This window comes from Blennius ocellaris (assembly GCF_963422515.1).
Source record: "Blennius ocellaris genome assembly, chromosome: 18".
NCBI classification, from domain to species: Eukaryota; Metazoa; Chordata; class Actinopteri; order Blenniiformes; family Blenniidae; genus Blennius; species Blennius ocellaris.
The window spans coordinates 23488736-23777093 of NC_137667.1; the positions used below are offsets into that span (position 1 = coordinate 23488736).

Genomic DNA, 288358 nt, shown 5'->3' on the forward strand with positions numbered 1-288358 from the left:
TTTTGTGAAAATATCAAAATGTTCTTCACGTAAACTCTGCGCCACAAAAAAAAACAACAACGAAAAACGTAATAGTTTAAATGTAAATGTTATTATGGCACTACTTGACCAGTCTGGCCCGCTCAGGATGACGTTGTGCTGCACGTGCAGTCTGGCACCACTACTGTCCAGGCAGAAGGGAAACAAAACTCTCTACTGGCTGCTTCAATTCTGAGCGCTGACTGCCCCCTGCTGGCTGTTGGAGAAACTGCCTGAAGCCGGTAAACTCCAGAAATTCCACCCGCACCCCTTTTCTGGGTCCAAAAACAAACAAATTCCTCCCAGAAAATGCATATGAAGGGCATTTTGTTATTAATTGTCTACTTAAACACATGCATGTCTGACTGATATGCTGCCTATTTTCATAATCAGTAAACAACCATATGCTCAAACCATATACATAGACTCTACTGTGTAGTGGACAGACTCAGTGCACATTTTATATATAAGAACAGATATATTTTTTCTCTATTTTTGACCCTGTCAGAAAGTGAAATGAATAATAGCTCTCAGAGGAGAGTATGAATGAGGATGAATCGTCCCACAATGAAACTGGATTGGTTCTATTGACCTGCATCGAAAAGCCCAAACAAAATAGTTTTGAATAGAAATTTAAAAAAACAAACAAACATGATACACACGGTAATTATGAGCATCTTTGTGAAATATCCTTATCTTATATATTTTTTTATGATAACCTGAACATGCTGAATGGGATTATGGGTGGTGCAGGCGAGTGTGTGTGTGTGTGTGTGGGGGGGGGAGGGGGGGGGGGGTTGAAAATGACAAATATTGTGGTAAATCAAAACTGCTTTAAAGTGATAAGAAACTATAATGCAGAAAAATACCAATAGAGGGCGCTGCTGTATTAGAAATAAGAACCAGGCGCTCTTTGTTTTTCTTCCTTCCTCCCTTTCTTCCTCCCTTTCTTTCTTTCTTTCTTTCTTTCTTTCTTTCTTTCTTTCTTTCTTTCTTTCTTTCTTTCTTTCTTTCTAGCTTGTGAAGGCCACATATGGAGGTTTACATCCCTGTTCTAAATTATTGATATTCATGGGGCTGTTTCATTTGAGCTTTCTGATGCACCAATAAAAAGAAACCACAATAAAACGCTTCATGATGGAGCCCAGATACCGCGGGTCACTATGGCAACAGGCCCAAAACCCTTGGAACTTGTAAAAGTTCCAGTGCTGCAGCAGCGGAGGAGAAACGGATGGACTGGAAATTTGAATGTGTTACTACCTTAACTCAACATTTAACTTAAGATGGCAGCAGACAGGTGGAAATAATCAAATAGGTGTAAAATATGAATTTTGTTTAGGTGCAACAGGAGAAAGGCGACTTGGAAGTAACTAAAAATAAATTATAAAAAGCACATTTTGCTTTGATAGCACCTCACATTGATTTTAGTTTTACTATTTCAATTGATGTAGGCCATTAAATAAAAAATAAATCATTCAGTAGCTACTTCATGTAGTAATTTAAACACCAAATAAAATGTTGTTTGAACCCAACCTCTCTGTTAATATCCTATTTAGTAGATTTACACAATGTTTACACATCACCACAAACCAACAAATGAACAAATGAACAAACAAACAAACAAATGAGCAAACAGTTGTTACAGTGTGAATGTAACTTTCTATGCACTGCTGTTAATACAGAAAACTACCATTTGCAAAAAAAAACACAATGCTGTGCATAAACTGTGCTCTGATGTGAGGTTGATGATGTGAGGTTGATGATGTGAGGTTGATGATGTGAGGTTGATGATGTGAGGTTGATGATGTGAAGTTGATGATGTGAGGTTGATGATGTGAGGTTGATGATGTGAGGTTGATGATGTGAGGTTGATGATGTGAGGTTGATGATGCGAGGTTGATGATGTGAGGTTGATGATGTGAGGTTGATGATGTGAGGTTGATGATGTGAGGTTGATGATGTGAGGTTGATGATGCAAGGTTGATGATGTGAGGTTGATGATGTGAGGTTGATGAAGTGAGGTTGATGATGTGAGGTTGATGATGTGAAGTTGATGATGTGAGGTTGATGATGTGAGGTTGATGATGTGAGGTTGATGATGTGAGGTTGCTGATGTGAGGTTGATGATGTGAGGTTGCTGATGTGAGGTTGATGATGTGAGGTTGATGATGTGAGGTTGATGATGTGAGGTTGATGATGTGAGGTTGATGATGTGAGGTTGATGATGTGAGGTTGATGATGTGAGGTTGATGATGTGAGGTTGATGATGTGAGGTTGATGATGTGAAGTTGATGATGTGAGGTTGATGATGTGAAGTTGATGATGTGAAGTTGATGATGTGAGGTTGATGATGTGAGGTTGATGATGTGAGGTTGATGATGTGAGGTTGATGATGTGAAGTTGATGATGTGAAGTTGATGATGTGAGGTTGATGATGTGAGGTTGATGATGTGAGGTTGATGATGTGAGGTTGATGATGTGAGGTTGATGATGTGAGGTTGCTGATGTGAGGTTGCTGATGTGAGGTTGATGATGTGAGGTTGATGATGTGAGGTTGATGATGTGAGGTTGATGATGTGAGGTTGCTGATGTGAGGTTGATGATGTGAGGTTGATGATGTGAGGTTGATGATGTGAGGTTGATGATGTGAGGTTGATGATGTGAAGTTGATGATGTGAGGTTGATGATGTGAAGTTGATGATGTGAAGTTGATGATGTGAGGTTGATGATGTGAGGTTGATGATGTGAAGTTGATGATGTGAAGTTGATGATGTGAGGTTGATGATGTGAGGTTGATGATGTGAGGTTGATGATGTGAGGTTGATGATGTGAGGTTGATGATGTGAAGTTGATGATGTGAGGTTGATGATGTGAGGTTGATGAAGTGAGGTTGATGATGTGAGGTTGATGATGTGAGGTTGATGAAGTGAGGTTGATGATGTGAAGTTGATGATGTGAAGTTGATGATGTGAGGTTGATGATGTGAGGTTGATGAAGTGAGGTTGATGATGTGAGGTTGATGATGTGAGGTTGATGAAGTGAGGTTGATGATGTGAAGTTGATGATGTGAAGTTGATGATGTGAGGTTGATGATGTGAGGTTGATGATGTGAGGTTGATGATGTGAAGTTGATGATGTGAGGTTGATGATGTGAAGTTGATGATGTGAAGTTGATGATGTGAAGTTGATGATGTGAGGTTGATGATGTGAAGTTGATGATGTGAAGTTGATGATGTGAGGTTGATGATGTGAGGTTGATGATGTGAGGTTGATGATGTGAGGTTGATGATGTGAGGTTGATGATGTGAAGTTGATGATGTGAGGTTGATGATGTGAGGTTGATGAAGTGAGGTTGATGATGTGAGGTTGATGATGTGAGGTTGATGAAGTGAGGTTGATGATGTGAAGTTGATGATGTGAAGTTGATGATGTGAGGTTGATGATGTGAGGTTGATAATGTGAGGTTGATGATGTGAGGCATGTCCACGAGGCTGTCTCACAGATGATGTCCAGTGGGACAGCAGAAAAAGTAAAAGATGCATCCTCCACCAGGTCACTGCAGAGTCGTGTGCTGGCCACCTGAGGCAGGACGCCTCCACAGGCGGCTTGTCGTTCACCAACACTCCTACATGAGGCCGTGGCCAAAAGAAATGTTGTCTTAGAGGAGAGCCAGGTCTACATGGTCCAAGGGCTCAGAAGGAGAAACACCATGGGCTTCCAGCACCAGTAGCTCCTGGCCCTGCAGCAGCCACACCCACAGCTGGAGGTGACGGGGATCAGGGTGGAGGATCCTCCCCCCGAACTGGGATGGAAGATCCCTCCTGTGTGGTAGACGTCTGGGCAGCAGTGGAAACCATGTCTGGGCCGGCCGAAACAGGGCCACCAGGACCAATGTGTGCCCTGCTCGAGAGACCCTCAGCAGTGTGGGGAATATCAGAGGCAAGGGTGGGAAGGCATCTCGTACAGCTGTGTGCCAGCTGTGTGCCAGCTGTGTGCCAGCAAGTCCAGGCCGAGAGAATTGACCTTGTCTTCGAGGGAAAACCACAGAGGACAACGCGTCATTTCCAAAACGTTCTCATAATACTTGGATTATGTTCATTTTGTTGTTCTGACTATGTACAGTATGACTGTGTCAGAAATTGGAGAAACTGTACAAAAAGCGAACCCGCTTCAAGAACCACCTGAAAATCAACCTCTGGTGCAGAGACGAGGAAAAACAACGAAAGGCCTCAACATCAACAACCTGATCCCGACAAGAAACGCAGAAAACATCATGAAAAAAGCAAAAAAAAACTCATCAAAGAGAGAAGAAGGACAACGACTAACAAATGAGAAAAAAAATCGATATTTTAATCATAGAGGATATGAATAAACTCACAGAACACTTCCCACTGGAACACAAGGAACAGATAAACTCGCATCTGAAATGAACCTTTGAAGAAGAATTAAAAAAACAAAAACATCACATCCAAAAATTAAACAAACTTGTGAATGTAGTGAGAGAGTGAGTGGTTGGTGGTGGTCAGAGGGTGAACGTAGTGAGAGAGTGAGTGGTTGGTGGTGGTCAGAGGGTGAATGTAGTGAGAGAGTGAGTGGTTGGTGGTGGTCAGAGGGTGAATGTAGTGAGAGAGAGAGTGGTTGGTGGTGGTCAGAGGGTGAATGTAGTGAGAGAGTGAGTGGTTGGTGGTGGTCAGAGGGTGAATGTAGTGAGAGAGTGAGTGGTTGGTGGTGGTCAGCGGGTGAATGTAGTGAGAGAGTGAGTGGTTGGTGGTGGTCAGAGGGTGAATGTAGTGAGAGAATGAGTGGTTGTTGGTGGTCAGAGGGTGAATGTAGTGAGAGAGTGAGTGGTTGGTGGGGGTCAGAGGGTGAATGTAGTGAGAGAGTGAGTGGTTGGTGGTGGTCAGAGGGTGAATGTAGTGAGAGAGTGAGTGGTTGGTGGGGGTCAGAGGGTGAATGTAGTGAGAGAGTGTGTGGTTGGTGGTGGTCAGAGGGTGAATGTAGTGAGAGAGTGAGTGGTCGGTGGTGGTCAGAGGGTGAATGTAGTGAGAGAGTGAGTGGTTGGTGGGGGTCAGAGGGTGAATGTAGTGAGAGAGTGAGTGGTTGGTGGTGGTCAGAGGGTGAATGTAGTGAGAGAGTGAGTGGTTGGTGGTGGTCAGAGGGTGAATGCAGTGAGAGAGTGGGTGGTTGGTGGTGGTCAGAGGGTGAATGTAGTGAGAGAGTGAGTGGTTGGTGGGGGTCAGAGGGTGAATGTAGTGAGAGAGTGAGTGGTTGGTGGGGGTCAGAGGGTGAATGTAGTGAGAGAGAGAGTGGTTGGTGGTGGTCAGAGGGTGAATGTAGTGAGAGAGTGAGTGGTTGGTGGTGGTCAGAGGGTGAATGTAGTGAGAGAGTGAGTGGTTGGTGGTGGTTGGAGGGTGAATGTAGTGAGAGAGTGAGTGGTTGGTGGTGGTCAGAGGGTGAATGTAGTGAGAGAGTGAGTGGTTGGAGGGTGAATGTAGTGAGAGAGTGAGCGGTTGGTGGTGGTCAGAGGGTGAATGTAGTGAGAGAGTGAGTGGTTGGTGGGGGTCAGAGGGTGAATGTAGTGAGAGAGTGAATGGTTGGTGGGGGTCAGAGGGTGAATGTAGTGAGAGAGAGAGTGGTTGGTGGTGGTCAGAGGGTGAATGTAGTGAGAGAGTGAGTGGTTGGTGGTGGTCAGAGGGTGAATATAGTGAGAGAGAGGGTGGTTGGTGGTGGTCAGAGGGTGAATGTAGTGAGAGAGAGGGTGGTTGGTGGTGGTCAGAGGGTGAATGTAGTGAGAGAGTGAGTGGTTGGTGGTGGTCAGAGGCTGAATGTAGTGAGAGAGTGAGTGGTTGGTGGTGGTCAGAGGGTGAATGTAGTGAGAGAGAGGGTGGTTGGTGGTGGTCAGAGGGTGAATGTAGTGAGAGAGAGGGTGGTTGGTGGTGGTCAGAGGGTGAATGTAGTGAGAGAGTGAGTGGTTGGTGGTGGTCAGAGGGTGAATGTAGTGAGAGAGTGAGTTAGCAGATCAGCAGCCTCTCCTCCAGAGCAGCAGTGGCTACAGACATAGTTCACCACCAGCCAGTATGGAGAGAATGAATAATACAATATAAAGCATCTTTGAGGGTCCTGAAGAGCTCTATATAAAACCTCTGCATTATTATTGTAATTTTTGCATTTTTGTTTACAAAACGTTGCTGTGTAAATGTAAAACATTTTCTAAAATGGTGTCTCTTTACATGGTCATAGCATAAACTGAAAACGATGTAGTTTTTATGCTGCACCACAGCCGTAGTAAATAGTTATTCTGCACATGCTCAGTCGGTGAACAACAAGAAAAATGTTTCCTCCATCATGTCATGACTCCCAGTCCTGATGATCCTGGACTTGGTACTTTTATTTTGACAGTCACCATAATAACAATCCAACTTGGTCATCTTTCCACTACAATGTCCCTGTACTCCCATTGTTTATGTGTTGTATGTGTCTGGGTTTATTGCTTAACAGTGCCAACTAGTGGCCCAACATGCAAACTACATCATAATTTTAATGTAAACTGACATACATTTTTCAAAACTTGCTGCGTAAATGCAAAACTTTTGTGAAACGAAAATGCTAAAAATGTTGCATTTTCACTTGAAACGTTGAGTCATCAGGTTGATGGTAGAAGAACCGATATAAATGTGGCCTTGTAATTGCTTTGCCAGCTACCAGTTATCTAGACTCTTGTAGTTTCTTGTTGGTCAAACTAAAAATAATCTCTTCTTAAAATGTACTCCTCACAAAATAACCCTGATTCATCACATTAATGGCGAACACCCAAGACATTACCACCAACAATTAACATGAAATAAACATACAAGAAACATTTTTTTCTACTGTTTTCAGGATGCTGCTTCTATACAGGAGGCATTGAGCCCCACTGAGCATGCTCAGAGTGGCTCATGTCGAAATCTAACTTGTTCCCAGTGAGAGAAATGGGAAATGTTACTGCTGTTTCTTGCAAGTAACACTGGGAAGCTTTCATCAAGTGCCAAATGCAAATCACAGGGAACAAAACATCTTAAAGCTGGAAATTTAGCAACAAATGGCAGCTATTAAGCTCCTCGGCTCAATGGCTTAAACAACAGCAAGTAGTTGACAGATTATGATGATTCCTGTTTGGCAGTATATTTACCGAAATACCACTTTTGGGGTTTTTTTTTGTTTGTTTTTAGGCAGCAACAGGAGGCTAAATGTGAATATTAATTACATTTTCTATTCTTAGCTCCTCTAAATGCAACCATTGTGTCTGAACAGCACAAGGAAAGTTAAAAATGGTATCTTTCTTAAGAGTAGCAACACAAAACGACACTGAGACCCGAGTGAGTTATCGGTGGCGCTGCCAGGAAAGATAGCTAATTAGCAAGTTAGCAAGTTTTTTGACATTTTGCTATATTTTGCAGCAGAAGAATTTTATTAAAATTGACTTTAGTTTGAGGATTTGGCTTGAGAATGTAGTCATTTCCTGTGGTTATTGTTTAGGTTTGTGAAAACTCCGACATTTCCGTCACGTATACTCTGTGACGCAACAAAGAAAAACGTCAAAGTTTGTATATAAACAATTTTTTCGGTCTGGTCCACTCAAGATGAAACTGGACTTTACATGGTCACTGAGATTAAATGTGTTGGACACCATAATGTTCCTGGTCTAAATTGGTTCAGAACGTTCTGGATTTACTCTCAGTTCTGTGTTTTCGTGTTTGAAGTCTTTCAGTCAGAACTTAAATTTTCTGAAACTCTCTGGGTGACTCAGGTGGAAACACTGCCAGTGCTCCTGATGTCATCCTCCTCCTATTTTTTCATGTTCAGCTTGTCGCCGTTGCACATATGGTCACGGCAGCTTCGCATGGCGAGCTGAGCTGAGGCTCACGGCTTTACAGGAGCTTTACTCTCTCTGGCAGAAAATGACTCCCAGGCTTTCGTACATTAAGACTCCATTTGGAAGTCTGACACAGCAGCTGGTCGTCGTAACGAGCCATCTCACCCGCCATCGCTTCTCAGGGTTTCTGACTTAAAGGGGATTTCTCTCCCAGATTCCCATTTGGAAGGCAGACAGTGGTGCCGTGCTGCTGAATGCAGAATGAGATGGCCGTGACGCTCACACCCAGACGAGATCAGGATCACTTTCCCCCGCAGTGAAACTTCATTTCTTCATGTTTTCACTGTCCTCCATGAATCAACATCAATCCGCCCAGCTTCTGCCGCTGCTGTCTTGATCCAGCTTGAGTCCAAAGGGTGTGCAGCCAGTCCCAGCTCCCGCTGTGGAGGCAGGATGTGCAGTGGAAAGGTCACCAGGTCATTCCAGGACAAAGACAATCTACACCCTGTTCACATGACCACAGTTCCATTGAAATCATCGTTTTTTTGTGTTTTCATTTCAGAACAGTTTCACACTAAGAGAGCATCGTTTCCACGGCAACATCAGAAAATCTTAAAATGATGTAGTTTTCATGTTGGACCACTAGAAGGTGCTGTTGTTTGTTTTTATAATGAAACCAGAGAACAAAACACTATAAACATTAACAATGGCAGAACACACATTCCCACGGACATGTGACCAAGCTGGTTTGTTATTAAAGTCACTGTCAACTATAAAACTCATTTTACACTAAATTTGACTTTATTTTGAACTTATAGTAATTTTGTATTGTAATTGTTTGGTTCTTTCATTGGTTCTCATGTGGAAATGAATCCTGCAGTGTGACCAGCAGAGAGCGTGATCACGTCGCCACTGATGCAGGTTGAGATTTACTCCGGAGCGGAAAACGTGACATTCATTCAAAGTTATTGCTGCTGTGTGTGGAAATGTTTCTGTAGAGTGGTCGTACCTCCTCCGTGTGATGAAATACCAACTTTGCAAGTATTACAAGTTGCCCTGTTGTCGTCCTTTCCCCATGAAATGGAACTTGTTTGCTGCTGGCAGCACCAGTGAATCACGGCACCACTCACATTGCATAGCTTGTGTGAACTTCACAGCCACTGGAATCGATCAGGGAATCATTTGTAAATTTGGCAAATGATTCCAAGGAATTGAAACACTGGGAACTGGTTTATAACAAGAACTGGTCTTTGATTCCCATTCCTAGTCCTGGAAAAGATTCACCAATTAACCCCAAGGTTAATTCACATGGTGACATACTACTGCATAAATGAATGTTTTTGTACCATAGAGTTGTGACAATAGAACTTTGCCCTCAGATTTGTGTTATAAGCCTTTCATTCAGAGATATGAGATTTATCTTTTTTAATCCAAACCAAACTGTTAGCCTCCATTCCTTCTTTCTCTCATAGTGTTCAAAACAAATCTCTCAAAAGCTGAAAAAAGGTAACGCGCTTGTTCCTTTAATCTTCTGGTATTTACAATTTTCCTTGAAGAAATCTTAAGAGATGTTACAGTGAGAGAACTGAGCTGCACTTTCACTGTTTTTTAGACTTCGAGCTTCATAAAATGTTGCTTGTGTGTGTTGTCCTTCGGGGGGCGCCACCAGTCTGCTCCTAAATCCTCTGCAATTTTTTTTTAAAGAAACTGCACCATTAAGTGTTCAATCTTTAAACATTTGTTGTAAAAAGATTTTTGCAATTTCACGGAAATCTGATGAAAAGATTTCAATGTACTGCAATATGAAACTGTACTAATCAAGGAAAATTCACAAAATAACACAGGACAACAGGCAGACAGTGAAAGATCACGTTCTCAGAACCTCTCAGGTATAAAGTCCATTTAAATTTACATACACAGAAGTAAAAACGTTTTTTTTTTCTGCAGCCAGAAGAATTCAAATTGGCACTGATATAAATTACTTAAAGATTTCCACTGCAATTACAACTGATTTTCTTCCAACGAGACGGAATTTGTGCTGTTTTAAAAAGTCCCACCTTGGTAGTTGTTTTCAAAAAGTTGCTTTTTCACTGGCTCTGAGTTCCTTTGTTGTGTAAATAGACGTCCACGACATTACAAAGGTTTTACATTTTCACTTGAACATGTCATGTCAACAGGGGCCAACCTGAATACCTGATTTCTAATTTAGTTTTTGTTTTAAACTCTGTGTGTGTGTGTGTGTGTGTGTGTGTGTGTGTGAGTGTGTGCATGTGCGGATGTGCGTGTCCGTGTGTCTAAGTGCGCGTGTACGTGTATGTGCATGCGTGCACTCGCATGTATGTGTGCGTACGCACGCGCGCCTGCGTGTGCACGCGTGTGTGCACGCGAGTGCGTTTGTGTGTCTGTGCGTGTGCATTTGTGTGCGTGTGTGTCCCTGTGTCTATGTGCGTGTGTATGCGTATGTGCGAGTGTGTCCACGTGCGTGCGTGTGCGTGTGTCCGTGTGTGCGCATTTGTGCGCGCGTGCGTGCAGGTGTGTGCACGCACATGAGGGTGTGCGCGCGTGTGTACGTTTGTGCATGTGTGTGCGCACACATGAGTGTGTGCGCGCGTGTGCGTGTGTACGTGTGTGCATGTGTGTGCTGTGTGTGCGTGTGCGTGTGTACGTGTGTGTGAACGTGTGCATGCTTGAGTCCAAAGGGTGTGCAGCCAGTCCCAGCTCCCTGTGGAGGCAGGATGTGCAGTGGAAAGGTCACCAGGTCATTCCAGGACAAAGACAATCTACACCCTGTTTACATGACCACAGTTCCATTGAAATCATCGTTTTTTTGTGTTTTCATTTCAGAACAGTTTCACACTAAGAGAGCATCGTTTCCACGGCAACATCAGAAAATCTTAAAATGATGTAGTTTTCATGTTGGACCACTAGAAGGTGCTGTTGTTTGTTTTTATAATGAAACCAGAGAACAAAACACTAAAAACATTAACAATGGCAGAACACACATTCCCACGGACATGTGACCAAGCTGGTTTGTTATTAAAGTCACTGTCAACTATAAAATTAATTTCACACTAAAATTGACTTTATTTTGAGCTTATAGTAATTTTCTATTGTAATTGTTTGGTTTTGTGAAAATATCGACATTTTGATCACGTATACTCGGCACCACAACAAAGAAAAACTTGAAAGATTAAATGTAATGTATATTATGACACCCTTGTAGCAGTCCGACCCAGTCCAGGTGAACTGGGACTGAACGTGACCCCGGTACTAAATTGTGTTTGAAACCTCCGGTTTGGGATGAGGATTGATGAGATTGTTACGATTCCAATTCCATTTTTGGTTCTTTCATTGGTTCTCATGTGGAAATGAATCCTGCAGTGTGACCAGCAGAGAGCGTGATCACGTCGCCACTGATGCAGGTTGAGATTTACTCCGGAGCGGAAAACGTGACATTCATTCAAAGTTATTGCTGCTGTGAGTGGAAATGTTTCTGTAGAGTGGTCGTACCTCCTCCGTGTGATGAAATACCAACTTTGCAAGTATTACAAGTTGCCCTGTTGTCGTCCTTTTCCCACGAAATGGAACTTGTTTGAAGCAGAAGATCTGAACTCCTGATGCTAAAGGGAGGAGAAATGACTCTTAATACGAGTTTTAATAACCCATCAATGAGCTCAACTTCTCCGCTTGTCCTCCAGGAACTTTAAGTTTAAATCAAACCAACTTTCCACGTCCTCCTTGGAAGTTAAATCATCTTGTCTCCTGCTCAGCTGGAACATCTTTGGGGACTCGGAGGATAAAGCAGCTGCTTTTCCTTTCATCTAAGGAGGCGGCTGTAAATATTTTCCCTCTGCAATCCTTTGAGGATGTGAAGACTTTGAAGGTTAAACCTGACAGAGATGCAGAAGATGATCCCGTGTGAGCATCTGATTTCATGGTGATGTTATTTGCTACCGTTAAGGTGTGATCAAGATGGAGAATAACTGTGGCTGAAGTCCGATTGGACTTGATTCAGCCGCTGCATGGCTCCATCACTACTTGGCTGAATGTGGCTTTTTTGCGGCACCCATTTTAAACTGTAACCCTTCATTTCACAATCTGGACACGCGAGTGTTGATTGAGGCCCCCAGAGAAATAAATACTCCTTCAAGGGCCTAATGAAATGTAAAACACTACTTTGCAAAAAACGATAGTTGGGTACTACTTGTAAGGTTCCTCCGACTCTGCCCCACCAATTGTCGCATAACAAAGTTATTTGAATTTTGAATCTCCAGCCGAGGAAGTCGGGGGAATCCTTCTTCGTGAGCGTGACATCAAGAGTTGTGCAGATCTCCATCTGTTGTGTTTATATCGGCTTGTTTCCTCTTAAATATCCAAGTTTTAACAGTGTTTTGAAGTTATAGTCAGTGTTTTATGAGCCTGGACGAAAGATTGAGCCTGGAAGAGACCAGAGAGAGGAGAAAAGGAGCACAGGTGGCGGGAGCGGCTAGCGGCTAGCGGGAGCCACTAGCCGCCCGAGTAGCGGCTCCCACTAGCCGTTAGCCGCTAGCCACTCCCGACGCCTGTGCTCCTTTTCTTTTTTTTAGCGGGACATGATCAGACATGATCCACGAAGCCGAGTCGTTCTGCCAAAAGTCAGGAGCCTCAAAGCCTCAAAGCCTCAAAGCTGCGGTGAAAAGTGGCGGCTGCTGAGGCGAGGAGACGAGGACAAATCGAGGACGAAGCGTCTTCTGCTTCCTCAAACATGTTCCAAACGGGGTCACCGATGGCAGAACCACCTTCTGTGTCTTCTTCATCAATCACTGGGTTTGAAATGATGATGATGATGAAATCTGGTTCAATTCAGCCTCTTCGTGGTCAAAACTCTGATCCTCCATAATGTAAACACAACTTGGGCGTGTGCACAACTCGTGATGTCACTCTGTTATTGTCAGAATCTCCGCCCAGCAGCAAAAATACCGCTGTTAACCGGCTATTTTCTCACAGATCGTCGTGTTTTAACATTTTACCCTTGGACCAGTTAGCATAAAAAATGTCCCTAGAAGCGACAGCCAGAGTGTTTTGGAGCTGGAATTTTCATTTCACCAGGACTTTAAGGGCCCGTCCACAAGACAATGCTGTTTCACATAACTGCATCGTTTTTGTCTAATCATCCACATGACTTGGTATTTTAGGAGCCTGAAAACTGTTTGATGTCCTGTGTTTTTTCAAAGTGGGTTCTGGAGTGGAGACATTTTAAAACGGCGCCTCAGTTTTGACGTGTGTGGACGCGCAAGACACCAACCCTACTTGACACCAACAACATGGCGGACTACACGCTCCAGGTCGAGCGGCAGAAGCTACAGATGCGAGTAGCTTTAAAGAAGGCCAGGCGTCGGATTTGTCAAATTCTGCATTTTCTTTCAAGCTCCATGTCTTCTCAGTTTTCGGTGTATGTCTGTGGCGGAGTTACAGCACCACCTATCGGCCTGGCATGTGTACTACATCACTTTGAGTAGTTTTCGTGGTGTCACATGGATGAAGACGTTTCCCGTTGACCGGGAAAACAAAGATGGTTTTATTTTGACAGTTACTGTGATAACAGTCCTTGTGGTCTGTGGTCTGTGTCCTGTCAGTGTTAGTGTTTACAGTGTGCATATATGTGGTTTCATTACACAAACAACCGACAGCACCGACTGGTCGGTGCTGTCGGTTGTTTGTGTAATGAAACCACATATATGCACACTGTAAACACTAACACTGGCCTGGCATGTTCACGACGTTGTTGTCAGGATTTGTGGCGTTTCTATATAGATGTATATTGTCTTGTGGAGAAAAAAAAAACCAAATGCCAAAACGTTGCATGTCTTTTACTTGAGGCTCTGTACGACGTACCGGCACTATGACAAGGATCTACTTTTTGTTGGTTTCAGTAACAAGGAGGTATCAAGAGGAAAAAATGATGTGTTGCTATAGTAACACAGTGAGTATTTACATGACTGTGTTGAGGGCGAGAGCATGTGACGATAGTGGAGAGTAGACGGACATTGGTATGGACGGGAAATGGCACCAGCTGCAGTTATTAGCAAATAAAAGCTACAACGTAAGTCTGTTTTCCGGAGTTAGACGTACAAACATAAACCTGAAGAGAGTCTTCTCCGAAGTAAAGGATGAGTGTTGGTAGGATGGAGAGTAGATAGAATGTAAAGTTGCTTTAACTGTATAATTTGCACTGCAAGTAAATGCTGAAACTGCTGACTCAGCAAAGGTCTCTTCTGCTGATAACATAGAGTTTGCAGATGAGTTTATATGTGACATGTTGGGGCTGTTAAGTGGAGGCCAGACTCCAGGCAGCAGGAAGTTCAACTACAGATACTTTATGTTTTTGTGGTTAATAGAGATTTCTTTTCAATAGCTTCTGCTTTAACCAAGAGGAAATTCTGTCCATTGACCTACTTGTGAAACCACAACTAATGGAATAATGAGCACATTCTACTTGTTTTCTCAGCAGCAGTTATGATGCATTTGTCACATATATCAACATGTTTGTTGTCTATTGAGGGGCTTGAGGTTGATTTAGTTCTTTATAATGGTCATACAACACTGAAGGCCTTTATTTGTTGAGCAGTACAAAGAAACATGTGAAACATCAAGACATTACCACATCATTAACTGACACCGCTGGTTTAGAAGGAAGAAGAGCCAACACGAGAGTTTTTCTTTTAATTAATTCTAGACATGTAATACAAATTAAATACTAAAACAAAAATCAATAAAAGAATTCACATTTCTTACAAAAAAATAACATCAATAAACCACACATGTATAATAATACCAGTTCAATTCTATGTGTATGTAGAGTATTTATTTGCTTGTTCGGCTTGTATTTTCATGTTTTTTGCATTCTTGTTTTCCAAACTATTGTTCATGGTCAGTTTTGGTCTGACGTCAGTGTCTTGGTTCGTCTGTTTATTAAATGTGTTTGTCTGATATACAGTACTACTACTACTTTCAGAAATTTACAGAAAATAATCTTATCTTGCTTGTTGCTTCATTTTCGTGGTGCTTTTCAATTTTACTTGTGAAACATTAGTGGTGTTTATATGATTGTTAATGTTAACATCTGGTTGTTGTGTATATTTGTCTTGTTTATTGTTTTGTTTTTTTGAAGTTGATTTAATTTTCGTTGCTCTTGTAAATCTGTTTATAGCATTTTGTGTCTTGTAAATACATTTTCTGTTTATTGGCGTTTTCGTGGCTGTGGTAATGATATTATTATAATTTTGATTTTTTGCTTATCATGTTTTTCTGACATGTTTTGTTATTTTTTGTTATGTTGTGTTATTTATAATTCGTTTTTAATGTTGCTGATTAAAATGTTTTTTTGATTTTATTGTTATGTGTGCTTTTTGTTTATGCATTGAGTTAATAATTACCATAAGATTTGGGGTTTAGATCTTTTTGTAGTTTGATGTGAAAATGTCTAAAATTGTCTAAAAATAAAATGTTGGCTTTTATAATGTGAATTCCTTTATCACGATTTACCTGTTTGTGTTTCTAACCTGTTCATTTTAACATGTGTTTTATTGACGCTGAATTGTTGATGGCATCGTTTCAGTTTGTTGTTGTTTTGTGGTCAGTTGTGCGTTATTGTAATAATCTTATAGTTTTACGTTTGTCTGATCTTCATCATGTTGTGGATTTTATTTGTTAGTTTTATCTTTCGGTCCTTATGTTTTCTACATTGTTGTGCTTTTGGTTTGGACATGTTTTGTACTTGTTTTGTATCCTAAGATGTCAGATTTTTTTTTTCTGTCCTGTCTTGTATTGTGATATTTTGTTCTTCCGACTCAAAGCTGTAAACTTCTTCATGCAGTATTTCACATTTCTTCTGTGAACGTTGTGTACGTTTCCTTCTTTCCTGACCCTAAAACTCCACGTCCCTCCATTTGTTGTGTTTCTCTCGTGCTCTGACACGGTCGTGGTCCTTTGCGTTGTCGTTGTCGACTTCCTTGTGTACCTGACGGCCTGTGGAGGAAACTCACGCCCAAAATAAACATGATGCGGAACATTTGCTATCTTCGACTGAGAAAAATGTCCACAATTCTACTTTTAGAAATGATTCAGGACTTCAAACGAGAGCATGAAAACGCAGCCGGACTCGTCCTGCTGCCCACTATTTGTGCACCTTGTGTACCGAGAAAGCTTCAATAATCTCCGATAAAACATTTTGGGGAGCGTTTGGAGACGGGTGGCCCGCCCCTTTGGCTTAAAGCAATTAATTCAGCTTTCTGACATCAAACTCTGGGCTCAGTGTGACAGCTTGGAGCTCAAATAAAAAAATAAAAAAGGCAAGTTCTCCTGGGAACAGAGTAAAGATGGCAGGCTCCTTTTCTCCTCTGTTTGTTCAGTGGCTCTGAGAGCAATCTTCCCCCCAGCCTGAATGAAATGCGAGGGCACAGACAATGTGCCAGAGGAGAGAAAGGGCCGGCGGGGAATGAACAGTTTGGAGTATTTGCTCAGTGGAGGAGCCGCCACAAAGGCAGAGGCACGGCGTTCCCATGAATCAAGGCGCCGTCTCAGGCGCCTTTTCTGTTGTTGTGGCGGGCCTGTGTCGCCAGCTCTTAAACAGCACTACATATAACCGGTTTCATGTCATTTAGAGGCCTTTCTCTGTAAAACTGTACCATCAGGTGACCCGCTCGGGCTTGTTTTATTTGGCCGCTCGACCGACGGGCTGCTGGCCGAGCTCAGAGGAGCACGTGGCGCCGCCGGCCAACTTCAGAGGGGATAAATATTCATCCCCATATTCAAGTGTTTCCCAAAATTGGGAGAGTGAAGATGACATTTAGGCCAATAATTCTGACGTTTAGCCGTAGTTGACCGTTGCCCCATCGGGTTTTATCCCCGAGCCAAACCCGGGTCTCTGAGCTCGCTGGGTGGCCGAGCTGGAAGTCTGAAAGGCAGCAGATTGACGCTTAAGCTCTTTTTTGCCTTAAGAAGGCGTCATTGTACCATCTCCCTGAATGGAAAACTGCTGTTGATCTAGGATGGACCTTCTTTCTTTCTTTTTTTTTTTTCTTAAATACCAAATTCACTCGCCTCACATCCGAGCCGCTGATTATTTTCTCTCTATTTCTATTCTATAGTCCCGAACAGTGGCGTCTAACACATTCTACTTCATGGAATGGTTTCATCTTGACTGGGCTGGACCGGTGAATCGGTGCTCCAAGCACTCTGGTGTCCCGCCATTGCATTTGAGGTTAATCCAGCGAAGAATCTACATTGAGTGTGTGTTACCGCCTGTGTCCAGTGAGATGTCCCGGTGGTCAGCTGGGAGCCAGACCGGTGTACAAGGTATAGATATTGGATGCATTGCTCAAAGCTGCAGCTATGTGGACATGCATACAGACACTGAACTTAAAGAGGCAGAGACGTTTTGTTTAGTTTTCTCCAAAGAGCCCAGTTACAGTGAAGTCCTTCACAGTCTGACCATTTCTGTGGGCCTCATGCGTATAGCCCCTCTCCTCCAGCCGTCCTGGAAACAATGTGGTCATCATGTGCCACGTAAGGAAAATCAAAAATCTCCCAGGACTGATCAGCTTTTTTAAATGTTGAACATGTCATTTTCAATTTCAAATTGAATGTGCCTGCGTTAACTTTGCGTCTTACTTAGAAGAAATTCAAAGTAGAAATGTGATAAAGACAATTAGCTGTGAGATTTTGCTTAAATCGTGTCATTCATTTGAAACATTTTGAAGTGAAAACACAAAACTTTTGTAGCGTTGTGAGGGTTGGATTACACTTTGTTGTGTCGAGGAGTATATATAGTGAAAACGTTGATATTTTTACAAAACCAAACAATTACCAAGTAGAATGATTACAATCTCAACAGGACAATTATGATGAAACCTTCTGGTGCAAAATAAAGTGAAATGTTCAGAAAGCCTCTCTTATTGCTGTTGCATCCTGAGTGTTTTTACAGACTGCCCCTGAGGCTGGTTGATCTCAGCTCAGGTCTCTGCCGTGTCGTGACAACACTCTTAAGGAAGTTGTTTTTGTTGTTGTGCTTTTTAAAGCAATGTTTTCTTTGAAACATGTGCAGTTTTCTGAAGGTTTGGCCGGATTGGAGCCTCTGGATTTGTCCAAAGAGCCTGATGTTTGACACTTGTGATGGATCATTATTCTGCCTGTCAGCACTTGTCATTACTTTTTAAATTGTCAAAATTGGATTCCTGAAACTTTGACAAGTTCTTCTGCATTGATAGATGTCCATAACTTTCTTAAGTTGACTCACAGTTGTGTATTTAACTTGTTTTGACTTGTTGAAAATCTCTCTGTTGGTTTCTCTGGGATTCGGTTGATAGCAGTGGAGATAGAATTAATTTGCTATAAAAAATTGTTTAGGTCACTGAACCTAATCATTTCATCTATGTATCACATTACCAGACTTCAAAAGCAGGTTCATGTGCTTCTGATACAAATGGAAAGTGTCAATTTGAAAGAGCAATTTCTATAGAACTTTGTAGAAACCTTTTTTTTGTCCTCGTGAGCCGAACCCATACATTCACAAGTATCTATTATGTTGGTTCAGCTAAAGTCTGCTTCTTCGCTCAGGATTTGGAGTATTTGTAGCATTTGGAGCTTGTTTGCACTTTGTCCTGAAGAGTGCAACATGTCCAATCGCACAGTCAACACAAAAAGCTTCTGGTTTGTGACCCATGGCCTCGTGTTGCCCCCTGAAGCTGACATGAAGCTCTGCAGATCCTCATCGCTCCAAGCCGCCAAGCAAAGATCACACTTAACCGTATTAGAGGGCCATAGGGGTGTCGGGTCGTCGCCGCCAGAGTGCTGCTGAGCACAGGTGGCTCACTTCCAGGGTGGGACACACACACACACACACACACACACACACACACACACACACACACACACACACACACACACACACGCACACACGCACACACACACACACACACACACACACACGCACACACGCACACACGCGCACACACGCACACGCGCACACACACACACACACACACACACACACACACACACACACACACACACGCACACGGTCAAGAACATGAGCAACACTTCAGGTTAATGGAAATCTAAGCTTACTACCTTTTGAAAAGGTACCGTAATTTCCTTACTAATTACTAAATTTAAAACAATAACTAGTTAACTGGGAATGTAATGTTTGTGTTACTTTGCTCTCCTTGGTTGAACCTGTTCTAATAAAGTACATGTAGTTTTATTATTGTAGTGCTGCTGTGACTAACTGAGCTGACTGTGCTGTGTTAATCTATTACATCAGTCAGTGGGAGGAAGATGCTCTATAATCTGGATGTAATGAAGTTACATCAGGAGGAAGACGCTCTAGAATCTGGATGTAATGAAGTTACATCAAGAGGAAGATGCTCTAGAATCTGGATGTAATGAAGTTACATCAGGAGGAAGATGCTCTATAATCTGGATGTAATGAAGTTACATCAGGAGGAAGATGCTCTAGAATCTGGATGTAATGAAGTTACATCAGGAGGAAGATGCTCTAGAATCTGGATGTAATGAAGTTACATCAGGAGGAAGATGCTCTATAATCTGGATGTAATGAAGTTACATCAGGAGGAAGATGCTCTAGAATCTGGATGTAATGAAGTTACATCAGGAGGAAGATGCTCTAGAATCTGGATGTAATGAAGTTACATCAGGAGGAAGACGCTCTAGAATCTGGATGTAATGAAGTTACATCAGGAGGAAGATGCTCTAGAATCTGGATGTAATGAAGTTACATCAGGAGGAAGATGCTCTAGAATCTGGATGTAATGAAGTTACATCAGGAGGAAGATGCTCTATAATCTGGATGTTAGCACTTCAGACAACTTCCGTATATATTGAATCATTATATACTATATTTGCTTGATTTTCACATTTATACCATTGAACTGGAAAATAAAATTTGAAATGTTTGAAGCAAAATCTGTTTATGAAAAATGTATTGAAAAGTGACTGGGAGTCATTAGCTACCCATCCATCACCACTTATCCGGGGCCGGGTCGCAGAGGCAGCAGTCTAAGCAGAGTTGCCCAGACTTTCCTCACCCCAGACACTTCCTCCAGCTCTTCCGGTGGCACCCCAAGGCGTTCCCAGGCCATAGAGAGACATAGTCCCTCCAGTGTGTCCTGGGTCTGCCCCGAGGCCTCCTACCGGAGGGACATGCCCGGAACACCTCCCTGAAACAGATGTCCGAGCCACCTCAGCTGGTTCCTCTCGATGTGGAGGATCAGCAGCTCTACTCCGAACTCCTCCCTGGTGACTGAGCTCCTCACCCTATTTCTCATGACCATAGGTGAGGGTAGGAACGAAGATCAACCGGTAAATCGAGAGCTTGGTGTTTTGGCTCAGCTCCTTCTTCACCACGACGGACCGATACCACGACTGCATAATTACAGACGCTGCACCGATCCGCCTGTCGATCTCACTCTTCATCTTCTCCCCACTCGTGAACAAGACCCCGAGATACTTGAACTCCTCCACCTGTGAGAAGAGCACTCCACCGACCTAGAAAGGGCAAGTCACCTTTTTCTGGTCAAGAACCATGGTCTCGGATTTAGAGGTGCTGATCCTCATCTCACCTGCTTCACACTCGGCTGCGAACCGTGTCAGTGCACGCTGGAGATCCAGGTTTGAGGGAGCCAACAGAACCACATCATCTGCAAATAGCAGGGATGAGATCCTGTGGTCCCCAAACTGGACCCCCTCCAGCCCCTGGCTGTCCCTGGAGATTCTGTCCATGTCCATGTATCACTAATTGTGTTCATCAGAACACAATCAGTGATAAAGGACGGCCCTGCTGGAGGCCAACGTGCACTGGGTACAGGTACGACTTACTGCCGGCAACGCGAACCAAACTCCTGCTCTGGGAATACAAGGACCGAACAGCCCATAACAAAGGGCCCCGGACTCCATACTTTCAAATCACCCCCAACAGGACATCCCGAGGGATGGGGTCGAACGCCTTCTCCAGATCCACAAAACACACATGGACTGCTTGGGCGAACTCCCACGAACCCCCAAGCACCTGGTGGAGGGTATAGAGCTGGTCCAGTGTTCCACCATCAGGAGCACCTGGTGGAGGGTATAGAGCTGGTCCAGTGTTCCACCATCAGGAGCACCTGGTGGAGGGTATAGAGCTGGTCCAGTGTTCCACCATCAGGAGCACCTGGTGGAGGGTATAGAGCTGGTCCAGTGTTCCACGACCAGGACGAAAACCACATTGTTCCTCTTGGATCCGAGGTTCGACTAACGGCCGGACCCTCCTCTCCAGTATCCTGGAATAGACTTTCCCGGGGAGGCTGAGGAGTGTGATCCCTCTGTAGTTGGAACACACCCTCTGATCCCCCTTCTTAAAAAGGGGGACCATCGCCCTGGTCTGCCAGTCCAGAGGTACTGTCCCCGCCCGCCACGCGATGTTGCAGAGACGAGTCAGCCACGACAGTCCCTACACATCCATTATATCAAAGGGAGTCATTATGTCAAAGCTGAATACTTTTAAATTAGAGACATTTGATCATGTTCAGTGGTGTCAAACACATTTTAGTTCAGGTTCCAAATTCAGTTTCATCTTGAGTGGGCCAGACTGGTAAAACAGTACTATAATAACGGTTGAATTTAAACGTTGAAGTTTTTCTTTCTTGTGGCGTTGGAGTATATGTTATGTAAATCTCTTTATTTAAAAAAACAAAACAAATTATTACTATTGAAATTCAATTTGCTTGTAAAATGTGTGAAATATGGTGGAAGCATCATCATTGCTGCAGGGCTGCATTTCTGTCTGTGGTACTGGAGGCGTTAAAAACATCAGAAGAATTACAAAATATAAAAATGACCATGATGCAGTAGATTATAGAAATGGTTCATACATAAGAAACTGTGTTTGGAGTGTCGTTCTTCGGTCTGAGCAGGAATCGCACATCCAGCAGTGTTTTAATAACCTTCAAATTTAAACTTAAAGGTTTTTTTTTGTGGTGCGCCGCACACATGATGAAAATGTCAATATTCACAAAACCAAACAATTACTGCCTCAAGTCACCACAATATCAACATAAAGCCAATTTTAATGAAACCTTTCAGTGCCAAATACAGTGAAATGTCCAGAAAAGGCTTCTCCTATATCGGCTGTATTCTGGGTGTTTTTACAGACTCTCAAACTGTTTTCCTGATAATGGATGATTCCAACAACCTTCATGGCGTGACCTCACAGGTCACCTCCATCATTACGTCTGTCCGTCTCAGACACATTCTTAAATAAACCAAATAAAAATGGTCCCCACCCTTTTCGACCCGACACGTCTGCTGCCTCCTCCTCCTCCCAGCTCCAGTCGGTGTTGAGAGTGTGGAGGGCCTGGTGAAGCGCAGCGCAAACAGGGGGAAGATGTGGAGGTTTGCTCAGTGCACACAGGGTCTGACAGCAGCAGGACGGGCTGGGCCCAGGTCCGAGGCAGCGACATGACAGAGACTAATCAAACGCTCAACAACACACAAACGGTTTTAAGGTGCAATTAAGATTGAAAAGTCTTCAGTTTTTGTTGCATCCCAAGTTTTAAAATTCACCACTAGCTTTTTAGCGTGAATTAACAAAGACTATTTAGCCAATGCAGTTTTGCAAAAGGACTTCTGTGAGGCGATAATTCATTCCTCTTTCTCTTTAGCCTGATAAGCTTCTAATGCTATTCATGAGCATGAGTTTACCTTTCTGTATATTGGAGATGGTTTTAAATAGGATTTATTTTAATATATTATTCAATTTTAAAATTTTATTATTGTAGCAAATGAACTGGTAAGCGATATACTGATAAAAGTCCTTTACATTAACAGGCGATTAAACATAAAGCATATATTGTTGACATTTATTTTCAAACTTACCCAAATTCACAAGGGAAGCAAGTGACCCAATCACTAAAAACTTAAATGTATTTTAAATGATACATTTTTAATGTAAACACTGAAACCGAATAGTTTTGTGACATAAGTATATTAAATGCTGACTCATCAAAAATCAAAAAAATGTGCTATTTGGCTTTAGTGCCACTGATTAGTGCATTATTTCATCCTATATTTCCATTGGTTAGTTACTGGACGTTGGCCGCAGCAGCGTCGCCATCACCCCAAAATTTCTCACACTGTCTGAATTTTACTACAGGTTGTCATGACAACGGCCGTGTCTCATTGCGACGTCTGACCTCCGATTTAGCGCCACGACCAAAGATATATTGTCGTCTTTCATCGGAGATGAAATCTCACTGTGTTGGATGGATTGATTGATGTCGTAGGAAGATGTTCAGATGATAGTTCACGCATTTGTCTTCAGTCAACTTCACGCTCCCTTTGCTAGTTTTGCTTAAGAAATCAAGCTGCAGCTGATTTTGCTGCTCTGTCCTCAAAACACCAACCAAGTCGACCATATGAATCCTGTATTGAGGCTTTTATTGCTCTGACCCCTGAGTGTTCAGACAACATTTACGGCACTTACTATTTTAGCATGAAGCACTGCCCCTGCTTATTCCCTCCTTGGCGTGTTCGCCCAGAAGTGCAGGAATAATTGTGCGTACAGAGCTTATGTCAGGACATCCCTCATATGTATGCATGTGTGTGTATGCGTGGTAAACGCTCCTTGTCCAAACACAGCATCACTGGCTAAGCTCTGACCTGGAGCTGCTCGGCATGCAGCCTTCCCATTATTCTTGGTCAGAAAAAGGTCATTATTATTCATAACGCGCTGATTGCTTTTCTTAAGCAAACAGAGACACTCGGCAAGGCAGCGAGGCTGAAGAAAACCCCTCGTCGTGACGCCTGTCTCCGCCTCTGCTTCATGGGAACTGATCATCAGTTTCTCCTAAAGTGTCTCTTAAAGGCACATTTCTCTGTTTCCACAAGGTGATTTCTGTACAGCCTCCCTTTTCTACAACATGTCCATGTACAGGTTTATCTGTGGTGGAGAGCGCTGCTTCAACTCCAGATGTGTGTGTATATACAGTATATATATGTGTGTGTGTGTGTGTGTGTGTGTGTGTGTGTGTGTGTGTGTGTGTGTGTGTGTGTGTGTGTGTGTGTGCGTACCTGATTTCTTTGTTGTCAATCTTATTGTTTGTTTTACTGTATTTTGCTGATTTTATTCTTCTATTTTCATTTTTGTCTTTTCTGTGAAGCATGTTGGCTTCAGCCACAGCTGTTTAAAAGTGTCTATAAATAAAGCTGACTTGACTTGAACTCACATGTACAGAAACATATAAAATCACAAAGGAGTCTGGGTAAATAACATTGACGCCATCAGCCAGTCAATCTTTGGGACTTCCTCGATGGACTGACCCATTCTCTGGTGTGTTAATGTTAAAGTATGTGTTTTCATGTTTACAAAGCGGTAAATGTTAAATGTATTATTTTGTTTTCAAGCACAGTCTCCAGCCACATTCACCTTAGACAAGCTGGAATCTGAGTGTTTGACTGTGTTGTCTGGTTGTGGATCTATTGGTAGAGCATGTTGACGTCCGATCTGAAGGTTAGTGGTTCGCTGCTCCACTTCACCCCGTCGTTGTGTTGAAAGGAAGGAAAAACACCAGCCTGGAGTGACTGGTAGTGTGAACCAGGCAGTCCTGGCAGTCAGCATCCTGAGAGTGGCTGCTGAGGCAGTGAAAACACACCGTTTAACTGAAATCCATTTACCATTTGATTGATTGTTGAGTGCATAAGATTTATTTCTATTAAGACATTTATCTTCAATGAATACCTTCTTTAAAAAGTAACTTGTTGCGGTAGTTCTATCTTTGTGGAAGTAATACATTAGTACTTAAATACAACTGCAAAGTTTTGTTTTTGCTCCCATTTTTCATGAGCAGAAGTGAAAGACGTAAGACCTTCTCTATGTATAAAAAAGGCCTCTTCCTCTCCAATATTCTTCACAAAAGGATCTAAATCTGTATTAGTGAACACTTCTCCTTTACTCCATCCACCTCACAGGTGACAGAGCAACATGCTGATTGGACAGCAGGATTATTGTACAGGTGTGTCTCAGGCTGGACACTCAAAGGCCACGTTCACACTGCAAGGTCTCCGTGCTCAAGTCCAATTTCTTGCTGAGATAACCTTTCTTTCTTTAAATGCGACCTCCATCAGACTGCAGTGACTGTCATCCCACTCCACATGCAATAAGAAGGGCTGACATCACGCCGAGCACGCTGTCAATTTATGAAGATTCAAACGTCTCAATCTTTCCAAAGATTAATCCCGTCACCTGTGTCCACCTTGTCCGTTTCTTTCAGTTTTTCACTCACATTATGGTGGTGCTGCTTCCTCCAGCACAGATTCATGACGTGGAAATCCCATACACGCGACTTGACTATCCAGATGCCTGGGTCTGGATTGCGGCATTCATGCTGTCACAAAACAGATGGAATGTGGGTCACTTGTGAGCGGGAAATTGGAATTGGGTCACATTGTGCAGAATGAACGGAGCTTAAAATGTGTCGTTGTTTCACACAACACAAAGCCACGATGATATTTTTCTTGATATTTTCTCAGTTTCACATTTCCATCTCACCAAGTTCTCAGTGGTCATCATAGATGGCTTTTGTTTTACACTGTGTAATGAACCAGGGAGGGGAGAGTCACACCTCAGTGTGTGTGTGTGTGTGTGTGTGTGTGTGTGTGTGTGTGTGTGTGTGTGTGTGTGTGTGTGTGTGTGTGTGTGTGTGTGTTACATTTGTAAGTGTGAAGTCTCCAATGGCATCAGGGGTCTAGATCTCCACCAAAATGGCAGGTACAGATAGCCAGTGTTTTCCAGCTCAGCCCAGTGAGTCCTGGGGGGTTCTGCACCCTGTGAAGAGTCGGAGTGATTGTCACCCTGCAGGGGGCGCTACCAAGCCAGTCCTGAAGTCTGGTCCAGCTGTGGCGGAGCCCCCCAGACCGTCTCTACCCCAGGACCCGGGCCACAAGACACGACGCCCACACACCTGAACAGGGTTCGAATTACAACGCGGCTTTCGGGGGAGCCCTATTTTCCGATCAGACCTCTCCAGTTTGTAGAATAGGTATGCCGCATGTTTTTAGAGCTCCCCCTAAATTTTTCAAATTAGGCTTTCAGGGGAGCTCAGGTCCCTTTCAGGGGAGCCCAGCTCCCCTTAGCTCCCCCGTAATTCCAACTCTGCACCTGAAGGACCGCAGAAAACGGCTGCAAACCCAGAGACTCAGAGGCACAACGTCCTCCATGTCCTCCACCCCCGATGTTCACCCAGGAGGAGTGAGGGAATGGGGCCCCACCTTGACCACCAACCGTCCCCAGAACGGCCCCCATAATGACCCGCGTCGCAACCCGCCCTGAAGTAGAGGCCCAGAATGGTCCTGCCCCCCCAGCACCCAGGAACACACCCTGCCAAGCAGCAGCCAGACAACAGGTGAAGGTTCTGAGGCAGCGGGCCATTGGCCTGCTGACTGCAGGAATGTCCACCAGAGCTGCTGTCCATGACTTGAATATTCATTTTCAAGCATAAGTTGTGGCTCAAGGTGATTCAGAGGACTGGACAGTAGATCAGACTGACCCCACAACTCAGACAAGGTGTAACCCCACCAGGTCAGGACGTCCATGTCCAGCATGTCCACCACGATGGTCTGAGACCAGCCACCCGGATGTCCACCTCCACGATGGTCTGAGACCAGCCACCCGGATGTCCACCTCCACGATGGTCTGAGACCAGCCACCCGGATGTCCACCTCCACGATGGTCTGAGACCAGCCACCCGGACAGCTGCTGCAAAAATCGCTTTGCACAACCAAACAAGTTCTGCACAAACTGTCAGAAACCGTCTCAGGAAGCTCCTCTGCTGCTCCTCATCCTCATCAGGGTCTCCACCTGACTGCTCCTCGTCCTCATCAGGGTCTCCACCTGACTGCTCCTCGTCCTCATCAGGGTCTCCACCTGACTGCTCCTCGTCCTCATCAGGGTCTCCACCTGACTGCTCCTCGTCCTCATCAGGGTCTCCACCTGACTGCTCTTCGTCCTCATCGGGGTCTCCACCTGACTGCTCCTCGTCCTCATCAGGGTCTCCACCTGACTGCTCCTCATCCTCATCAGGGTCTCCACCTGACTGCTCCTCATCCTCATCAGGGTCTCCACCTGACTGCTCCTCATCCTCATCAGGGTCTCCACCTGACTGCTCTTCGTCCTCATCAGGGTCTCCACCTGACTGCTCCTCATCCTCATCAGGGTCTCCACCTGACTGCAGTTCCTCGTCCTCATCGGGGTCTCAACCTGACTGCTCCTCATCCTCATCAGGGTCTCCACCTGACTGCTCCTCATCCTCATCAGGGTCTCCACCTGACTGCTCCTCATCCTCATCAGGGTCTCCACCTGACTGCTCCTCGTCCTCATCAGGGTCTCCACCTGACTGCTCCTCATCCTCATCAGGGTCTCCACCTGACTGCTCCTCATCCTCATCAGGGTCTCCACCTGACTGCTCCTCGTCCTCATCAGGGTCTCCACCTGACTGCTCTTCGTCCTCATCAGGGTCTCCACCTGACTGCTCCTCATCCTCATCAGGGTCTCCACCTGACTGCTCCTCATCCTCATCAGGGTCTCCACCTGACTGCAGTTCCTCGTCCTCATCAGGGTCTCCACCTGACTGCTCCTCATCCTCATCAGGGTCTCCACCTGACTGCTCCTCATCCTCATCGGGGTCTCCACCTGACTGCAGTTCCTCGTCCTCATCAGGGTCTCCACCTGACTGCTCCTCGTCCTCATCAGGGTCTCCACCTGACTGCTCCTCATCCTCATCAGGGTCTCCACCTGACTGCTCCTCGTCCTCATCAGGGTCTCCACCTGACTGCTCCTCATCCTCATCAGGGTCTCCACCTGACTGCTCCTCGTCCTCATCAGGGTCTCCACCTGACTGCTCCTCATCCTCATCAGGGTCTCCACCTGACTGCTCCTCGTCCTCATCAGGGTCTCCACCTGACTGCTCCTCATCCTCATCAGGGTCTCCACCTGACTGCTCCTCGTCCTCATCAGGGTCTCCACCTGACTGCTCCTCATCCTCATCAGGGTCTCCACCTGACTGCTCTTCGTCCTCATCGGGGTCTCCACCTGACTGCTCCTCATCCTCATCAGGGTCTCCACCTGACTGCAGTTCCTCGTCCTCATCGGGGTCTCAACCTGACTGCTCCTCATCCTCATCAGGGTCTCCACCTGACTGCTCCTCATCCTCATCAGGGTCTCCACCTGACTGCTCCTCGTCCTCATCAGGGTCTCCACCTGACTGCTCCTCATCCTCATCAGGGTCTCCACCTGACTGCTCCTCGTCCTCATCAGGGTCTCCACCTGACTGCTCCTCATCCTCATCAGGGTCTCCACCTGACTGCTCCTCATCCTCATCAGGGTCTCCACCTGACTGCTCCTCATCCTCATCAGGGTCTCCACCTGACTGCTCCTCGTCCTCATCAGGGTCTCCACCTGACTGCTCCTCATCCTCATCGGGGTCTCCACCTGACTGCAGTTCCTCGTCCTCATCAGGGTCTCCACCTGACTGCTCCTCGTCCTCATCAGGGTCTCCACCTGACTGCTCCTCATCCTCATCAGGGTCTCCACCTGACTGCTCCTCGTCCTCATCAGGGTCTCCACCTGACTGCTCCTCATCCTCATCAGGGTCTCCACCTGACTGCTCCTCATCCTCATCAGGGTCTCCACCTGACTGCTCTTCGTCCTCATCAGGGTCTCCACCTGACTGCTCCTCGTCCTCATCAGGGTCTCCACCTGACTGCTCCTCGTCCTCATCAGGGTCTCCACCTGACTGCTCCTCATCCTCATCGGGGTCTCCACCTGACTGCAGTTCCTCGTCCTCATCAGGGTCTCCACCTGACTGCTCCTCGTCCTCATCAGGGTCTCCACCTGACTGCTCCTCATCCTCATCAGGGTCTCCACCTGACTGCTCCTCGTCCTCATCAGGGTCTCCACCTGACTGCTCCTCATCCTCATCAGGGTCTCCACCTGACTGCTCCTCGTCCTCATCAGGGTCTCCACCTGACTGCTCCTCATCCTCATCAGGGTCTCCACCTGACTGCTCCTCATCCTCATCGGGGTCTCCACCTGACTGCAGTTCCTCATCCTCATCGGGGTCTCCACCTGACTGCAGTTCCTCGTCCTCATCAGGGTCTCCACCTGACTGCTCCTCGTCCTCATCAGGGTCTCCACCTGACTGCTCCTCATCCTCATCGGGGTCTCCACCTGACTGCTCCTCGTCCTCATCGGGGTCTCCACCTGACTGCTCCTCGTCCTCATCGGGGTCTCCACCTGACTGCTCCTCGTCCTCATCGGGGTCTCCACCTGACTGCTCCTCGTCCTCATCGGGGTCTCCACCTGACTGCTCCTCGTCCTCATCGGGGTCTCCACCTGACTGCTCCTCGTCCTCATCGGGGTCTCCACCTGACTGCTCCTCGTCCTCATCGGGGTCTCCACCTGACTGCTCCTCGTCCTCATCGGGGTCTCCACCTGACTGCTCCTCGTCCTCATCAGGGTCTCCACCTGACTGCAGTTCCTCGTCATAACCCACTTGAGAGGACAACAGCTCACATTGGACCTCTGGCAGGTTGGACAGGTGTTGTCTTCATGATGAATCCTGGTTTTCCACTGTTCAGAGCAGATTGCAGACAGTGTGTGTGGGTGGTGTGGGTGGTGATGTCAGCGTTGTGGATGGAGCAGCCCGTGGTGGAGGTGGGGTTATGGTGTGGGCAGGTGGATGTTTTGGACAACCAACACCGGAGCATGTTATTGATGGCATGGTGAATACACAGAGATATGGTGATGAGATCCTGAGGCCCATTGTTGTTCCTCATGTTGCAGCGTGGTAACGCAGGAATCCAAGAAGCTGCAAACATCGCAGTTCTCGTATGGCCAGCAGACTCACCAGTCATGTCCTCCGTCCAGCATTTAGCTTCAGCCCATAATAAATGGTAGCAAAAACAAGTGTTCTATTTATATTTCTGTTCACTGTAACAGAAATGTTACTTGTTACTTTTGAGAGAAGCACAGAAATCCAAATTATAGAGCATCTTCCCCCCCACTAACTTCAGCTAGTCAAATGTTTCTCCTTGTCTCTCACTTATATGAATTCCTAATCTTATTTTCCTCATCATACACCACCCCATTTTCCACAAACTAATTTATTTTTACATCTATGTGGCTGCATGTCATCATTTTTTTTTAAATATAAAAATTCAATGAAGAAAAGGTTGTAAAATAGACATTAATTAAACACCAGATGCATCTTCACTATGTCACTTTTAACTTGTGAAAGGTTCAGAGAATTTTACTCAGAAAAGTGGAAACGTGGGGAAAGAAATAGTAAAATATCACAAGTTGTGTCAGAATTAAAAATGCAATCCTCAAAACTGGGTCAAGAAATCAATTAAGGAATAGAAACATTCATAAGAAAAAACCTGTTCACAGATCCATTACTGGGTTTATTTAGAGTGTAAAAAAAACATTGTTTCCTTGGTTTTTCAGCCCATAAGGTAAATAAATCCATCTTATTAAAATTAGAATACATTAATACTGATTTTGATGCTGGTTTTATTCTTTATAGAGAAAATATATCCTCGAGTATATTGATTATAAATATGATAGCTTTTTGGTGAAGAGTTTATATGTTCTTGTGTGTGTGTGTGTGTGTGTGTGTGTGTGTTTGCTCTGTGATAAATTAACAGCCTCTTCAAACCATTGTATGTGCAATGTGATCCAAATAGTGCTTGAAAACAGATTAAAAAAACAAACATTATTTCAGGTCATGCACATCCATTAAACCCCTCCAGAGAAGAGTGATTTTAGAATTTACAAACGTATAAAGTCAGTGTAAAAATATTAGAAATCGGCTAAATACATCCAATAAGATCTCACGGAAAATCTGTGTTACGAACTAATAAGAAGGACACGTTTCCGATTGGACCTCTGTTTATAAATACCCAGTTGTATTTAAATAGAAATAAGTGGGTCACGTGGCTTGTTGATGTTTTAAATAGAAATACACAAAATAATCTATTTCCACGTAGACAGATCTATGTAGAAATACATACTTAAAGTAGATATATTTCTAATTCAACGAGGAGTAGGAAGAACTGAAATTGATTTATTCTAACTCTTAAAAAAAAAAAATCATATTGTATAATTATCCTTCTTAGTCGTACAAAAAAATTGTTATATATATACACATACAAATGAATCTTTATTCATTTGTTTGCAATGTTGTGTTTTTCAAATTCCAGAAATCCTTTCGAAGTGTTTTTGCCCAAAACAATCTCATTTCAGACATTTGAATCATTCCTTTAGAATTAACATGATCAACTATGACCACTTGCTCTGATTAATGTGCTGATTTCCGGTTGATTTCTGACAATTATGGCAAAGGACTGTTATTCACGAGTACAAAAACAACAAGACGCTTCTTTTAGAATAACTTTATCTGACGCACAAACACACACAACTAAACATAGTCTTTAAAAAAAAATCGGGTTTAAAAAGTGTGAACTGGCCCTTTTACGCCTTTTTACGCAGTTTTTTTTTTTACACATGTACAAGTCCAGGTGGCGCTCCTCAGGTAGAGTTCATTAAGGGCCTGCTGCCGTACACTCCGTGGTAGTAGTTGGAGTCGCACTGCGCAGCGTCCAGGCCGCTTTTCGCGGCCACCGGGCAGCCGTATCCACCGTACGGCACCAGCGGGTCCAGCTTGTGGTGCTGCGGCTCGGACATGAGGTTGTTGATGGAGAACGGGTGGTTGAACGAGTAGTGCGGGTGCGGGTGCGGGTGCGGGTGGGCGTAGTGCTCCGGTTTCAGGTGCGCGGCCTCGTGCAGAAGCAGCGGGTGCGCGTGCTGGGAGAGCAGGTTTGGGTGGGTTGGCGCGAGCGGGGAAGGCAGGCCCACTGGGCTGGGGGAGGGGAGCAGGTCGCCCCGGTGCGGCTTGAGGTCGCCCCCCTTTACCTCCGAGGACAGAGGGGAGGAAGAGGAGGAGGAGGAGGAGGAGTGTGGGGAGTCGGACCCGGAGCTGCAGCCACCCTCCGGGCCCGGCTTCCCTCCTTTCCCGGGCTTCCCCTTGTCCCCCTTGTCCCCCTTGTCCCCCTTGTCCCCGGCGCCGTGCGTCTTTACGCACTTGAAGCGCTTCTGCCTCCGCAGGTAGCAGCCGTTCTCGAACATGTTCCCGGAGTCCGGGTGCAGGGCCCAGAACGAGCCCTTCCCGGGTTTGTCCGGGGAGCGGGGCACCTTGATGAAGCAGTCGTTGAAGGAGAGCGAGTGTCGGATGGAGTTCTGCCAGCGCTGCTGGTTCTGCCGGTAGAACGGGAACAGGTCCATGATCCACTGGTAGATCTCGTTCAGGGTCAGCATCTTGCCGCCGGACTGCTGGATGGCCATGGTGATCAGCGAGATGTACGAGTACGGCGGCTTGGCGTGCGTGTAGCTGCGCCGGTACGGCTTGGCCTCCCGGGAGCGCATGGCCGCGCAGGCCTGTCCGTACACGGGACTCATCACCGGCACGCTCCCGTACGGCGGCGGCGGCGGCGGCGGCGGGCTGATGGAGCTCATGCTCGGAGGCAGCCCGGCGCCCAGGCCGGACATCCCGGCCCCAGAGCTATGCGACACCCCGCCGGGCACCGAAGACGCTCCGACGCCGACCCCAACCGGGTTCATGTAGTGCGCGTTCACGTGGCCTGTCCCGGTCATGCCGGGCGCGCTCATGTAAGCGTTCATGGAGAGACTGCAGGTCATGTTCCCCGAAGCAGAATAACACTGAAACACAGATTATTACCGGATTATTATTCCAGGAAGACGAACTACACTTTGCATCAAACATCCCATCGTGCAACTAATGACTTTTTAATTCAATAATCAATTTCAATCGAGAGGCGTAATAAAGAAGAACACAGATTAGATCAAAACCAAACAGATAAAAGAGCATGAAAATAAAAAGGATGTTTTGGTGAGTCTCCATCACATTAGAGAGTCCTTTAATTCTGATAAAGTTTTTTTTTTTTTTTTTTTTTTACAATTGTGGAAATATATTCTAAAACTCGAAAATATAATGACGGAAAACCTTTTTCATTAAAAATGTATAACGATGTTTGTATTGAATAAATGTCTCTTCAAAATGGTAAATAATAGCGTCAAGAAAGCAAACAAGAACAAATTAATTAATTTCAAAAGCTAAAAATTCAAGGTCTTTACGTTTTCTTAAAAGATCATGTTAGGTGTTAATAAAGAAGTAAAAGTAAATAAATGTATTTAAAAAGATCAGATTGGTTCACGATAATGGCAAAAATATAAAAACCAAAAATAAACAATTAATTATTTGCCCTTTAGAAACACCATTTTATTAAATAATAAATCAAATATTAAATAATTATTTCAGACAAACAAGTGGCTTAAAATGTAAAAAATAATACAAATCTAAATTGTCAATAACAAACATGCAACACCATTATAAGCAGATATATAAAGATTTGGTCATATTCTTTTTTTTTTTCTATTTTTGAAAATGGAAAAGAATATTATAGAAATACTTTCTTAATCCCAGAGGGAAATTCTGTGTAGTATTGCTCCACACAGAATAAATCTAATTTAAAATATTAATAAGACAGAAATCAAACGTCATTAAAACATAGACAGTTTAAACAGAGAACCAAAGCAACAGGCTGCATTCATCTACTCTGGGTATTATTTTGATTATTTGCCATTGAAAGGGCCTAATTTTAACCCTGAGGGTTTCAGCAAACAAAACAAAACTTCAAGTAAATGTTACATTATTTGTTTCCATTTAAAATGACTATTTTCAATCATCACATTGACGATTTCCAGTCAGTGAATTTGTTCCAGATTGTTCACTAAAAACTTGAGAAATAAACCCACTATTGGAAATGTACAATCAGGTGTTCTTCACACTGATCTCAAAGCCAACAAACAATTCACAGTTACACAAATTACATCAAGTCAATCTTTTTCTTTTACTTCACGATACCGAGAAGTTTCATCTCAGGAATTGTTTCAAATATTAGAGAAAAATCCCACTATGGCCATAAATAATGCGTTGTAGTTTGAGGTCTGATCCAAAGGTAAACAAATGGAGCTTGATAATAAAATATATATTAATCATTTCAAACACTGCTTCTCAATTTATTCCCATAACCTCAATTAATTAATTTATTAACTTAAAGCCATAACTGTAATTTCTCTTGTTTGTTTAATTAGCTTTCACTTAATGTTGATTTGTCTGATAAAATAGGCCTATATTTGTTTGAAAACTCAATAGAATAAATAAAAAAAAGGTTATTTACGCATAACATTTGGCTTAAATGTATAACCACTAACATGCATTCCCTTCAAACTTGTCAAGCCTGAATCCCACGTTGTATTTACTCTCACATTGTTATTTAAAAACAGGTAAGTTTAGGTCACATGTTCAGTATTTGTTGAAGGTTATTGTTGACATTTCCACACAAAATGCATTTAAAAAATGACTTTGTACAATATTAAACTAAGATAGAGATTTGTATACAGCTTTGGTTAATATATGCATTCTATATAACGTAGGGTTAGACCTTTCAGGAAATCTTTATTCATCTCCATGGAACAAGGAGATAGAAGTGTGTTTTCTTTTCCCCTCGCGTGTCTCAGTGGATGTTTAACATCTGATATGATTTCTTACTGATCACTTCTCTATCAGGCCGGAGTGAAAACACGAACCATTCATTCTGGATTAATAAGGGTTAAAACTCTAAAACACACACAGTCATGCCCATAACGTCTTTAATGCCTCAGCTCTGGTGACATTAGTGTTACTGCTCAGTATTACTGTCTTCTATATCCATATATCTTTTTTTTATCTTTGTACTTTGCTATTATCTAACAAGTTACAGTATTATGTCATTTTCTACATTACAATATCAACGAAACTGAATGACTTTACCTTCATAAAACACTTCTGAAAATAATTGTTGCTCTGTTTTCCTGAATAGAATAGAGAAGGAATAAACACTGTCAATAATTGAATTTCACTCCGCGGTTAATAAAGTATTTCTATTCTGAGTGCAGGTTGAAGACTCACAACTTATGATAGCAACAGGTCTTTGTGGACAATGGAGCTTCAGTGGGAAGTTGATTAAATATGACCTCTTTTTTTAATACTCACTTTTTGACGCGACTTTGTAATAAAACAAGTTAAAAATAACTTTTCCTAGCGCGTTAGTTTCGTCTCTGTCCCTGACCCCCGGGCCGGGGGCCGGTAGTAACCGGGCCTCGTCCCCCCCCAGGCTGGAGTCACGAACCTCGGGCTCTCCGTAGTAGTAGCTGCCGCTCCAGTCCGGCTGCTCGTGTCCCTCCATTTTAACGGCGCTCAGCATCGCACCGGTTCATCCAGGCGGGTTGGGGGAGGGGGGGCGCGCATGGACCCGGTGTGTGTGTGTGTGTGTGGGGGGGTCCTCCTCCTCCCGGTAAAGGCTCCGGTGCTGCTCACGGTTCTCCAACACCTGAGCGGCGGGACCAAGCGACCGACGCTGCGCGCGGTCAGTGTTCACTGAGGCTTCCAGCACCTGAGCGCGAGCTCGAGCTGCAGCAGAGCCGCCAGCCAATCAGCTTCCAGGAGCGGATGAAAGGCCGAGATGGCCCCGGGACTGAGACTATAGCTGGGCCCCTGAGAGCCACCCAGTGCATCACGGCCTCGTGAGGAAAAACAAATGATCGATGGTAGATTTTTTTTTCTTTTCATCATGTGTTTTGAGACAAAAAAGTGGAAACTCAGTGAGAAGAGTGACGGACAGCTGCACCCGTTTCTTCTGTTATGAGTGGCCGCCATAATCTCCTCACTCACTTTTTGCTAATTATTTGATAAGGCTGAACCAGAGCAGACATTTCCACTTTATTCTTGACTTTTTGACTTTTTTTCTCAAAGAGCATGATGACAAGAACAGAAACATACCTTCCATTACTTTGTTCCTCATGAGTGGCCCGGATACGACATTTAGTTCAGTCAGTTGTGTTACTTTTCTGACTGCACAGAATAGTTTCTCATTGTGCAACATGAAATTAAAAGACAACTCTCATGGCGCACACCAGAGAGGATCAACGTTTTGTAAGATTTCAGTTGTTTCACGTTTGTCCTTCAGGGGGCAGTGTTGTGTCCATTGGGGCTTTCAGTCAGTCCTCTCTGTTTGCTGTTGACGATTTATTCTAACAATCTTCTCATTCTGTCATTAGTCTGTGGACAAACTATAGCAAGAGGATCATTATTTTAATCTCGTTTATCATTGTTGAAAAACGCTTCCGGATGACTTCATCTGTTGTGGTGCACTTTAAGGCCCTTTACAAGACGTTTTTCACCCAAAACAGGACATTTTTGTTGTGTGTTGGGTGTTCTGTTCTGTTTGCAGCACAATGGAGCGCTCCCACACCTTCTCTGTGGAAATGGGGTGAAATAAAAATAATTACTTACTCGTAATGAATAAATTATGATACTTAAATTAAATGTTCTTAGTTGATGGTCCAGTTTGTGCTAAATTTTGTCAGATTTCAGGAATAAGCATGATCTCAAATCTCTTTAATGCAGCAGACATACTTGCAGGATCAGTGGAGTTCTGTGGCTCTGCAGCCCAGCGGGAGACTTTCTGTCGGAGTCGGAGGAGGGGAGAGGAGTCGTCCTCCTCGTCCTCGTCTGACAGTTTGTGTATTTACCTGCCGCTGAATGTGAGAGAGAGGGACCACCCTGCTCTCTGCACACACTCCACTGTTTCCCCCTCAAACAGCCTTACATATTTGCCCCACGATTCAGGGCCACACACTCACACTGAAATACTTCTTAAAGCTTCTTCCAGAGGTTAGTCTCTTCTCCCCGTTTTTGGTAATGTTCACTTCCTCCTTCTCTGACAAAATGATAATGTTAACGATTCAATGGTTGTACACTTACATCATTTTCACCACTTCTACAAATCTGACCAACGCAGCACTTATTTCAGTGTTTAAACAACATCTACACTTCATGCTTCTCACATTAACCAAAACGCTGTTGTTTCTTGTTGTGCTATTTGTGTAAATAAGTTATTTATAAAAACAAAAAAGTGTGATGAATGTCAAGTCCCTGAAAAGTGTCAGGTTAGACATAATGCAAGGAAAATAATATATGTGTGTTTATACGTACGTACGTACATACATATAGTCGTTGACAAAATTGGTGGCACCCCTAGAATTTTTCCAGAAAATACACAATTTCTTCCAGAAATTGTTGCCATTACAGATGTTTTGGGGATACACATGTTTATTTCCTGATGTGTATTGGAAAAAACACGACAAAGCAGAACAAAAAAGCCAAAATTGACATAATTATGAACAAAACTCAAAAGATGGGGCAGTAAACCTGTAAAGTGATGTTTTTGTGTCAGATGAACTAATATTGTCTCCTCGTTCACAGCAGAGGTCACTGAGGAGGTCGGTCTCCAGTGCAACAGCTTCAAATCCAACCTTCAGGAAGAAATGGAGAAAAATACAGGTCCAGGTTATAGTTTCTCAATGATTTCAGTCATTTGTTTTCTACATTCTTTATGGAACTGAAATTTAAAGAAAGAAAATCAAGTAAACAACTGTTCGAGTTTAGTTGTATATGTGAAAAACCTTGAAGATAATCAGTTATAATGTAAAAGTTTATAATCGTATGAAATGAATACACTGACATCTGCTGGTGATTTGTGTTCTCACACCCAAGTGAAACCCATGAAATAGAAATGTGAAATAGAAATAAATATGTGTAAACAGCCCTCTGTGCGTCCTGGAAGTCTCCGTCTGCTGCACGCTACGCTTTAAACTAGCATTCCAGTTTACATCGCACATTACGGTAAAGCCCACTGCTTCATGGTGCGTTCACGTGCACCTCAGTTGCCAGGATACACAGGACTGCACTGGCTTATTGTGACCCAGATTGCTTCTTGGGTGTGACTGGGTGTGCAGCTGCCTGCAGGTCAAACCTCTGGCCAACACGTTGCATCTGGTCTGCTGCTGTACAGGTAAGAACATCAATCAAATACAGGTGGAGCAAAATCACACACCTGAGATTTGCTGTTTTGGTTTCCAACACTCTTTAGAGGAGGTGCCGTTGAGCTCAGACTCTTCCTGAACATGTGGAAAAAGTAAAATAACAAAAGTCTGACTTTTAAAAACTAAGTTGAGGGGAAACGAGTGTCCCGACAACAACTTGGGCTTGTTTTCTCATTGTTGAGACGAGAAACTGAAGTAAAGATGTGACGGCTTGGCTGAGGTCATATGTCCTGAAACATTCACTGCACAAACAATATTCAAGAGCAGCAGTATTATGAATGCTGTTTGATTTGTGGTTGAACTTTATGAGCAAGAGGTAAGTTTTAGAAAATGTCAAGTGAAATTGTGCTCAGTGTGTTTGGTGTTCCAGACTCCAAAAAAGCAAATAGCAACATGTCACCAACTTGTTGAATGAATAATTGTTGGATGTGGGTTTGTTCAGTGCAGATATGAGGCAGATCATTGGTCCATGTTTCACCTGTGACTCTCCAACTTCTCCCTCCTTCACATCTTCTCACCAACCCTTGTTTTGGGTCTCTTGCAGAACAACCCTGTTCTCCTGCAGCAGCAAGAGGAGTCATGAGGACAGCCCAGAGTCTCAGGTGACTAAGAGAACCAGCTGGGAGGAGGGTCTTGGTCCACATGGTGGAAGCTCTTCCTCTTGGGCCTCGGGTCCTTGTTGGCTGAGGGAGGAGGAGGAGGAGGACGAGGAGGAGGTTGAGGTTGGCGTTGAGGTTAATTTTGAGATGGTTGTGGAGGAGGAGGAGGAGGTTGAGGAGGAGGAAGATGAGGAGGAGGAGGGGATGGTGGTTGATGAGATGGTTGAGGAAGAGGAAGAGGAAGAGGAGGAGGAGGAGGAAGAGGATGAGGTTGAGGAGGAGGAAGATGAGGAGGGTGTTGGTGTTGAGACCATTGAGATAACTGAGGAGTGGGAGGAGGAGGAGGAGGAGGTGGTTGATGAGATTGTTGAGGAGGTTGAGGAAGTGGAAGAAGAGGAGGAGGAGGAGATGGTGGTTGGTGAGATGGTTGAGGAAGAGGAAGAAGAGGAGGAGGAAGATGAGGTTGAGAAGGAGGAGGAGGAGGAGGAGGAGGTTGAGGAGGAGGAGGTGGTTGATGAGATTGTTGAGGAAGAGGAAGAAGAGGAGGAGGAGGAGGAAGATGAGGTTGTGGAGGAGGAGGAGGAGGTTGAGGAGGAGGAGGTGGTTGATGTTGAGGCAGTAGAGATGGTTGAGGAGGAGGATGAGGTTGAGGAGGAGGAAGATGAGGAGGATGTTGGTGTTGAGTTGAGACCATTGAGATAGCTGAGGAGTGGGAGGAGGAGGAGGTGGTTGATGAGATTGTTGAGGAGGTTGAGGAAGAGGAAGAAGAGGAGGAGGAGGAGGATGGAGGGTTAGAGGAAAGAGGAGGTGAAGGGTGAGGAGGAGGTGAAGGAGGAGGAGAGTGAGGGTTAGAGGAAGGAGGAGGTGAAGGGTGAGGAGGAGGTGAAGGAGGATGAGAGTGAGGGTTAGAGGAAGGAGGAGGTGAAAAAAGGATCTAATGTCTCCGTCTTCTGCGTCTTTTTCTGTCTTCCTTTTCCTGTGTGTCTCTCCCCTTGTGTGTGTGTGGTGGGCGGAGTCTACCTGCCCTGCACACCTGAGAGCTTCACCATCATCATCATCATCATCATTATCATCATCATCACCACCACCACCATCATCATCATCATCATCATCATCATCACCACCACCATACTCACCACCACCACCACCATCATCATCATCATCATCATCATCACCACCACCATACTCACCACCACCACCACCATCATCATCCTCCTCCTCATCATCATCATCTCCATGCTGGGGCTGGGCTTCCCACCTGAGACCTTCATCACCATCCTCATCCTCACCATCAAGTCTCTGGATCCCTGCTCTCGTCTCCAGATCGTCGTTCACCAGGTGGTACTTCGCTCGTCCAGCTCAGCGTTTTGGAAACGAAGCTTTAGAGCCTTTTGGACCTGGTTTTGCTAACTGCTGTTCTTCCTGCTCTCTTCAGACTGGGTGTGTGCTGCCCCCCGCTGGTGGACCTGCGCTTCTCCACTGCAGCTGCCAGACCCCCGCGAGGCCTCTGGAGCCTCTCCTGGATCCACTTGTTCCAATAAAGTGTCTTTTCTTCACTAAAGTCCATCTCCTGTCAGCTTGTGGCTCCGACACTCACCACAGAGCGTCACACTCATCTAGGCTCCAATCAGCTCCAGGAATTACAACCAATAGCTGTCATTGCAGAAAATAGCTCCAACTACTCACATGACCATCAGTTCAGAAATACTATCAACACGATTGAACCAAAACGATTAGAATTAAAATAGAACGGGCAGGGGGCGTCCAGAGCATCAACACCTTCATCATGAAGAACTGTTGACACACTTCAGCCACATGAGGCCTGGAATTGTCCTGCATCAGAAGGAACCCAGGTTCCACTGCAGCAGCATCTGGTCTCACACTGAGTCTGAGGTTCTCATCCCGGTACCTGATGGCAGTCAGGGTTCCTCTGGCTAGAACATGGAGGTGGTGGGCCGTCCAAAGAAATGCCTCCCCACACCGTTAGTGAGCCACCACCAAAGTGCTCACGCTGGAGGACGTTGCTGCAGCAGAACGTTCTCCACTCACGCTGGAGGACGTTGCTGCAGCAGAACGTTCTCCACTCACGCTGGAGGACGTTGCTGCAGCAGAACGTTCTCCATTCACGCTGGAGGATGTTGCTGCAGTAGAACGTTCTCCATTCACGCTGGAGGATGTTGCTGCAGTAGAACGTTCTCCATTCACGCTGGAGGATGTTGCTGCAGTAGAACGTTCTCCACTCACGCTGGAGGATGTTGCTGCAGTAGAACGTTCTCCACTCACGCTGGAGGATGTTGCTGCAGTAGAACGTTCTCCATTCACGCTGGAGGATGTTGCTGCAGTAGAACGTTCTCCATTCACGCTGGAGGATGTTGCTGCAGTAGAATGTTCTCCACTCACGCTGGAGGACGTTGCTGCAGCAGAACGTTCTCCACTCACGCTGGAGGCCGTTGCTGCAGCAGAACGTTCTCCACTGTGCTGGAGGATGTTGCTGCAGTAGAACGTTCTCCACTGTGCTGGAGGATGTAGCTGCAGCAGTCACATGTGCTCAGTGTGAACCTGCAGTTTTGAAACTCTATCAACGTTCTAAAGTCACCAGAACATCAGCCAGGAACCTGGCAGGTTGATTTCACACCAGTGTGATATACTGGGAGTTACGTTGTGTTGTTTAGACATTCCCTTTAATTTATTGAGCAGTGTATATTTGAGCCATGAAAATCAAACATTGCTTTTGAATTGTGGCTGGAAATAATAATTAAACAAAACAAACTCATTCATTTAATCAGATTTTTGTTTATTATTACTTTTGTCAGACTCGAGTCATTTCTGTGGGTTTTTCTTTCTTTAACATTAAGCTGCATTTCTGTCTGGCAGTGTTTTGACCCTCCCGGTTTTCCGTCCAGCGTGTTAGCATTTAGCCCGTTAGCTCTGTGTTATCCAACACTACGTTCAACGTATTCATGTAAACTTTGTGTTATTTACACCAAACTTTGGATTGAACCAGGACTCTGTTATATCTGCTTCCAAACCACCGCGGCACTAAAGGTGAGTTATTAGAGGAATGAGAGGACATGGAGGTGACGGTCAGTAAGAGTTGTGTCGTTCTTCGTCTGCGTTCATGTTGTTGTTTTGAATGAGGTTGTTGATGTTTTGTGTGGTCAGATGCCTCCCAAACCCCTGGCGCCTCTGGCCAAGAAGCTGATGAAGGGTGTGCTCGCCGTGGAGCTGCTGGGGGTGTTTGGAGCTTACGCCTTGTTTCACGGGCTCAACAACAGTCAAGGTGACCGGACGCTTCACTGCACGTCCGCCTATTGTGATTCATTTCTACTCCTTTACTGAGGAAACCACCACAATCCAGCTGTGGTTCGGGGATAGAAGCAATGAAAGGGACAGACCGATTGGTGGGATTCAAACCCTGGTTCTGGTTCTGGGTAGAGACGTGACCCATGGGGGCTTCCAGGTCCCCCAGCTGTCTAAACCTACAGCAGCCTCACTAGGAAAAGGTCCCCAATGTCCTGAAGCAGCTCAGGTTGTGTCAACAAACATCTGCATCCTGTAACTTTATCAACGCCTGCGTTCTCTCTGGTTCCTGCAGATTTCAGAAACACTATGAACAGGAGGTTCCCGGCAATACTGGAAGGTAAGCTGAAGATAAATCCACCCGCCGGGATCACAACTCCCCTGCAAGAGGCCCAACGTGGCCAAACCACCACGGAAATAGTAAACATTTCAACAAATTTCTTCACTGAGACCCGAGCTGAGATCTCAGTGATGCTGTCATGAAAACTATCAGACCAGTATTAACCTCAAAGTCACGATGAGTTTGAAAAAACACCCTGAGTGTGAGTTATATGAGAAGTTCTCTGGACATTTCACTGTATTTTGCACAAGGTTTTGATAAAATTGGCTTTATGTTGAGATTGTCGTCATTTTCCATAATAATCAGTTGGCGAAAATGTCGACGTTGTGATCACATGTACTCTGCACCACAACAAACGTAGAGTGTTATGCTTATAATTTTCTTATGTTTATAATTTTTCCAGTGCAGCCCACTCCAGATGGAATTGTGCCTGTACTGAAATGTGTTTGACGCCTCTGATTTAAAGTTCCAATGTTCCATTTATATCTGGTTATTTTGGTTAAAAAGTATCAAACTGGTGAAAATACGACCATTTCTTTGTCAAAAATCACTTCATTAGATATTTCTCACTGGATTTCTGTTAAATAATGTTTTATGCACACATTGATTTTCCCCCCTTCATATCATCAGTATTTTCAATTATTAACTTTGAACCAAATACGGTCAGACATTCTTTTCCCAGAATCACAATTTGTAGGCGTTGATTTAAAAACTCGAAGAAAACATGAAACATTTGAATTAAGTCCTCCTCACAGTGGATGTTTTGTTGGATAAAAGGGCAGAAATACTCAGTCATTGTACTTTGGACAGTTTTTGCAGCCATTAAGATCCAATTAGTTTAAAACAGGAAAATAATGCAGGTTCATGTCTTTCATTACATTTTAATTGAATGATCTGAAAAAGTCAACTTGTTTTTTGCTGTAGTCTCAATTGGGATGAGTTTTTGGTTAATTCAAAATCAGTTTCTTTGTTTTAGCTTTTAGGCAATGAAAATATTACAGTATTTAAAACAACAAATCATAAAAAAACACCTTTTGGTTGGAAGTCATGAAAGGAAATGAGCTGCATTTTATTGTTGATTACAATAAAACGATCTATTATATATACTATATTATATGATTTTCATGACTAGAAAATTATCCAGGAAAAACAAACTGTATGAATATGAACTTTTATTATAATTAGTGACAGTAACTGAGAAAATGTGGTTACATGCAGCACGTCACCTTGACAAATGTACAATTTAAACTCAACTTTACAGAACTGAACCCAGCTTGTCGTTTCCTCCCAGTTTACTACCGATCCAATGAGTGGGCGGGAATCTACGGCGTCCGAGAGCAAGACCGGGAGGTCTGGGCGTCCAGGCAGGACTGAAGAGTCGCCATTACTTCCTCTTCTTCCTGACCGTGCGTCCTGGTGGGCGGGCCCGGCTGAACCTTGTGGTCTTGTTCCGGTTGAAGGAGGTCTTCTTCCTGCGCAGCGTCTTGATGTCGCGGCCGTGGATCCAGTCGTCCCGCTGAGCCTCCCACTTCAGCTGCTTCAGACCTGCAACACGGACACATTCAACGTTCACAAACATTTCTCAACGTTGTCTTGTAAATGTGATACTTTGCTGAAACAAATGAGTTTGCTGCTGAAACGTTAAACAGATAAAAAAAAAAAAAAGTGAATTGCATCACATTTTGTTGCACACAGCTAGCTTAAAATTACTTCTGGTAATTTGAACAAAACAAAACAAAACAAAAAAAAAGCGTCCTTTACAGTGGTTAATTGCAGTGAAGCCAAACACAGGAAGACTTATCCACTTCAAGTCTCTATTTGTTCCAAAAAATAACTTATTTTCATTATATTTGACATGCATATTTAATTTCCGGACAACTTCAGAGTGGTCCGAGTCTGAAATGTTCAACTTGGAACCACATTTGCTGCTAAAATTGTGTTTCCATTGTCTAGTTCGAGTGTCAAACAGGTTGATCCAGATTCAGTAAAATAATGACACAATAACCTTTAAAATGTAAAGTTTCTCTTTGTTGTGGTGCAGAATATTTGTAATGAAAATGTTTATTTTCACACAACAGTTACTACGTAAAGGACGAGGATCTCAACAAAAAGCCAATTTTAATAAAAATCCAGCCTGATGTTCGACTCCCTGAACTAAATCAGTTGTGTTGGTTTCAAAGCTGTTATTTATTCAGAGTCTGAATCAGTGGTTTTGTCTCTGTAGAGAAACTATTAAAGTCGCTGGTATCCAGCTGTAAACTCCTTCCTGTGTCTTTGTGAGATCAGTGAGCCCGTTAACTTTCACACCAGCAGCTGATCGGATCAAGTAAATCATCAGTGTCTCACCTGCTTTGTCCCGGTTGGCCATGGCGTTCAGCCCAATGTTGTCCACCTTGGAGCCGCTGTTCTCGTCCAGCATGGAGCCGAACTGGAACACAGGGTCAATTTAAAGTCAGGCACATTTTAACAATAAACACTATCTATCTAGCTATCTATATCTATATAGACACAATTGTCCCTTTCTGGGACGTTTCTGGTCTCTGGTTGGTTAAGAAAAGTCTTTGTGTAAAACACTGATGTCCAGTGGGCCTTCATGAGGAAAAACGTATCCTACCAAGGAAGCTTTGCACAAAGTGCATTTCTTACGAGAAGAGGATGAAATGCAGATGTAAACATGCTTCCAACAGAGACTGTCTGAGGTCTGTTATTGTCCTGTTCTAGAAGGATCTATTCTTTTCATGGCCGCTCGGTCTTTTCATGTTCCTTTGATGCCTTTTTGTGTGTCTGGTCTTTCACACCTCTTCAGCAGCTGTAAAGATGGCTCCATCTTTCTTCTTCTGCTTCTTCTTGCTCTGCGCGGCGCCTGAAAGAACCAAAAGCAGCGGTTACTGAGCGACGGGAGCCAGACGTGAGGGCAGGAGCCTCAGGTTCCACGCTGGGTTCCACACTAACCCAACGAGCCGGAGAAGTCGAGCTCCTCCGATGATTTCCTCTTCTGCTTCTTGGCGCGAGGCGTGATATCAGGAGCGTCCATCTCCTCATCGTCTGACCCTGAACACAAAAGGTTTCATTTGGATTCTCCGGCTCGAGAAAGAAACACTGAACATTCGTGTTGTGGATGACGTTCTGTGAAGCCACGCCTTCTAGCATCAAGTAACTAATTACTAACAGATTTGAGAGCCTGTTCCTCCCTCTGGCTATTAGAGTGAGATGACGTATAAGACAGACCAGCTGAGGGGAAGTCATTCAAATGGACACGTTATTTTGTGTCTGCACTAACCTGGACATTGGGTTTTTTTCTAAATGAAAGTACCTTTACTTGGTTAATACTTGTTTTCAGTACCTAGTATTGGTTTCTTTCTCAGACCCTGTCTCCATGACAACGTTTTAAGTGAAAACGCTTAATTTTTGCATTTTTGTTTCACAAGAGTTTCACGTTTACACAGAAACAGCAGAAAGGCTGAAAATGGTGTCATTAGCATGTTAGGCCACTAGCGGGTGCTGTCGGTGGTTCCTGTGATAAAGAAATCCGTCTGGCCATCGTTGTTAGTCTACATCTAGTCATTAACGTGCAGAAGAACTATTTACTATGCACAGTAGTGGCATTTCAGAAAAGTTGCATTCTCCCCGTTTCCATGGAGATGGGACGTTTTCAAAAAGTTGCTGCCGTATCTCAAAGCTCCGCCGTCGTGTAATCACACCGAAACGAAGGGTTTGCATTTTTCACTTGAAAACAAGTTTTGAATGTGAATGTCTGGCATTAAACACGAAACCAGTTCCTTTGGAAATCCGATAAAAGTCTACAATACTAGTTTATAGAGCATCTTCCTCACGTGAAGCGACGTAGCAGTAATCTAGTCGTGATGTTCAGAAACATGTTTGAGTGTAAACTAACCGGTGAAGTCTTCACCGTTGTCCTCCAGCTCAGGAACTGAAAGAACACAAAGAACAATTATCAACCAAGTTTACAATCATTTACGTACCATTCCAATCATAACAAGTCATCACCTTCATCATCATCATCATCATCTGCCCCCTGAGTGTCCATGAACGTCCCTCCTTCCTCCTCAAGTTCGTCTCCGAAGTCCTCCTCGTCCATGCTGCCCAGAGACATTTCCTCGTCGTCCAGGTCGTCCAGGTCCGAGTCGTCGGAGCCCGAGTCCTCCGCCGCCTTCTTCCCCTTCGAGCTCTTCACATTCCTGAGACACAAGGCAGCAGCAGCTTCAGTCTAAACATCAACGCCGTTAAGATGTGTCTGTTTCTGCGTCACTTTCGAGTATTTCTGCTTATTTTACTGGTCTTCTGTGTCTGATGACTTTCTTTAGACCTTAGTGTCTTTATTCATGGTGTTGTGTCTACCACTCGGATGTAAGAGACAAATTCTGTCTTTACATTCAATAACTATCTGTATGAGTGTTTTTCTTCATGCATTTTACTTCATACTCAGTGTTTATGTGGAAACAGACACTGTTTTCCAAACGCTGCCGTGTAAAAGCCAAACTTTTCTCCAACAAAAACACAAAACCAGTGCGTTTTCAAACAATTTGTCATGGAAACGAGGTCAAAATGTAAACGTTTACTCACCCGGCAAAGTCCAGATCGTCCCCGGGCAGACTGGGGAAGTACGAGTCCGACTCGAAGTCGTCTGTCACACAACCAGACAATCAGTGAGTAAATAAACATTATTAAATGAAGAACATCACAGAAATTAAACATGCTGGTGCTCTGAAATTCTTTAATACTTTTAAGTTTCTCATTAACAGGTTGAATCTTTTATAGTTTGTTTTTGTTGCTTCCAGTAGTTTGTGGTCTTGACCGTGAATGACCGTCCATCCATCCCTCCATCCATTATCTACCACTTATCTGGGGCCGGGTCGCGGAGGCAGCAGTCTTAGGGTATACCCACATGATGAAATAAAAGAGCTTCTTTCTCTCCAACCTTCTCCAAATACATTCTGTCCATGTCACAATGAGCTCTGCTCAACATGAGGCTTCAGGACATGTAGTACACATGCCGGGCCTTTAGGGGCGCTGTGACTCACCAAACACATCAAAAAAGCAGAAGAAGACAGAGCACGTAGAATTTTAGAAGTAGATTCCTCTTCATAAACCTGTATATAACTCTAGTTCTATAGGTCTCTGGCCCTGATCCTGCTGCTAGCGTCAGTAGCTTCTGCAGCTCCACCGGAGCTTGTAGTCCCTGATTGTTGTGGTTGTTTGATGACATCACAGACCACGGTGGGTGGAGGGAGGGGTGATTACATCATCTTTTTTCCACAGATGATCGTCTTTGCCGTTCACACCTTGGGGGGTTGGACGGCACGAGCCGGGGATTTAGAATTTCCCCACTCTGGGACCCGAGTTAAAAAAAACCTGTTTTCACGCTTCTAAAACTGCCTCATGTGGACGACAGGCCAGAAACATCTGGTTCAGGTGAACCAGGTTCCTGGTGTGGACGACAGGCCAGAAACATCTGGTTTAGGTGAACCAGGTTCCTGGTGTGGATGACAGGCCAGAAACATCTGGTTTAGTTGAACCAGGTTCCTGGTGTGGACGACGGGCCAGAAACATCTGGTTTAGTTGAACCAGGTTCCTGGTGTGGATGACAGGCCAGAAACATCTGGTTTAGGTGAACCAGGTTCCTGGTGTGGACGACAGGCCAGAAACATCTGGTTTAGGTGAACCAGGTTCATGGTGTGGACGACAGGCCAGAAACATCTGGTTTAGGTGAACCAGGTTCCTGGTGTGGACGACAGGCCAGAAACATCTGGTTTAGGTGAACCAGGTTCATGGTGTGGACGACAGGCCAGAAACATCTGGTTTAGTTGAACCAGGTTCCTGGTGTGGACGACAGGCCAGAAACATCTGGTTTAGGTGAACCAGGTTCATGGTGTGGACGACAGGCCAGAAACATCTGGTTTAGTTGAACCAGGTTCCTGGTGTGGACGACAGACCAGAAACATCTGGTTTAGTTGAACCAGGTTCCTGGTGTGGACGACAGGCCAGAAACATCTGGTTTAGTTGAACCAGGTTCCTGGTGTGGACGACAGGCCAGAAACATCTGGTTTAGTTGAACCAGGTTCCTGGTGTGGACGACAGGCCAGAAACATCTGGTTTAGGTGAACCAGGTTCCTGGTGTGGACGACAGGCCAGAAACATCTGGTTTAGTTGAACCATCGCCACCGGACTTTAACTGCATGTCTCAACATCCAGTTAAAGTCCAGCGTTACAGTAATGATACTGCAACGTGAGACCGCTAGCTCCGAGCGACGCGATGGACGTCTTGTTTATCTGGTCGCCGAGCAACCACCACGCTGTTTGAACCTCTCGTGGCTGCTTGGGTCATCGCAATCTCTCTTTACGCCCACCTAGTGGTCGCAACAAGTCATTGCACTCTCACGGTCACCAGCCCGGCCACCCACTCACACTGACCCTCCAAGGTCCACCGCCACCTGGTGGACACTCGTGGTCATTACATCCCCACTCAGACTCCCAAGACACACACACACACACACACACACACACACACACACACACACACACACACACACACACACACACACACACACACACACACACACACACACACACACACACACACACACACACACACACACACACACACACACACACACCTTTTAGCTCAATTGATCGATTCCTGGTAATTATTGTGTATATATATGATAATTTATTAACTTTTAAGTAATTACTCAATTACTCTAGGAGTTGTTAATGAGTAAATGACCATTTACTTCCATTAATAATTAAAAATTTTCATAAATTACATCCAGTGATCAATTACATCCAGTAATTTTAACGCAAATAACCAACCATAAATCCCAACAGTTGCATGTATGCAGTGGCGCCGCCAGCCAGAATGATGTACCAGCGTGCATACAATTCATTTGAAGGTATGAAAAAAAAAAAAAGTTAAAGCCTGGGCTGCTGCTTCTGTACACCACCCAACACCCACCCCCCCGAAGTTTACTACCGTCAACGATTCTGATTTGCAGATTGTTGAGAAATGTCAATTCATGGGCACGACTCATTCTCATGACTTGAACTGGAGCTCTGGTGTGACTGACGCCTCGGCGCATCTTTGAAATGCTTCCTTCAGGGAAAACATGTCACTCCATCAAATGTTCCAGTGCTCAACATTCCAACTGTTTCTTTCCATAAGAGGTGATGACTCGGCACTTTAATTTGTATGGACTTTTTATTGTTCAGTAGTTTACCCGATAGAATTCTATGTGGCATTGACCTTTTTTTTAACCGTGAAATGTCTATTAAATGTTGACAGTGCACTTTGAGCTTGTTCTTGTCAAGGTGGTTTCCATACTACTAATGGCTAATAAACCCAAACTGAATCTGAATGTTGTATGTATTTGACCAACCTTTCGCAAAAACCATTCACCCGAATTTCATGACATTTTCAGGGATGGTTTGTTTTCATCTGAGGACCAGTCCATTAGATTGTGGAACGCTAGCAGCTGACCATATCCAAATAAATCCCAAAGACTATGAAAACATTTCCCTTCAAAGTGGGCGAGATTGGCGTCTCATGGAGATCAGTGTCGGTTGCCATGGAGACGCTCAGTGCTTCACACAGTGATGTTGCTACCTGTCCTTCCTTGTTAGCATCGATATGAGCTAACGGCTATCATGCTAGTGATGCTAACTCAGTTCTGGAAGGACTCATTATATTTTGATGGTGCTCCAGATCAGAACTCATGGCTGCACATCTTCATTTGACTATAAATCGCTACCTGCTCAGCCTGTTATGTTAAATGACAAGTGCATTGTGGGAAATGGAGTGGGAGCGTGTTTTGGTTTGCGTTGCTCCGCTGCACTCCGGTGCTCAGCAGCAGACAAGTCAGTGAGTGAAGCTCCAGAACAAGCCAGGGTTGGTCAACTACAGTCACATGATAAGCTGGAAGAAGGTAACAACATTGTCTGATCTTGTGTTCTTTCAAATTCTGAAATAAAACCATGGGATCACCAAACTCAGCAAATGAATAAAGGCAGTTGATCTGGAAGAACCATATGTGCCAATTCCCTGTGTCCATGGTTACCAATCTGTCATTACTCTTGTTCCTCCTGGGTTTGATTTACGTGCACCACCACTTCTAACTGACTTCATTGTAATAAATAAACGTTGATGTGAGAAGTTGTTGAGGATCACTAGCCGGGCTGCGGCAGAAAGCCGCCACACACTCACCCAGGACTCTGTCGAACTCGTCGTCGTCCACGTCCTCCACGCTGTCGTCGTCTCCGTCTCGGGGTCGACGCGGCTGCTTCTCCTGCTGACGCTTCTTGAAAAACCTGCAGAGATCCAACCAGACAACTAAACAAAATGGACATGATTATAAGGAGTAAAACCAGAGGAGAGAGCTGGCTGTGGCACCTGTAGAAGAAGATTTCCTCCACAGGAATCTGACTCTCTTCTTTGGACAGAAACTCTTCACAGTTCACTGAGGAGAAGAAAAACAAACGTCAAATGACCAAAAAAACACATGAAATCAGTGGACAAACTGCTGTGAAGAGCCTGTTTCCTCCCACCTGCTACAGAGTTGGCAGATACTCTTTGTTTGGGCCTCAACGCTGCGGCGTCTGTGTTTTCTGAGGAGGAAAAATACGGTTTAGCTTTTTATGAAATGTGAAAGAAGTTCAAGGGAATGAAACAACAATTCAATCATTTTGTCTTGGTTTCATGTAGTTTTCTTTTGCATTAGTCGTTTTATGCACTTTTCTGATTCTTCTGCATCTCTGTCTGAGTTTAGTTTCTTTTTGAAGTCGTCGCTTTTTAGTCCCTTGGCATAATTTCTATGGCATTGTGACATTTTTGTGGCTGGTTCACATATTTCTTTGCTGTTCAAGACATTTTTCGAGATATTTTGAACTTTTAATGGCGACAGTAGAGACAAATACAATGTTTTCAGTCTATTTCCAATCATTCTCTCTCACATGCTCACTCTTTTTATTTCATATTTTTATGTCTTTGCATCGTTTTAAGCTTCTTTTATGCTCATGTGTCAGTGGTGTGTGTGTGTGTGTGTGTGTGTGTGTGTGTGTGTGTGTGTGTGTGTGTGTGTGTGTGTGTGAGATTACGTTTTCCTTTGAGCTGTTTGGGGTTCCTGAAGACGAATCGATCCAGGAACCTGATGAGGGTGAAGTCCTGCAGAGGATCACTGGAGTACTGGATGAAGTCGCCCTGAGGGGGAAACACACATTTGAAAGGTTTACAGTGAAAACAAGCAGCTTGTGTTGAAACAAGAAAGATGAACGACGGAGTTTACCTGCAGGATGGTTTTAGCAAACAGCGACACTGACGGGTGATAATGCAGAGAAAGCTGCGAGACAGAAACACACACTTCAAAGGTCTGCTCTTCACAATGTCTTCTGAGAACATCAGATGGCTTTTGTAGGATTTATTGTCCAGATGAATGGACAGAAGTAACTTATTGAATGTTAGTGATTTATTATAGGAACTTTGCAAAAAGTACGAGTACAAATGAACCATAACTTTGATAGTTTTCTCCAGTTTGGTTTTTATAAAGTGCACCCAATTGATTGTGTTCAGAAACCTGCTGGAAAATCCAGACGTTGAAAAAGTAAATTAACAGCTAAAATAAATAACAACACGGAGACAGTATTAGAAAGCGAAACATTCATTTAAGGCCCCGTTTTTGAGTTGAACCGCAAAACTTCCATAGTGTTTCCATCATCCATTTCCAATTCTCAGTCTCCGTGGAAACCGTGGAAAATGCAACTTTTGGAAAGCTCTCCTACTGCACATGCTCAGCAGAGGGACAATAAGAACAATGACATCTTTGTGGTGTGGTTTCATTACAAAAACATCATGAGCACCCACTAGTGGCCGAGCAAGCTAACTGCATCGGTGTCAGCTTTTCTGCCATTTCGTTGTATGCCGACATTGTTTTCTAAATGTTGCCATGCAAATGTGAATCTTTTCTGAAACAAACAAAACAAAAAAACATCCGAAAACGTGGTGGAAACAGGTTCAAGGCTGCTAATGGTGGATGGAGGCTAATGCTCATCAGAGGTACGGTGGATGGAGGCTAATGCTCATCAGAGGTACGATGGATACATGGTAATGCTCATCAGAGGTACGGTGGATGGAGGCTAATGCTCATCAGAGATATAGTGGATACATGCTAATGCTCATCAGAGGTACGGTGGATACATGCTAATGCTCATCAGAGGTACGGTGGATGGAGGCTAATGCTCATCAGAGGTATAGTGGATACATGCTAATGCTCATCAGAGGTACGGTGGATAGATGCTAATGCTCATCAGAGGTACGGTGGATGGAGGCTAATGCTCATCAGAGCTACGGTGGATGGAGGCTAATGCTCATCAGAGGTATAGTGGATACATGCTAATGCTCATCAGAGGTACGGTGGATAGATGCTAATGCTCATCAGAGGTACGGTGGATGGAGGCTAATGCTCATCAGAGGTATAGTGGATACATGCTAATGCTAATAACAGTGAGGCAGCTTCCATGCTGCTGTCAGGAGGACTGAGGTCAGTCAGCATTAACTAGGTTAAGTCAACAGGAGTGATGTAACACAGAGAGACATCAGCTCTGTAAAGGAGTCCCCTCACACGCCAGTGTTATAGATTTCGTCTGCGTTAACTACCAAGTGTTCTGGACCAGAAATGAAGCGTGGGTGGCTTCTCACCCTGTGCAGCTCCCACAGCGTGGTGTGGTCGGCGCCGCAGAACAACGGGTTTCTGTGCAGCGGGTCGTAACTCTGTGAGCTCTTTGTGCCTGGAGATGGAAAACAGTATGACAATCAAGGTCATGGTAGAAAGTTTGTCGTGGTCGACGGCTACTGAGGTTCAGTCTGTCATCAGAGTGTCTCACTGACCGTCCAGGTTCTGATGATGCACCCACGACGCCGCGGGTTTGACCGCCTCCGCCTCCACACTCGCTCCTTCCTCCAGTTTATCTGCGTCAACAAAGCGCTCTTCCTCATCCTCGCCGTCAGGACTGTTGTCTTCAACGAGGTCCTTGAACGCCTCGTCGTCTCCATCCTGAACACAAGAAGGGTCGAAACTCCGTGATGAGACAGTGCGAGACGTCAGGAACGTCCCAGTGGAGAAACTGACTGGATCGCTGTCCAAAGTGTATTTTCACATGAACTACAGGAGCGTAGAAGACGGACGGATGATGCATTTCCTGATTATTTCCTCTAACGAGAGCAGGGGTGTCAAACACAACCGGTGTGGCGAAGCGTTTGTCTCACCGTGTTGTCCTGCAGCAGCGTCTTCAAGCCCGGCTTGGCCCGCAGCACCTCCGACACCAGGAAGAGCGCCCCGCAGGCGAAGCTGGCGTTCTGCTCGGCGCTGACCAGCAGCAGCCGCTTCACGAAGGCTTTGACGCGCCGCAGCGTCACGTCAGCCTTCAGCGACTTGTAGAGCAGGTTGAGGAACATGCTCTGCCTGGTGGAGGACGACAGGCCGGCGTCCAGCAGCTTCCTGCAGGACAAACAAGTTCACACTGAGACACGCTTTCTCTTCATTTAGACAATTCATGAACAGCTTTACTTCAGTTTTTTTTTTCCTTTGGTTTCAACTGAATTGCGGTTTTTACATCATAAAAATCTGATTTAAAACAATATTATATATATATATATTTTATAGAGTAATATATTCTCATGTCTTTTGGGTAAATTTGAGTGAAGAATTAAGACAAACAAGATTTGTTTGGATTCTATATTTATGTAAAATCCCACAGAATGGCAAATATCTGTTAAAAACACGGTTGGTTGTGAGCAAGAAAGCAATCAGGAGAAATTGGGGAAAAGATACACCACCGACCAAAGATCAGTGGCTGAATTTGTGGAAGAAATTTGCTTCATAGAAAAGTTAACATACAGACTTAAAGTCCAAGAAGCACAAAAAAGGAGGAAAATAACCTTGAGTCAAATTTGGGATTATAAACAATGAGCAGTGTTTAAATCTGTCTTTTGGGCGGAAAACACGAAGGGAGGGAGGCACTGAAGTTGATTCCCAAGTCGCTTTGATCCGTTGGCTTGCCTTCATTTCGATCCGTTTAAAGATGGAAAAAATGTTTGCAAATAAAGATTGAAGTCGAAAATAACCGTTTTTGAGGATTAGGTGATTGTTTACCTGTACAGGGTGACGTAGTATCGGTCGGAGACGCTCTGCTGGGAGTCCATCACCTGGAACAGCAGCATGAGCGCCTGCACCGCCGTGTTGAACTTGACCAGGTGGACGACCCGGAACAGCGTGTCCATCTGCTCCTTCACCTTCTCGTCCCCGGTGCTGGCGTAGGGATACGCCCGGTTCACGCCGGACAGCAGCGCGCTCAGCATCTTGGAGTCCACGTCCCTCTTCTTGACGCAGGCGCGGAAGAAGGAGAAGTAGACGGTGATGAGCTTGGCGGCGAGCTCGGCCTCGTCGTGGCTCAGCATCACCTGGCTGAGGAAGCAGACGGAGTAGTACTGCGCCTTGGCGCTGACGTTGGGCCGGAACATGAGGCGCTCCACCTCGCAGCACACCACCGCCTTCATGTTGGGGTGTCTGTGCAGCAGCGTCTCCAGCAGGTACGACGCTTTGGCCGCCGTCTTGTACTCGGGGTCGCCCAGCTTGTTGACCACCTGGCCGAGCAGCGCCCGCTCCTGCTCCGGCCGGCCGCACAGCAGCTCGTGGGCGGTGGCCAGCGCCTTCGCCTTGGTGGCCGCCACCGTGTCGTGCGCCACCGAGTCCAGCGCCTCCACGAAGTCGGCCACGTGGTGCTTCAGCTGGTGCTCGAAGTACCAGAGGACGAGGCGGCGGTCGCGGGCGTCGCGGTTGCCACTGGCCTTCTCCTCCAGTTGGTCGAAGGGGCGCTGGGCGAAGGGGCGGAGCTTGCGGCCCTCGGGCAGCAGGTCGGACAGCAGCAGCTCCCGCAGCGTGTCCATCGCCATCAGGCCCATGCGCCGGCTGCCGCGCTTCTTCACCATGGCCACCAGGCTCTCCACGTGCTCCAGCATGTGGACCGGGGCGTCCTGGATCAGCAGCGTCATGGCGGCCATCCTGTCGGCCAGCACACCCGACGACACCACCGTCTTCATCCACCCGGAGTTGGCTCCTTTCTGCAGCGTCTTCTTGGATTTGAAGTGTTTGACCTCGGCCTCGAACAGCTGCTGCGCCAGCGTCTTGTACCGGGACACCAGCGACGGGTCCTGCAGTGCCGCCGAGCCCTCGGAGGTGTACTCCACCTCGAACCACTTCCCTCCGGGCTTCACCAGCAAGGCGTTCCGCGGAAGGAAGTCAAAGACGTTCTGCTTGGCCTTTTTTCCAGATGCCTCTTTGCTCTTCTTCACCCGATTGGCAGCTTTCTTCACTTTGGCTTGTTGACCTTCTTCCTCCCTCTCTCCGTTCTGTGCAGCGGTCGCCGTAGGCGCAGCGGCGGAAGGACCCGCCTCCGGCTCGGCCTCCGGCTCGGCCTCCGGCTCGTCTTCGACAATCTGCTGCGTGGCGTACGCGCGAATCCCGAGTTTAGTGATGAACTTCTCGAGCTCGCCAGCCTCCAGGTCGTCTATCGCACCTTTCTTTCCTCCGTCAACGAGCTCGTTGGAGTCGTTCAGAGTGGCGAGGAGGACATAGTCGGCCTTCAGGAAGACAACCGACAAATTAATACATTTTTTTATTCAAAACATTATGGTTTATGTTAAGACTTTGGAAACTTCAATCGTATATAACAATTTCACATCATTTCCCCCCTCAGATACTTTACAACGGGCTTGACAGTAAGCTCATATTCTGAATATTCACAAAGGTCTAATCTTGCACTGCTTTTCTTTATTGGAACAAATGCTCTTTTACACATTCCGTCTTCTTGTTAAAAGAACACTTCTCACAATCTTCTATGATGGCGATGTAATCTGCCGAGCCGTTACTCACTGTACTGATATCCACTTGGTGTCTGCAGCTCCATTCAAAACACAACATTGCTGCTTGTATTCCCTGATAAACTGTTCCTCTCTTCAAGGAGCCACACAAACTCAATGGTTTAATTTCATTCATCTCCATCTGCATCTACTTTCTCAATATTCACAACACAAATCACAGTCACCATACAATATACCTCTTAAAATGTGCATTACATAGAACAGGGTTGCATCAGAACATGTACTTGTCCATGGGTATGGAATGGACAGATCATCACTCATCATTTGACCTACTTGGTAAAATAAAGGTGAAATAAAATAAATAAAACTATTACAGTTTTATAAATTGCAGACATCTTCAAATGTGTTGAATGTCACATTAGATAATCGTGTGTCCATTAATGTCAGTATTAGATTTTTTTGTGCTTTTAACGTGAATACACTCAAAAACCACGAAATGGCAACGACAACCTGTCAAGCTAAAACAGAAGTATAAAGATAAAACGTGGCGCTGCGATCATGCTTTGAATTAATCGTGGTCCATGTTTAGTAGAAGGGAAGAAACTACTCGCCTGTGTTCCTCCGAGCCGTAAAACCTCCTCCAGATCGAGCTCATCTTTATCTTCCTGCGCTCTGTCTTTACCTCCATCTTCACCCGGACCTTCCTCCTCCACTCTTTCTCCGTTTTCAGAGTCATCCTCGTCTCTTATGGCCTGAAATGTCACTTTTCCCTTATTTCGCTGCTTCTTTTTTGCTGCCATGCTGACTGCAGCGTGAGGAAGAGACCGGAAGTACAAGACGCACTTCCGTTTTCTTAGTTTTTTTTTCGTTTTTTTTGTTCAATACAATAATCCATTTGATAACAGCGTGTATTTATCGTTATTTTCAATAATCTGTAAAATGGAAAAAATAAAATATTGATAAACAAACGCACATTTTGTTAGCCAATCATGTATCGTGTCTTTGGACGTCACTGCTGTCCAATCAGGAGGCTTGTTACTCTTCGGTTATTCCTGTTAGCGCTTCAATTTTACGCAAGGACGTTTTCGTCTTTCATGGATTTAAATGAAAATTGACACACGCATGGGAATCTTTAAGTTTTGTGTTGTGTACACACGGAGTTGAAGCTTCACCCCTTGTATGGTAGATTGTTTGCCTTTTGTCGTTAACATAGTTGTTGTTTATTTATGTGGCTAATGCTAATTGGTGTTTCGGGTTTAGTGGCTTCCCTGTTAACTGGTGTCCGGCTTCCTTTCAGGTGAGCGCTGCTCTTACCAGCATATTAAACAATAAACTCATAAAACGTACGACACTACGAAAGTATATTGTAAATGTAAGTAAGCGACGTTCGCCAGGACAGCAACGTATTTCTATCACGTTTTTAACATCGGGTGTTACTCGCAGCAACGAGAGACGCTAAAGGAAATCGGTCACCAGTTAACAGGGAAACCACTTGATGCGAATCACCGAGTGTTGTCATGATGTCCATGTGGGTTAAACGTGATCCGATAAACGGAGTTCGTGTCACAACCGCAGGAAAATGAAGACTTTATTCAGGTTAAAAACCCGGCAGCTGATGAGCGGAGTCTTCATTCATCCCACCAGTCTGCCAGCACCAGGTAGGAGAACATATACTTTGAGCTTCTGATTCATTCACATACATTAACAATTATTTGCTTTAATAACACTCGTTGGCCGCACGGTGGCGCAGCGTTAAGCGCTCCAGTCTCACAGCATATGGCCCAGAGCCTTTCTGTGTGCAGTTTGCGTGTTCTCCCTGTGTGTGCGTGGGTTTCCTCCGAGATCTTCGGTTTCCTCCCACATTCCCAAAAAAACATGCCCAAGTGACTAGAGTTCCCTGAGAACGACCACCAGACCCCCCAAGCACTGCTCTGTGTGGCTGCTACCGATTGACACTTCGGAATGGAATTCCCCCTCAGGGGATTAACGCAGTACTAAAAATAAATAAATACTTCAACATCTGCTTCTGGTTTAGAAAATTCACTTAATAATCAATAATCAGCTTCTTTTTTATTCTTGCTATGCACAGATAATCAGATAAAATACATCAGGTTAATTCTCAGTACTGTAATAATGTGGATAAGTTATGAATATTGTCTTTTTACATCAGGATCGCACAACTTTATTAAACCCCTCAAACAAGGTTGATGTTGAGCAAAGTATGTTTATTGTATTGCTGCTGAAAGTGAAGACAATTATTTTAGTTATAGATACTTATTTGCTTATTTAACATGTGCTTTTCCTCCGTCCGTCTTCATGTCTGAGGGATTCAAAACTCTAATTAAAACAATCTTTTTATGCCAATTCATGTTGTTAAACTCATTTAGTTGCAAAATCATTCCGATGTTTTTGTGTCACTTCACATTTAGCCTATTTAAACTTTCAAGATTGATTAGAGGAATTTGTACAAAAGGTGGCTTTAAAATCTCTTGAACCATCAAAAACAAGTTCGATTGTACTTTTAATTCTGCTTTTTTTTTAAACCCTACCTTTTTAAAAGCTGGATCAACCCAGCGGTCACTAAACGTGAGTTTTGTGTTTGACAGCACAATGGCGAGCAGCTCCGTCCAGACTCTCCTGCAGCTCTTCCCCGAGCGAGGACAAACCCCGACCCTCCATGCTCCGCCACCTCACCTCCAAGATCCGAGCCACGGGGCCCGTCCCAGTGGCCGAGTACATGAGGGAGGTCCTGACCAACCCCGTCATGGTGGGTGAGACTCGCAACCAGCTTTCACTTCTGTGGTTTAACAAAGCAGCAAATATAGAATTGATTTGCCGTCTCTGGTGGAAATGAGTCAACGTCACGTTTATGGTTATGTTTGCCTTTCTTGTGTTTTCAGGGTTATTATGTGAGGAGCAATATGCTCGGACCTGACGGGGATTTCATCACATCCCCAGAAATCAGCCAGATATTTGGAGAGGTGAGACCGAGAGGATAAAGAAGTTCCTCTTTGGAACGCAACTTTTCTCCAGATACGAGAAACAGAGAAACTTGTCTCATGTGCCTGAAATCCTTTTTTTCCATTAGAAAATGTAAAAAAAAAAAAAAAAACTCCAAGACAATTGAAAAAATCTTGGAAGTACCAACAATCAAGAAAAAAAAGAACTTGTAAATGAAAATAAAAAAGATGTCGAGAAAGAAACAAGGAGGGGGAAAAAAATTCCAGAAAGAAAATCTTGAAAAGACAACAACAAAATCTGAGGGGAAAAAAGCTACAAGAACAATGAAATCAAAAAAAAAAAAATGTAAAGAAAAACCTTCAAAAAAAAGGAATCTGTAGAATCAGAGTCAAAAAGCTGTTAGAATAAAAACGGACTGGAATCTAATAACATCTAGATTTGTTTTTAAAAGTAATACATATTGGGGGGAATCTTAAAAGTCTTGTGAAAAACGAGGCAATTAAAAAAAAAAAATCTTCCAAAAAGTTTAAAAAATGTGAATAAATGTTGAAAATCCTTATCAGAATAATTGTGTGCAAATGACTGATCCTTCCCGTGTGTGATCACATCAGAATTCAGAATTTCCTTCATTGTCATTGTAACGGGTACAAGGACATTTCCTAGAAAGTTTGGGGGAAAGAAGGACAACATGAGTTGAGGAGAGGAGATGACGTGTTCCCTGTGTCTCCTGCAGCTGACGGGAGTGTGGATCATCAGCGAGTGGATGGCCGCCGGTCGCCCCGGGCGGCTGCAGCTGGTGGAGCTGGGCCCGGGGAGGGGGTCGCTGGCCGCTGACGTCCTCAGGGTACCGGTCCAACTCTCGTCGCTCGGCCGGCGAGATCGCCGTCATCACGTCCAGTTTCTGACTGGACGTGATGACGGCGATCTCGTGTCCCAGCAGGTGTTCGCTCAGCTGCGCTCGGTTGTGGCCGAGGCCTCGGTGTCCCTCCACCTGGTGGAGGTGAGTCCGGCTCTCGGCCGCGTTCAAGCCCACAGTCTGACCGCAGACGGCGGCCGGGCGGCCGGCGGTGAGGACGAGCCGGCGTACCGCCGCGGGGAGACGGCAGGCGGGCTGCCGGTGTCCTGGTACCGCCGCTTAGAGGACGTCCCTGCAGGTACAGCGGGACGGGAAGAATGTCCTCTTGACGCTGACGGCAGAGCTCACCAGCCTGCAGTGGGACACAATGACCCAGACTGGCCATTTGTTGGTTACTGAGTTTTTTTTCTCATTGGTAATGTACGTAGTGACTACTTTTTATAAGTGGAGAACATATCAAGAGAAAACAATGTCTAAATGATTAAAGTTCTGGCTCTGGCTGGGGGTTTAAAACGACTTTTTTCAGGTTATTTCATGGCTAACTGAATGAGCTTTGCCACCAAAAACCTAACTTTGCTTTGAAAAACTGTTTCCTCCCTCATTATGCCGATTTAGTGCACAAACTGAATATAAAACTTTTAGTAATTTTTTTTAATCATTTGTGTGTGAAAATGCAAACATTTGCAGTTTGCAGCTTGTTAAAGGTAAATTTCTGGATCAATTTTGAGGGTTGAAGGTTGATTGAAGACAAAATTAGACTTTTAGAATCATCTTAAGCTTTGAGAAACATATTTTCAGAATTTGCTGACATTTCAGTGAAAATACAACTGAAAAAGGAATTTATGTTTAAGATTTCTGCTCAGGGCAAAAAGATAAAATCCTTGGAAACACCCACTGGCGGTTTTGTTCTGTTTGTTTTAAAAACGTTAAAATAAATCTAATTGAAACTGTCTCTGACTTTCTCTCTTCATCCAGGATTCAGCATCTTTCTGGCTCACGAGTTTTTCGACGCTTTGCCGATCCACAAATTCCAGGTGAGGTTTTCTAACCTGAATTTTTAAAATCTAGATATGCTGCTGTTTTTCTGCCTGGCCTGTAACACTGTTCTACCAGCAGGGGGCGCCAAACGACCTCGATGGCAAGTTGTTCAACATCAAGTGCAGTAGGAATTAAGATTAATAACAATAATAGTAATACCACCAGCAACATGATAATTAATACATACAAACAACCCAATTTCATCTTATTTTACCCCTTAAAGGTATTTCATTGTAATAAGCAGCAATAATTTGACGTCGCAACATGAAGCCAATTCTAATCATGCAAAATACATTGAAATGTTCCATAAAATAACCATGTATTTTGGATGCATGTTTCTAAAATGACTGTTTAAGAAAAGGCTACAAACTATTAAATTGGATAAAACTATCAAAAAAGTGCTTGAAGGATGATGAGATAAAAACAATAACAAAAGCCAGATTGACTAAAAAAAACCCCACAAAAGTAGCCAAAGCGTTTGAAACTGTGAAGAATGAAACAAAAACAGGTGAAAGGCATAAAATATAAAAAAAAACGAAGCTCAAAACCTTTTTGTTTTTGAAACAGCTTTTAATGTCCAGTGGCATAGTGACATTTGATCTTGTTTTATTTCTTTTACATGGACATGTGGTGCTGTTTTGTTGCTGTTTACGTTCACAGTTTTATTGTATATTTTACTGCCGTTTCCTTTTTAAGTTATTGTATTGCTTTTAAGCTGTGAAGCACATTGGTCAACCTTTGGGCTGTTAAAAGAGCTATCTAAATACATTTTGATTTGACTCGGAATAAATGGTCAAAAGTCAAAATGGCTAAAACAACCAAACTAGGTGAATCAGATAAAATAGGCTAAAAAAAATTAAAACTGCTAAAAAAGGGTTAGAGGCTACAAAAACATGAATTCACATCATGATCTTCTCTGATCCAACGTGTTTTCTTCATAAAGCTTGCGGACGCCTGGTCTGAACCTGCTGCTCCCTCCTCAGTCCTTCCATGTTTGTTGCAGAGAACGGAAAAAGGCTGGAGGGAGGTGCTGGTGGACATCGACCCGGAGAAGCCGGGCACGCTGAGGTTTGTCTTGGCGCCGTCCCACACTCTGGCCTCGTCCACGCTGGTGCAGGTCGGTGTCTCGTGTTTAACCTGGAACAGTCCAGGTGTGACGTTCGCATGTTCTCTATGTGTTTCCTCTGAGTTCAAACACGTGTGTGTGTGTGTGTGTGTGTGTGTGTGTGTGTGTGTGTGTGTGTGTGTGTGTGTGTGTGTGTGTGTGTGTGTGTGTGTGTGTGTGTGTGTGTGTGTGTGTGTGTGTGTGTGTGTGTGTGTGTGTGTGTGTGTGTGTTAGGAGGGTGAGAGGCGAGCTCATGTTGAGGTGTGTGCAGAGGGCGGCGTCGTTGTCCAGCAGCTGGCCGGGAGGATCAGGACGGATGGCGGCGCAGCCCTGATCGCGGACTACGGCCACGACGGGACCAAGAGTGACACGTTCAGGGTACGACGTTCAGGGTACCATGTTCAGAGTACGATATGCAGGGTACGACGTTCAAGGTGCGAGGCTCAGGGTACAAGGTTCAGGGTACAAGGTTCAGGGTACGATGTTCAGGATACGAGGTTCAGGGTACAACATTCAGGGTACGAGGTTCAGGGTACGAGGTTCAGGATACGAGGTTCAGGGTACAACATTCAGGGTACGAGGTTCAGGGTACAACATTCAGGATACGAGGTTCAGGGTACAACATTCAGGGTACGAGGTTCAGGATGCAAGGTTCAGGGTACAACATTCAGGGTACGATGTTCAGGATACGAGGTTCAGGGTACAACATTCAGGGTACGAGGTTCAGGATACAAGGTTCAGGGTACAACATTCAGGGTACGATGTTCAGGATACGAGGTTCAGGGTACAACATTCAGGGTACGATGTTCAGGATACGAGGTTCAGGGTACAACATTCAGGGTACGATGTTCAGGATACGAGGTTCAGGATACGAGGTTCAGGGTACAACATTCAGGGTACGATGTTCAGGATGCAAGGTTCAGGGTACAACATTCAGGGTACGAGGTTCAGGATGCAAGGTTCAGGGTACAACATTCAGGGTACGATGTTCAGGATACGAGGTTCAGGATACGAGGTTCAGGGTACGAGGTTCAGGGTACAACATTCAGGGTACGAGGTTCAGGATGCAAGGTTCAGGGTACAACATTCAGGGTACGATGTTCAGGATACGAGGTTCAGGGTACAACATTCAGGGTACGAGGTTCAGGATACGAGGTTCAGGGTACAACATTCAGGGTACGAGGTTCAGGATGCAAGGTTCAGGGTACAACATTCAGGGTACGATGTTCAGGATACGAGGTTCAGGGTATGACTTTCTTTGTTTCTTTTCCGTGACTCCAAGCACCGTTGCAGTGTAAATGGACAACCAAAATGCTACAAAAGTTTGGCGTTCTCACTTAAAAACTTTGTTATGTAAACAGTTCCTTCAGCCACATCCACACGACGAAAGAATGATTTTTTTTCTCCCAGAGGTTCTCAAAATAACGTTCCTCCACATGTCACTATGAAATGGAGGGGGGAGGGGCGATAGCATCATCTTTTTTCCATAGATGATCGTCTTTGCCGTCCACACCCTGGGGGGTTGGACGGCACGAGCCGGGGTTTTAGAATTTCCCCACTCTGGGACCCGAGTTTAAAAAAACCTGTTTTCAGGCTTCGAAAACCGTCTCATGTGGACGACAGGCCAGAAACATCTGGTTTAGGTGAACCAGGTTCCTGGTGTGGACGACAGGCCAGAAACATCTGGTTCAGGTGAACCAGGTTCCTGGTGTGGACGACAGGCCAGAAACATCTGGTTTAGGTGAAACAGGTTCCTGGTGTGGACGACAGGCCAGAAACATCTGGTTTAGGTGAACCAGGTTCCTGGTGTGGATGACAGGCCAGAAACATCTGGTTTAGGTGAACCAGGTTCCTGGTGTGGACGACAGGCCAGAAACATCTGGTTTAGGTGAACCAGGTTCCTGGTGTGGACGACAGGTCAGAAACATCTGGTTCAGGTGAACCAGGTTCCTGGTGTGGACGACAGACCAGAAACATCTGGTTTAGGTGAACCAGGTTCCTGGTGTGGACGACAGGCCAGAAACATCTGGTTTAGGTGAACCAGGTTCCTGGTGTGGACGACAGGTCAGAAACATCTGGTTCAGGTGAACCAGGTTCCTGGTGTGGACGACAGGCTGAAACATCTGGTTCAGGTGAACCAGGTTCCTGGTGTGGACGACAGGCTGAAACATCTGGTTTAGGTGAACCAAGTTCCTGGTGTGGACGACAGGTCAGAAACATCTGGTTCAGGTGAACCAGGTTCCTGGTGTGGACGACAGGTCAGAAACATCTGGTTCAGGTGAACCAGGTTCCCGGTGTGGACGACAGGCTGAAACATCTGGTTTAGGTGAACCAGGTTCCCGGTGTGGACGACAGACCAGAAACATCTGGTTTAGGTGAACCAAGTTCCTGGTGTGGACGACAGGTCAGAAACATCTGGTTCAGGTGAACCAGGTTCCTGGTGTGGACGACAGGTCAGAAACATCTGGTTCAGGTGAACCAGGTTCCCGGTGTGGACGACAGGCTGAAACATCTGGTTTAGGTGAACCAGGTTCCTGGTGTGGACGGGGCCTCAGTCTATTTTTCTGGAAACGTTATGTCATAAACATAAAGTTTATGACAGGTCTCACAGTGGAAATGAACTACTTTTCTCTTCAGGGGTTCAAAGGTCACCGGCTCCATGACGTCCTGGACTCCCCCGGCTCGGCCGACCTCACCGCTGACGTGGACTTCAGCTACCTGCGGAGGATGGCGGGAGAGGGCGTGGCCTGTCTGGGGCCCGTCACTCAGAGGACGTTCCTGAAGAACATGGGCATTGACACTCGGATGCAGGTGAGCTCACACATCAACACATATCGCTGAGGAGATGCACCATATATCCTTATATATTGCGATACAATCTAAACAAGCAGAAACCTGTCGGCCTCCTCAGGCTCTGCTGAGGAGCTGCAGCGACGCGTCCGTCAGGAAGCAGCTGGTCAGCAGCTACGACCTCCTCACCAACCCCGCCAAGATGGGCGAGCGCTTCCACTTCTTCAGCCTGCTGCACAACAGCCGCCTCGCTCCCCCGCCCAGGCCCGCAGGGCTGAAGCTGGAGAAGAAGAGGAGCCCGGCGCCGCTGCCTGTGGCCGGATTCACCGAGCTCCGCTACTCCTGAACGCCTCGGAGGTGGACTGGTGGCGGTTTGGACTCTCAGCTGCTGAAAATCCCTCCAGCATTATCTCATGAGGGCATTTCTGAAGCTAAATGTGGTGTTGAATGTGTTGTAAGGACAATAAAACAGCAGGATGATTTGTGTGTGAAGAGCTGCTGAAGTGGCCTTAAACCTTGTTTACGCCACAGACAGTTGGAAGCAACATCAGTTTTCTGCGCAGGAAAGAAGCCCTGGTGGAACTAAAGCCTTTTTTAAGAAATAGAATCAATGTAGAGAAACTAATTTAAATAAACATTTTCAAAATGAAAGTTTTTATTCTCTCTTTGCAGCCCCGTACCAAAGAGTGTTCCGTGGCCTGGTGGTTGGTGACGCCGAGTTACTGCGTCTCCATTTGTGTGTTTACAATAAAATCTCAGTATTAGAGCAGCACAAAAATGAGTTTTTTACACGGCAACGTTATTAAAATGTCTGTTCACACAGAAATGCCCAAAACAATGTAGTTATCAGCATGTTTGGCGCTGTAACGATACGCTATAACACAAACGCTTTGTGGTTGGAAGAAAGCCTCTTCTTCATCTAGACGCCGCCTCCTGGCCTGCAAGGGACACGCCCACCAAGCGGGCAATTTTCAGATGTGGTGCGCTTCCAAGCAGAAAACCTGCCACTGCCGACATCACCATGATGCTAGTTTGTAGTTAGCGTCACTTCTATTTAGAAATTTGTTAAAAATTCAATGTTTTCTTTGAAGTTTTTACCATAGGGGCAGACATTATAAGCGTTTACTTCTTTCTGCCACCCTTTCAAACATAACATTTGTTTGAAGTGTATATATTTTTGCTTGTTATTTTTATTTTAATCCATCCATCCATCCATTATCTGCCGCTTGTCTGGGGCCAGGTCGCAGAGGCAGCAGCCCAAGCAGAGTTGCTCAGACGTCCCTCGCCCCAGACACTTCCTCCAGCTCTTCCGGTGGCGTTCCCAGGCCAGCTGAGAGACATAGTCCCTCCAGTGTGTCCTAGGTCTGCCCCGAGGCCTCCTACCAGAGGGACATGCCCGGAACACCTCTCTGGGGAGGCGTCCATCTGAAACAGATGCCCGAGCCACCTCAGCTGGCTCCTCTGGATGTGGAGGAGCAGCGGCTCTACTCCGAACTCCTCTCTGGTGACTGAGTTCCTCACCCTATCTCTAAGGGTGACTGAGTTCCTCACCATATCTCTAAGGGTGACTGAGTTCCTCCCCCTATCTCTAAGGGTGACTGAGCTCCTCTCCCTATCTCTAAGAATGACTGAGCTCCTCCTCCTATCTCTAAGGGTGACTGAGCTCCTCACCCTATCTCTAAGGGTGACTGAGCTCCTCACCATATCTCTAAGGGTGACTGAGCTCCTCACCATATCTCTAAGGGTGACTGAGCTCCTCACCCTATCTCTAAGGGTGACTGAGCTCCTCCCCCTATCTCTAAGGGTGACTGAGCTCCTCACCCTATCTCTAAGGGTACGCCCAGCCACCCTACGGAGGAAGCTCATTTCAGCCACTTGTATCCGGGATCTGGTTCTTTCGGTCATGACCCATAGTTCATGACCATAGGTGAGGGTAGGAACGAAGATCGACCGGTAAATCAAGAGCTTCGTCTTTTGGCTCAGATCCTTCTTCACCACGACGGACCGATACAACGTCCGCATAACTGCAGACGCTGCACCGATCCGCCTGTTGATCTCACGCTCCATCTTTCCCCCACTCGTGAACAAGACCCCAAGATACTTAAACTCCTCCACTTGGGACAAGGGCACTCCACCGACCTGGAGGGGGCAAGCCACCTTTTTCTGGTGGAGAACCATGGCCTCGGATTTAGAGGTGCTGATCCTCATCCCAGCTGCTTCACACTCGACTGTGAACCGTGTCAGTGCACGCTGAAGGTCCAGGCTTGATGGGGCCAACAGAACCACATCATCTGCAAAAAGCAGAGACAAGATCATGTGGTCCCAAAACCGGACCCCCTCCAGTCCCTAGCTGTGCCTAGAGATTCTGTCCAAGTAGGTAATGAACAGAACCGGTGACAAAGGACAACCCTGCCGGAGGCCAAAGTGCACTGGGAACAGGTCTGACTTACTGGCAGCAATGTGAACCAAACTCCTCCTCTGGGCATACAGGGACCGAACAGCCCTTAACAAAGGGCCCCAGACTCCATACTCCCAGAGCACCCCCCACAGGACATCCCGAGGGACACGGTCGAATGCCTTCTCCAGATCCACAACACACATGGACTGATTGGGTGAACCCTCAAGCACCTGGTGGAGGGTATAGAGCTGGTCCAGCGTTCCACGACCAGGATGAAAACCGCATTGGTCCTCCTGGATCCAAGGTTCAACTAACGGCCGGATCCTCCTCTCCAGTACCCTGGAATAGACTTTCCTGGCTGAGGAGTGTGATCCCCCTGTAGTTGGAACACACCCTCTAATCCCCCTTCTTAAAAAGAGGGACCCCCACCCCGGTCTGCCAGTCCAGAGGTACTGTCCCCGACCGCCACACGATGTTGCAGAGACAGGTCAGCCACAACAGTCCCTGCACATCCAAGGACGGTTTTCCAGAATTTCCTCGGGGCCGACCGATAGTCCTCCTCCATGGCCTGTCTGAACTTCTCTCAGACCCAAGTTTTTGCCTCCACCACAGCCCGGGCTGCAGCTCGCTTGGCCTGCTGGTACCTGTCATTTGCCTCAGGAGTCCTATGGGCTAACAACGCCTGATAGGACATCTTCTTCAGCTTGACAGCATCCCTTACTTCCGGTTTCCACCACTGGGTTCGGGGGTTTCCGCCACGACAGGCACCAGAGACCCTGCGGCCACAGCTCAGAGCAGCAGCTTTGATAATGGAAGTGGAGAACATGATCCACTCGGACTCAATGTCTCCAACCTCCCTCGGGATCCGTGAGAAGCTCTCCCAGAGGTGGGACTGAGACTGCGAGGTCAGAGGGCTTGGTCAGGGCTTCCCAACAGACCCTCATGACACACTTGGGCTTGTCGAGTCTATCTGGCCTCCTCCTGGTCCAGCACATCCAACTCACCACCAGGTGGTGATCAGTTGACAGCTCTGCCCCTCTCTTTACCTGAGTGTCCAAGACACGCGGCCGGAGATCAGATGACACGACCACAAAGTCTATCATTGACCTCCGGCCTAGGGTGTCCTGGTGCCACGTGCACTTATGGACACCCCTGTGCTCGAACGTGATGTTATGGACAAACTGTGACTAGCACAGAAGTCCAATAACAGAACACCACTCGGGTTCAAATCAGGGAGGCCGTTCCTCCAAATCACCCCCTTCCAAGTCTCGCTGTCATTGCCCACGTTGGTGTTAAAATCCCCCAGTAGAACAATGGAGTCCCCAGTTGGGGCACTATCCAGCACCCCTCCCAGGGACTCCAAGAAGGTTGGGTACTCTGAACTGCTGTTTGGTCCATAGGCCAAGACAACAGTCAGAGACCTGTCCCCTACCCAAAGGCGTAGGGACGCAACCCTCTCGTTCACCGGGGTGAACTCCAACACAGCTCGCCGCCTCTCACCGCAGGCAACTCCAGAAAAGTGGAGTGTCCAACCCCTGTCGAGGAGCTGGGTTCCAGAGTCCAAGCTGTGCGTGGAGGTGAGCCCGACTATATCTAGACGGTATCTCTCAAGCTCCCACCAAATCTTGGGCTTCTTCCCCCCCAGCGAGGTTACGTTCCATGTCCCAAAAGCCAGATTTTGTGTCCGGGGATCGGGTCGTCAAGGCCTTTTTTGTTTTAATGAATGAAATAAACACGAAAATGAAAATGAAGTGCTTCATGGGCTGGAGTCTCTTGTGGGCCGGTTCTGGCCCAGTGGCCTGTTTGATGCTCCTGGTTTAAGTCAGTATTGGAAGAAAGGAGGCAAGTCACGCCTGCAGCTCATAGCAACTGGAAGCAGGAGTTTATCTTTACGATTTGGTTAAAACGGCAGACAAGTGCGTAACACCGCCACTCATTTTGTGTTTAACAAAAAAATGGATAACTTCCCACCTGGAGGAGCAGCAAGGACGCCATGCTGAAACCCGACACCGAGCGGGAGGTCAGAGGTCAGGGAGCGGCGGCAGATCCTCTTCCCTCGCTCTAAACATGTTGAAGCAGTTAGCAGAGCGGTGAGCTGCCGCCTGGGTCCGGTTACACTCAGCAGACGAGCAGCGATCGGGTTCAGGGTCCAGCTAATGAAACATCTGAGTTAGACTCCTCCTCTGATCCAGAACCACGTTCTCTCTCCCTCAGCAACACATTTGTAAGATTTATAGTCACGTTCAGTCTAAATTGTTTGATTTTTGATATTCTGCACTGCAACGGAGGAAAACTTTCGAATTTTAATTTAAAGGCTATTCCGGCACTATTTATACGATCAGGCCCACTCAGATGAAAATTGGACTATGTAGAATTTGGACTATACACTATATATACTGTATGTTAAATGTATTTATCATGACATTGTTTATCATTGGCAGAAAATATTTAGCTCCTGTTGTCAAGGATTGTTCTTGAAGCACTTTCTTTCTGTCTCTTTAAATCCCAATAAAAATAGACCCAAAGAACTGCAAGTGTGTTCACAGTTTTAATGTTAAGCTTTAATCATTTTCAAACAAAAAAAAAATCTACATGACAAAACATTTCTTATAAAAATATAAAATATAAATTCTCAGTTTGGAGTTGCTCCGATGGACAGAAACACAAAGAGACAAAGCCGGAAGCTTGATCCTCGGCTCATCTTCATCCAGAGACAATCGCTGTGAAAATAAATTTACTCACATAACTTAGAGGTTTTCTTCCAGAATCTGCCATCACACCCAGCTGGGTTTAGGGTTTGGGTCTGAAAACGATCCTGAGGTTTGATAATGGAGCAAAACAGGAGCTGGATTGAAAATGTGTCTGCGTCGTCATCGTTCAATCTCTGCAGGTTTTTTAAAGTCTGCATTTAACTTCTTTGAAGAAGAGGAAAAGCTCAGGAAATCGTAAATCTTACAAAACTCAAAGATATGTTACGTTTTTTCCGGGAGAAATATCCAGTTGTTGTAGGTGATTGTGTGAAATCTTTGGTTATTTACAATTTTAGCTTTTTTTTCTATGCCGAGTTCACATTCTGTCTCAAAACAAGATTTTTATTAAAATTCTATATAAAGCTAGAAATCTTAATGAAATGGTTAAAAACCAGCAATATTGAGTGTTTGTAATTTAAACCCGTTTCATTTTCTTGTAAGATAAATAACAGAAAATGGCATTTGGACCACCATGCCAATGTTTTCAAGTGGAAACAGAAAACTTTCGTTGCCTGTACTCGACAACTGATTTGTTGGGTTTTCTCTGTTAAAAGCACCAAGAAATGACTGTTGTGTTTCGTGATATATAAATAAAGTTGAGTTGATTTGACCTGTACTGAAATTGCAACATTTTGAAAATGGCTACCAAAGTGTTTTCACTGGAAATGTCATGTAAACAAGGCCTTGGCTTTGTCATTTCATTTATTTCTTTATTTGGACGGGACAGTGCACACTGAAACAATAGCATGAACTTCCACCAGGCTGCTGCAAAGGAGCTGGATTTAGCACAAGTCTACTTCCCATCCATTGTGACAGCAGGTCTCCGGCTGTTTGTTCAGGAATCAGTCTTCTTGAATCAGGTTCAGTCTGTTTTCTGAACGATTGGACTGCATTTAATCTTGGTTTAAATTGGATTTTGACTTTGGTTTGAGACGTTTAAGGCCGTTTTTCTGACAAAGTTCCGCCTGGCTGACGACGAGCTTTTGGATTTCAACCAGGTAGTCTAATGACTTTAACAGAGTTTCTAACTAGTTTGTAGGTGAAGTTGAGCCTGGAACGGGACTCCCTTTGAATAGATTAGTCTGATTTTAACTCATTTTGAAGATAGCTTAGATTCAGATAATGTTTGGACTGAATTCATCCTGGTTTCTGTTGCTTTTTTGGACATTTGATTGTGCTATCAAATGAGCGTAGCCTGGTGAAAAACTAGATTTTGGACTTAGCTGAGCTCAGTTTGAGAATATTTTCTAAGCTAAGTTGAGCCTGGTCTATCACTACAGTTCAGTTTAGTTTCTGACTGAGGTTCTGACTCATGGACTGAGGTTAGATTACCTTTCAATGGCTTCAAATTAAATTGAAACAGACAAAACTCTGGATTTCCTGGGATTCTGGAGAAATCAGCACAAAGTTAAATGAACAGCTTAGCATGACTTCATTCTTATCTATTTCCATCAGCTTTAAATGAAACATTATTGGGGTTAAAAACTGACAGTCAGATATTTAGATCTAAACAACAACGAATGTGTTGTTTCCAACTATTTCTCACTTGAATAACTGATGATGGGATTTGTATGGAGCATTTACGTCTGATAGAGCTGCTAACATGGCATCTTGTTCTTCAAAAAAAAAGAAGAAACAAGATAGAAAAACTAAAAGCTGCTGTCAGAGAGTTGGTTTCTCACAAGGGAACAAAGACTATAGAAAAGATGCTAAAAAACATTTTGACAATAAAATGCGCTTCTACTCATCCACGTCATGTGAAGAACATCAACTTCTCTCAGTTGTCTGAGACCCAGAGCTTATAAGGTTGTGCCTGAGCAGTGACGTTTCTTGATGTAAATCCTTGGTGAGGCAGGTTTTATTTCAGGTCTCATGACTGCACTGAATTCCAAATTAGAGTGGTGCAAAACCTTTTAGCCACCACATTACAACCACCATACAGGCATTGATCCCATAAAAATGCTGTGCATTGGAGATATCAGATCAAAAATAATAATTTAATTAAAAAATATATTGACAGGATTCAAACCAGGGGGTGATGTTTCTAAGATGGCAGATCAACCACTTGACCGCCGGTAAAGCTACAAGATTAAGGGATTCTTAAACACTTTTCTTCACCGAGTCGCACAGTTTGTGACTAATTACATCCAGTTTATCCTCTAAAGTAAGAGTTTGAAACTCATACTTGTAAATAATCAACCTCATTTATTTTGACTCTTAACTGTTTGGTAGCTTTAGCTGCTAACAAGCTGGTATTTGTGACGGCTGTTTGGTTCTGTGAAGCTCCGCATCACTCAGCGCCAGCCAATCAGCTCTGAGCTTCTAAATCACGTTGTTAGTGGGCATCAAGATCACCTGATCTTTATGAACGGAGCCACAGCCTGAGCATGAACACTTTACTGCATGCAATACACACTGTATGGTGAGAGAGGGGCGAGTTACACTAATGCAATACACACTGCATGGTGAGAGAGGGGCGAGTTACACTAATGCAATACACACTGCATGGTGAGAGAGGGGCGAGCTACACTAATGCAATACACACTGCATGGTGAGAGAGGGGCGAGCTACACTAAGGCAATACACACTGCATGGTGAGAGAGGGGCGAGCTACACTAAGGCAATACACACTGCATGGTGAGAGAGGGGCGAGCTACACTAATGCAATACACACTGCATGGTGAGAGAGGGGCGAGCTACACTAAGGCAATACACACTGCATGGTGAGAGAGGGGCGAGCTACACTAAGGCAATACACACTGCATGGTGAGAGAGGGGCGAGCTACACTAATGCAATACAAACTGCATGGTGAGAGAGGGGCGAGCTACACTAAGGCAATACACACTGTATGGTGAGAGAGGGGCGAGTTACACTAATGCAATACACACTGCATGGTGAGAGAGGGGCGAGTTACACTAATGCAATACACACTGCATGGTGAGAGAGGGGCGAGCTACACTAATGCAATACACACTGCATGGTGAGAGAGGGGCGAGCTACACTAAGGCAATACACACTGCATGGTGAGAGAGGGGCGAGCTACACTAAGGCAATACACACTGCATGGTGAGAGAGGGGCGAGCTACACTAATGCAATACACACTGCATGGTGAGAGAGGGGCGAGCTACACTAAGGCAATACACACTGCATGGTGAGAGAGGGGCGAGCTACACTAAGGCAATACACACTGCATGGTGAGAGAGGGGCGAGCTACACTAATGCAATACAAACTGCATGGTGAGAGAGGGGCGAGCTACACGAAGGCAATACACACTGTATGGTGAGAGAGGGGCGAGCTACACTAAGGCAATACACACTGTGTGGTGAGAGAGGGGCGAGCTACACTAATGCAATACACACTGCATGGTGAGAGAGGGGCGAGCTACACTAATGCAATACACACTGCATGGTGAGAGAGGGGCGAGTTACACTAATGCAATACACACTGCATGGTGAGAGAGGGGCGAGCTACACTAATGCAATACACACTGCATGGTGAGAGAGGGGCGAGCTACACTAATGCAATACAAACTGCATGGTGAGAGAGGGGCGAGCTACACGAAGGCAATACACACTGTGTGGTGAGAGAGGGGCGAGCTACACTAATGCAATACACACTACATGGTGAGAGAGGGGCGAGCTACACTAATGCAATACACACTGCATGGTGAGAGAGGGGCGAGCTACACTAATGCAATACACACTGCATGGTGAGAGAGGGGCGAGCTACACTAATGCAATACACACTGCATGGTGAGAGAGGGGCGAGCTACACTAATGCAATACACACTGCATGGTGAGAGAGGGGCGAGCTACACTAATGCAATGCACACTGCATGGTGAGAGAGGGGCGAGCTACACTAATGCAATGCACACTGCATGGTGAGAGAGGGGCGAGCTACACTAACACACCAGCGGTGTGGATCAGGAGGAAACAGCCTGAAGCAGCAAGAGGAGACCAAGAACCAGGGAGTAGAATCCTCACACAGTAGTTATGTGCTGTATAGGAGGAAGTTTTATTCACAAACAAGAAAATATTGTTGATAATCTTAAAGAATTAATAGCATACTTTGCATGCTGTCCTTTCTGATGACAGCAGGTGGCGCTCAGCCCACCTGCCTTGAATGACCAGTGGCCCCAGTTCCTGAGGTTGCTTTTCTTAAGCATCATCACTGATTCGTCCAGTCATCGACTCTCAGTGTTCATCTGGTCGCCACTTCTCACAAAAGCCGAGAGAAAGTTTCCCGACAGCACTGTCGCTGGGTCCTCACACGTCGTAGAGACATGCTGGCGCTTCCTGAAAGCCCACAATCCACAGACGCTTGAGGGCGGAGGCTTGTCCTCCTGGCGGATACCTCCTGGTGGGAATGGTCCGTCAACCCACGGTGTCTAGGGGTCCTCCTCCATGTCGTCCAGGTTGGGCGACATGATGAAGTGGGTGGGGTAGTGCAGCCCCCGCTCGTCGGCGTACTCCTCCCAGCGGGCGTCGTCGCTCTCGTGGGTGATGTAGCGCTCCCCGCGCCGCGTCTCGAACTCCCTGAGGTCCAGCCAGGTGTGGTAATCCTGCAGGACGGCGACAAACTTATCAAACTCAAAGAAAACCAGAGGAACGGTTGCGGAACGACTTGAAGCTGCTTATCGCCTCATAAACACGTCCCTCTACTGATAATAACTAACAACAATCTTCTGTAAAGTCGGGGGACTGTGCTTGTCGTTCCACCGGGGACCAATCTGTACCACTCCAGGAACCTGGAGGTGGTTTTTGTGGGATACAACTAGAAGTTCAAAACTTGTATGTGTAAAGAAAAAACAGCTTTTCCATTGCAGATATGTAATTGACATCTGAAGTGAAGAGTACCTGCAGCCAGGGGTGACTGAGCGTCTTCTCCACACTGTAGCGTTTCCTCATCTTCACCTGCAGCAGGTTGTTGATCAGGTCTTTGGCTGAGGAAACAACAACCACACCTTTTAATCTTAATCTGGAGCTTTTGTTCTCAGTTCTTCATTATTTACAGGTTCTGTTTAGCAAGCTGTGGCTCTTCAGCTCCTCTTCCCTGAAGCTTCCAGAAAAGAATTTTTCGTTTGATTTGGATTTTATTTGCATTCCACAGTGATTTTTAAAAATGGTCTAATCTCTAAAAACAACTAAAGACATTGAAACACTTGAGAACCATGACAGATTGAATTGTGAAAACAAAAAACCTAAAAAAAACCCAGGAAAAACAAAGTAAAATGATTACATTTGCGAGTAAAGCCGCTTCTTCCAAGAAAAGAAAAAACTAAACAAAAAGGGAAAAAATGAAATAATGAAAATAAAGGAAAAAAAGGGGGAAGTGGAAAAGGGAAAGAAAAAAAAAGAAAAATAAAGGAAATCAAAAGAAAAATGAAAACAGAAAAAGAAGAAAGAAATCAGAAAAAGGGAAAGCGAATAAAGAAAAGAAAAACAAATGGGGAAAAACAGAAAAACATGGTAGCAGAGCTAAAAGTGCTGTATTAGGAAACACTGAGGGACGACAAGCTGCTGGAGCTCAAATAGCAAAGATACATAAAATGGCTCAAGGTCATGAATGTAAACAGGAACCATCTGTAAACAAACAACTGCAAATATAATAAAGTATGTCTAATTTGTTTCGATAGCAATTCATGAACCTCGGTTTTTTTTTTGTATAGCAATTATTTTCATGTTTTCCTTCATCATTTCAGATAAGTAGCAGGTTTTGCAGCTGCAGTTTTATTTGGTAGAAAGAAAATCACAAAGCAGCTCCTCTGGTCATAAAGGTTGAGCACATTGTGCTCAGTGTTGCCACAGTTACCTTAAAAAAATATCTGATTACTCATGACTAGTTATTCCTTTAAAAAGTAACTTCATTACTTTACTGATTACCTGTTTTTCAAAGTAACTAAGTTAGATTACAAGGTACTTTTTAGTTACTTTCAGCAGCTGCCAACACCCCCCCATCGTCTGAACATAAAAACTGCCTCCTGCACCTGCTGGTACATATTTAACCTTTGACCTTCATTCTTTGTTGTATTTATGTCTGACTCACGCTTTTATTATCACATTTTTATCATTAGTGGTATTTATTTACACACAGATGTAGTTGTAGTCTGTTGTTGTACTATTTATTTATTTATTAATTTGCACTGCCTGCTCTAATGACTTCATTTGCCCCCCTCCCGGGCAAATAAAGTCCTTCATTGATTGATTGGTTGATTTAAAAAGAGGGGGTTATCGCAATTTTAAGGTTTATTGATGACGATGGTTGGTTCCAATTCTTTTGTGTTACCTCAACGCACCGTCAGAGCAGGTTGGCCTGTGATTGGCTGAGAGTGTAGAAGGGGGCGGGGCAGGTGAGCATGCATGTGTTCTGTGTGTCTGGTTCTGCTGGGAGGAGAACGGGGGAGTGGTCGGTTCTGTTTAATAATAAAGCGGCTTTGCAGACAAGAAACTCATTCTATTGGATGCTACAATAGTAACACAGTTACCTGGAGTAGCAATTGTAATCTGATTACTGGATTGGAAATAGTAATGCGTTAAGATTACTGGTTATTGAAAAAGTGGTCATATGAGAGTAACGCATTACTAAGTATCGCGTTGCCGGCATCACTGATTGTGCTCATCACATCTGGTAATTGGTATTTCTTTTACATGTAAGACAATGTACTTTAGTTGGCAAGCATAGTTATGGTGGTTTAGCTGTCAATAGAGCTTCTCTTTGCTTTAAACAGTGTTTAAAGTTTAAATCAGTGGCTTTGGTTTTAAAATATCAACAGCAACAAATGATGTTCCTTATCGATTAAACTGATGTCCAAGTGAAAGTAAAAATCCTCACAGCAGCTGCAGATGTTGTCTCACAAGTAACATTTCTTGAGGTTGTAGTGATGCAGGAGCGTGACGCCAGCCTCACCGTCCTCTGAGACGTCCTTCCAGGGGTTGGGCGGGTACATGAAGGCGGCGTTCTGGATCTGGTCGTTGATGTCCTCTTCCTCATTGAAGGGAAAGGTTCCGCTCAGACTGACGTAGACGATGACGCCCACCGACCACATGTCCAGGGAGCGGTTGTAGCCTTTGCTGCGGAGCACCTCGGGGGCCAGGTAGGCCGGCGTGCCCACCACCGAGCGGCGGAAAGACTTCTCGCCGATGATACGAGCGAAGCCGAAGTCACACAGCTTCACCTGTCGGACGCGTTGGAGTCAGAGCGGGTCAAACGTCGGCGATGAATCTTTGGGCGATTGTTACCTGAGGAAAAGGCTCGGCGGAAGCCAGCAGGACGTTCTCCGGCTTCAGGTCGCAGTGGACGATGTCTTTGAAGTGAAGATGTTTGAGCGCCACCAGGATCTGCAGAAGAAACACGATTCACGCGAGTCTGGAACCTTCATGTTAACAAACTGACAGCGTTTCCACGTCAACATTTCAAGTCAGACCATTTTTTGTTTTTCATTTCAGAAAAGTTTTGCGTTTAAACAGCAATGTTTTGAAAACCAAGTCCGTTTGGCAGAAACTGATGTGGTTAGCATGTTGAGCCACTCGTTGGCCCTGTTATTTGTTTTTATAATGAAACCACACACACATGTACAAAGAGAACAACACGCTCTAAACATTAACGTTGGGAGAACACAGACATTCTAGTGCACAGACCACCAAGATGGAGTGTTATCACAGTGACTGTCAAAATAAAAGTACCAAGTCCAGGAGAATATGGACTGGGGGTGGTGACACGACGGAGGAAATGTTGTTCTAAGTGTCCATCTACTGAGCATGTGCAGAACAACTGGTTACTATGCCGTGGTGAGCATGTGCTGCAGCGTTTCTCCATGGAGACGGAGCCAGAGCATTTTCAAAAAGTTGCATTTTTAGTGGCTCCGAGCTGCGAAAAAGTGACGATGGTTTTGTGTTTTTATTCAGAGCCTTATAGTATATTTCCATCCATCCATCTATTGTCCGCCGCTTATCCGGGGCCGGGCCGCAGAGTCAGCAGTCTCAGCAGAGTTGCCCAGACTTCCCTCACCCCAGACACTTCCTCCAGCTCTTCTGGTGGCACCCCAAGGCGTTCCCAGGCCATAGAGAGACATAGTCCCTCCAGTGTGTCCTAGGTCTGCCCCGAGGCCTCCTACTGGGGGGACATGCCCAGAACACCTCCCATCTCAGCTGGTTCCTCTTGATGTGGAGGATCAGCGGCTCTACTCCGAGCTCCTCCCTGGTGACTGAGCTCCTCACCCTCTCTCTAATGATGACATCCATTGGGGGTGTTGAACTGCTTTTAGTCTGAGTCTGCTTTAGTACTCAAAGTCCCCCACATGATTGGGTGGTGGGGAGCCCTGAAACTCTTTAGCATGTAGCATTGCTGCAGTACAGGCCCTGAAACCCTTTAGCATGTAGCATTGCTGCAGTACAGGCCCTGAAACCCTTTAGCATGTAGCATTGCTGCAGTACAGGCTCTGAAACTCTTTAGCATGTAGCATTGCTGCAGTACAGGCCCTGAAATACTTTAGCATGTAGCATCGCTGGAGTACGGGCCCTGAAACTCTTTAGCATGTAGCATTGCTGCAGTACAGGCCCTGAAACCCTTTAGCATGTAGCATTTCTGGAGTACAGGCTCTGAAACTCTTTAGCATGTAGCATTGCTGCAGTACAGGCCCTGAAACACTTTAGCATGTAGCATTGTTGGAGTACAGGCCCTGAAACTCTTTAGCGTGTAGCATCGCTGGAGTACAGGCCCTGAAACTCTTTAGCGTGTAGCATCGCTGGAGTACAGGCCCTGAAACTCTTTAGCGTGTAGCATCGCTGGAGTACGGGCCCTGAAACTCTTTAGCGTGTAGCACCGCTGGAGTACAGGCCCTGAAACTCTTTAGCGTGTAGCATCGCTGGAGTACAGGCCCTGAAACTCTTTAGCGTGTAGCATCGCTGGAGTACAGGCCCTGAAACTCTTTAGCGTGTAGCATCGCTGGAGTACGGGTCCTGAAACTCTTTAGCGTGTAGCATCGCTGGAGTACAGGCCCTGAAACTCTTTAGCGTGTAGCATCGCTGGAGTACAGGCCCTGAAACTCTTTAGCGTGTAGCATCGCTGGAGTACGGGCCCTGAAACTCTTTAGCGTGTAGCATCGCTGGAGTACAAGCCCTGAAACTCTTTAGCGTGTAGCATCGCTGGAGTACGGGCCCTGACACTCTTTAGCATGTAGCATTGCTGGAGTACAGGCCCTGAAACTCTTTAGCATGTAGCATTGCTGGAGTACAGGCCCTGAAACTCTTTAGCATGTAGCATCGCTGGAGTACGGGCCCTGAAACTCTTTAGCGTGTAGCACCGCTGGAGTACAGGCCCTGAAACTCTTTAGCGTGTAGCACCGCTGGAGTACGGGCCCTGAAACTCTTTAGCGTGTAGCATCGCTGGAGTACGGGCCCTGACACTCTTTAGCATGTAGCATTGCTGGAGTACAGGCCCTGAAACTCTTTAGCATGTAGCATCGCTGGAGTACGGGCCCTGAAACTCTTTAGCATGTAGCACCGCTGGAGTACGGGCCCTGAAACTCTTTAGCATGTAGCATTGCTGGAGTACAGGCCCTGAAACTCTTTAGCGTGTAGCACCGCTGGAGTACGGGCCCTGAAACTCTTTAGCGTGTAGCACCGCTGGAGTACGGGCCCTGAAACTCTTTAGCGTGTAGCATCGCTGGAGTACGGGCCCTGACACTCTTTAGCATGTAGCATTGCTGGAGTACAGGCCCTGAAACTCTTTAGCATGTAGCATCGCTGGAGTACGGGCCCTGAAACTCTTTAGCATGTAGCATGGTTCACGTGCTGCACCGAGTTATGTCCTGCCCCTGACTGGACAAACCCCCTCACCCGGGGGCTGTCTGCATAGATGTAACACACAAGATTCTCCCATGGCCTGTGCCCGGAAGAGCTCAGAACACATTTTTTCTAATCATCACTATCAAGAGAGCAGGGGCCTCATTTATAAAGCTGCTGAAGCACTAAAGGTCCTGAAAGATGCATACGCCACTTCCCACACAAAGTTTGTGATTTAAAAATGAAACTTTGCAGGAGAATGTGTGTAGCACTACGACAACTTAGAACCTTGAGCAGCACATTGAGGAGACGAGGAACCTGGTGCTGCTGATGGTGAGGTGGAGGATTGATCCAGATTCATCTCATACATTTAATATCTTCAAATATCCGACTTATTGATCCACGTGATCATAAACAACCAAATTGCAGTGGTATAGATGTTTCTTTAGAGGGACCTTACTGCTGAATCAGCAGAACCATGTTCATATGTTATAGTTTCATCTTCTAATGATACAGAGGAGAGAACTGATTGATTATCAGTGATACAGAGGACAAATATACTAAACTGTATGAACACGTTAAGAACTAAAGTGAGTCTCTGGGAAAGTCTCATGCAAAAAAACAAACTGCAATAGGGATGATTTACCAATATGTTACATGTGAAATAAAGAAATTATAGATTTTACATTGCAATTTTTATTATTACACATATGTGATATGTGATATAGTTTAGTGTATTTCTACGTTATGGCTGTAAATCCTGATTAAAGCCTCGTCACCCTCCCCCTCCCCCTCTTGTGACGGAGGATAAAACACAAAGTCCACTAATCCTTTTCACCGTCCCTGTTGAAATATTTAATTCATACATTTAATAAATAGATAAAACTGAACTTTATCGGTCTGCTGTGTCTCAGATACCAAAGCAAAAGTCTGGAGCAGATCTGGCAAAATTGCTCCTTGTCAACTGCCCAGCAGTAACTTCTACATTCAGTGAAGTTTGCACCGCCCTCCTTTTACTTTTGACTCTTTCCGTCACCGTAGCAACCTCTGAGCTCATTCTCCAAGTTAAAACTCATTAAAAGCCACTTGAGGAGCTCAGTGGGACAGGAGACACTGAGTGGACTTGTCATATTCTCCATAGAGAATGAGACAGCAAAGAAAATGGACATACAGAGCATCGTGGACGAGTTCGCAGAGTGCAAGGCTCGTCGAATAGTGGTGAGTAGGCCTGTAGTACTTCATATTAAAATTGTGTTTGTTGGTGAACATGTGGGCTGCTGGGCCAGTTTTACTAAACTTCATCGCCATAGATACAGGCCAGCAGCCTGCTGTGCTCTCATTAGTTAAAGTGGGTATCAAAATGATGTGGTCGCTCTCCGTGGTGCTGAACTGCTTTGAATTTATATTTGTAGCCTAATGTTTTTGTTGATCTCTTGGTTTGTTACATTTCATGTCTCTTTAAAGGACTTCAAAGTTACATAGTTGCTCTTTGTGGTGCTGAAGCTTGTAAGCCTCGCTGTTGCGGGCATGCGTATGTTGTAAAATGACGTTATGATGAGCTTTATTATTTGGGTTTAAAGTGCTCAGTCATGTGCCCCGCCCCCGGCCGGGCTCTGATTTGTTCTGCTGGTGATTGAATGTATATAGTTATAAGTAATAAATGTCATTGTTTATATGATTTCTTGACACAGGCTGTGTTGCAAGTATCTCAATATAGCAAAAGTAAGTCATTGCATGTAATATTGGTAATATTGGTTAACCTACAAAATCATGTTACTGTCTAGATAGAGCTGGCCTCGGGCCCCGGGGTGGCACTGCGGGCCCCCTCACAACACTGCCAACCACACCCAGTGAACAAAACACACACACAGACACACACACACACTTCCACTCCTCATCGATGAGATTTGCTGCTGATTTTTCTTGTTTTCTGCTATTGTTCTTTCAATGATCAAAATCATGTTTTTGTTTTGATCTGTTTTTGCTTTTGTTGTTGCTTTTTGTTTTGTTTTATCGCCTACCTGCTAATTTATACTCTTGCTTGAAAATCATGTTACTGTCTAGATAGAGCTGCTCAGGGTGGTTTAATCTAGAGAATCATGTGACTGTCTCGATAGAGCTGCTCAGGCTGGTTTAATCTAGAAAATCATGTTACTGTCTCGATAGAGCTGCTCAGGCTGGTTTAATCTAGAGAATCATGTGACTGTCTAGATAGAGCTGCTCAGGCTGGTTTAATCTAGAAAATCATGTTACTGTCTCGATAGAGCTGCTCAGGCTGGTTTAATCTAGAAAATCATGTTACTGTCTCGATAGAGCTGCTCAGGCTGGTTTAATCTAGAAAATCATGTTACTGTCTCGATAGAGCTGCTCAGGCTGGTTTAATCTAGAAAATCATGTTACTGTCTAGATAGAACTGCTCAGGCTGGTTTAATCTAGAAAATCATGTTACTGTCAAGATAGAGCTGCTCAGGCTGGTTTAATCTAGAAAATCATGTTACTGTCTAGATAGAGCTGCTCAGGCTGGTTTAATCTAGAAAATCATGTTACTGTCTAGATAGAGCTGCTCAGGCTGGTTTAATCTAGAAAATCATGTTACTGTCTAGATAGAGCTGCTCAGGCTGGTTTAATCTCATAACAGTTGGAACATATTTTGATCCGTGTGATTATTATAAATAATATATGTACAACTAACAAGGGATGGGTGGTGTTGCCCCCCACCCATCCCCCTACCCCCCACTCTCTCTCCCTCCCCTAAATCTTCTCTCCCCTCTCTCTCTCTTTGAGCGTTCCCCCCTGGTCGTGTACGACAGCCACTTCTAATAAAAGCCACAACATGGGGAGACTCTTAGTCAGTTGCCATGGACTCCCTTTGTTTACAGATGCCTTTGAAGCTTCCTTTGACACTCACCAGATGAATTCATTTTAATTAAAATTCAATTAGTTTACCTTTCCCAGCTTTATTAGACTTCCGATTTTTTAAAGACTTTTCTCCTCCCAATAATTCCTCCATGAGGTTTCCCCGGGATAGAGCTCTTCCTCAGCTTTAAAATGAGCTATCACATTATTTCAGAACAAGTCAACCTTCGCCGTCGTCTCCACACTGACCTGTGTGACCAGGAACTTGGTGAGGCGTTCAGGGAGCCGGCTCTTCTCGCTGGATAAGATCATCTCCAGCATGTCGCCGTGAAGCTTCTCCATGACCACGAACACCTGCTCCGGCGTCTCGAACATACAGTCCAGGTTCACGATGCCTGGGTGGTGGAGGTTCTGTCAGGAACCAGGGCGGGGAAACGTCACAAAAACTCAACATTGTAACCGACTCATTAACTGCATGTCAACCATTTTGACTGCTGAGGCGTCTGTTTCTCCTCCACGAGAAGATTCTCCTGGGTGGAATCAGCGCAGACGATTCCAAACGGAACATTTTAGGATTTGTTCCAACATTGTAGCATCAGAGCATTTCCTTAAAGTTCCACCTTGAGTGCTGTTTTTAAAAATTTGGGTGTTCAGTGTCAATGCAGTCCCAGAACAGGCCTCGGCGTGAAGAGCATGCACGGGCCCCATGACATTATAGCTTGTGACTACATGACACATTAAAACTCTAATGTGGCCTCCAGGTTTGGTTGAAGGTTTTCTTGGCACCTGAAGAATGGCCACCTCGTTCCTCAGCTGGCTCTCCTGCTTGGTGGGAAACCTCATCTTGTCGATGATTTTGATCGCCACATCTCTGCCTGTCTTTCTGTGTTTGCCTGAAAAAAAAAGAAAGGTTTTCCAGTAGATTCTCTGAGAAGATTTCAGATTCTGGAGGTCAAAGGTGAAGAGGCCCTCCTCACCTCCATAAACAATCCCAAACTGCCCCGAGCCCAGGACCTCGTCGGCAAAGATCTGATACACCGAGCTGATATCCTGAAGGAGGAGCGACGTGTTTACAAACCGTCTGCTGCCGACATGGAGGGAAACTTCATAGAACCAGATCAATGGACTCACCACGTTTTCTTGGATCTGGGAGTTGGACACTGATATGCTGATGTTGAGTTCTTCTGAGGACACACACACACACACACACACACACACACACACACACACACACACACACACACACACACACACACACACACACACACACACACACACACACACACACACACACACACACACACACACACACACACACACACACACACATCACCCTCTGGTACCATTTTTGAACTACATTTCTTTCATCCAGTTTTCAGGAATAAAAGCCTTTTTGTTTTCTTCCTCCGGAGTGTGTGGTGTGTGTGTGTGTGTGTGGTGTGTGTTGTGTGTGTGTGTACATCCAGCCCGACCCCACAGAGCCGAGGCCGCGCTGCACAGCCAGGAAGCTGATGAGCTGGCATCGATTTTAGATCGCAGGCTGGGACTTCATCGGGTCAACCCCCCCTTCATGCAATCAATACCTGCAGTCTGATGTGGGGAGTCGGTCCGGCGATATTTAGGTCTGCAGTCAGATCATCAATCAGAGAGTTTATGTAACTTTATTGACATCGGGGTGTCCACATCCACAAGCAGCACTAATGCATTTGGCTGTGATTCTTTAATATCAAGCTTTGTTTGGAAGGATGCAGGCATCCGTTACTGCTCATGAATGTTGAACTGGTGTATCAGGACATCTAAACAGAGTGACTTACTGTACATAACATAAAACTAGTTGACTCGCAAAAAACACCAACATAAAACACAACTCGGAGAAAAGGTATAGTATTATCTATTTGAATTATATTTAATTCTTTATATGCAAATTCATTGAAATGATTATTGCATTTAATTTCTTAATCTTTTAATTGCTATTAAGTGTGCAGTATTATTTGTTCTGAAATGGTTATTTAATAAAATTTTAATTACAAATAATTTCTCCCAATTTACATTTTTAAAACGACATTATAAATGTTTTCACAAAATTTCATAATAAACAGACTGTAAATAAAATACAAATGGCTGATCAGAGCTACAATGAAACCATTGTCACCAACAAAAGTTGGGGTGAAAGTAATGTTTTTGTCTGCATGTATGTGTCAGGGTGTAGGCTGAGGTCCCCTTTAAGAGTGGGCGGGCCATAGGTCTGGGCTGTCCAGCACCTCACCTGTGGCCACTTGTCTGTAATCACCCTGCCCTATATATGTCCTGTCTGTGTGTTTGTTCAGTGTTGGTTTGTTTGTTATTGATGTCCTGTCCGTCCGGTCCAGTGTTCGTCGTCCATGTCTCGTCCGGTCTGTCCAGGGCGTTGGAGTCCAGTCTGCTGCACCCCGCATGTCAAGGAGCAACCGGCGGTTCATCTGTCTGTGCTGTCAGTCAATAAAAGACTTGTTTGAACTCAGGCTGTTTCCAGAGTCCTGCACTTGGGTCCTGTCCATGATCCGTGACAGAACAAACCAACCATCATGGACCCAGCGGACTCTGGTCACCAGCTGCTAGGAGCAGTTGGTCAGCAGGGAAGCCGGCTCACGGCACATGACGAGCAGTTGGCTGGTTTAACGGCGGGTCTCCACGACCTTTCACATCGACACACGTCAGTGGAGAGTCAACTGAACCAACTCACCGGTCACCTCCAGCAGCTCATCACCCGCCTCTCGGTCCCAGAGGTTCGGGCTGCCGCTGCCGCCGCAGTGCCGCCAGCTACCGCCGCAGTGCCGCCAGCTGCCGCTGCCGCCGCAGTGCCGCCAGCTGCCGCCGCTGCCGCCCTCGTGATGTCGCCGTCACCGCTCTCAAGCCCAGCACGCTTCTCGGGGGACTCCGGGGATTCGCGACCCTTCCTGGTCCAGTGTGGTCTCCACTTCGAGATGCAGCCGGGGGCGTTTCCTACTGAGAGGTCGAGGGTCGCATACATCATCTCCCACCTGTCCGGCAGAGCGGAGGCTTGGGCCACCGCTGAGTGGAACCGCCAATCCCGGCTGTGTGACTCGGTGGACGAGTTCGCAGCCGCGCTGTCTAAGATCTTCGATCGGCGTCCCGGCGGACAGGAGGCGGCTCGAGCGCTGGCAGCGCTGCGTCAAGGAAGGAGGTCGGTGATCGATTACGCAATTGAGTTTCGCACCCTCTCCGCAGACGGCGCCTGGAACGATGCGTCACTGCGGGACACCTTCCTCTACGGGCTGGCCAGCCCGGTTCGCGACCAGCTCTTCCTGAGGGATCTCCCCGACGACTTGGACTCCCTCATTGCCCTGGCGGTCAAGATGGAGAATCGTCTGACGGTCCGTGATCGCCTGAGGCAGACTGACCTGCAGGGAGGAGAATCCAGGAGCGCGCGGGAGGAGCACGCCCCTCTCCGTCCCGCCCCCCAGCAGGAGCAAGTCCCGAGTGCTGCACAGCGTCCGGAGGAGCCGATGCAGCTTGGCCGCACCAGCATCTCCACGCAGGAGCGGCATCGGCGCCTGACCAGCGGCCTGTGTTTGCACTGTGGTCAGCATGGGCACAGAGCTGCAGCGTGTCCTCTTAAAGGGACAGGCTCACCTGGGTTAAGGAGGGCTCCGGTGAGTCTTAAGAACTCCTCCACTGCGCCTTTAAGAAGACTCACACCGGCTCAACTGAGGTATGCCGACACCACCTTGGACATTGAGGTTTTCATTGACTCAGGTGCGGATGAGAACTTTATGGACCTTAAGTGGGCTGAGAGACATAATATCCCCACAGAACTATTATCAGTGCCTTTAAAGGCTTTTGCTTTAGACGGACGCAAAATATTTTCTATTGATAAAAAGACTCTTTCTGTTCAGTTATTGTTTGGTCCCTCCCATTTTGAGGAGATTTCTTTTCATTTAGGTTTAAGTCCGTCCTACCCAGTTATCCTGGGCATCCCTTGGTTACGTTTGCACAAACCCCATATTGACTGGGAGTCGGGGGTTATTTTGAGTTGGGGAGGGGATTGTTCCGAGCACGGTCGGTCAGTGTCTGGAGTTAAGGTAGCAGCTGTGGAGGTTCCTGTGTATCCGGACCTCGAGCGAGTTCCCAGCTGCTACCACGACCTAAAGGAGGTGTTCAACAAAGGGAAGGCGACATCCCTGCCACCACATCGTCCTTATGACTGTGCCATTGAGTTATTGCCGGGTACCACTCCTCCCAAGGGTCGCATTTACTCTCTCTCACAACCCGAGAATCAGGCCATGAAGGAGTACATTGAGTCTGGCTTAGAGGCTGGGATAATCAGACCCTCGTCCTCTCCTGCAGGGGCGGGATTTTTCTTTGTGGCAAAGAAGGACAAGACTCTTCGGCCGTGCATTGACTACAGGGGTCTCAATGAGATAACCATTAAAAACCGCTACCCACTACCCCTCATGACTTCGGCCTTTGAACGCCTGCAGGGAGCCAAGGTCTTTACCAAGCTGGACTTGCGCAATGCTTACCACCTGGTCCGGATTAGGCAAGGGGACGAGTGGAAAACGGCATTTAACACACCTTCTGGCCACTACGAGTATTTGGTGATGCCTTTCGGGTTATGCAATGCTCCCGCAGTGTTCCAGAATCTCGTAAATGATGTGCTGAGAGACGCATTGAATAAGTTTCTGTTCGTTTACCTCGACGACATTTTGATTTTTTCTTCAGATCTTGCCAGTCATGTCAAGCATGTTCGTTTTGTTTTGGAGCGTCTTCTCAGCAACAACTTATTTGTCAAAGCCGAGAAGTGTGTTTTTCATGCTCCCACCGTTTCTTTTCTTGGGCACATCATCTCAGAGGGGAGGGTGGAGATGGACAGGGAGAAGGTCAGGGCTGTAGCGGATTGGCCGACCCCGGGTAGCCGCAAGCAATTATTACGATTTTTGGGGTTTGCTAACTTCTACCGGCGGTTTATCAGGGGATTCAGCTCCGTCGCGGCGCCTCTACATGCCTTAACTTCTCCCAAGGTCCCGTTTTCTTGGGGTCCCTCGGCTGAACAGGCGTTTTCTGAGCTCAGGACCAGGTTCACCTCATCTCCCGTGCTTAGTGTGGCAGATCCGGGACGGCAGTTCGTGGTGGAGGTGGACGCGTCAGATGTCGGTGTCGGGGCAGTGCTCTCTCAGCGCAGCAGTAAGGATGGGAAGCTGCACCCATGTGCCTTTTTCTCCAGGCGGCTGACCCCGGCTGAGCAGAACTACGACATCGGCAATCGAGAGCTCCTGGCCATCAAGGCTGCGTTGGAGGAGTGGAGGCACTATCTGGAGGGTGCAGAGCACCCGTTTGTGGTATGGACCGACCATAGAAACCTTGAGTACATCAAATCAGCCAAACGATTAAATTCTCGGCAGGCTCGGTGGGCGCTGTTCTTCACCCGGTTCGACTTTGTGGTGTCGTATCGGCCTGGCTCTAAGAACGTGAAGCCTGACGCCCTTTCCCGGGTCTTTGAGCCGGATCCTGCTCCTCGTTCCCCCACGCCAATTTTACCTCCGACCTGTGTGGTGGGGGCGGTGACGTGGGAGATTGAGGAGCAGGTTCGACGGGCTCTCGAGGGGGTGACGGTGCCGCCAGGTTGTCCTCCCAACCGCCTGTTTGTGTGTCCTCCGGTACGGTCTAGTGTCATTCAATGGGCCCACACTAACCTTCTGTCGTGTCACCCAGGAACTCAGCGCACCCTGTTTGTGGTGAAGCAGCGTTTCTGGTGGCCAGAGATGAACAGGGAAGTCCGTGAGTATGTCCGGGCTTGCCCTGTTTGTGCGCGTAACAAGACCTCGCGGTCTCGCCCCTCTGGTCTGTTGCAGCCGCTCCCAGTACCCACCCGACCATGGGCAGACCTGTCAATAGATTTTGTCACTGGCCTCCCGGACGCAGAAGGGTTTACCACCATCCTCACCGTAGTGGACCGGTTTTCCAAGATGGCCCACTTCGTGCCCCTAGCGAAGCTCCCATCAGCCAAGGAGCTGGCGGAGGTCATGCTGAGACATGTGTTCCGCCTTCACGGGTTCCCAAGGGACATTGTCTCGGACAGGGGGCCACAATTCGTGTCTCGGTTTTGGAGGGAGTTTTGCAGGCTGTTGGGTACTACGGTGAGCCTTTCGTCCGGGTACCACCCAGAGTCTAACGGCCAGACAGAGAGGGTCAACCAGGAGCTGGAGTCCATCCTTCGGTGTCTGGTCTCTGACAGTCCGGCTTCGTGGTACAGGCAGTTAGTCTGGGTGGAGTATGCGCACAACTCCCTTCCGTGTTCATCCACTGGGCTGTCTCCCTTTGAGTGCGTGTATGGTTACCAACCTCCCCTGTTTCCTGCCTTGGAGTCGGAGGTTAGTGTTCCGTCAGCTCTGGCGATGGTGCGACGGTGCAAGCGCGCTTGGCTCAAGGCCAGAAGCAAGCTCTTGCAGTGCTCTGCAGAACGCAAGCGGCTTGCAGACCGGCGCCGGGTTCCCGCACCAACTTATGAGGTTGGTCAGCGTGTGTGGCTCTCCACCCGGGACCTGCCTATCCGCTCGGACGCTAAGAAGCTGGCGTCAAGGTTTATTGGACCTTATCCAATCGTGAAGCTGGTTGGTCCCTCTGCAGTCCGCCTTCGTTTGCCCCGCTCGCTTCGCGTCCACCCCACCTTTCATGTATCGAAGGTTAAACCTGCCCGAGAAAGCCCCCTAGTTCCCTCTTCAAAAGCCCCTCCTCCTCCCCGTATTGTAGAGGGTGAGGAGGTTTTTTCAGTCAGGCGGCTCCTGGCAGCTCGCCGGCGTGGGCGGGGGTTTCAATACCTGGTTGACTGGGAGGGGTATGGGCCTGAGGAACGTGCCTGGGTACCTGCTAGGGACATCTTGGACCCAGGCATGATCAGAGACTTCCACAGGCAGCATCCTGAGATGCCTGGGCCGTCTGGAGCCGGTCGTGGAGGGGGGGGTACTGTCAGGGTGTAGGCTGAGGTCCCCTTTAAGAGTGGGCGGGCCATAGGTCTGGGCTGTCCAGCACCTCACCTGTGGCCACTTGTCTGTAATCACCCTGCCCTATATATGTCCTGTCTGTGTGTTTGTTCAGTGTTGGTTTGTTTGTTATTGATGTCCTGTCCGTCCGGTCCAGTGTTCGTCGTCCATGTCTCGTCCGGTCTGTCCAGGGCGTTGGAGTCCAGTCTGCTGCACCCCGCATGTCAAGGAGCAACCGGCGGTTCATCTGTCTGTGCTGTCAGTCAATAAAAGACTTGTTTGAACTCAGGCTGTTTCCAGAGTCCTGCACTTGGGTCCTGTCCATGATCCGTGACAGTATGTATGTATGTATGTATGTATGTATGTATGTATGTATGTATGTATTTATTGGTTTGTATGTATGTATGTATGTATGCATGTATGCATGTATGCAACTAACTATTAACCCAAATTGCATAAAATCTTCAGGCATAATTTGTCATCATCCAAGGACCAATAGAATAGATTTGGGGATGTTAACGGCGAACCATTTCTGGATAAATCCCCCAAAAGGTCAAAGGAGATCAGCATCTGTTGCCATGGAGATGCATTGGAGGGCTGCAGCTGCCATTAGCTCTCTGCAAGCACACTGCTAACGCGGCTCCACGGCCCCCTCCTCCACTCTCAGCCAATCACAGGCCGACTCGCTCTAACAAGTAACACAAAAGAATGGGAACCAACATTAAACCTTACCAAGGTGGCGCTGGCAAATATATGCTCTCCCATGCCTGTTGTAGTTATAATTCTGAGTTTTAGATGGCTTTCTGCCAATATCTGATGCACTTCAAATGTTTTGACCGCTGACTAAGCTTTGTGTCACATTCAAAGGAATTAATATTTTATTATACTGAATTTCTGATCCAAGAGTTTGAGAAGAAGCAGGATGGAAAAGCATTTCATAACATCACTATTGAGATCTGATGGAGGGCAGCAGCAGTTCGTATGTCTGCAGGTCATATTTTATATAACTTTATTGACAGTAGCCGTTATGATTCCATCATGTTATTTTGTACCTCCTTTGGAATGTTTTGTCTGAGCTCCACTGTGGCTGTTTGTCACAGAGATGATGGAAATAAGTCCCGTTACGTCACCGGTGCATTAACTTATTGACGTGTGATGCTGGAATTTGATTGCAGGACAAAGTGGAGCATTAATTACTCAGCAGGTGAAAAAACGCGGCCGACGTGTCCTCATAAGTGCAGATGTTTTATAGTGAGACACGCCGTCTTCATTAACGGCTGATGAGAGACTTTGTCTTGTAACTGGTGGTCAGATCAACTCATTTATTAGACACACGCTCATTTTAACTCCAATGAATGAATCAGAGCAGAAAATCCTTTCAAATCCCTTCAATCAAGTTAAAATGTCAGTGTGTGAGTGTGTGTGTGTGTGTGTGTGTGTGTGTGTGTGTGTGTGTGTGTGTGTGTGTGTGTGTGTGTGTGTGTGTGTGTCCTCTGATGAAGTGGTGACCTGTGCGGTGTATACTCTGCCCTCGGCTCTGCTCTCACTCCTAAACTTTACCTTGAATAAAGCCAACACACACACACACACACACACACACACACACACACACACACACACACACACACACTGGTACTGTGGGGACTCACTGCGGCCCTTCCGGTGACCCAGCCCGACGCCCACGCTGGCCTTGGGTGTGACGGGCATCAGCGCCTGGCGGATGGCCTTCTCCCAGCCGAGGCCCGGGTGGCGGCCCCCGCCGGAAGCCCCCGGGACGGGGTTGGGGTGCGGGCCTCCGTGGTCCTCGCCGACGTAGTACACCATGCTGGCCGTGATGACCTGGAAGCAGTGTGGGCTGCTGCTCTGCGGCAGGCTGGCCAAGTCCTGCGCCGGGTCCACCTGCAGGATCTCCGACAGCGGGATCTCCTGCCGTCGGAGAGGACGGTCAGGACGGTCTCTGGTCTGAAGACGGCTTTCAGGACACTTGTCCTCTGACACACTGATACACTCTTTAGCTTCCAGTGTTTGAAACTTCCTTTCCTTCCATCTTCTGGCCGCACGGGCACCCCCCCCCCCCCCCCCCTTCTCCTCCCCCCTCCCCTCCCTCCTCTTCCCCCTCCTCTACCCACCAGCCAGATCAAACACATATAAACCAAGAAAGAGGGGCTCACTAGGGCCGTCAAGCCCCTCAGAATCACCCCAACACACTCTTTCCAAAAACCACAGCTTCTCTTCATCCTCTGACTAAAAGGCAGGACGGGCCTCAGAAGCTCGGCATCGTGGGCCGTGAGCCGGACGGACCCCCCCCCCCCCCACCGTCCACACTGGGTGTCCTCTTCAGAAGACGGCCTGGGCACTGTGAGCCAAAGGTCAATGAGATGAAAGGACATGGCGGGTGTGTGTGTGTGTGTGTGTGTGTGTGTGTGTGTGTGTGTAGGCAGTTCAAGGAAAGTTAAAAAGGAAGTTTAAAAAAAGATTTAGCAGCCATGTGAAAAGTTTAACAATGAATCAAGGACATTTTAAAAGTAGCCTCAAATAAATAAAAAAAAGAAGCTAAAACAATTAAAATGACTTAAAAAAAAAACACCACAAAAATAAAGATCAAATGTCTGATGTTCTAAAGTGTGGTCGTGACACAATACATGTTTATTTTAAAGAACAAAATGTATTTGGTTGAAAGTCGTGGCTCCTGTTCATGAAGGTCCTTTTACATTTAGGTGGTGACTTTTGTATTGAAGTCATAGCTTGTGCTTTAACGTGACCTTTCTGGGACTCCATACTTAAAAAAAAAGAAAGAAAGACTGTCTGTTTGATAGAAAAATTAATGTGACAAATACTTTATCCACTATTTGAATCTTTTCCTCTGAAAGAAAAAGTGATCGTCAGAGACGCTCTTGCAGCACCGTGATTAATGATAATTTAGCATTTGGTGTGTGGTTATAAAACACTGTGTGTATATTTCACACCCATGACTGTCTGTCAAGGTGTCCAGTGTCCACAGACTGTAATCACTCTATTGTCTGTGACAGTTTTTAATCAGTTTATAGACAGACGGTGGCATGCGCTCGCGTCTCATAAGCTGCATATTGTGTTTGTGTACGAATACGACCCCCACCTTCCCCTCCCACACTGCTTTGTTCCACCCAGCGGCTGACACCAGATCCTCTGACTGGGTCTCCTACCTTGTAATACCTGGCTCCACTTTCATTGTGGAACAGTGTCAGACTCTTGGTGTCCAGCCTCCAGTAGTGCCGCTTCCTCTGGAAACATGAAAAAAGCTCTTCAGACAGACTGAAATCCATCTTTTAAACACACAAACACAGCTTGGTGTTCGCTCAGGCCCATGAATAGGGGAAATACTGTGTGTGTGTGTGTGTGTGTGTGTGTGTGTGTGTGTGTGTGTGTGTGTGTGTGTGTGTGCGTGTGACCTCACCAGATTGTCCCGGCTGGTGTAATGCACCATCCAGCCCTCTTTAACCACGGCAGAGCTCTTCCTCTTGGTGTGTTTGATGGACTGAACCACTCTCATCAGGGGGATGTTACTGCTGGTCGACGGGCTGCAGAGCAGGGGGTCGTTTCAACACGACAAGCCCAATTAAGAACTTGGTTGATTGAGATTACTGAAACACTCAAACATGACGAATAAGCCATTTTCAAGATAAATAAAAGTGTTAAAATGCTTTGACATGAAGATACGGGTGATAACTTTCTGTGTAGCTACGGGATAAAAGAAAACAATCTTTACTCATTTGGAAAAATGGAAGTTAAAGCAAAATTTTCTGTTGTGAACACGACTAAACTTGCTGACTCAGTTAAAATAGGCTAAAAAGGCTAAAGCTGGGATTGGAGCCTCTTGTGGGTCACGGTGGGTTTTGGCCCACCAACCTCCTGTCCGACCCCCTGCTGTGAACACTGTCTCTATTGAAGCAATGATAATAAAGCCTGGAGTTAAAGACGACCTATTGCATATCACAGACATAACACTGGGTGTCGTCTGCAAACAGGTGAAGTATAAAAATGTATGGCGTTCACCTGATGGCCCGGACCGTCTCGTCGTCTCTCTCGCTGTCGGTGCCCGGACCCTCGCCAAAAAAGAGCTTTTCGGCGGCGGCCGACAGCTCGTCCTGCTCGTCCATGCTTTGGCCTCCGTCGCTGTTCACGTCACAGTTGTCAACCTCCATGGTGGCCTGGGAGTCCAGGCTGGGGCTGGCCGGCTCTGCAGAGACGCTAATTCAGTGAAGGTGCAGTTCTTCTATTGACCACCAGGTGTTGACCAATTGAAATGAACAGAAAACTTCCCTGACAACTACAGTTCAAGGAAAACTATTTAAAAAAAAAATTTTTTTTCAAATACATTATACACAGTTAAAATATCAAGAAAAATCCTTGGAAAAGTTTTTCAAATTTTGTAGAAAAATTAAGACATTTGACTATGGTTTTTTTCATGGTGGACCATTGGTGTTTCCCAACATAAAAAAATACAATACAAATTAAAAATAAATACATAGATAAAACTACAAAATTAAATAAAATCAATAATTTTACTGTTTTGTTAAGCAATATTATTTGACGTTTGTGAAACTTTACAAAGCAACTGACCTTTCTTTGTTTATATTCTTTAATTAATCTTTTTTAGTTGCGTTGTAAAGATTTTAAATAAATTGAGTACAAAAACACAGTTAGATATAATTGAATGAAAAATAATTAAAAAATAATTTTAAATTATTACAAGTTTAAATTAAAAAAATATTATTTTTAAGAAAAATAAATTATATTACATCAAGTAAAAATCAGTTTTTGATGTTCTTGCTTTCATTTTTAAATCATTATCAATTAAAGTGATTTCATTGGGATTACACAGTTGGACTCAAATAAACACTGTGGGAGTTAATTCAACTGTGGGCTTTTTGCAGTGTATTTGTGGTCTCATTGTATTTTATTTAATTAAAATGTACTGTTCGTTATCTTGTTTGGTTTTCTGATGGATATTCTCAAATGATTGTGCTTAAATTCTTCTTTTTTAAATGTGTTAAATAAATGATATTCCCATTGTGACGTACTCACCTCCATTAAAGTCGACCTCTCCGAGGCAGTCTCGAGGTACTTTGGCCGCGCATCGCTTATGGCAGTTAAATTTACAATCTGAAGACAAAGACAATTCAGAAAGTTTGATGTGTGATTTATAACTGTGTGTGTGTCTTTGGTTTCAAAACAAAAAAAAGCAATCAAAAGCACCGACTCGTGGCCCAGCACGCAAAGAAATGTTTCTGTCATTTCCATTTCACCAAACACTGTTTTGATGACATTGCTGTGTAAATGAGAAACTTTTCTGAAACGAAAACATTAACATTTTTTGTTTTGCAACGTTGTGTAAACAGACTCTAATTCTGGGAAAATGAACTCGTAGGTTGACGTAAAACAAGAAAGACAAACGTTGGCAGCGTCCGGCCCTGGTGGCCTCGGGCCCCGGGGTGGTTCTGAGGGCCCCCCCACAACAGTTCCATTCACATCCACCAGGCCAGTGTTTTTCAACCACTGCGCCGCGGCACACTGGTGTTCTGCGAGATCTAGTCAGGTGTGCCGTCGGAAATTATCCAATTTCACATTTTTTCTAAAAAAACATTTACTCTCACAGCCGCTGTCAGCTGGGAGAACGGTGTGCAACATCAATACAACAGACAAGAGAAAACAAAAACTCTTTTATTCCACACCTAACCTAATGTTTAGCTCAGTAGGTGAGAGTGAGGTGCTAATAAGCTGAAGGTTGTGGGTTCAATCCCTATATGGGCCACACAGTTTTTTGCCCCCAATAGAGAAATTCATTTCTTTTTTTAACGCTTTAACGTGCTTTCGTACCACGTTCTTGCGTAATGACGAAGGTGTAAAACCCAATTTTTACTCAAACGAGTCCAGAATAAGTCAGGTTTTTGATGAAACCTTCCATTGCTAGCGCAACATAGCACATCTGTTCCATTCTCGCACGTGGATCTGAATGTTTCCAAGCTCTGTAGTTAAACTGAGTCAACGCGGCTTCAATAAACATGAGTTAAGCGATACATGCAGCTAAAAAGCACTGCCTTCTTTAAACTTAACCAAAACTAGATAAAGGTTACCACGACACAACGCAACCTTCTGTAAATGAATTGTTCATATTGGTGACACCAAACAATTATATGTCCCAACACAGGAGATCTCATTCCACATCTCAGACATTTCTATTAACCATCGTTCCTGCATTTACAGAATATATTTTTCTCCCCTGTCAAATTCATATTAAAAAAAATCCAGCAACCTCCGTTCAACACGTGACATTTGGTGACACCAATCACAGTGAATGAAATACATTAAAGCAGTGTTTTTCAACCACTGTGCAGAGATGTAGTCAGGTGTGCCGTGGGAAGTGATTTCACATTTTTTCTAAAAAAACATTTACTCTCACAGGCGCTGTCAGCTGTGAGTTTTTGAAAAGGAAGAATGTGAACCAGGATCTCAGCTCTTCATCCATCAGGTCCAGGTTTCACACTGAGGGAGTCAAATGACAGAGAATGACTGTATATTGTTAATAGAGGCTACAGAGTTTCACATTTTTACATTTTCGGGTGGTGGTGTGCCTCCATTTGTCCAAACAAAAAAGTGTGCCTTGGCTCAAAAAAGGTTGAAAAACACTGCACTAGACAAACCACACACACACACACACACACACACACACACACACACACACACACACACACACACACACACACACACACTTCCACTCCTCACTGATGAGATTTGCCGCTGATTTTTCTTATTTTCTGTTTTTGTTCTTTCAATGATCAAAATCATGTGAATTGTTCTTTGTTTTGTGTCGCTTTGTTTTTGCTTTTGTTATCATTGTTGTTGTTTTGCTTTTAGTTTTGTTGTTGCTCAGGCTGGTTTAATCTCATGACAGTTGGAAAATAGTTGGAAAATATTTGGATCACTGTGATTACTGTATTAAAAAAAAAGAAATAAATATATATATATGTAGCACTAACAAGGGTATTGTCTGTATCTCCCCACCAAGTCTCTGTCTTTCCTCTCCTCTCCTCTCCTCTCCTCTCCTCTCCTCTCCTCTCCTCTATCCTCTCACCCCAACCGGTCTGCAGAATGCCGTCACCTCTGACTCTGGTTTCTACAAAGGTTTCTCCTTGTTGGGGGAGTTTTTCCTTTCCACAGTCGCAAACACACCTGCTTGCTCATGTGGATATGTTGGGCTTTTCTATTTTCTCTATAAAAGCACATTGGAACGACTGTACTGTGTTTAAAAATGTTTAAAAAAGAAAAGAAAACAAGAAAGCCAAACGTTTCCCCATCTGACGCTTCACCTTTGCACTGCAGCCCCTGGCGGAAGAGGCCCTTCAGCAGACGCTTGCAGTGCTGGCAGATGGTGGGTCGGGTGTATGTGTGCACGGAGAAGGTGTGTGGCACCTTGACCCGGCCCAGGACCATCTTCTCCATCCAGATGGGACGGCCGCTCAGCAGGGAGTTACGCTTACCGGCACTCAGGAGGGGGCGCTACAAGAGACAGAGACAGAGACAGAGACAGAGACAGAGACAGAGACAGAGACAGAGACAGAGAGATTTCAATTATTGTTTCACACTTTTCTCTTTTAACAATGATGGCCCTTGTTGCAGCAATAAGGATTTAAACCTCACAGTGAGGGCTCGTTTACACAACGTTTCAAGTGAAAACCATTTGTTTTTTGTCTTTTAGTTTTAGAAAATGTTTGTGTTTCCACAGAAATGGCAGAAATGTTGAAAACGATGTGGCTTGCATGTTGGGCCACTCGTTGGCGCTGTTGGTTGTTGTAATGAAACCAGACACACATGCAGCAGAGAACAATAAACACTAGCAATTGGAGTAAATGCACATTGGTAACTTGAAGTTTCAGTTATACTACATTTACACACGACAAGTCACGAAATGCACGAATCTCAATTCCTGATCACGGATCAGCATTTTGAACCCAATCATAGGATTCCAGGCAGAAGCGTCACGTGTCGTCATGGACAGTCGCAACCTGCTGTCATGCGCAACAACCAATAGTAAGAAATGGGGGCAGATCATCAGTCATCAGATCGCCAATACTATTCTGTGCTCCAGTGCACCATTGTGCACAAGAGGAAAAGACAATCCCCCCACCTCAGCTGAGGTCTGGAGAAGGTGGGACCTATGCCGTGTTCGCCCAGGGCGTAAAACAAGGCAGGCCTGCCACTGGATTTATTTAGGTTTTTCAGGTTATCAGAGGTCCAGTGGTCCTACTGGGCCTGACATTCTGGACTGTAAACAACATGCTAAACACTCACACTGTACGCATGATTTGATCAGATATCAGAGCATATGCACTGACAGGCAGGAAAACCTGGTCTGTTCATTTGATTGTTTCCCTGCTGAGCTGGAGAGAAGGGAGGGGTGTACTGCAGGAGGGAAGCTGCGACACAACGGAGTCCTTCAGAGACTGGAGGGCCCGTTTCATACCAGGTTGCTAGGTTCTTGCTGTGTGGACTCTTTCTATGGTTCAATTACAGGAGATAGTCTCTCCTGTCCTCTCCTGCTGTCCTCAGCGTCGGGGTCAAGTCCTGAACTTCACAGCAGTCAAGAAGCAGGATGCGCGACTCCATTATGCTCACACCTGCAGCTTTCATTAGCCATCAACCCTGTACATGTAATGCTCGTTGCACCAAAGCTAGACCTGCTCTGATCTCCAGATTCTCTCACCATTCCTCTGACACACACACACACACACACACACACACACACACACACACACACACACACACACACACACACACACACACACACACACACACACACACACACACACACACACACACACACACACACACACTCATACGGCACATAGCTGCAGAGATGGTGACCCTCCAACTAGAGGGCAGCAGCCAGATAAACCTCCCAGGAGGAAGAGATGTGGCTCATCTCCCTCTCAAGGTGGCAGTTTATCCACATATCTCTGTTTACTACTAACTACTAACTGTTTACTACTAACTCCTGCTCCCTGTTTACTTGTGATAAACTGTGTTTATCTTTACCACAGAGTGGAACTCTACAATTCATGATGTCACTTTAGTCACATGGCTGAAAAACATGTGACTAAACATATCGCTCCACATCCCTCCACATCCCTCCACATCCCTCCACCTTCCTCTACATCACTCCACGTCCCTCCACGTCCCTCCACGTCCCTCCACATCACTCCACGTCCCTCCACGTCCCTCTACATCCCTCCACATCACTCCACGTCCCTCCACCTTCCTCCACGTCCCTCTACATCCCTCCACATCACTCCACGTCCCTCCACATCCCTCCACCTTCCTCCACGTCCCTCTACATCCCTCCACATCACTCCACGTCCCTCCACCTTCCTCCATGTCCCTCTACATCCCTCCACATCACTCCACGTCCCTCCACCTTCCTCTACATCCCTCCACATCCCTCCACGTCCCTCCACGTCCCTCCACGTCACTCCACGTCCCTCCACGTCCCTCCACGTCACTCCACGTCCCTCCACGTCCCTCCACGTCCCTCCACGTCCCTCCACGTCACTCCACGTCCCTCCACGTCCCTCCACATCACTCCACGTCCCTCCACGTCCCTCCACGTCCCTCCACGTCACTCCACGTCCCTCCACGTTCCTCCACGTCCCTCCACATCACTCCACGTCCCTCCACGTCCCTCCACGTCCCTCCACGTCCCTCCACATCACTCCACGTCCCTCCACGTCCCTCCACCTTCCTCCACGTCCCTCTACATCCCTCCACATCACTCCACGTCCCTCCACCTTCCTCCATGTCCCTCTACATCCCTCCACATCACTCCACGTCCCTCCACCTTCCTCCACGTCCCTCTACATCCCTCCACATCACTCCACGTCCCTCCACATCCCTCCACCTTCCTCCACGTCCCTCTACATCCCTCCACATCACTCCACGTCCCTCCACCTTCCTCCACGTCCCTCTACATCCCTCCACATCACTCCACGTCCCTCCACCTTCCTCTACATCCCTCCACATCCCTCCACGTCCCTCCACGTCCCTCCACGTCACTCCACGTCCCTCCACGTCCCTCCACGTCCCTCCACGTCACTCCACGTCCCTCCACGTCCATCCACGTCCCTCCACATCCCTCCACGTCCCTCCACGTCCCTCCACGTCCCTCCACATCACTCCACGTCCCTCCACGTCCCTCCACGTCCCTCCACGTCACTCCACGTCCCTCCACGTCCCTCCACGTCACTCCACGTCCCTCCACGTCCCTCCACGTCCCTCCACGTCCCTCCACGTCACTCCACGTCCCTCCACGTCCCTCCACGTCCCTCCACATCACTCCACGTCCCTCCACGTCCCTCCACGTCCCTCCACGTCACTCCACGTCCCTCCACGTTCCTCCACGTCCCTCCACATCACTCCACGTCCCTCCACGTCCCTCCACGTCCCTCCACGTCCCTCCACATCACTCCACGTCCCTCCACGTCCCTCCACCTTCCTCCACGTCCCTCTACATCCCTCCACATCACTCCACGTCCCTCCACCTTCCTCCATGTCCCTCTACATCCCTCCACATCACTCCACGTCCCTCCACCTTCCTCCACGTCCCTCTACATCCCTCCACATCACTCCACGTCCCTCCACATCCCTCCACCTTCCTCCACGTCCCTCTACATCCCTCCACATCACTCCACGTCCCTCCACCTTCCTCCACGTCCCTCTACATCCCTCCACATCACTCCACGTCCCTCTACCTTCCTCTACATCCCTCCACATCCCTCCACGTCCCTCCACGTCCCTCCACGTCACTCCACGTCCCTCCACGTCCCTCCACGTCACTCCACGTCCCTCCACGTCCCTCCACGTCCCTCCACGTCCCTCCACGTCCCTCCACGTCCCTCCACGTCCCTCCACATCACTCCACGTCCCTCCACGTCCCTCCACGTCACTCCACGTCCCTCCACGTCCCTCCACATCACTCCACGTCCCTCCACGTCCCTCCACTTCACTCCACGTCCCTCCACGTCCCTCCACGTCCCTCCACATCACTCCACGTCCCTCCACGTCCCTCCACGTCCCTCCACGTCCCTCCACGTCCCTCCACATCACGCCACGTCCCTCCACATCACTCCACGTCCCTCCACGTCCCTCCACGTCCCTCCACATCACTCCACGTCCCTCCACGTCCCTCCACGTCCCTCCACGTCACTCCACGTCCCTCCACGTCCCTCCACGTCCCTCCACATCACTCCACATCACTCCACGTCCCTCCACGTCCCTCCACGTCCCTCCACGTCCCTCCACATCACTCCACGTCCCTCCACGTCCCTCCACGTCCCTCCACATCACTCCACGTCCCTCCACGTCCCTCCACGTCCCTCCACGTCCCTCCACGTCCCTCCACGTCCCTCCACATCACTCCACATCCCTCCACGTCCCTCCACGTCCCTCCACGTCCCTCCACGTCCCTCCACGTCACTCCACGTCCCTCCATGTCCCTCCACGTCCCTCCACGTCCCTCCACATCACTCCACGTCCCTCCACGTCCCTCCACGTCCCTCCACATCACTCCACGTCCCTCCACGTCCCTCCACGTCCCTCAAAGGCCCTCCACATCACTCCACGTCCCTCCACGTCCCTCCACATCACTCCACGTCCCTCCACGTCCCTCCACGTCCCTCCACGTCCCTCCACATCACTCCACGTCCCTCCACGTCCCTCCACGTCCCTCCACATCACTCCACGTCCCTCCACGTCCCTCCACGTCCCTCCACATCACTCCACATCACTCCACGTCCCTCCACGTCCCTCCACGTCCCTCCACGTCCCTCCACGTCCCTCCACATCACTCCACGTCCCTCCACGTCCCTCCACATCCCTCCACGTCCCTCCACGTCCCTCCACGTCCCTCCACATCACTCCACCTCCCTCTACATCACTCCACGTCCCTCCACGTCCCTCCACATCGTTAGCTCTTCACCACACATCACAACTATCGACATCTTCAATTGCAAACTTCAAGAATCGATTAAGAATCAAGTGATTCTGATTCTTTGCTGCCAAAAACATCTGCAGATATCAAGAATGTCACACTGAGACATCCCATTAAGAACACGTCCCGTTAACAACACGTCGTGTTAAGAACATGTCCTCTTAAGAACACATCTTGTAAAGAACACGTTGTGTTAAAAACACGTCATCTTAAGAACACATTGTGTTAAGAACACGTCCTGCTAAGAACACTTCTTGTTAAGACGTCCCATTAAGAACACTATTCAGATGCATGACATGATCACATAAAGACTGCTAGGAATGTGCTACACATGATGAGAAAATTCTTTTCATGAAATGATATATCGAAAAGGAACACACCGTCCCTACATGTAAACCCTGCGTCAATACTGTCAAGTATAAAACTACCAAGTGCCAAGAGAGTTTGGACCGGAGTCATTCCTCTGGAGGAAACATTGTTCTGACTGTCCAGCGACTTCCATGGAGGAGAGGAGTTGTTCACTATGGTCATGGTACGGCTGCATGTAGTGTGAACACCGTTTCTGCTGTCTATTTGAAGATGAAGCTCTTAGTTTTGTTTTCCTTTGTTTCCACGAGACGGAGTTAAAGCATCTTCCAAAAGCTCCATCTTGGGACCTTTTTGAAAAAGTTGTGATTTCAGAGGCACCATTGTCATGTAAACAGGGCCTGAGAGTAAAGACTTAACCCAATGTCACAACACAGGTTTTTTTCTTTCATTCAGCCTAATTTGTATGAAGCAGATATTATTCACACCATGATAAATACTATTACATTAATGACTTTAATAATGATGTTGATTTATGGGCTGGAGCAGCGTTAAAGCAACAAGTAACACTAAAATGACCTGTCACTGTCTTCTTCAAACAAAAAGTTGATTTATGAGCTTTTGATGAAAAGCTCATAAATAAATAAAAAGAAGCAGCAACAAAGTAGCTGAAAATAAATGTGAGCTAATCTTTTATTGAGGCTGCTAATGCGAAGCACAACTGACACAGGCTAAGGCTCATGGCACTTGCTCCTCCTCCAGTGAACATGAGGTTAGAGAAATAGAAGCTTAAGAAGCAAAATTCAATTCAATTCAATTCAATTCAATTCAACTTTATTTATATAGCACCAAATACAACACAGTCATTCCAAGGAGCTTTTAACAGAGAAAAGAGAAAAACCCAACGGCTCCACATGAGCAAGCAGGTTTATTTGCGACTGTGGAAAGGAAAAAACCTTTGCAGAAACCAGACTCAGAGGTGGCGGCATTCTGCTGACCAGTTGGGGTGAGAGGATAGAGGAGAGGAGAGGATAGAGAGAGGAGAGGAGAGGAGAGGAGAGGAGAGGAGAGGAGAGGAGAGGAGAGGAGAGGAGAGGAGAGGATAGAGAGGATAGAGGAGAGGATAGAGAGGAGAGGAGAGGAGAGGAGAGGATAGGATAGGGAAGACAGATTGGGTGGGGAGATACAAACCTTGATTCGGGTAATCTGCAGGAAACAGACCATGGTCCGGGTAGAAAGAGGTAGAGGGAGATGTAAAGAAAGAGGTAGAGGGAGATGTAAAGAAAGAGGTAGAGAGAGATGTAAAGAAAGAGGTAGAGAGAGATGTAAAGAAAGAGGTAGAGAGAGATGTAAAGAAAGAGGTAGAGGGAGATGTAAAGAAAGAGGTAGAGAGAGATGTAAAGAAAGAGGTAGAGAGAGATGTAAAGAAAGAGGTAGAGAGAGATGTAAAGAAAGAGGTAGAGAGAGATGTAAAGAAAGAGGTAGAGGGAGATGTAAAGAAAGAGGTAGAGGGAGATGTAAAGAAAGAGGTAGAGAGAGATGTAAAAAAAGAGGTAGAGAGAGATGTAAAGAAAGAGGTAGAGGGAGATGTAAAGAAAGAGGTAGAGGGAGATGTTAAAGAAAGAGGTAGAGAGAGATGTAAAAAAGAGGTAGAGAGAGATGTAAAGAAAGAGGTAGAGGGAGATGTAAAGAAAGAGGTTAGAGGGAGATGTAAAGAAAAGAGGTAGAGGGAGATGTAAAGAAAGAGGTAGAGAGAGATGTAAAGAAAGAGGTAGAGAGAGATGTAAAAAAAGAGGTAGAGAGAGATGTAAAGAAAGAGGTAGAGGGAGATGTAAAGAAAGAGGTAGAGGGAGATGTAAAGAAAGAGGTAGAGAGAGATGTAAAGAAAGAGGTAGAGAGAGATGTAAAGAAAGAGGTAGAGGGAGATGTAAAGAAAGAGGTAGAGGGAGATGTAAAGAAAGAGGTAGAGGGAGATGTAAAGAAAGAGGTAGAGGGAGATGTAAAGAAAAGAGGGTAGAGAGATGTAAAAAAAGAGTAGAGAGAGATGTAAAGAAAGAGGTAGAGGGAGATGTAAAGAAAGAGGTAGAGGGAGATGTAAAGAAAGAGGTAGAGAGAGATGTAAAAAAAGAGGTAGAGAGAGATGTAAAGAAAGAGGTAGAGGGAGATGTAAAGAAAGAGTAGAGGGAGATGTAAAGAAAGAGGTAGAGGGAGATGTAAAGAAAGAGGTAGAGAGAGATGTAAAGAAAGAGGTAGAGAGAGATGTAAAGAAAGAGGTAGAGAGAGATGTAAAAAAAGAGGTAGAGAGAGATGTAAAGAAAGAGGTAGAGGGAGATGTAAAGAAAGAGGTAGAGGGAGATGTAAAGAAAGAGGTAGAGAGAGATGTAAAGAAAGAGGTAGAGAGAGATGTAAAGAAAGAGGTAGAGGGAGATGTAAAGAAAGAGGTAGAGGGAGATGTAAAGAAAGAGGTAGAGGGAGATGTAAAGAAAGAGGTAGAGGGAGATGTAAAGAAAGAGGTTAGAGGGAGATGTAAAGAAAGAGGTAGAGAGAGATGTAAAGAAAGAGGTAGAGGGAGATGTAAAGAAAGAGGTAGAGAGAGATGTAAAGAAAGAGGTAGAGAGAGATGTAAAGAAAGAGGTAGAGGAGAAGATGTAAAGAAAGAGGTAGAGGGAGATGTAAAGAAAGAGGTAGAGAGAGATGTAAAGAAAGAGGTAGAGAGAGATGTAAAGAAAGAGGTAGAGAGAGATGTAAAGAAAGAGGTAGAGAGAGATGTAAAGAAAGAGGTAGAGGGAGATGTAAAGAAGAGGTAGAGGGAGATGTAAAGAAAGAGGTAGAGAGAGATGTAAAAAAAGAGGTAGAGAGAGATGTAAAGAAAGAGGTAGAGGGAGATGTAAAGAAAGAGGTAGAGGGAGATGTAAGAAAGAGTAGAGAGAGATGTAAAAAAAGAGGTAGAGAGAGATGTAAAGAAAGAGGTAGAGGGAGATGTAAAGAAAGAGGTAGAGGGAGATGTAAAGAAAGAGGTAGAGAGAGAGATGTAAAGAAAGAGGTAGAGAGAGATGTAAAGAAAGAGGTAGAGGGAGATGTAAAGAAAGAGGTAGAGAGAGATGTAAAGAAAGAGGTAGAGAGGAGATGTAAAGAAAGAGGTAAGAGGGAGATGTAAAGAAAGAGGTAGAGAGAGATGTAAAGAAAGAGGTAGAGAGAGATGTAAAGAAAGAGGTAGAGGGAGATGTAAAGAAAGAGGTAGAGGGAGATGTAAAGAAAGAGGTAGAGGGAAGATGTAAAGAAAGAGGTAGAGGGAGATGTAAAGAAAGAGGTAGAGAGAGATGTAAAAAAAGAGGTAGAGAGAGATGTAAAGAAAGAGGTAGAGGGAGATGTAAAGAAAGAGGTAGAGGGAGATGTAAAGAAAGAGGTAGAGAGAGATGTAAAAAAAGAGGTAGAGAGAGATGTAAAGAAAGAGGTAGAGGGAGATGTAAAGAAAGAGGTAGAGGGAGATGTAAAGAAAGAGGTAGAGGGAGATGTAAAGAAAGAGGTAGAGAGAGATGTAAAGAAAGAGGTAGAGAGAGATGTAAAGAAAGAGGTAGAGAGAGATGTAAAAAAAGAGGTAGAGAGAGATGTAAAGAAAGAGGTAGAGGGAGATGTAAAGAAAGAGGTAGAGAGAGATGTAAAGAAAGAGGTAGAGAGAGATGTAAAGAAAGAGGTAGAGGGAGATGTAAAGAAAGAGGTAGAGGGAGATGTAAAGAAAGAGGTAGAGGGAGATGTAAAGAAAGAGGTAGAGGGAGATGTAAAGAAAGAGGTAGAGGGAGATGTAAAGAAAGAGGTAGAGGGAGATGTAAAGAAAGAGGTAGAGAGAGATGTAAAGAAAGAGGTAGAGGGAGATGTAAAGAAAGAGGTAGAGAGAGATGTAAAGAAAGAGGTAGAGAGAGATGTAAAGAAAGAGGTAGAGAGAGATGTAAAAAAAGAGGTAGAGAGAGATGTAAAGAAAGAGGTAGAGGGAGATGTAAAGAAAGAGGTAGAGAGAGATGTAAAGAAAGAGGTAGAGAGAGATGTAAAGAAAGAGGTAGAGGGAGATGTAAAGAAAGAGGTAGAGGGAGATGTAAAGAAAGAGGTAGAGAGAGATGTAAAGAAAGAGGTAGAGAGAGATGTAAAGAAAGAGGTAGAGAGAGATGTAAAAAAAGAGGTAGAGAGAGATGTAAAGAAAGAGGTAGAGGGAGATGTAAAGAAAGAGGTAGAGAGATGTAAAAAAAGAGGTAGAGAGAGATGTAAAGAAAGAGGTAGAGGGAGATGTAAAGAAAGAGGTAGAGGGAGATGTAAAGAAAGAGGTAGAGAGAGATGTAAAGAAAGAGGTAGAGAGAGATGTAAAGAAAGAGGTAGAGAGAGATGTAAAGAAAGAGGTAGAGAGAGATGTAAAGAAAGAGGTAGAGAGAGATGTAAAGAAAGAGGTAGAGGGAGATGTAAAGAAAGAGGTAGAGAGAGATGTAAAAAAAGAGGTAGAGAGAGATGTAAAGAAAGAGGTAGAGAGAGATGTAAAGAAAGAGGTAGAGAGAGATGTAAAGAAAGAGGTAGAGAGAGATGTAAAGAAAGAGGTAGAGGGAGATGTAAAGAAAGAGGTAGAGAGAGATGTAAAGAAAGAGGTAGAGAGAGATGTAAAGAAAGAGGTAGAGAGAGATGTAAAGAAAGAGGTAGAGGGAGATGTAAAGAAAGAGGTAGAGAGAGATGTAAAGAAAGAGGTAGAGAGAGATGTAAAGAAAGAGGTAGAGAGAGATGTAAAGAAAGAGGTAGAGAGAGATGTAAAGAAAGAGGTAGAGAGAGATGTAAAGAAAGAGGTAGAGAGAGATGTAAAGAAAGAGGTAGAGGGAGATGTAAAGAAAGAGGTAGAGAGAGATGTAAAAAAAGAGGTAGAGAGAGATGTAAAGAAAGAGGTAGAGGGAGATGTAAAGAAAGAGGTAGAGGGAGATGTAAAGAAAGAGGTAGAGAGAGATGTAAAGAAAGAGGTAGAGAGAGATGTAAAGAAAGAGGTAGAGAGAGATGTAAAGAAAGAGGTAGAGAGAGATGTAAAAAAAGAGGTAGAGGGAGATGTAAAGAAAGAGGTAGAGGGAGATGTAAAGAAAGAGGTAGAGGGAGATGTAAAGAAAGAGGTAGAGAGAGATGTAAAGAAAGAGGTAGAGGGAGATGTAAAGAAAGAGGTAGAGAGAGATGTAAAAAAAGAGGTAGAGAGAGATGTAAAAAAAGAGGTAGAGAGAGATGTAAAAAAAGAGGTAGAGGGAGATGTAAAAAAAGAGGTAGAGAGAGATGTAAAAAAGAGGTAGAGGGAGATGTAAAAAAAGAGGTAGAGAGAGATGTAAAAAAAGAGGTAGAGAGAGATGTAAAAAAAGAGGTAGAGGGAGATGTAAAAAAGAGGTAGAGGGAGATGTAAAAAAGAGGTAGAGAGAGATGTAAAAAAAGAGGTAGAGAGAGATGTAAAGAAAGAGGTAGAGAGAGATGTAAAAAAAGAGGTAGAGAGAGATGTAAAAAAAGAGGTAGAGGGAGATGTAAAAAAGAGGTAGAGAGAGATGTAAAAAAAGAGGTAGAGAGAGATGTAAAGAAAGAGGTAGAGAGAGATGTAAAGAAAGAGGTAGAGAGAGATGTAAAGAAAGAGGTAGAGGGAGATGTAAAGAAAGAGGTAGAGGGAGATGTAAAGAAAGAGGTAGAGAGAGATGTAAAGAAAGAGGTAGAGGGAGATGTAAAGAAAGAGGTAGAGGGAGATGTAAAGAAAGAGGTAGAGAGAGATGTAAAAAAGAGGTAGAGAGAGATGTAAAGAAAGAGGTAGAGGGAGATGTAAAGAAAGAGGTAGAGAGAGATGTAAAGAAAGAGGTAGAGGGAGATGTAAAGAAAGAGGTAGAGGGAGATGTAAAGAAAGAGGTAGAGAGAGATGTAAAGAAAGAGGTAGAGAGAGATGTAAAGAAAGAGGTAGAGAGAGATGTAAAGAAAGAGGTAGAGGGAGATGTAAAGAAAGAGGTAGAGGGAGATGTAAAGAAAGAGGTAGAGAGAGATGTAAAGAAAGAGGTAGAGAGAGATGTAAAGAAAGAGGTAGAGAGAGATGTAAAGAAAGAGGTAGAGGGAGATGTAAAGAAAGAGGTAGAGAGAGATGTAAAGAAAGAGGTAGAGAGAGATGTAAAGAAAGAGGTAGAGAGAGATGTAAAAAAAGAGGTAGAGAGAGATGTAAAGAAAGAGGTAGAGAGAGATGTAAAGAAAGAGGTAGAGAGAGATGTAAAAAAAGAGGTAGAGAGAGATGGGGGGAGGGGGTATTTTGAAACAGCCCTAACTGTAAGCTTTAGTAAATAGAAGTTTTGAGTCTGGCCTTAAAAGTCGAGACTGCTTCAGCCTCCCTAACTGAAACTGGGATCTGGTTCCACAAGACGGAGCTTGAGAGCTGAAGGCTCCGCCTCCATTCTACTTTTAGAAAACCGAGGAACGTCCAGTAAGCAGCACTCTGTGAACCAAGTGTTGTTCTTGGGAGATATATGACTAACAGTTCTTGAAGATATGATGCCACCTGGTTGTAAGGATTTAAAATTCTATTCTAGATTTACCAGGGAGCCATTGAAGAGAGGTTAGTATTGGAGTGATGTGATCTCTCATGCTGGGCCTTGTCAGGACTCTCGCTGCAGCATTTTGAATTAATTGAAGATTTTATAAGTAGTTATTTGAACACCCACAATAGGGAGAGTAAAATGAAGTAATGAAGTAAAATGAACCTCTTTTACCTGTAATTAGTACGTAGGTTGTAAATATTAGTCTTTTCACAAACATTTTGGATGGGAAGTATCTCTTTTAAGGGATTTATCACAACATATCACTTACAAGAAGGCGGGTCTGCATTTCAGTCATCAATACTTGGACTGAAAACCTCCCATGCAGGTGGATTATCAAACTGTTCAGAGCTAATTCAGCTGAATTGTGTCACATGTTTCCTGCAGCTTTACAGACTGCTGCATACATAGCTGCACATTGCACAAGGACATTTATTGTTCTCATTAAGTGAACAGACTCCATCTGTGCTGTGTTTTCATGGCGAAGGAACAAATCTGTGAATTTCACATCTCAGCTGAACCCCCTGATCCCAGACTGTTCACCTGACCAACTTTAAAAAGCCTGTGAGATTAAATATACATTCAATAAAATGTAATTGAACTTTATTTTTATCGCACCAAATACAACACTGTCATTTTAGAGAGAGAAACACAACTGATCTGAGGAAAAACTCCCTTGAGCGGGAAGACACCTTTGCAGAACCAAACTCTGAAATGTTTCTGCTATTCTGGGTGGGGAGAGGATAGAGGAGAGGAAAGGACAGACCGATTGGGGGAGAGACTCAAAACACTGGTTCAGGTAGGGTATGGATAAAGACTCTGGGTCAGGTGGTGGGGATCCAAATCCTTAATGTTATATATGTTAACAGTTTGCATCTATAAAAATTAATATTCGGGTTTTTTTTCTCATCAAATTCCCTAAAACAGTGTCCATTATCTGATGGCTCATGATGCACTGGAGGGACGTGTCCCAATGAACATCCAATAGGATTCCTGGGACTTGTTAAACCCCGCCCACACCACTGGGACGCATATTTAATTATTGTTCTTTTACACATTCAACATTCCACAAAATGATACTTGCCCCGGTTATATAATTATGTAGATGCAAAATAACACACACACACACACACACACACACACACACACACACACACACACACACACACACACACACACACACACACAGAGTGTGATGAAGTGTGTTAGTTCCAGTGAATCCCACTACAACTGTATTTCAACAGGATGGAAAATCCAGTGGTTTGCCTGCAGCTATCAGTGTGTGTGTGTGTGTGTGTGTGTGCATGTGTGTGTGCGTGCGTGCGTGCGTGCGTGCGTGCGTGTGTGTGTGTTTAACATTGTACTTTCATGTTACTCAGCTCAGCTGACCTGACTTCCCGTGTGTTCGGACTTGAACTCACCTCCTCCTGCGGCGTCGGGACAAACTCTGTGGATGGAGGACGAGCGACGGACATGACGGCGCCCGGCAGCGAGACGTTGGACAGGCGTCTCTTTCTCACACCGCTGCAGTTGTTGGGGATCTTGAACGCACACCGTTTGTGGTAGTTCAGTCCGCATCCTGGGGGGGGGGGGTAATAACAACAACATTTCCTCCAGTGTCATGAGTCCAGATTCTCCTGGGACTTGGTAGTTTTATAGTTGACAGTCACCGTAATAACAATCCAACTTGGTCAATGTCCATGTACATGTTTTATTTTATTATATTATATCTATTATATTTCTTTTCTGACTGCATGTGTGTGTGATTTTATCACAGCCAACAATGTCAACTTGTGGCCTGGCATGCTCGCTACATAGTTTTCAGGATTTCTGCTTTTTTCATGTAAACGGACATCTTTTTTCCCCAAATCTTGGCTTGTAAAAACAAAACCTTTCTGAAACAGAAAACACAGATACCCTGCGTTTTTACTTGAGCACCACCTCACCTTCACATTTGAGGCCTTGTCGTACGAGTCCCCACAGCATCTCCCCGCAGTCGTCACAGAAGGCCGGCGCCTTGTAGGAGTGTACGTACAGAGTGTGAGGTCGGATCTGGAAGTCTTCCTCAGTGGCCAAAGCTGACGTGGACAAACACAAAGTCAGGGATCAGACATGCCGGTAGCTGTCTGCACCGCCGTGCTTGTTCTCGTCCGTCCAGGTAGGACCCATCTCAAAGTGACTGAACAGGTCAACTGGACTCGGTCTCATGTCTTGAAGATGTTTCGCGCTTTATCCAAATGGCTTCATGCTGTTCCCTTGAACTAGCTACCGAAATCAGATACGTAAACTGTTTGGGTGAGTCACCAAAGTTTCATATATTGGTGGATTATGGTTTCTTGTGTCATTTATGAAAGAGAGCTCAGAAAATAGCAGATTTCAGGAACAGCCTGCGATTCAACCAAGGATCAAGTGACACACAGTCCTTTTGTCCATTAACTTAAGAAACCTCAAAGCATTAACATATGAAACCTTTGGTAACAAACCCAGAAAGAGTTTGAATCCTGAACTCGTCACCATTTCGTTCCACTGGCGAGGAACGTCAAAGGAACCGCTGAAGACAATTAGATAAAGGGCGACAGAAGATGAAGTCCCCCTGACTTGTGATCCTGCACCTGCGTTATCAGACTAACCTCATGAGTCCTGAGGTGCTCATGGTTGTGCGCCTCAGACCAGTTCTACTCCTTTTTTTCTATAGTATGATCACGACTCTATCCATATTGCCCATTTTAATTGGACCTAATTGAAGTAGTGATCAGCACACCGGCTGCACTGGTTAACATTCTTAGTTACAATTACTCTGTAACTTACATAGTAGTTGTAAGCATAGCTTCTTCAATGGCCGCATGCTGGGGCAGTGGCTAGCATTCTTGCCTCACGACATGAAGAATATCATTGGGTCAAATCCAGCCCAGGGCCTTCCTGTGTGGAGTTTGCATGTTCTTCCGGTGTGTGTTGGGTTTCCCCCCCACAGTCCAAAAAACCTGCACCGATCCCTGAGCGCTATGCTATGGCCCACCGATTGGTTAATTCGAGGAAGAGATTTCCCCAAAGGGATTAATGAACGTAAGATTCTCCATCCCTTTGGATAAATTCCAGTAGAGGGGGTGACTGTACTTTTGACTGGAATATCGTAAAGTCATTATTTTGCTCTGGTCCACGAGGCGTCCATGAAAGATTCTGGCATCTAATATTCTTCGTGAACAATCAAACTGAGGCACACACAACAATAAACACGGAATTATTCTGAGTAAATAACCCAAAATCTATTTAGAAGTAGTAGAAATAGCCTGAAACCATCAAAATATTTCAAGAGAGATCTGAAGGACAGCATCCAACATATTTAAAATAATATCTGGGCAACCCCACTCCAGGTTGAGATGGAGGTTTGCAATTATTTCCCAGGAGCAAGAGATTTCCAGCGAGGGTCATGACGGTGTTGATGAGCTGCTTCCCCTCCGGCCACACTGCCCAGCCTCACCCCGGACTGTCCAGGGTGAAGGAAAGGAACAGTAGATAACTGATAACTTGACATCTGCATCGAGGCAATTCCAACAATCTGATGTAACCTGACAGAGATTCAGCACATCTACGGTAAACAACAAGGGTCTCAGTGATGAGCCCTGGGGAACACCCTCCCTGTGTGGTACTCCATGGATGTACACTCAGCATTTCATATGGTCTCATTCATAACCACCAGTTAGCGCTGCTCAAGGCTTCAGAATTGTCACAATTCATTTATTTGACCAGAATGTGTGTAGAAAAAAACACAATTATTTAAAAAATAAATAAACAAAATTATAACCAATTTGAGACTAAAGTTGCCTTAATCTGTTCTAGTTTTATCGCACTTGAATTTGCACCTCTTTAATTTTATGACGTAAAAGACATTAGTTTGCAATTGTTGATTTAAGTTAGTGGAACTAAACTTTGTCAATTTAGTTTGTTTGTTTTCAATTTCATTTAAGTGTATCTAATTATATTCCCATCTCATAAATTTGCTTTAACTTCCATTGAATTCGCTCAACGAAAACTACCACCTTCATATCAGATTGTAGCTCTGAGTCATTTTTTAAAAGTCTTGCAACCAGTTGATGATCACAGTTGTAGTGACAAGCGCACAGAGACACTGAACCTGCAGAGAGCTGCAAGGTTTCAGCAGTACAGCCAGACGGAGGAGGAGGAAGTGGTCGTGGGTTCGTACACGATGTGGTTCGGGTTGTTTTTCATCCTCCAGAGTAAAATAGAGCCGTCGCTGCAGCGCTGCACCTGTACAGCCGGCCCTGTTTGAGGCGTCAGTCTGAGTGACAATCCCAGACAAAATGTTGTGGTTTATAAGGGGCAAATCCAGGGTGACCCGGGGCGAGTCATTGGTGGAGGAAACAAAGTCTAAAGTGTATCCGCAAAACCTTCGTCACGTTCCGGGGCTCCGTTTACACGTCGGATCCGCTGCATCCTTGAACTTTTTATCTCGGCTCCCAGGATGGAAATGTTCTTTCATGGTCGTGATTCTCGCCTGCAGAGACCGCCGGAGGCGACGGAGCGCAGACACCGTGCATGCGCTTCTCTCCCCGTGGTAAACACTTCCTTCTGCTGATGCACCAGTAAACAAACATGGCGGCCCCCGGAGTGGTTTGACTCGCTTTATAGTCCATATTGGTCGTTTTACAGCTGAGACTAGCATCCGATTGGTCATATGAATGTCGGGTTCTCTCAATGTTGTTCACGTCTCTTGCGTATGGTTCTCTGCACACGTCTGCGTGGCTTCATTACAAAAACAAGCGGCTCCATGTCCCGGCAGAATAACGTCATGGTGGTCAGTGGGTAAAAGCAAGGATGAGGCGTCGTCACAGGAAACGTTGGTCGTGTAAACGTGGCTTGAGTCAACTTCTGCGAGGGAAAACTCACAGGACATGAAATCAGTCAAACAAAAGAAGCTCGGATGTGAAGTTTCATGTTCTCCCTGATAGATGGTTTGGTTTATTTTCCAGCCTGTGGCTCAGTGGAAGTGTGCAAGCTAACTGACCTTCAGAACGTAGACTGTTCAACAATGATTGCCTCCAAACAAGACGCGTGTGCAAAAACTTCACTGCGCACATTTTACCATAAGCAATCAAACACGTGAATACTTGAAACCAAGCTGTATTTTATTTACTTCATTACAGGAAGGTTCATTAAATTAGTCTGAGGCTATTTTGGGCTACTTTCATATGGGTTTAATCGACCTTCAACTTTCACATGAGTTTTGACCAGTTTGAACAACTTCTCCGATGGTTTGCAGGTTAAGCTCCTTTCTTATGTTTGGGTAGTTTTTGGTTAGTTTTTGACAGGTTTCTTTAGGCTGATGTCAGATAGTTCTCAGGCTACCTTTAGGCTGCTTTTAGGTGTGTTTCAGGGTTTCAGGTTAGTTTTGTCAACAGGTTTCAGGCTAATTTAAGAGCAGCTTTGGAAATCATTTGGGATCATTAAGTTTACTGTAAAGCCGCTGTTCCACTGCAGTACGTGACGGAGCGGGACAGAGCAGGAGGTTACGGTATGGCAAAGTGCACCCAGGACCAACTCTGTCTCTGGTCCCCCAACACAAAGTAGGGTAAAAATGTAGTCGGGGTTGTGAACGACTGGGAGACGTCCAGCGAAGAACACGGAAGCAGCCAGTGGCCATCAAGTTGTTCTCTTGTGACTCAGGTTAAACTTTCTCGAAGTGAACAGCAGCGTCCAGCTCCTGTTGAATCTCCTCCTCCGGTTCCTGAGAGGAGCCACACGACTCCACGGTCTTTTAACGACCTGGTTAAAAGACCGCAGTGATGTGTCACGCTGACGTTTCAATAAACCCAGTTAACAAATCAACCATTGAGTGCAAAGCGGTGCGTGTAAACAACAGTGGAGGGTTACAGCCGAGGAAATAATTAAATATTGCAGCCAAGTTGAGAGTGACGATCGTCACTGACCAATCAGCAGACGGCATCGCCGTGGCTCCTCCTCACAGACCCGTTACTCGGCGTTTGGTACCGCAGCAGAAGTAGTGGAAAATAGTACCCGGCGGTGGCGGGTTCTCTCCGTACCATCCACAACTTTAAGGACGGATCGCAAGAAAACCCACCCTGCCCTGCGACAGAAAGTGCCGTGGAACCGCGCTTTTTCATCAGAGGGAAAATATAATGATGGGAAAAATAACATACATTTAAAAAGGCAAGCACGTACCAGACAGTACCACCTTGACCAGGTCGCCCTCGTGTATCTCCTCCGCTGACGTCAGCCGCTGCAGGATGTTGTCGGAGTTCAGGTCATGACGGAAGAGGAGAATCTTATCGTACATCCCGAAAAATCCACATTCAGGGAACTGAGGAGAAAGAAAACGAATAGTTTTTACCACAATTAGCTACAACAGGTACAATGACACACACACACACACACACACACACACACACACACACACACACACACACACACACACACACACACACACACACACACACACACACACACACACACACACACACACAGCAACAGCTGTGGAACCAGACAAGCCTGAGGCTTACCAGATATAAACAAACTGAATATCAAACATTAACAAAGCAAAGCAAGAGAACAAAGACAAGTTTTCAGCTTTTCTGTTGGTTCCATGTAAACACTGCTGTGTAAACACAAACGAAACAAACATTATGAGTTTTTCTTTTACGCTGTTGTGTAACAGGGTCTCAGAGAAACACCAACAATAACGGAAGAGCTGTAGTAACGCTTCTAAATCCACTGTGACAACAAATAACTTATTTAAGATGTTTTAAAACCAGTTTATATCTGTTCAGTACTAAAACTCTCCAACATCACACTCCAGAACAAAAGGTGTTGAAACCAGACTGACCCGATTTAAAGACCAAATCTAAAACCAGGTCTAAGTTTTTTCAAACCTCTTTACAAGTCCATGAAACAGTTCAACAGTCGTTTGAAATAAGTCCAACATCCACTTAAAACCAGCTCAACATTGAGTCTCAAAAACTCATTTAACATTTAAAAGTAGTTTCTGTCTGAAACTCGTCCAACATCAACTCTTACTCAGTTTGAAACTGAAACTGAAACCAAGTGTAAAGTTTGTCTTTTTCGCTCTTGTTTTGATAGTTTTTTATTCTGTGAAAAACAAATTTTTTCAATCAATGCTCATGTCGTTATGTGTACAACATGTCTCATCTCTCAATCTCTACATGTATACAAATCCATATTCTTTTTTATATTTCGCCACTTTCATGAGTGACATCTACCTTTTTTCCATCATGTTTGTTTCATATTAACATTAAAACCAACCTTTTCCTGAAAAATATTCTGTAAAACCTAATTTTTGCTTCTACTTGCTGAGTGAAATTCCTTCACGATTATACTTATAAGAAATAATATCTCCATGTTCTTTATTCATTGATGCTATTTTTGTCACATATATATGCATGAATCAACACTTTTTTGTATATCCAAGTTTGAAATCTCTTGACATTGTGTTTTATCTTCTCATCTCCCTTTCTTCTGCAATTTCTGCTTCATTCATACGTGCAAAACTTGATTTTTCTCTCTTTTTTGTTTACTTTACACAATAAAGTGTCAAAATCTTTTTATGTCATTTTTCTTCATCTTCATGAGTAAAACCTTTTTTGTTTGTGTCACTTTTGTGAAAAAAATCTTCTCAATAAAAAGAGCACAAAAACTCCCCAGCAACCAAACCTCCATTTGTTCTCGAGGACCCTGCAACATCCTGTGGCGGGTCCAGGCCGGGGTCACCGGGGTCACCGGGGTCACCGGGGGCGTCTGGTATTCGTTTCTGTGTGTTTGAGGTTGCTGTGGTGTTCGCCGAACCCACAGGTCAGAAAAAGCCTCAACATGAGGTGAAACAGACTAAACCAGGCGTTTACTGAAGCTATAATCATTTGTGGATAATGTCCAGGTTTATTAAAATTTCTTTGGTGTGTGTTTCTCTGCCTGTGTGTTATGTGTCATGTTGCATCGGCACGATGTTCCAATTCACTATGGAGAATCTCAGAGGAATTCAATAATATTCAATCCAGGTTCATTCTATATAATCTGGGTGCTTTTGTGTGTGTGTGTGTGTGTGTGTGTGCGTGATCCATGCAGCTCCTGTTGGTGGGTTCCTGCTGTTGACGCTGCTCACTTCCTGCTACATGAGACAGGAAGTGGCTCCAGCTGCACACCAGCAGGCTGCTGAAGCACCAGACACACAGCACACCAACCTTCAAGTACCTTCAGCTTCATCTTCAGCTTCCACCAGAACATTCACCCATTCATTACACGGACGCGGCTGCCAGGCGAGGTGCTTGACCCATCAAGCAGTTTGTGGTTCAGTGTCTTGCTCAAGGACAATTTGACGTATGGAAGTATGGGGGGGTCGAGCCAACGACCTTCCTATTGAGAGACGGGCTGCTTCGCTCACTCAGCTTCAGTTCACCATTGTCACATAAAGTCACCCATAACACACACACACACACACACACACACACACACACACACACACACACACACACACACACACACACACACACACACACACACACACACACACACACACACACACAGACACACACACACACACACACACACACACACACACACACACAGACACACACACACACACACACACACACACACACACACACACACACACACACACACACACACACACACACACCATATGGAGACCTTCACGCCTGCCCGACAGCAGACGAGGGCCCTCCTGGTCCTGAAGAGCTTCAGTCCCTCATGTTTCAAAGTGCTTCCGCTTGAAATGAATGAATGCATGAATGCAAGACACTACGTTAGCTGGTTTTCTGTGTGTGTCTGTTTTGATTGCCATGACGACACATCTGGGCTCTCATCCAATCACGGTGCAGCCACTCGTCATTTTCTGAGGTGGGCGTTAAAACACACTAAGAGCACTGTTAATGGACAGGAGTGTGTGTGTAATACACACTGATCCTCTCTTTGTGGATAATCCTCCATTAACCAGGATAACGCCACACACACACACACACACACACACACACACACACACACACACACACACACACACACACACACACACACACACACACACACACACACACACACACACTTTCTCTGACTCCACAATCACACAAAATACGAAACACATTTCTTCGCCGCGTCGTTCTGTCCATCAGGGCCGACAACCCTGCAGGTCCTGTCGTGACCTCTGACCCCCGGGAGCTGGGGGCCGTCAACCCTGGTGTGTTTTCACTGGGTTGGGGGAGGGGTGAAGTGGAAGGGGGGTAAATCTCACCCAGCGTCTTACTCAGCAAGGCGTTCGTTACATTATCAGAAGGACTCAATAATCCCGATTCTAATCCTGAAAACGCAAACCCACATGAGCGCTACAATCCGCCTTAATAGCTCTGCTATGTATAGTGCAAATAAGTTAGTCAGGGACATATTGAGGAGGCCGAAGGGTTAACAAATATGTACATGAGAGGCATGTCACAGTTCACAATGAAGTTTTGAATAAGGGGTCGACTCTATCCAACAATTATCTTGATCAAATTGTAATCAGTGCAAACCAATGTAAATGAGTTAATTAATTCAAATTGCTTGTTACTGGAAATCCAAGGTAACTCGTGATATGAGAAGTAACACTTGCATTCCTGTGACAGGAGGATGAAGCTCTATCAGGTGGATGTTTTCATTTCTAATCAGTTCTATTCAAGGCTGCAATGAGCTAATGCTAATATCCCTTTCAGTGGTACTGACATTCAATTAACACTGTCTAGGTTTGGACAGTTTAACTCCACAACATTGAATTCTATCTGTGGGGGAAACCCCAAAAATATTTTTTCTTTCTACACCTGTGTCTGCTCTGTGATGCTCTTCTCAGACAAGTGGAGTAAAGATGCCAATGAGCATGCTCAGAGTGGACCTAGTGGGCCTCACCGCATAGCTTTTTGTCCCATCATCGACACGGTGCAACGTTTTAAAGAGCCTGACAACGCCGTTGTCTGGACAACGGGTCCCAGCGTAGAGAAGTTTGAAAACGCCGCCGAGGCACTGACGTGTGGACAGGCCAGGTGAGCGCGGTGTCGTGTGGACGCAGATCTTCCTGCACCGTTGCTGAGTGGACAGGAAACTTTAAGAACGACCGTGTGGACAGGGCCTGGAATGGGCCTGTCATCGCATTTTGGGCATTCCGTTTCCACGGCAACAATGTTTCGAGCCACTAAAAACACAACCTTTGAAAGGTGCAACATTTTGTAAATGCTCCATCTCCATGGAGACGGGTGAAAAATGCAACTTTTTGAAAACGCTTCAACTTTGGCTCCATGTAAACAGAAGGAAACCTTTTTAAAACGTTGCTGTTGCACATCACGGTCCTACTAAATGGTAGTTCTGCACATGCTCAGTCGCTGGGCAATAAGAACAGTGTTTCCTCCAGAGTGTGGTGGCTCCCAGTCCAGGACTTGGTAGTTTGATAGTTGCTTGTGTGTGAAATATAAGGATTAAATGATTAAACCTGCTTCGATGTATGTGACACTATGTTTTATATAATAACAGTAAAAATGGCAGGTCTCGTCCTCAAAGCAAGTTTTGATTGTTGATAAATCATAAATTATGTCCATGGTGTTGTGTTTGTGCTGTGAGCTTGAATTCTAAGAGAATAATAGAAACAAAGAAGATAAAGAGATCGTGTGCCTCGTCATGTCATCCGGCTGTCGCTCTATTGTGTTTCATCGGAATCAACCGAGACTTTAAATGTCCGCAGCATCGCCATCACAACTTGCCAGAGTCTGGTCTGCTTGTGTGATTGTGACGGTCATTGTTCCTTGTTGTATTGCACCACGAGGCTTTACTGTGTCTATTAGATGCAGTTGGGAGGAGCGTCATGACGCTCCATCACCTCCACTCACTGTAGGATCGGCTGCAGTCAACTGCATTTCAACAGTTTACAATGCCCAGTCACATTTCTGCGATCATTTTGGTGAAAGTAGCACAAAGGCAATACAGAAGTAGTGTAACATACTACAATTCCGTGAGAATGACAGTAACTAATAATATATACTATAATACATTTTGCCCAACACGGTTAATGACCGTGATAAAATGTGGGTCTCGGGGTGAGCCCAGGTGAGAAGCCCTGGTTTAGAGTGTATTGTTCTCTGCAGTGGACGTTTCTATTAAAACAACAAAACACCCACTACTGGCGTTTTCAGTGCTTCTGCCATATCTGTGTCATCAGAAATTATTTTTAAAATGTTGCTGTCTAAATGCAAAATTTTTCTGTAATGAAAGACCTTCCAGGAGTGTTTTTACTTGAGAGACTGTCGTGAACACGGAGCGGGTTATGACTGCGTTTCTTCTGACACCAAGTTAAGCCCAATAAATGTAGATGAAGACTAAAGTGTTCCTCCTGGGAGAATCGTAGTCAAATCTATGTTGTTTCTGGAAGCAGAATGACGTCCAGCAGCCCGTCGTGTTCACACATCAGACAGGTTCATAAAACACAGCGTGAAGAGCAGCAACAGATGATGGCTCCGTCGTCTTCCGCTAAGAGCCGTTCAGCTCCAATAAAACTCTTCAGGCCTTTTGGCGCGTGCCTGCAATTAGCCTGGGAGGATGGGTGTTAAAGCGGCGACATGATGGGAAAGGCAAACAGCTGTGAGCCGGTTCCCCCTGGCATCCGCTCGCCGTCTCCGGCACGCCGCTCAGGAAACAACAGGAAGCGGCGCTGAGAGAGGGTCAAGGCTGGCAGAGGGAGGTTCACTCACTCATCCACTCGTTAGAGGCAGGAACCACTGCACACACACACACACACACACACACACACACACACACACACACACACACACACACACACACACACACACACACACACACACACACACACACACACACACACACACACACACACACACACACACACATCCTTCCTCCTCAGATTCCTCTGGGTGTCACACTGCTTCGTTCAACACAAACATGTTTCCAACACGTTTCACTGGCGTCACTTTCAAACAGCAGCAGGTTCTGTTCACTTTTAACGGATATTGACTTCACAGCGGTGGATGACGGTTGAACTGGATCGGAGAAATGGGACTGAAAACACACCTGCGGCACTGAAACCACGGAGGAAGACGACGGTATGATCTGCTCCCTCCAGCTGGGGGAGCAGAGATCAGCACCAACTGTGAGGTTCAGTGTCCTGATGAAGACGAGGAGGCGGGACCACAGTACAGTTTTAAGATGGCTGCATCGGCTCCCCGTGTGTTTCAGGATCGATTTTAAGGTTCTTTTGATGGTTTTTAAAAGCCTTAATGGTCTTGGTCCTCCTTATCTCTCTGAACTGCTTTTACTTTATGAACCCTCGCGGCCCCTTCGCTCCTCCGGCAGGGGTCTCCTAGTTATTCCCAATGTCAGGACACATACTCTCGGCAAGGCGTCTTTCCAGTATTACGGCCCTCGCCTTTGGAACGACCTGCCGGAGGAGCGAAGGGCCGCAGAGAACGTTCAGGTTTTTAAGAGCAGGCTCAAGCCCCACCAGATATTCATTCTTGCTAGACCTATTGATTTATCGTACCTTATAACAATTAATGGCTATATAATTGTTATTGTAATTGTTTTTAAAATCTGTAAAGCACTTTGTGCTACATGAAAATGTATGAAAAGTGCTTTATAAAGATTGATTTGATTTGATTAGTGTCTGGAAATAAAAAGATCTGCAGTTTGAAGATGTTACGATTAATACAGCTCATGGTTCTGGTGCGTTCATGAGTAACGGAAGTCTCAGTTGTGTGTCTCTGCTACTCTAGAGAATTGAATCTATTAATCTATTTTTTTTCTTTAAAATCTTTTCCCTTTGCGTGGTTCTGTGGCCGGCCTTCTGTCTGACATCCCTGCTGAACAGCTTGTGGGTCGATCCTGGTCTGCTCACACACATTGTAATGGCTGACGGCTATCAGAGTGCTAAATGAACGTCCAGTGGCGACATGTGGAACTGCACCTTGAGACAAACACTTTGCACGGGTCGACCTCAAAAGGTCACCAAAAGCGAGTTTGAGAACTTGAAGAGACTCTTTAACAGGATTAAAAGAGGATTTTTCTAACAGGTCCAGACAGCAGCTGTGCGTGACTTTCAGGGTCACAGGTTCAACGGGAAAACGCAGTGCTTTTCAGAGAATGTTCCTCACTAATGAGACGCCAAATGGAGTTTGAAAAGTTAAGCCGGGATTTCACAAAAACTTTGCCAGACAGAGCGAGTGAGAGTCAGATGAGAGGAGGCCGTTAATGGGTTTTAATTCTTGCATGGAGGCGAGTGAATGACTGGATTTCAGCAGGAAATCACTGGAAAAACCCCAAAAAGACCACCTGCTTCTGCTGGTTTCAGGAAAGCTCATTTGTTTTCTGTGATTATGTTTCTAGACTGTGGAGGGAGAAAACCAAAGCACAGGGAGAACATGCAGACGCCACCCGATCCAGACTGCAACCTGCCACTTGGCTCGGTGTCACGTCTCTGTCTGATCTTCTGTGTCTCACCTCATGTTTTCTATTATCCTATCTTGTTCTTCCACTGCTCAGCACTCATGTGCACCAGCTGTGGTGCTCAAATTATCCTTATTCTCATCATTATTATGATTACTATCAATGTTATTATTTAGAAATTCGTTTTTATGATGACATCAGGACAAAATGCTTCACATACTTAAATAAAACACACACACACGACCATTAATATAGTATGTGAGTTTTCATTTTGGTAAATTATTTTATCCGACCACTTTGGTCTCTTGCCATCATTTATCTGAACTTGCATTTGTCGCTTGAAATTACATCTTTTCATAAATGTTAGAAATGTATGTTATTTTATTATTATTTATTGATTTGTAACTTGTGGTGAAGGTAAAATGTACTCATTCATTAACAAATAAAAATCAGCGTAGTTTAACAGGTACATTTCCTGATTTCTCCTGCTCATTTCACAAATGCATGTTCATTATAAAGACAGGCTTTACATTTTAAATTGTCACATCAGAAGTACATTTATTGATTTGGCAGAGACAAAGGCCTGTTTGACAGTGAGGGAAATGAGAGCCCATTCAGATATTTGATCACAGTGACCCATGTCCGAGCTGTTTTGTGGCTGTTGAAGCTCCACCTCCCATGTTTTCACACCAGACACTGGCCTCTGTCGCGTGTGGTACCAATTCTGATATTTTCCTACATTCCACTGCTTCGTCATCGACGCGTGACTGACGTCACGGAGAAGCTCTGGAGGAAGCTTTTTCCTCCTTCTCCTTCTTTCCTCCTCATGTTGTCTCCACTTTGTAACAACCACTTGAAAATGGATCTACAGGCTGACCATAGTTGCCAGATCTGGAGGGTATCCCCCAATTGGGGAGCCAGACGCTCTTACCTTTTAACTTTATTTTGTGAATTTGTGTGTATATGGCGTGTTCATTATGATATATATAATAGTTTTATGGTTTTAACAGGCTGAGGTTTGGGCTGGTTTGGACTGGCATGCTGGTCACCCTGCTGCTGACCAGCATGCCATGTGTAAACATCTTGATCAGCGTGACTTTGCGTCATTTTCTGCGCTCTGAGGATCACACACACACACACACACACACACCAAGCCTTGGTAACCACAGTAACCAGCAGAGTGGAGGACCCGGCTGCTTCACGTCGCCATGCCGACAGAAAGATACCATTTCTACACTTTACAGCAGAGGAGGTATGAAGGAGGTGATTTGAACTCACTTTTAATTATTTCAAACTACAGCAGCAAATAGAAGTAGAAATAGCAGTGGTAGTATTAGTTGTAATAGTGGTAGTATTAACTGGAAAAGTTAAAGGACTGCTAGTTTGAGGAAAGTTAAAGGACTGCTAGTTTGAGGAAAAGTTAAAGGACTGCTAGTTTAAGGAAAGTTAAAGGACTGCTAGTTTGAGGAAAAGTTAAAGGACTGCTAGTTTGAGGAAAGTTAAAGGACTGCTAGTTTGAGGAAAAGTTAAAGGATTGCTAGTTTGAGGAAAAGTTAAAGGACTGCTAGTTTGAGGAAAAGTTAAAGGACTGCTAGTTTGAGGAAAGTTAAAGGACTGCTAGTTTGAGGAAAAGTTAAAGGACTGCTAGTTTGAGGAAAGTTAAAGGACTGCTAGTTTGAGGAAAAGTTAAAGGACTGCTAGTTTGAGGAAAGTTGAAGGACTGCTAGTTTGAGGAAAGTTAAAGGACTGCTAGTTTGAGGAAAGTTAAAGGACTGCTAGTTTAAGGAAAGTTAAAGGACTGCTAGTTTGAGGAAAAGTTAAAGGATTGCTAGTTTGAGGAAAGTTAAAGGACTGCTAGTTTGAGGAAAGTTAAAGGACTGCTAGTTTGAGGAAAAGTTAAAGGACTGCTAGTTTGAGGAAAGTTAAAGGACTGCTAGTTTGAGGAAAGTTGAAGGACTGCTAGTTTAAGGAAAGTTAAAGGACTGCTAGTTTGAGGAAAGTTAAAGGACTGCTAGTTTGAGGAAAAGTTAAAGGACTGCTAGTTTGAGGAAAGTTAAAGGACTGCTAGTTTGAGGAAAAGTTGAAGGACTGCTAGTTTGAGGAAAAGTTAAAGGACTGCTAGTTTGAGGAAAGTTAAAGGACTGCTAGTTTGAGGAAAAGTTAAAGGACTGCTAGTTTGAGGAAAGTTAAAGGACTGCTAGTTTGAGGAAAAGTTAAAGGACTGCTAGTTTGAGGAAAGTTAAAGGACTGCTAGTTTGGGGAAAGGTAAAGGACTGCTAGTTTGAGGAAAAGTTAAAGGACTGCTAGTTTGAGGAAAGTTAAAGGACTGCTAGTTTGAGGAAAAGTTAAAGGACTGCTAGTTTGAGGAAAGTTAAAGGACTGCTAGTTTGAGGAAAAGTTAAAGGACTGCTAGTTTGAGGAAAGTTAAAGGACTGCTAGTTTGGGGAAAGTTAAAGGACTGCTAGTTTGAGGAAAAGTTGAAGGACTGCTAGTTTGAGGAAAAGTTAAAGGACTGCTAGTTTGAGGAAAGTTAAAGGACTGCTAGTTTGAGGAAAGTTAAAGGACTGCTAGTTTGAGGAAAAGTTAAAGGACTGCTAGTTTGAGGAAAGTTGAAGGACTGCTAGTTTAAGGAAAGTTAAAGGACTGCTAGTTTGAGGAAAGTTAAAGGACTGCTAGTTTAAGGAAAGTTAAAGGACTGCTAGTTTGAGGAAAGTTGAAGGACTGCTAGTTTAAGGAAAGTTAAAGGACTGCTAGTTTGAGGAAAGTTAAAGGACTGCTAGTTTGGGGAAAGTTAAAGGACTGCTAGTTTGAGGAAAAGTTGAAGGACTGCTAGTTTGAGGAAAAGTTAAAGGACTGCTAGTTTGAGGAAAGTTAAAGGACTGCTAGTTTGAGGAAAGTTGAAGGACTGCTAGTTTAAGGAAAGTTAAAGGACTGCTAGTTTGAGGAAAGTTGAAGGACTGCTAGTTTAAGGAAAGTTAAAGGACTGCTAGTTTGAGGAAAGTTAAAGGACTGCTAGTTTAAGGAAAGTTAAAGGACTGCTAGTTTGAGGAAAGTTGAAGGACTGCTAGTTTAAGGAAAGTTAAAGGACTGCTAGTTTGAGGAAAGTTAAAGGACTGCTAGTTTGGGGAAAGTTAAAGGACTGCTAGTTTGAGGAAAAGTTGAAGGACTGCTAGTTTGAGGAAAAGTTAAAGGACTGCTAGTTTGAGGAAAGTTAAAGGACTGCTCGTTTGAGGAAAAGTTAAAGGACTCCTAGTTTGAGGAAAAGTTAAAGGACTGCTAGTTTGAGGAAAGTTAAAGGACTGCTAGTTTAAGGAAAGTTAAAGGACTGCTAGTTTGAGGAAAGTTGAAGGACTGCTAGTTTAAGGAAAGTTAAAGGACTGCTAGTTTGAGGAAAAGTTAAAGGACTGCTAGTTTGAGGAAAGTTGAAGGACTGCTAGTTTGAGGAAAAGTTAAAGGACTGCTAGTTTGAGGAAAGTTAAAGGACTGCTAGTTTGAGGAAAGTTAAAGGACTGCTAGTTTGGGGAAAGTTAAAGGACTGCTAGTTTGAGGAAAAGTTGAAGGACTGCTAGTTTGAGGAAAAGTTAAAGGACTGCTAGTTTGAGGAAAGTTAAAGGACTGCTAGTTTGAGGAAAGTTAAAGGACTGCTAGTTTGAGGAAAGTTGAAGGACTGCTAGTTTAAGGAAAGTTAAAGGACTGCTAGTTTGAGGAAAGTTAAAGGACTGCTAGTTTAAGGAAAGTTAAAGGACTGCTAGTTTGAGGAAAGTTGAAGGACTGCTAGTTTAAGGAAAGTTAAAGGACTGCTAGTTTGAGGAAAGTTAAAGGACTGCTAGTTTGGGGAAAGTTAAAGGACTGCTAGTTTGAGGAAAAGTTGAAGGACTGCTAGTTTGAGGAAAAGTTAAAGGACTGCTAGTTTGAGGAAAGTTAAAGGACTGCTCGTTTGAGGAAAAGTTAAAGGACTGCTAGTTTGAGGAAAGTTGAAGGACTGCTAGTTTAAGGAAAGTTAAAGGACTGCTAGTTTGAGGAAAGTTGAAGGACTGCTAGTTTAAGGAAAGTTAAAGGACTGCTAGTTTGAGGAAAGTTAAAGGACTGCTAGTTTAAGGAAAGTTAAAGGACTGCTAGTTTGAGGAAAGTTGAAGGACTGCTAGTTTAAGGAAAGTTAAAGGACTGCTAGTTTGAGGAAAGTTAAAGGACTGCTCGTTTGAGGAAAAGTTAAAGGACTGCTAGTTTGAGGAAAAGTTAAAGGACTGCTAGTTTGAGGAAAGTTAAAGGACTGCTAGTTTAAGGAAAGTTGAAGGACTGCTAGTTTAAGGAAAGTTAAAGGACTGCTAGTTTGAGGAAAAGTTAAAGGACTGCTAGTTTGAGGAAAGTTGAAGGACTGCTAGTTTGAGGAAAAGTTAAAGGACTGCTAGTTTGAGGAAAGTTAAAGGACTGCTAGTTTGAGGAAAGTTAAAGGACTGCTAGTTTGAGGAAAAGTTAAAGGACTGCTAGTTTGAGGAAAATTAAAGGACTGCTAGTTTGAGGAAAGTTGAAGGACTGCTAGTTTGAGGAAAGTTAAAGGACTGCTAGTTTGAGGAAAGTTAAAGGACTGCTAGTTTGAGGAAAAGTTGAAGGACTGCTAGTTTGAGGAAAAGTTAAAGGACTGCTAGTTTGAGGAAAGTTAAAGGACTGCTCGTTTGAGGAAAAGTTAAAGGACTGCTAGTTTGAGGAAAGTTGAAGGACTGCTAGTTTAAGGAAAGTTAAAGGACTGCTAGTTTGAGGAAAGTTGAAGGACTGCTAGTTTAAGGAAAGTTAAAGGACTGCTAGTTTGAGGAAAGTTAAAGGACTGCTAGTTTAAGGAAAGTTAAAGGACTGCTAGTTTGAGGAAAGTTGAAGGACTGCTAGTTTAAGGAAAGTTAAAGGACTGCTAGTTTGAGGAAAGTTAAAGGACTGCTAGTTTGGGGAAAGTTAAAGGACTGCTAGTTTGAGGAAAAGTTGAAGGACTGCTAGTTTGAGGAAAAGTTAAAGGACTGCTAGTTTGAGGAAAGTTAAAGGACTGCTCGTTTGAGGAAAAGTTAAAGGACTGCTAGTTTGAGGAAAAGTTAAAGGACTGCTAGTTTGAGGAAAGTTAAAGGACTGCTAGTTTAAGGAAAGTTAAAGGACTGCTAGTTTGAGGAAAGTTGAAGGACTGCTAGTTTAAGGAAAGTTAAAGGACTGCTAGTTTGAGGAAAAGTTAAAGGACTGCTAGTTTGAGGAAAGTTGAAGGACTGCTAGTTTGAGGAAAAGTTAAAGGACTGCTAGTTTGAGGAAAGTTAAAGGACTGCTAGTTTGAGGAAAAGTTAAAGGACTGCTAGTTTGAGGAAAATTAAAGGACTGCTAGTTTGAGGAAAGTTGAAGGACTGCTAGTTTGAGGAAAGTTAAAGGACTGCTAGTTTGAGGAAAGTTAAAGGACTGCTAGTTTGAGGAAAGTTGAAGGACTGCTAGTTTGAGGAAAAGTTAAAGGACTGCTAGTTTGAGGAAAGTTAAAGGACTGCTAGTTTGAGGAAAGTTGAAGGACTGCTAGTTTGAGGAAAGTTGAAGGACTGCTAGTTTGAGGAAAAGTTAAAGGACTGCTAGTTTGAGGAAAGTTAAAGGACTGCTAGTTTGAGGAAAAGTTAAAGGACTGCTAGTTTGAGGAAAGTTAAGGGACTGCTAGTTTGAGGAAAAGTTAAAGAACTGCTAGTTTGACGAAAGTTAAAGGACTGCTAGTTTGAGGAAAAGTTAAAGAACTGCTAGTTTGAGGAAAAGTTAAAGGACTGCTAGTTTGAGGAAAAGTTAAAGAACTGCTAGTTTGAGGAAAAGTTAAAGGACTGCTAGTTTGAGGAAAGTTAAAGGACTGCTAGTTTGAGGAAAAGTTAAAGGACTGCTAGTTTGAGGAAAGTTAAAGGACTGCTAGTTTAAGGAAAGTTAAAGGACTGCTAGTTTGAGGAAAGTTAAAGGACTGCTAGTTTGAGGAAAAGTTAAAGAACTGCTAGTTTGACGAAAGTTAAAGGACTGCTAGTTTGAGGAAAAGTTAAAGAACTGCTAGTTTGAGGAAAGTTAAAGGACTGCTAGTTTGAGGAAAAGTTAAAGGACTGCTAGTTTGAGGAAAAGTTAAAGGACTGCTAGTTTAAGGAAAGTTAAAGGACTGCTAGTTTGAGGAAAGTTAAAGGACTGCTAGTTTGAGGAAAAGTTAAAGGACTGCTAGTTTGAGGAAAGTTAAAGGACTGCTAGTTTGAGGAAAAGTTAAAGAACTGCTAGTTTGACGAAAGTTAAAGGACTGCTAGTTTGAGGAAAAGTTAAAGGACTGCTAGTTTGAGGAAAAGTTAAAGGACTGCTAGTTTGAGGAAAGTTAAAGGACTGCTAGTTTAAGGAAAGTTAAAGGACTGCTAGTTTGAGGAAAGTTAAAGGACTGCTAGTTTGAGGAAAAGTTAAAGGACTGCTAGTTTGAGGAAAGTTAAAGGACTGCTAGTTTGAGGAAAGTTTAAAGGACTGCTAGTTTGAGGAAAAGTTAAAGGACTGCTAGTTTGAGGAAAGTTAAAGGACTGCTAGTTTGAGGAAAGTTAAAGGACTGCTAGTTTGAGGAAAAGTTAAAGGACTGCTAGTTTGAGGAAAGTTAAAGGACTGCTAGTTTGAGGAAAAGTTAAAGGACTGCTAGTTTGAGGAAAAGTTAAAGGACTGCTAGTTTGAGGAAAGTTAAAGGACTGCTAGTTTGAGGAAAGTTTAAAGGACTGCTAGTTTGAGGAAAAGTTAAAGGACTGCTAGTTTGAGGAAAGTTAAAGGACTGCTAGTTTGAGGAAAGTTAAAGGACTGCTAGTTTGAGGAAAAGTTAAAGGACTGCTAGTTTGAGGAAAGTTAAAGGACTGCTAGTTTGAGGAAAAGTTAAAGGACTGCTAGTTTGAGGAAAAGTTAAAGGACTGCTAGTTTGAGGAAAGTTAAAGGACTGCTAGTTTGAGGAAAGTTTAAAGGACTGCTAGTTTGAGGAAAAGTTAAAGGACTGCTAGTTTGAGGAAAGTTAAAGGACTGCTAGTTTGAGGAAAGTTAAAGGACTGCTAGTTTGAGGAAAGTTAAAGGACTGCTAGTTTGAGGAAAAGTTAAAGGACTGCTAGTTTGAGGAAAGTTAAAGGACTGCTAGTTTGAGGAAAGTTAAAGGACTGCTAGTTTGAGGAAAAGTTAAAGGACTGCTAGTTTAAGGAAAGTTAAAGGACTGCTAGTTTGAGGAAAGTTAAAGGACTGCTAGTTTGAGGAAAAGTTAAAGGACTGCTAGTTTGAGGAAAGTTAAAGGACTGCTAGTTTGAGGAAAGTTAAAGGACTGCTAGTTTGAGGAAAGTTAAAGGACTGCTAGTTTGAGGAAAAGTTAAAGGACTGCTAGTTTGAGGAAAGTTAAAGGACTGCTAGTTTGAGGAAAGTTAAAGGACTGCTAGTTTGAGGAAAAGTTAAAGGACTGCTAGTTTAAGGAAAGTTAAAGGACTGCTAGTTTGAGGAAAGTTAAAGGACTGCTAGTTTGAGGAAAAGTTAAAGGACTGCTAGTTTAAGGAAAGTTAAAGGACTGCTAGTTTGAGGAAAGTTAAAGGACTGCTAGTTTAAGGAAAGTTAAAGGACTGCTAGTTTGAGGAAAGTTAAAGGACTGCTAGTTTGAGGAAAGTTTAAAGGACTGCTAGTTTGAGGAAAAGTTAAAGGACTGCTAGTTTGAGGAAAGTTAAAGGACTGCTAGTTTGAGGAAAGTTAAAGGACTGCTAGTTTGAGGAAAAGTTAAAGGACTGCTAGTTTGAGGAAAGTTAAAGGACTGCTAGTTTGAGGAAAAGTTAAAGGACTGCTAGTTTGAGGAAAAGTTAAAGGACTGCTAGTTTGAGGAAAGTTAAAGGACTGCTAGTTTGAGGAAAGTTTAAAGGACTGCTAGTTTGAGGAAAAGTTAAAGGACTGCTAGTTTGAGGAAAGTTAAAGGACTGCTAGTTTGAGGAAAGTTAAAGGACTGCTAGTTTGAGGAAAGTTAAAGGACTGCTAGTTTGAGGAAAAGTTAAAGGACTGCTAGTTTGAGGAAAAGTTAAAGGACTGCTAGTTTGAGGAAAGTTAAAGGACTGCTAGTTTGAGGAAAGTTAAAGGACTGCTAGTTTGAGGAAAAGTTAAAGGACTGCTAGTTTAAGGAAAGTTAAAGGACTGCTAGTTTGAGGAAAGTTAAAGGACTGCTAGTTTGAGGAAAAGTTAAAGGACTGCTAGTTTGAGGAAAGTTAAAGGACTGCTAGTTTGAGGAAAGTTAAAGGACTGCTAGTTTGAGGAAAGTTAAAGGACTGCTAGTTTGAGGAAAAGTTAAAGGACTGCTAGTTTGAGGAAAGTTAAAGGACTGCTAGTTTGAGGAAAGTTAAAGGACTGCTAGTTTGAGGAAAAGTTAAAGGACTGCTAGTTTAAGGAAAGTTAAAGGACTGCTAGTTTGAGGAAAGTTAAAGGACTGCTAGTTTGAGGAAAAGTTAAAGGACTGCTAGTTTAAGGAAAGTTAAAGGACTGCTAGTTTGAGGAAAGTTAAAGGACTGCTAGTTTAAGGAAAGTTAAAGGACTGCTAGTTTGAGGAAAGTTAAAGGACTGCTAGTTTGAGGAAAGTTAAAGGACTGCTAGTTTGAGGAAAAGTTAAAGGACTGCTAGTTTAAGGAAAGTTAAAGGACTGCTAGTTTGAGGAAAAGTTAAAGGACTGCTAGTTTAAGGAAAGTTAAAGGACTGCTAGTTTGAGGAAAGTTAAAGGACTGCTAGTTTGAGGAAAAGTTAAAGGACTGCTAGTTTAAGGAAAGTTAAAGGACTGCTAGTTTGAGGAAAAGTTAAAGGACTGCTAGTTTGAGGAAAGTTAAAGGACTGCTAGTTTAAGGAAAGTTAAAGGACTGCTAGTTTGAGGAAAGTTAAAGGACTGCTAGTTTGAGGAAATGTTAAAGGACTGCTAGTTTGAGGAAAGTTAAAGGACTGCTAGTTTGAGGAAAAGTTAAAGGACTGCTAGTTTAAGGAAAGTTAAAGGACTGCTAGTTTGAGGAAAGTTAAAGGACTGCTAGTTTGAGGAAAGTTAAAGGACTGCTAGTTTAAGGAAAGTTAAGGGACTGCTAGTTTGAGGAAAGTTAAAGGACTGCTAGTTTAAGGAAAGTTAAAGGACTGCTAGTTTGAGGAAAGTTAAAGGACTGCTAGTTTGAGGAAATGTTAAAGGACTGCTAGTTTGAGGAAAGTTAAAGGACTGCTAGTTTGAGGAAAAGTTAAAGGACTGCTAGTTTAAGGAAAGTTAAAGGACTGCTAGTTTGAGGAAAGTTAAAGGACTGCTAGTTTGAGGAAAGTTAAAGGACTGCTAGTTTAAGGAAAGTTAAAGGACTGCTAGTTTGAGGAAAGTTAAGGGACTGCTAGTTTAAGGAAAGTTAAAGGACTGCTAGTTTGAGGAAAGTTAAAGGACTGCTAGTTTGAGGAAAGTTGAGCAAACTAGCAGTCCTTTAACTGCTAGTTTGAGGAAAGTTAAAGGACTGCTAGTTTGAGGAAAGTTAAAGGACTGCTAGTTTAAGGAAAGTTAAAGGACTGGCAGCAATCTGACCATCATATGAAAAGAAAAGAATCAATATGTGAGAGAGGAGTGAGCTCAATCCAAATGATGAGTGTAACCACAGCTGGAGTCCCACTGGAAACACGTTGTGTTTGTGTGTGATGACCTATAGAGCAGGGGAACTTCCATGTTCACACACACACACACACACACACACACACACACACACACACACACACACACACACACACACACACACACACACACACACACACACACACACACACACACACAGGAGAAAAAAGGAGGTGGACCCACTGCAACTTCCTGCTGAGACGTCTGCCACACCCACAGAGATGTGATCTGGTACTTTAAGTAAATTATACTATGTTAGTTACTGCAAATGCTCAGTAGGCACTTGGTTGTGTGTGTAACTCTCAGTCTTGATAGTGAGCTCATAGTTGTGTTATGGTGGCATTAGGTGATTGCACTGTGGGTCCTTCTGCTCACTCACTCACTCATACAGCTGAAGTCCCATCACTCATTGGGAGGAAGATGCTCTATAATCTGGAGGATGATTTAGTCATCTGCACAATGTATGATACCACAAAAAGGCTAAATGTGTATCAGTTAACCTTTACTTGAATGTATAATGCTAAAAAGGGTTCCTATAGGAGGCTCTTAAACAGCTGGAGCAGCGCCAGCCAGGACCCAGTTTTAATTGGCCACAGCTTTTATCAGGAACAATTACCATTACCGCTTGATTATCATCACCACACTGCTGTGCTCCTGATCGGTCCAGCTGTTTGGATTTTTTTTAGTGGAAAGAGTTTGTCCTCTGACATACAGCGACTTTATTTCACTCGCAACAGAGGGTTTGTTTGTGTACAATGACCCAATGGAAGACAATGATTGAGTCTCTGGTGTGATGATCCTCCGTCTCTCACCTCCTCAACGACGGCTGGAATCTGAAGGTCTCAGCTGCAGCAGAAGATTTCTCCCCACCGTCTGTCTGTCCTCTACCTTTCTCTCTTTCTACCCTCCTAACCGGAACAGCACCTCTGAGTGGTTCTACAGAAAGTCTCCACCTCTGAGTGGTTCTACAGAAAGTCTCCACCTCTGAGTGGTTCTACAGAAAGTCTCCACCTCTGAGTGGTTCTACAGAAAGTCTCTACCTCTGAGTGGTTCTACAGAAAGTCTCCACCTCTGAGTGGTTCTACAGAAAGTCTCCACCTCTGAGTGGTTCTACAGAAAGTCTCCACCTCTGAGTGGTTCTACAGAAAGTCTCTACCTCTGAGTGGTTCTACAGAAAGTCTCCACCTCTGAGTGGTTCTACAGAAAGTCTCCACCTCTGAGTGGTTCTACAGAAAGTCTCCACCTATGAGTGGTTCTACAGAAAGTCTCCACCTCTGAGTGGTTCTACAGAAAGTCTCCACCTCTGAGTGGTTCTACAGAAAGTCTCTACCTCTGAGTGGTTCTACAGAAAGTCTCCACCTCTGAGTGGTTCTACAGAAAGTCTCCACCTCTGAGTGGTTCTACAGAAAGTCTCCACCTCTGAGTGGTTCTACAGAAAGTCTCCACCTCTGAGTGGTTCTGAGTGCTGCTCATGTGAAATTGTTGGTTTTTCTCTGTTAAAATACCTTGAAACGACTGTGTTGTATGTGGTGCTCCAGGAGTAGAGTAGAGTAGAGTAGAGTAGAGTAGAGTAGGGTAGGGTAGAGTAGAGTAGAGTAGAGTAGAGTAGGGTATGGTAGAGTAGAGTAGAGTAGAGTAGGGTAGGGTAGAGTAGAGTAGAGTAGAGTAGAGTAGAGTAGAGTAGAGTAGGGTATGGTAGAGTAGAGTAGAGTAGAGTAGGGTAGAGTAGAGTAGAGTAGAGTAGGGTAGAGTAGAGTAGAGTAGAGTAGAGTAGAGTAGGGTAGGGTAGAGTAGAGTAGAGTAGAGTAGAGTAGGGTAGAGTAGAGTAGAGTAGGGTATAGTAGAGTAGAGTAGAGTAGAGTAGAGTAGAGTAGAGTAGGGTATGGTAGAGTAGAGTAGAGTAGGGTAGAGTAGAGTAGAGTAGAGTAGGGTAGAGTAGAGTAGGGTAGAGTAGAGTAGAGTAGAGTAGGGTAGGGTAGGGTAGGGTAGAGTAGAGTAGAGTAGAGTAGAGTAGAGTAGAGTAGAGTAGGGTAGGGTAGAGTAGAGTAGAGTAGAGTAGAGTAGGGTAGAGTAGAGTAGGGTAGAGTAGAGTAGAGTAGGGTAGGGTAGAGTAGAGTAGAGTAGAGTAGAGTAGAGTAGAGTAGGGTAGAGTAGAGTAGAGTAGGGTATGGTAGAGTAGAGTAGAGTAGAGTAGAGTAGAGTAGAGTAGAGTAGAGTAGAGTAGAGTAGAGTATGGTAGAGTAGAGTAGAGTAGAGTAGAGTAGGGTATGGTAGAGTAGAGTAGGGTAGAGTAGAGTAGGGTAGAGTAGAGTAGAGTAGAGTAGAGTAGAGTAGAGTAGAGTCGAGTAAGGTAGAGTAGAGTAGACTAGAGTAGAGTAGAGTAGGGTAGAGTAGAGTACAGTAGGGTAGGGTAGGGTAGAGTAGAGTAGGGTAGAGTAGAGTAGAGTAGGGTAGGGTATAGTAGAGTAGAGTAGAGTAGGGTAGAGTAGAGTAGAGTAGGGTAGAGTAGAGTAGAGTAGGGTAGGGTATAGTAGAGTAGAGTAGAGTAGGGTAGAGTAGAGTAGAGTAGGGTAGGGTATAGTAGAGTAGAGTAGAGTAGAGTAGAGTAGAGTAGAGTAGAGTAGAGTAGGGTAGGGTAGGGTAGAGTAGAGTAGAGTAGAGTAGAGTAGAGTAGGGTAGGGTATAGTAGAGTAGAGTAGAGTAGAGTAGAGTAGAGTAGAGTAGAGTAGAGTAGAGTAGAGTAGAGTAGAGTAGGGTAGGGTATAGTAGAGTAGAGTAGAGTAGAGTAGAGTAGGGTATAGTAGAGTAGAGTAGAGTAGAGTAGAGTAGAGTAGAGTAGAGTAGAGTAGAGTAGGGTAGGGTAGGGTAGGGTATAGTAGAGTAGAGTAGAGTAGAGTAGAGTAGAGAAGAGTAGAGTAGAGTAGAGTAGAGTAGAGTAGAGTAGAGTAGAGTAGAGTAGAGTAGAGTAGAGTAGAGTAGGGTAGAGTAGAGTAGAGTAGAGTAGGGTAGGGTAGAGTAGAGTAGAGTAGGGTAGGGTAGAGTAGAGTAGAGTAGAGTAGAGTAGAGTAGAGTAGAGTATAGAAGAGTAGAGTAGAGTAGAGTAGAGTAGAGTAGAGTAGAGTAGAGTATAGAAGAGTAGAGTAGGGAATGGAATGGAATGGAATGGAATGGAACAGAACAGAACGCTGGCCTTCATTTTTCTGTCGATCAAAGCGCCAGTCTCGTCTCTCAGCATCTCTTTCCACTTGGCTAAAGCACCAAAACCCCTGGCGGCTGCTGTGATGACCAAAGTCTTACCAAACTGTGATTGGCCACCATTTCCCCCTGAAACCCTCCAGATTGCTCCGACACGCACGAAAGAGGAAGGACACAGTGCTGACTCAGCAACGCCAACCGGGAAGTAACATCTGCAGTGGAGAGACTTTTCCCTCAACAGACGCAACGAACAAACGGCAATAGAACCCAACTGCATGAACAATCTCACACTCATTCACACCGACATCTATGCAGGGTCTGGAGTGTGTGTATCAATTACTGTTTGCACGTTTTCATCAGGTGTTCCATGAAGACATGACGTGTTGAGGTTTGTGTTTGACAACAAGTAGTTTAGGCAAATATTAGATTTTGTATGCAAGACAAAGAATGTATGTCAATACGCTCTCTAAAAGGCAGGAAAACATGGTTGTGTGTCTGTGTGTTTGTATTTATTGTGTTTTGTGGTCGTAAATCTCTTCACACACTCACATTGTGGGGAATTGTTGTCTTAGTGAGGACAGGCGCTGAAGTACCCGTTAGGTAAATCCAGTGTTTGAAGGCTCAGGTGAGTTGTTAGCAGCAGTTTCAGCCAGATTCAGGAGAACACAAGACACAACAATCTTTTTTTCTCCAGGTCGTTCTTGAAAAGAATTCCATCCACACATGGCAGAAACACGGCTCAAAACAGCCTCGTACATATGCCAGGCCTGTAGGTGGCGCTGTCACTCCGCCACAGAAAAGACACAGAGAATACTCCTGCTCAGCCACAGATTCCAGAAATCTAACATATTGTCTCATTAACGCAATTAGCATCAGTAGCTTCTGCAGCTCGATCTGGAGGGTGTAAGGCAAGGCAAGGCAGATTTATTTATAGAGCACCATTCAAACAGGGCAATTCATGGTGCTTTATAAAGAAGTCAAAGAAATGAAAGAAATACAGAAAAGCTTTACAAAGACATAAGAAATATATTAATAAAATAAATATAAAAGTTTTAAAAACAGCATAAAAAGTATAATAAAGTAAGAGATTAATTAAGATAAGTTTAATAAAGTTAGTAGAACCTGTGTAACCTGTGCAAAAGAGAACGTTTGAAGTCTTGATTTAAAAGAAGAGAGTTTCAGCAGGTGTTCAGGAAGTTTGTTCCACAGAGGAGGTAGGAACTAAAAACTGCTTCACCTTTTTTTCTGAGGACCTCAGAGGTCTGGAGGATTTATACTCTAAAGTCAATCTGAGATTATTTAGGCCCCAGATTAACCCATTCAGAGCTGTAGAGACCAGAAGAAACATTCTCAAGTCCATCCTTTGATACACAGGCAGTGGAGAGGGTGGAGCACATGACCCGTGCTCCACCCTCAGTGAGGAGGTGTAATGTGCTCCACCCTCAGTGAGGTGGTGTAATGTGCTCCACCCTCAGGCAGGTGGTGTAATGTGCTCCACCCTCAGTGTTGTGGTGTAATGTGCTCCACCCTCAGTGAGGAGGTGTAATGTGCTCCACCCTCAGTGAGGTGGTGTAATGTGCTCCACCCTCAGTGTGCTGGTGTAATGTGCTCCACCCTCAGTGAGGAGGTGTAATGTGCTCCACCCTCAGTGAGGTGGTGTAATGTGCTCCACCCTCAGTGTGGTGGTGTAATGTGCTCCACCCTCAGTGAGGAGGTGTAATGTGCTCCACCCTCAGTGTTGTGGTGTAATGTGCTCCACCCTCAGTGTGGTAGTGCAATGTTCGGTGAGGTGGTGTAATGTGCTCCACCCTCAGTGAGGAGGTGTAATGTGCTCCACCCTCAGTGAGGAGGTGTAATGTGCTCCACCCTCAGGCAGGTGGTGTAATGTGCTCCACCCTCAGTGAGGTGGTGTAATGTGCTCCACCCTCAGGCAGGTGGTGTAATGTTCCTGATCTGAGCCAGTGGGAGCATGTACATGTTAAATAAAAGGGCCCAAGGATGGAGCCTTGAGGAACCCCACAAGTCCTTTTAATTAGCTCACATTCATAATTAGCTATTGACACAGAATTGCAGTAGGATTTACACCAACTTAGTGCAGTGGCAGAACTCCACCCATTGTTCCAGTGCGTCCAGCAGGATGTGGTGGTCAACTGTGTCCAAAGCAGCACTAAGATCCAGTGACAGTCAAACGGAGGCCCTGGAAGTGTCACTGCTCATGAAGACATTCATCACTTTAATAAGAGCCGTTTCAGTGGTTTGACCTCAGTCCAGACTGGGAAACATTTAGCTCATTGTTTTGTGCCATAAAAGCATGCAGTTGTATAAAAAACACCTTTTCAATAATCTTACTTAAGAAAGGCAGGTTTGATATGGACCTGAAGTTACATCTGTACATCTGTAGTACATATGTAGTACATCTGTAGTACATCTATAGTACATATGTAGTTCATCTGGAGTATATATGTACCGTTGTTTTTTGTCAAGTGACGTCATGGGATTGGGTCGTAAGGGGGCCGTGATGACATCATCACCTTCCACAAATGTGTGTCTTGCCCATCTAAAGCAAAAGCAGCATTTTCAAATGTACCCGCTCTGGAAGCCTTTAAAAAACTAATAATAATAATAATAATAATAATAATAATGCTTATTATTATTATTATGTTTGGTGACATGAAACAGCGTTCTCATGAGGAAGGGCCTTGACTCACTTTACACGCCAACACTTCCAGTGACGACCCACGGAGCTCAGCAGTAACAATTGTGAGCAATTTTCGCCGTTTCCACAGAGACAGACTGGGCAGTTTGGAAAAGTTCCACCTTGTTAGCCGTTGCAAAAAGTTACGTTTCCAGTGTACATTGTGGTGTAAACAGACTCCCAAAACACAACAAAAGTAAAGTTTTCTGTTTTCACTTGATTCCATTGTCATGTAAACAGGTCTTCTATTTTGTAGGCACAATATGATTATAACACAATGGAATTTCCCTCAAAGACACATTTACTTTAGTGTGTTTGTTCAGCAAGTACCTATAGTACCGTACCGTATAGTATAGTAGTACTTATAGTTGAGAATTACTGTAGGTCTGAAGGAAATGAAGGGAAGTAAATATGATGTCACCAAAAGGCTCCACATGCATCAGTGTGTGAACTGGTTCTTCAGTACTGGTCAGGGTGAGAATCTGATTGGATGAATGTCTTCAGAAGAAACAAGAGATTTGGAATCAGGCACAAAGCCGTTAGTTGAGTTTAAGGCAAGTCTGCAGGAAGTGAAAGCAAGTCGCTGAAAGCCATTAGAACAAACTATGTGCCTGCATGTTGCTGTAAATTAGTGCAGTGAAAGCTGTAAAAGCAAAAAACCAGTAGGTGATGAGAGATCAGATCTCAGAGCGGATTCTTGCACAATCACACACTACGTTTTTAACACTGACTCAGACTGTGTGAACAGAAATCACATCAATTACTGAAACATTTTTGTCATTTCCACATTTGTGACGTGTTTGGAAACCCAGAGTCATGAAGCCTCCGCCCTGCGTACGCGTTCCCATTGTTGTGTAATGGTGTCTGTCCACACTCAGGATCTCTACAGTGAGGAAATGTGCACAACACCAATTTTAATCAGTTCATCTTTGAGTCCACACCATCCTACTTGGTAGTTTTATTTTGACAGTCACCGTAATAACAATCCTACTTGGTGGTCTGTCCACATTCTAGTATGTGGACAGACCAGTGTTAATACTTGTAGCGTATTGTTCTCAGCTGCAGGTGTGTGTGGTTTCATTACAAAAACAATAAACATTAATAAAAGGACATCATTTTCAAATCGAAAGTATGAAGGCAGCGTTTCCAGTGCGTGTGTTTTAGTGTGTACCCAGTGTAAAGCCCAAACAGGTTTTACCTTCTGGTCCACGATGGAGCAGATGAGTTCCTGGACTGCAGACAGCGACAGGTCGCCGGGGTCGAGCGTGACCGTCTCCCTGGTGAGTCCAATCTGCAGCAGGAAGGAGACGCCGCCGTGAAACGACCCCCGTGATTTGGTGGGGCTGAGCGCCGTCTGGCTGCCGTTGGACAGGCGGCCGCAGACGGTGGCGGGCGGGCTGGGTGACGGCGACGGGGTGGGCGGGGCCGCAGGCTGAGGCGGGGCCGGCGGCGGACTGTGGTCGGCCGACATCGTTATCTGCGACGTCGTCTTGGCAGTGGCAAGGCCTCGTGGGGGAACGACGTCCAAAAGAAAAGCATCAACCGAGCGTCGCCTGTCTCGCTGCTTCACAATTCCTGTGCGACGCGGAGTACGTCTCCCCGTGACGCTTCTCTGAGTTCATCGAAGCACATCCCAGCAGGTCGTCACACTGAGATCCTCACATGTCCTGAAACCTGCGAGACGGAGAGGTCCATGACATGTTTGCTCAGAACATCTGTACAAAACAAAATGTTCAAAAGTTCATCGATCAAACATGTTTATCAGGGATGTACCGATACCTGCATCAAGTCCAATACTGCAGTGTTTTTCAACCACTGCGCCGCGGCACACTGGTGTTCCGTGAGATCTCGTCAGGTGTGCAGGGGGGAATTATCCAATTTACATTTTTTCTAAAAAAACATTTGCTCTCACAGCCGCTGTCAGCTGTGAGAGCAGTGTGTTGAAGAGTAATCATGTATTAATACTCATATTAAATACCATTATTATATTATTAATAATTATTGATATTAAATATCTATTCAATACCAATAGATGGCAGCACAGAACTTTGCCAGTGAAATCGAAACTGAAAGATGTCAGTGTGGTTCATCTCCACCTCCTGCTACCATCTTGTATCAAAGTACTGTGTCAGTGACAGTGATGGAGAAGTTTTTGAAAAGGAAGAATGTGAACCAGGATCTCAGCTCTTCATCCATCAGGTCCAGGTTTCACACTGAGGGAGGCACTATTAAAAAAAAAGAAACTGGGAAATACTTTTTTTCCTGTATTTATTCGATTCCTGTTGATAAAGCATTGATGAGAAAGACTTTATATTGTTAATATAGGCTAAAGAGTTTCACATTTTAACATTTTCGGGTGGTGGTGTGCCTCCAGATTTTTCCAAATAAAAAAGTGTGTCTTGGCTCAAGAAAGGTTGAAAAACACTGCAATACTGCGTAGAGTACTCGTACTCCTCAAAGATTTGATTCAACACGGAGCTATGGGTTCCACCTTTAGGATGGATTTTGGTATGACATGAGGCCAATTTGGGCTGAAATCTGGTCATTCAATGTGTAGTTCCTCATATTCAACCGTCATATGGGTAAACCTATTTGTGTACTACCTTCAACCCATATATTGACCTATATGGTAATGATTGTGTTTGTCCAAGTCAGTCCTTGTCAAATAGTGGGGCGGAGCAATGTGAGGGGGGCACGGATGACCCCGGGGAACATCCTTATTTTTTTTGCCGTACTATAAGACGATTATCTGTGGAAAAAAAGATGACAGAATTGCGCCCCCTCTCCCCCCCACCGCGGTCCGTGATGTCATCAAATAACCACAACGATCAGGGACTACAAGCGCCGGTGGAGCTGCAGAAGCTACTGACGCTAGCAGCCGGAGGAGCAGGAGCATAAACCTATAGAACTGGAGTTATAAACAGGAATCTACTTCTAAATTTCTATGTGCAGTCTTCTGTGTTTTTGGTGTAGCTGGTGAGTCACAGCGCCCCTAATGGCCTGGCATGTGTACTGCTACTCAAGTTGAGCCATGTTCATAGTGACGTGGGGACCGAGGTTTCTTTGAGAACCTCGGGGACTCCGCTGCCAGCAGCATGAAGGCGTCACTTAAAGACAGTACATCCAATCACGCCGATAAGCCGCTTGAGCGAAAACATCCCGAATATTGCCGACAATCACCGTGTGAACGCGACTTCAGTAAAGCAGCCAGCACTGTTCGCGTCACAGAAGCTAACGTACCAAATAGCTTAGTGCAAAAATGCCCAGACCATCGCAGAGGAGCTGGTCCTGCCTGCTGCTGACGGTCTCTGTCACGCTGCGTGAACCAGAGCTGCACACATCAAAACAATCCCTCCGTATAGTATAAATGACATTTATAAAGATCTTCAACAACAGCTGCTAGATAAACTCAAAGACTTGCTGACCAATTTGAATGTATTAGTATTCTGTGAGTTTATTTAATTTATTTTTTCAATTTCAAATGGTTCAAACCGGTCAAAGAAATTGTTTAAATAAGTGTTTTTTTGTTTTTAAATTGCAGTCAAATTGATGCACTTTAAAACTTTTCTGTTACAGACTAAAAACAATGTTAACAAAGTTATTCCTTGTTGTAAATTGATCTATATTTCTTTCTTTTTTGTTTTGTTTAATGTTAATAAGGATACAATGTTATGTAGAGTTGGACTTATAACGATTTCATAGACAAATTGTACTATTTATAGTTGTGGCAGAGTGAAATATTTTCTTCTTTCTAGGGAGGGAGAACAGAAAATAATTGAGAAGTACTGGTCCAAGTCTTAACAATAAGGTTTGACCAAGTGTGCCCATTGCTGTCTTCACCCCTTAGTCCATATATGGGCGACCTCACTGAACCAATACAGTCAGCCCATGTGGTTCTAATGGTGTTTTTACACATTTAACCCATTTAGTCAACCCATATGCTTTCCCATTGTCAGCCCATGCAAACATTTTCTATTATTGACCGATTAAAGGAAGCCCACATTAGTGAGCCTACATGGTCCCTCTCGGTTTGATGACTTGGGTCCTATAGGCTGTTAATGTGTAGCCCAAGGTCATTCTGTACCCAAATAGCCCAGCCATAAACTATGTGGGGCTCACAGATACAAATTGGTTGGAAACAAACTTGAACAAACTATCACCCTAATTAGGGAAGAAAAAAAAAGGTTTAGCTTAAAAAAAAACAAAAATCACCAATGTATTTGACCAAACGTGAAAAATATGCTTTACAGAAAGATCAAATACAAGTAAGCTGTCAGTTCCTGTTAAAAGTGGAACTAAACAATGTGATTTCAAACATAAAATTAACAAAATATGACGCATTGCACTCCATCCATCCACCTCCTCTCCTGCTTTTCCAGTTCAGGGTGCTGGAGCTGACCCCAGCCTGCAGGGGCTGAGGGCAGGCTCACCCTTACATTATAACTCTTAAATACTGTATTTGTCAATATCAGTCTGGGTTATTGAGTCACAATGTGGATATTTCTACAATGAAACACAATAGGTCAATTCACTAGTAAATATGAACCACAAGTTATCTTGACAGTGAGCTTTATTTAATGTGGAGGTTTGTCCAATGAATATGGTCATTTAAAAAAAAAGAATGAAGTTAAGCCACAGATTTGTGTTTTTCCACATTATGTTAGTTATATATAATAGTTTAATACCTGGAGAGTTGAAATAAAGAGGGAAACATCTGATGGTGCAGCGGGTCTCCTCTCTCTCCTCCCCGGGTCTCCTCTCTCTCCTCCCCGGGTCTCCTCTCTCCTCCCCGGGTCTCCTCTCTCTGCTCCCCGGGTCTCCTCTCTCTGCTCCCCGGGTCTCCTCTCTCTCCTCCCCGGGTCTCCTCTCTCCTCCCCGGGTCTCCTCTCTCTCCTCCCCGGGTCTCCTCTCTCCTCCCCGGGTCTCCTCTCTCTCCTCCCCGGGTCTCCTCTCTCTCCTCCCCGGGTCTCCTCTCTCTGCTCCCCCGGGTCTTCTCTCTCTCCTCCCCGGGTCTCCTCTCTCTCCTCCCCGGGTCTCCTCTCTCTCCTCCCCGGGTCTCCTCTCTCTCCTCCCCGGGTCTCCTCTCTCTGCTCCCCGGGTCTCCTCTCTCTGCTCCCCGGGTCTCCTCTCTCTCCTCCCCGGGTCTCCTCTCTCCTCCCCGGGTCTCCTCTCTCTCCTCCCCGGGTCTCCTCTCTCCTCCCCGGGTCTCCTCTCTCTCCTCCCCGGGTCTCCTCTCTCTGCTCCCCGGGTCTCCTGTCTCTCCTCCCCGGGTCTCCTCTCTCTCCTCCCCGGGTCTCCTCTCTCCTCCCCGGGTCTCCTCTCTCTCCTCCCCGGGTCTCCTCTCTCTGCTCCCCGGGTCTCCTGTCTCTCCTCCCCGGGTCTCCTCTCTCTCCTCCCCGGGTCTTCTCTCTCTCCTCCCCGGGTCTCCTCTCTCTCCTCCCCGGGTCTTCTCTCTCTCCTCCCCGGGTCTTCTCTCTCTCCTCCCCGGGTCTCCTCTCTCCTCCCCGGGTCTCCTCTCTCTCCTCCCCGGGTCTCCTCTCTCTGCTCCCCGGGTCTCCTGTCTCTCCTCCCCGGGTCTCCTCTCTCTCCTCCCCGGGTCTCCTCTCTCTGCTCCCCGGGTCTTCTCTCTCTGCTCCCCGGGTCTCCTCTCTCTCTGCTCCCCGGGTCTCCTCTCTCTGCTCCCCCGGTCTCCTCTCTCTGCTCCCCGGGTCTCCTCTCTCTCTCCTCCCCGGGTCTTCTCTCTCTCCTCCCCGGGTCTTCTCTCTCTCCTCCCCGGGTCTTCTCTCTCTCTCCTCCCCGGGTCTCCTCTCTCTCCTCCCCGGGTCTCCTCTCTCTCCTCCCCGGGTCTCCTCTCTCTCCTCCCCGGGTCTTCTCTCTCTGCTCCCCGGGTCTCCTCTCTCTGCTCCCCGGGTCTCCTCTCTCTGCTCCCCGGGTCTTCTCTCTCTCCTCCCCGGGTCTTCTCTCTCTGCTCCCCGGGTCTCCTCTCTCTGCTCCCCGGGTCTCCTGTCTCTCCTCCCCGGGTCTTCTCTCTCTGCTCCCCGGGTCTCCTCTCTCTGCTCCCCGGGTCTTCTCTCTCTCCTCCCCGGGTCTTCTCTCTCTGCTCCCCGGGTCTTCTCTCTCTCCTCCCCGGGTCTCCTCTCTCTGCTCCCCGGGTCTTCTCTCTCTCCTCCCCGGGTCTCCTCTCTCTCCTCCCCGGGTCTCCTCTCTCTCCTCCCCGGGTCTTCTCCCTCTCTCCTCCCCGGGTCTCCTCTCTCTCCTCCCCGGGTCTCCTCTCTCTCTGCTCCCCGGGTCTTCTCCCTCTCTCCTCCCCGGGTCTTCTCTCTCTGCTCCCCGGGTCTCCTCTCTCTCCTCCCCGGGTCTTCTCTCTCTCTGCTCCGCGGTTCTTCGCTGCTTTCAGCTGGATGACAGAGACGCTCAGACTCGGTCTGCACGTTGTTCTTCATAAACTTTCTGCAGCTCCCGACGATCAACGCTCCAAACAGCCAGACTGTGGCTGGGAGGGGGGAGGAGGAGGAAGAGGAGGAGGAGGAGGAAGAGGAGGAGAAGGAGGAAGAGGAGGAGGAGGAGAATGGGGAGGAAGAGGAGGAGGAGGAGGAGGAGGAGGAGGAGGAAGCGGAGGATCCGAGGGTTTCTTGTTGTTTTGCGGTGTTTTATTTTTACCACTAGCACTTGTTCATTTGTTGAAAATACGTTTTCTGTACATGTATGATTTGACATATGTATATATGCATGTACATGAATGTAGTGCGGCAGTACGCATACAGGGACCAGGAGACAGGAATGCTCAGGAAGGTCTTTATTGCGTCGCTCGGAGGGGGGCGCTCACCCTATCATGGACACATTGTTTACAGGCAAGACGACAACAATGCACAATGGAACACTGCACAATAACTAGACTATAATAGAACAACTCAGATATGGAATGATAACAGGTAACCAAGACAACACATAAACAAAGTTAATGGAGCACTTCCCATGGTCCTTTGGACCCGGTACACCACATCTGAGATTTTGTCCAGCACCTCGCTCAGTCCCTGCTAGTGGCTGCTCAGTTTAGGGCAAATGGCGCAAAAAGACCTTTTTCCAAAGCGGACAGTAAATCCACACCTTGTCCCCAGGATTAAACACCTGTCCACGGCACCGTGTGTCATAAGCCAGTTTCTATTTCACCCCAGCGCTTGGCGAGAGAACTCATGGACGGTGTGCAGACGGTCCTTCAGTCTGCGATAATAATCCATCTCTGGTCCTCCCGCGAACTCCCATTCCGACGGCGCCCCGAACACCAAGTCCACCAGTGTCCGGAGCTCTCGTCCGAACATGAGGACCGCAGGTGTGCACTGGCTGGACTCCTGCACAACACTGCGGTACGACCACAGAATCAGGGGCAGATGGCGGTCCCAGTCCAGCTGGTGTTATCTGGTCAGAATGGCCAGCTGGGTGGCCAGGGTGCGGTTGAATCGCTCCACCAGCCCGTCGCTCTGGGGGTGAAGCGTTGTGGTCCGGGTCTTGTGCACCCCCAGCCTCTGGCAGACCGAGGCCAAACACCTGCACCTCACACTTCCTGCCCTAGTCTCTGTGGAGCTCAGTGGGGACCCGGAAGTGTGAAAACATCCCCTCCACCAGCTTCTCCGCTGTGGTGGCTGCACTTTGATCTGGCACTGCATATGCCTCAGGCCACTTTGTAAAATAATCCACATCCACAAAGACGTAGCAGTGCCTGGCGTCCGTCACTGGAAACAGCCCCAGGATATCCACTCCCACTTGCTCCATTGGAGCCCCCAGCAGGTACTGCTGCAGCAGAGCACGGGAGCGTTGGGGTGGGCCCTTCTGAGCGGTGCGGTCGTCGCAGCAGTGGAGGTGGAACTCTACGTCAAAACGGCGGCCAGGCCAGTAGAACTGCCCCCTGAGACCCCAAAGAGTCTTGGCATTCCTGTAGTGGCCCACTGCTTCCGAGCCGTTCGTCATCCGGAGGACTTGAGAGCGGCGTGCATCAGGAACCAGCAGCTGGAAGACGTCATTCCTGCACCCTGGAGCCTGCCATCGCAGATATGGCAACCCGTCACGGAGTTCGATGGTGTCCAGCTGGGAGTGGTACGATTTCAGCTCCTGGCTCTGAGCTGACACCTCAGCCACTCTGTCCACTCTGGCCACCATTCCGCCTCTACCCAGGGTTAAAAGGGCAAAGCGTCTGCGTTGCCTTGGAGAAGCCCCGCTCGACGCTGGCGTTCAAAGTCGTAGCTCTGCCTCTAAAACCACCACACCAAAGTCTCTAACCACCACACCAACTGCTCTTCTGGCTGCTTGAAGCTGAGCAGCCAGGTGAGGGAGGCGTGGGGAGGCACGCCGTGGCACAGGCATCGTCCCCACCGGTACGGCTGCCCTTCATCCATCCGGGGGAGCAGACTGGCGATCGTAGGGAAGCCTCTGATGAAGTGCCTGTAGTAGGACGCAAGTCCCAAGAATTTCCGCAGCTCATCGGGGGAGGGCCAGTCTTTAACCATGGCCACCTTGGCTGAGTCTGTTGCCACCCCATACTCACTGACCACGTGACCCAGAAACTCTGTCTCTCTGGTCAGGAGGCGGCACTTAGCTGGGTTAAGCTCCAGCATGGCTCGTCCCGGCCCGGCCCGGTGGATGGCAGTGAAGACCACCCTCAGGTTGGCCCGGGCCCCCTCATACTCGTCTATGTGCAGGTCGTCCAGGTTGACGATGCAGCGGCTCTGGAGAACGTCAGCCAGGATTCTCTCCATCGGCCATACAAATGTCGCTGGCACTTTACAAAGTTCAAAGGGCATCATTCAGAACTGCCACCGTCCCTGGCCGATGGTGAACACGGTCTTGGGTTTAGCATCGAGGGCCAGCTCCACCAGCCAGGAGCCGCTCCGCAGGTCGAGGGAGCTGAACCTGGTGGACCCCGTGACCCAGTCCAGGGCATCGTTGATGTCGGGGAGGGGATACGAGTCCCTCTTTGTGACGCCATTAAAGCGTTGATAATCCACGGAGAACCGCCAGTCACCATTTTATTTTTGACCTGCACAGCTGGCACCGCCCACGGGCTGTCAGACTCCTGCAGCAGCCACGTCACTGACCATGTCCGCTGCAGCCCGGCGTTTAGCGGAAGCCAGTTTGTGGGGGGCAGTGTTGCCACAGTTATTTTCAAAAACTAATCTGATTACTGATTACTAGTTAATCTTTTAAAAGGTAACTCAGTTACTTCATCAATTACTTGTTTTTAAAAGTAACTAAGTTAGATTACAAGTTACTTTTTTAGTTATTTTCAGCAGTTGCCGACAACACCCTTCATCGTCTGAACATAAAAATGATAACTGCTGATCCCGGCCTCCTGCACCTGCTGGTACATATTTAACCTTTAACCTTCATTCTTTGTTGTATTTACTCTGTTCTGTTGGGAGGAGAACGGGGGAGCGGTCCTTTCTGTTTAATAATAAAGCGGCTTTGCAGACAAGAAACTCGCCTTGTGGGACGCTATAATATTAACGCAGTCACTTGGACAAGTAACCTTAATGTGGTTCCTGGTTTGGAAATAGTAAGGCATCACTGGTGGGGACGCAGGTGGATGTGTGGGGCTGAGCCGGTGCAGCGTTAGAGTCTGGGCTTCCAGCGGAACGGTCGCTCGTGCAGCATAGACGCAGGCTTCCCAGAGGCTTCCCAGAGTCACAAGTGGCTCAGTGGTGGAACCGGAGAAAGGGTTGGGTCTCGGGTGTTGCGAGGCGGACGCCCTGGCGGAGCCGTTCGGGGGGATAAGTCCCTGCAGGAAAGCATGGAGAGCCAACTCCTCCTGGGACCCTAAGGGGAAGCTGGGGTACCCCCGCTGGGCGTGCAGGTGGACATCAGCAGCGAAGGTGCCCAGGCTTTCCTCATCCTGGCGGCAGTGGCTGTTCAGCTTTTCTCTCTCCACCGTCACCCAACCTGCCACTTGAGCACCACGGTCAGCGCACCCACATCCAGATCTTCCTCCAGCGCCAGGCCCAGGAGTATCTGCTGCACTGGGCAAGATGTATGGTGGTGTCCTGCTCTCTCTAGCCGTTGTGCGCCGCCGTGACGCGCACCTGCTTGAGGTACAGCTCAAGCGGGTTGGTGTCGTCATACTTCGGCAGCTTCACCGCCGCTCTTGGTGCAGCAGCTTGTGGCAGGAACGTAGCGGGGACTTCGCTGTCGTGGTAACGGCGAGGTCGCTGTGATCATCCAGGTGACTGGGCATCCTCTCTGGGCTGCGGCCAGCTGCATCTTGGGAAAAGATGGTTGTGCTCTTTTGGTGATTCCATCCTGATCCCACTTCTGACACCAGTGTAGCACCACAGTGTGCATACAGGGACCATGAGACTGAGGAATGCTCAGGAAGGTCTTGAGTTGAACCACCTAAACATGTGTCCGTCCGAGGGGGGGTGCTCAGCCCCAACCTCCGGGTGGCACACATCATGGACACTAATTGTTTACAGGCAAGGCAACAAGAATGTACTGGACAATAACTAGACAAGAATAGAACAACTCAGACATGAAATGACCAACACGTAACCAAGACAACACATAAACAAAAAGATGAGGAGCACTTCCCATGGTCCTTTGAGCTCACTGACTGACTGACTGACTGACTGACCAGTTCACTGATGAGCAAGCCAGCGTCCAAAGACTCACCACTGAAGAAAATGTACTGCACTGATGGTGGTCATCTCATTCTCTCATCATCAATTATCAGTTACAACCATTCATTCATCTTTTATCTCTTTATTCAGTTTAAGGCCAAAAGACTTGCGAGCTGATCCCAGAGACAAACTGCCCCTCTCTCTCTCTCTCTCTCCACACACACACACACACACACACACACACACACACACACACACACACACACACACACACACACACACACACACACACACACACACACACACACACACACACACACACACACACACACACACACACACACACACACACACACACACACACAGGTAGTTAAAGTCACCAGTTAACCAGGTAAAGAGAAGCTCCCAGTCCCACATTACTTGTAGAGCCACAGATGTTTAGAGCATGTTGTCCCACACGCTGATCCTCAGCCTGCGGAATGACGAGAGCTCCCTCTTGTGGAGGAAAGTCAAATTAAAAAAGAAAAACAACTGGAAGTATCTAATATGAAAAAGTAAAATAAAAATATTTAAAACCTGAAAGTGAGATTTATAACAAGACAAAGACACTCATGCCTCCCCCAGGGAGGAAAACGTCCTCATCCACTGTCCCATTATCTGTTCACCTGAGCTTCTTATCCAAATCTGAACACAAGTGGTTGACTTATCCTGTCAACCAACCAACCAACCAACCAACCAACCAACCAACCAAACAACCAACCAACCACCTAACCAATGAATCAATCAACCAACCAACCAATCAACCAACAAATCAAACAACCAATTAACGAATAAATGAACAAACAAACCAAGGAACTAACTAACCAATGCTCTCACATTACAGGGATTTATTTTATTTTAATACTTGTTGGTATTAATTTTTAGTATTATTAGAGTCATCATGCAGTTTTTTTCAACCTTGCTCCACAAAGCATATATAAAACTATTTATATGATGCAGATTTCAAATGAATGTTAATAATTATGTCTTCATAAAATTATCCATCCAGCATTTTAAAATATATAAAAATATATATTGATAAGAAGAAAATAATCTATTATTTGCAAAAATCTTACACACACACACAGTCACACACACCTTTTGGGGGGAAACCTTCACAGAGAATTGCAACTATAAGCAGCACTTTAAGTAGCTTTTATTAAAACATGTAAATATGACAGAATGTTGAAAATGACAATCAAAATTCAAAACATTGTGTCCTGACAGCTGCAGTTTGTTTTCTTTAGTTCAAGCATTTCCATAAAGTTATGTTTCACAAATTTGAGTCTTTGCATGTTTGTTATGAGAGAAAAGAAAATATTACAAGATTCTCTGAGACCTCAATCCATTAAAAAACCAAGAGTTCCTTAGATTTTAAAACAGTGGATCCAAGAGGGTTCCCTTTAGAAGTTTTCTCATTAAAAGGAACCACTGAAAAACAGTTTCTTGTAAAAAAAAAACTAAAACAAAAAAACAAACCCCAATAGTAAATAAACGGAATTAGTCTTTTGAAAAATGCCAAAATGTTGAGATCAGAAATGGTTGAAATCTATCGGGACTGTTTAGGAAGCCTACGTGAGTGAAGATCATTCTGCAAAGGCAGCAAGACCTTTTGAGAAATTAATGTAATATGGAGACAATAAAGGTGATTTTCTCTCAGCTTCAATCTTGTCAGCCACTTAACACAAGCATGATCGTTTTTAAATTATAAATTGCTCCAACATAACACTTTGAGCTAATTTCATTTTTGAAAATACTTGAAATGAAAACCCCCAAAATTATTAATAAACTCAAACTGGGAAGATTCCACAGGAAGTGTAAATATGATAACATTTCTCATAATCATTTTGATCACATTCAGTATTTACATTTTACAGAGTAAAAGAAAAATAAACTTTTTATTAACATCAACCTAAAATACAGCATTATAAATTGCCCACATTGGTCAATAAGCATTTATTACTGTGATATGTGACAAACACTTAAAATCTCTTCTATATTAATCTATTGTTACTGCAAAGCTTCAGAGGGTCAAGTAGCTTCAAACTCCAGAATAATCGGATAAAAGTGAATAAATCACACATTGTCTGATAAAAGTCTGAAATCCAGGGGAAGCATATTTACAGCGTGAAACATTTACAACTGGGAAGCACTGATGGCTTCTGGAGTGCTCTGAATGTTCAGCAGGTCTGAGGTTTCGTAAAATGTTTCCAGTCATAAAGTCTGCAGCATTTCTTCAGACGTTTACATCCTGAGGTGAAAACCCGTGGTTCCCCACTAGGGGGCGACAGCAGGCACCAGCAGCTGTTTCTCATTCAGTCCTTGAACAGCAGCAGATTCATCTCAGCTGGAAGCAATACAAGATTCATTCATCTGCAGTGAAGATCAACAGATTTTCATCAAAAAGGCCCAAAAAACTGAAGGTTCTAGGTATTTTTCAGGATTCTTTGACTCGGCTCTTTGCTGAGTCAATTGGTTATGCAACAATGACAAACAATGTAGGATTGATAGCTACCTTATTTGCATTTATATTGAAGGCACGTGTGTATAATCAGGCATGAACGTGAAGGCAGTATTTCAGACAAAGCTGAGCTGCTGTGTAGAAACTGTGAAGACGTCTCCCTCTTGTGTAAACCAGTTTACACAGGATGGCTTAAAGTTAAAAGGAGACTTTGTGACTTTACAATCTAAAAACAGAATCCTAACTTTAGCTATAGTTTCATGTTAAAGACATTGCAGTTCTTGTGCTACGTTGGTATAAAAGCAGCTGCCATGACCCAAAATTTTGGAATTTGCTCCACAGGCTGACAATTAAAATGAAGATATTTGAGAATAATATTGAAACATTATCTTCAGTGTTTCACCTTTATTTGTACAAAACTTCATCGTGCACATATAGTTTGATCTTAATGTGAATCTCAAAGGGAAAATAAAACCTTTTCTTTCAGGTATAGGAAGGTTTTTGTGCTGAGAAAAAGCACAGTGTAATGAGGAGTTCCTTTTTCTCGGTATCTGCTTCACCAAAATCCTCAGAGTTCATGTTGAGTGCTCCTGAACCAAGTCAAGGCTGTGGGAGAGTTGCAATGTTTTTGCAAAGTTAAATTAGTAAAAATCTGTCTAAAAAAGTATTTTTTGTGTGAGATTGTGCACAAACAGTTGTAGTTCAGCTCATTATTCACGAGACTGAGACCTAAACAAGAAGGGGATCAAGACGGTTCCCTGAGGAATGCCTTCAGAAGGATTTTTTACTGATTTATTCTGCATATTACTTAGACATTGGGGCTGTTTGTGCCAAAAGAATAAAAACATCAAACTTTCTATGTAAATGAAATGATATTGACTGAATGGGTTGAGAAGTGAAGGTCGCAGCTCTGAGGTGGAGCTTCAGACGCATCATTCTGTTCACTCACGTAGATTGTTTGTTCAGATACTAGATGAGGTCGGCGGTTCCGAGGGAGACGTGTTTTCGCAGTCCGTGATCCACAACAGCATTTCAGTACTTCCTGTCTCCAGCTGCTGAGGAATGTAACAGTCCTCCGGAGAGTCAGGCTGGGGAGACAGAACCTCCTCCTCAGTGGCTGAGCAGCCGGAGCCGAGCCAGCCAGCCGCCGAGCAGCGAGCCGGACTGTTTGGTGACGGCCGGAGGAGCCGGTGGGACGGCGGCCGAGGCGGCCGTGGCGGGCTTGTTGGGCGTGGCCTCCTGGTACGGGATGGTGGCGGTGGAGTGGAGGTCTGCGCTGATGAAGCACTGGCTGCCTCTGATGTGGTCGACGCCCCGGACCAGGGCGTGTCCTCGGTAGGGCAGCGGGTAGCACGGCTCCTCCTCCGTGATGCTGCTGATCCCCTCGTTGCTCAGATATCGGTGCAGGACGTCCTGTCCTGCTTCAGAGGACAGACCGGGGACACACACGTCATCGTAGAAATACTTGGACAGCAAGGACACCGGGAAGGTTTTCAACCCAGAACATTTATCACAGTGGGGTTTTAGTTCAGGGGCCACAAACGGTCCAACTTCATCTCTAATGGGTCAAATAGAGCCATAATGACCTCGAGATGTAAACTTTCTTCTTTGTTGTGATGAACATGTCATCACAATTACTACTGAACATCCCCCCAGTCTCAACATGAAGCCTTCTCATCCTAAATACAGTGAAAAGTCCAGAAAACTTCTGCTGTAGCTGTTGCATTCTGGGTATTTTTACAAACTCCCCTTGACAGTGTCGCTCTGAGGCTAATGCTAGTTAGCTAGCTCTCATGACACTGATACCTCAGCTCAGATCTCAGGATCATTAGTCTTAAGAAATCTGTTGACAAATCAATGTTTTCTTTGAAATTTTGACAATCCGCTTGGTGGTTTGGAGGATTGGAGCTTTTTGCGGCCGGTTTTGGCCCAAGGGCCTCATGTTTGACACCCCTGGTTTTAACAGATAGAAAGAGGCAGGATTGAACCACCAACCTTTGAGGTGGATAACACTACTTTAAGCCAGGGGTGTCAAACATGAGGCCCGTGGGCCAAAACCATCCGCAAGAGGCTCCAATCCTCCAAACCACCAAGCAAATTGTAAAACAAATAACCAAAAATAACCATTTAACAGTTTTTGGGACATGTCACTGTGATCTGCAGTTTAATACAAATTGACTTTATTTTGAGACTGTATTGATTTTCTGTAGTACTTGTCTGATTTTTGTGGAAATGTTCATCACATATATTCTGCACCACAAGGACAAAACTTCAAGTTTAAATCTAAAGGTTGTGATGGAACTCTCTTACCCACTCCATGAAATGAAATTGGGATGTTTGTGGCCTCTGAACTGAAATGTGTTTGACACTCCTGGACTTAACTAAACAGAACCTGAGTCTATTAACACTTTGATTTCTATCCATTCACTGGTGAAACGATGCGTCATGCACACCCTTCGATCATCACATTTAAACACTGTTCATCTGTTAAAACCTCCATCAATCCATCCATCCATCCATTGTCTCCCGCTTATCCAGGGCCGGGTCACGGAGGCAGCAGTCTGAGCAGAGTTGCCCAGACTTCCCTCACCCCAGACTCTTCCTCCAGCTCTTCCGGTGGCACCCCAAGGTGTTCCCAGGCCAGCCGAGAGACATAGTCCCTCCAGTGTGTCCTGGGTCGTGTCCTGGGTCTGCCCCGAGGCCTCCTACTGGAGGGACATGCCCAGAACACCTCCCTGGGGAGGCGTCCGGGGGGCATCCGAAATAGATGCCCGAGCCACCTCAGCTGGCTCCTCTCGATGTGGAGGAGCAGCGGCTCTACTCCGAGCTCCTCCCTGGTGGCTGAGCTCCTCACCCTATCTCTAAGGGTGACTGAGCTCCTCACCCTATCTCTAAGGGTGACTGAGCTCCTCCCCCTATCTCTAAGGGTGACTGAGCTCCTCACCCTATCTCTAAGGGTGACTGAGCTCCTCACCCTATCTCTAAGGGTGACTGAGCTCCTCCCCCTATCTCTAAGGGTGACTGAGCTCCTCACCCTATCTCTAAGGGTGACGCCCAGCCACCCTACGGAGGAAGCTCATTTCAGCCGCTTGTATCCGGGATCTGGTTCTTTCGGTCATGACCCATAGTTCATGACCATAGGTGAGGGTAGGAACGAAGATCGACCGGTAAATCGAGAGCTTCGCCTATTGGCTCAGCTCCTTCTTCACCACGACGGACCGATACAACGTCCGCATGACTGCAGACGCTGCACCGATCCGCCTGTCGATCTCACGCTCCATCTTTCCCCCACTCGTGAACAAGACCCCAAGATACTTGAACTCCTCCACCTGGGACAAGGGCACTCCACCGACCTGGAGGGGGCAAGACACCTTTTTCTGGTCGAGAACCATGGCCTCGGATTTAGAGGTGCTGATCCTCATCCCAGTTGCTTCACACTCGGCTGCGAACCGTGTCAGTGCACGCTGAAGGTCCAGGTTTGATGGAGCCAACAGAACCACATCATCCGCAAATAGCAGAGATGAGATCCTGTGGTTCCCAAGCCATCCATCCATTCATCCATCCATTCATCCATCCAACCATCCATGTATGTGATGAACAGAATCGTGACAAAGGACAGCCCTGCTGGAGGCCAACCTGCACTGGGAACAGGTCCAACTTTGCGAACCAAACTCCTGCTCCGGGCGTACAGGGACCAAACCTCCATACTCCCAGAGCACCCCCCACTGGATGTTCCGAGGGACGCGGTCGAACGCGTTCTCCAGATCCACCAAACACGTGGACTGATTGGGCGAACTCCCATGAAAACCATGTTGTTCCTCTTGGATCCGAGGTTCGACTAACGGCCAGATCCTCCTCTCCAGTACCCTGGAATAGACTTTCCCGGGGAGGCTGAGGAGTGTGATCCCTCTGTAGTTGGAACTCACCCTCCGACCCCCCTTCTTAAAAAGAGGGACCACCACCCTGGTCTGCCAGTCCAGAGGTACTGTTAAAAACTCAGGCTGTTAAAACCTGATTGAGTAAAATTGGTAGTAATGTATACTCAAAGTATAAAGAGAAAGAAGACACGCACGCACGCACGCACGCACGCACGCACGCACGCACGCGCACACACACACACACACACACACACACACACACACACACACACACACACACACACACACACACACACACACACACACACACACACACACACACACACACACACACACACACACACACACACACACACACACACACACACACACACAGCTAAAATGAGCCCCCCTGATGCTGCGGCAGCGTTCAGAGTTAATCATTGAGGAGATAAAGATTCAGAGCACGCTGTGCGTCCTGTGAACGAGGCAGACGGCCGCCTCAGGTTTACAGCAGAACTCACCTTTCCTCCCTCGCGCTCCGCGTCGAGACGACGTCTCCGGAGCGGCTGAAAACGCCTCCACGGGCATGGAGACGGGGCGAGGTTTACCTGCAGGTGGAGGGAAGGTACGGGAAGCGGGTCGCTGAGCTGTGAGTTTCCACGTGACGGACCGTGTGAAGACAGACTGAGGCGGAGGGGAACTCACAGCGTGCAGACGGGCGCTGTCTGAGGCGGACTGGGATTGGCTGGCTGGGTTCGCGTTGGGGACCCGCGGACAGCCTGTTGTCCACCACAGCCGAGTGCCGCCGCACATTTGCATCCAGACACGAGTTGGGGGACTTGGGACGCATTTTGACCAGGGGGGGGATGTTGATGCTCCCGTCTCTGAAACATAACATTCACATGGAAACATAATAGTGGAAACTTCAATTAATCAGTTAAATATGAAAATATGTGCTTATAAATATTTTTTTGAAATAAATCAAAGGATGAAATAGAAAAATCTTGTTATGATTAAGGTCGGACAGATAAAGTATCTGGAGCACTCACTTTGGGGCGTATGGAGCTGCAGGAGGTGGAGGGATGTACAAATCCAAGATGGCCGCCTTCCCTCTATTCCCCGAGGCTTCCAAGGATTCCCCCTGTCGGGATCTGTAAAGACGGGGATCTCCCTGAGAGGTCTGAGTAAAGACAGAGAGGAAGTATATTAGTCTTACGTCACAGGATTAACCGTAATGGAAAGTATGGACATTAGAGCTGCACCGATACCAATACGAGTATCGAGTACTGCGGGAGGTACAACCTGGCGAGTATTACGCGACACCATTTGTCAGCAGCAGGTTAACAACAGAGGACGTTCAACGGTTCAGTGGATCCAGGAGGATTTCACTGCGAGTTTTGGGGCTCGAACACCAGCGATGCTACATGCTATACATGATGGAGGCCTTGTTTACAACAACAACAAACTGTTGCTGTGTTTTGGGTTTCGGTTCACATCACAATGGTACCAGGAACCACTGAAAATGCAACTTTTTGAAAACACTTCAATTCTGTCTCTGTGAAAACGGGGGAGAACATAACTTTCTGAAACTACTCCATGCAGATAGCGGAACTTCTGCTCCTGCGAATGAATAACTAGTAGTTCTGCACATGCTCAGTAGATGGACATTCATAAATGTTTCCTCCGTGATGTCATGACTCCCAGTCCAGATCCTCCTGGACTTGGTACTTTTATTTTGACAGTCACTGTAATAACAATCCCACTTGGTGGTCTGTCCACATGTACTCCGATTGTTAACGTTCACAAAAACAAATAACATCGCCCTCTAGTGGTCCAAGGTGAAAACTACACTATTTTCAGTATTTCTGCCATTTCCGTGTAAACAAGAAACTTTTCTGAAGCGAAAAGGCAAAAATGAGGAGTTTTGATATAAACTGGAGCTAAAGATGAGGCGTACACAGTGAGCTCCGTCCCACGGCCTGCCGTCCAACCTCGGTCCTGGAGGGCCGGAGTCCTGCAGGGTTTCGCTCCTCCCAGTTGCAACACACCTGATTGCAATGAGGGGCTCTTTCACAACCTTGGTGATGACATCATCACTAGATTCAGGTCTGCTGAAGCAGGGAGAGACTAAAACGTGCAGGACAGGGGCTCTGGAGGACCGGAGTTGAGACCTCTGGTCCACAGTGTGCAGAGAACAGCCTGAGAGAGACGCTACAGGAGCCTGTAGTATACTGGAGCCTTCAAGGCTGTTGGAGGAGGATCACTGCAACATTCTTCACATGTCATTTGTGTCTGAAGTAATGAAATTCAGCAAGGACTCATACTTGTAGTCTGTGTCGGCAAGTAGCTAAAGGTTAGTACTCGTACTTGTCCTTTTAAAAAAGTGGTATCGGTGTGTCCCTGATGGACACTCCACAAAATCAACAGTAAGAAAAACCTTTCGTGGCTTGAGGAGGATTGATTGTTTTGCCCTGGATGATCCCGAGGAGACGTCAGCGCTGCTCGATAACCTTTGCAGTGAATGACGCCACGGCTTCACTGTTGTTTTTGAAAGCTGAGATGAGAGCATGAGCTCATCAGCTGAGCATATCTTCCCCAAACACACACATCCTGCACCTCTGTCAACACGCAGCCCCCGAACGGGGCTCTTTGAATGCACGATCGTCGTATTGTGAACTCACATGTGAGTCTGATGTTTGGACTATTTCCTTTCTTTTTACTTTCTCAGGAAAGGGGAAGAAGAAGGGTTTCATTGTTCGGCCTCGCGTTTTCTATTCCAGTCGCTAACAGGAGAAACTGAAAGCTACGACGGGGGATTAAACGCCTGCCAGGTGCAGCTCTGTCATGGGAAACACAGCAGTACGCCGCAAAGTCACACTGCCGAAGGGCTGAGGCTTTGAAGGCAACGTTGTCATCACGTGTCAGTTCAGGAGCCACAAACAAGTTCCATTTTTAAAAAGTGTCTTGTTGTTCTGGCCAAAAATCCTCATGAAAAACAACAGAGATCTGATGTTTGAACCTTGGGAACGTGGCGTCTTGGCGGCTGACCTGTACGAGCGGCGGCCTCCAGCGCAGGTTCTTCAGTGGAGCGGGAGCGAAGCTGCCAGAAGGTCCACACGGCCTCTTTTTCACCACCAGAGAGACGCTGCCACACTCCGCCCGCAACGTCTCCACCAGGTGCTTCAGCTGCCAGCCCACCTGCACCAATCACAGAGCAGCTCGTGGTTTATTCTCTCCATGGTTCAGAAGCCACTCCCACACTGAGGCCCCATTTCTACCACGTCCACCGCCAAACGCATCAGTTTTGGATTGTTATTACGACGACTGTCAACATAGAACTAAAACTACTAAACTACTAAGTCCTTGAGGACTTGGACTGGGAGCCGTGACACTGTTGGAAATGTTGTTCGTCCATCTCCTGATCACCAGCAGAACGACTTTACAGAAAAGTTGCGTCCATGGAGATTTAAGTCAGAATGTTTCCCCTCCATTTCCATGGAAATTAAATCGTACTGGTTTCAAAAAGTTATGGTTTCCCCATTTCCATGGAGACGGAGTCGGAGTTTCAAAAAGTTTCGGATTTCAACGTTTCCATAGAGACGAAGTAGGCTTGTTTTAAAAATCTTGTTCTCAATCGGTCCAAACATCGTTGTGACGTGAAGCGACGTCCAAAATACAATGAAAGTTTTGTGTTTTGACTTGAAAACGTGTTAAAGGAACCTTGAAGGTGAGACGTTCTCTGCTGTTCCCAGACAAATTAAACCTCAACTATTGATTCCCACCTCACTGACTTACTTTATAAAAAAAGAGAGCCTGTGACTCACCACAGTTTGTTTGTTGACCTGAACGACTTCGTCGCCGGCGTGAATCCTCTGTGTTTTATCTGCAGGAGACTGAAGGACACACAGTGAGGCACCAGCACCAACAGAGGATGCAGTCATACGGTAAAGCTTTATTTCTTTAAATCAAGAGGCCGCAGTTTGATCAGCCATCATCAAATGTATCATCAGTCACTTTTAGTCAGAACTCTTCCCAGGAAAGACATCCCTGTCTTGTTTTAACAGAAGGAACTTGATAAAAACAGCAATACTATACAACTCACGTTTTCTGTTGTTCCAGTGATGACGTGAAGCCCGTCGTAAGTGGATTTGATGTAAATCCCCTGTAGGATGAGGGGAGCAGCAGAGTTTACATATAAAGACACGCACACTAAGCTCTCCTACATAGATAAACTTCATGTGGGCTTTTGTTGTTTCTGGACCTCTGTGTGGTTCGGTTCTGGACTCGGAGCTGATTGTGGTTGGTGGCGCTGCGCTAAACCACCCGTCAGTGTTTCTCAGGGGAAGTAGAGATGAACTGCAGCTTTAACTTTGGCAGCCTGTCCCATTGATACGTGTCTATCCCGACTTTAATTTTCTTCTGTTTTGAGCTGTGCGAGCTCACCAGTCCCTCTCCCGGCTTGATGTTGGTGATGTGGACCTCCTCCAGACGTGACGTCTCAGTCTTGGATGGGTCCGACATGGCCTGGACTGTCCTCTCACAGATACTGTTTAAAGCTCGAGACTGAAACACACAGGCGGGAAAGTAAAGAATGAATCTGTCCCTGAACTCTTCTCGCAGTTAAGTTCTTTGTTTCCACTGGAGGCGACAACCACTGCTACAAACAGCTGGTTAGAATGTGACAGTAACGGACTGATCTTCTGTATCTATTATATCATTGTTTCTGTTTTCCAATTGATTAAAACTGCCAACATCCAGTTTATAGAGCATCTTCCTTCAAGCGTGTGCAAAGCAGCAATCAAAGCAAAGGGTGTTTACTTTGAAGAAATGACTATAGAAGAGATTTTTAGAGTTATTTCACACTTTTTTTTATTTACTCCACAATTCCATGTGTGTATAGTCAAGAAACAGTCAAGAAAATAAAGATAAAACACTGAATGAGAACGTATGTCCAAATGCTTCACTGGTGGTGTAGATTACAGGAAAAACTAGAACGAGCACTCGGTAGAGCGCAGACCTTCACCATCGCTGTATTTGTTTGCAGAACTGAGTTAGCATCGCTGGCATGATAGCCGTTAGCTCATGTTGATACTAACTTGCCTGTCAGGTACGAATCACTACCGGACTCAATGTGCTCACACTGCTGTTTCTCTGGAGTATCTCCATGGCAACAGATGCTGATCTCCTCCATGAGGTGCTTCTCCTATCTGCTTTGTATGGGACACTGCTTTTGCAGTTTATTGGGAGTTATTTGGAACAGTTGGCCGTTACCATCCCAGAATCAAAGCGATTGCTCCATGGATGGTGACAAATGCAATTTGAGTAAATAGTTCTCGCAACATATCCACATAAATACAAACCAATAAATAAATACACAAAGACAAAAGCATAACCTTCCCCCAACGTCCTTTGGTAATTATAAAGACAAGTAGCTGCCAAACAAAGTTAATACTATTAATAATCTCTCTTTGTAAATAGTGTCTGTTGTGCTTTCTGCTCCTCGGTGTGGAATTCTGTTGAGCCTGTAATTATTAATATTATAGTAATTTTTATCTTGTCATATTTGGCATTTAACATTCTGTGTGTTATTTTTTTATTGCCATTTTCATGGTTCACAAAATTCTCCACATAACATTTTGCCTTTGGCAATTCATCTGTACATTACAGGTAAATCTCCACAAAACATTAAAACCTGTATCGGTAGTACAAAGAGGAATGATTGGTCCTTCCACCATCATATATTACACACTACTTAAAATCTTATCGCTAAATAACTACACTCCCTAGATCAGGGTGCACCTTGAAAACAAAAAGAAGTTGAAACTTTGAACACGAAGTAAACCTGGCCAAAACATGATAAACGAAACCAGACCCTTAAATTCTATTCAAAAGAAGGCATTGCTGGTTTATATACTTGATCCACCTTTCCCATCTTTTTAAAAATAACTTTCTGTATGTTCTATTCTTGGAGCAACAATAAATACACTTCTCTTCTACCATTATATTCTTTTATTAATGAATAAAATGTCTTCTTTTTAACATTATATATGTTTGTCGATGTTTTGCTTCCTGTAAAAGAGGAAGGCAGTGGTGCTTTATTTCTCCCACGATGACTTTAAAATGCTGAATCACGAAGCCTGTGCAGCACTGAAGCCTCCTGACCCTGACCTGCGACCTTTCGGTGGAACAGGAAGAGAAAACAATAGACTTGACGAGCCGCCACATGATAGCGCGGCGTCGCGTATCGTCTGTAAACATGGCTGAAGCTGCTGGAGGTGTTGTGGCTGCTGCAGGATCCTGAGGCCCGGCTGAACCCGGCCACTGAGCCCTGAAGCTTCACAGGAAAACACAAACTGGCAGGAAATTACAAGTAAACCAGGAAAACACACTCCCCCGGGGAGTTAATTAGTCCTGCTCCTTCTGTTGGCCTCCTCTTTAGTTTCTTTAGCTTCAAGCTCCAGCTCAGCATGTCCAGGCTTTATTTATCCTGAAACTCCTTAGACATGCCAGAACGTAAGGCTGCTCCTCCAACATGTTGCAACTTTAAACTTGATCTTTTTTTTTAACATCTTTTATCTTTGTCATGGCGCAGAGCATTCATTATGAAATGTTGATATTTTGACAAAAATCAAACAATTGCTTTAGAAAATAACAATCTCAACATGAAGCCTTCAGGTGCAAAGTACAGTGAAATGTCCAAAATAATAGCTGTTGCATTCTGGGTGTTTCTACAATCTCCCAGACAGTGCGGCTTTCAGGCTAATGCTAGTTAGCTAGCTTGATAGCAGCATCACTGAGATCTCAGCTCGCTGTCTCAGCATTGTTTTTGTGCTGCTATTCTTAAACAGTTAAAGAATAAATGTTTTCTTGTAGAATTTGCTCGGTGGGTTTGAGTGGATCGGAGCATCTTGCGGCCTGATGTTTGACACCCCTGCTCCTTCAAAACGACTGCAGGTGAAGTTGATCCCAAAACAGCCACCATATAGCAAACTGTGAATGGACGTGGGGCAGTAGAACCGGCAGTGGTGGTTTCCTGGTGTCTGTGATTACATGAGCTCCAGAACACAAAGTGAACATTCAATTAGGACTTTTCTGTTTAGAAAATGTCCGTCCAAAGATCCAGGGGTCAGAACTCTCAATCAGACGAAAGAATTGTCTCCTGCTTGGAGTCTGGGTGAGACTTGTGGGCCTTGGATTTCAAATCATCTCCCCTGTGCCTACGTGGGTTTCCCTCGTTTCCTCACCCAGGCCGAAAACATGCATTTGAGGTTAATTCAGGGGTGTCCAACTCAGACCCTGGAGGCTGCAACCCTGCATGTTCTCCACGTCTCCCTTCCTTAACACACCCGAGTGTCCTGGTGCTTCACGACCACCTTCAGCACAAAGACAGACAACGAGCCGCTCACTGCAATCGGCCCTGTTGAAGCAGGGAGACGTGGAAAACATGCAGAGCTGCACCTCCAGGATGTGAGGCAGAGACCCCCGGGTTAAACGGTGATCGTCTCTGAGACTCTGAGTTTGATGGACAGATACTTAAACCATTTCTAAATGGCAGATTGCTCCCCTGCATGTCAAAAACACCCAGAAATACAGTGATATTATTCTAGGTACTCATCATCCAATGTGTTTTAATGTGGTGCTTATGTTAGTAATAATTTATGGAGCCTAACTGACAACAGGAGAAGTAGCTGAGGTCAAAATGTCTTGTTACTACACTCCACATTCAAATATTGGACTCATCAAGTTAAAACAGTTTTCTGCACAATAATAATTTTTGAAAAACAAGATTTTCAGAGCAAAGTGTCAAGATCATTTGGAAACTGTCACTACTGGCTCAACAACCCATTTGCACTGTGGTGACAACTTGGACAACCTGAAATGCTCTGCCAGAGACACTTCAGGGATTTAAATCAGATTAATCATAATATCATGATATCAATCTGCGTTAATGCGTCACTTTTAACAACTCTAGTACTAATTTATTTATCTTTGTTACAGCCTGATGTGAATATAAAACCACCATTGATTCTGAATTTGGAGAATTTTCAGCCGTTATGTTCATGTGCTGGACCTTCCTCCAGTTCCTTTGGAAAAGTTTTTCAATAAAAATTAGATTAAAAAAAAAAAAAAACTTGTTTAAAAGCTGGAAGTGAGAATAAAACGTCAGTGAGTCTCGGCTGAACTCTGGGAACAACGGCGTGACCGACAGGATGTGTTATCTAAGACAGGAAGTGGATGCTCCCGAGCTGAATAAACACACACACACACACACACACACACACACACACACACACACACACACACACACACACACACACACACACACACACACACACACACACACACACACACACACACACACACACACCCACACACACACCCACACCCACACACACACACACAGGAAGTGGAAACGTGTTCCTGTACATGTTCTTTCCATTATCTCCTGTGTGTTCTTGCATACGGAGGTAAAAAATACAAATCAGCACTCACCACCTCCAGGATCTTCTCCTCCATCTCATAAACTGTACAGTCCTGCAATTAAAAGAGACACTGGGACTCAGAAAACACACAGCAACTGTCAAACAACACAGAGAGGAAAAGGCCACACTTTCTTTACTGGAGCAGAATATCAGATAGTTAGAATCACAAAATCCTCTCAGATTGTCGTAACTGATGAACGTAATGGCTGCAGGGTGGAGACGCTGCTGCTGCTGCTGCTGCTGCTGCTGCTGCTGCTGCTGCTGCTGCTGTGCATGGCGCCGCGGCCGGCGCAAACAGTTGTGCACATGCTCAGCAGATGACTCACGATTGTGCAGCGTTGCTCTCTTGCAATATTTGCAGATTGTTTTGGTCTTGTCCATAATTTTCTCACCATTTTCCTGTTTTGACCTTGGAAAGCCAAACTGCTGCGACGCCTCCGAGTACAAACCTGGAGTGAGCTTCCTGGATTTTGAGGCGGCAAAAACTTGAATCAATATTTACAAATCTTGAAACAACAATGTGCAGCGACGGTGTGCCCGCTCTGCGCGTGACGAAGGAATCCAACATGGAGCTGCGTAGGACGTTTATTAAGGAAGGGAAGCATCTCTGCTAAAAACATCATGCAAAACTAGACTAGTCCTCAGCTGTTTGCATTGTGATGCACTTTCTATTTTACAGACTTAATTTGTCACACGCCTGTAACAGTTCTTTTTTAACTATCTCGCAATGCATCGTTACTCGTGGTGTGTGATACCCCAAGATTGGGCATCGATCCGATACCAAGTAAATACAGGGTCAGTATCACGATACAGATACTTTCTAACATTGAAGGTTAATGCATCATCAAACTGATAAATCTGGATAGTTTACATTTTTTAAAGATTCTTCCTTTTCTTTATTGATTAGTTAAACCGAGGACAGAGTTAGACCGAGTTCATCGGTAAACAAAAAATACTTTATCGTAATAAAAATGTGTTCGAACAACAGTAAGAAATCAATTTTGTCCCACGTATTGGAATGTCTGGATTTTTTTATTCAATGAAGAAAGTGTAGAAAAAAAGCAGGTCTTTCACAATCATTTCTGCCACGCTTCTTGTCATCGCCTCTGCTCTTGGAGAATCAGCTAAGAAAAATGATCAAATAAACATTAGAATAAGTATATAGTGAATTAACTTGTAGTTTAAATATAGTAATCCTACAGAATACCGTTTACAGTTAACACTACACGGTAATATATTCAATGAAATCCAATTCGTATTATATTCTGTGTATATTCCAGTAAATTAATTCAATTGAGATCAGATATGATCATTCAGTATTCAAGCAGTTCAACACTGCACAAATACTTAGACAGTTTTATGAGTTATACACTTTGTGTTTATACATAGATAATCAGAAAAATATATGTTATATATACGCATAAAAACATGGGGGGATAGTGATTGTAGTACAGTATTAATATTTACATATTTACAATATTCAAAATATAGCATAAATGCATAATATGTTTCAATTGAGTAAATGTATTATATCAAGGCATACTTTATACTTTTTGAGTTCGCTAAACTAACAAATGGCCAGATGCACTTTGAAAATTAAAATAACTATTGCTGAAAATGACTTATGTATTAATTCCTCTTTATTATGACCTAGATATTGTAACCAGACTGAAAGTCTTCAGCCAACGTCTCCTGCCTCTGGTCTGGAGTTCTGGATCCATCAGGGCCAGAGGAGGGATGTTTCTCCTCTTTCCTTTTCTGGATTTTCATAAACTGCTTGTGTTTCCACTGTGTCGGTCAAACTTTTTGCAAATGACACAACTTGCTGTTGTTTCATTTTCAGTTTGAACATAGAGCCACATTGCTCTGCTCTTCCTCTCTGGCTCTGCCATTCTTCTGCTCTCATGGATGTGCTGCTGGTGCTGCTGCCTGGAGCCTGACTCATGTGAAGGTGTGAAATGAAATCAGGAGATGAGGAAGAGGAGGAGGAAGAGGAGGAGCCAAGTGATGTGTGCAGCTGCGCTCAGAGCAGCGTGCATGCATAGAGAACCTGACACCAAGTATCGATCTCATTCCACTGGTATCTTTCAATCTCGGTACTAACGTGTATCGATATGATCAATATTTGGATCAACCCGCCACCACTAATCGCTACATCGTTAGCTTGAAATGTTCTAGTTTTTCTTTGTTGTGGCGCAGAGTACAAGGCAATTTTAATGAAACCTTTTGGCGCAAAGCACAGTGAAATTTCCAAAAAACCTTACTTTACTGGACAGCTATTGCATCATGTTCTTGTTTTGTTTGTTTACAAACTCCCGCTGACAGCGTGGCTGTGAGGCTAACGCCAGCGTGCCATCCTTCATGGCAGCATCTCTGATCCCTCAGCTCGGGTCTTGGTGTTGTCGCTACTCTCTCTATGTCTGTTGTGCTTCAAATGAGAGGTTGAAGTGGAACATAACGACGACAACATGTCTGCTTTTCTACAGATGAAGAAGATCAAGTCAATCAAACAACTTCGATCAGTGAAGTGAAGCGGCTGGAACAGGGAAACAAACTGATTCCAGTTCAACCGAAGGTCAAACCAAAGCTTTATTGAAAGTGGTGAACAAAAACAAGCAAATACAACCACGATTCATCCCAATGAGCCTGTTCTGTGTCTTATTGAGCTTTTTTATAGTTCCACCATGAAACTCCCCTCAGCCTGCAGTCCTAATGCAAACACTGAGGGATTATCTTCTCCCTGCTACTGTCTTTCATTAAGAGACGTCACCGATTGATAACTGTGGAACTGCTATCATGTGTTTGGAAACGCACGCACGCACGCACGCACGCACGCACACACACGCACACGCGCACGCGCACACGCACACGCACACGCACACACACGCACACACACACACACACACACACACACACACACACACACACACACACACACACACACACACACACGGCTGCAGAGCTCAAAGCTCCTGCCGGCAGCCCTCCTGCAGTCGGAGCTGCGCTTGAAAGAAACGCAGGAAGAGAGGAGAGAAAGGAACTGGCAGAGAAAACAAATATTTGAGAAATGACAGTGTGCGGGAGAGTGAAGCCAGAGGGAGGGGAATGGAGAGGAGAGGAATACCAGCTCTCTGCTAACGCGCTGACGGGATGGCTGCACGACGGCGAGGACGGGCGGCGCCTCGGAAACCCTGCAGGGAGGCCACATGGTGCAGGAAGCTGCAAGCTTTCACTGAGCACCGCCTTTTTACTAACCTCCTCTGACGCTACAGGCAAAGACTTTATCACCTTTTGGCCAAAATCATAAAGAAATACCACCCAATTCAGCTAACTAATGTGTAGCATTGTAAAAGTAACGGCAGAAATACTGAATAGTTCGCACATTTTGATCCCCAGCCTTTATAAATAATGTGGAACTGATCAGACAGAAATCTGTTTTGGTTTAAAGTAACATGATTTTTTTTAGTTCAATTAAATTTGACTTAAAGGAAAAAGATACACATGCTGTCCTTTAAGACATCTAAAGTAAACAAAATAATTCTGCGCTCTGTCGTGTCACAAATAATAGTTTGATATAAATATAATAAAACAAGAGATGGACTTTCCCACTGGTTTAGTTCAAACTGAAAATGTTCCTGTTTATTGCTTGTTTGTGTTTATACTGAGCTGTGAAAGAGATTCACCATCAAACGCTCCTTTGAGCATGTAAACAGAGGTTATCTCCTGTCTTCATCATCGTCATCATCAAAGTTGGAATATAAACAGAGCGTGCACAGCTGCACACAGACGCATCTCAAGTTTTCAAAAGAAAACAGTTTCAGTCCACTCTGGCCGTCTATCAATATGACAGTGGAGTGAAAATCACTGAATATGACAACCCGTTGTGAAATGGTGGAGACGTTGATGACATTGTTGTGAGCGGAGCCTCAGTGTGGCAGCGTCAACACGAGAAGGAGCTCCTCTGATGAGCTGTTGTCACACTGACGGGGCTCGTCCAGGCTCCTCACCTTCTGCACAGTGGAGGTGAGCTCCAGACACAGCTGGATGATCCTGCTCTTGATGGACGTCAGGTCATTAGCGCCACTCAGTGGAGTCCTGCAACAACGAGAGAACGTCATCATGGTGAATTTTCAAAGTGGCCCGTGAAAATTCCACCTCCAAAACACTCTGGCTGTCGCTTCGAGGGACATTTTCATGCTAACTGGCCCAAAAGTAAAATGTTAAAACACGGCAATCTGCGAGAAAATAACCGATAAACAGCGATATTTCCTCTGCTGGGCGGAGCTTCTGACAATAATAGAGTGATGTCACGAGTTGTGCACACGCCCAAGTTGTGTTTACATTATGGAGGATCAGAGTTTTGACCACGAAGAGGCTGAATTGAACCATATTTCATCATCATGGTCATTTCAAAGCCAGTGATTGATGAAGAAGACACAGAAGGTGGTTCTGCCATCGGTGACCCCGTCTGGAACATGTTTGAGGAAGCAGAAGACGCTTCGTCCTCCATTCGTCCTCGTCTCCTCGCCTCAGCAGCCGCCAGTTTTCACCTTTGAGGCTTTGAGGCGTCCTGACTTTTGGCAGAACGACGTGGAATCACCAAAAATGAGTCCAGGTATTACTTGATCAAGCTGCCCGAGCTAGCGGCTCCTGCTATCCGCTAACCGCGCGAGCTAGCGGGAGCTGGTGGCTCCTGCGGCCTGTGCTCCTTTTCTCCCCTCTGGTCTCTTCCATGTTCAATCTTTCGTCAAGGCTCATAAAACACCGACTATAACTTCAAAACACTGTAAAAACTTTGATATTTAAGAGGAAACAAGCCGATATAAACACAACAGATGGAGATCTGCACAACTCTTGACGTCACGCCCACGAAGAAGAAGGATTCCCCCGACTTCCTCGGCTGGAGATTCAAAATTCAAATAACTTTGTTATGCGACAACAGTGGTGGGGCAGAGTCGGACGAACCTTACAAGTAGTACCCAAACTACCGTTGTTTGCAAAGTAGTGTGTTACATTTCACTGGGACTTTAACCTGAGAGTGTTGGGTTCTTGGGCCTGACACACACACCAGCTGTCAGGTGTGCTGTGGGCGTCGCCGTTTGTGTGGAATGGCTGCAGAGGAAGAGGAATGTTGTCAAGCTGATACAAGCTGAGCCACCCTGCAACCGGCTCACACAGCCGACAGGTGCCTCGCACGTTAATATTCACCCCTGAAAATCCCTGGTTATTTGAAATGATGTTTCATTGGACAAGCGGAGGGAGAAGCAGAGGCCCAGCGGTTCCTCTGCCGTGGCGTCAGGTACCTGTCCAGCCAGCCCAGCAGACGCTTGGCGGCTCCGATCAGCTCCACCACGGCGGTGAGGAACTCGTTGGTGGGCTGGTGGGAGTTCTTGTTGTGGTAGGCGGGGTTCTTCCTGCGCTGCGATATGGCCAGGTTCAGGTTGTGGTGGGCCGCCCTCATCCTCCCCACCAGCGTCTTCAGGTTGTCCGACTCCACGCCGTAGTTCTGCGAAAAGGTTCAATCACAGTATTACATTCTGGATGACAAGGGCCTGGTTCAAACCCAGTCGGGTGTGTGGAGTTTGTATGTTCTCCCTGTGTGTGTGTGTGTGTGTGTGTGTGTGTGTGTGTGTGTGTGTGTGTGTGTGTGTGTGTGTGTGTGTGTGTGTGTGTGTGTGGGGGGGGTGGGTTCCCTCTGGGTTCCCCAGGTTCCTCCCACAGTCATTAATAACATATACCGTGGTTCCCTGAGCAAGAGCCTCAGCCCCCCTGGGGGGGCTCCACCCTCAGTGAGGAGGTGTAATGTGCTCCACCCTCAGTGAGGAGGTGTAATGTGCTCCACCCTCAGTGAGGAGGTGTAATGTGCTCCACCCTCAGCGAGGTGGTGTAATGTGCTCCACCCTCAGTGTGTTGGTGTAATGTGCTCCACCCTCAGTGTGGTGGTGTAATGTGCTCCACCCTCAGTGAGGAGGTGTAATGTGCTCCACCCTCAGTGAGGAGGTGTAATGTGCTCCACCCTCAGTGAGGTGGTGTAATGTGCTCCACCCTCAGCGAGGTGGTGTAATGTGCTCCACCCTCAGTGAGGTGGTGTAATGTGCTCCACCCTCAGTGAGGAGGTGTAATGTGCTCCACCCTCAGTGAGGTAGTGTAATGTGCTCCACCCTCAGTGAGGTGGTGTAATGTGCTCCACCCTCAGTGAGGGGGTTTAACCACTTTTACTCAGTTGGGCCTGTCTTAATAATGTGCTATTGTAGTTTTTCTGTGTCACATTAGCTACATCAGTTAGTGGGAGGAAGATGCTCTATAATCTGGATGTCAGGAGGAAGATGCTCTATAATGTGAAAGTTAGAAACTGATAATCACAGCTACTAATACAACATTCCACACAGTGGGACATATTTCCTGTTGCTGACGGGATTGATGGAGAACCTTCCTCCAGCAAACAGGAGTTTAGTGAAACAGTAACACAGACGTCAGCGTTCCGCCGACTTGCTGAGTAACTGACGGAGGTGTTTTCCTGCGTGAGGCACATTGAAGCAGGAAACAGATGGTGGAGCCCCCCCACTAGTCTGAGACCCCCCACCCCTTCCTCTGACACACACACACACACACACACACACACACACACACACACACACACACACACACACACACACACACACACACACACACACACACACACACACACACACACACACACACACACACACACACACACACACACACACACACACACACACACACACAGATTATAGAGTGAAAATACAACAATACACACTCAAGGATGATTAAAACAACTTTAAAACTAGCAAGTACGAGCAAGTGAGCAGCGTACAGTAACCCTCAGATGCTCTTTACTATATGAATGTCCCACACAGCTGGTCGACCTTCATTCAACATAATGTCAGCACTTTCTGAGCAACAGGCTGTGTTGTGGTGTTCTGGGTTGACTTCCTGTCCAGAGAGGAAATCAGAACAGCTGATGTGGCGGGGATCCATGGAGAGATTTTTACCAGTGGGAGCAGATACAGTGGTTTCTATCTTTTATTTCCACGGCTTGTTCGGGGCGGACAGACGAGAGTCAGTGTCATTCAGGACGGCTGCCGGACCTTTTCAGTGGCGTTCCACCATTAAAGCTCAGCAGGACTGTAAATCCTCCTTTTCAGGGCCACGCAGACAGAGCAGCTCATAAAGCGCTGACTGAGGGGCTCTGTGCACAGTAACTGGCCCAAACAGGAGCTTCCTTGGTTGACAGGAGGTTTTGTTTATGGGAGACCTTTATGATCTCTGTGTTTGTTTTTTGTACCTGTGTCACTGATCTGAAGAGTGACTGAACACGTGAAGGAGACTTAGCGGAGACTTGATTGTGCTTCAGGACTACAACTGAGGACAAAGCAAGATGTGAAGAATAAATTGGAAATAAATTCAAAAATGAATAAGAAACAGAACGCGCCGTTTCCCACAATTGCTTTAAACAATATATTACCAACTTCTTAAAGTGTACATTTAAATAGCTTGTGCAGTGCACAGTATGGTTTTTGCTTTTTTGTTTCAGAAAAGTTTCATGTTTAAACAGCAACGTTTTGAAAACCAAGTCCATTTCCACTGCAACAATAGAAAAGCTGAAAACTAAATAGTTTTTATGTTTTGTTTTTGTAATGAAACCACACAGCATTTTGAAAAGTGGTGTTTTTCAATGAATTTCCAAGAAGTGCTGGAAAGCCCCATTGCACCGTGTCGAGGGATGAGCAAAATGCAACAAAGGTTTAGTGTTTTCACTTGAAGACAGTCGTGTGATTGTGGCCTCGGTGTGTCGGGAATAAGTCGGTGCAGCGATTTAGAAAACGGACGGAGCGACGGATCAGATACATATTCAATAAGTTGAATTCCCCACGTTTCCACGGAGACTGGGTGTATTCAAAACGGGGCATTTCATCCCGTTTCCATGGAGATGGAGAAGAAGCGTATTGAAAACGTGGTGTTTTCAGTGACTCCAAGCACCGTTGGCGTGTAAAGGGACCGCCGAATGTTTTCAGTTTCCACTTGAGAACATGATGGTTCGTCTTGAAACCCGGACTGAGTAAAAGCAGATTGTGGGCACTTTGCCAGTTTTACAGAAGCTTTAACTTGAAAGTGTTTTTATAAGGTTCACATCAGCACATTCCCTGGAGCAGCAGGAGCCGTCAGACCAACAGCTGGAAATAGAGCAACGTGCCATGTCCGATGCACAAACTCAACGAATGAGTGTCTTCAAACAGTGTCCAGACACCCTCAGAGTCCCATTCTGCTATCCGTCACAAGGAAAACCATGAAGGTGACTGTATGTGTTGTGTGAGGTGGGTTTGGTACCGGACGTCTCACTGACCAGAGCACAGAGCAGGTCCACGGCCTCCAGGACCAGCTCCTGGTGTCCCACCCGCGCCACGCCCAGACCCAGCAGCTCCTGGTGGGACATCCGGAGCAGCTTTTCACCGTCCACATGCTGCTGCTGGAAAGACGGGACGTACTGCTGCAGGCTGTCGTCCAGACCTGAGACACACACAACCATAGGAAGACCATGAGGCACAGCTGCTGTAAGATGTGACTTCATTAATGTCACAGCAGCTCAAACAGAGACAGACAGGATAGCGGCACACAAGAGAATAGACTTACAAAGACAAGAATCTCCATAGTGAAGAGGAGTGTGTCACAAGCCAACAGGATTAAACACTTCGGACTCAAGAAGTTTCATCTTGACTGGATAACATTTTACTGTCAGGTTTTTTTCTGCTGTGTTGCAAGAACCAAACAGTTACTAGTTAAAACTACTATAACCTCAACATGAAGCCAATTTCAATGAAACTCCTGGTGCAAAATGCAGTGAAAAGTCCAGAAAACTTCTCCTATAACTGTTGCATTCTGGGTGTTTTTATAAACTCCCCCTGACAGCGCGGCTCTGAGGCTAATGCCAGTTAGCGAGCCGTCATGTCAGCATCACTGATATCTCAGCTCAGGTCTCACCGTCGTATTGCTACTCTGACGAAAGTTGTAAAAAAGAAAAAAAAAGAAAAAGAAAATCAATGTTTTTCTTGAAATGTTAATTGTCTTGGTGGTTTGGCTGGAGTGGAGCCTGCAGGCTGTCAACTCCCCTGGTCTACCTCCTACTTGATAAAGGTATATGGACATCCAGACACTGATAGAGGAAATTTAAAAAAGACACTGCAGGTGATATATGTGCACCAGTAGGTCAAAAAATGATCCTTGTCTATCTGAACCGCCGTTACTGTCTCTTTAAGATGGCAGATTGTACAGCTGAGTAAACGATACTGGAGTTTCAGCCTCTATTCTTCTGATGCGTTGGAGTTTGACAGCAAACAGCTGCTGAGTAAACACTGAGTGCTGGCGTTCGCTCCACTGCAGGACCATGAGTCTGACACCTTCAAGGGACAAGATTCACCTTTTCTGCTCACGCAGGGACTTAATGTTCCCCTGATAGCAGGGGATCATTTACAAAGCATTTCTATTTCCTTTATAAATATAGAAATTAGCATTGAGAGTAACAGTAGCTCTCTTTTTTCACACGTTAATAAATCCGTCCTCCAGGAGCGAGACACGGCTGGCTGCAGAGGCGCCATCCTATGCTCCACCCTGACCTGTGACCTCTGACCTCCCAGTGTCGGCGGGGCGACGAGATAAAAGCGAGCTCAGTGCCGAGTCGCTGGAGCGGCTCCGGCTGTAAAGGAGTGGACTTTTACTGGTCCTGACAAACATGGTGCAGCAGCAGAAGGTAAAGTGTTCACCACAGGACCAGAACGTCTGGAATTATGAGGAACATAATAGAAATTATCTGGTTTTCCAGAGCCAATATGTCAGTGTTTGCAAAATAAGCAACATGAAGATGTCGCCTCAGATAATGGTGGCGCCCCTTCAAACTCACACAGTACTCATTTATTTCACTTTTCACTCTTTCCAAAGGCCAGGGCCTCCTTTACACCACATTTCCACGTGAAAACAGAAGCACTTTGTTGTGTTTTGGATTTTACACAACAGCGGTGTTTAGGAAGACGCAACTTTTTGCAAATGTTCCCACTGCATCTCTGTGGACACAGGGGAAACAAACTTTTTGAAATACTTTGTTTCCAGGGCAAAGGATGGAATTGCAACTTAATGACAACATGGCAATGGGGGAAAACACAACTTTTTAATATTTTTCAACCCAGTTTCCATGGCAATTGGGGAAAACACAACTTTTGTAAAATGCTCAGATTCCGTTTTTGTGGAAAGGGAGGAGAATGCAACTTTATGCGTTTTCACTTGAAACGTTGTCGTGTAAACGGGAGGTATGTGAACAAACCAGACGGACCACTGGGTATTTAATCATTTCCTCTATACACTGAAATGAGCAGACAGCTGAGAGTCCTTTCATCCTGAAAACACGAGCATCTGTCTCTGAGCCCGCCATCGATGATGAGGAGCCCCGGACGACGACCACGACCAACAACTGCTCTCCCAAATGCCTGAGTGGGTGTGAGCAGCAGGCGTGAGCCGGGGTGAGCGTTGGAGGAGAAAACAAGCGTCCCTGCATGTGGTCATTAAAGCGCCCCGTCAGAAGCCCAGACTCCTGGTGGTGTTGGGGGCGACAGATGGCCGCCGCTCACTTCAAACATTCCTGCTTGACGCCTCGGGGTTCTGGTCAAAGGAGAGAAACTCAAACTGGCGGTGAAGCTTTACTTGTTTTCAGAAGCTTTAATTAAAACCATGAAGGGTTAAAAGAAGTGGCTTCTTCCTTCTTGAGGACTGCATTGATGCGTCCAGCTACTTAACTGTTTGATATGAGGAAGACTTCACATCTTAAAGTTACAGCAACTTTGGTAACTTTGTTCAGTCAATGACTTCTAATAGTTCCTCTGAAAACGTGACATTTGCCACAACATGATCGTTTTCCCCTGCAGATCTTCCTGTATGGTCACAATACTGAACTATGAATACAGATAATGTAAAGCAATCACTTTATGAAGGCGACATGCCCGTTAAATATTCAGTAAATTCTTCCATTAAATCCTTAAGTTTTTTTAAGACTAGCTAAAAGCAAAAGCTTATTATTTTGCAGGTTTCAGCCCATTTATATGAACAACGCTCATCTGCAGTCGTACACTATACTATATCTGGGCCAATAAGTCTACTCAGGTAGGGTTACCTTATTTACAATAACTATAATTGACTTAAAATAATTGTAACTTATGTTAATTTGATTTAAGCCACACGTCCAACAACAGGCCAATCACATGACAGAGGCTGAGAGACGGATGCACAGCGGCGTGGTGGCGAGGACGGGCTTCAGAGTTTTGTGTTTGGAAACAGAACAGTGGAAATGCAACTTTTTAAAAACGGCTTCCAAGTTGGACCTTTTCTAAAACATTCCATCTCCATCAAAACTGGGGAAAATACAACTTATTGCAGACGCTTCAATGCTACTGGCCATGAGCACCACGCCCACAGTAAGTAGTTCTTCTGCACATGCTCAGTAGAGACCAGTGTTGGAAAAGTTACTTTAAATAGGTAACTCAGTTGCAGTTACTAGTTACTACTTTCAAAAGTAACTCAGTTACTTTAAGTTACTCGTTACTTTCAAAGTAACTTCATTTTTTTGAAACTCGAAATTCTCTTATTAATGCGTAACTGGATAGCAGGGAGGCTGCTAGTCCTCTGGCTTGCTTACATGCAAGTCCTATCCTACCACAAGAGCAATGCGCCACCTAGTGGCTTGAACGTGCAATGGAAGTGTAGTGTGATGGCAAGTGAATGATGAAATGACTGAAAATACATTTTAACTACTGTTTCCAACCTTCTACAAACAGTATTTTGGGGTTGTTATGGCATAGTACTTGATAAAACAACTGAAATAATGTATCACTGTACCCAGTATCACTACGATGAAGCAGTGGATCAACAAAACACAACATGCCGTATGTTGAAACTTTTGATAGTCATGCTTGTTGTAGCCATTGAAACAGGTAGAAACAGGCAGTATACAAATTAAACTGTGCCTCAGAACATTTAGCGGCTGTAGGAATAATCAATAAATGTGTAAAACTGATTCAATAGATCATTTCAGCATAAACAGTGAGGTTCATCCGTTCTTTTTAACCTTGAAAGTCTAGTCACTGACACCTCCAACCTCTAGAGGGCGGCGTTCCCCTACAGCTGTATGTGATTGCGTGGAGCGAGAGGAGAGTAAGACTAGATGGGCGCTAGGATGCTACCGAGTGTTTATTAAAAGTTCAAAAAGAACCCAAGTTTCTTCAGCATTCATAGAAACACAACTTGCACGTCACTGCGTCATGTGTGCTTCACGTCCACCACGGTAACCGTAGTTCTGAGTTATGTACGTGAAGTAACGAGTCTCTTTAAATCGCAGTAATGATAAACGCGTTACTGATTTTGATAAAGTAATTAGTTACAGCACTCGTTACCGCAAAAGTAAGGTAGTCCCAACACTGGTAGAGACAATCAGAACAGTGTTTCCTCCAGAGTGTCATGACTCCCAGTCCAGACTCTCCTGGACTTGGTACTTTTATTTTGACAGTTACCATAATAACAATCCAACTTGGTGGTTTAATTTTGACAGTCACCATAATAACAATCTAACTTGGTAGTTTTATTTTGACAGTCATTGTAATAACAATCCAACATGGTGGTTTTATTTTGACAGTCACTGTAATAACAATCTAACTTGGCGGTTTTATTTTGACAGTCACTGTAATAACGATCTAACTTGGCGGTTTTATTTTGACAGTCACTGTAATAACAATCTAACTTGGCGGTTTTATTTTGACAGTCACTGTAATAACAATCTAACTTGGCGGTTTTATTTTGACAGTCACTGTAATAACAATCTAACTTGGTGGTTTTATTTTGACAGTCACTGTAATAACAATCCAACTTGGTGGTTTTATTTTGACAGTCACTGTAATAACAATCTAACTTGGCGGTTTTATTTTGACAGTCACTGTAATAACAATCTAACTTGGCGGTTTTATTTTGACAGTCACTGTAATAACGATCTAACTTGGCGGTTTTATTTTGACAGTCACTGTAATAACAATCTAACTTGGCGGTTTTATTTTGACAGTCACTGTAATAACAATCTAACTTGGTGGTTTTATTTTGACAGTCACTGTAATAACAATCTAACTTGGTGGTTTTATTTTGACAGTCACTGTAATAACAATCTAACTTGGTGGTTTTATTTTGACAGTCACTGTAATAACGATCTAACTTGGCGGTTTTATTTTGACAGTCACTGTAATAACAATCTAACTTGGCGGTTTTATTTTGACAGTCACTGTAATAACAATCTAACTTGGTGGTTTTATTTTGACAGTCACTGTAATAACAATCTAACTTGGTGGTTTTATTTTGACAGTCACTGTAATAACAATCTAACTTGGCGGTTTTATTTTGACAGTCACTGTAATAACGATCTAACTTGGCGGTTTTATTTTGACAGTCACTGTAATAACAATCTAACTTGGCGGTTTTATTTTGACAGTCACTGTAATAACAATCTAACTTGGTGGTTTTATTTTGACAGTCACTGTAATAACAATCTAACTTGGTGGTTTTATTTTGACAGTCACTGTAATAACAATCTAACTTGGTGGTTTTATTTTGACAGTCACTGTAATAACGATCTAACTTGGCGGTTTTATTTTGACAGTCACTGTAATAACAATCTAACTTGGCGGTTTTATTTTGACAGTCACTGTAATAACAATCTAACTTGGTGGTTTTATTTTGACAGTCACTGTAATAACAATCTAACTTGGTGGTTTTATTTTGACAGTCACTGTAATAACAATCTAACTTGGTGGTGTGTCCAGAAGAATGTCTGTTCTCCCAGTGTTAATGTTTCTAACATATTGTTCTCTGCTGTATGTGTGTGTGGTTTCACTACAAAAACAAAAACAGCCCCCACTAGTGGCCCAACATGCAAACTACATTCATTTTGGCATTTCTGTCACTTCAGTGTAAACGGATGCCGTTTGCCATGCAAACACACATTTTTCTGAAACACAATTGCAAAAACGATGTGTTTTCACTTAAAATGTTGTCGCGTAAACGGGATTTCCGTCGGCTAAGACCACTCTGACCCGCCATCACCCTGAACAGATGAAGTGGTGAAGAAGCGGAGGAATAAATGGATTTGGGAAATGGATTTCACTTTGATAGCGGTTTTCCAAAGCGTTTACAGTGTTAATCACATTCACCCATTCACACACCAATGAGGCGGCGATCATGCAAGGCGCTGAGTCTGATCTGCTGCCATCCAACAAGCAGAACAAGAACACACTTCGATCCCCCCATCATTACTTCATTACATGCTGCCAAACATGTAATTATTGTTCCCAAGCAGTTTGAGCCGACTGGTTCTGTGAAAGAATATAAGGAGTGTACAGGATTGTTTGTGTGGTTTCATATTTAACTCAAATCTACCAGCTTGTGTTATTCCGTCTGTGCACCAAGGACTCTGTACCAGTCTTCCTTATTGACTATAAAGCTAGAATTAAGATTGTAATAAAGATTGCAGGGCTGCGTCGGCTCTCGACACGCTCTGGTCTGACGATCTCATGCGAAGCTGAACGTCGTTAATTTCTGCGGCTGCCCAGACATTTTTCTCATTCTACCTCTCGAGCGTTGGATTGTTGGTTTTTGGCACTTGGCCCAAACTTACAGAACGCTGCTTCAAACTTCTGGGAAACGGGATCACGCTGTAATGCTGCGGAGCAACTGGCTTGTAGGTAGAAATAAATGAATAACAAAAACCAATGAAACGGACATGTGCTTATCTTTGTATTGTGACTTCTCTTGGTCATTCTTTAGCTTTAATTAAACAAATATGTGCTTATAGACTCCACAGCGTTTCTTTTCTTTCTTCATTAGTTTATTTCTACATTTCAGATCATTTGTATATTTTGCAGCTCCAGCCGAATTTTATATGGTGGAAATCAAAAGGTCTAAAAGGTCCAGATCTCTGATGGCAGCACCTCCGATACCTCAGTCTCAGTGCTGTGTCTGTACTCTGAAAAAATGTGTTTAAATCAATGTTTTCTTTTAAATGTTTACAATTAGCTTCGTAGTTTGGATGGTCTGGAGCCTCGTTGCCTGTTCCAGAAAGTATTTACTGAAAGAATATATTCTTCAGAGAAACCTAACATTCAATGACTGTGGTTTGCTCACTGCAATTCTACCAACCTCTCCGGTTTGGATCAGATCATTATCACCAACTGTAACAGCTAAAGCTTCAGCCAACGTGACGGAAAACATGTAACGGATGTGCTCACCGTGCACACCTACGCTGTCTTGAAGAAGATGATGTCGGACTTCGTGAATCGTACAAAACTCTTCTTTTATTTCACCCAAACAACTGAGTCTCCTTTCCAACAATCCATAATCCGGCAACTATAAACTTCGTAGTTGGTCTCATCGTTGTGGAGTTTGGTTGCGTAGCATTTGCGTAGCTTAGCATAGCGTTGCTTAGCATAGCATTGCTTAGCATAGCATTGCTTAGCGTAGCGTTGCGTCACTTTACGTAGTGTTGCACAGCGAAGTGTTGCGTTGCGTCACGTAACATTGCGTTGCGTAGCGTTGTGTCACTTTACGTAGTGTTGCACAGCGAAGTGTTGCGTTGCGTCACGTAACATTGCGTTGCATAGCGTTGTGTCACTTTGCGTAGTGTTGCATTGCGCAGCGGTCAGAAACCATCTGTGCCCCTTCCGTCAAGTTACACCTGCTGCCACTCCAGACCCCAAAATGGTCATTACACCAACTGTGTTCTAATCACCTTTGAATCTACCAGAAAAATGTGCTAATCTGTTGAGAGTCTGCTTCAGAAACATTCTTTTCTTTTATGTAGAAATCCAATCCAATCAGCTCCCGGTTCATCACAGCAACAGCTTGTTTTGTTCTCGGTCTGGGTACTTTGAAACCTTCTTGTTTGTTGACAGAAGAAATGTGACTTGGCACGAAAGCCCATTGGAGGCCAAACAAAGAGCAGACATTTGTAACCCCACATGCTTCACTCTCAAATCCCTCCTTTTGCCCTTTTCCTGATGCATCTCAATGCAGACATACGTCTGACTGCATGGAAACCGGAACACAAGCAGAACTCCAGGTGACCTTGCAGGGCTGGATGTTTCTGCAGTCTTGCTCCAGAGGCCCAGTTTCTCTGTTTACTTTAGTCACAGAACAGAAGCCAACATCTCGGTCGCTGAGCAGCCTCGTGTTTGCAGACGAGTCCCGGCCTCTAACCTGCTGTCCATCAATCGCTAGAGAGAAAAAATAAAACTGTGTGTACGCACCGATGGGTCGTCATCAGTGTAGGCTTGTCATTTGGCCGCCGGCCAAATGAGTTTGTATGTGTGTTCTTAAACATTTGGCTTCCATGTGACGTAATGCTGGTCTGCAATTGGCTACTTAAAGATTCTCCTCTGGCCAATCAATGCTTTTTGTGTCATTCTTCCTCTAATCTGACTGATTAGTCATTACACTTGTCAGTCAAAGCCACTGCCTGGTATCGTATCCGTGTCATTCAAACATACGGAGGCAATCTGAAGAATCGGACAGGAAATGATGGTGGCGGACAAAGTGTCACAAATTTACAAAATAATCCTTTCACAGGGTGTTCGTTGAGGAAAGAAAATAGATGAAGAGGCTTGGACCAGAGCAACCAGACTGAAAGATCCAGCAGCAGGCAGGTGGGCGGAGTTACACTGTTTATGCTAAACACACTTGGCTAGCTGGGCGTGAAGTTAGCACAGCTTTTTACTGCTTCCACTGTCTGCTTTTTCAAAGGACTGAAGTTTAGTGGAGAACAACGGGGGTAAGAGACCTGAAACATCTTTGACAAATGCAAACACCATGAAAGTAGCTTGAGAGTTAGCATTGCTGAACAATGAGATGAGGGTTTATGTTTGAATACTTTATTGTTATGTTGTAATACCCGCCCTACAGTATGCCCCACCCCCCCCCCAAATGTTTTACCATCAGCCGCCACTGGTCATCATACAACCCTGAGGCCCCATGACACAGGTTTTACAGTGAAAAAGGTTTATTCCATGTACTGTGGAAAATGTATGTCAGTAGACATGTATGGTGTATGTAGGGCATCAGGTTAGTATAACCAGGGCGGCTTATCAAGCAGTGTCAGAGCTGGAACTCACCAATTGGTCCTATATATGGGGCACAGTCTAAGAATAGCTGAGGTTTCATTGTTTGGACCTTCTGCCTCCACAGTCTGATGAACTAAGAGGGAAAGCAGACGGACGTGTTGTACCGAGAATCACATTTTGAATTCCTGTCCAACTGTGACTAAATCAAAACAGTGGCTTAAAAGTATTTCTAACAGGGACGGGTGCTGATAAAGATCGTGTGCCTCTGAAGCACGTGGAGATGTAAGAGAACAAAAAGTGTCCGGTGATGAAACAAGTCCAGTTAATCATTAGTCAAAGAATTCAAAACAAACATGACTTGTCGTCTTGTTTTACTGATCACCCACCATCAATGGTGGGTTGAAAGATGTTCCTCACCTTTACAACTCCTGCTGAACTTCAGAAAAGTGACAATTACACTGAGTGGCGATGTATTGATCGGCAATATCAACAAATGGTTCGACATTTAGGCCTCGTTTACTCAACAACGTTTAGAATAGCATAGAACAGAATAGAATTACTTTATTATCCACACAGCGCCGTGTCTTAGGAGCCTGAAAATGTTTTTTTAAATCAGGTGCGAGATCATCAAAATTGGAAAACACCACCTTTGACATGTGGATTGGCAAGGCACACGTGAGCTAAACACGATGATGTCATCGGCCCAGCTCTGTACCTGTAAGGCGTTGTGGAGTTGTGGTGTTGTGGAGCCCTCTCCACAACACCACTCAACAACAACATGGCCGACTGCGTGCTCCAGGTCCAGCTGCAGAAGCTGCTCGTCGCGTTAAGGCCAGATGTTGGATTTCTCGAACACAAGGATGTTTTTTTCACACTCCGTGTCTTCTTCTTCCATTTTTTTATGTATTTCTGTGGAGCTATAGCGCCCCCTATAGGCCTGGAATATGGTCTACAGAGGCCATATTTGGCCAAGGGAAGGAAATGTTGACACCGGGTCTTTCTATGAGGACGGCCATGTGTTGGTCACTGCGCACCACGGCCGTAGTAAATTGATTTATAACTTTACTAGTCATCGTAATAATGATCCAACATGGTTGTCTGTCCACTAGAATGTCTGTGGAAAATGTTCATGTTTGAAGTGAATTGCTCTTTGCTACAAGTTTGTGTGGTTCCATTACGAAAACACACAGTGCCAACCTGTGTCCCGGCATGCTAATAGCAACATTTTTGCCATTTCCGTGTAAACAGACATCGTTTTCAAAACGCGAATGTGAACGCAAAACTTTTCTGAAACAAAAACGATGTGATTTCACTTGGAGCGTTGAAATTGTTATTTGATTGGAAAGACTCAAAAACTCAGAGTCAGCCATTTTCTGGCTCGCTGGATGAAGCAAGAGTATGTGGATGAGTCCCCTGAAGGCCCCGGGGAAACCTGTGAACGCCACATGTATAATAAAAGGCCGAGCATGAAGTCAATCAGAACTGCAAACTCAGTCCCGTGTGACTGTATCATTCCTTTGTCCAACTGCTGCTGCCCCGATGAATCGCCCCTGCTCAACTCAACCATGTGCATGAATGACAACAAGCGGCACGTGTTGCGTTATTGAAACACAAAGATGGAGTTTGAACCCGACACACCCCAGCTGAGGGGCAACAAAGGGAATGTTTACCCCGCCTGGGCCACAACAGGACCAGGGTGGAGAGGAAGAGTGGCCAAAGAGCAGTGGTTCTATTCATAGTTTCAGTAGGCCTCTGTCAAACACACTAACACACCCGACCACCATTCATCTCGCTGGTACCACACAGTGTGTGTGTGTGTGTGGGGGGGGGGGGGGGGGGGGGGGGGCATTCAAGAGGAAAAAGGATTTCCTTGAGCAGATTTTGTGCTCAGCAGAGTCTAATGAAACTAAACAAGCAGAAGTAGTGGGACACACACACACACACACACACACACACACACACACACACACACACACACACACACACACACACACACTTCACGCTGAACTGTGAGCCGGTCAGAACTCTGCAGTGAAGGAAACTTGATGTTCTCAATCATCTGATATTAAACTCTGGGATTTCAGAACAGTTGTGTTTTCTGCAGCCGACAGAGACATAGTCAGAACGTTGTTAAAAAAAAGTAGCATTTTCCAGCATTTCCAAGGAGATGCAATAGTCGTAATCAGTAAAGAAGTTTAGAAGAAATGTTGTTCCTGCCTCTCTTTTGATCTCTCCCATTCACTTTACAATGAAAATTGTTCCGGACATTTAAATCTGCTTTTTGTGTGTCGGTGCTCCCAACCGTCGGGACGAGTTCCTCGCAGAAAAAATTACAGAAAAAGAATCCTAATAATAAAATTCAACGGTCGCCGAGAATAGCATTCTTTGTGTCTTGCCTCTTAAAGAGGCAGGCACAAGAATAATAATTTTAATGATATAATCGCAATAATAATAATAATAATAATCGTAGTTGTATAACTCACTTTCCATCTAAGCAATATCAAAGAGATACAACAAAAACAGCAATCTAAAACAATATAAGTTAGTAAAAAGTAAAAAAAAAAAAAAAATGAGTTATTGGGATCAAAAAGCCACAAAAAAGACATTTAAGAAATAAATGCATAGCGGAGTGTTTTAAAAAAAGTTGCGTTTTTGTCCATTTCCAAAGAGACATTTCCGTTTTCAAAAAGATGAGTTTTCAGTAACTCCGGACTCCCAAAACCTTTCTGTTTTCAGTTGAAAACGTATAAACAGGCGTAGCAAGCCAACAATCCCTGACTGCAGAGCAGAGCAACATTATGGTAATTATTTGGAACGTGGGCGGAGTCAAATGTTTATGGCATTTACGGTATAGAGACTGAAACGGAGAGACGAATCCAACTTTTTTAAGCCCCTGCAGCTCCAATGGGAACCCGTAAGAACAAGAAGAATAGCTGGGCAGTGACGTCAGCCAGCCATCGAACTTGTAGGCCAGCTGGGGGGGGGGTGGGGGGGGGGTGGGGTCCTCTCTGCGCGCTCCGTCTGCTGCCTGGTTGGGGCGTGGCTCTCCGGGGGGGTTTGTCGGGGCCTCCCTGGATCCGGTGGGTCACCGGGTGCCGGAGTGGCGACGTCCGGCCCTGGTGGCCTCGGCCCCCGGGGTGGTGCTGCGGCCCCCCCACAACAGTTCCATTCACATCCAGAGGACAAACCACACACACACACACACACACACACACACACACACACACACACACACACACACACACACACACACACACACACACACACACACACACACACACACACACACACACACACACACACACACACACACACTTCCACTCCTCATTGATGAGATTGTTCTGTTAATTATCAAGTTGTTGTTTGCTTTTGTTGTTGTTGTTGTTGGTGGTGGGTTTTGTTTTGTTTTTTGTTTTTTTTCCTGTTTTTGTTTCGTTCTGTTTGTTTTTCTCTTTTTTTTTTTCCTTTCTTTGTTTTGTGTCATTTTGTTTTTGCTTTTGTTATAATTGTTGTGATTATTTTGGTTTTTGCTCTGTTGTTGCTCAGGCTGGTTTCATCTCATGGCAGTTGGAAAATATTTAGAGCACTGTGATTACTGTATTATTAAAAAGAAAAAAAATGTATGTAGCACTAACAAGGGTATGTATCTCCCCACCCAGTCTATCTCTCTGTCTTTCCTCTCCTCTCCTCTCCTCCATCCTCTCACTCCAACCGGTCTGCAGAATTCCTCCCCCTCTGACTCTGGTTTCTACAAAGGTTTCTCCTTGTTGGGGGAGTTTTTCTTTTCCACAGTCACAAACAAACCTGCTTGCTCATGTGGATATGTTGGGCTTTTCTATTTTCTCTGTAAAAGCAAATTGGAACGACTGTGAGTATTTAAAAATTTCTTTTTTTAATAAAAAAAAATAAAAAAAAGATGATACTGATCAACTTGCCAAACAAGAAGTTTGTCTTGAAGACATAAAAGCCTTAACGAACAGTAGTGTGCAGTCAGGGGCAGAAAATGTCAAAAATGATTTGTCTTTCCTTTTTAATAATTAAAAAGTGATTCTGAAAAGAAAAAAAAAGAAAAACTTGTAGGCCACGCCCCCTCACAGCTGGCACACATCTGTGAAGCAGCGTTTTAACTTTTCAGCTGTACAGCTTATTTCTCACTTCCAGTGTTTTCAGAACCGTATTTCTCTGAAATGTGTCGGTAACAAAAGAGAGACGTTGTGTACAGGCTGCCATGTTGGTCTGGTTTGAGCTGCCGGAGCTGAGTGACGCGTTCAGGTGCAGCCATAAAGCCATATGCTGCCCAAGCACGTCTCCCTCAAACTAAACCCCGGCCAACGTTGACTCTGCCCACATTGGGGCATGTTGGGCTCATCAACGGCACAGCCAGGGGCTTCTCTAGCAAACTTGTATTTTCAAGGGTCCTGCTTTTGGATGTTGGTGATTAAATGGGGTGTCAGCGTTTGGCTTCAGTGGAACGTTTCGGTAAGTCAGAGGTCAGCCGGCATCTGTAGATGAAAACCGGTGAAAACAGGTGGGACAGTAGTAAGTGATGTTAAGTGTCCACATTGTGTTGTAGGAGAGCACAATTCAATGATGCAGTTTATAGGTCATCTTGAGGGTGAAGCTGATGCCTAGTGAGAAAAATTAAATCAACAAGTAAATAAATATGTTGGTCTTTTTAATAATAATGCATTGGTTTTATAAAGCGCTTTGACACTTTACATTGCATGATTCATCCCCTCATATTGGATGGTGTAGCTGTAGCTGCTCTGGAGGAGAGGTCGCTAATCTGACCCCCACCAACCACTCACTCTCTCACTACATTCACCCTCTGACCACCACCAACCACTCACTCTCTCACTACATTCACCCTCTGACCACCACCAACCACTCTCTCTCTCACTACATTCACCCTCTGACCACCACCAACCACTCACTCTCTCACTACATTCACCCTCTGACCACCACCAACCACTCACTCTCTCACTACATTCACCCTCTGACCACCACCAACCACTCACTCTCTCACTACATTCACCCTCTGACCTCCACCAACCACTCTCTCTCTCACTACATTCACCCTCTGACCACCACCAACCACTCACTCTCTCACTACATTCACCCTCTGACCTCCACCAACCACTCACTCTCTCACTACATTCACCCTCTGACCACCACCAACCACTCACTCTCTCACTACATTCACCCTCTGACCACCACCAACCACTCACTCTCTCACTACATTCACCCTCTGACCACCACCAACCACTCACTCTCTCACTACATTCACCTTCTGACCACCACCAACCACTCACTCTCTCACTACATTCACCCTCTGACCCCCACCAACCACTCACTCTCTCACTACATTCACCCTCTGACCACCACCAACCACTCTCTCTCTCACTACATTCACCCTCTGACCACCACCAACCACTCACTCTCTCACTACATTCACCCTCTGACCTCCACCAACCACTCACTCTCTCACTATATTCACCCTCTGACCACCACCAACCACTCACTCTCTCACTACATTCACCCTCTGACCTCCACCAACCACTCACTCTCTCACTACATTCACCCTCTGACCACCACCAACCACTCTCTCTCTCACTACATCCACCCTCTGACCACCACCAACCACTCACTCTCTCACTACATTCACCCTCTGACCACCACCAACCACTCACTCTCTCACTACATTCACCCTCTGACCACCACCAACCACTCTCTCTCTCACTACATTCACCCTCTGACCACCACCAACCACTCACTCTCTCACTACATTCACCCTCTGACCACCACCAACCACTCACTCTCTCACTACATTCACCCTCTGACCACCACCAACCACTCACTCTCTCACTACATTCACCCTCTGACCACCACCAACCACTCTCTCTCTCACTACATTCACCCTCTGACCACCACCAACCTCTCACTCTCTCACTACATTCACCCTCTGACCACCACCAACCACTCACTCTCTCACTACATTCACCCTCTGACCACCACCAACCACTCACTCTCTCACTACGCTCACAGAGGCAGTTTGGGATTCAGCATCTTGCCCAAAGACACTTTGGCATGTGGGCAGGCAGAGATGGGAATCAAACCTGCAACCTTCCGATTAGGAGACGACTGCTCTACCAACCGCCACAACTTCACCCCCACTTTCACTTCCCTTTACAATAGTTTTCTTTCTAGTATAGTCCTATAATGCTCAATAAACCTTGAACCATAGAAATAAGCTTCAACATCACTTTAGGGTTAAACCTTTTTAAAAAAAGTACATTTTAATGACTAAATTGTTCCGTTAACGTGCTACACAAGCAAATCTGTCCTGCACTCCTTGATTTCAAGTGTGCCTTGTGTTTTATATCAACATCACACCTTTATTCTTTATTCGTTCTCTGGTTCTTTTTTCACCTCCCAGTTACCAAAATCGTTTTCTCGTCAAATCAGTATTAAAATCTTAATCCTGGTTAATCGTAGGGGAACTTGGCTGCTCAGTCAGAGTTGTACAACATGTTTTTCGTTATTCAGAACTCATTCTCAGAGTTTGTCAGTGATTCATGTCGTTTCTAATGCAAGTAGTGACACATGAACACATACATCATGTTGTGGGATCCATGAACGTGTGATCAAAGCACAGGAATGTTCTTCGGATGATGGTGCGACTGAAGTGAAGTGATCAGGCAGCTGTGGCTCAGAGGTAAACATCAGCGTAGGAGCGTGGCGTGTTCAGACACATCCACATACTTGTCTGCTCTCTGACAGGTGTACTGCCACTCAGAACCCTCTGATGACGACATGCTGCCGCTGACACGACCAGGAAACCAGCATGAAGTGCTTCCTTTCAGAGGTGATGGGCCGAAAGGGGGACAAGAGGAAGCAATCACCTTTTTTTTAAAAGAGTAAATAGTTGACAGTTGTTGCAAAACTGGAACCACTTGGTTGATATTAGTGCTTGGTGTTAAACTAACAACTGTCCACGTGTTACTGCAGGTTTGGCCCCTTCATTTACCTGTCCTTTTAAAGTGAATACGAAAAACTTTAGTTTTTTGTTTCCATGACAACGGTGCTCAGAGTCACTGAAAACGTAATTTTTTGAAAACCCTCAGACTCCGTCTCCATGGAAACGGAGTTTCATTTTTCTTTGTTTTGTATTGAATTGTTTTGCTATTTTTTTTGTCAATGAATGAAATAAAGATTAACCAACTTTCGCACAAGTGTTTGAAAAACTTTTCAAAAGGCTGACTCTGTCTCCATGGAAACAGGGGAAGACGGGAAGTTTTTAAAACACTCCGACTCAGTCTCCATGGAACTGGAGCAGAACACAACTTGTGTGAAACACTGCTACTGCACATGTGCACCGCAGTGACTCTTCCTCTGCACAAGCACCAGTACAAGGAAGGATTATAGTCACTGTAATAACAATCCAACTTGATCGTCTGTCTACCAGAATGTCCTGTTCTCCCTTTGTTAATGTTTATATCATATTTTCTCTGCTGCATGCGAGTGTGGTTTCATTACAAAAACGCACAACAGCTCCCACTAATGGCCCAAAATGAAAACTGCACCATTTTCAGCTTTTCTGCTGTTTTTGTGTAAAGGGACATCATTGTTATTAAAAAAGGTGTGTTAACGCAACACCTTTTTGAATTGAAAGTGCAAAAACGATGTGTTTTCCCTTGAAACGTTGCTTCCAGACGATGTTTGCAGGGTTAGGGTTAGAGTGCGGTGCTCAATTCATGGAGTTTTAATGGTGATTAGGATTTTGGCTCCAGGCCATCTCAGAATTCATCTAATGGAGGAAAAAGGATGATCTTGTAGAGTCGATGAACAGGAATTGTTCAAACATGTTCAAACTTTATTCTCCATTAATCCACACTTCTCAGCAACTCTTCTTCAACATGAGATCAGCGTCACACGCTGTTACACCAAAATACTACAGACCGGAAACCCCGCCTCTCTACAAAATAAAGCTCCCCACTGTGGTGATCAGTTAAGGTCATAATTCACCCAGTTACCGTGGGGCGGTGGGGAACTTTATTTTGTAGACAGGAAGTCGCTACACGACAGATGGAGAGATGAGAGAAAAATAGAGCGAAAAGAAAAGCGTTTCTGAGAAGTGTGTTAGAATGGAGGGAAAAGTTTGGAGTTCCTTGCTTCATCGGCTCGACACCGCCACTATTTTATTTTGGAACAATTTATCAAAGTATTTATGTTGGACTTATTTATTGAAGTATATCTATCTCTTATTGTATTTTATTTATGCCTTGTTTTCGAGATTGAGTGCAAGTACAACAGTAGTACAACAGTTTATTTTTTACGACGACATTACAAGATATTTTCATATACTTAACAGGCGTCTTTTTTTAAACATGTTCAATGAACGCTGTTCCAAGTTCAAAGACATCGTCGTGTAAATAATGGTGATTTCAATATTGCCCATAATAATGGTGATTAGGATTCTTCCATAATGGAGCCGCCACTCTGTAAAGTGACGAATGGTTGAAACCACCGCCACCGCTCTTCTGAACACAGCTATTTGTCTGAACGAGGGCCGACAGTCGGGGGAGGTGGTTTGGAGGTGACCCCCCCCCCCCCCCCCCCCCCCCCCCCGTTCTGAGGTGAATCACAGGAAACGGCCGCCGAGCGCCTCTTCCTGCTTTTCTTCTGTGTGTCGCTCAGGAGGGAGAGCGTCTGTCGTCGCGCTCGCTGACGTCAAAGAGGCGAAGCAAAGCCAAACACACAAACAACAGAAGCGGACATGTTAGACGGTCAGGACCACCAGCTAGCGCCGCTGCTGCTAATCACAGCGCAGATTAAACCTCACTAGACCCTCCAACCTCCATCCACATCAAGGTACCATGAAGGGTTTGACTCCACACACATCCTGAGCACGGACCGCCAGAGGACACACACTGTGAATACTGCAGCAGGATGTGGGTCAACGACCTTTAGCTCCTGATAGAGACAAATACAGTGTTGATCTTCTGGCAGGCGGAACTCTTTTACCTGCACAACACACACGCTTACTTCAGAGACACACATTGAACACTGCAGGATTAAACACAAATGTGAAACAATTTGTCCCAAAAAGTACAATTCTGCAGCAGAAAGCACACGCAGACCTGTTGATAATATTTTGTACTTTACTGCTAATACTGTACTGTTACCAGAAATAGCCACGGCAACACGTGGATTCATCCACGGCTGAAAATATTCTGAGAGTCATGTTTTTGAGGGTCCAGGCAGAGGTGGAGTGTTATTTTACTCTCCTCAAATCAACCACACGCCGGTTTGATTGTCGGTGTGGAGCGTGCATGTTCTCCCTGCTCATACATGGAGCGCTTTAATATTATTATTATTGTTTAGGAGTTTCCTGTTTCTGGTGAATTCACTAGATTTAGGCCCCATTTAAACAACAACATTTTCAAGTGAAAACTGAAAACCTTTGTTGCATTGTGGGTGTCCGTTTACTGGACAAAGGTGCTCAGACTTTCTAAGAAAGCCACTTTTTGAAAACGGTTTCTATGGTTGAGCTTGAAGAAAATGGTCAGACTCCATGTCTGTGGAAACTGACAGTTTTTCAAAACACTCAGGAAACCATGGACATGGAGGGAAATGCAAGTTTGTTTTTTTAAACATTCCATCCAATGGTAAACACAACTTTTCAATAACAACAAAAAAGTCAGACTCCATTTCCATGTAGAGCGCAGAAAACGCAACTTTTCTGAAAGGTACATTTGTGGAAAGAAACAGCAACTGCAACTGCAACTGCAACTGCAACCCCGGACATCTCATCCCCAGACAGTACTCTCAGAGGACATCTCATCCCCAGACAGTACTCTCAGAGGACATCTCATCCCCAGACAGCTCCCTCAGAGGACATCTCATCCCCAGACAGTACTCTCAGAGGACATCTCATCCCCAGACAGTACTCTCAGAGGACATCTCATCTCCAGACAGCTCCCTCAGAGGACATCTCATCCCCAGACAGCACTCTCAGAGGACATCTCATCCCCAGACAGCTCCCTCAGAGGACATCTCATCCCCAGACAGCACTCTCAGAGGACATCTCATCCCCAGACAGCTCCCTCAGAGGACATCTCATCCCCAGACAGCTCCCTCAGAGGACATCTCATCCCCAGACAGTACTCTCAGAGGACATCTCATCCCCAGACAGTACTCTCAGAGGACATCTCATCCCCAGACAGCTCCCTCAGAGGACATCTCATCCCCAGACAGCACTCTCAGAGGACATCTCATCCCCAGACAGCTCCCTCAGAGGACATCTCATCCCCAGACAGCTCCCTCAGAGGACATCTCATCCCCAGACAGTACTCTCAGAGGACATCTCATCCCCAGACAGTACTCTCAGAGGACATCTCATCCCCAGACAGCTCCCTCAGAGGACATCTCATCCCCAGACAGCTCCCTCAGAGGACATCTCATCCCCAGACAGTACTCTCAGAGGACATCTCATCCCCAGACAGTACTCTCAGAGGACATCTCATCCCCAGACAGCTCCCTCAGAGGACATCTCATCCCCAGACAGCACTCTCAGAGGACATCTCATCCCCAGACAGCTCCCTCAGAGGACATCTCATCCCCAGACAGCTCCCTCAGAGGACATCTCATCCCCAGACAGTACTCTCAGAGGACATCTCATCCCCAGACAGTACTCTCAGAGGACATCTCATCCCCAGACAGCACTCTCAGAGGACATCTCATCCCCAGACAGCTCCCTCAGAGGACATCTCATCCCCAGACAGCTCCCTCAGAGGACATCTCATCCCCAGACAGCTCCCTCAGAGGACATCTCATCCCCAGACAGTACTCTCAGAGGACATCTCATCTCCAGACAGCTCCCTCAGAGGACATCTCATCCCCAGACAGTATTCTCAGAGGACATCTCATCCCCAGACAGCTCCCTCAGAGGACATCTCATCCCCAGACAGCTCCCTCAGAGGACATCTCATCCCCAGACAGTACTCTCAGAGGACATCTCATCTCCAGACAGCTCCCTCAGAGGACATCTCATCCCCAGACAGTACTCTCAGAGGACATCTCATCCCCAGACAGCTCCCTCAGAGGACATCTCATCCCCAGACAGTACTCTCAGAGGACATCTCATCCCCAGACAATACTCTCAGAGGACATCTCATCCACAGACAGCTCCCTCAGAGGACATCTCATCCCCAGACAGTACTCTCAGAGGACATCTCATCCCCAGACAGCTCCCTCAGAGGACATCTCATCCCCAGACAGTACTCTCAGAGGACATCTCATCCCCAGACAGTACTCTCAGAGGACATCTCATCCCCAGACAGTATTCTCAGAGGACATCTCATCCCCAGACAGTACTCTCAGAGGACATCTCATCCACAGACAGCTCCCTCAGAGGACATCTCATCCCCAGACAGTACTCTCAGAGGACATCTCATCCCCAGACAGCTCCCTCAGAGGACATCTCATCCCCAGACAGTACTCTCAGAGGACATCTCATCCCCAGACAGTACTCTCAGAGGACATCTCATCCACAGACAGCTCCCTCAGAGGACATCTCATCCCCAGACAGTACTCTCAGAGGACATCTCATCCCCAGACAGTACTCTCAGAGGACATCTCATCCCCAGACAGTACTCTCAGAGGACATCTCATCCCCAGACAGTACTCTCAGAGGACATCTCATCCCCAGACAGTATTCTCAGAGGACATCTCATCCCCAGACAGTACTCTCAGAGGACATCTCATCCACAGACAGTATTCTCAGAGGACATCTCATCCCCAGACAGTACTCTCAGAGGACATCTCATCCACAGACAGCTCCCTCAGAGGACATCTCATCCCCAGACAGTACTCTCAGAGGACATCTCATCCCCAGACAGCACTCTCAGAGGACAACAGACTCAGGTTCTGTTGAATTCTGAGATTTCAGAATTCTTTGGATAAAATAAATTCTGTACAATGTCCTTTTCCATATTATTTCTAATTGATATTACATATACGTTTCATATATAGTCCATATATATTTAATATGGTATCATATGGCTATTTATTCTGGTGAAGAATGGTCTTCTTCACACACGACGCCCCCCCCCCCCCCCCCCCCATACTCCAGCACTGCCTTGTGCTGCAGGTTCCAGCTCTCTAATGACTATCAGTCATATTTTAATCATGTTTATCATGTAACGTCGATACTGTAGGACCCCCGCAGCTTGTTAACATGTCGGAGGGCGGAGTTACGTGATGCACCTGAACGCATCACTCAAAGCGGTCAGCTACAAAGCAGCATTATCCCGTTCTGACATCAGGGAACTACAATGTCTTTACACTGTTATAAAGATGTATTAGTCCTGAGGTTGATGTCAAAAGTTCTCCATGTGTAATCACGCAGTTTTAAAAAGAAACCAGTGTTTAAAGTTGGTATTATTGTTACTGGCGTAACGATATCTTTGTCATGTGAGATGCGTTTGAGTCACATGTAAGCTGCTGGTTCCAAACCACACAGTTGGTTAAGACTCTCGATAAAACAATAGTAGAAGCTTAAAAGAATCTTAACATATTCAGTAAAATCAGGTAGCTTACGTAAAAAGAAGAGGCGCTGTGTTGCTTTCATAGCGACGTTACTGGAATCAGAGCGCCAACTCAAGTCATGAGAAAGAGTCGTGCCCAAGAATTGACATTTCTCAAATTGACATCGTGATCAAAACTCCCCCGTGTAAAAGCAAAACGTTTCTTTAACGGAATGAACACAAAAAAAGCATGAACAACTTTTCACTTGAAACATGGTGCCAACAGGGCGCCAGTGTCACTGGGATGGACACGACGAGGGGAGGAGGAACTCCCAGCATGAACACACATATCAAACGTGTTCAGTTTAATGTGGCTCCTCTGTGCAGGTTGTGACTTGACTCCAGGCGGTGAAACAAACCAGAGCCGTCACTGAGCAATTGGATGGATTTGTGTTCAGTAGTAATTTTGAGTTCATAAAACTGTCAACGCTAACAGCTGCTACCGAGCGCCTCAACGACGTCTGCAGAGCAACGCTCAAAGCCAAACGTGCAGCTTCTTCGGTTTGCAGAATCGGAGCGTTTCTGTTCATTCTGGCGAGGCGCAGGACGAAGCTCGCCACCTGTGGCTTCACTGGAATCCTTTGGGGACAAAAGGTGGAGCCGATTGACGCTGGCAGCTCTTTTCAATCAGGACAAAAGTGTGAAGGTCAGACGTGCTTTTAGTGGCACCTTGGCCACATCACAGCGGCCCTCTGACACTGCACACAGTGGGGGGGTCCCACCTCTGTGGAGGGCGGCCATTGTTCCACGCTCTACTTCAGCCAGCGCCGCTTTGTCTCTGCCGCCAAATGACAGTGTGTTGGTATGCATGATGTGTGTGAGAGTTGGGCCCGATGTAATGCTCACGTTCTTCTCACCGCAGTAAATAAAAGTGATGTGGGAGCTGGCGAGACACACGCTGCCTGTCACAGCGCCACAATGAACCGGACAGTTAAAATTGACATGCCTTTCCTCAGAGTCTATTCAATTTGGAAACGACTCATGACCTCGGAAAATATCCCCAATATCTAATCATTTGCAGTCAGAGTTCCTTCAAAATATTTAAAAAAGTTACTATCAGACAAACTTGTTCTCAATGTAAAACAGAACTAAGGGGCTTTTCACAAACATTGCAGATCAGACAACAATAATACAGAACATCAGCCTGTGGGCATCATTTTAATCAAATTTACAATCAGAGAACACAATTCCTGACACTCTTCTTTTTAATAGAAGAAAGACCAGAAAAATCCGCCATGTAAAGAACGATTACTGCCCCAAAAGACACGTCGCAGCAGCAACACTCCAGCAGCTGCCAGCCGAAACCTCCACTTAATTAAAAACAAGCCTCCATCACAGCCGACTGTGGACGTTTACAGCTGACCTGGTAGCTGCTGTTGCTGCTTTTATTGCTTTATGACGCCCTGTCATGAATAAGAACACTTGGCTGAGCGCCGTGGCTCAGTGCAGGAATGCAAATCCCACACAGCTGCCAGGCAACCACGCTGGCGTGGCTTTAAAACGGTGCGTGGACAACTCGTCCCCGGAAGACTCGTCTGCGGACAAGTCGTCCTCAAAACTGCAAACCTGGACAACTCGTCCTCAGGATTCCGGACAGCTCGTCCACAACGATTGTTTTTCAGCATAATTGGTTTGAAAGATTGGATTTCAAAGTATATTTAACACATTTGGAAGGATTATTAACTGTATCTGAATATTATTCTGTATATTTGACACAATAATAAAGTTAAAACACCACTTTAACGTGTCGGAAGCTTTCTGACACGTTAACGAGCTGCGGGGCTCGTACAGTTCGCGACATTACATGCTTTTTCAGCATTATTGCATATTTTTGAAGGCTTATTTTTGTCATGTTTTCCTCCTGTTGTAGAGCCGTAAGATCTATCGCAGCTGCCGCCATTTTTAATGTTTTGCGCTTTCCTAGTGGACCAGCAGTGTCGAGCATACCAGCTTGATGCATGCGATTGAGACGCAGCGCGCATAACAACAATATCATTACGCCCGTTAAACTAGTGCCGACTTTAAACACTGGTTTTGAAAAAAACTGCAGGATTACAAATGGAGAACTTTTGACATCTCGCTCAGGACTAATATATCTTTGTAACAGTGTAAAGACATTGTAGTGTCTCGATGTCGGAACGGAATAACGCCTTCGTAGCTGACAGCTTTGAATAATGCGTCATGTGCATCATGTAAGAGCGTCTTCCGATGGCGACTTTTAATGATAAACATGATTAAAATATGACAGATACAGTCATTAACACCTGGAACCTGCAGCGCAGCACAAGGCAGTGCTGATGTTTCGGTGGGGGGTGCAAACGAGAATAAAAAAACATATACCATACTAAATATATATGCACAGATATATGAAACATATATACCATTTCAATTAAAAAATAATATGCAAAACTACATTGTGCAAGATTTATTTTCTCCCAAAAATTATGAAATCTCATCCGTGGAGGAGTTGTTCGCTGAGGGTTCTGTCTGAGGACGAGTTGTCCCGGGTTGCAGTCTTGTGGACAAGTGGTCGTCCGGGGACGAGTTGTCCTAGAATCCTTTAAAACAAAGTAAAGCACAATATAACTGGAGGTTCACTCTGTCAGCTGGCAACCTGCAGGCAAAGCAAACTGATCCACCTGGAAGGTTTTGGAAGGTTTTTTTTAAATGTATATAGTATTTTTAAGTAACTAAAGTGGCCCATAATTGTGAACTGCTTGTTTTTGAGCCAAATTAAAGCTGATTCTATCTGGGAAAACAAAATATGCTGATCTGCTTGAACTCTTCCACTGTTACGGTCCGTCTCCTGGTTCCCGGCTCTCACTTGGCTCCGTTAACGGTGGAAAAACAACCAGTTATTTGGCGGTGCTCATTTAAGAACCGGCCCTCAACTAGAACCTGGTTCTTTCTGGAGGAAAAGCCCTTTAGGTGAACCAAGTTCCTGGTGTGGACGACAGACCAGACACATCTGGTTTAGGTGAACCAGGTTCCTGGTGTGGACGACAGGTCAGAAACATCTGGTTTAGGTGAACCAGGTTCCTGGTGTGGACGACAGGCCAGAAACATCTGGTTTAGTTGAACCAGGTTCCTGGTGTGGACGACAGACCAGAAACATCTGGTTCAGGTGAAACAGGTTCCTGGTGTGGATGACAGGCCAGAAACATCTGGTTTAGGTGAACCAGGTTCCCGGTGTGGACGACAGACCAGAAACATCTGGTTCAGGTGAAACAGGTTCCTGGTGTGGATGACAGGCCAGAGACATCTGGTTTAGGTGAACCAGGTTCCCGGTGTGGATGACAGGCCAGAAACATCTGGTTCAGGTGAACCAGGTTCCCGGTGTGGACGACAGGCCAGAAACATCTGGTTCAGGTGAACCAGGTTCCTGGTGTGGACGACAGGCCAGAAACATCTGGTTCAGGTGAACCAGGTTCCTGGTGTGGACGACAGGCCAGGAACATCTGGTTTAGGTGAACCAGGTTCCTGGTGTGGACGACAGACCAGACACATCTGGTTTAGGTGAACCAGGTTCCTGGTGTGGACGACAGGCCAGAAACATCTGGTTTAGGTGAACCAGGTTCCTGGTGTGGACGACAGACCAGACACATCTGGTTTAGGTGAACCAGGTTCCTGGTGTGGACGACAGGCCAGAAACATCTGGTTTAGGTGAACCAGGTTCCCGGTGTGGACGACAGGCCAGACACATCTGGTTTAGGTGAACCAGGTTCCCGGTGTGGACGACAGGCCAGACACATCTGGTTTAGGTGAACCAGGTTCCTGGTGTGGACGACAGGCCAGAAACATCTGGTTCAGGTGAACCAGGTTCCTGGTGTGGACGACAGGTCAGAAACATCTGGTTCAGGTGAACCAGGTCCCTGGTGTGGACGACAGGCCAGAAACATCTGGTTCAGGTGAACCAGGTCCCTGGTGTGGACGACAGGCCAGAAACATCTGGTTCAGGTGAACCAGGTTCCTGGTGTGGACGACAGGCCAGAAACATCTGGTTTAGGTGAACCAGGTTCCTGGTGTGGACGACAGGCCAGAAACATCTGGTTTAGGTGAACCAGGTTCCTGGTGTGGACGACAGGCCAGAAACATCTGGTTTAGGTGAACCAGGTTCCTGGTGTGGACGACAGGCCAGAAACATCTGGTTTAGGTGAACCAGGTTCCTGGTGTGGACGACAGGTCAGAAACATCTGGTTCAGGTGAACCAGGTCCCTGGTGTGGACGACAGGCCAGAAACATCTGGTTTAGGTGAACCAGGTTCCTGGTGTGGACGACAGGCCAGAAACATCTGGTTTAGGTGAACCAGGTTCCTGGTGTGGACGACAGGCCAGAAACATCTGGTTTAGGTGAACCAGGTCCCTGGTGTGGACGACAGGCCAGAAACATCTGGTTCAGGTGAACCAGGTCCCTGGTGTGGACGACAGGCCAGAAACATCTGGTTCAGGTGAACCAGGTCCCTGGTGTGGACGACAGGCCAGAAACATCTGGTTTAGGTGAACCAGGTTCCTGGTGTGGACGACAGGCCAGAAACATCTGGTTTAGTTGAACCAGGTTCCTGGTGTGGACGACAGGCCAGAAACATCTGGTTCAGGTGAACCAGGTCCCTGGTGTGGACGACAGGCCAGAAACATCTGGTTTAGGTGAACCAGGTTCCTGGTGTGGACGACAGGCCAGAAACATCTGGTTTAGGTGAACCAGGTCCCTGGTGTGGACGACAGGCCAGAAACATCTGGTTCAGGTGAACCAGGTCCCTGGTGTGGACGACAGGCCAGAAACATCTGGTTCAGGTGAACCAGGTCCCTGGTGTGGACGACAGGCCAGAAACATCTGGTTTAGGTGAACCAGGTTCCTGGTGTGGACGACAGGCCAGAAACATCTGGTTTAGTTGAACCAGGTTCCTGGTGTGGACGACAGGCCAGAAACATCTGGTTTAGGTGAACCAGGTTCCTGGTGTGGACGACAGGCCAGAAACATCTGGTTTAGGTGAACCAGGTCCCTGGTGTGGACGACAGGCCAGAAACATCTGGTTCAGGTGAACCAGGTCCCTGGTGTGGACGACAGGCCAGAAACATCTGGTTTAGGTGAACCAGGTTCCTGGTGTGGACGACAGGCCAGAAACATCTGGTTTAGGTGAACCAGGTCCCTGGTGTGGACGACAGGCCAGAAACATCTGGTTTAGGTGAACCAGGTTCCTGGTGTGGACGACAGGCCAGAAACATCTGGTTTAGGTGAACCAGGTCCCTGGTGTGGACGACAGGCCAGAAACATCTGGTTCAGGTGAACCAGGTCCCTGGTGTGGACGACAGGCCAGAAACATCTGGTTTAGGTGAACCAGGTTCCTGGTGTGGACGACAGGCCAGAAACATCTGGTTTAGGTGAACCAGGTTCCTGGTGTGGACGACAGGTCAGAAACATCTGGTTCAGGTGAACCAGGTCCCTGGTGTGGACGACAGGCCAGAAACATCTGGTTTAGGTGAACCAGGTTCCTGGTGTGGACGACAGGCCAGAAACATCTGGTTTAGGTGAACCAGGTTCCTGGTGTGGACGACAGGCCAGAAACATCTGGTTTAGGTGAACCAGGTCCCTGGTGTGGACGACAGGCCAGAAACATCTGGTTCAGGTGAACCAGGTCCCTGGTGTGGACGACAGGCCAGAAACATCTGGTTCAGGTGAACCAGGTCCCTGGTGTGGACGACAGGCCAGAAACATCTGGTTTAGGTGAACCAGGTTCCTGGTGTGGACGACAGGCCAGAAACATCTGGTTTAGTTGAACCAGGTTCCTGGTGTGGACGACAGGCCAGAAACATCTGGTTCAGGTGAACCAGGTCCCTGGTGTGGACGACAGGCCAGAAACATCTGGTTTAGGTGAACCAGGTTCCTGGTGTGGACGACAGGCCAGAAACATCTGGTTTAGGTGAACCAGGTCCCTGGTGTGGACGACAGGCCAGAAACATCTGGTTCAGGTGAACCAGGTCCCTGGTGTGGACGACAGGCCAGAAACATCTGGTTCAGGTGAACCAGGTCCCTGGTGTGGACGACAGGCCAGAAACATCTGGTTTAGGTGAACCAGGTTCCTGGTGTGGACGACAGGCCAGAAACATCTGGTTTAGTTGAACCAGGTTCCTGGTGTGGACGACAGGCCAGAAACATCTGGTTTAGGTGAACCAGGTTCCTGGTGTGGACGACAGGCCAGAAACATCTGGTTTAGGTGAACCAGGTCCCTGGTGTGGACGACAGGCCAGAAACATCTGGTTCAGGTGAACCAGGTCCCTGGTGTGGACGACAGGCCAGAAACATCTGGTTTAGGTGAACCAGGTTCCTGGTGTGGACGACAGGCCAGAAACATCTGGTTTAGTTGAACCAGGTTCCTGGTGTGGACGGACCCTTAGTAAAATAGAATTATGTCCAAAAAGGAGTGGAAGAAGAATAACTTATTAAATCACACCCCTTCTCCATAAATAAATAATATATATTAGGACAATTATATTAAGGGTAATTATCAATTGAAAATAAATGAATTAAAGAAAATCTAATAATATAATTATATATCATATTTAATATATATATAATCATGTACAGTGATGATTATAGAATGATATTATTGGAAATATAACAAATAAAGAGATACATGTATTCTATTACCATAGACTAAATACTTGGAGACGTGTGTATACACATGCAGTACCCACATGTAGAAACGGCCTCATCTGCACAACTGAAATGTCATTTCATTTCATTTCAATTATTTATTTTGCACAATTTCACATATATAACATGTGATGTTGATATGTGCAATGAATTAGCAAAATCATGAAAAAATGGACTCCCAAGGAGCTTGTCATGTTGGGGTCCAACCCTCCACCCCCCAGTGCAGACTGTGCTGTATTTTAAAGCAAAAAATGTCTCAGCCACAAACCAGGTTCCCAAGAACAGAGTTAATGAGCAGTGATGAATGAGGACTAATCGGTGCAATATATACACATACATACATAGATATACACATATAGAACAAACCCATTCCCTTACAAATGTGACCCTAAAATTAAAGGAAAAGAATAAATGATTCTACATTTCTATGCGTTGACCTCTTTACCTGAGGTTCTCTCCTAAAGTGCAGCGATTTAAACAATTAAATGCCAACATCTAGAACCTGATTATGAAAAACCCAACAGCTTGAAAACATTTGACTTTTCAGACATCTGGCAGAGGTTTCCTCTCCTTCTGAAAAGTGAGGATTCATGACAGATTACGTCTGAACGGTGTTTGTGCAGCGCAGCCACGGGTAAATCATGCCTGTTTATGTGTTGTCATGCGGGGAAAGGCCAAAGCGTTTCCACACGATGGAGCTCCTCTTGGGCACCACCTCCCCGGTTCCCCTTCAGCCACGCCTCCTCGCTATACAACCACACACACACACCTGGTAATCCGCTATGATCTGTTGGTCAGGTGCCCGTGAAACATCTGATATGACATAGAACTGTGACATGTACAATGTGTTCTCCAGACAATTCTAGGCTCTCTCTGCGTTGTCAGACTACAGCATGTTGGAATCCGTCAGGGTCTAATAACACCATATCACAGCCCTACCATGAACTAGCAAAAGCTTCCTGTATCAATTCATTTTCTTTCCTCAAGCTTTTTCAGTCTGATAAAAACTGAGAAAAGCAAATAAAACACACCAAATCATAGTAGTAGGAAGTACTTTATCATCTCCAATTGGAGAAATCCGGCTATTAAAATCATTGTTTACATGACAACGAAGGGAAAATGTAAAACGCTACGGTGCTTGGAGCCACCAAAAATGAAACTTTTTGAAAACAGCTCCCAGGGTGAAAGCTTTTAACAATGCTGTCTCCATGGAAACGGGGGGAAAACACAACTTTTTACAAATGCTGAGGCTCCGTCTCCGTGTCGACGGCAGAAACGCTGCTTGTGAAAACCACAGCCAGTCAATAGTTGTTTATAGTATATTGTCTATGGATGCACATGTGGTTTGACTATAAAAACAATCACCAGCACCCACTAGTGGCCCAACATAAAAAAAAACATTTTTTCAGTGTTTCTGCCGTTTCCGAGAAACGGACTTCGTTTTCAAAACGTTGGTGTGTAATGGCTAAACTTTTCTTAAACAAAAAAGCTTCTTTTTGAAATGCTGTGTAACCGAACCTGGACTAAAACACATCCAACTGTTCAGAACATTTTTTTTATTTTATCCATCAAACTTTTAACAATCAAATTCACACATACAGACTCCAACCAACTGCAAATGGTTTTTGTGATAAAGACAAAAACTCAGAAAATAAAAGCCCACAACCTTTGCAAAGCTGGACTCAAACAGGGAATTTAGTCATTGTGATAACTGTGCTAACCACTACACCTAAAAACTGATTATAAATGTAAGTGGCACAATGTTTTAGGTTAGATTTATCTTCACCTTCACACAACTGAAAACACATTAACACACTAGTTTTTTGATCATTTAACTTTTAACTGAAAAATGATGATGAAACTTCTACAAGATTAAAAGTGCTATGTCTTCAACCAGCTGCAATGATCCATAGTTTTCCACCAAGAAAACACATTTAAAATCTTTCATTTTATCATCTTATCCTTTCTGACAATTGGCCAATTTTAAAAACAACAACCAAATATCTTCCAAATCTAAACAAACTCAGCTGCTGTTTAAGCTCCAATGTCACGTGCCTTAATTTAAGACAACAATTAGTGAAGCCATTAAAACGAAGGCCTCACTGTGTTGATACTAAATTACATGAAAAGTGTGAAAAGTGAGGGAAGGAAACCAGAAAAAAAAAAAAAAAAGTAAAAAAAGTTTAGAGCGTCCAGAAAGTGAGCCATCCGAAAACATAAGGTGTCACTATTTGGCAGCCGTCCTACCTCTCATCCAGTCCACCACTTGTTGCGGGCTCCACTTCGCGACGGACTCCATGTCGGTTCACACCGAATCCTCCGCCACTTCACACGAGCCCCTTCCACCCGGAGCGACCAGCCGCCGCGCCGGCGACCACCGGAGCGCCGCTGATCGGTAGACACAAGCCCGGTTTGGATGAGCCGCCCTACCGAGCGACCGGCCGACCGCTGACTGACCGAGAGAGCAGAGCTCTGAGCGGGGAGGCGTGTGGGCGGGGCCCCGCTGAGCTTTCAACCAATCACAAGCCAGTATGCAAATTAGGACTTCAGGTGGCGTATAATCGTCATCATCAACAACAACAACAACAATAATAATAATAATAATAATAATAATAATAATGTTTAGATATTTACATGTTTACATATTTAAATTCTTTAATTTTATAATTCCTGCACCTTTTTACCTTGAGCCGTTTGTGTTACCCCTGGGGAGGAATAAAGCTCTATCCTATTCTATTCTATTCTATTCTAAATAATAATAATAATAATAATAATAATAATAATAATAATAATAATAATAATAATTGTGACCGTTCACGCCCCACGCCGGGTGACCACGCCCCCCGCCCTCCGGTGGTCTCTGGAGGATGCAGTTCCAGGTTTGTGACAGGATGTAGGCCCCCTCATCCTGCTTCCTGACTTCACCGGCCTCCTTCATCCCGTCCTCTCCACTGTGACGACCCTTCCCTCATTTCAGGTCATGACGAGGTCGTTTGTTCTGCAGTGGTCCATGATGCTGATTCACCATTTTCTTCTTCTGCCGTGTCTTTTTTTGATCTCACGAGTCATCCTGCTGTTTCTTTTACACTTTGTTTGATGTTCTTTCTTTCTTATATTAAAGGATCTGCCTGTTTCACCGATGTATGTTTTATTACATGATTTACATCAGGCTTCCCCAGTTCCGGGCCTGGAGGTCCGGTGTCCTGCGTGTTTTAGGTTTCTCCCAGTTGCAACACACCTGAATGCAATAAGGGCCTCGTTACTTGCCTTGTTTATAAGCTTGACGATGACGTCAACATCAGATTGAGGCGTGCTGAAGTTGGGAGAGAGCGAAAACCTGCAGGACACCGGACCTCGAGACCCGGAATTGGGGAAGCCTGATTTACATGGATTTCTTATTTTACGTTTCATTTGTTGTCCGGGTCTATTTGATCTTTTGGGTGTATGAAGAGCTCTTGGAGTTTAATGTGTGGTTTCACTGCTGTGCTGTTTGTTCATCATCTGTTGTCTGAGATCTGTTATTTCTTGGATGTCTGGGATAGTGATCTGGTTTTTGCTCTCATCTGGTTTTTCCGAATGTTTTGCATGAAACATGTCAGCCAGGTAAAAACATTTTCCTGAATTTATCAGTTGTTCAAAAAAGAATTCAAACATATGTAGTCAGAATGACAAAATTAACATTATCCAACTAATAATAATAATAATAATAGCTATTAATCCAACTTACAAATCTATAGTCTCAGAAGAAAATAAGAGTTTATTCAATGTGGAGAAACTCACAAAGACATTTTTATTTTTTCATTGTAGAATTGATATATAATCAGTGAAGAGGGTGGTGAAGGCTGCAGAGATGATCATTGGGTCTCATTGCCACCAATAAGGGATGTGGCAGGAAATCGTTGCCTGTGAAGGGCCCTGAGGACCACCCACCCTGCCGGGGACCTCATTTTATCGCAGGGATTATAAAGTATTTTGTCTAGGTACTTTTTGTGTTTTACCATTGATGCTGCATCGAAATGTTGTTCTGCTGTGTATCTCTGATGTAAATTGTCATATTGACAGTTATCTAATTAATTTTAAAGCTAATTTTAAGTTTTTCCATTTTAATTTCGCATTAATTTTATTTCAAAGAGGACAAATCTTTGACATCACCTTCTACTTCTACTTGACTCTTTCCAAGGCTAATTTATTAAATGATCTCTTGTCCAAATATCATCCCGCTGATTCTCAGTTGACATATTGACTGTTGATTTTTGTGTTGTTTGATACTTTATTTTCATGATGGTAATGTTTATTGATGGGGAGGATTTAGAATAACCAGGTGGACTTCTTTCCTGTCCTGGAATCTCATTTTATTTCTTGTAATTCTGATTTAAAAAAAAAACATGGATGGATGCTAAATTGATGTGTTATATGTCAGAATACATCCGGCCTATAGGGATGGACCGATACTGATACCAGTTTTGCGTATCGGTTCGATACCAGGCATGAGTACTCGTACTCATAAAACCATAGATATAAACACTAGATGCCTCACGGCACCGCCTGTGATGTGCCTACAAGCGCTGCCATCTTGTGAGGAAGTCTCCTGTTCATGTGAAATATAAAGAGCCCAGGCTAGAAAATCCACACAAACATTCATATTTCGCTTGCTTGTCCAGGTAGCAACACAAGTAATAGCTCATTTTAAAGCTAAGGAACCCTACCCTACCCTACCCCTCAATTTCAAACCGCACCTTAGACACACACATTGCATCCTCCTCTTCAAAACACAAATACACATCTCTACATGCATCCAACACCCCACGATAGATTGAGCTGCTCGGGGTGGTTTAATCTAGAAAATCATGTTACTGTCTAGATAGAGCTGCTCAGGGTGGTTTAATCTAGAAAATAATGTTACTGTCTAGATAGAGCTGCTCAGGGTGGTTTAATCTAGAAAATCATGTTACTGTCTAGATAGAGCTGCTCAGGGTGGTTTAATCTAGAAAATAATGTTACTGTCTAGATAGAGCTGCTCAGGGTGGTTTAATCTAGAAAATCATGTTACTGTCTAGATAGAGCTGCTCAGGCTGGTTTAATCTAGAAAATCATGTTACTGTCTAGATAGAGCTGCTCAGGCTGGTTTAATCTAGAAAACCATGTGACTGTCTCGATAGAGCTGCTCAGGGTGGTTTAATCTAGAAAATCATGTTACTGTCTAGATAGAGCTGCTCAGGCTGGTTTAATCTAGAAAATCATGTTACTGTCTAGATAGAGCTGCTCAGGCTGGCTTAATCTAGAAAATCATGTGACTGTCTCGATAGAGCTGCTCAGGCTGGTTTAATCTAGAAAATAATGTTACTGTCTAGATAGAGCTGCTCAGGGTGGTTTAATCTAGAAAATAATGTTACTGTCTAGATAGAGCTGCTCAGGCTGGTTTAATCTAGAAAATAATGTTACTGTCTAGATAGAGCTGCTCAGGCTGGTTTAATCTAGAAAATCATGTGACTGTCTAGATAGAGCTGCTCAGGCTGGTTTAATCTAGAAAATCATGTGACTGTCTAGATAGAGCTGCTCAGGCTGGTTTAATCTAGAAAATCATGTGACTGTCTAGATAGAGCTGCTCAGGCTGGTTTAATCTAGAAAATCATGTGACTGTCTAGATAGAGCTGCTCAGGCTGGTTTAATCTAGAAAATCATGTGACTGTCTCGATAGAGCTGCTCAGGCTGGTTTAATCTAGAAAATCATGTTACTGTCTAGATAGAGCTGCTCAGGGTGGTTTAATCTAGAAAATCATGTTACTGTCTCGATAGAGCTGCTCAGGCTGGTTTAATCTTCTAACAGTTGGAAAATATTTGGATCAGTGTGATTACTGTAAATAATATATGTAGCACTAACAAGGGGATTGTGTATTGTCCCCTACCCACCCCTCTACCCCCACCCCTCTCTCTCTCTCCTTGTAATCTTCTCTCTCTTTGAGCGTTACCCGGAGGGGGCTATGATGTACGGCAGCCATGCCAACTTGGAATAAAGGGGAGACTCTTAGTTCTGACATCAGAAGGCTCTCAATCACATCATATTGTCTGCCCCAGCTGCTGAACAGGACAAGGGGGGGGGGGGGGGGGGGAGGAAAAAGGTGGTATTGGTGCATCCCTAAGTCTGATGGTTTAGGAGAGGTGAACTGTAAAACATCTAAAGCCTAATCTCACAGCGCCATCCAGTGGATGTCATCAATAATACACACACTTGTTTTCAGATTGGTGTCAGTCAGTGGAGTCAAACACATTTTAGTTCAGGAGCCACATTCAGTGGAACTTCTTCTCTAGTGGGACGGACTGGTGAAATAGTGCCACAATAACTAACATTTTAACTTTAAAGTTTTCCTTCATAGTGGTCCAATGTGCATGTGATGAGCACCTCGATATTTTCACAAAACCAGTTATTATTGAAAATCACAATTAAGTGATTAAGCAAAATTAAGCGAAAAGTCTAAGGGTACGTCTGGATAGTCTCTCTTATGTCCTTATCTATGGACTTCTCCTGAACCCTGGAAGTGTTTCGTGTAGCGACCATGATAAGGACTGTCTGAATTCTCAATAAGGAAAGGAAAGGAGGCTTGTTGACTCCTTTAGAACCTCCTTAAGTCAAACATCATCATTTATAATTATTATAACTTTCTGTTCACTTTACTGTGTTGATTTTACTGCAGTGTTTACATTATATAACATTTTATACTTCACAATTTCAGTTCTCTATATGTGTGGCACAGACAGACAAACATTTAATCTTTAACATTCTGAAACAATCAATCCTCATGTACCTGCACATTGATGCTGTGAATGGACTTCCTGTTCTCAAAATCTGCTTCATTGTGAGAAGGAGCTTTGATGGGATGTGCGTTCCATCGATGCAGCCTATCACATTTAGGAATCCTGAAAGACAGGAAAATTACTAATCCCACTCTAAGATTGCACCACAATATCATTAACACAATGTTATTTAATATTTATTTACTGGATCTCATCCTTCACCTGCAATCCTGTGGAACTCCTCCTTGATGACTCTTGAAGTTTCTCTCCAGGGAAAACAAAGGTTGCTAAAAACCTTTTAAGGGCCAGGCACACCTTTCTGATTGGCTGCATACAGTGGCCTTACTCAGGTGCTCTGCGTCTCCAATATTGTACAGAAAACTGCCTTTTGTGAGGAAACGCAGCGCAACACACAATGTCTGCTATGACGTCAGGGCAAGGCTCAGCTGGTGATGTTGCTAATGTACGTACTGATTAAACTGTGGATGTACATAATGGTCTCTGCAGTAAAACGTACCGCTCAAAAAGGAAGGTGTCTGGAAACACCAGTACATCTATGGTCTGATGATGATCTGTCTGCCAACATTAAATTCTCGGTGAAGTAACTCAACTGGATCATTATCAAAAAGTTCACGTCTAATTTGCCTCTGGAATAAGGCAGTGCAGAACTGTTTTGCCAAAACTTCCCCGCTGAATGAGGAAATGAAATCTGAAAGGGGGCGGAACCAGAGAAAAACTCCGGGTTCATTGACAAAAACCTGCTCCCGACCAGGTTAGTTCTAGAGCGTCTGTTGCCATGGTAACTGACAGAGTTGACGTTACCCCTCTCTGTGAAACAGGCTGGAGTTCCCCCTCTTCCTCTGGTTGGAGTTACCTCCTGCTGTGAAACGGAAAACACCACATTTCCCTCAACTCGGGGTTAATTGACTTGGCGTTGTCAGTAAACCTGCTTTGTGAAACGGACCCCAGGTCTGTTTTGTGTTCACTACTTAAATGTGTTAAAAATATCCGTTTTCTTTGAAACCTTTCCATTCAGTGGTTTGGAGCCTCCGGCGGGTTCACAGGCTTGATGTTTCACCCTCAGTATCAATGTAATGAAGCTAATCCAGATTACGGTGTAGAAAATGGAAACGTCCGATGCCAGAGGCCAAACAAGGAGACGAAGCAGCTTGATTCCCTCCACATTCTCACACAATAAAATAAAAGACAAACAAGAAGAGTGACAGTAAACAAATTTATTTTGTCGTCTGCATTTACAGCTGGAATTCTGGGAATTCAAACACGACGTCTTTGCCTGTGAGCTTCTTGTAGACGCCAGAGAAGGTTTCCACCTGCGAGGCAAACAGAGCAGAGCATCAAATCTGAGCACTGAGCAACTTTTAGTCCAATTATTCATCTTTAACAGACACCTGACTCATAAAATCCAAAACACGACTGCTCATTATCCAACTGTGGGAATTAAATTTGTTCATAATTAATGTCTAAATGAACCAATGTCTTATATTTACATCACATATTTTTGACTTTTTACAAGAATTTTAAGGTAAATGATCCAAGATATTCCTTTATTTGTCCCATAACGGTTAAATGTGCTTTGTTGCAGCAGCAATTAAGAGTAAATATGAATAACTTGATAAAACAAACAATACAGAAACAATAACGCGAGTGTTTCCCCATCAGGTTAGGAGTGACTGAGTGGGAAAATTGAAATGGTAATCTACATTCTTCTTTTATTGCCTGTGCACACAAATTCTGTACTTTTAAACGTGTATGTTTATACACTAATGCCAATACTTTCCAAATGTATTTTTAAAAACCTCAATTGATTCCTCATCACTCAACCAGATTGAGAAATACTCATGGACACACCAGACTTAATAGTTTCTAAAATCTAGTTATAAAGTGGTTTAGAGGTTCAATAGTGTATATTATTGTCTACATCTCTATTTAACAACAGATGAATGGTTTATTTCTGCTCATGGAAAAACACAACCCAAACAAACCCTCCAGGAAGAACATATTTCCTTTCATCAGCTTGAATTTATTCTTGATGATTCTGTATTCTTCTTTAAAGTTAACAGCAAACTACAAGTGAACAAGTTCTAATCCAGTGAGACTCACTGGCAGTAGTAAGGATGTGCACTGCATGGTTTAGCTCCCCAGTCACGGCCTCACAGAGACTCTGGGAAGTTGTAGGAATATGCAGGACGCTCGTCCTCGCCGGCGAGACGCCGGGGACGGAGCTTAGTGTTCGACGTCGTGGAACGGGAATGTACGTCTCGGCCTTGCAGCTACGCTCCCATACGCCACCAGGACAGAGCCAGGAACTTTCTGGATGTCCACGTCGGAGACCTCCACAGTTTAACAGGAAACCCTTTGTTTTTCTTACTTTGTGTTCGACGTTGTTCTGCTGCGCCTTGTCCAGGTGCACCTTGATGAGCCTGCTGCTGTCCAGCTTCACCTTGATCCTCTTACCAACGATCTCGCTGGGGAACACCAGGTCCTCCAAGATGGCGTCGTGGACCGAGGTCAGAGTTCGGCTGAGGGAGGAGGTCAACACAAAGTTTCAGGAACGTTTCATGTTGACATTGGAACAGCAGGAGCTAAAATGTTGGGCCACTAGCGGGTGCTGTTGCCTACATGTGCATGAGCATGTCCAGCGTCGGTATAGCGTTTGTGTAAAGTTGCATTTCTCCGTTCCCATGGAGACGGTGTGTTTAAAGTTATCTGAGCACCATTGATTACACCCAAGAGAGACGTTTTCAGTCTTAAACATGTCAGTGGGGCTTCATTTTAGACTCCTTTCTAGACATTTTCAATCCAATATAAAATTGTGCAACCTGGTTTTTTTTGTTAAAAGTTTTATAGCAGATGCTTTTCCAGTTTTGGTCAAATGTTGTATCACGAGGACTAAAACTAGCAACACATCAGTGATTCCAATAAATGATGTTCAGCTTGTTTCTTTAACCCCTAATCCACCACTGACCATCACAATAGTTTGATTTTGACAATCACCGTAATCATGATCCAACTTTTTACTAAAGTTTTTATGAATAAAAGTATCAAGTCCAGGAGAACATGGGCTGGGAGTCGTGACACTCTGGCCTGATAGTCCATCTACTGAGCATGTGCACCACCTTTCCTATGGCCGTGGGGTGCAGGTACAGAAGCAGAGACCCCCCATGGGGACAGTGAGTATTTTCAGTGGCTCTGAGCTCCGATGTCATGAAAACAGGACTTCAATAAAACAAACCGAAGACTGTTGTACAATTGTAGAGGGAGCCGCTCATTATATGAAATATAATTATTTACAAAACAAACCCCGACAGTATCAGGTGTCAAGTACACTACATAGCAGTAAGAGGATGTGCACTGCATGGTTTAGCTCCCCAGTCACGGCCTCACAGAGACTCTGGGAAGTTGTAGGAATATGCAGGACGCTCGTCCTCGCCAGCGAGACGCCGGGGACGGAGCTTAGTGTTCGACGTCGTGGAACGGGAATGTACGTCTCGGCTTTGCAGCTACGCTCCCATACGCCACCAGGACAGAGCCAGGAACTTTCTGGATGTCCACGTCAGAGTTTACATAGATTCATGACTGCCCAGAAAGAGTTAAATATCTGTCAGCTTGTCTCGCCTCAAAAACACTTAATAACAAAGCTCAAAGACAGACATTTCACTGAAACAAGAAAAAAGCTTTCACCAGTATTGGATACAAATGTTGAGAACCAGCATATAATCTTAACAAGTGGTGTCAAACATCTTATTAAGGGGCCACAGACCAATTTCATGTCAAGTAGCCAGACCAGTTAAAGAGCAGTGACTACATTTTAAATGTAAACTGTAACGCTTGTCTTTGTTGTGCAGTTTCGTGATAAACTGGCCGATCTAAATCGAGGCAACACTCACCTTCTGGGACGCTTCTGCTTATTCTTTGTGCGGCTTTTCCTGGTGGGCTTGGGCAAAATCCTCCTCTGAAAACCAACAAAACCAAGTAATTAATCCCCATCCCGGACTCAAAAAACACAACACAGACCAAGGTTGTCAAAAAGAATTCCGTCCACACGTCACCATGAACTCGACTCAAGACGAGGCTTCAGGGCATGCAGTACACATGCCAGGCCTTGAGGGGTGCTCTGACTCATCAAACACACAGAAGACAGCATGCAGAAATTCTATAGAAATAGTTGTATAGGTCTATGGCCGTCGTATAGCTTCTACAGCTCCACCAGAGCATGTCGTCCCTGATTGCTGTGCTTATTTGAGGACATCACAGAGGGGTGGGTGGGGGGGACGGATTCTGTATATATTATACATCAGTAAATATAGTTTTTCAATTCATTGTATGATTGAGAGATTTCATCTGAAAGAGCTGCACAAAAGAATCCAACATCTTCAAATCAAACCTGATGTCAAGTTGAAATCATTTGAACAGAAAGCCTGACATCTGATGATTCTTAGCGGTGCTGCAGTGTAGCAGAAGTAAAATGTGCACTGCATGGTTTAGCTCCCCAGTCACGGCCTCACAGAGACTCTGGGAAGTTGTAGGAATATGCAGGACGCTCGTCCTCGCCGGCGAGACGCCGGGGACGGCGCTTAGTGTTCGACGTCGTGGAACGGGAATGTACGTCTCAGCTTTGCAGCTACGCTCCCATACGCCACCAGGACAGAGCCAGGAACTTTCTGGATGTCCACGTCAGAGTATACAAATTTATGACCAAAGAGAAACTGAACGACTGACTGAGGGGAAACAACAATAACCTGGACAACACCGTTCGAATATCAGAATCACACAAGACAGCATTTAGATGAAGACTCTCCTCTACCAGCAGGACCCGTCACCTCCCTCTTGTTCAAGACGTTTTCTTTTGAAAGCCGTGGGACTCACCTGTGCGATGAACACCACATGTTTCCCACTGAACTTCTTCTCCAGCTCCCTCACCAGACGCACCTGGATCTTCTGGAAGGACTTCAGCTGAGGAACAGGAACGAAGATGATGATGGCTTTTCTGCTGCCACCGACTTCGATTTCCTGAAAGGAAACGGTGAAAATGAATGAAACTGCAGGTCAAAAAATGCATTGAAAACACTACAGGCTGATGAATTGCACGATTGACTGTCACAAAGGTGTGCACTGCATGGTTTAGCTCCCCAGTCACGGCCTCACAGAGACTCTGGGAAGTTGTAGGAATATGCAGGACGCTCGTCCTCGCCGGCGAGACGCCGGGGACGGAGCTTAGTGTTCGACGTCGTGGAACGGGAATGTACGTCTCGGCCTTGCAGCTACGCTCCCATACGCCACCAGGACAGAGCCAGGAACTTTCTGGATGTCCACGTCAGATTGAATCGCAAACCTCCAGACTTTCATCTTCAACTTCACCCACCTTTGCTGCAGTGATGTTGAGTTCTCTCAGCTGAGCCTTCAGATCGGAGTTCATCTCCAGCTCGAGAAGAGCCTGCAGACAAACAAGTGCAATCAGTTGGAAAACTGCAACACATTTCAAATCGATACCAACACAATTCCAAAGAGCAATTTCAGTTAGCAAGCCATAACACCACAAATCTGGCCAAAAACTACTCTAATGCACCTTTTACCTTTAAACCAATACAGATTGAATATGAAGAGTTATATTAATGGACAGCTTCAATTAGAATGTACAGCATCCTCAGCAGTGATCATATTACAAAAGGCAGCCAACCCACTACGGATTGCAAGTGCCCACTACACGTTTGTCACTTGCTCGAGAAATTAGTATGAAGAAACTCGCCATTCAAAGACAGCAACTTAAGCTTATTTCACTTTCCAGTCAAGGAAATATGCTGTTCAGATGAGGCGATGGGTACCTCTCCTCAACTGGAGTCGAGTTGATCTCCCTTCAATTCACACCTTCAAAAACTAAGACACTCAGATCAGATGTTTCAACATCTGGATATCTTACCTGGGAGATCCCAGACTCGAACTCGTCTGGCTTTTCGCCATTAGGCTTCACTATTTTGGCGCTTGTACTGAACATGGCCTTTGTCTCTGTAGAGGAAAAACAAAACGTGCAGTTCAGACACATTCAATCAAGTAGTAAGTATCGTACATGCACGCTACGTTTAAACCTCAAGTTAATACCTGCTCTTCCAGAGTTTCACACATACCCACACATTACCAAACACGTACAAAGTAAAGTAAAAGAGTTTAGGATGAAGAAAACAAAAGAACATTTAAAACATCTAATAGCGAGGTGAAGCTAGCATGGATACTTTAGCGAGCGACTCTGTGTAGTCGCTTTGCTTTACATACAGTAACATGGCACGATTCAGCTTGACTCTCCATTCCAACCCGAAAAAGCTCAAAATATCAGAAACTGACAATCGGAGCTGAACATATACAGTCTCATGCTCTCCTGGTCGCTGTTACAGACGCTAGCGAAACACATGCACGGCCTGCTAGCAGTCAGCACCCATTCACAGAAACCACTTTACCACGCTCCGATTTTCATAATCTACGTGCCATCCGCGGCTTTAAAGTATTTAATCTAAGCCATCAGAGCCTTGGATGGTTCAAATGTACACGAACGTTACGATTTAGTGACATTAAAACACTTTTTAAAGCGAAAATGCCAGTCCTGCTCGAAAGTGCACGACTAACCTCTGTCAACGACGGCCAAGGAAGAGGCCGGAAACCTCGCGAGAGTTGGCCTAATCCAATCCCGAGCGCCCGTGGAGGTAACGCGAGGGTTGGATGATCTCTCCGAGAGTTCCGGTTTTGTTATCGCGACAAATTAATAATATAATAGGAATACATTTTATTTGTAGTGCCCTTGATATTTGTGGATCTTAAAATCCTAAAAAAAAATTAAGTTGACTAAAGCAATGTTAAGCTCAAGTTTCGTTAGCTTTCGTTTAGTTATCGCGAGAGTTATGGGGATTTCGCGCTCTGCCAGGAGATATCGCGAGAATTAGATGACGATTTACATGTTTTGACTTTACGTTTCCGTTTTTGTTTTATTAGAAGCCGGTGGGGATAGATTCAACTCAAACGAACAACTTCGGTCTCAGACTACTACACGGACGGGTGTCATGTTTGTATGGACAGCGTTTGAGGCTCGTAATTAGCCACTTCCTGGCCCCGGGTGTCTGTTGTGGATCCTGCTGTTGTGTTCCTCCACCGAACAAACCTCACCGAAGGTTGTCCGGTGTGAACAGCCTGGAATCCACACATTTGATGACCTTTCTCTTTCGCCATGCGTGGCACGTCGGTTTTTCAGCAGTTCGTGGGCGGACAGTGACGTTCAGACTGACTGGTGTTTTCAGAGACGTCCAGAGGAGCCTGTGCAGCCTCACAGACCAGGACATGGCCAAGGGGAAGTTTTACTACGCAGTCAGGAAGGGATTCAAACCAGGAGTCTACAAGACATGGTGAGAAATTCACGCTATATATATATATCTACTCTTCAACCCCGGAGACCCCTGGTCCAAGAGTGCCTGGCATGTTTCAGCCTTAACACACAAATGTTCATGTCCTCGTCAAGCTCTTCAGAAAGTCAGTAATGAGCTTGACATTGCAGTCAGGTGTGTCACTGCAGGGAGAGAGAAGCAACCTGCAGAATTCCATTAAATCTCCTTGTATAGGGTCAAACACAACACAGTCATTTCATGGCACTTTTCCATTGAAAGACCTGACGACTCCACATGAGCAAACAGAGAATACAGTGACAAGAAAAACACGATTTCTTACAGGAAGACACCTGACTTTCTGCGGTTGTTGTTAGTGTTGGTGTATCGATGGAGAGGTTCTGCTTCTGGAAGGGTGCATGGCTTCTTTGCTCAGTTGAATAAACATAAATCCACTTGTTGCAGACGGACGGGGACAGAAGTCTCACACTCCGTTCATTCAATTAAAACCTTGAAGTCAAGTCCATTTCCCCTCTCCTCCAGTGTCACCCAGGAGACTGTCCTCGGTCCCATTCACTCCGTTGTCTATCCCCCCCCTCTGCCATATCTTTCATAAATATCATATTCAATTTCACTGCTATGTGGATGACATTCAGCTCTACTTTTCAACCACTGCGGTGGCTCCGTCAGCTTTGACATATTTCTGCTGCTAGCAATTTTACATATGTTGGTAAAAAGAAATAATTCAAAATTCCATTATGATTATCAAAGCTTCTCTTATGAACTCCTGACATCCAGAAGAAACATGAAGGTTTCAGTCTGTGGGGAATGTCCACGTGAAGGCTTTCACCAATGGCATGATTATGATCTTTGTGATTTAGGGACGAATGTAAGAGCCAAGTGGACAAATTTCCGTCTGCCGTCTATAAGAAGTTTGCAACGGAGCGAGATGCCTGGGCCTTCATCAGAGGAGTCACGCTGCCTCCTCTGCCGGAGGTGAAGAAAGGTGAGCTGCTGAAGCATCAACGTCCAGAAGCTCTGAACAATCTGAGAAGTTTAATTCTGCAACACCGCTTTCTGCTAATGGAAAATACCTCAAATCTTCTTTTTTGTGTGTTTGTAGTGACGGAAAGCGTGGAGCCGGACGTCAACCTGCTCCCCAAGCGAGGTCCGGAGCCACTTTATTACATCCCTCTGGGTAAGAAGAGGAATCTCTCAGAGACGGTGGAGGCGACCAATCCTCCCAAACGAGTCAAAACCTCAGAAAGCTCCACATCACAAAGCTCCGATGGCTTCACGTACATGGGTAAGATGCAGTTGCTTCAACAAATTCTTATACCAAGCTCATTCGGGTCTGTCTTTGTGAATATTTGTAACATCAGCGTATTGCATTATCCTCACAGCTCATATATGCTGTTTAATTGATGATGGGCTATTCTAGTGCAGGGGAGTCGAACGTTAGGCTTGTGGCCCACAGAGGCTCCAGTCCGGCCAAACCACCAAGCACATTGTACACATTTCAAAGAAAACCTTGATTTTCAAACTAATTTCTAAAGAGTAACGACACGACACAACACTGAGATTCTTTACACGACAAAGTTTTCACGTGAATACGCCAAACTGTTAAAAACAGTTCCTAAGGTGGAACTCTTTCAAAAGGCTACGTCGTCTTGGAAACGGGGGAAATGCCTAACGCAAAGGTTTTCTGAAAAGAAACTGCAGGAATGATGCGTTTTCACTTTGAACAGCTTGAAAACGGGAGTCTGAGACCCGAGCTGAGATATCAGCGACGCTGCTAGGAAAGCTAGCTTAACCAGCATTAGCCTCGAAGCCGCGCTGTCAGAGTGAGTTTGTAAAAACACCCAGACTGTAACCGCTTGAGGAGAAGTTTTGGGACATTGTTCACCTGAAAGTTTCATTAAAATGGTCTTCATGTTGAGATTGTGGTGATTTTCTGTCCTGATTCTTTGTGACAACATCAGCATTTTCATCACTTCTGAGCCACAACAGAAAAAATCCTTAAAGTTAGAATTTAAAGGTTATTATTGCACTATTTCACCAGTCCGGCCCACTCAGGATGAAATTGGGCAGAATGTGGCTCATGAACCAAAATGTGTTTGACAAATTGTAAACTACAACAATGTATGTTCATTTCATGCTGCTTGGTTAAATACTTTCCATGTATGAATGCTATTTATTGGCTTCATTAATACAGTGGTGTGTCGTTACCCTGTGTCTTTGAGAAGCCCCCAGGTAGGCTCCATCAGTGGCTAACTGATGTGAATAATGATTGATTGGTAATCTTCAGATCAGTTCACTATGTAGGTGCCAGTATAACGCGCTCTGTACCGCTAATGGATAACAGAGCTTCTCCCCCTCCGCTCAGGCGACGCTGTGGTGGTCTACACCGACGGCTGCTGTACCTCCAATGGACGGAAACGAGCCCGAGCCGGCATCGGCGTGTACTGGGGCTGCAACCACCCGCTGTGAGGGGACGCCTTCCCACCCGACACTCGCACCGTCCCAGGAAAACTGACTCTAACATCGTCCGCCTGTCTTTCCAGTAACGTTGCAGAGCGACTCACGGGGAGGCAGACCAACCAACGCGCTGAGATACAAGTGAGAAACGGCTTCACATCTGGAAGAGTCTTTATGGTGGGGAAGGACGTCCACTGGAGAGCGTCGCTCCTTCAAGTGGAACGTTCGTTTTCAGGAGAGGCTTAAGATATAAGAGCCCACAGAGGGGGAAAAAATAAACAAACAATTCTACAAAGAAACATCTTTCTCACTTGGAAAGATCCAAACAAGCAGAGGTTTTAAACCTGGGGTGTCAAACATAAGTCCCGTGGACCAAAACTGGGCCGCAAGAGGCTCCAACCAGGACCAGGCTGCCAAGAAAATGGTAAAAGTAAAAAACAACAACATTGATTTCACATGTTTGACATCATATAGAACAAGCAGAACACAGCAGGGTTACACATGTATTCACATTACATTAAATGTCCACAGTTGTGCAACGTCCTCGTCCTCTCAGCTAAAACTATTCCATTTTTTTCCATTTTTCAAAAACGTCAGTTCTGCTTCTTGGATAGAAAATGCTCTTTTCCACCATAAACCATCCTTTCACTACATCCACCCATTGTTTAAGGCCAGCAGGTTTACATTTGTACCAGTTGGTGGTAATCACCGTTTTACAAGCAATAAGCAAAGTTTCATATAAATACCAGACACTCCTAACGAATACATTTTCTGTCATTCCATCCAGATTTACTACAGTCTTTTACTTCAACTTCAACTTTGTGAATTGTCCTTTGAATGGCCATGTTTTGTGCGAGCGTGTGTGTGTGTGTGTGCGCGCGCAGTAACTCGAATGTAAAAAACAATATGGTTAACAACATGAAAAACACAAAATCACACAAAACACAAGACAGATGAAGCATTAGCAGCCGTCTTGGTCATCAGTCAGGCGTAGTTCAGTGCAAAGTGGAGATAGAATAATTTAATGAGGCACACTGAGGTATTTAAGGAAAAGCACGTGGATTTTGTTGTGATTCGTATTCTTTCGACTGTTTTTCTTTGGACCAGGCTGCGTCCAAAGCACTGCAACAAGCTCAGGAGAACAACGTGAAGAAGCTGGTCATCTACACCGACAGCATGTTCACCATCAACGGTCAGAAACCGCACAGCCCAAACTGTGGCGCAGGAAGCCGGTCGCATTTATGAAATACAAAATAGTCATCAGAGTAAATTCTCCTGCTCATGTGTGAGGGTAATTAAAAACAACGTGATTCCTATTGACGCCACATTTTGAGCAGCTTGTACCCCGAGATGTATAAAAGTGTAAAGGTCGGAACATCCTTCAGACATTTTAAGTTTGAAGTTCTGAACCAGTAAAGGAGGTTTACAGAAGCAGTTTGAATCATTAAAGGTGAGATTTTCTTCTGCTGACGTTTCCTTTGTGTGGCTTCCTGCAGGAGTGACCAAGTGGGTGAAGAACTGGAAGCAGAATGGCTGGAAGCTGCAGAGCGGCGGTCCGGTCGTCAGCAAGGACGATTTCATGAAGCTGGACACACTCAACTCGGAGCTGGACGTCGTCTGGGTAAATCTAAATACTAAACACTGTCTTGGACTTTCCATCAGTTTGTTTGATTATAAACCCAAAATCTTTTTATTCTAGCCTGTTACTTAAGATATTTAGAGTTCAGTCCCTCAATTTCATTAAGAAGATATTTCACAGAATAATAAAAGTATACCAATGAAAAATATGACGGGAAATCCATCCCGTCATATTTGCTGTTCTGGAGCTTTGAGATGAGATGATGTGGAGCACAGTAGATACTGCTGTTTTCTAACCAAAGCATGTGAAATACATGTTAAACTCACCCTGGTCCAAAAAGAGAGGATCTAATTCTCATGTCTCCCTCTTTACCATAAATGAATGAGCTTAGGGCTTATTGTTCAACATTTTAACATTACATAGTGAATTTCTGCTCCTTTCACTATATTTCTGGACGTGTCTGAATCAAAAGCTTCAGCATCAGGAGGAATGGAGGTGTAGAATGATAGAACGCAGCTCTACAGCCGTTTCCATGGCAACCTACGTAAACACACGCTGATTAAAGTCTCTTTCACATGAAGCCATTAAAAGGCTCATTTTATGGTAAAAAACCCCAGCTTTCATTTACAGTAGTATGTAGTTTGTTTTTTAGTTGCTGAAGAACCAAAAGTCTGGCTTCATTATAAAGAAGTTGTGTGGAGCGTCTCATAGCATGCTTCGTACAGTCACTTTCCATTTTGTTGTCTCGGGTCAAAATGTAAAAAGATATGTTACTGAATTAGTGAATTCATAAAAAATGTCCGTAGTTAATGAAATGGATGGGTGAGGGGAGGATGACAACATGAGAATATCATCCTCGTACACGACAATGTTGAGCTCCGTCGTTATTCCTGTTACATCAGGATGCAGTGGAATAGTTTCAGCTGAAGGTTCCGATACGAGGGCACAGAGAAGCGGGTTCCCCTTCACATAGGGAAGGGTTCAGGTTCAGAATGCCGCCCATTAGTTATGACATCTGCTTTAGGTGAATGATGTATAGTTTGGATCCAGTGAAGGAGGTCCCTCCCAAACCCCAACCGTCCCAAAACTGCGAAGAAGTAACCCCACTCAACCCTACCAAGGCCTTTTCTGCACCTAAAGAGAGGGCCAGCGCCTTCTTTTACTGTTGTGAGGTACATTCTATCATATTCAACAGCCTTCTTAGTTTTCCAGATGGAAAGCGTTCATAAACAAAGCCAGTCTCATCAGAATGTATCAGCATGGGGAGTCATTTCTCCAGGCGCGTAGCTAGAAGTCTTGACAGCACTGAGGCTGGTGGGTCTGTAGGAGCTGAGCCTTCGTCAGGATAATGGAAATATTAGCAGTATTTAATGAAGGGGGGAGACAGGAATCCAAACGCATATCAGCAAGGGGGCCAACTCAATCCTGGCTAAATGAATGATTAAACTGGTGGTCCGGGGCTTTACCTTCCCTTTAACACTGCGTGTGGCTTGTCAAACTTCCTCGCTGGCATAAATCTGTTTTCTGTTCATCTGATAGAGATGGTCATTTAATCTTATTAAGAAATGTTCTATTATTAGGAGAAGATGTGCATTCAGAGCTCTAGAGGTCTTCGGTTTCAGACGTCTCACACCACTCTGGTCTCTGAGAGAAGGAATAACGTTGGGTTCAGTTCCACCATGAGCAAGGCAGGCCAGTGACCGGCCTGAACAAAGCTTTTTAACAGCAGGAAGAGTTTGTGTCACAGTGACTGTCTGCTCCTCCAGCTGCACATTCCCGGCCACGCCGGCTACAGAGGCAACGAGGAGGCCGACAGGCTGTCACGGGAAGGAGCAGCGAAGCCCGACATCAAACAGGATGAAGACGACGGCGAAGACGAGGACTTTTAAAGGAGGAATCCTGCAGGACTGTTCACTTCATCAGCCTGAGGGTTTTTTGTTTTTTTTTTGTATAGTGAACCAATTCGGACCGAAGACGGTGTGTTGGGCAGTTTTTCTGTTAAGTTGTGTTTTCATTCTGAATAAAGTTTTATCTGTTGTTGGAAGAATGTGTTGATGGTGTGATGGAGCCACTCCAGGGCATTTTTATCAGAAACAACTTTCATAAATGGCCTGAAGCTGCCACAACTTACAGTTTTACATCTTTTCATTCTAGTTTTCCTGATTTATACTCAAAAATGAAAAAAAAAATAAGACAAAATCCAATATTTAACTGCTTCCACCCCATCGTCTCCAGCCTCTTTCAGGTTTCTGCTTGAAAAATTACAAACCCAAAACAAATAGATTATATCTGTGGAACCACATGTTGTATTTAGATTATTCTGGTGTCATGTTAAAGGGAAAGCGTGAGATTTGTTCAGATGAGTATCAGCACATTGGTGACTCTGTAAATGAAGGTAAATGCAGCAAAATTACATATTTTATTTCCAACTAATAAACCTACTTTTAGAATGAATATCCCTTTGCAATGATGTGGGTGAAGCTTTTAAATAATTAAGAAACTATAATGAAGTATGTAAATATCCTGGGTGTGATGATGCAGCGGTGGTCTGATCACCTGCAGGGAGTGATGTCATCAGACTGTGACAGGACGGACAATATACACATATTTTGTGGAAATAATAAGTATAACAAGTGATAAGTGTCAGCTAGTTTATTATTTTTGGTTACAAAAAAACTGCAACAGCAATGTGCAAAAATAATTTGTAGTGCATCAACAAATAAAATCACTTAGGATAGCAACACATTCAAATGTACAAAAAGAAACAGAGTTAAATCAAATATCAAGCAAATACTTCAATAATGTTAAGGAACAGAGTTACCAGAAACAAGGTAACAAAAATGGTTAAAACCAAATATAAATGTGAATAACTTGGTATTAAAACAATGTAAATGTAAGTAACTACGTGCAAACCAAAAAATATAAACAAAGTACCTTAATCCACACATTTGACAATCACATTATTGTTCTTCTGTTCTTCCTCAATACTCCACCCACTGCTTAGAACCCGTGCTTCCTGGCTTTTCTGGAGGCAAAGTCATTTATGACGCCACTGTAAGAAATCTGATGGCAAATCAACTATTAGTCCACTCAGTCTTTCTTGTGCCATGGAAGATCCCAAGTAGTTGTTTTATTCATTTGGACTTGGAAAAGCTCTGCTCTGCAGATGCGTCAGTCGCAGAGAGTCAGGTAATCTGCAGAGCAACCCAGAGATTTGGGAACAACTCACACATCTCATTTTGAGATTATCTTGGCATTTTGTCTCCTCTTCTCCCTCTTTCTTTTCTCTGCACCTGAAGGATTTGTCCTTTTCTGTGGCATTGTTTTGCCTCTATACCTGCGCTTTGGGTGCATAGTGGGAATGCAGTACCACTATGCTTCTACGTTTCTGGCTGTGAACAGAGCTTTCAGTGGGCGAGTTCGCCCTCTGCTGGCTAAACCTTATAACATGTTTACAACACATTAACAGCCCGAGTATTCACTATGCCACACAGGCGGTGTATCTCAATGTAACAAAAGTAACTTGTTATGTAATATTGGTCATTTTTCATTTAACTAACACCAGCCATCATTGATATTTCACTTCTCTGACTTTCCGAATTTGATTTGATGTGTGTGTGTGTGTGTGTGTGTGTGTGTGTGTGTGTGTGTGTGTGTGTGTGTGTGTGTGTGTGTGTGTGTGTGTGTGTGTGTGAGCTGGCCCAAGGCAAGTGCCTGCTTAGGGCCCTGTGGACACTGTAGGGCCCCCAGGAGCAATTAACTATATGTATATAGTTATATATAATATATATACAGTAGAACCTCTGATGAGGGGACAACTTACTGAACAAGGACAACGGACAGGTTTTCCTGGACAATTTCAAGCTGAGTGACACTGAAACGACCAAAATACTTGGGCTGGACCCAATTATTAGAATATTCAGGCCGTGGGTGATACATGATTGCGTCCATACTACAGTCCTGGTTCACCTCCATTGGACCAAAACCCAGAGGCTCCAATCTGGTCCCACCAAGCAAGGAGCTTATAGAGGATTTATACTTGTTTTATTTGGACATTTCATTGTATTTTGCACCAGAATGTTTCACTAAAATATACTTTATGTTGAGATTGTATGGTTATTATAGCAATATTTTACCAGTCTGGTCACTCAGGATGAAACTGGACTGTATGTGGTCCCTGAAGTACATTAAACGTTATTTAATAATCATCTTGTATACATGTGTATATATGTATTTATATTGTATACATCTTGTATTGGTTCAGTTATGTGCTTTTAAATAATCACAACATATTTGATGTTTGGTTGGTTCAATATCAACTGGTCCTACAATTTGTCCTCATGACCTGTCCCTCTGAAGAGAGGACACCTGTCTTCAGGGGACACTTGCCCTTGGATTTTAGGGCGTCCCTACATGAGAGGTTTTACTGTATTTCATGTTTAAAAAAGCTCCTTAAAGAGATAAGATAAGACTTTATTCATCCCACACGGGGAAATTCACGTCACATCAAACTGCACAACATGAAGGAAGTGGGATCAATCAGAATTACAGTAAAATCCTTGCAAATGACAAACAGTATTTTACACATTAAACAACATTTTAAGGTTGATTGGATTCTGCTTGAGGTGGACTAAGTAAAGTATTGGTTCAATTACAAGCTAAAAACACTAATATTGCTTAGAAATGGATCATGACATTAGGTTAAGTTGTAAAACTTATGAAAGTAAGTTATTATAATTTAACATGGCATAAATATATATCAAACCTGTACAGGAAAATATGGTGACTTGATTTGAACTGGACTTGCCTAAGAGAAATGCACTCCTCAGCTGGAGGAAGGCTACCCCCCCCATATCCCATCTCAAACTTTAACAACTTAAATCACCGCCCGGGGCAATACCCGTAGACATTTTAAAGTTTGGCAACCATTTCTCTTTGAAATGTATATATTACTCTGTATTACACCCCCCCCCCCCCCCCCCCCACCCGCCAAGGGTTGTTTGTTGCTTTTTCTCAGATAAATTGGTGTATGCTGCTGCAAATGTAGACACACAAATGACTAAGTGAACATGTTTTAAGTGTTGTTGTTTTATAATTCAATGGAAAAGTGTGGTGCTGGCCACTGTGACCCAGGGGGGCTTCCTTGCTCTCTAGGATCCACTCAACTTCCTGCAGGGGAACAAAAAGTGAGAGATGATGAACTGGCTGACCAGAACACTGACAGGAGAAGCTTTCAGTAATGAATGTTTCTGAATTCATTCAGCAACCACTCTCTGGGGTGTCTATTCTTGTGAATATTCTGCATGATATGGCAACGGATTATTACCTCATCGTCCTTTTGAGCTGCCTCTCCAGCAGAGACCCTTCATGTGGGCTCTCTGCAGAGCTTCAACCATGAGGTGGAAGACTGCTGGATCTCGTCATCCTCTCCATCCTGCCTGGGCTTCTCTTGCTGCTCATCCAGATGACGATGCTTGGCCCTCTTATACTGATCAGCTAGTTGCTTGCTACGCTGCTTGCACTGCTCATGCAGCTCGGCCAGCTCACTCAGATTGGCCAGTTGCTCGGCCAGCGGAGGCTCCTCCTCCTCCTGAAGCTCCTTGTCCAGCTGAGGCTCCTCATCCTCCTGAAGCTCCTTGTCCAGCTGAGGCTTCTCCTCCTGAAGCTCCTTGTCCAGCTGAGGCTCCTCATCCTGCTGAAGCTCCTTGTCCAGCTGAGGCTCCTCATCCTCCTGAAGCTCCTTGTCCAGCTGAGGCTCCTCATCCTCCTGAAGCTCCTTGTCCAGCTGAGGCTCCTCATCCTGCTGAAGCTCCTTGTCCAGCTGAGGCTTCTCCTCCTGCTGAAGCTCCTTGTCCAGCTGAGGCTCCTCATCCTCCTGAAGCTCCTTGTCCAGCTGAGGCTCCTCATCCTGCTGAAGCTCCTTGTCCAGCTGAGGCTCCTCATCCTGCTGAAGCTCCTTGTCCAGCTGAGGCTTCTCCTCCTGCTGAAGCTCCTTGTCCAGCTGAGGCTTCTCCTCCTGAAGCTCCTTGTCCAGCTGAGGCTCCTCATCCTGCTGAAGCTCCTTGTCCAGCTGAGGCTTCTCCTCCTGAAGCTCCTTGTCCAGCGGAGGCTTCTCCTCCTGCTGAAGCTCCTTGTCCAGCTGAGGCTTCTCCTCCTGCTGAAGCTCCTTGTCCAGCGGAGGCTTCTCCTCCTGCTGAAGCTCCTTGTCCAGCGGAGGCTTCTCCTCCTGAAGCTCCTTGTCCAGCGGAGGCTTCTCCTCCTCCTGAAGCTCCTTGTCCAGCTGAGGCTCCTCATCCTCCTGAAGCTCCTTGTCCAGCTGAGGCTCCTCATCCTGCTGAAGCTCCTTGTCCAGCTGAGGCTTCTCATCCTGCTGAAGCTCCTTGTCCAGCGGAGGCTTCTCCTCCTGAAGCTCCTTGTCCAGCTGAGGCTCCTCATCCTCCTGAAGCTCCTTGTCCAGCTGAGGCTTCTCCTCCTGCTGAAGCTCCTTGTCCAGCTGAGGCTCCTCATCCTGCTGAAGCTCCTTGTCCAGCTGAGGCTTCTCCTCCTGAAGCTCCTTGTCCAGCTGAGGCTTCTCCTCCTGAAGCTCCTTGTCCAGCTGAGGCTCCTCATCCTGCTGAAGCTCCTTGTCCAGCTGAGGCTTCTCCTCCTGAAGCTCCTTGTCCAGCTGAGGCTCCTCATCCTGCTGAAGCTCCTTGTCCAGCTGAGGCTCCTCATCCTGCTGAAGCTCCTTGTCCAGCTGAGGCTTCTCATCCTGCTGAAGCTCCTTGTCCAGCTGAGGCTCCTCATCCTGCTGAAGCTCCTTGTCCAGCTGAGGCTTCTCCTCCTGAAGCTCCTTGTCCAGCGGAGGCTTCTCCTCCTGCTGAAGCTCCTTGTCCAGCTGAGGCTTCTCCTCCTGCTGAAGCTCCTTGTCCAGCGGAGGCTTCTCCTCCTGAAGCTCCTTGTCCAGCTGAGGCTCCTCATCCTGCTGAAGCTCCTTGTCCAGCTGAGGCTCCTCATCCTGCTGAAGCTCCTTGTCCAGCTGAGGCTTCTCCTCCTGAAGCTCCTTGTCCAGCGGAGGCTTCTCCTCCTGCTGAAGCTCCTTGTCCAGCTGAGGCTTCTCCTCCTGCTGAAGCTCCTTGTCCAGCGGAGGCTTCTCCTCCTGCTGAAGCTCCTTGTCCAGCGGAGGCTTCTCCTCCTCCTGAAGCTCCTTGTCCAGCTGAGGCTCCTCATCCTCCTGAAGCTCCTTGTCCAGCTGAGGCTCCTCCTCCTCCTGAAGCTCCTTGTCCAGCTGAGGCTTCTCCTCCTGAAGCTCCTTGTCCAGCTGAGGCTCCTCATCCTGCTGAAGCTCCTTGTCCAGCTGAGGCTCCTCATCCTGCTGAAGCTCCTTGTCCAGCTGAGGCTCCTCATCCTGCTGAAGCTCCTTGTCCAGCTGAGGCTCCTCATCCTGCTGAAGCTCCTTGTCCAGCTGAGGCTTCTCCTCCTGCTGAAGCTCCTTGTCCAGCTGAGGCTTCTCCTCCTGAAGCTCCTTGTCCAGCTGAGGCTCCTCATCCTGCTGAAGCTCCTTGTCCAGCTGAGGCTTCTCCTCCTGAAGCTCCTTGTCCAGCGGAGGCTTCTCCTCCTGCTGAAGCTCCTTGTCCAGCTGAGGCTTCTCCTCCTGCTGAAGCTCCTTGTCCAGCGGAGGCTTCTCCTCCTGCTGAAGCTCCTTGTCCAGCGGAGGCTTCTCCTCCTGAAGCTCCTTGTCCAGCGGAGGCTTCTCCTCCTCCTGAAGCTCCTTGTCCAGCTGAGGCTCCTCATCCTCCTGAAGCTCCTTGTCCAGCTGAGGCTCCTCATCCTGCTGAAGCTCCTTGTCCAGCTGAGGCTTCTCATCCTGCTGAAGCTCCTTGTCCAGCTGAGGCTTCTCATCCTGCTGAAGCTCCTTGTCCAGCGGAGGCTTCTCCTCCTGAAGCTCCTTGTCCAGCTGAGGCTCCTCATCCTCCTGAAGCTCCTTGTCCAGCTGAGGCTTCTCCTCCTGCTGAAGCTCCTTGTCCAGCTGAGGCTCCTCATCCTGCTGAAGCTCCTTGTCCAGCTGAGGCTTCTCCTCCTGAAGCTCCTTGTCCAGCTGAGGCTTCTCCTCCTGAAGCTCCTTGTCCAGCTGAGGCTTCTCCTCCTGAAGCTCCTTGTCCAGCGGAGGCTTCTCCTCCTGCTGAAGCTCCTTGTCCAGCTGAGGCTTCTCCTCCTGCTGAAGCTCCTTGTCCAGCGGAGGCTTCTCCTCCTGCTGAAGCTCCTTGTCCAGCGGAGGCTTCTCCTCCTGAAGCTCCTTGTCCAGCGGAGGCTTCTCCTCCTCCTGAAGCTCCTTGTCCAGCTGAGGCTCCTCATCCTCCTGAAGCTCCTTGTCCAGCTGAGGCTCCTCCTCCTCCTGAAGCTCCTTGTCCAGCTGAGGCTTCTCCTCCTGAAGCTCCTTGTCCAGCTGAGGCTTCTCCTCCTGCTGAAGCTCCTTGTCCAGCGGAGGCTTCTCCTCCTGAAGCTCCTTGTCCAGCTGAGGCTCCTCATCCTGCTGAAGCTCCTTGTCCAGCTGAGGCTTCTCATCCTGCTGAAGCTCCTTGTCCAGCGGAGGCTCCTCATCCTGCTGAAGCTCCTTGTCCAGCTGAGGCTTCTCATCCTGCTGAAGCTCCTTGTCCAGCTGAGGCTCCTCATCCTGCTGAAGCTCCTTGTCCAGCTGAGGCTTCTCATCCTGCTGAAGCTCCTTGTCCAGCTGAGGCTTCTCATCCTGCTGAAGCTCCTTGTCCAGCGGAGGCTTCTCCTCCTGAAGCTCCTTGTCCAGCTGAGGCTCCTCATCCTCCTGAAGCTCCTTGTCCAGCTGAGGCTTCTCCTCCTGCTGAAGCTCCTTGTCCAGCTGAGGCTCCTCATCCTGCTGAAGCTCCTTGTCCAGCTGAGGCTTCTCCTCCTGAAGCTCCTTGTCCAGCTGAGGCTTCTCCTCCTGAAGCTCCTTGTCCAGCTGAGGCTCCTCATCCTGCTGAAGCTCCTTGTCCAGCTGAGGCTCCTCATCCTGCTGAAGCTCCTTGTCCAGCTGAGGCTCCTCATCCTGCTGAAGCTCCTTGTCCAGCTGAGGCTTCTCCTCCTGAAGCTCCTTGTCCAGCGGAGGCTTCTCCTCCTGCTGAAGCTCCTTGTCCAGCTGAGGCTTCTCCTCCTGCTGAAGCTCCTTGTCCAGCGGAGGCTTCTCCTCCTGCTGAAGCTCCTTGTCCAGCGGAGGCTTCTCCTCCTGAAGCTCCTTGTCCAGCTGAGGCTTCTCCTCCTGAAGCTCCTTGTCCAGCTGAGGCTCCTCATCCTGCTGAAGCTCCTTGTCCAGCTGAGGCTCCTCATCCTGCTGAAGCTCCTTGTCCAGCTGAGGCTCCTCATCCTGCTGAAGCTCCTTGTCCAGCTGAGGCTCCTCATCCTGCTGAAGCTCCTTGTCCAGCTGAGGCTCCTCATCCTCCTGAAGCTCCTTGTCCAGCTGAGGCTCCTCATCCTGCTGAAGCTCCTTGTCCAGCTGAGGCTCCTCATCCTGCTGAAGCTCCTTGTCCAGCTGAGGCTTCTCCTCCTGAAGCTCCTGGTCCAGCTGAGGCTTCTCCTCCTGCTGAAGCTCCTTGTCCAGCTGAGGCTTCTCCTCCTGAAGCTCCTTGTCCAGCTGAGGCTCCTCATCCTGCTGAAGCTCCTTGTCCAGCTGAGGCTTCTCCTCCTGAAGCTCCTTGTCCAGCGGAGGCTTCTCCTCCTGCTGAAGCTCCTTGTCCAGCTGAGGCTTCTCCTCCTGCTGAAGCTCCTTGTCCAGCTGAGGCTTCTCCTCCTGCTGAAGCTCCTTGTCCAGCTGAGGCTCCTCATCCTGCTGAAGCTCCTTGTCCAGCTGAGGCTTCTCCTCCTGAAGCTCCTTGTCCAGCTGAGGCTCCTCATCCTGCTGAAGCTCCTTGTCCAGCTGAGGCTCCTCATCCTGCTGAAGCTCCTTGTCCAGCTGAGGCTCCTCATCCTGCTGAAGCTCCTTGTCCAGCTGAGGCTCCTCATCCTCCTGAAGCTCCTTGTCCAGCTGAGGCTCCTCATCCTGCTGAAGCTCCTTGTCCAGCTGAGGCTTCTCCTCCTGAAGCTCCTTGTCCAGCTGAGGCTCCTCATCCTGCTGAAGCTCCTTGTCCAGCTGAGGCTCCTCATCCTGCTGAAGCTCCTTGTCCAGCTGAGGCTTCTCCTCCTGAAGCTCCTTGTCCAGCGGAGGCTTCTCCTCCTGCTGAAGCTCCTTGTCCAGCTGAGGCTTCTCCTCCTGCTGAAGCTCCTTGTCCAGCTGAGGCTCCTCATCCTGCTGAAGCTCCTTGTCCAGCTGAGGCTCCTCATCCTGCTGAAGCTCCTTGTCCAGCGGAGGCTTCTCCTCCTGAAGCTCCTTGTCCAGCGGAGGCTCCTCATCCTGCTGAAGCTCCTTGTCCAGCTGAGGCTCCTCATCCTGCTGAAGCTCCTTGTCCAGCGGAGGCTTCTCCTCCTGAAGCTCCTTGTCCAGCTGAGGCTCCTCATCCTGCTGAAGCTCCTTGTCCAGCTGAGGCTCCTCATCCTGCTGAAGCTCCTTGTCCAGCTGAGGCTTCTCCTCCTGCTGAAGCTCCTTGTCCAGCGGAGGCTTCTCCTCCTGCTGAAGCTCCTTGTCCAGCTGAGGCTCCTCATCCTGCTGAAGCTCCTTGTCCAGCTGAGGCTCCTCATCCTGCTGAAGCTCCTTGTCCAGCTGAGGCTCCTCCTCCTGAAGCTCCTTGTCCAGCTGAGGCTTCTCCTCCTGAAGCTCCTTGTCCAGCTGAGGCTCCTCCTCCTGAAGCTCCTTGTCCAGCTGAGGCTTCTCCTCCTGAAGCTCCTTGTCCAGCGGAGGCTCCTCATCCTGCTGAAGCTCCTTGTCCAGCTGAGGCTCCTCATCCTGCTGAAGCTCCTTGTCCAGCTGAGGCTCATCATCCTGCTGAAGCTCCTTGTCCAGCTGAGGCTCCTCATCCTGCTGAAGCTCCTTGTCCAGCTGAGGCTTCTCCTCCTGAAGCTCCTGGTCCAGCTGAGGCTCCTCATCCTCCTGAAGCTCCTTGTCCAGCTGAGGCTTCTCCTCCTGCTGAAGCTCCTTGTCCAGCGGAGGCTTCTCCTCCTGCTGAAGCTCCTTGTCCAGCTGAGGCTTCTCCTCCTGAAGCTCCTTGTCCAGCTGAGGCTTCTCCTCCTGAAGCTCCTTGTCCAGCGGAGGCTCCTCATCCTGCTGAAGCTCCTTGTCCAGCTGAGGCTCCTCATCCTGCTGAAGCTCCTTGTCCAGCTGAGGCTCCTCATCCTCCTGAAGCTCCTTGTCCAGCGGAGGCTCCTCCTCATGAAGCTCCTTGTTCATCCGAGGTTCCTCCTCCCTCTGAAGCTCATTGGCCAGCAGAGGCACCTCAGCCTGCTGAAGCTCCTCAGGCTGTGGCTGAAACTGCTGCTGCAATTTGAGGTAGAAAATGAGAGGATGGTGAGGAACACAGAAAACCAGAAAGAGAGGCACAGAGATGTAGGCAAACACACACACACTAACAAATAAACAAGCCCCAAGTGCAGGATTCAACAAAAACATGGAGTACCAACGAGGTGTGGTCAGATAGAGAGGACAGCAATGGAGGAAAAGACAGGAGGAAACAGGTAGAGGATGGAGGATCAATGTGAAAGGCAGTGAAGGAAGATGAATTGAAAGGCTCAGGACAATGCAGAGAAGGGTCTGCAAAAAGGAGGGTAAATATGTCAACAAATTAACACAAGATGGCACAAAAAAACAGAGAAAGCGAGGAAAGACACTGGGAGGAAGACGTCGCAGCACTCTTCTTCAAAATCAGTGAAAAGTTCTAGTTTGGGATTCCTTTGTTTCATTTTTAAAAAAAAATTCTAATTAGCACGGCAGATTTTGGCTTCAGTTACTTTCACCAAAACATGGCAGTTTACTTTATAGACCCAATCTCAGTATTAGTATTTTTGGACAATAGTCTCAGGCCACATTTCCATACTTATTGTCAGGAGTGCACCAAATCAATCTAATTCGTTTTGTTCAGCTGAATCAGTTGATCTAATTCTGGATTTTGCAGGAGTAGAGGTATACAGACTGTACCTACTGCAACCTGCTGTAGAAGATCGTGCTATAGCAGACTGCACTGTTGTAGCTGGAGTACAGAAATGCTCCATCGTTCATTTAAGGGGGTATGAAATGTTCCTTTAAGCATTTAGATTCTGCCGAGACGAACCTAACATACTTGTTACGAGTTGCATTTCCAGGTAATTATTCAAATTCTAAAGGGCACTTACCTGCGGAACGTTGGAACTTGGAGACTGTGGTTCCCAGGGCTGAGGGGGTTGTGGGTTCAAGAGCCAAAAAGGTCGTAGGACCAAGAGCCAAAATGGTTCTGGGGCCCAGGGCTAAGGGGGCTGTGGGTAAGTAATAAGTGAGCTCATGGTTAATCCCAATGTGTCTCTCCTGAAGAACTAAGGCCAATGAATGAATTATCCAGGAAGCTGTGAAGACGATACAAGCCAAGTGCCTTTTTATGCTTTTATCATCAAAGACATCCAGACTATCATCATTCTTTCACTTGGGATTTTGAGAACTTTGTATCTATACATTTTAGGCACTGCTTTGTGACATCATATGCAAATTACACCACGCCCCCAGCCTGAATGAAACGTGTCTCCTCCTTTTCAATGTCTTTACAGACATTTACACAGAATTGTGTGAATGTTGGAATAAAGCCCACAATGACTTTCCAGTCTGTGTGTGAAGTGTAAGATATTACTTACACAACATTGTTTACAAAATGAACCCAGCAAAATGAAGCCGGGCTTCACGAAGCTGTAGGACATCAATTTGGACGGTCAATTTTTGGAAAAGCCTGCCCAAAAAATACCGGACGTGTTGCTCTTCTGAAATATGTGTATGAACTAATGATGCTTAAACTGATCTTTTTATCACCAAAATATAGCAAATTAGCAGCTCAAGTACACAACACAGACCTGACTTCCGGTTTGTAGTACGTTCAGTAACGAGCAACGCGATTGGACAATTGACACCATGTGGTTTTTAGGTTTTGAAAGGCGGCCTCTGATTGGTCCGTAATACTCTAATGCTGAGGATTTATGTCTGTAGAATCCAAACACTGTGGGAGTAATTCTATGGACCTATTATCTAATTTGTCATTTAAAAAATGATGACACATGTTTGGATAACTACACATCAAGCATGAAAGCATCATGCTTTTCATCTTAGAATAAAAAATGATTTGCTCAATATTAATGCTCAATGTGACAATTTTCATTATGTGTGTTCTCGATTTTTATTTCTATCCTTCCATCCCATAAAAACTGTTGTTTTAATTTTGATGCAGAGCAGGTACTTTGAATATTTCACTGCCCATTATACTATGTACGATTGTTGTTTGTGACAAATAAAGGATTTGATTTGACTTGCTCTGTCGGGTCCACGAGACAAGCACTGAGAGTCGTGGTGGAAACAGGAGGAAAAGTGAGGCAGCAGACGTGTGGAGGTGCGTCAGTCTGCACGCAGACTGGAAGTGAACTCAGATCTGATGAACCCTGACAATCCATTACCGTCAGCATATTGTACTGCTGGCACTCTGCTGACAGAGTTCATTACACAACAAATGTTCTTCTTCTAATTGTGAAAACTATGGCAGCATTCCCATCACTCTTGTCAAACCATTTCCCAGTGACATGCAGAGTTTCAGGATAGCACAACCACGTCATCACACAGGTTTTCAATTGAAATGAAAAAACACTCGAACTACACTCAGTGGAGCGCATACCTTTTTTTTTTCCTCTCCATTTTTTTTTAAGTTGGCATGGCTGCTGTACACGACTGGGGGAACGCTCAAAGAGAGAGAGAAGAGAAGATTGAGGGGAGAGAGAGAGAGAGAGAGAGAGAGTGGTGGGGGGGGGGCAATATACAATACCCTTGTTAGTGCGACATACATTATTTACAGTAATCATACTGATCCAAACATTTTCCAACTGTTATGAGTTTAAACCAGCCTGAGCAGCTCTATCTAGACAGTAACATGATTTTCTAGATTAAACCAGCCTGAGCAGTTCTATCTAGACAGTAACATGATTTTCTAGATTAAACCAGCCTGAGCAGCTCTATCTAGACAGTAACATGATTTTCTAGATTAAACCAGCCTGAGCAGTTCTATCTAGACAGTAACATGATTTTCTAGATTAAACCAGCCTGAGCAGCTCTATCTAGACAGTAACATGATTTTCTAGATTAAACCAGCCTGAGCAGCTCTATCTAGACAGTAACATGATTTTCTAGATTAAACCAGCCTGAGCAGTTCTATCTAGACAGTAACATGATTTTCTAGATTAAACCAGCCTGAGCAGCTCTATCTAGACCAGTGTTTTTCAACCTTTTTTGAGCCAAGGCACATTTTTTCTTTGGAAAGATCTCGAGGCACACCACCACCTGAAAATGTTAAAATGTGAAAGTCTATATAACAATATAAAGCCATTCTCATCAATGCTCATCAGAGAGATGACGAGAGGACAAATACCTATTGACAGACTCTGCGAGGTCCAACTCCTCCAGGTGCTTTTCTTCAGGTGAACCCTTCACTTCTGGAAAGAAATCTTCTTGCACCGAGGGAAACCCATGGCTTGTTCTTTCCTGGCCATTTTCCACCTCTTCATGCAGGCCCTTCAGCTCTTTTTCCAGAGCACCGATTTTCTCCTGCTGGTCCTTCAGATTTCTGAAGAACCAGCTTATCAATGAAAACCAATGAAAAGCACCTGGAGGAGTTGGACCTTGCAGAGACTGTCAACAGGTATTTTGTCCAAACTTTATCTCTGATGATTTTGAGTCTTTTTAAACAAACAGACCAATACAATAGCTGCTAAGTGTTACAAATATTCAACATTATTGTGCTTTTGCAAGCTGTTGAGTGTAATGGCCTGTAATGTTTCTCTTTCAATGTGAACTCTTACAGCAAACCCCTGGAGGAGTGTGACAGTTGCAGCTCTTATGAATATGAATATATTGAGCCACTACTTGCCAGCATCACCTGGCCTGGATGCAAATATTGGTCCAAATATAGTCCGTCTGACCTGAACAAGAAGGACCAGACCCCGGCACAACATGCCTCACAACAACCTCCAGCCTCTGTCAACAGGTATTTGTCCAAACTCTACCGCTCTGAGGAGTTTTAGTATTTTAAGAAAAAAGACTAACTGAACTGAAACTAACAATTTTCCTTCTTGCTTATTAAAGATCACCACAACCTAATAAAGAGGAGACAAAGGTCACCACTTCTGACTGCTCCTCCAACCTGACGGAAAAGAACCAGCCCAACAATAATCCAAGTAAGCACCTCAATGACAAGACAAGCTGTTATTCATCATTGAAAAGTGACTGGATCGGTTGGATGGGCTTTATTTTATATCTAGTTAATTAGAGAGCTGCACTAACCTTGGTTGATAGGCTGTTTAACCAGCATTGTTTAACACAAAACACATTTTGTTTTTCAGATTTGGGACAAGGAAAGAAGTTTGTGAGCAGAAGACAAGAGAAGAAAGCAAAACAACAGAAGAAGAGAAGAGCTTCACGATGGTGAACCAGAGACGCCATTTTCTGGGAGCCTGTTATTTGTTTTCTGTTACTTAAACATGTAAATAAAACCCAATTTTGTTTGACATCATGGGAATGTCTCATTTGTAATTTGATGCCTTTGGGGGATATTTTCAGCTTCCCTCTGCTTCATTATTCACATTTATACACATTTGTGTGGATGTGTTTAACATGGCTGTTAAACACATCCACCCCCCCCCTGATGTGTTTCTCTAGGACAGTGTTTTTCAACCACTGTGCGCGTCACACTGGTGTTCCGCGAGATATAGTCAGGTGAGCCGTGGGAAATTTTCAATTTCACCTTTTTTTTCTAAAAAAACCATTTGCTCTCACAACCGTGTTGCAGAGTAATCATGTATTAATACTCTTCACCAATAGATGGCAGCACAGAACGTTGCCGTTGAAATCGAAACTGAAAGACGTCAGTCTCGTTAATCTCCACCTCCTGCTCCCATCTTGAATCAAAGTACTGTGTCAGTGACAGGCGGTGGTGTGCCTCCAGATTTTTACAAAGAAAAAAGTGTGCCTTGGCTCAAAAAAGGTTGAAAAACACTGGTTTAGAGAACAGCAGGCAAAGTTTGTAGAAAAATACAAATAAAAAATACAACTGTAGAAGCTGAAGAAAGGTGATCAAATTACCGTGACTTTTAGTATACATAATACTAATCTGGTGATTTTTTTTGTGGCTCATTATAGACGGATGGTTTATATTTTCAAGTGGCAAAGACAGCATGAAAATGGGGGTTTGTGAAACAAAAGCTTTTCTTGTTTTTCAAAGGAGGTAACTTCATTTTTCCAGTGTCTCACTTTTACCTGCACTATTAAAAAAAAGAAGAAGAAACGACACTATTCAAATCACCACCATCAGACAACATGTGTAGAGAAATAAAAGAAATTGACTGATGAAAATCAGCAGGAACAGAAGCTCATCAACACCATGTAAAGTACCAACACTCCATTAAAAAAAAAAAAAAAAAAAAAAAAATCCACACTAAGCATATGCGAGAAGAATCTCCAGCTTTTAACTTCACAGTAGGTTTCATATGGAACAGCCGGAACCAAATTCATTATCCAGCCCTATTCAAATAAAAAAAAATCCCTGATCCAGTGGTTGAAGTAGATTATTATTCTGACACTTTGAATATGACGTGGTAAAATACTATTATAATCAGATAATCAGATACACTAATACAGTGTTTTTCAACCTTTTTTGAGCCAAGGCACACTTTTTTCTTTGGAAAAATCTCGAGGCTGTTGGACTTCGTACCCGTGTTCCCCTGAACTCCTGCGTGTTCGTTTGATCCGGAGAGGCAGGAACAGAGTTCATTTCTTCAATAGTGAATTTAATAATCACACAAACAAGAGATTACAAAAATGCAGGCCTGCAGTGACGGCCCAGACACTGCCACCCTGGCAACCGGGGGCCCCAGAGAGCCACACCCCAACCCAGAAGGCACCAGATGGAGAGTACAGAGAAGACCCCCACCCAAGGCAAGAGGGGCCCACAAGAGAAGGATAAAGGGCGCAGAGTACCCAAGCCGCAAAGCCGGGACCAGCCGGAGCAGGGCCCCCAGACCACGTGGGCAGGGAGCCCCCCCCCGATCCCAGCGGTGAAGCCCGCCACACCCCCAACTCGGCAGGGCAGAGATGGCCCCTGATTTCAATGGGTATACCTCCATACCCATACCCCCCAACACACACACACACACACCCGCACACACACACGCACACACACACACACACACACGCACACGCACGCACACACACACACACACACACCCGCACACACACACGCACACACGCACACACACACACACACACACACACACACACACACACACACACACACACCCGCACACACACACACACACACACACACACACACACACACACACACACACACACGCACACGCACACGCACGCACACACACACACACACACACACACACACACACACACACACACACACACACACACACACACACACACAGAGTAGGTGTCCACATACAGCTTGTAATATAACATCTTCTAGAAGTACTTTTATATAAAATACTCACTTATCAGTATTCGATCAGAGGAAAATGTTACTTATGTTATTATGCTGTGAGTTTATTTATCCCAAAATCAATCATGTGATAGTTTAACACTATGTGTGTTAATTCTGTAAACAGAATTGTTTTGGCCTCTGTGGTTTTTGCATTTCCATTCATCGTGTCAAAATTTACATCACAGCAGCTATAACAGCAGATATATAAAAAAAGACAAACGATGAGCTACATGCACAAGAATATGGACAATTTAGCATAAATTATATAATTTATCAAAACACCTCAAGCAACAAATATGTAATATTAACTCATTTTGCATTTAAAAAAAAAATGTGGATATTGACTTATTTATATTATTGTTATTGTGTCATTTTGACAATAGAAGCTGTATGTGATAGATTAACACACTGCTGTAGAAATATTTACCATTATCAGATTATTCTGGAAAATATAGAGAAATATGAAGAACAAGTTAAAACTGTACTGGTATTTATGCACTTTGCTAAATATTAAAGAAAAAAGAAAGAATGTGAAGCTATTGCCTCAAATCAAACTACAAATAAGTATTTTCCCACATATTTGCAGTGAATCAAAAGGAAATATTTGGATATTTACAGGTTTAAATGCTGTAATTTAACGATCCAGCACAGTTGACATCAATATAGGCCGTAGGTGGTGAGAGGAAATAATTTTACGAGATTATTCTCTAAAATAGAACAGAATAAAATAGAAATACTTTTTTATTCCCAGAGGGACATTCGTTCGTGTGGTTTTATGTGGTTGTTTGACACCACTGCTGGAGAGGAAACAATTTTATGAGATAGTTAAATTAACAAGTTGTGTTGAAAGAAAATTTTTTAAAACTGTACTAATATTCAAGCATAAATTATTTCATGGAATAAAAGAATTTAATAGAATTGCCCCATTCAAACTACAAATAATAAATTTCTCAGGGAAATAAAAGGAATTTTGGAATATTTACAGCAGAGGAAATGACTATGAGATTATTCCGGAAAATGAATAAAACTGCAACTATATTTTAAGACTTGCGGGGGGGGGGGGGGGGGGGGGGGGGGTGATTAGAATAGAATAGAATACAGTAGAAATGCTTAATTAATCTCAGAGGGAAATTCTTTGCATGGTTGCTCAACACAGAATATAATGAGTAGAAGTCAAACAATATCAATATCAATAAGAAAGGATAAAAAAAATTAATAAGGAATATTAAATACTATTCTGTACAAGGTTCACTGTGACCAATAAAATAAAAGACAGAAAAGAACCTATTTGGATATTTACAGTTTAACACCATAATGCATTCCCCCCTGAAATGAATAAAATATGTATTTTCTACTGTATTCTTTTGTATTGACTTACTCAGGTAATACACGTGGCGATCCAGCAGGGGGGGCTCCAGCTCCCCTCTCCATCCCAGACAAAAGACTCACTGAGGGGGATTTTTGCGGGTTTATTTAAGGATCTGCTCAAACACCAGCTGACACGTGAAGGTTTCCTCAAACTACCGTCCCGTTTATTTCAATGACATGTCAGAGATGTACGACAGCGAATCTGAAAGATGCAGCAAATCCTCACACCAAATTAAAGAGGGAGTCTGTCTGTTCCCAGTTTGACAAAAACACAGTGAACGGACTGAATGGAACCTGAGTGGAGACCTGGAGGAGTTCCTCACTTGTTTTTAACGCTTTTTCTTTGATGGAATGAAGAGAATGAGGATTGAAAATATGTATTTAAATATGAAATCCGGACAATTCAAGGTTTACTGAGATGGATAGATAGATGGTGAGATAGTCCTCTCATTGTTTATCCTCATAGGGTGTCGTTCTCTGCTTGCATGTGTGTGTGTGTGGCTTCATTCTCATTGGGGCGACCGTGGCTCAGGTGGTAGAGTGGTCGTCTTCGGAGTGAGAGGTCGGAGGTTCGATCCCGGTCTACACCGGTCTATGTGTGGAAGTGTCCTTGGGCAAGACACTGAACCCTAAATTGCTCCCAGTGGTGGACTAGCGCCTTGCATGGCAGCTCTGTCCCATTGGTGTGTGAATGTGAGGGTGAATGGGTGAATGAGCTGATATGTAAAGCGCTTTGGGACTACCTCAGTGTGGTTAGAAGGCGCTATATAAATCTAGACCATTTACCATTTCATTCCAGAAACAAGCAGCGGCACCCTCTTGAAAACACCGTGGTGTAAACGTGAAGCTTTTCTCAACCCAAGATGCAAAAACTGACCCGTTTTCACTTGAAACGTTGTCATGGAAACGAGGCCTCGGCGTGACAAGTGTGAGCGCTCGCTTTCGGTGTGACATCTCGCCGTCCGTCAAGAAGAATCCGTCCCCACGGCGGCTGGAGGTTCGGACCCCGACTCCCGCAGCAGGGTGAGTTTCGGAGTCCAACGCCTCCGTGATGCCGCCTGCGTGAAGGATCCCACTCGCAAAACACTTCAAGCGCCTCAAACTTCTGCACTCACTTGTCCGTGTGTGAGCGAAACTATCTTCCTTTTCCGCTGATGGCGATGAAGAGGAAGAGAAATTAGTCTCACCCCTCGCTCCCTCCCTCTCCTTCCTCCTCCTTCGTCCTGCTGCAGCCGGTCGATCGGTTGGTGTGGATGTTGGAAACGGCAGGACGGAGGCTCGGGGTTCCTCGCTCTGACCTCCACCGCTGCCTGGCGGCGAGCGTGGGGCCCGCCGACCCCGCCGGAGGCAGCCCAGTCTGAGAGAGAGGCTCTGGAGGTCAGAGGTCATCCTGCAGCAGCTTCACCTCCTCCTCAACACACGCACACACAGTCATGGCTCCTCAGCAGACGGAGCTCTGGCATCAGTCTGCCGCTGCCCCGCTGGAGGGGAGGAAGACCGAGCGAACCGCTAAGAAACTTAAGAAAAGCAGACATTGGAAGCATCCTGCTCACTCTTCACTCAGAGGTTTTGTCAATTTTTAGACCAGCATGTCTAAAATAAACCAGAATGTTCTGCCAGGGTTGAAGAACTCTCTGACACCGCAAACCGTCTGACACCGGGCAGGGGATGTTCGCTAAAGTGCTCGCAGTGCCGTGTGTGTGTGTGTGTGTGTGTGTGTGTGTGTGTGTGTGTGTGTGTGTGTGTGTGTGTGTGTGTGTGTGTGTGGCAGAAAGATAGAAAACTTCACGTCTTGACAGAAACCAGGTCTGGTGTTAGGAAACTAACTGCTGCTGGAGCTTTACGGTCAAGTCAAGTCTGACCAAAGTTGGAAGCGACCAAGTTGCGGTCACGTCCAGTTCATTCCAGTCCCGTCCGGTCACGTCCGGTCCCGTACAGACATCAGGTCCCGTCCAGATGTCTGGTCCCATCCGGTCCCATCCGGACGTCCAGTCCTGTCTGGATGTCCGGTCCCGTCCAGTCCCATCTGGTTGTCCGGTCATGTCTGGTACCGTCCCATCATGTTCGGTCACGTCCGGTCCCGTCCGGTCCCGTCTGGTCCCGTCTGGTCCCGCCCGGTCACGTTTGGTCCTGTTCGGTCCCGTCCGGTCACGTTTGGTCCTGTTCGGTCCCGTCCGGTCTTGTCTCGTCCCGTCTGGTCCCGTCTGGTCCCGTCTGGTCCCGCCCGGTCACGTCTGGTCCCGTCTGGTCCCGTCCGGTCACGTTTGGTCCTGTTCGGTCCCGTCCGGTCTTGTCTCGTCCCGTCTGGTCCCGTCTGGTCCCGTCTGGTCCCGTCCGGTCCCGTCTGGTCCCGTCTGATCCCGTCCGGTCCCGTCTGGTCCCGTCCGGTCACGTTTGGTCCTGTTCGGTCCCGTCCGGTCTTGTCTCGTCTGGTCCCGTCTGGTCCCGTCTGGTCCCGTCCGGTCACGTTTGGTCCTGTTCGGTCCCGTCCGGTCTTGTCTCGTCTGGTCCCGTCTGGTCCCGTCTGGTCCCGTCTGGTCCCGTCTGGTCCCGTCCAGTCCCGTCTGGTCCCGTCCGGTCACGTTTGATCCTGTTGGGTCCCGTCTGGTCCCGTCTGGTCCCAAGAGTCCTGCCTCGTCTTCCTGACGTCACGTCTAGACCGATTAGGTGTGGAAGACACTTTGTCTTGTGTTGGAGTTGTGAGTCACTGAGTGTCTCTGGAAGCGGCTGAAGGCGTCTGGAGGGACTGAGGGCTGAACGGACTCGTCAGGACCACTGCTGAACACACTGGAGGCCCCCGGACGGGTCCCCAGCCAACAGGACTGCAGGACAGCACGTCGGCTTCACAAGCTGGAGAAGAAAAAGTCGATAAAGAGTTGGTTGAAGCTTGTTTCTTCTTCAGTCAGGGACAAAGCAGCAGAGTACGACTGATCAATGCAAACTTCACTCAACAGTCAACTGCTGACGTCAGATCTCTCAAAAGGTTTTTCTTTTAAAGGATATATTTACAATATTTTTGAGTATGGGGTCTTTCTTCTGCAAACACAAACACATTGTTTAGACAGAGTGCATTCTGGGTAATGTCAGACCATTTTAAAGTGTGAAACAGGATGGAATGAAGCCACTAGCCCCACACCAAGGCCCTGGGGGATTTTATATCTGCTGGTGTGATCACCTTGGTGTTTGCATTAAACCTTAGGGTGGTCCAGGGCAGATGGAAACACCTCCAATGGGAAGGTCCACCTCTACATTTTGGCTTTTTAAAAATCTGACGGCAGCGCAGACTAAAGGCGTTCAATGTGTTTGAACGTCTGCTGTGTGCGTTTGGTCACATCTGTGTGTAAAAGTGAGCAGACCTGTGGCTCAGAGACGCTTCAGACCACCTGATCAAGGCTTCAAGTCAGCAAACCTCATCAGAGCCTTATGTTCGGTGCTTGACCACAACTTTAAAAAAGAAGTGCAAGATTTGGAAGGAGTCTGGATTAGATAACTGACAAACCAAACAGGCGTTAGTGGAGCCTCTGGCCTCAGTCACACTGTCAGTATGGTGACGTACCAACACTCGACTGAGGAGCCTCGTGTCAGAGACCCAGACTCTGTTTAGATGAAAACAGTTTTCAAGTGCAAACGGGAAACTTTCGTCAGGATTTTGGGTGTCCGATTACACGACGGGGCTTGGAAGCCACTGAAAGTGCAACTTTTCAAGTTGCACCCAGACTCCATCTCCTTGGAAACGAGGGAAATACAACATTTCTGGAACACTGAGCACCGCGGCTGTAGAAAACACTTCTTCTGCTCAGAAGAGACTGTCACAACAAAGTTTCCTCCAGAGTGCCATGACTCCCAGACCATCTTCTCCGAGACTTGGTACTTTTATTTTGACAGTCACTTTAATAACAGTTAAACTTGTCATTTTATTTTGACAGTCACTGTAATAACAATCCAACTTGGTCATTTTATTTTGACAGTCACTGTAATCACAATCCAACTTGGTCATTTAATTTTGACAGTCACTGTGATAACAATCCAACTTGGTAGTTTTTTTCTGACAGTCACTGTAAAAACAATCCAGCTTGGTGGTTTTATTTTGACAGTCACAGTAATAGCAATCCAGCTTGGTGGTTTTATTTTGACAGTCACAGTAATAGCAATCCAGCTTGGTGGTTTTATTTTGACAGTCACAGTAATTGCAATCCAGCTTGGTGGTTTTATTTTGACAGTCACAGTAATAGCAATCCAGCTTGGTGGTTTTATTTTGACAGTCACAGTAATTGCAATCCAGCTTGGTGGTTTTATTTTGACAGTCACAGTAATAGCAATCCAGCTTGGTGGTTTTATTTTGACAGTCACAGTAATGTTCAGAGCGTTTTATTCTCCACTGCTTGTGTGTGCTTTGATTGAAAAGAACAACTAACAGCATCCTCTAGTGGCCAAACCTGTTTCTGCCATTTCTGTGGAAACAGAGTATTTTCACAACATTGCAGTGTAAATGTGAAACCTTTCTGAAATAAAAACGCAAAAATGATTTATAAAACGTTTTATCTTGAAACATGATGGTAGCATCACATAGTCTGGAGCTGCCCAAAACTCTCATCGTTCTAGTGAGAACTCCATAAACGTTTGGAACCTTTACTCCAGATCTTTATTCCTTCTGACGTCGTCACGTTGTATCTGGGAGCTCGAGTACTACAGACTCAATCTGCAGCAGACAACTACTTATTCACAATCTCACTTGAGGGAGGAAGAGAGCCTTGATAAAGAAGTGGTTACAACTAGATGCTCCAACATTAGTTGACTGGTACTAAACCATATATGACATATATATCTTGGAAAGATTGACATGCTCTATTAAGATGCAACTCGAGGAATTTCAAAGACGCTGGAATAAATGATGGTATATATTGTCCACCAAGACCAGCTTTGCTCTAATTTCCCTACAAAACATTGACTCTACAGGAAATACATCGTGCTTTGAGTATACTCAAATAGATGAGCGACATTGACAGCCTTGGTTGATGTTTTTTTGTTTTGTTTTGTTTGTTGGTTTCTTGTTTATCTGTTTGCTTTGGCTTATCGTTCAGAAATACTTGATTAGAAAATATATGAAAATGATAGGAGAGCAATAGCTTTAAAGATCAATGTCATGAAATATGTCTTATTATCTGTAATATTTGAATGATTTGGATTTGACTTGACAGGACTGTATGATTTCTCTGATTAAAAACAACAACAACAACAATAAAGAAACATTTTGGTGTAAACAAGGGCTTAGAAAACTATTTGTATTGCCAATGTTTATCTATTTGGAGCGAGTGTTATAAAGCCCGATTCTCCCAAGATGCATCTTGCTTTGATTTAAGACCAGATTGTTAAACTTTATAATGATACTAAATATAAAGTGCAGTTGATCCTTCTTTTTTTAAGCAGAAACAAAAAAAGGTTACGCTTTTTACAAATTCTTCTTTATTTTCATATGTGAACATCGTGCATATAAGCAACCGAGGTCAATGTTTATTATGAAACCTTCTGTTGGAAATCTCTTCACCAGTTTTTATAGAACCGTTTATATGACAATAACAAAATGAGCTATAAATAATTGAAATGCTGCTATCAAGATTATTTCAGTCGTGGCCGCCGAGCCCGACTCCTGTTCTCACCAAGACTCCAAATTACAATAAAATGATTCGCACCTCCAGTGGGGCGGCTGGCTCCCTTCCCGTCTCCTCCGGCTTCAAGGAGAAGCGCCGCTCGGCACGGCAGCGACGTAGGTGGGCCCGCCAGGAGTCACAATCAAAGATAGCGAGATGAGCAAAGTGGCATCTGTTTCCATGACAGCTGTGTGGATCCGGCTCCCCTCCTCCGCCATCAGCAGCGCAGGCTGCCGCATTCCAGAGAAGGGGGGGGAAAACCAAGGCAGAGAGAATGGAAGGGGCTGGAAGGACTTTCATGAGGAATGAATTCAGACGCCTGCGCTGTGTAATTACCCTGTTTCATTTATATTAGAGCTCCTCTCAGGAGGAGTGGTCAGCACACCTGCCTCACAACGAGACTCTTTAGATCTTTGAGTGAAGTTTGCATGTGTGACTTTTCTCTGCAGACCCTGCTTTCCTGCTTCATGCCAAAACCTTGCATTCAAGGTCAATCTGTGACTATAGGCCCCGTTGACACCACACCGTTTTCTGTGAAAATGCTAAACTTTTGGAGCTTTTGAAAACGCTCAGTCTGTTTGGGTGTCAATGAGGGGAAATGCTACGACTGCACCTCTATGGAAATGGGAAAAACGTAATTCAACAGCGATTCAATTCAATTCGATTCGATTTGATTTGATTCAATTCGATTCAATTCGATTCGATTCGATTTGATTTGATTCGATTCGATTCGATTCGATTCGATTCGATTCGATTCGATTCGATTCGATTAAACTTTATTCATAGCGCCAATTACAACAAAGTCCTTCCAGGGCACTGTTACAGAGAAACCCAACAAATCCACATGAGCGACTGTGGAATGGAAAAACTCCCATTTTTATTGGAAGAACCATTTGCAGAAGCTCTCAGACGCTTCCTGCCGTTCCGGTTGAGGTGAGAGGAGAAGAACAGGCCAGACAAACTCAGTGAAGCTGGATCAGGCCAGGAGGTTTCAGCCATGACGGCCTCCAGGGCAGCGCGACTCCACATTCACCCCAAGAGGCAGAAACACTGAAAATGATGTAGTGAGCATGCCAGGCCACTAGTTGTCACTGCTGCACTACCTACTACAGCCTTGGTGTGCATGCACAGTAGCAACACTTCAGAAAGTTAGACGGAGACTGAGCGCTTTTAAAAAGAGGTGTTTTCCCCGTTTGCACAGAGGCGGAGTCAATGTATCTTCAATAAGTTCCACTTTGGGAGAAGTTGTGTTTTCAGTGATGCCAAGCACCATTGTCATGGAAACGGACACCCAAAACACAACCAAAGTTTTGTGTTTTCATTTGAAAACTTTGTGTAAGTGCGCTTCCAGTGGAATCTAAACTGGTGAAAAACGTGTTGTTACTCAGTATCTTGCAGAACTTTGTATTTTTGTGTACATCTTTTTTGTCACTTTACTGATTCTCCAAACTCTTTTATTTAACATTATTTAATAATGAAGAATCTTGCTGTTATTATATGGCTATATGTGCCTGAAGACTTGATGTTAAGGTTAAACTCATTCCCCAGGTCATATGGACGTCTGAATGGGACAAATTAACCTTTTAACCTTTCTGACCTTTACATTTTCTGCGGTCATGAAGCCTCAGGTTTCACTTTTGGCCATTTGACCTCTTCTACCTTAAACTCTGAGCCGTGTTTCAAGGTTTTGAGACTTTTTTGTGCAGGTGCTCGAAATGAACTGGCTGAAAAAAAGTAATATCTGCATGAGCTGTTCATGAGTGCAGTCAACTTTCAATGCTTTGTTGGAAAATGACAGTTTTATCAATTGTCAGACAAGAAGGATTCATGAGAGTCACCAGAAGACTGAACCAGTAAATATCAGATCAAAACAAGACTCAGTTCTTAGTGAACATTGCAATCAGTTCATATGATCAGAAATTAAGAAAGTTAAATTCTGCATCTGCAATTTGCAGCTATAATAAGGTTTTACTGACATGTTTTGTTGTATGAAGGTCATTAGATGGTGAATATCCTCATGAGAGCAGCTGCTGGACCAGATTCATCTCTAAAGCAGGGGAATCAAACACATTTTAGTTCAGGAGCCGTATACGTCCCAAATCCATGTAGAGTGGGCTGGACTGATAAAATAATGATATAATAACCTGTAAACTCAAACTTTAACGTTTTTCTTTGTTGTGTTTCCAAGTATAAGTGATGGAAATGTTGATATTTAAAATAAAAAACACTTAAACAATAACTACTGAGAATTACTACAATCTCAACATAACGGCAATTTTAATAAAAGCTTCTAGTGTAGAATACAGTGAAATGTCCCCAGAATTTCTCGGAAAGCTGTTGCATAATGGGCTTGATGCAAAAAATATAGAGGAACACAATCTGATGCCAAGAATATGAGTGTTTCTAAAAGGCGTTGTTTTGTGACTGCTGCAGTTTGCTTTGGTTCACCTGTTGTGTCTCTAAAATCAGGAACATGTGGACTCTGAGGGATCATTTCTTACTTTTACACTCAAACTGAACGCCCACAAATTGTAAGAATAAACACTTCCAGGTCATATTACTCATATCAAAGTGTTGGATGTTATTTGATCTCAATTCTCTCGGTTGTGCATGATCCCAACTGTGGCTGGATGAGGAAGCAGCAGGTCTGAGAGAGTTAAGAATGATTTATTCAACAAAGACATTCTCCCCACATGGTAGTGGCACAGGTCACAGCCACGCTCTCTCTCCAACTGGCTGGGAAAGACAGAGATTCTGAAGAAACACACAGTTTTGGGTAAGACAGGTGGACTTCATCCCATCCGGATCCTCCGAGGGGCTTTTGCTCCACAAAGAACCAGGTTATAGTTCTGGTCCAGGGCCAGACTTAGCATCAGTTCTTTGTCTTTCCACTGCCAAGGCCCCGGCCTGTCAGGGGCTATATTGGTGCTGAGCCGGCCCCACATTGTTGCTGGACCAGAGGGGGGCCAGAGGGGGGCCAGAGAGGGGAGCCAGAGGGGGGGCCAGAGGGGGGGCAGAGGGGAGCCAGAGGGGGGCCAGAGGGGAGCCAGAGGGGGGCCAGAGGGGGGCCAGAGGGGGACCAGAGGGGGACCAGAGGGGGGCCAGAGGGGGACCAGAGGGGGGCCAGAGGGGGGGCCAGAGGGGGGCCAGAGGGGGGCCAGAGGGGGACCAGAGGGGGACCAGAGGGGGGCCAGAGGGGGGGCCAGAGGGGGGCCAGAGGGGGGCCAGAGGGGGGCCAGAGAGGGGGCCAGAGGGGGGGCCAGAGGGGGACCAGAGGGGGGCCAGAGGGGGACCAGAGGGGGGCCAGAGGGGAGCCAGAGGGGGACCAGAGGGGGGCCAGAGGGGGACCAGAGGGGGGCCAGAGGGGGGCCAGAGGGGAGCCAGAGGGGGGCCAGAGGGGGGCCAGAGGGGGGCCAGAGCCAACCACTATTTGCTACCACAGAATTTCTTTATAATGAAGCCAGACTTTTTGTTCATCAGCAACAACTAAACAAACTACATTCTACTGTAAATGAAAGCTTGGATTTTTTTATTTTTCTTCACCATAAAATGAGCCTTTTAATGGCTTCATGTGAAAGAGAACTTTAATCAGTGTGTTTACCTAGGTTGCCATGGGAACGGCTGTAAAGCTGCTTTCTATCATTCTACTCCTCCATTCCTCCTGATGCTGAAGCTTTTGATTCAGACACGTCCAGAAATATAGTGAAAAGAGCAGAAATTCACAAGTAATGCTCAAATGTTGAACAATAAGACCCAAGTTCATTCTTCTTCTTCTTCTTCTTCTTTTCTCTCTGGCCAATCCTGGTTCCCGGACCAAACCACTGTTACAGTCCGTCTCCTGGTTCTTGGCTCTCACTTGGCTCTGATAACGGTAGAAAAAGAACCACTCATTTAAGAACCGGCCCTGAACTAGAACCTGGTTCTTTCTGGTGGAAAAGCTTCCCCAGTGGACTCCTGTCCTTGAGGCGGGCTCTTGTTTCCCAGAATGCAGTGGATCCTTGTTTACATCAGTGAAGCCACATGGTAGAAAATGGAGGGAAACTCATGGCAGAATCCAAACCCATTGTCTCCATAACAGTGAACCTAAAATGACAGAAGACATGGAAGAATTCAAGCTTCCAATAGTTCCGGGCTCAAGCTACCTGACTCTGTTGTAGGTAGAACAAGAACTCAAAAACCCAAACAACCAAATGAGCAAAACAACAGTCCAGGAGATGATGGGCGCTAACGAAGAGACCGTCCAAACTAGCAGAACAGCCACTGAGGCCACGGTTCCACGTATCTGGCTTTTTTTTTTTTACAAAAACAGATATTTCCCCTTCTATGTCTACGTTTAAAAAAAAAAAAAGTAATTTATTAATGTAGTTTATTTTTCAGAGACCATGTACAAAAACCATTAATCTTGAAGAAATGATGCTTTGTACCAGATTTGAGCCGTAGCTCGTTTCATCCTGCAGTCCCTGATCGTACATCCAAAATAACCTCTTTATTACAGACCTGCATGAACAGCTGGTTCAGCGTTGCTATGAGCATGCCACACCTGTAGGGGGCAGTGTTATGGGAAGCATGAAGCCATGACAGCTAATCAGAGTCCTGGAAATAACAAAACGTGAATGAATGGTGGAGTAATTTTTGTTATTTTCAGCACACGGTACGTTTTGATTGGGTGATAAAGAAGCGAAGCTTCTTCTAACCATGGCGGTAGAATATAACGTAAAGCGTAAGAACAAGCAGCTTTCAAGGGATCCCTTATCATCAAACTGTAAACATGTGAGTTTTTCTCTACTGAGGCCAGAGTTTTGTAGAAATCATCATTTGTGATGACTTGTGGGTGTGTTTACGTGTAAATGCAAGGCCCAAACACAGGATGAGAATGCATGAATTAATATTTATTTCAAACAGTCAAAAAGAAATATCAGTTTTTGTAAATACCGGGTATGTGTGAACATGGCCTGAAACCAGAGACAGAGCAAAGCCCAGTTTATACCACAACGTTTCAAGAGCAAACAAAAACAGTTTTGCGTTTTCCATGTTCGTTTATATGACCAAACTTGTGTGTATAGAAACTGATATTTTATAATCACAAGCATTTTAGCTGATGACGTGAAATGAGCCCTCAATAGTTAGTATATATGCTGTGAAGGATTTAGTTTTTTCTTTTCTAAAGCTACACACTTAACTGGAGATGTATATGTTTTTTTTCCTTTCTGGCTATATTTGTCATCAATCAATGAAATGGAAAGTGCAAGAGGTCAGAGAATAATAATATGAAGAGCAAAAAACACTTTCAGTTTTGACTTTTAAACAAAAATGACAATTTATTACTTTTTCCTGTTTGGACTTATGCAGAAATCTGCACCAACACACACACACACACACACACACACACACACACACACACACACACACACACACACACACACACACACACACACACACACACACACACACACACACACACACACACACACACACACACACACACAGGCCCACAAGAGGCTCCAAACCAGTGAGCAAATTGTGAACGTCAAAGAAAACATTGATTAAAATGTTTTTAATCAAGCAGTTTTCCGAGTGGAGACACACTGAGACCCGAGCTGAAGCTGAATTGTCGGTGAAAACACTCACAGTGCACTCCATAGCGAGAGGAGAAGCTTTCTGGACATTTCTCTGTATTTGACCCCAGAAGGTTTCATTACTGTAGAAAAAGCTTCATGTTGAAATTATAGTATTTGTCTCTCGTAATTGTTTAGTTTTGTGAAAATATTGAAATTTCCATCACGTATACTCTGCTGCAGAAAAGAAAAAGTTTAAAGCTCAGATTTAAAGGTTATTTTGGCACTACTTCACTGGTCCGGCCCACTCAGGATGAGATGAGGCTGAATAAGGCCCCTGAACGTGTTTGACACCCCTGATTTAGAGGAAGTGACTTTATGACGTGATTCTTGATAAAGTTTAATTCAACAAATTGTGTTGAAAGACAAAAGTTAGAACTGTGTTGATATTTTACAAAAAAATACAATTGGAAAAAAAATTAGGAATTTAATAAAAAATGCTTTATCTAAAACCACATATCAATTATTTCCCCACATTTCTGCAGAAGAATAAAGGCACATTCATTTGTATTGCAATGTTTATACACAAGGCGGTGCAAAGTGCTTCACAAAGCATAACTACAAATACATACAATCACATTACAAACATAGAACTAAAACAAGATCATAAAAAAATAAAAGCACATTTAAAAGACAAAGGGCAAATAAAACATGAGAAAAAATGGTTCAGAATCTATAATGAAGCTAATAAAAATGCATTTAAAAAGTGAAAAAATAGTCAATTATTAATAAAAGGAAATATTTACACATCTACATATTAATTTGTAATAATTGTCACAGGATGTACTACTGGGATGAATCAAGTATTAGTTTTTTTTATTGTATTCTACTCTGTGCCATAACAAAGAAGCACTTTCAACCTCAAATGTCGAGGTTGTTATGGCCCTACATTACCGGTCTGGATCTCTTGAGAAGAAATGTGGAAACTGAACTAAAATGTCTTTGACACCCCTGAAATAGAGCCTAACAATGTTCTTTAATGTAAATATCTAGATTTGACCCCTGTGTGCTCTTAATGGCCACGGCACTGCGGCTGCTTCAAGCCAGCGTCAGGTCAGTGAACGCACCACGGGCCTCATTCACTCTGATCAATGTTTTCCCTTTACACTCACCAATCAGTGTACTTCTGGGCCGTTTGGCAGCTTGTTGTCATTGGGGGCTTCGTTATCTCGTCTCCCTGCTGATTTGCATCGTGGACAGAGACGCAGGAATCAACGGGTGCCCCGGTGGGAAGTTTGGCTCGCTCTGCGCCCCTGCAGCATCTTCCCCTCCTCCAAAGTTTCACTCCAAAATGAGATTTCCAGCATTTGAAAATCATGACGCCTACTCTGATTAAAAAAAGAAAAGAAATCTGGTTCTGGCTTGAAAGTAAAATTCATTATGGAAATACATTGAACTTATTGACTATTCATGGACTCTGCCTGCGAACCAGCAGAAGTTTCCAGGACGGCGTTGAGGTGGAGTTCGTTAAGAGTTGGAAGTATTCAGTAATATTTGTTTGGGTGGGTTTAATTACACTCCGTCTCGCGTTCAGCGTATCACTACTTCATCATCCCCATCACTACAGCCAAGTCTGGGGACGTTCTGCACTTTACTGCTCACAGATTATACGAGACCCACACCGGCAATAAATGGATCCAACTAAGAAGAACTGCGTGTGTGCAGAGTCTAATATGTCTAATTCCTCTGTGTCACGGAGCTGCACGCTTCCCCGGAAACTTCTAGAAACTGGGATGAGTCACAGCGATGATCTCTTCCTGCTGCCACAAGAACTCATCAGAGCAGCAATTACTGGTCCAACGCTGGGGAAAGTTCCTGAACACACCACGCTCTCCTTCACTGGAGGAGCCGAAAATAACACCGGCGCGTCAGGAGGAAGGGTGAAATGTGAGGGAAAAAGACAAACTGAGATGTAAACCAAATGTAAATAACAAGATTCAAGGCAAATCATCAAAAGAGGAAAGTTAAGATACGGACGATAAGGAAGCGCTGTGGAAAACAAGGTGTCAAAAGTTAAAAGGAAAAAAAAAAAAGTAAATGTCAAGACTAAAACATTCAAATGTGGAAATAAATATCAAGGAAACATAAAAAAAAAGAAAAAAAAATCGAGAATAAATGAGAAAAAAATGAGTAATAAATTAAAAAATGTAGTTTAAATGCCAAAAATAATAAGAACAAATATTGAGAATAAAATCAAAATGAATAACTAAATAATATTAGCCTGTAAATAAAGAGGTAAAGAAAAACACCCCACGAAAGGCAATGAATTAAATTACATGTGAGAAAATAAAGAAAAAAGGAACAAATGGAAAATAAAAATAAAATAATGCAACGAAAAAAATACAAAACATAAATGTAATAAATAATTTGGAGAAATAGCTGAAAAAAATGCCATAATTTGTATATTATGTAAAATAAAAAAAAAATTCTAAATGTCAAGAAAAAAAAGGTGAGTTGAAAAAAGGTTATAAAGACGTGTTTCCACATTATGATGTCGAGAGTAAAGTCAACATGTTGACAAAGGCTGAAGTAAATCTGATGAAAATCAAAATAACAATAAGAAAAATGAGCACAAAACAATTGTTGTTCGTAGTCCTCAGCAGCAGAGACATTCAAACAGTGAATACATTGACTAAATGTTGGTTAAAAGCTATTATGTCAAAAATATGACAAAAATGAAATCTGCATACTTCTGCCAAGACTTTTAGAAACACAGTCATAGATGTAATAGACGCCTCGTTCTGTGCTGGAGTTTACACCTCACCGGGGCCGGTGTGTCCATATTTTATACATAAAAACTTCACGGAATGCTGAAGAGAGCTTCATTTGGCATTTTCAATTGAAAACGTTGCATAAACAAACCCTGCATGCCTCCTGCGTGCTGATTGGCTGTTGGACAGGAAGGCGGGATTAATGGAGGAATGAATGTTTGAGTTTGGTTTCCAGTATAAAGTGGAGTGTTGCTGTGGTTTTAATGCTTTTCGAATCATTCAGCCTTTGTGGCTCGACAACAACGGCTGCTTGAGATTTGCACACTGTTGCTTCTTCCTTTAGATTCGTGATGGTGTTTAAGCTGAACCATGCCTTCGCTGCCGCTGCTGCTGATTCTCCTGCATTCTCTCCCGTCCTTGGAAACAGGCAATGTGTGGCAGGGCGGGGTGCGGCCCCTCCAGACTGGGGCTCTGGTCGAGGTGAGGCCAAGGTCGCGGGGGTGGAGGTGCTGCAGCGCCATCCATCAGCTGCCACCGCTCTAATTATGCAGCAGAGTCCTAACCAAGTGTGAGATGTCATTACACAGATGGAGCTCCAGAGGAGAGAGAGCCAGCCCGATTCTGTTTGTCTGAGCCGCTCGCTCCACGTCTCCATCCTCGCCTCAGTAACCCAGGCTGCTAACGCCGCTGCCTATAATATTCCTTATGTGTGAACATAAACACAGACGCCTCCAGCTGCGTGGCGCACGCACGATTATCTGCGTCGCTTTCAAAAAGTCACCTAAGAATTCTCAACATGACGGATGAATCCGTGTCTGCATTATTTATCGGGCAGTTAAAACTCGGCTCGGCCCGCTACCGTGTTCGCGGCGTGCCACCAGCTGTCGTTAGCATTAAAATGGCGACGAGAGCCGGCGCTTGGCAGACGTAAATCACCGCGGGCTTTCATAGAACAGAAAACACTCAAAACGTTAAGTCGACACCAGCAATTACCCTGCGAAGAACAAACAGTTTTGATGGTATATGAGTGGCGCTCCAGATGATGTTTCCATTCTCCTATTTCCAGGTAAAAGGAATTTTGGATCAAGTCTGTAAAAAACGGTTAAGTTGAGTGTTTTCTGTGTCTCATAATGTCTCTTTGCAATTTCATGAAGCCATTAGTGTATTTTTGTTTGACCATTTGATTCACTACTTATACTAATAAGAGGCAGTTTGGGGTTAGTTCAGGTGTCTTTCCAAATAGTGGGACAATCTTTGCTGAGTTTAGGTGTTTGTATTAACATTTAAAGTCCTAGTGAAATGAAAATTCCACCTCCAAAACACTCTGGCTGTCGCTTCTAGGGACATTTTTATGCTAACTGGTCCAAGGGTAAAATGTTAAAACACGACAATCTGTGAGAAAATAACCAATAAACAGCGGTATTTCCTCTGCTGGGCGGAGCTTCTGACAATAATAGAGTGACATCACGAGTTGTGCACACGCCCAAGTTGTGTTTACATTATGGAGGATCAGAGTTTTGACCACGAAGAGGCTGAATTTAACCATATTTCATCATCATCGTCATTTCAAACCCAGTGATTGATGAAGAAGACACAGAAGGTGGTTCTGCCATCGGTGACCCCGTCTGGAACATGTTTGAGGAAGCAGAAGACGCTTCGTCCTCCATTCGTCCTCGTCTCCTCGCCTCAGCAGCCGCCACTTTTCACCTTTGAGGCTTTGAGGCTCCTGACTTTTGGCAGAACGACCCGGCTTCCTGGATCATGTCGAAGCGCTTTTCCGACTGCGCGGAATCACCGAAGATGAGTCCAGGTATTACTTGATCGTCTACTAGCGGCTCCCGCTAGCCACTATCCGCGCGAGCTAGTGGCTCCCGCCGCCCGTGCTCGCAGCCTTGGCTAACTCCCGGTGTTTAGCCGAGGGGGATTCCCACATTTTGGATGTGTTATGCTGTTCTGTTTTCGGTGTTTGGCGTTTGCGAAATAAAAGAGAAATTTACCTTCAGCTCCAGCGTGTCCTTTATCCTGCCACATTGGATATTTTTTTCCCTCCTCCTTTCCTCCTCTCTCGGTCTCTTCCAGGCTCAATCTTTCATCAAGGCTCATAAAACACTGACTATAACGTCAAAACACTGTTAAAACTTTGATATTTAAGAGGAAACAAGCCGATATAAACACAACAGATGGAGATCTGCACAACTCTTGACGTCACGCCCACGAAGAAGGATTCCCCCGACTTCCTCAGCTGGAGATTCAAAATTCAAATAACTTTGTTATGCGACAACAGTGGTGGGGCAGAGTCGGAGGAACCTTAGAAGTAGAACCCAACTATCGTTTTTTGCAAAGTAGTGTGTTACATTTCACTAGGACTTTAAATGACCTGTGGTGTGTTTGAGTGTCTGGAACCGGCAGTGGCAGGTCTGTGTTCAGTTTAAGGTTGATAAGCCACTGTGGGATAAACCATGTTGAGTTTAGCAACATTCTTGTTATTGTCCATGTACTAGCACTTCACATGCATCATGGTAACTTTTCAGAAAAGTTGTGTTTTCTGTCATTTCCATGTCTGAGTGTTTTCAAAAAGTTGCAATTTCTTTGGTTTCCATGGAGACCGAGTAGGAGCATTTCAAAGAAGTAGCCTTTTCCTCCTTTTTCACGGCGATGTTGTCGGGATGTTTCCAAAAAGTAGCGTTTTCTTCCATTTGCATGGCGACAGAATCAGGGCCTTTTCAAAAAGTTGCACTCTCCACCATTTCCACAGAGACCGACTCAGAACTTTTTCAAAAAGTCGATTTTTTTTTGCTGGTTTCATAGGTACAGAGTCGGGGCATTCTCACAAAAATGTGTTTTCCACCATTTTGAAGTGTTTTCAAAAAGTTGCATGATGACAAGTACACAAGTCACTGAGACTTGTCGTGTAAACAAACACCCAAATGTGACCCCTCAAAAAATTGATTTGCACTTGTAAATATTACGGCGTAATCAATGTTTAAACCAGCCTGTGGAGGAAAATGTACAAGACATTTATCTGACGCTATATTTAGAAGAACACATGATCATGATTTTTTGTTGCTTTACTAGTGATAGTTTGTGTTTCCTTTAAATAGGAGACGCCCTCACCCTGAAATCTGACAGTGTGGACCGGTCCTTGGAGGGCCGGGACGGACCCCTGCTGGGCCTTTATTTTCTAACAGTGTGTTGGAATGGATGGATCAGAGGGAATATTACATATATGATGGCGAATTACAACAATTACTGAGTGAGGAGTTGCAAAGTGGTCCTGGGAAGGACAAATGAAAGTCCTCCAGAGTGTTACGGGGCTGTGAACTGAGCACATGCTGCACGAGGAGTCCTTGTGTTATCACCCAATATAAAGCGTTTTTTTTATTAAAGGTCTACACGAGAAGAAAAGCACTCAGCCCACTGCAGCATCAAACGGCAAAGCCCCACTATCACCTCCTCACCAAAACCGACTCATAAACTTCTTCTAATTGCAGCTTTCAGCGTTTGAACTCGGCACCGCCAGGGCCCCGCGTCCTCATTATGAGGAGAGGTGAATTGTGGGTAGAATCTGCGGGTGGCTTGGCGGCCCGCTGCGAGCGCTGATGTTTCAAAATGCAGGAAACAGGAGGAGGGAGACGAAGGAGAGGACGGACGTGGCGGTTGGGGGGGGGTGGGGTGGGGGGGGGGGGGGGAGTCGAAGAAAGAGAAGAGAGAAAGAGATGAGAGCGGGAGAGAGAGGCGACGAGGGAGAGGAGCGACGCGTTGAGAGAGTGAAAGAGGAGACGACGACGGAGGGGAAGAATCGAGGGCATCTGAGGAAACACAGGAGGAGGAGGAGGAGGAGGAGGAGGAGGAGGAGGAGGAGGAACCTGGTGGAAAATAACAGGAAAGACAACCTGGAGGAAAAGGTTGGTGTTCGAAGAACTGAAAGAAAGATGAATTACCATCTGGAAAAAAGCATAAAAAAAGAATAGAAGAGAACAACGACATCCATCCGTGGATTTGTCACTCGTCCAACCTGTCTGATCCATTCATCCCATATTAATTGTCCATCCATCCATGCATCCATCCATCTTTTGGTTCCAGTGTGAAGATGAGGACGAGTGTTTGACATAAACCTCCAGTCTCAGTCCTGAGAGAGGTAGAGGACAACATCAGCCTCTCGCTGGAAGATGAAAATAAAATAAAGTGTATTAAAAGTTCAACTTGATTGACGTCTGGCTCTGCTGCTGCTCCAGCGTCACAACCAGGCTGCTGCTGCTGCTGCTGCTGCTGCTGCTGCTGCCTGTTAGCATGCTGCTCAGGTCTGCTGCAGCCTGAGAGCCACTGAGGCAGACGGTGTGAATCCCACACACACATCTTCATCCACACACACATCCTTTCTCCACACACACATCCTGCCTCCACACACACATCTTCATCCACACACACATCCTGCCTCCACACACACATCCTTTCTCCACACACACATCTTCATCCACACACACATCCTGCCTCCACACACACATCCTTTCTCCACACACACATCCTGCCTCCACACACACATCCTGCCTCCACACACACATCTTCATCCACACACGTGTCCGGCCTGTGCTCTTAATTTGGCCCAACATAGCCAACAATGCAGAGGAGGACGCTGGCCTGCTCCCTTCCTCCATATCACTTGATTCCAGGGATCCAAAGTGAAGCCCTCTGGGGTCTGCCACAGGCCAACGCACGGCTGCATATTTCTGCATAAATTAGCTGGCTTATGGCTCATTTCTTCACTCAGCATCAAGTGTGTTGCATCGCTCGCTTCAGGAAGACCAGAACCTACTGTCTGACTTAGTCTGCAGTTCTCAGCGATATTATCATTATTAATATTATTAATAATGTCTTTATTGTCATCATACAAACTGAATGCTGAAAGTGAGACAGCCTCTATTTAATGCTGCCAAACACTCAGTTTAGACACCAGCTACAATGGTTTGAATGCATTTAACTAAACCGTGGAGAAACATGTTTGTGTACGTGTACTATGCTCATATCACACGTATGTGCAATATGTGCACATGTATGTGTAATAGCTGCAACAGTGTGTAGATTAAGTATCAATATATAAAATATGTACAGTGTATTGCATACTGTATATATAAAACTATGAATAGAAAAGAAATATATAATGTGACCATGAGATTAAATTACCAGATTAAACAGACTCAAACTGGGAATATTATTGAATGTGAGGTGAGTATTTACTATGATACAAAAAACAAGACAAGTATGAGGACAGAAAAAAGAGACAGTTTACCTTTGCCAACAAACGTTGGGGCGAATGTCATTGTCCGTGTGTATTTATTGGTTTGTATGGATGTGTGTGTGCGCGAGAGTGCGTGCGTGTTTGAGTGCCTGTGTGTGTGTGCACGTGCGTGTATGCGGGTGCATGTGTGTATACGTATGTGCGTGCGAGTGTGTTAAATTGTGTGTGTGTGTGTGTGTGTGTGTGTGTGGGTGTGTTTTACTAATGTTTTTCCAAAACTACTGACCTGAACCTCATGGAGTCTTCAGGATGACTTGTCACTCACTCATATTGATGATATTTGGGGTCAAAGGTTGTTGGGGGTGAGAGATTCCCTCCGCAGTGAGTCGTCATTGAAGAAGCTGCCGTTCGCCTCCTGCCACACCGTCAACTCGTTAGCAGGGTTGGGAAAGTTACTTGAAAACTGTAATCCGTTACAATTTCAAGTTACTTGTCAAAAAATTTAATCAGTAACTTACTCTAAGTACTAAAATAAAGAAGTAACATAGAGTACTTTTAGTTACTTTTGGATTACTTCACCAGCAAACAAGACAAAAAAGAATAGAATGTGTCGTCTGCTCAGTGTTTTGACACATCTTATTACACAGCAGATACAAATTTCACTTAACAAGTTTTGAACTAAATCAAAACTCAGTAACAATCAGGTGTCGAACACTGATTTTTTTAAAGAATCAAAACCACAATACAAATAAAGCTTTTAATTTCTATTCAAGAAAATGTGTCCATCTTTTCCAAAACTCTCTCTCTCTCTCTCTCTCTCTCTCTCTCTCTCTCTCTCTCTCTCTCTCTCTCTCTCTCTCTCTCTCGTCCCATTTCCACGTTGGTTTTAATGTTATTGTTCCAGACTAAATAAGAATGTTTGATGAGAGGCTGTATCTGGCAGCATGAATTACTGACTGATAATAACTGAACAACCCGCGACTCAGTCAATGAGCAGACTTTAAAAAAAAAAAAGTTATGGCACCTGTCGCCCCAATTACTGTAATACCTGTGGTACACTGACTACTAAGAATATTACTGTGTTGTAAACAGGTTATTAGGTTTCAGTAAGGACGTGGCTTTTGGGCTTACAAGAGGGGAAGAGAAACGTAAAAGTTACGAGAGAAGATGGTGACCTGCACTCTGGTGGCTTTTGATGCTAAAGGTCAGCGCTGGGAAGAATAAAGTGAGATAATGGAACCGTTTTCTGAGGCCAATGATTGATGACGGGATAAACAGAGCGGTTCTCCTCAGTGTGGTCGGTGCGTCTACGTAGTGTCATGCGGAACCTCCTCAGCCCATATAAACCAAAAGAGAAGACCTCCACGCAACTGGTGACGCTGTTCGAAAATCATTTCGATCCAAAGCCGAGTGAAATCGTCCAGCGGTACAAGTTTGATTCCCGCAGTCGTAAGTCAAGTGAAGTGATGGAGTAGCGGAGCTGCGCAAACTGTAATTATGGCAACACGTTGGAGCAGAAATTGAGAGACAGGATCGTATGTGGAATGAGTGTTTGGCAGCATTCTCCTGGCAGAAGCGGATTTAACGTGTGAGGAGGCTTTGTCCATCGTAGTTGCGGCTGAAACAACAAATAAAAAATGCACATGATCTCCAGCATCCCGGCGCAGCGGCGAAGTGCTTCAAAGTAAATGAAGGCTCGCATCAAACCGGCGCGTTCAAGAGCGGCAGTGTTCAAGAGTGTTGTCGTTGCAAAAGACAACACAACCCTGCAGAATGTAAATTTAAACAAGAGAAATGTCATGCATGTGGAAAAGTGGGACACATTGCAAGAGCATGTCGAAATAAAAGCAAACAGAAAGGAAATGCTAAACCTGGTGTGAAAAAGGAGCAGCCTCGTTATGGCTTTCGTTCACACAACGTTCAAGAGCAACAAGAGGACCGCGACACAGACCGCTCAGAGGAAGGACCCTTTGTATTGAAATGCCTGAAATTCATGCTTGGGCGTGTGATTGAAATACACCTGAGGAAAGTTGATCTCTATACAGAGAGCATGAAGATAAATGGGAAAAAAGTTCATTTTGAGATTGACACAGGGTGCAGTCTCACAGTAATGAATGAAAAGACATTTCAAACAATGTGGAAAAGCAACAGAACACTGCACATCAAACCAGTGCTCATCAAGTTGGAGACATATACAGGAGACCCAGTGAAAGTTGTGGGAGCAGCTCAAGTACAAGTGAAATATAAAAAGCAAAGAGCCAAACTGCCCCTCGTGGTCGTGAAAAGGAGATGGCCCCACTTTGCTGGGCAGAGGCTGGCTGGAGGACATTCAACTGGACTGGGAAGAAATCAAAACCAGACACCTGGATTGCCAAGTGCACCGTATCCACTCTGAAAAGAAATCACAAGAGACAAACGTGACTTTCCAAGAAGTGCTGCGCAAACATGAGGATGTTTTCAAGGAGGAGCTGGGCACATTAAAGGGCACCAAAGCCACAATTCATGTGAAAGAAAATGCGGTTCCACGCTTCTTCCACCCAAGGTCAATTCCTTATGCAATGAAAGCAAAGGTTGATGAGAAAATTGACAGGTTGTTAAAGGATTATATTATCACACATGTGAAATAGTCAGAATGGGCAGCACCAGTAGTACCCATCCTGAAAGCAGTGGGCACAGTCAGATTATGTGGAGATTACAATTTACCGTCAACACAGTGTCTTCACTTGAACAGTGGTGGATGATTTGTTCAATGCACTTTCAAAAGGTATGCAGTTTTCCAAGTTGGACATGAGTCATGCTTACCAATAAATAGTCATGGATGAGGACTCCAAGAAATACCTCACAGTAAACACACACAGGGGATTGTTTACCTACAACAGATTACCATTTGGTGTGGCATCTGCTCCGGCCATTTTTCAGAGAACGATCTAGAGTCTGTTAAGTGGGATTCCCCTAATTGCAGTGTATCTGGATGACATTTTGGTCAGTGGAGTGAACAGAGCTGACCATATCCAAAACTTGGACATTGTGCTGGAAAGACTGAAAGAGGCTGGACTCCGTCTCAGAAGAATCAAGTGCACCTTCATGCAGGATGAAGTCGAGTACTTAGGGTACAGAGTCGATGCACAAGGACTACACCCAGTGGACAAAAAGGTCAAAGCAATCCAAGAGACCCCCCACCCCAACAAATGTTACAGAGCTCAAATCATTCTTGGGATTGATAAACTATTACAACAAATTCCTTCCAAACCTGGCACCATTACATGAACTGTTGAGACAGGATGTTCAGTGGAAATGGAATAAAGAACAAGAAGAGGCATTTCAAAATGCCAAGGATTTGCTAAACACATCTAACATACTGTTGCACTACTCAGCTGACCGACAGCTGGTTTTGTCATGTGATGCTTCACCTTTTGGAGTAGGTGCAGTATCGTCATGGAAGATGGAAGTGAGAGACTGATTGGATTTGTGTCCCGTACTTGGCAACCTGCTGAGACAAGATACTCGCAGTTGGACAAGGAAGGACTTGCAGTCATATTTGGAATTGAAAAGTTTCACAAATATTTGTACGGGCACAACTTCACTATTTACGCAGATCACAAACCGCTGATTTATCTGTTCAATGAAAGGAAGCCTATTCCCCAAATGGGATCACCAAGAGTGCAAAGGTGGGCTGCGAAACTCAGTGCATATATGTACAACATTGTCTACAGACGAGGTAAACATCACGCAAATGCAGATGCATTGAGCAGACTACCAGTCCTTGTTAGATTAAGGGAAGAGGAGAGGACTGAGCAGGTACTGACGTTGGACATGTTGGATGAGACACTGATAAATGCGAATCAGATAAAGAGTTGGACTGCAAAAGACACTGTCTTGTCGCAGGTACATGAATACATCCTGAAAGGATGGCCTGCAGAGAATGATCCAAACATGAAAGCTTTTAACCAGAGAAAACTGGAACTCAGTGTAAGAGATGGCGGCGTTCTGTGGGGAGCTCGAGTGGTTATTCTTACAAATGCAAGAGAAGGGATGCTAAAACTGTTACAACAAACTCACATAGGAATGACTAAAATAAAAGGACAGGCCAGGTCATACATGTGGTGGCCAGGCATGGACCAAGATGTAGAGAGAACTGTTCAGGCATGTCAGGAATTGTCAGGTGCATCAAAAAGCACCTGCCCCTGCACCTTTACATCCGTGGGAATGGCCAGAGTGACCATGGTCAAGGATTCATGTGGACTACGCGGGACCGTTCCTCGGAGAAATGTTTGTCGTGATCGTGTATGCACATTCAAAGTGGCTGGATGTTTACCCCACGAAAACAAGCACCTCTCAAGTCACTATTGAAAAACTCAGGCGAAGCGTCAGTATTTTTGGAATACCCAAAATGTTGGTGTCAGACAATGGCACTTGCTTCACAAGTGCTGAGTTCGAAGCGTTCATGAAACACAATGGAATCCATCATGTGAGATCCGCCCCATTTCACCCATCTTCAAACGGACTCGCCGAGAGGACAGTTCAAAGCTTCAAAGAGGGGATGAAGAAGATGAAAGAAGGACAATACAAACAAGATTATCACAATTCTTGTTTAGATAAAGGATCACACCTCACGCAACAACAGGCTTGTCACCTGCAGAACTCAGGATGTCACGGAGACTGAGGTCTGCCCGGGATTTGGTTGTGCTGGATGTGAAAACCAGAATGCAACAAAAGCAGCTGAAACAGAAAGAGACTCATGACACCCGCAGTAAGCCGAGAAGTTTCACATCTGGAGATGATGTTCTCATCAGGAACTATTCCTATGGACCAAAATGGATCTCTGGCGTGATCCAAGATTCATCAGGACCCCTTTCCTACACAATACTGGTCAAGTTCTGAAAAGGCACGTAGATCAGGTCAGAGCAAGATTGCCAGATCCTGTATTGACTGTGGAAAAAGAGGAAAGCTCAGTGTTGCCTGCAGACACTCCTCCCGAGGTTGTTCCATTACCTGAGATGCACAAACCACAAATGTCAGAACAGCAAAGTTCTAGTGCAGAGAAAGTGTCAGAAGTACAACCTCCCCCTGTGGGTCAGACTGACATTGTCTTGCCTTGTGTAACAGAGATGAGGCGTTCTCGTAGAGAGAGACGTACCCTTGCTTACCTCAAAGATTTCGTTTATTAAAGTGCTTTACAGTTCCAGTGTATTGCTTAGGTTTGCCTAATTGGATGTTAAGAGACTCCTCCCACTTTAAAACATAGTGATGAGAGCAGCTGGCTGCAGTATCCATGGCAACGCGCCAGTGCCGGTCAGCCTTAAAGCATCGGGAAGTGTCGCAATGCCAGTGGACGAGGCATGTGACAACTGCATTTCTAGTTTATTCCATCTGATTTTCTATTGTAATCCTGCTCAGTAATCCCAGTTTTTTATTGAATATACCTGTAACGTGATTACACAGTTTTTATGCATTATAACCAGGGTTGGGTAGTAACGGATTACATGTAACGGCATTACGTAATTGCGGTTTTGATTCTTAAAAAAAACAAAACAATGTTAGACACCTGATTGGTTACTGAGTTTTGATTTAGTTCAAAACTAGTTAAGTACAATTTGTGTAAGACGTGTCAATACACTGAGCAGACGATACATTCTATTCTTTCTTGTCTTTATTTTTTTATGTTTGCTGGTGAAGTAATCCAAAAGATCTTTTAGTATACTAATTACGTAAATCCATTACATGTAATCCGTTACTGCCCAACCCTGCTCGTTAGCCTACCGACACACCGTTAAGTCCTCTGCAGAGCTCACAGCGAATATCTCAGTAACTCTAATGTGAGCACATTGGCTTGAGTAGTGGTTTACCTGTGGGCCCTGCTCAGTATCAGATGGTGATGTTACTATCTGACAGGCTATTTAGCACCGATATGCGCTAACGGCTAACATGGTACCAATGCTAACTCAGTTTGTTCCACAAAGGCGAGTCACGTTGGTGAAGTTATGTGACGTTCTAGTTCAATGAATGTTACTATATACAATAGATATGTCCTGAAATGTGTGAAACTGTGCAAAATAATATTATTTTTCACTTAGAAGAAGGATAACATTTTCAAAGTTTTGCATTGTCCTTTCAGAAAAGTTTTGCGTTTACATGGCAGCGTTTTGAACATGATGTCTGTTTACATGGAAGTGGAAGGCAGACGTACTGAAAACAACGCAGTTAGCATGTTGGACCATTGGTGGGTTGTTTTTGTAATGAAACAACCATCCATCCATCCATCCATCCATCCATCCATCCATCCATCCATCCATCCATGCATTAGCATTAGGGTAGAAGCTTCTCACTGAGTCACTGTTTAAAAATTCCATATAAAAGTGATTCTTGAGATTTTTCTTTCAAAATGGAGAAGCACACCTTAATAGAATGATTTATATGTGACAGGCTGCCAGAATCTCATGACATGATCTATACAACATCACATCAGTAAAGCTTTGTGGAACTTCATGGACAGACACCGACATTTTCTTTAAGAAAAGATAAGACAGACAGAATCTGTTTGGACCTTCTCTGTGTTGAAGATGTGCAGTGAAAGTTTTTTTCAGTTCTGAGTGGAGTCTGCAGTCTCTTTTTTTTTGCAGGCTGCGCACAGCACCAGGAGCCTCCTTAAATAATCCAGAGCGCTCATGGGACTGTGGCTGCAAGCCTCCGTTCAACATGGTGGGGAGCCTGCAGGGTGCCTGACAGGCCAAACCCAGGGCAAAAGAAACAAAATATTATGAAACAACATCAAAACTAATTTACAAATTGTGAGGTTTTGTCTAGTTTAGTTTGGTTAGCTTAGATGCAGTGGGTTTTAACTGCTCAATTTTCAGAAAGAATACAGTAATCAGATTACACATTTTGCTCCATCCAATCACTCGCTGCAGAACCCAAGCAGGTCAATATGGGAACATTCACAGTTTTGAGCTGACTGTTTTCCAGTAAGCTGTGTAATACACACAAAACCATCATTTCCACAGTCATGGTGTGGTTGTTGTTTGAATCAAAGTGAAAGTGGGATCTATTTGTTTCACTGCATTTCTGCATGACAGTCAAGATCTGAGGCTCCGTTACGCAACATGTCAAGTGAAAACAAAAAACTTTCTTTGCATTTTGGGTGTCATGATAATGTTGACATGATAATGGCGCTCGAAGCCAGTGAAAACACAACTTTCTGAAAATGGTACCCAAAGTGGCACTTTTTGAAAATGCTCCTTCTCCACTGAAAAGGCTGAAAACACAACTTTCTGAAAATGATGCACACTACGGCCATAGTAAGTCGTTGTTTTCCACATGCTCAGGAGATGGACAATAAGAATAATGATTTCCTCTGCGGTGTCATGACTTCCAGTCCAGATCCTCCTGGACTTGGTACTTTTATTTTGACAGTTACTGTAATAACAATCCTACTTGATCGTCTGTCCACTCGAATGACTGTGTTCTAACATTGTTAATGTTTACAGTGTATTGTCTGCAATTACAAAAACAACTAACAGTACCCACTAGTGGCCAAACATGCTAACTATATAATTTTTTAACTTTTCGGCCATTTCTGTGGAAACGGACATCATTTTCAAAACATTGCAAAACGTATCCGAAATGAAAATACAAAAACGGATTCTTAGTTAAATCAGACTAAGTCAGCATTTCAGCCTGAGATGGTTAAAGCAGTTCAGATGATGGATGGATGAAAACATCTAAAGTAAACATGTTTAGAAGTTTCCTTGTTACTTATTGGAATAAACGAATCAAAAGAAAGTGACTGAGCTTGAGTCTGTAGTCAGTCACCAGGATCAGCTTTAGCCTCCTTAATGCAGCTCAGTATCTCTCATTATTCTGACGTCACCAAACCCCATAAAGCTCCTTCAGACACTTAGAAGACGTTACACAACATCTTTACGGGCTGAATAAGCCTCTGGATTTCCTCTTTAAATTCGAAGGAAATGTCTCTTTAATGTCACAGAGGACAGGAGGATGTTGCTAATGTTTGGCCGTGTTTACATCCTCGTGAATGTTTATGATAATCAGCATTCAGAAATGGTTATCGAGGAATCTTTTTGATGCTTTCCTTTCTTTTGGTCTGTCAGCTGGATAGAGGATTCCTGCAGTGCCATGGACAGCTCCATCGCTTTCTGTCTGCAACTCACTCGTATTAAATGTTAATCAGCCTCCTGCAGACTCAGCTGCTCTCTCTGGCTTTGTGTTTCTTAATTCAGCTCCAAATCTTCTCCTCATTCTTTATGCAGAAATCTCAACAGAGAGAGAGAGAGAGAGAGAGAGAGAGAGAGAGAGAGAGAGAGAGAGAGAGAGAGAGAGAGAGAGAGACTGACTGACACACTGCTGCTTTCAGACAGATGTGAGGATGGGTCAGAGGGGAAATCCTCTGAAGAACCTGAATGCTGATGACATGATGATGATGATTTATGATAATTCACTCTATACATTTTCAAGACCTTTACTTAGGGAAGTAAGTCTTTTACTACTTTACTATTAACTAGAATTTCACCTAATTTCAAAGGAAGGTGTATTGTTAAAACCTTCATCAAGTTGAAATTGAAATTTTTTTAATAATCTGCCATTTTTCTTTTTTAATAATATTGTTTATTGGAAATGTATATGTAAAGAATTTCAGTCTATGTTTGCTTTAAAACAAGGAGAAACTTTGGAATCAGGTAATTTTGAGGATATTGTGCTATAAATTGACGAGTTGGCGCAATTTAGGTTCAAGTCTGTTTACATGTGACCTCCTGCATGGATGTACTGGAGTTATTTTCACTTTTTCAGACGTGTTTCTGACGATCTTCAATGAGGATGGCGAGGCCGTTTCACATCATATATCTGAGAATGAAAAGACCCGAGGTTTCGTTCATGTCTCATTGAAGATATTTTTCTTTATTTTGGTTTTATTTAATGTCACTATATAAACCACACTGTGACTCAGGTACAACATAACAGGCTTTTTGAACATATTTTCAAAGAGAACACACACACACATGCACACACACACACACACACACACACACAGAGTGCAGCTTGTATCAGAAACCCTGTCGCCATGGGGAGCCACACTTTGATTGATGGCAGCCGCATTTACACCATCGGCTTCCCTGTGCAGAGCCAAAATGGCTGCCTGTTTCCACGGAGACAACAGCCGTGCCCCCCTGCCGAGGAGATGAATGGAAATCCTCCGTCTACCATGAGAGGCAGACAGAGGGAGAAAGAGAGGTCACACATTCATGTTACGTTCTATTGTTGTGTCCACAAAACTTTTATAGATTTTACTACTTTCTTCTGTTGTTTTCTCTCTCTCTCTCTCTCTCTTTGACAAAGCTTCTCTTCTTCCCCAGTTTTCGCACATGATTGATGCTTTCAGCATGGAAATATGCCACCATGCTTGATCATGTGTATTTAGCGCTGATGTCATGTTGGACACGTGCTGTAGTTATCTTGCACAGTAGCCCTCAGGCCTGTACAGCATTGAAAAACATTTACAGAAATCTTTTTTATTTAACGTCACGCTCAAAACTGTGAATGATGAAATAAGCACAAGATTGGCAACTTTTTCCAACAGATTTTATGATATGGTGTATAGATGTCCTATAGAGCAGGGTGCTCAAACACATTCTCATTCAGGAGCCACATTCAGCCCAGTTTCATCTTGAAGTCTTGCTCTACAGCAGTGGTTCGCAATTATTTTCTGTCATGCCCCCCCTAGAGGACAACATTTTTTTCAGCCCCCCCCCCGAATTGTACTACCATTGAGAACCTGATCATATTTATCTATTTATCTGTATAAACCACTGTATGAGTTGCTGGCACCAGCATTCTGCATACAATCGCCTGATTATCAAAATAACTTAATAAAATGAGCTGGAGGCCCTTTTTTTATCGTTCAAGCATGAATGAAGACACTAATACTGAAAGTCGCGCCCGCCTCACGCCCCCCCTGACACCCCACCACGCCCCCCCAGGGGGGCTCGCCCCACCATTTGAGAAGCACTGATCTACAGTAATACAGTAAAACACATCTGCCTGTAGTTCTGCTTTCACAAAGTATTGAGTACGGACAAAGATGAATATTACCCCCCCACAAAGGTCAACAAGGATTACAACTGCTTTAAACTGAAGGTGTCCCTAATATTCTGCATCCTGTTTATCTGTTGACGATGTGGCCACAACATGAGAATCAGCCTCTGTGATGAAAGTAAAGCAGAATGACTTTTCTTCTCGTCTGAAGTGGAGACTGAACATTATTACCTTTGCGGAGGCAGATTTTACAGCAGAGCTCCGCACACAGAGCACAGCTCACTCCATAAAGTGACGATGAGGGTCTTACACGTTATTGCTCTGAGCTTCCGGCTGAACGGTATCAGCCGAGACTTAAGGATTGATCACCAGACGGGCGTGACGTTAGAGCAATAAACGCTGCGTAGAAACACTTTGTCATCAGCCATACATCCACAGACAGAGAAGTCTAACAGTGAGAGACAAATTGGTTTATAAAGTCCTGAAGAGATGGGTAAAGTCCTCTGGTTTACTGTAACCACAGGGTCTTCACTCACTGGGATCTCAAGAAAAAACAAATGCTGAATATCCATCAGCAAATATTTCACATTTAGGCTATTCAAATCATTCATCTTCTTTTTTTAACCACAGTTAAATCTCCTTTTTTTTGTTTTCAAACCAGTGTTCAGAGCTTCACATGATCAGTATTCACTGATCCAACCTGGGTTCAGTCTTTTCCACTCACACTTCAATATAAGGATGGGCAGAGTCGTCTCCATGAAGACAGTAGCTAACAGTATGTCGTTCCAGTGTCTTGTCTGTCCAACAAGAGAACAAGACATGGCAAGTGTCAGCACTGACAAAGAGAAGCAGAACAGTTGTTGATGGTTTGTGGAAACTTATGTTTAATGTAACTTCCAGAACTCAAAAAGACAGGCTGGATGGACTGGTTGAGACTCATCAAAAACACCTAACATGGTACTTGGAGTTCCCAAAGGGCTTTTGTTAATCACATTCACACATTCACACACCAATGGCTTCCTTGCACGGGCCCTAATCCATCTATTGGGAGCCATTTGTGGCTCAGTGTTCTGCTGAAAGACACTTCAACATATGGGGTTGGGAACTGAACCTGCAAACATCTGATTGGGAGATGACCAGTGGTAAATGGTATCAGAGTAACTTGGCATAGCCTTAATTTCACATACCACCTTTCCTTTCAAGAGTCAATGAAACAATTAACGATGTTAGAACACGGACATTCTAGTGGACAGACGACCATGATGGATTGTTATTAGTGACTGTCAAAATCAATCTTATAACGACTGCGGAGAACATCATCAGGACAAAACTTCCTACCACGGACTCTCTGTACAAGCAGCGCTGAAGGAAAAGAGCAGAGGGAGTCATCAGAGACCCTCTCCACCCCGCTCACCCTCTGATCAGACACAAGCGCTGCAAGTACAACCTGAGGCCCAGCAGAGTGGACGGCATTACAACACACACCTCCATTCTTTAACAGCTTTTTTCCGGCCACAGTCAGACTGTGGGCAAACAACAAATACTGAAACTATACAACAACCAGACACTACCTCATGTCAACGTGTGCAATAACGGGGGATAAATGTGCAATTTCAATTTCACTTTCACCCCCCCCCCCATAAATGTGAATATACAAACAGTATAATACAGCAGCAGTGCTCTCTCTCTCTCTCTCTCTCTCTCTCTCTCTCTCTCTCTCTCTCTCTCTCATATATATTTAGATGTCTAGGTTTCTGCAGATCTTCTATGTTCATACAATTTCTATATTTCACATTCATATGTGTATATTTATTTATATTTAACTATACAATTTCAATTTTTTTATACTTAAGCTTCTGTGACTCGTTGAAATCTGCAACAAGATTTCCAATATGTCTGGAATCTTTTTTTCAAGCACAAATGGCGAATAAAAATCCTTGAATCCTTGAATAAAACTACCAAGGCCAGGAGAACATGGACTGGGAGTCATGACACTCTGGAGGAAACATTGTTCTGATTGTGGGTGGTGGACAACATACATACTCTTGTAAGTGCTATATATATTGTTTACAGTTATCGAACTGATCAAAATATTTTCCAACTGTTATGAGATTAAACCAGCCTGAGCAGCTCTATCTAGACAGTAACATGATTTTCTAGAAAGAGTATTAATTAGCAGGTAGGCAAAAAAAACAAAAATAAAAAACAACAACAATGATAACAAAAGCAAAAACAAAACAACACAAAACAAAAAACAAAAACATGATTTGGACAATTGAAAGAACAATAGCAAAAAACAAATAACATCAGCAGAAAATCTCATCGATGAGGAGTGGAAGTGTGTGTGTGTGTGTGTGTGTGTGTGTGTGTGTGTGTGTGTGTGTGTGTGTGTGTGTGTGTGTGTGTGTGTGTGTGTGTGTGTGTGTGTGTGTGTGTGTGTGTGTGTGTGTGTGTGGTTTGTCCACTGGGTGTTGTTGGAACTGTTGTGGGGGGGTCTGCAGCACCACCCCGGGACTCGAGGCCACCATCCCCCCCTCAGGAAAAAGGGGCCCACAAGAGAAGGATAAAGGGTGCAGAGCCCCAGGCCCCCACCCAAGCCGCCAAGCTGGGACTGGCCAGAGCAGGGCCCCCCCACACACACACACATTTACTTGGGGGGAGGGGGATGCTTCCCACTCCCCAGACCGCCAACCAGGCCCCCACCAGGCCACTACAGATCCCATCCTCCACCAATCCAACCGCGAATAGGGAGTGAGAACCACTACCCAGCCCCCCGGGAGTGCCACACCCGAGTGAGCGTGCCCCCCGTACTCCAGCCGCACTCACCCCGGAACACTGTGGGACACCACCCCTGAGTGGCTGGCCTGGAATACGGGGACCAACACCCGCCCCGACAAGGCACCGCAAGAGGACCTGTGCAGGAAGCCCCCCCCCCACCCCACCCAATGGCCGAAGACCCACATGGCCCAGCATGAGCCCGGGTGGAAGGCAGCTGTTAGGGAACACTGACCCCCCCCCCCCCCCCCCCCCCCACACACACACACACACACACACATCCTTACATGCATATGCAAGGCGACACCCATACTTATATATAGAACGTGCACACACACACACACCCTCCCGGACCATCTCCCATATTTACGGCCCGGGGGGTCACCCTCAGTCAGCTGTCCATCCAAACCAGGAGCCCCACTGTCCCCCACCCCCTCAGATCCGGGAGCGGGGCAGACCTGGAGCACGGCAGCAGGGGCCAACACTGCCCAGTAGGGGGAGGGGGGCAGAGGGAGGACCCACCCCCGGCGCCGCAGTGGGCACCCCCACCAGAAAGAGGAGGGCACCCAGCCCCCAAGGCCCCGGAGCCCCACACCTGCCCGGCCCAGCCAAACAGCCTGGCCGGGGCCGGATGCCCAGCACCCCCCCCCCCGGCACCGCCCAGGCCAGGCTGCCACCCCCCAGGATAGATGCCGGCACCCAAGCCATGACGCCCCAGCCACAGATGGCCCCAAGAGCACCAGAGTGGCGCCGCCACCCCCCCCCCCCCCCCCCTCCCCCACAAGGCTACATGGTGTATTTAATTATTGGGGCCATGTCAACTCAAATTGTGCCAAATGATTTTTCCTACAAGCAGACATTCTCTCTAATGTGATGTGGTCTAGGAGTAAGTTTTTAAATAACTTTATATTCAGATTACTTTTGGATTTCCAGTTCATGAGGATCACCTTTTTAGCAACGCTTAGGGAGACCAGGAGTGTGAAGGATTCATTTTTCTCTCTTTTAATTTCTGTGAGATCACGTAACAGGCAAAGTGCAGGTGAGACCGGAATAGGGAGGCCCAGGCATAACAATAAGTCTTCACAGATCTTTTGCCAGAATGTTTGGACTGGTGTACACTGCCAGAGTGCATGTAGACAGGTATCAGGGAGATCACAGTGTAGACAGGTATCAGGGAGATCACAGTGTAGACAGGTGTCAGGGAGATCACAGTGTAGACAGGTATCAGGGAGATCACAGTGTAGACAGGTATCAGGGAGATCACAGTGTAGACAGGTACCAGGGAGATCACAGTGTAGACAGGTATCAAGGAGATCACAGTGTAGACAGGTATCAAGGAGATCACAGTGTAGACAGATATCAGGGAGATCACAGTGTAGACAGGTATCAAGGAGATCACAGTGTAGACAGGTATCAGGGAGATCACAGTGTAGACAGATATCAGGGAGATCACAGTGTAGATAGATATCAGGGAGATCACAGTGTAGACAGGTATCAGGGAGATCACAGTGTAGACAGGTATCAGGGAGATCACAGTGCAGACAGGTATCAAGGAGATCACAGTGTAGACAGGTATCAGGGAGATCACAGTGTAGACAGGTATCAAGGAGATCACAGTGTAGACAGGTATCAAGGAGATCAGCTGTGCAGTTAGAACATATGTTAGAGGAAGTAGACCATCTTGAACATCCTTTGTCCTGTAATGAACTCTGTGTAGGACCTTGTATTGTCTGAGCTGTATATTGGTGTTTTTGCTCATTGTGAATGTATTTCTACAGATTAGTGACCAAAGCGTTGGGTCTGTGTTGATGTTGAGATCTTCTTCCCATTTGGAGCTTGAAGGGATATTGTGGTATTGGAACATGACAGGATTAAAGGATTTTAGAAAGTGGTTTTGGAGCTGAGCTCTTCAGGAGGTTTGTCACTGTCTGAGGTCAGTTTAGGTTCATCTCTTCTAGTTTGAACTTTGTTTGTATTATTGACTTGAGCTGAAGATATTCCAGATAGTTATTTTGACTGACACCATACGTTTCTATTAGATCGTTAAATGGTATAAAAGAATGATTGAAGAAAAGTTTCTTATTCCCTTGTTTTGCCATTTTGTGAAGCTTATTGGTTTCTTCCTTTGCAGGATGTCAGGATTGTTCCAGAAGGTGTGAGTTTGCAGGGAATGAGTGACGATCCATTAATTTTAAGAAATTCCCACCAAGCTGTCAGCGATGTGTTTATATTGATGCTTTTAAAGCAGTTGTGTTTTTTGATGACAGGACTGACGTGGAGATCTTCACAGAAGGTTTTTTCAAAGTCTAGCCAGCCTTCATCTAAGTTTCTGATTAATCCATTTTACAACATAAAGTAATTTATTGGCTAGATAATAATTATAAAAGTTTGGAAGTTCTAAACCACCTTGGTCCTTGGTGTTCTGTAGTGTTTTTAAACTTATACATGATGGTTTGTTTTTCCATAAGAATTTTGAGATATGGGAATCCAACGTATTAAACCATGTTATTGGTGGTCTTGTTGGAATCATTGAAAAGATGTAGTTAATTTTAGGCAGGACCATCATTTTAGTTGTTGCTACTCTTCCTATAAGTGACACAGGAAGTGTCCTTCATCAAGTGAGGTCCTCGTCTATTGTATTAATAAAGGGGGTGTAGTTTAAGTGCACCAAGTCTGACAGTTTGGCTGAGATATTAATGCCGAGGTATTTGATGTTCCCTGGATTTAGTGGGGTATTTGGTGTGTGCTGAAAAATAGAGTTAATGGGCAAGACAACTGATTTATTCCAATTTATAGAATATTCTGAAATTGCAGAGAATCTGTCTATGAACTCTCTTGTTTCTGGAAGAGAGGTCTGTGCGTTTTGTAGGAAGAGTAAAACATCATCTGCATAAAGGCATATTTTATGGGTTACATTTACATTCCTTTTATGTTATTGTTCTGTCTAATGGCTGCCCTAATGGTTCCATAAAAATTGCAAAGAGAGATGGTGAGAGTGGACACCCCTGCCTGGTGCCTCTCTCAAGATTGAACCTTGAAGAAGTTTGATCATTTGTTTTAACACAGGCACTGGGTGAGGTGTGCAATGTTTTTATCCAGGAGAGGTCATTTTGTCTAAATCCAAATTTGCATAGTGTAGCGAGTAGAAATTTCCAATTTACTCAATCAAAACCTTTTATTGCATCTAAGGAGGTGATAATGGCCTTTTGTTTATTGTGGTGGCAGTGGTCTATAAGATTAATTAATCTGCGTGTATTATTAGTAGTGTGTCGTTCTTTAATGAGCCCAGTTTGATCAGGGTGTATTATGTGGGGTGTAATTTCTTCTATTCTGCTTGCTAATGTCTTACTAATTATTTTAAGATCTACATTGATTAGTGATATTGGGCGATAGCTAGATGGTAGTGTAGGATCTTTATCCGGTTTTAGAAGAAGATTGATATTTGCACAGTTCATATGTGGGGGGAGAGATAAAGATTCTTTAATTTCCTCAACTGTTCTAAAAAAAATTGGTGAGAGTAAAGGCCAAAATTTTTGTAAAATTCAATAGAGTATCCGTGAGGTCCTGAAGCTTTACCATCAGGTCCTGAAGCTTTACCGTCAGGTCCTGGAGCTTTACCGTCAGGTCCTGGAGCTTTACCATCAGGTCCTGGAGCTTTACCATCAGGTCCTGGAGCTTTACCGTCAGGTCCTGGAGCTTTACTGTCAGGTCCTGGAGCTTTACCGTCAGGTCCTGGAGCTTTACCATCAGGTCCTGGAGCTTTACCGTCAGGTCCTGGAGCTTTACTGTCAGGTCCTGGAGCTTTACCGTCAGGTCCTGGAGCTTTACTGTCAGGTCCTGGAGCTTTACCGTCAGGTCCTGGAGCTTTACCGTCAGGTCCTGGACCTTTACCATCAGGCATGTGCTGGAGAGCTTCATGCAGTTCTTCTACTGAGATGGAAGCTTCCAGGCCTTGGATCTGTTCGTCTTTTAATTTTGGAGGTCAACTGTGCTCAGAAAGTCTCTATTTCAGATTGTGAGGGGTCAATTTGTGAAGAGTAAAGTTTTCTATAACATTTTCTGAAAGTATTATTTATTTCCTGAGGGTCACAAGTGATTTCACCATTTTGAGTTTTAACTGAGGGGATTGTACACTTTTCTTTATTTCATTTTAACTGGTTCAAAGTTCTCCCAGCGTAATCTCTGTAGTTGAAATTGGGTTTTATGTTCAATTATTTCATTCAAATCCATTTTTAATTTCCTTAACTCCGTCAATAAGCGGTTGTCTTTGGAAGCGAATAACAACAAATAACATTTTAAAGTTACATCAGTCCGGTTTTAGGAAGAACCACAGCAGAGAGACGCCCTTTTTAAGATTTTAAATGACATCAGGTGCAGTCAAGACTCCCAACAGCTCACAGTCTTGATTTTATTGGATCTTAGCGCTGCTTTTGACACTGTTGATCATGACATTTTACTAGATAGACTTTGGAATCTGGTCGGCGTCTCTGGTAATGTTTTTACGTGGTTCAGTTCTTATCTCACAGATCCACGCTTCTTTGTAAGTTTGGATACACGTTCCTCAGGAACCCATAAAATCAGCTATGGGGTTCCCCAGAGGTCTATTTTAGGTCCAATCCTTTTTAATCTATACATGCTGTCACTGGGATGTCATCAGGAGACATGGTGTCAGCTTCCATAGCTATGCTGACGACACACAGCTGTATGTAGCGGTGTCTCCTGACGACACACAGCTGTATGTGGCTGTGTCTCCTGACGACACACAGCTGTATGTGGCCGTGTCTCCTGACGACACACAGCTGTATGTGGCTGTGTCTTCTGACGACACACAGCTGTATGTAGCGGTGTCTCCTGACGACACACAGCTGTATGTGGCCGTGTCTCCTGACGACACACAGCTGTATGTGGCCGTGTCTCCTGACGACACACAGCTGTATGTGGCTGTGTCTTCTGACGACACACAGCTGTATGTAGCGGTGTCTCCTGACGACACACAGCTGTATGTGGCCGTGTCTCCTGACGACACACAGCTGTATGTAGCGGTGTCTCCTGACGACACACAGCTGTATGTGGCCGTGTCTCCTGACGACACACAGCTGTATGTGGCTGTGTCTTCTGACGACACACAGCTGTATGTAGCGGTGTCTCCTGACGACACACAGCTGTATGTGGCCGTGTCTCCTGACGACACACAGCTGTATGTAGCGGTGTCTCCTGACGACACACAGCTGTATGTGGCCGTGTCTCCTGACGACACACAGCTGTATGTGGCCGTGTCTCCTGACGACACACAGCTGTATGTGGCTGTGTCTCCTGACGACACACAGCTGTATGTAGCGGTGTCTCCTGACGACACACAGCTGTATGTGGCCGTGTCTCCTGATGACACAAGGCCGATTGATGCCCTTCTTAACTCTATTTTAGACATTAAAGCCCCGGTCCCACCGCACACAAGTGCCGGGACGGAGCAGAGCGGTACAGAATAGAGACCCCGACCGAAATTTTGGTTCGTGTCCCCACTGCAGAGAGGAGCGTGAAAAGTGGGCGGGGCTTATGAGCTCCGCAGAAATGTGACATTATAACAGAAAAGAAAGTCGTCAGATGTAGATCTTATGAATCCTCTGTTGTTGTTTAAATTCTCCACTTTGCACTGTTATTTTATTGCAGCGGAAAAAAAAGAAAAAAGTTACTTTTTGCAGCAGTCATTTTTTGCAGCGGAGAGCTGCAGCACAACTTCCGTGTTTGTTGTGAGAGAGCGAACGCTCGGCCACTTGCCGGCGACTTGGGGCGACGTTCCCCGCACTGAGCGCTGGGGGGCGGGGCAAGTGGCCGGAGCGTTCCCCCCAGTTGGCTGAGGCACAGACACGGGAGTCTGAGCTTTCTGCTCAAACGCAGGAGGTTCTCCACTCCGGCGCTGATCGCGGCAGCTCAGCGTTGGAACACGGAGGCGCCGAGCTCCGAGCTCTTTTTCATGGCTTCCGTGGTCCGTCCCCGCAATAAAGCGCCACTGACCGCGGCTGAACAGAACGCTGACCGCCTCTGGGAAGCGGAGCTGCCGGAGCGCGGTCAGCGCCGGAGACGAGAGCTCCAGACTCCGGTGTCACGGACGCGCATCAGCGCCACGGCGAGCGCTATGCTGCTTACAGAAAACTCCAACGCGATGCAAAGTCCCTCCCCCCGGTCTCCCCCTGCCTCAAGTCGCTGTTTCACCACAAACACTAAAGTTGAGCAGCAAAGAAAAGAAAATGAAAATAAAAACAACCAGAGCACAGCTGACCACACTGACAGCAGAGGATTCAGCCGGCACATTAACATATTGAGGGCGTGTAGTAAATCACTGACCAATCAGCAGACAGACACATTAAAATATTGAGGGCGTGTAGTAAATCACTGACCAATCAGCAGACAGCAGCTCAAACTCAGACCCGTTCCATGGTCCTGGTACCCCAACGGATGGGGAGCGGAAAAGTGGTGGCCTTTGGAGCGGTCTGGGATGCTGACTCCCCCGCTCCTACTGCTCCCCGGACGGTTTAGACTGCATTACATGTCGTGACACGCGAACCGGAGCGGTTTGGACCGGTCTAGGCCGGTACTTTTTGTGCGGTTGGGACAGGGCTTTTGTCATGGATGGCAGCAAACTACCTACAGCTCAACCAGGACAAAACAGAGGTTTTAGTTGTAGGTTCTGAACACCAGAGAGAGAAACTTTTACCAAAACTGCTAGATTTTAACCAATGTTCATCTGTAAAGAACCTGAGCGTAACTTTTGACTCTGAGCTTAATTTTTTTCCACGTATCAAAAATGTGACAAAGACTGAAGAACATCGCCAGAGTCTGCCCATTTCTCTCTGTGAGGCGGCGCCCCCGGTGGTTAGACACTGTACCGCCCCCAGTGTGGATGGCCATTTCTTCCCCTTAGTCCTCGGTGCCCTGCCATGTCTTCATGTGTGTGTGCCTGCATGTGTGCGTGTGTGTTCATTTGCTTTCTAATGATCTATTTTATCTTCACACTGTTTTTAAATCATGTTAAGCACTTTGTATTACTTTGGTGAGTAAAAAGTGCTATATAAATAAAGTTGATTGATTGATTGACTCGTGTACATCTCAGGCTGTGATTCAGTTTGTGTTTTCATCGTGCAATCTGCACAGAGTAAACTTCATGTCGTGGTCCAAAGTTTATTAGATTCATGTCATACAGTGTAGCTGGATGTGAACTTAGAAGACTGTTAAAATCACACTTATCTGTTCTAATTGAAAATCACAGAAACGTTTTATTCGGCTTCATCGATACTCTGTACTTCTTTCAGCAGTGATGACGTCACCGCCTGATTGGCAATTCATCACAAGCTTCTCCCTCCATCATCTCTCTCTACGAGACAGGAAATGACCTACATAGATGGCTCCCTCTCCTCGCTTCGGCTGTCATTTGCATTTCATGGAGTGATGAATAATTTATACGCACACATGTATGCACTCATACACACTCTCACGCAATTCCCAATCCTCCTCAATCTGAAAATCGACCCAACATCCCATCACAACATGACAGGAGTGTGTATGTGTGTGTGTGTGTGTGTGTGTGTGTGTGTGTGTGTGTGTGTGTGTGTGTGTGTGTGTGTGTGTGTGTGTGTGTGTGTGTGTGTGTGTGTGTATGTGTTCTCTTTGAAAATAAGTGTTAAGAGGAGAAGTGTTGAGAAAGCCCAGGTGAAACTTCCTGTTGAGGAGACAATGATGATGATGATGATGATGATGATGATGATGATGATGATGATGATGATGATGATGATGATGATGATGATGATGATGATGATGATGATGATGATGATCAGGAGGAGGAGGAGGAGGAGGAGGATGGAACACAATCAAGGGCACTAACATCACGGTGCTCAATGTCTGCATAAAGTTTCAGACGGACACAGTGTGAAGGAATGGGCGCCTACGCTGTTTCCACAGCCAACATGGCTCCTCTGCTGATCTTTGCAGCAGCGTTCACGCTGGAAAAAGTTTATGAAGAGAAATAAAGAGCGAGAGAAAAGTTTGGACTTATGACTGTTTCATCGACAAATGGAGTAAACACACAACTCTTTCTGAACAAAAGCACGGAGAATATGTGCATGTTGTTGAAAATAATCATTTATAAATATATTTCCAGGCTGGGATTAGCTTGTATGAAAAAAAGATTTGTTAAATAAAAGATATAGAGGAATGAAGTGTATTTAACTTTTTTGTCTGTTTTTTTTATTGTAAATGAGTGAAAAAATATGAATTGTTAATTTATTTATCAAAATAACCACAATTGTTAATGGAGGTTTAAAAAAATATATTATTATTGATTATTTAGATATTTATAGCTATATCTATCTATATCTACATCTACAGCTACACCTACGTCTATGTCTACATCTTCATCTACAACTGTATCTATATCTACATCCATACCTATACCTACACTACTTATACCTATAGCTACATCTACACCTACACCTATATCTATACCTATATCTACATCTATATCTAAATCCACACACACACACACACACACACACACACACACACACACACACACACACACACACACACACACACACACACACACACACACACACACACACACATCTATATCTATCTATATATGTATATATCTATATATATCTATATATATATATATCTATATCTATATCTATATCTATATCTATATATATGTGTGTGTGTGTGTGTGTGTGTGTGTATATATATATATATATGTATATATATATATATATATATATATTTCCATGTAAACAGACATGCAAACATGAAACTTTTGAAAATGCAAAAATTAGGTGTTTTCACATCAAACGTTGTGTAAACGAGTCCTGAAATGTGTTTGACATCCTGTGGTGATGACCAATCTGAACAGGTTCAACCAATGTGTCCACGTATTCTTACCTGTTGCACTTTGACTCTCTGGAGACTTTTCAGAGCAACAGGATGTAATCATAAATGATAAATCTAATAAAATGATATGGAAAATTGCTTATTTTTATCCAAAAAGATCCTAACCTGCACCACTCATCTTTCCATTGACGCAGTGTTGTCAGGTGTGTGAATCGGAGCGCTCTGTAATGTAAATATCTGCAGTGACGCTATATAAATGCATTTTATTGACGGTGAGGAGACACCTGGGTGCTGGATGAAGTGAGAATAAAGCTCATTACATGTCCGGTCCCGAGGCACACTGGGGTGTGTGCACGGGGCTGTTCTAGTTTGGGGAGCAGGTTTACTGGCGGTTATGTTGATGTAATGGGGGTATGGCAGTAGACTGCTGTACTCAGCTCACTGCAGGAGGAAACCAGTGGAGCTTAATAGTTTCTGCAGAGAGCGAGCGAGCATCACCCAACACTTTCTCTGAACCAGAAGACTAATCCAGTGCTGCGAGGAGCTTTAGGTTCTCAGACACACGCGTCTTATTGTATTTTCTACCCTTGTCAGGACCCGGACACGTCCCCATGGCCTTTGCCTCCGTGTCAAACCACACCTAATTTAACTCTCAAGCCAAATAAGTCCGGTGCTGGACTAAATGTCACGATCTGAAAGCTGCTGTATGATCAGCGTGGAGACGATATGAGCGAGGTGTTGGTGAGGAACCTGTAGAGTGTTATCAGCTGAATCTGCAGCTTTACGGCGAGGTTGGGCTCATTGTTTAGCTGCCGGGGTCTTGGCTTCCCTTGCTGCTTTCACACACTCTGCAGCAAAAGTGAAGGGTTGCTCTGAACAAACAACAAAAAATGAAAAAAAGCCAAAGCCTCCAGTTTGTTGGGACCCTGCTGCTGTCTGAACTGCAGATTTACAACTTGCACACAGTGCTGGGCTTCTACTTTCTCCACCTGCACTGGAATACCTGCTCCTCTGTTTCCTGACATTGATTCAATTAATTCAGTCTTTAATCTTCAAACCGTGCTCCTCGCTCTACAGGTTAAAGGACGATCAAATTGCTTAATTTCCTCATGAATGCTTCGGTTTTGGTAGCTTTTTGTCTGAGGAGCATATAGAGGATTTAAAATAAGAAACAGGACGCCTCGCCACTCAAAGCACATTAAAGTATTTCGATAGAAAGGCTTCGAACCAGCTCCACTGAATTGTTGGTTGGAGTTGTAAACTGGGGTCACGCTCCCTGTTTTCACAAAGAAAGAAAGAACGGAGAGAGTGCTTTGCTGTGTTGCAGTGCAGGAATTAGCTCAAGCGCTTGTTAGCGCTTCCGGAAACAAAATTTAAGCAAGTAAGTAATAAACTTTTATTTATATAGCACTTTTCACAAACAATGGTAACAAGGTGCTTCACAGAAATAAGCATATCTAAAAGATCAGATTTAGCCCCGTTTACTGTGAAAACACAGCGTTTTTGTTCTGATTTCAATTTGAAGTTAGTCAGTGTCTGTTTTCGCGTTCCCTGCTCACGTTCCCTCAGTGTCCAGTGTCCTCCTGCCCTCCTCTGTGCTGCTTGCACCTCCTGATTACTCACGATTGTTATCAGCCGTGCGTCATAACTCCCACTTTGTAAATATGCAACTCATCCTGCCAACACCAGCAACGGAACGTCAGATTCAATTTTCAATCAAATAATTAAGAACTATCTTTGATAATTATTAATCATTATCGATAGCAAACCTGCCAAAACCCGACATAACTGGTGCCACATGGTCCTCATGAGGTAAGAAATCCCATCAGCACCCAGGTTCATTCAGTCGTACCCCCCCTGGCTCCATCTCCCTCTGCTTTGGTTTTAATGCTTTCTTTTGGTCAGTTTTCATTAATTTAATCACTTTATTTTAAGAAGACTCCTGTTTGGTTGACTATCATTGAAGATCTTCTCAACACTTCCACATCGCCAGTCATTCAGTTCACCTGTCTTCATCCCTTCAGGACAAATAACTGGACAAGGTGTTCAAGTATATTGGAATCTTCTTCTTGAATAATGAAAAAGGATTGTAAAAACATCTCATAGCCGGAGTCCATTTGCCATTCTACTTCCCCGTGGGCCTGTTAACGCTCGATGGTTGTCACTCCTGTGTCACGCCTTTTCAACTCTTTACACAGTTTCAGCATTCACACACACTCAATGGATCCAAGGTGTTGAACATGCATGTGACCATGTGACAAGTGGCTGAAACAAGTTGTCCTCACAGGTTGCTGGGCTTCAGATTTGATGATCGTTGATTCATCTGGGAAGAACTGAGATCTGTTTCAGCAGAAACTTCTTGGCGCTTCACTCCAGGTGAATGATGTACCTGCAAGCTGTGTGATACTGTGACGATAACTGCAAGTCCGAGGGATCGATCTTTGGGTTAACTAACTGAGGGTGCTTTTGTTCTCCATTCTGCCACAGCAACTATATTGATTCAAGTCAAATGTTCTTTATTGCATTGTGAAAACATGTCTTTAATCAAGACATTGAAGTCAAGTCATAGTTTCTCCATTGTTGTTGTCGTGTGTATGTCCATTGCCACATTTTTTGAAAAATGCTTTGATGTTAAGCCAAGAACCGAAATCCTCCATGTTTGTGACTGGGTTCTTTATTTTTGGTCAGAGATTTGAAATTGATGTGGTTGAAACTTTCTGCTCATCTATCGGCACTAAAGGCTTAAAAGGGTACCACATCTTCTAATGTCCATTAAGACACGCTTCCCAGGAGTTCTGCTCTTTAGTTTCTAATGAAGACATGAATTTGCCAGAACGAACACTGTTCTTGCCGCCACGCCAAAACAAATTCCCCGCTCTTGTGGAGTATGAGTATAATCCCAACCTGAACCAGAGTTTGACTCCCTCCTCACAATGTGTCCTTCTGGGTTCTGCAGGGTTCTTCCTGTTAAAATGGAGTTTTTCACCTTCTCTTCTTCTTGCTTATGTAGAATTGTTGTTGGTATTTTTTCAAATATGTTTTCAAGTAAAAGTGCCTTGAAAAGACTGTTGTGTTTGGCGCTATAGAAATAGAACAGAATTAAATTCACCTTAACTCTCCTCTGGCTCGACGTGTGTCCCGGCCTTCTGAGTCTGGTTCCTGATTGAGTGCAGCAGTTCCTTATTATCCTCCTTCATCTGCTGTTTATTCAAGCATAATGTTTTGTGCTGTCCACTGCTGTCCAGCGAGTCTTTGTCCAGTCAACTTATTTCATTTGTCGACTTCGTCTCTCTTTGGTGCCCTTGTGTTTAGGTTGCTCACTGGGTCGCCTGCACATTGGGTTCCACTTTTAAATCGTGTCATTCTGGTGATGAAACTTGTGTTGCCTGACCTTTTGGACCAAGTTGTCGCGACATCATCATGAACACGTTGGCAAGAAGAGGATTATCGTTACGGAAAAAACCAGAAGAAACCAGCCTGGAGCCGCCATAAATCATAATGTATCTTTAAACTCTGTGTGGGCAAAGTGCACTTTTACTTGGTCTAAATAAATGGTGGCGCCTATGAGTCAATAAAAGTAATCGATAAGAAACTTGTTAAACAAAATGGATTTATAAAGTGTTAAAGATTAAGAGTCACCTCGTCTCCTCTCCCGCGTTCCAGCCTCCGTCAGACTCTCTGCTGCAGCTTCCTGGCTTCGTGTCTGGGAAAATGCAGCAGGGCAAAGTGCAGCGCTTGCCGCCCATGCATGCTGCTGGGGGAGCGCTCATTCGTCGGCAGCCATCTTTATGTTCTTATCTCCCTCCCATACGCCCCCCCGCAGGCCAGGCTCAGCCCTGCTGTAATTGACTTTCTCCCACTGAGCCCGGTGGAGGCTTCAGGCTGCGGAGCTGCGCCGAAAAACCTATTACACACTGCTGCACACCTACACACTGCAGACCTATAGAGAGAGAGAGAAAGGGAGGGAGGGAGGGAGGGAGGGAGAGGGAGGACGAGAGAGAGAGAGAGAGAGAGAGAGAGAGAGAGAGGAGAGGGAGAGAGAGGGAGGGAGAGAGAGAGGGACAGAGAGAGAGAGCACTGTGTCTGTTGGTTCAGATCCAAACAGGTAGGAACGACGACAGAAATCTGATTAACCAGCTTAGATCACAGCCAGGATGACGGATCTGTCTGTGTTCGAAGCTCCGTGTGCACACGTGTGTGTGCGTGCGTGCGTGCGTGTGTGTGTGTGTGTGTGTGTGTGTGTGTGTGTGTGTGTTTTCAGACAAAACCAATCTGCAAAGGTTTGAAACGCGCTCAAGTTTGTGTAATCTATCACAGCAAGCACCACGCCTGCTCTCACTGTGGAAGTTAGTTGGTGAGGAGAAACGGCGCTGCAGCTGATAGCAGGGCCGCACTGGAGAGGAAGGCAAGGTCACCTTCTCTTGGTGTGTTGTGAAACGTTGGGGAGTGTGCACTCGGAGAGCATTCAGACTTCTTCGCTTCTTGAAAAGTAATTCTTAAATTGATCAAAAGTCCTGGCTTGTCATGATCCCTCCCTTCACTCTGGTCTTTTGTGCTTCCACCGTCTGCGGCGGTGAGTTGTGCTGCAGGGAAGTCACGTTTTGGACGCCAACTTCGAAATTTAGCATTAAAATAATTGATTGGAATCTTTTGGGTTTTGAATTGTTGCAGTTGCACTTGAGCAGTTTTATGACCTTTGAAACCTCAATGCAATCAACATTATTAAAACAGTAATGTTATATTCCTCGTCTCCTATATGTGCCACACACTTTCCTATAAATAGATCATTGAATTCATATTTCTAAAACCAGACGAGTTGGAATTTCCACTGATATTGTTGCCGCTTGTGGTGAATGTAGAATCACTTATACTGGTGCTGTCCAACTTGAACCACTTTTTGGAGAGTGGAATTTTCCTTTTCTGAAATTCTTTGACAAATCCACAACAATTCTCTCCAGTTTTCTTTCTGTTAAATTTGTTTCTGCCTTATTAAATTTGATCAGTAGAGTTACTCTCTCCCAATTGAGTTCTCTGGCAATTTTAAACTATTATTTATCATTTGTTTACTTAACTATTTTTGGAGATCTTTTACTTAATCCCTTACTCTTGCATTTTACTTTGAAAGGGGGGCATGTAACAATCTACTATTCACATGAAGAAACCAAAATACAATCTATTTCTCTTGAGGTATGTTTTTTTGTTCGTTTTTGTTTTACCCAAATAGACTGACTTGAATGTATACTGTATACCATTTATAACTGTAATATTGTTAATTTTAACAGTTTATTTGTCTGGTGTTTTAAAAAGGTAATAGACACAAAACTTTTCAGAAAGTTAGACACAAAAAATATATTGTATATTTTCACCAGACATTGTCTTGTGAACGGGGCTTGAATCATACGGTGCTGACAGCTCCACTGATACTCTGCAACAATACAATAAATCAAATATGCGCACACGGTATAAATGCGAGAAATACAGTGAGAGTCTCCCTCACTATTTCTTCCTCACTACTCCACGTCTGCTCACAACATATTTTCCAGCTTTCTGCTTCTGCGTCTGCTTCTTCTGATCTGTGCAGTGAGTCTTTTTATTTAATTCCCAAAATGCATTGCGCTCTACGTCTCAACCTGTCACTCTGCCTGCTGGAAGGTTCTCTTTCCAGTGTTTTTCAGCTTGTTGGCGTTGGAGCAGAGGCTCAAAACCAGCAGAACGTCCCTCAAGAGAACACTGGTCTGGAGCAAACGTGCCACTTCAACACTCTTTGGTCCTCTTTATATGTTTTGTAAATCAGTGAACACTTGAAGACCAACCCGTTTCCTTCCAACTGAAATGTACGGGGTCCTCTTGATAGTTTCTACTCCAGACACATCAGGAAACTAATTTCCTCTGTTATGCTGCAAGTTCAGCACAAAAATATATGCGAATGTGATGTTATGACACAACTTGGAATAAAAAAAAATGAAAAAAACAATTTATGAAGTAATGAAGATATTTAACAACATATTTCACCTGGCAGACACTAAATGTCCACTTGGGTTTCATTGTTGCAAAAAACCTTTCAGTGCAGAGTCTGGAGAAAATATGTAGCTTCTTCTATCCCGTCTGAAGATTGTTTGGAGGAGGACAATAAGTGGAACACCTGATGTGACTCCTGTCAAACTGATGGAATAACTGCTGTTAAAATGAGCGTCAGACAAGATTGATCAATAGGCATGTCCCAGATCAAGCCCTGGTGTCCTCTGTTGACACAAATACCATTTTGGGAATGGGTGTTTCTTATTTATTCCTATTTTATTAATAGTGTTTGTTGTTTAACTTGAGCACCGTTTACACTATGTTTCCTCTAAAAATGCATCGTTTTCAAGGTTTTCCTCTTTTTCCTTGGAGATGGAGAATTTTGAAAAGGCTGTATTTTCCCCTGTTTCAGCTTATTTTTCTGAAGTGTGATCCAAAAGGAGAGTTTTTCCATCATGTTGTTGGAGATTCAGGTTGGAGCCATTCCTCCGAATGGCTTTTTTGCTTGCTGCCGATAGAATATAGAGCAGTTTCTCGTCCTTGTGGTTTAAGTAGTCCAGGGCAATATTACCCAGACAGATTGCTTCAAATGCCTTCTCCCCTGTTTTAACAGAGCATTTTCACAAAGTTTAATTTTCCTCAGTTTCCAAAGAGATGCATTTTTTTTCTACCATTCATAAAGTTGAGTTTTCACTGGCTCTGAGCTCCGTGGTCATATAAACCGAACAAATGGCCCAAACCCAAAACACAATGAGAGTTTTACATTTTCACTCGAAAATCACGCTGCAGAATGACAATGTAAATCTTAAAGGATTAAAAACAAATCTGAAACAGCCTCAATTCAGATTAAGAAATACCAGATAAAGTTCGGTTTAGAGCTCATTCAAGAAAAAAATTCAGATTTCTTTTGTTATGAATCATAAGCCACTAGTCTTGGGAAGTGCTGGAATTAAAAAAAGAATCCACTAATGTCAAATTCCAGACAGATAAAGTGAAATGACAATCATCATGGAAGGTGTTAGCAGAGTGAAGTGGTTCCTCTCTGGTTTGAAACAGCATCAACCGTACTTTCAGGTTCATTTCATTCTACTCTTCAGCATTTTGTTCATATGGCTTTTTTTTTCTTCCATTCGGTCCACTGTTTCTTTTCAAATCTCTTGAGAAGAGCTGCAGTGAACGACTTGAATACATTGCATCGCATCGCCTAGTAGTAAAAAAACCAAGTTTGACATTGCAGAGGAGCAAGGCTGTTTGACAGAGACTGAGACACTGAAACAGTTTTACACCAGGTTCAACAAACCAAACAAAGGAACATTTGTTTGGTTTGTGCAGGATGAATTGTTAAAATTCTAGTGTTTTGTTTTTCTGCAAAATGATCACTTTCATTCATAGATAAAGTCTGAGTTCATTCAATTGACATGAAGAGAAACATACAACCAGATTAAAAGTAATTAACCGCTTGGTTGATTCAGGTTTGTGACGATAAATGTGGGGAAAATGGTAGAAAATTCAGCATTTTGCAATTTCCCACCTTTAAAGAGATGTGCCTGAAAGGCTGCATTTCACCCTGTTTCCACAGAGACTGAGTCGGAGATGGGGTTGGAGCATTTTCCCTCATTTCCATGGAGACTGAGTTGGAGCATTTCAAAATGTTCCACTTCTGGAGTACTTTTCAAAAAGTTGCATTTCTCCCCATTTTCACGGAGACTGAGACATTTTCAGAAAGTTGCATTCGCTACGTTTCTTTTGAGACAGTCAGAGCGATTTCAAAAAGTTGCATTTTCCCTTGTTTCCATGGATCCAGAGATGAAGCATTTTTAAATGTTGCATTATACCCTGTTTCCATGGAGATGGGGTGTTTTCCAAAAAGTTGCATTTGCCCCGTTTCCACAGAAACAGAGTAAGAGTGCAAAGTTACATTTGCCCCTGATTTCATGGAGTTGGAGTTTTTTCTAAAACTTGCATTTTCATTGGTTCTGCACACGGTTGCTGGGTAAACTGACACCAAAAAGGCTACAAAGGTTTTCAGTTTTTCACTTGAAAACGTGGTGTAAATGAGGTCTGAGCCTGTTGCTGGGGATCAGTATGCTCAAGTTCCTGTTGGCCAGCTCTCGTTCCTTGTGCATTTTGGATGTAAATGCAACAATTTGAATATTGCTGGTGCAGATTTGAAGCGGCGTGTCTCATCAGATCGGCTGCAACAGGTTTGAATTGAAGGATTGATTGTAAAGAAACACTCCTGGTTTTTATTCATCCTCACTCTGTACATGTATCTGTATGAGTAAAGCCGAGGTTGAAATCTTCATTTGTGCTCTGAAATGACCAGATGCTTCTTAACCAGATGCTTTTTTTAACGCATCTTTCATGTGGAAACAGTGAAAAGTGACAAACAGTACATGTATATTAAGTCTGCGCTAAAAATACACACAGTATATTGTCTTGGCAACTGCCATGTGAGGGGTTTTGTACGGGGAGGAAATAAAGTATGAGCGGGCTGATGATGGAGACGATCGAATGTGATGTTTAAAGGAAATTCATCCATTCTCTAATTCTATCCAAGTAAATTCACATATTTCAAATTCAAGATTTTTTTCCTCCTCACTGGAAATAAACTCCACAAATTATTATTATATTATCATTATTTTCTCTTTTTATAGACTGTAATAAATACTATCACTTTTTTTAAACAATAAAAAAAACTTTAAAATCAGCATAGCTTGGTCAATTGACTCAGAAATAACCAGTAATCTCACCTCGTGTGATACAAATTAAAGTAAAGTATTGACATTGTACAAAAGATATTAAAAAAAGATATTAAATAATCATTCAAATATTTACACAATAGGAAAAACCCTGCAATGTTGACCATATATAACATAATAGACTGGTATTCATTCCACATGGAGACATGTAGTTATCTTAGCAGCTGCACACTGCATAAAACATACAAGAAAAAAACATTTCTAAAGAATATATAAATATGATATATTCTAAAGAATATATATTATATATATAATATAAGGTGTGTTTCTATATATGGATAATTTCTACGTCACAGTAGTGCCTATTTCTGAGCTAAACGACCATACTGTACAGAGTCGACTCATTTTGGGGGTTAGAATCAACAAAATATGGTCCGTTATCTCAGAAATAATCAGTAATCACACCTTATGTCATATATAAGTGATAGTACTGGGAAGAAAACTGCAAAATTGACAATATCTAACATGAAATAAGGAAAAATAAGATTTATGATCACAGATGCTCAACATTAGACAAAAGAAATGAGAAAAGAAGAATATTAAAGAACATATAAATATTCTGAATATTTAACAAGATAATTAGTGTGTGTTTATATCTGGATAATTTATATTAATAAATAAATACATATATATACATATATATATATATATATATATATATATATTTTTTTTTTTTTGTATAAAAAAATATATAATATGACATTTTCTGTCATCATAGAGAAAACATAACGATATATATATATATCATTATGTTTTCTCTATGATGACCATATAATGCTGTTTTTAACCATTAAAAAAAAAAAAAAAAAAAAAAAGCAGATAGCTGCACAAATGAAAAACCAAGTAGATGACAGTAATTATATGTTTTTCCTTTAGTAAACTGAGTGGACATGATGTGCATCTATAATTTATCAGGTAGTTAAAACATCTGCAAACATAGAAAAGTAGAAAGCCTCAGCGTTTTCAGATTCTCCGCGTTAATATGAGAAACAGAAAAAACAGAACAAAGTTGGATTCCAGCTGACCTCCCAAACACCTGGAGAAGCTTCAACCTGCAACCAGAACTTCATGAATCGTAAACCATGGCAACAACAGCGTTTTCTCCCATCTGCCACCTTTTTAGTTTCCCCTGGAAACAGACGCCTTTCAAAGAGCAACTCCCCGTTCCTCTTTTCCCTCTGCTGGTGTTTCTCTGCAGCCATTGTCAACACGTTTGAGGGGTTTTCTCTGTGAAGTGCAACAGACCCCCCCCCCCACACCTCCCTGCCCCCGAATGCAGCGTCTCAAGGCCGTGGTCTCACGTTTAGCTGGACGAGTTTGACTCAAACCTGAGGAGCGATGGGGAGACGGTGAGAGAAGGTAGAGTGTTTCTGCTCTCGGTCTCAATGTTTTATTGAAAGGAGAGTCTATCTAGGTCAGCCATGCTCGCTCTACAGCGCTCGCTCTACGTCTCTGTCCTCAGTTCACTCCATTCTGCAGCCGCGAGACGGAGGGAAGGAGGACGAGATCGCTGAGATGTGGCAGAGGACGGGAGGGGTAACGGAGGGAATTAGGAGAAAACGAGGGCGAGACGAGGGAGAGACAAGGGAGAGAAGAGGGCGAGACGAGACGAGGGTGAGATGAGGGAGAGACGAGGGAGAGAAAAAGGGTGAGACGAGGACGGGACGAGGGCGAGAAAAGGGAGAGATGAGGGCGAGAAGAGAGCGAGATGAGGGAGAGACGAGGGCGAGACAAGGGTGAGACGAGACGAGGGCCAGACGAGGGCAAGAAGAGGGAGAGATCAGGGCGAAATGAGGGCAAGACGAGAGAGAGAGACGAGGGAGAGATAAGGGCGAGAAGAGGGCGAGACCAGACGAGGACGAGACGTGGGTGAGACGAGGACGAGACAACAGAGATGAGGGAGCGACGAGAGAGCGATGAGGGAGAGACGATGATGAGACGAGGGAGAGACGAGGGCTAGATGAGGGTGAGACAAGGGCGAGACGAGGATGAGAGTCGCACAGAAAGACCGAAGCAAAGAGGAATTAATGGATGAATGAAGGTTCAAGTGAATAAAAAAAATAATAATTCCCCTCTCGCCCTCCGCGGGCGGTCACCTGTTTTTCTATTCCAAGCTCGGGTCCT

General features: G+C 44.9%; 8 protein-coding genes across 12 annotated transcripts; 3 read left to right on the forward strand and 5 right to left on the reverse strand.

Annotated features, from left to right (window-relative positions):
- Window positions 1-24435: 24435 nt before the first annotated feature.
- On the reverse strand, window positions 24436-35281 carry LOC308143593 (hepatocyte nuclear factor 3-beta-like; the record flags this gene model as incomplete). The annotated part of the gene is made up of 5 exons (XM_080514455.1): window positions 24436-24535; window positions 25771-25863; window positions 26478-26657; window positions 31522-32675; window positions 35207-35281. The coding sequence occupies 5 exons, from the start codon at window positions 35279-35281 to the stop codon at window positions 24436-24438; spliced, it is 1602 nt and encodes a 533-aa protein (XP_080370581.1).
- Window positions 35282-41462: 6181 nt separating this feature from the next.
- LOC308143074 (protein CEBPZOS-like) lies at window positions 41463-43630 on the forward strand. Its single transcript, XM_080513751.1, has 4 exons — window positions 41463-41605; window positions 41723-41840; window positions 42156-42200; window positions 43492-43630. The coding sequence occupies exons 2-4, from the start codon at window positions 41723-41725 to the stop codon at window positions 43572-43574; spliced, it is 246 nt and encodes an 81-aa protein (XP_080369877.1). The 5' UTR covers window positions 41463-41605; the 3' UTR covers window positions 43575-43630.
- cebpz (CCAAT enhancer binding protein zeta) lies at window positions 43360-56885 on the reverse strand (the record flags this gene model as incomplete). The annotated part of the gene is made up of 17 exons (XM_080514456.1): window positions 43360-43745; window positions 44547-44628; window positions 44999-45063; window positions 45153-45251; window positions 46096-46131; window positions 46209-46399; window positions 46785-46845; window positions 50419-50522; window positions 50605-50671; window positions 50760-50819; window positions 51309-51411; window positions 51497-51550; window positions 52906-52994; window positions 53095-53260; window positions 53473-53704; window positions 54359-55845; window positions 56697-56885. 17 exons carry the CDS (start codon window positions 56883-56885, stop codon window positions 43585-43587), a joined length of 3246 nt encoding a protein of 1081 aa, XP_080370582.1. The 3' UTR covers window positions 43360-43584.
- A 259-nt stretch (window positions 56886-57144) lies between these two features.
- On the forward strand, window positions 57145-65433 carry ndufaf7 (NADH:ubiquinone oxidoreductase complex assembly factor 7). Of its 4 annotated transcripts, none has more exons than XM_080514518.1 (11): window positions 57145-57262; window positions 57661-57743; window positions 58692-58852; window positions 58986-59066; window positions 59780-59890; window positions 59987-60200; window positions 60878-60936; window positions 61944-62057; window positions 62280-62423; window positions 64683-64856; window positions 64957-65433. In XM_080514518.1, exons 2-11 carry the CDS (start codon window positions 57665-57667, stop codon window positions 65179-65181), a joined length of 1362 nt encoding a protein of 453 aa, XP_080370644.1. In that variant the 5' UTR covers window positions 57145-57262; window positions 57661-57664; the 3' UTR covers window positions 65182-65433. The 4 variants fall into 4 exon arrangements, with proteins under 4 accessions (XP_080370644.1, XP_080370645.1, XP_080370643.1 ...); XM_080514519.1 differs by having other exon boundaries at window positions 57147-57267; XM_080514517.1 differs by having other exon boundaries at window positions 57151-57382.
- An 8670-nt stretch (window positions 65434-74103) lies between these two features.
- LOC308143083 (serine/threonine-protein kinase D3-like) lies at window positions 74104-142261 on the reverse strand. Its single transcript, XM_080513764.1, has 19 exons — window positions 142176-142261; window positions 138689-139164; window positions 114695-114833; window positions 110443-110574; window positions 109918-110075; window positions 96952-97141; window positions 94670-94747; window positions 93638-93821; window positions 93039-93162; window positions 92788-92865; window positions 91255-91531; window positions 83757-83809; window positions 83603-83675; window positions 83412-83518; window positions 82875-83036; window positions 77226-77324; window positions 76894-77161; window positions 74844-74929; window positions 74104-74548 (listed from the first exon to the last, which is right to left on the reverse strand). The coding sequence occupies exons 2-19, from the start codon at window positions 138959-138961 to the stop codon at window positions 74375-74377; spliced, it is 2655 nt and encodes an 884-aa protein (XP_080369890.1). The 5' UTR covers window positions 138962-139164; window positions 142176-142261; the 3' UTR covers window positions 74104-74374.
- A 7055-nt stretch (window positions 142262-149316) lies between these two features.
- Window positions 149317-201688, reverse strand: LOC308143338 (connector enhancer of kinase suppressor of ras 3-like). 2 transcript variants are annotated; one of them, XM_080514082.1, is made up of 13 exons: window positions 201573-201688; window positions 171303-171466; window positions 168241-168443; window positions 166945-167032; window positions 162948-162989; window positions 158898-159017; window positions 158557-158616; window positions 158279-158347; window positions 157503-157652; window positions 155504-155634; window positions 155160-155338; window positions 154976-155062; window positions 149317-152012 (listed from the first exon to the last, which is right to left on the reverse strand). In XM_080514082.1, the coding sequence occupies exons 1-13, from the start codon at window positions 201622-201624 to the stop codon at window positions 151705-151707; spliced, it is 1653 nt and encodes a 550-aa protein (XP_080370208.1). In that variant the 5' UTR covers window positions 201625-201688; the 3' UTR covers window positions 149317-151704. The 2 variants fall into 2 exon arrangements, with proteins under 2 accessions (XP_080370208.1, XP_080370207.1); XM_080514081.1 differs by having other exon boundaries at window positions 149317-152015.
- A 5649-nt stretch (window positions 201689-207337) lies between these two features.
- rps7 (ribosomal protein S7) lies at window positions 207338-212778 on the reverse strand. Its single transcript, XM_080513615.1, has 7 exons — window positions 212754-212778; window positions 212056-212141; window positions 211501-211572; window positions 211005-211148; window positions 210026-210090; window positions 208507-208657; window positions 207338-207448 (listed from the first exon to the last, which is right to left on the reverse strand). Exons 2-7 carry the CDS (start codon window positions 212128-212130, stop codon window positions 207371-207373), a joined length of 585 nt encoding a protein of 194 aa, XP_080369741.1. The 5' UTR covers window positions 212131-212141; window positions 212754-212778; the 3' UTR covers window positions 207338-207370.
- Window positions 212779-213113: 335 nt separating this feature from the next.
- Window positions 213114-219592, forward strand: rnaseh1 (ribonuclease H1). Its single transcript, XM_080513547.1, has 8 exons — window positions 213114-213523; window positions 214381-214505; window positions 214623-214805; window positions 215886-215985; window positions 216064-216118; window positions 217085-217169; window positions 217474-217598; window positions 219323-219592. The coding sequence occupies exons 1-8, from the start codon at window positions 213330-213332 to the stop codon at window positions 219443-219445; spliced, it is 990 nt and encodes a 329-aa protein (XP_080369673.1). The 5' UTR covers window positions 213114-213329; the 3' UTR covers window positions 219446-219592.
- Window positions 219593-288358: the final 68766 nt, after the last annotated feature.

Coding starts and splice junctions, on each gene's coding strand:
- LOC308143074 (XM_080513751.1), top strand. CDS start 41,723: ATGCCTCCCAAACCCCTGGCGCCTCTGGCCAAGAAGCTGATGAAGGGT. Junction 41,841..42,155: donor CGGGCTCAACAACAGTCAAG/GTGACCGGACGC, acceptor TGGTTCCTGCAG/ATTTCAGAAACACTATGAAC. Junction 42,201..43,491: donor GTTCCCGGCAATACTGGAAG/GTAAGCTGAAGA, acceptor GTTTCCTCCCAG/TTTACTACCGATCCAATGAG.
- ndufaf7 (XM_080514517.1), top strand. CDS start 57,312: ATGTGGCTAATGCTAATTGGTGTTTCGGGTTTAGTGGCTTCCCTGTTA. Junction 62,058..62,279: donor CCTCGTCCACGCTGGTGCAG/GTCGGTGTCTCG, acceptor TGTGTGTGTTAG/GAGGGTGAGAGGCGAGCTCA. Junction 62,424..64,682: donor CCAAGAGTGACACGTTCAGG/GTACGACGTTCA, acceptor TTTTCTCTTCAG/GGGTTCAAAGGTCACCGGCT.
- LOC308143083 (XM_080513764.1), bottom strand. CDS start 138,961: ATGTCGGCCGACCACAGTCCGCCGCCGGCCCCGCCTCAGCCTGCGGCC. Junction 92,866..93,038: donor ACACCAGCCGGGACAATCTG/GTGAGGTCACAC, acceptor TCATGTTTCCAG/AGGAAGCGGCACTACTGGAG. Junction 77,325..82,874: donor CCAAGTTCCTGGTCACACAG/GTCAGTGTGGAG, acceptor TTTCTTCTGCAG/ATCCTGGTGGCGCTCAAACA.
- LOC308143338 (XM_080514081.1), bottom strand. CDS start 201,624: ATGGAGTCCGTCGCGAAGTGGAGCCCGCAACAAGTGGTGGACTGGATG. Junction 158,348..158,556: donor TCACTGGAACAACAGAAAAC/GTGAGTTGTATA, acceptor TGTGTCCTTCAG/TCTCCTGCAGATAAAACACA. Junction 155,063..155,159: donor ACAGCGCCCGTCTGCACGCT/GTGAGTTCCCCT, acceptor CTCCACCTGCAG/GTAAACCTCGCCCCGTCTCC.
- rps7 (XM_080513615.1), bottom strand. CDS start 212,130: ATGTTCAGTACAAGCGCCAAAATAGTGAAGCCTAATGGCGAAAAGCCA. Junction 211,573..212,055: donor TCGAGTCTGGGATCTCCCAG/GTAAGATATCCA, acceptor GTTTGTCTGCAG/GCTCTTCTCGAGCTGGAGAT. Junction 207,449..208,506: donor AGAACAACGTCGAACACAAA/GTAAGAAAAACA, acceptor TTTGCCTCGCAG/GTGGAAACCTTCTCTGGCGT.
- rnaseh1 (XM_080513547.1), top strand. CDS start 213,330: ATGACCTTTCTCTTTCGCCATGCGTGGCACGTCGGTTTTTCAGCAGTT. Junction 214,506..214,622: donor TCTGCCGGAGGTGAAGAAAG/GTGAGCTGCTGA, acceptor GTGTGTTTGTAG/TGACGGAAAGCGTGGAGCCG. Junction 217,170..217,473: donor CAGCATGTTCACCATCAACG/GTCAGAAACCGC, acceptor GGCTTCCTGCAG/GAGTGACCAAGTGGGTGAAG.